This window comes from Nyctereutes procyonoides, unplaced genomic scaffold (genome assembly GCF_905146905.1).
Source record: "Nyctereutes procyonoides isolate TBG_1078 unplaced genomic scaffold, NYPRO_anot_genome, whole genome shotgun sequence".
Lineage (NCBI taxonomy): Eukaryota > Metazoa > Chordata > Mammalia > Carnivora > Canidae > Nyctereutes > Nyctereutes procyonoides.
This window is the reverse complement of record NW_026575042.1, coordinates 14,024,768-14,231,669: the sequence shown is the minus strand read 5'-3', so window position 1 is coordinate 14,231,669 and position 206,902 is coordinate 14,024,768. Positions and strand designations below refer to the sequence as shown.

The 206,902-nt window shown below is 39.5% G+C and overlaps 1 protein-coding gene and 1 non-coding gene across 3 annotated transcripts; both read right to left on the bottom strand.

Annotated features, from left to right (window-relative positions):
- Positions 1-22,978: 22,978 nt before the first annotated feature.
- On the bottom strand, positions 22,979-194,273 carry GADL1 (glutamate decarboxylase like 1). Of its 2 annotated transcripts, XM_055320884.1 has the most exons (16): positions 194,068-194,273; positions 167,983-168,162; positions 166,572-166,744; positions 159,087-159,213; positions 156,740-156,830; positions 152,878-152,984; positions 152,060-152,175; positions 145,429-145,508; positions 145,252-145,306; positions 140,379-140,495; positions 135,844-135,908; positions 135,491-135,572; positions 101,953-102,152; positions 92,064-92,115; positions 82,229-82,318; positions 22,979-24,763 (listed from the first exon to the last, which is right to left on the bottom strand). In XM_055320884.1, the coding sequence occupies exons 3-16, from the start codon at positions 166,722-166,724 to the stop codon at positions 24,590-24,592; spliced, it is 1,509 nt and encodes a 502-aa protein (XP_055176859.1). In that variant the 5' UTR covers positions 166,725-166,744; positions 167,983-168,162; positions 194,068-194,273; the 3' UTR covers positions 22,979-24,589. The 2 variants fall into 2 exon arrangements, with proteins under 2 accessions (XP_055176859.1, XP_055176858.1); XM_055320883.1 differs by lacking the exon at positions 167,983-168,162.
- LOC129507433 (U6 spliceosomal RNA) lies at positions 84,792-84,898 on the bottom strand. Its single transcript, XR_008664002.1, has one exon. It is a non-coding gene; the product is annotated as a U6 spliceosomal RNA (small nuclear RNA).
- Positions 194,274-206,902: the final 12,629 nt, after the last annotated feature.

The window sequence follows — 206,902 nt, the reverse complement described above, 5'->3', positions numbered from 1 at the left end:
CTTCATTCAGCATACATTGGTTAAATGCAAAGTGGTTTGCCATCCAAGATCTGCTTCCATCTTGAAAGCAAGAACTATGTTACTCGGCATTTTATACCAGCATCTAGCACAGAGTGGAGCATAATAACAATTGTTCAATAATTTCCACTGAGAGAAGAAAAGAAGGCTCTTGGCTTTAGAAGTTCACAATCCGACCGAGGAGACAGACATACAAATAAACAGTACATGATCGAGATGTCCTTACTGGTAAGGCCTATTGGAGTGATTTAGCCTGAGGCCAAAAAGGCCTAGGTTTTGCAGAGAAATTCCAGTGAAGACTCAACTGCTGTCCCATACCTGTCCTACCTGTATGGATGTAATGCTCCAGCCACCACGTCTACCCCCCAACAGGATGGTCTTACTTCTTCAATTCCCCTAGAACTCACTCTCATGGAGCTTTCGCTTGTCCCCTAAGGCTGCTGCAACAAATTACCACAACCTAAACCAACAGAAATTTAATCTCTCGCAGTTTTGGAGTCTAGAAGTCCAAAATCAAGGTGTCAGCAGGACCTCATTCCTTCTGAAGTCTCTAGGGAATAGTCAGGCCTGGAGCTTCACTTGTCCAGACCCCATTGGCTCCAGGTGTTTCTTGGAAGTTTATAGCCACAACACTACAGGCTCTGCTTCCATCTTCATATTACCTTTTTTCTTTTCTTCTCTGTGTGTATCTTATAAGGATATTTGTCATTTGAGTCGGGGCCCACCTGGATAACCCAGGATGATTGCATCTCAAGATTCTTAACTAAATTCCTTGCAAAGACCCTTTTTCCAAATAAGGTCACATTCACAGGTTCTGGGGATCAGGACATAGATACATCTTTTTTGGGACCATCATTCAACCCAGTATAGAGTATTGGCCAATTCCTCTGGTATAAATTCTTTCAAGATGAAAAAAAAATCTCAAGTCCAAGACTCTCCTTTGGTCACTTGAGGCATTCTGAAAGAGGACACTGACAGATTCACAAATTTTATTTGGTTTCATTTTCTATCTGAATACACATACACAAACGGTATGTTTATACTGTACAATAATTAAAATATCACTTAAGGATTACCGTTTATCTCAATGACTTCACATTCTTTTTATACACCTGTCATTTTTTTTCCAGAAGCACATGTCCTCCAGAAATATGGGAATGCAATGAACTTGGCAATTCTTTTCTTACCCACTATACCTTCCTTGGATGCCACCCTGTGTTTGACAGCCCCTGATACCATGTAGGGGAAAATTCATGGTACTCCAACTATATTATGGAATTTCACACCAGTGCCAAACTTAGAAAAGCTATGAATGTGTGAAAATATGCATGAATCTTGTTCCAATGTCCCATCTCATTCCTTTGGAACCCAGGAAGGGTGAGGATGGGAATTTAGGGTCTAGCCTAAGTCTTATTTCTCAATCCCTTACCTCTGTGACCTTAGGTATTCTAATTATTATTCTAGCATAGAAAATGACTGTAAATAAAACCTAGTGGCTTAAAGCAATCATTTTACTTTCCTCAAATTTTGTGGGACAGGAATAGGAGAAAATCTTGTGCTGGACAGATCTCACTTGAACTCCCTTCTACCAATGAACTCTCATGTTGACTAGGAGTAGAATCATCAGATGGCTCAGCTGAGCTGGACAACCAAGATACCTCACTTGGCAGTTAATGCTGGTTGTTGGCTGGGAGCTCAGTTGGGACAATCATCTAAAACACCTAGAACACCTACACATGGCTTTGCCAGCTGGCACTGTCAGGGCAATAGAGTTCTTAATGGCAGCTGGCTTCCTCTAGGGTGAATGTGCCAAGAGAACCAGGCAGAAACTGCATGGACATGACATTTTGTTGGAAGTCTTATAACATCACTTCTCCCACACTCCTAAACCAAGTAGTTGCAAGTCAATGAAATTCAAAGCAAGGAGACATGGCCTCAGACCTCTCAATGGGAGAAGTGATGAAGAATTTTAGGCAATGCTTAAAAGTTACCATGGGTACTTTACAGTATGTGGGGCTCAGCCTCTCATTTGTAAAATGGAACTACATTGTAAGACTCCTCTAATACTTAGAGCCAACGAAGTACTTTCTTTTCATTATCTCAATTACTCACATTAATATTTATATGTCCTTTCCTTTTTTCTATTACAAAATAACCATATTACAGGAAATTAAGGAAAAAAAGAAAGAAAACTTTCCATTTCGATAGACTCCCTAGACTTTTATGTATCTTAGAATTGTTTTCTATGTGTATATTTTTGTGTTTGTGTGTGAGTGTGATAAACTCACCAGTTCCCCATTCTGGAAACTTTTTCTCAGAATTAAGCCAGAAGGACATTCTAGAATCTTATTTTTAAGAGGCACCAGTTACCATTAAAACTAAACATGGTATGTAGCAGTAAAATTTGATATCCTAATTCATTTGTAGTGGTTATTAACCTCCGATTACAAACTGAGATGTGTAAGAAATGTCACATATCTTATTTTTCTATAAATCTACTTAATTTTGATTCTGAATCCCTATCTTGCTGGACTAGTGGGAAATTCAGCCCTTATTTTGGGGGCTTCTTTCCCCACTAACTCTTGAGGTTTTGCCATTGTTTCAGGTTTCCTGCAGTAAGAACAAGGAAGAAGGTGTTGGGTAGTTCTGGTTTCCAGTTATCAGTGGAGCCGATTTTTCTCCTGGGCTGGGGAAGATAACACATACTAGGAATATTAAAAATATATATTATATTAAAATATATTACTTAACAAATAGTATTAATAATATTAATAAGAAAATTATTTCTGGGTTTGTTCAGCTCTGTCTCTCTTCTGGTCTCTTGCCTTGCTAGGGAGCTGGTATTTTTCTTGGGAAAACTTGAGCATCACAGATCCAGATTTGCTTCCCTTAAAACTCACCATATCCTCAAGTCCCTGCCTAAGAGCAATACTTGTAGTCACAGTCTATGAAATGTGACATTTAATTATATATGAATTAACTATCCCTGGAATATTTATTAAGATCGGAGCAGCTATCTATCTCAGGAATGTATATTAAAGTTACTTTATATAACATATGCATCTCAAATGTATGTGCTAAAGTATTTGAAAGTAAAATGCAGACTACAATTCACTATCTGAGGTTCTTTGTGGATAATCCCCTTTCAATTTCCCAGGGCACTGAGAAGCCCTTCGAGTTAGAGCCTGGAGCACTGGGTACGCAGAAAGATAAAGGTGGTGGTATTTAGCTGAAACCCTCCTAGCTTCTCAACCTCTGCACTTGAACTTGTTTGGGACTGAATGGAATCAGCTGAAAATCTTCTGAAACCAGGAAGTATTATATTTTCTTCAGCTTTTCCTGGTTGGGGTAGTAGACCCTACCTCTGGAACAGAACCAGTTTTGTTGGAACGCCTCCTCACTATAGCTCCCCTATGGACTGTGCTGAGTCATGATTACTAGAAGGGATGTCTCTGCTATTGGCACAAACAGGACAGGAGAAAGCTGTTAATATAGGCAACACCTTGTGGTTTTGTTTTATGAGACAAGAATTTTGTTAACAATAAAGATACTGTGTTAGGAAATTCAATCATTCATACAGTAGCACTGTGTAAAGACATTAAATCATCCACAAGTTATAAATCATCAGTAATTGACACTAAATGTGATTTCTTAAAATGCTAATACTAAGTTTAAATTCATTGAACATTCAAAAACTTAACAGTCAATATTATAGAAGTGATTGAGTAAATTACAGTCAGAGGATAATCATGTAGACGAGTTATGTAGACTGCTATGCATAACCGAATACGGAGTTGAGAAGAATCATGGAAAACAAGCAAACTTGTATCCTGTTCTAAATTTTTTTTGTCTTTCACATGTATCTATACTCATTAATTTATCATTCTTGCATTGATATCTGTTACATTGTTTCCCGCTTTCCATTTTCCAGCATTATGAATATTGGCAGGATGAGCATCTTTACATATGTTAACATTTATATATTTTTTATTTCCTTAAGATAGATTATAAGAAGTGATGAATATTTTCATGGTTCTTGTCATCTATGACCAAATTATTTGCCAGAATAATTGTGTCTATTTTTATTGCCATCCAAAAATGCATGAGAACACCAGCACGTTCACCAGCTCTACATCTCTACATAGTATCCCTTTTTCGTTAATTTAATATTCCATGATTATACATCATTGTTGATATTATTTGCATTTCTTCCATAGAAGTTTGAACTTTTTCCATATGTGTTTAGAGATTGTAGTTTTATCACTGAGAATTATCTGTTATGTCTTTTACATATTTATCTTTTATACTTAAATAATTTTATAAATTATAATAGTTGACACACCTTCCCAGGTTTATCTCCCTTTTCATTTTGCTAATGTGCATTTAATCTATCCAAATTTTAAAATATGTATGGAGCTAAATCACTTACTCTATTTCCTTATGAATTCTCTTGCATTCAGATTTAGAAAATAACTGTCTTCCAAAAATCTAATAAATAACCAATGCTATTTTCTTAAAGATTTTCTGTGACACTCTCTTTTAATAATTATTTATTTTCTCTAGAATGTATTTAGGTGTGGGCTTGAGGGAAGATCATTTATATTTTTATAATTGCCAATCAGATACCCCAACATCATGTAACATGGGGATGATGGTAAGAAACTAATTTATGATTGATTTGTGTTATTTCCTTCAGGACACAGTAGATTTGTCCTTATAATAAAAACTACTTCTGGACCATTTTGCTCCATTATCCAAATTTCAGTGCAAGGCTGCTATAGATAATGTCATTTCTAATTAATGTTTATACTTTTCAATTCCCAGAATTTTCTTCAATACTATGGCTTGTTATTTGTTGTGGTTGTTTGCCATGGTTGTTCATGCTTTTTTTGTTCTCATTCATTTTTTTTATTAGAAAAAATGAAAAATTCAGCACATACCCAGGCCTATACCATATATCCAGACTTCATAAATGTACTTTTTCATATTTGATTCAGCATTTACTCTTCCATTTAAAAAGAAACAAAACATTATAAATATACCACCACCATCTCTGTAGCTATTCTTAGTTCCTAATTCCTGTTCCTGTTGAGCTTCCCAGAGCCCACCCCTATTATATATTAAATGTGGATCCTTTCCATCAATGCATGTACCTACAGTCTGGAATGTTATCTTGCATGTAGGATTTTTCTAAATTTCTGAGGGTAACTCTATATGTATTGTTCTACCACCTTTTTTCTTAAGGTCATGTTTTTGAAATCCATCTATGTTGATACATATCTTATTCATTTTAACTGCCATGTTGTGTTTAATCACATGTTAATGTAATCAAACAAGAATGCCATTAGATTGAGGTGGCTCAAATGCCTTGGTAGCCTAGTAAGCAAACTAAAACTTAACCCAGAGTTAAATCCTATAAATGTCTCAAGGTTAACCAATCACAAAGGGCAAACTAGTCTATTCCAAATAATGCAATCACTTAAGCTATAGCAAATCAAATAACTTCCTTACTCTGCTTCTGTGTCTTCTCTATCTCTAGTCCCTGTCAGTGGAATACTCTTAACAACTTTCCATTTGGTGCTGCCCAGTCAAAATGATAGTTGTTCAAATAAACTTCAAAATTTTAATATCCTTCAGTTTATCTTTTCATACACATAAATACACTACAATCTTTTCATATACTCTGCTCAAAGATACTGGAGTTGTTCCCATTTTTCATTTTTTTATAATTAGAAAGTGCTAAGTAGACAGTATGGATCTATTTTATTAGAAAATGATACCAAATTTAGTTAAAAGAAGTAAAATAATTTAGATTATAAAATTCATCAGTAAATACACAGACTGAGCATAACTAGTAAAGAGATAGAATAAGGAGAAATTACAAAATTATGACTTTCCCAAAGTGAGGAAAGGTCTGCTAGTTTAAATGCTAACAAAATATATGCAGGATATGTATGCTAAAAACTGTAATAAATTGATTACAAGGGATATAAAGGACTATTGAGGAGGAAAAAATTTTACTCTGTTCTTCAAGTTTCTTTTAGCTGGTCTAAGAATCAAATGGACATGAGACAGATTAACAGGTGAAAAGCAAACAAAAGTTTAATAGTATATATATCTCCTATATATATATATGGGAAAGACCCAGGAAAACTGAGTAACACCCCAAAATGGCTGAGACGATCATCTTAAATACCATCTCCAGCTAAAGTCAAAAGCTGATATTGTGATAGGAAGTCAGTTATGGGAAGTCACCAAGAAAAGCAGGATAAACACAGGTAAATTTGTTTTGCAGTCATTACCTTCTCCATAGATGAAGGTTTTTAGATTTAGAGTCATCCCTCTCTTCCTGGTACAAAGGGAGACTTGTTTACAAATGGAGATTTCCTTATACTTATAAATGTCTATTACAAAAGTACAACTTCTACTTGGTTTTCAGAGCTTTGCTTGTATCTACAGTTTCTTAAAAATAACTAGCTTAGGGGCCCTTGGGTGGCTCAGTCAGTTCAGCACTGCCTTCAGCTCAGGTCATGATGTCAGGGCCTGGAATCGAGCCCTGCATCAGGCTCCCCACTCAGCAAGGAGTCTGCTTCTCCCTCTCCCTTTGCTCCTTCCCCACCCCATAGTCTCACTTGTGCTCTCTCTCTCTCTCAAATAAATAAACGAAATTTCAAAAAACAAATAGCCAACTTAAAATAATCAATGCCAAAGAGGCATACCTTGAACTGGCAAAATTTGCTCCCCACAAGAACAAAATAATTGGAGCACTACACCGTGACCATTAATTGGAAGACTCAAAATTATTAAGACATCATCATTCCCCAATTGGAACTGTAGAGTCAACACAATCCAACAAAAATCCTAGCCCCCACTTTTTTTGTAAACATCAGCAAGAAGATTCCAAAATTTATATAGAAATACAAAGGAGCTAGGACAACTCAAACAATTCTGAGAACAAAGTAAGTTGAAGGGCAGACTATCCAGTTTGAAAACATAATATAAAGCTATAATCATCAGAATAAACAGCCCAGAAATAGACTATATAAATATAGGTAACCAATTATTGATAATTGATGAGAAATCTTGTTATATAAATAAAATCTCTTGCCAACCCATAAAAAATTATCCACAAAAGTAGAAAAGAAAAAAACCTAGCTTTATTATTGAATAAACATTAAATCAGAATGTGAGATACATCTAAGGACATTATAAAGACAGAAAGAAATAACGTTATTTTATATAGCAAAGCAGATACAATCCATTACATACATGTTAATTGTCTTTATCAAAAAAGAAAAATAAAACTTCTCATATCTCTATAACAAACAGAAAGAGAGTCAAACACCGAAGTTAAAACTCCCCCAGAGGCAGAGAGACAAGGTCATGCTTCTTGATCTTTGCATTTCAAAGAGATAGTCCATTATTCTCAAAAAAGAAAACTTTGGAAGGCAAAACTGGCAAGAGGCTCATTTAGCTTTTAAAAGGACTAAACTGCATTAAAAAAAAACAGAGAGAGCATTTACATTTTCATATTTTCCAAAGGAAATGCTAAAGAGAAAGGAGAGCAGTAAGTTCTCTTCCTCTTTTGGTATGAGGGAGAATTTATTCATTTATATTTGTATTTGCCCTAGCACAGGGTACAAAGGCAATTCAAAGGAGACAGGATAGTTCTTTCAACATATGGTATTAGAGAAACCAGGAGTAATTATGCAACATAGATGAACCTCAATATATAACACACATTTTTATATAAAAACGAATGCAACATGGATCATAGATATATATGTAAAGTTAAAAAACTTCTAGAAGAAAACAGGAGAAAAATCTGGCTGACTTTGAGTTTGACAATGAGTTTCTTTGAATGTGACACCAAAAGCATGACCCATAAAAGAAAAATTGACAAGCTGCAGTTGGTCAGAATTTAAACTTCTGTTTTGTGAAAAAAATTGGTAAGAGAATGAAAAGATAAATCAAGGGTTGGAATAAAATACGTTTTTTAAAGATTTTGTTTATTTATTTATTTATGAGAGAGAGAGAGAGAGCATGAGCACAAGGATGAGAGAGAGAGAAGGAGAGGGAGGGGAAAAGAATCTCAGGCCAACTCTTCCTTCAGTGTGGAGCCTGATATTGGGCTCAATCTCAGGACCCTGAGATTATGATCTGAGCTGAAACCAAGTCAGATGCTTAACCAACTGGGCCACCCAAGCACCCTGGAAGAAAATATTTTTAAATTATATTTATGAGAGAGTACTTGTATTCAGAATCTAAAAAATGGGCAAAATACTGAACATGAAATTCACCCAATAAAATAGATGGATGACAATAGATATATACAAAAGCTCAACATTATCAGTTGTTAGGGAAATGCAAATTAAAACCACAAAGACACATCATTATACAGGCGCTGGAAATGCTCATTGAAGGGATCAGAATATGCCACCTTAAAATATGCCACTTTGGCATAAGAGTAATTTTGAGCTGAAGGTAAGTGAGAAATAGCAAACACAGGAGGAATTCTCTTCCTTTTTCCTTTCTGCCAGAAGCAAGGCAAATTTTCCCTTTTACAAAGGAAGTATATCACCTGAAATGATTTGAGTCTGTATAACAAAACTTACTGAACAATTCTTATTTACTATTTATTTCCTAGTCCCCTTCTCACCACTTACTTTCCTCCCCAAAAAGCTGAAATACTCTTTTCCTTTGTCTAATATCTTCCCCACATTTTATGACCCTTTGATAAAATGGTATATAGGCCTCTGGGTCTAACATGCATGCAAAATAAATCTTTGTCCTGTTAATTTGTCTTTTTTCAATTAATTCACAGGTTCCAGTACTGAACACAAGAGGGTAGGGGGAAACATTTTTACCCCTCCTTTATATCCACAAAAACACTGATATCACTAAGTGCTTGTAAGAATATTGAGCAACAAAAAGTTGCATAGACTGCTAGTGGGATATGAACTGGTATAGTCATTTTAGACAATCATTTCGGAGTTTCTTGTAAAGTTGATGATATACTTTCCATATTACTTAACAATTCCCTCCTAAGCATTTAGTCAAACATTGAAAATTTATGTTCATGCAAAATCCTGTATACAAACATTTATAGAAACTTTATTTATAATTGCCCTAGGCTGGAAATATCCAAGAAATCTTTCTTTCTTTTCTTTTTAAAGATTTTATTTATTTATTCATGAGAGACACAGAGAGAGAGAGGCAGAGACACAGGCAGAGGGAGAAGCAGGCTCCATGCAGGGAGCCCAATGCGGGACTCCATCCTGGTACTCCAAGTTCACACCCTGAGCAGAAGGCAGACACTCAACCACTGAGCCACCCAGACGTCCCTCCAAGAAATCTTTCAACAGATAAATAGATCAAGAAACTATGGTATATGCATTTGAAGGATTACTACTCAGCCAAAAAAATGCATGAACTATTTGTTAACACTACAACATGGGTGAATCTGAAGGGCATTTTACCAAATAAAAGTTGCTAGACTCTACATGCAACATTTATATGATTCCATATACACAACACTATAGAAAAGGGAATAATATGAGATTATTGGTTGCCAAGACTTAAAGGTAGAGTAACTGATAACAAAGGGACCACACAAGGAAATTTTTAGGGTGATGTAATTCTTCTATTCTGCAGTTTCAGATATCTGACTATATGCCTTTTTCAAAAACCCCCATAAAAATAAACCACAAAGGGCTAATTTTACTATATGCAAATTTTAAAAACTCAAGTAGGATGGCAGGGCAATATTAAAGAAAAAATTATTCTGACACTGGTTAAAATGTCAAGAAAGACATTATTCAAGACTATGGCTATAAAAATACCTCAAAAAGGGAAAGATTAGGTTCAACTTTGAATTCGAAGACAGCTATGGATTGGTAGCCAATGAACTGAATGAGGGGGGTCAGTGAATAGAAAATTATTAAGAAGAGCCATCAAGTTTTGGCAGGGCTCTTGCCTAGCTGACCTGACAAAATTCTTGCTAGTGGCATGTCAAGACAGACATCAAACGTGGGGGATGAAGAACTTGGTCAGAAACCAAATCAGGGATTCTTTGTAAACCTACTTAGTGGGCTTCTTACTGAAACTAGATTCTCAGTAAAGATAAACGTAGAAGTCCAAAGTCAAAGCCTAGTTGAGAAGAGAGCTCAGAAGGGCCCATCAAAGTTTGGGTGAAGATAAACTCTTTGCCAACAACCAGAAGAGGATATAGTCTAAGACAAATAAATCTAATTGAGTAGCAAATATGTGATACAATGTCACTGAAGGGGATGGGGGAAAATGTGCTAAGCTAAGAGACTTTGGGGAATAAATTTTTGGCTCAATACTGTAAACCTAAGGAAAAAAATAAATATTAATAAATACCATACTCTAGTTGGTAAATTTGTTTCTTTCAGGGGCACAATAATGCAGGTTAGCAATTCTGAAATTAATTTATGTGTATAGTACAATCGAACAAATAAGTAAATATAACTAAGAAAAGTCAGATTTTGTATTGTTAGAGAATGAACTTATTATAAATAAGCAGGGCAGAGAATGCTAGAAAGAACCCTGTAGTGTTGAATTAGTATTGATGACATCTGCGTGAATTAATGTTCATATACATACTTACACACATATGATGCATTCACATTAAATATGTGTGTGTAATATATATAAATCGTGTGTGTGTGTGAGTGTAAGTGTATTTAGGCTATGATACATGGATATGTTTCCTATTCTGAGATGCTCTAGATGCAATAATACCCCAGTTATAACCAGCACCCTTAAGGGTCTACATATTGGCTTCTGCAATTCTGTAATGATAAGAGCCAAGGCTTCATGGAGAAAGGCTAACTCTAGAGCTGAGTAATGAAAGATGAGCCTAGAGTGTCTGGTTGTATGAAAGGGTAGGGAGTACTTTAAAAAAAGAGAGATAGGAACATGTCAAAACGGCACAGGAACCACCTGTACAAGCTCCCAGTGGTCAAAGCTGGGACAATTTGAGCAGCAAGATAAATAACAATGGCACAAGGTTATGACTAAGAGAACAAAATGAGTATCTATGAGTCCATACAGACACACATAAATGACAAATTAAATAAATAGGAGGAAAATAGACCAGCCTTCTTACAAAAATAATTCCATTTAATAAATATGAAGGCAAGAGGGGGATAGAAAATCACTATTAGAACATCCAAGTAGGGGATCCCTGGGTGGCGCAGCGGTTTAGTGCCTGCCTTTGGCCCAGGGTGTGATCCTGGTGACCGGGGATCGAATCCCACGTCGGGCTCCCGATGCATGGAGCCTGCTTTTGTCTCTGCCTCTCTCTCTCTCTCTCTCTCTCTCTGTGACTATCATAAAAAAAAAATAGAACATCCAAGTGATAATTCTGTAAGGCAGCATGCACTGATAAATGATAAAATCAGTGGGTAAAACTTTAAGGAGAAATAGGATATGTGCGTAGCCTTAACATAGCTCCCCCAAAATATTTAGTAATCACTGCTGGTGCTTTTAACATATGTCTGCAAATTCTTTGACAATCTCTTCTCCAGAAGACAGTATTTAATTCTCTTCCATTTGAGTGTGGCCTGGACTAGGTAACTTAATTTTAAGGACTAGTATACGAAAAGGAAGAAAAGAGTCACTTCGCAGTGGAGAAGCCTGGTAGCCACCACTATAAGCAAATAATTGATGTTAATATCACTAGGAAGAAACCAGTAAACAACTCACATGTCTGAGACTAAGACGCATTTTTATCCCATCGTTGAGACAAGGTCCTTTTGAGTATTCTACTCAGTGTCCTGTGAATCATAAGGTTTTCCACTCTCATGATGGGAGGAAGCAGACCAGGTAGTGGCAGTGGGTACTGTTTCCTCTAACCAATTCTTCAAGACAGTTCTTTCTCCAGCCACAGGCAGTTTCTTTACATGCACATGCCAATCAGGACTCTGTCAAAATACTCAGGGGAGAAAATCTGTTTTTGGATCTCCAGAATTTTCTGGAGCTTCCTCCTATCCAATGTATTTGACCCTTGAATGACACAGGAGTTAAGGCTGCTGAACCCTGCACAGTTGAAAATCCCCCTATTACTTCTGATTTCCCAAAAATCTTACTAATAGCCTACTGTTGACCAGAAGCTTTACCCATAACCCAGTCACTTAACATATTTTGTATATGTATTATAGACTGGATTCTTACAATAAAGTAAGCTGGAGAAAAGAAAATGTTAAGAAAATCATAAGGAAGAGAAAATACATTTACAGTACTGTACCATAAAAAAATCTGTATATGGGCAGTGTGCCCAGTAGCCTCATGGATCTGCCTGTTGCTTCAATGGTGTTTGGAGAATCAGCTGATGAATGGATAGAGAAGATGTAATACATATATCAAAACACACACACACACACAATGGAATATTAATCAGCCATCAAAAAAATGAAATCTTGCCATTTGCAACAATATGGATGGAGCATGAGTGTATTATGCTAAGTGAAATAAGTCAGAGAAAGACAAATACCATATGCTTTCATTCATAAGTGGAACTTAAGAAAGAAAACAGATGAACTCACGGGAAGGGGGAAAAAAGAGAAAGAAGGAAACAAACCATAAGAGATTCTTAATAATAGAGAACAAACTGAGAGTTGATGGAAGGAAGTGGATGGGGGATGGGCTGATAGTTGGTGGACATTAAGGAGGGTACTTGTTGTGATGAACGCAGGGCGTTGTATGTAACTGATGAATCACTGAATTGTACTCCAGAAACCAATATTGCACTGTATGTTAGCTAAAATTTAAATTGAAAAAAGAAAAAATCCCTTCTGTATCCTGAAAACAAATATCCTAATATTTTCTTCTAAAAAACTCAATTTGGACAGAAGAGACCCCCTTCTTTTAGCGTCCCCCCACTCTCCAACCTCTTTTCCTGCTACCACGTCTGGAGACCATCTTCTGAGCCATTCTCTACCTTCCAAACCAGGCAACACAATTTTTTAGCTTCGCTCCTTATTGCCAAATGAGTTCCCAGATTGCTCAGAATTAATGCATTGAAGTGGAGGCTGTCCCTATCTGCTTCTTGGTCAACCTCCATCTGCAGGCCTCCTACACCTACCTCTCTCTGGGCTTTTATCTCACCTGCCATGATGTGGCTCAGGACAGTGTGGGCTATTTTTCCTTGAGTTTGGTGAAAAGAAGATGAAGATATGGGGTTTTAAAGATGCAAACCCAGCACAGCTGCTGTGCCCTCTCTTCCAGGACATGCAGAAGCTGCCTCAGAATAAGTGGGGTAAAACCTTGGATGCCATGGGAGTCGCCATGGTCCTGGAAGAGAATCTGAACCCTTTTGGATCTGCATGCCCTGGATTCTGCCCACAAAGACCCCCATCTCCTGGACTTCTTGGAGAATAACTTCCTAGATAAGAAGGTGAAACTCGAAAAAAAAAAAAAAAGTGAAACTCATCAAGAAAATGGCGACCACATGATGAACTTCTGTAGGCTGGCTGGTCCCCAGGCTGAGCTGGACAAGTATCTCTTCAAAAAGCTCACTCTCTTGCAAGACTAGGAGCTTCTGAAGCCCAGTCGCCCTGGAGGGGTCCCTCTGGCATCCCCCTAGTATCAGGGCTTTTGTTGAGCCTCTCCCTGAAGCCACTAGGCAACTATCTAACCACCCAGGAGACTTCTGCCAAACCATGGGCCAAACAGAAGCAATTTAGCTCTTTCACAAAATACCCTTATAAGTGGACCCATATAATTCAAACCCACATCGACCAAGAGTCAGCTGTAGTCTGTCCCATACCTTCTAGCTCCCCATCCTTCTATTCTACCAAACTGGCCTCCTTAAATAAGGAGTTAGCTTGGCTAACTGAGCTCCACCTGGGATTCCCTTACCTGGGCCACACTAAAAACTTTTCAGTAATATGAAGCAGTCTGTGGGTTCACCTCACTGGCTCCCTATTTCACAGAAATCACTATCCTTCATTGCCTGATATCCAATGTCTTCAAAACTGCTATTTCATATATTTTGTTCAGTTATTTGGTTGTTCCATACAGAAGGGTAAATCTGGTTCCTTGAACCAGGTGAGACTGTTTCTCCTCCATTTCACCACTGAAACTCACTGGGATCAACTTTCTACCAAGCAGGGAACTGATACGTAATCTAACTAAATCTAGAATATGCTTGACTCCTGTCATCCAGAGTAACAGTTGCTGAGTATTTGTTTTATTTTGGGGATTTAATGGTTATTTTAGATGGAAAAGACAAGAAGGGAGTTCAGAGAAAATTACTCTTCAAATTAAGAAAAGTCATCAGCGCTCAATCAAGCTCACAATGGGGTCCAAAGTCATCCAAACATACAGCTCCTGTTCTGAATTCAGCAAAAGCTTTGATGAATATTCATTGGATCTTTTCTTATTTTGAAAATAAGAACCAAAGGCAACCCATTTAGATAGGATGAGGCCCAAGACTGGAAGCCATTCAATTATCATTACAGCTGGGAGCATCACACAACACTCAGCATGGAATTTGAGACTGGCCACAGCAGCAAAAATGCCAGTCCTTGGTTTCTAATTGCCAGGCAGTTTTTTAGGAGATAAGTTGGCATCTTCCTGAAGTTATCTTTCAGTTTTCATAAATAATGGCAATTTATGATTGTTAGCTTCTTTCAGTTTCTTCATTGTATCACATCCCTCTTATTGCAGGCTACTTGCTTATACAAATCAGATTCACCCACTTGTCTGTCAAACTAGCTCCCCTTCAAATTTCTCTGGGAATAGCAACTAATTTTTCATTTTTTAAAAAATATTTTATTTATTTATTCATGAGAGACACAGAGAGCCACAGAGAGCGAGGCAAAGCCATATGGAGAGAGAGAAGCAGGCTCTCCACAAGAAGCATGATGTGGGACTCCATCCCAGAACCTGAGGATCATGACCTGAGCCAAAGGCAGATGCTCAACCACTGAGCCACCCAGGTACCCCAACAACCATTTTTTCATTTACTCAGAATTGAAGACTTGCATCAGTCTCCTACAAATGCCTTCATTAATAATAGTGCAGCTGACTTTGACCCTTTAGGAGAGTGTGATCCACACTCACATCACACACATTAAACTGCTGACTTGAAAAGATGAAATTCAAACATCAGCTAGTATTCAGTTAGGAACGTTGGTACCAATTCGATCTCATTTAGAAGTCAAGCTTTCACAGCTCTGTCAGACCCTGTTAACTCTACCTTATTCCTCATCATTGGTATCTGGATTTTGTTATTGAGGCTTGACCTCTCCAGCATTCAATCCATGCTTTTCCCAAGGTGAAGAGTGTGTTGATGCTACTAAATCACTGCATTCCAGTTAAAATCTTGTATTCCCTTCCTGGTTTCATAGGAAGTCAGCCCCAGTCCTATAACCTTATGCCTTCAACCTATACCTGAGCCCCAGTCTATAACCACACACACACACACACACACACACACACACACACACACACACACGAGGGGGGGGGAGGGACAGAGAGAGAGAAAGGAGAGAAACTAGGAGTAGAGCCTTTGCCTTAAATACACTATTGAGATCTCATTTCCATGTTTTTATAACACCAACCAAAGCAGGTAGAGGACACTATTGCTACAGCATAAATATGCAGAATTAGGCACATGATTTTTTTTCCAGTGGTTTAGCTAGCCACAGAAAGGATGGAACAGATCCACATACTACATAATCTTCTTATGTGTAATTCCCAGGATCTGCTCTTCACCCGTGATTTTTCCCATGAGGTGTGATGCAGAAATTCCCACCTAGACTTTAGTATGTGGCAGCAACTGTAACGGGTGCCCAGAGCTTGCAGATGGTGGAGAATGCAGAACATATTTTTACAATTTGCAGACTAGATTAAGAGGAACACTTGTACTTTTGCCTGGCAGGCCAGCAAGTCTCTATAATATGAATGTGAAACCTCCCTGGAAGACATGCAAGTTGGGTTGTGTAGTTCTTCCCTAAGGATGTGAGAAATACCAGAATTGATCCACATACTCCAGGGGAATAGCCAGTAAACACTAAGTTGAGGCTGTTGGTCTCAGGATAAGAAAATTCCTCTCTAGTAGACCCAAGTCTGGGAGGCCTTAGGGAAACATGTGTTTGGGTTTTTGAACACTTGACCTAATCAATCAACTAAAAGTCCAACTCATATGTTGATTTTCATATAATATGAAAGACATTTTTTTTTATACTTAGCATTCTGCAATGGGCATTAAGGTCCTGTTCTAAGAGCAGGGATAGGCAGAGGTCATGAAGTGCCCCCGAAACATGCATTGTTCATCTCCTTCCTCACCCAGCCCACTAGGAGTAGGGGACTCCACCTATGCATTTCCATAATGGTGTTAAGAACCTTCTCACCCCTTGGTCTCCAGCAGAATACGAGCTAGCCCAAGAAAACCTAAAGCTTCCAAATACCAGAATAAAAATTGTTTAGGACTCACCATTCACTTGAGGGACAATCTGTGACCTTTTGTGTTCTACGTCGTTATCAGCCACCAGGAAGAATTGCAGAATTTTGCCAGCGTGAGCTGGTATTAGGCAGTGCTGGTGAAATGTTAACCAGACCATAACTTGTGATGCCCTAAGGTAGGTGTGGCTTTAGTCCCACACTCTTGTGAGAAAATATTTAGAAATCAAAATTATCAATTATACTTATTCCAGTAAGAACATTTTTCTGAGATAAGTCAAGTCTAAATTCATTAATTCATTTTTAAGAGGAAACTGTTCTTTCTCTGCAGGAGCACATATACTAACACTTGGCATTTCAGTTTGTAGCATGCTTTTTAAGATTAACAGTGACTTAAGAGTTTTCTCTCAGGCAGAAGTTAGTTACTTTATGTTTATGTATCCAAATGTTCCCTAAATAAAAATGCTCTCTCTCAAGGCACATTAAAGCCCTTACCTGCCAACCTTCCTTACTGCAACAATTACTTATTGAGCAATTACTATGTCCTAAGCCCTCGATATATATCATAGTCTTATTTTCAAAGCATATAGAGATATATAATTACAAATACATACAGTCAAAGAAAATTATAGGGAGTTTATTTATATTGATGCAGATCCGCTTTGGGCAAGCAGAGAAGGTATCCCTAAGAAACTGAGACTCAAGCTGAGATTTGAATTGCATGCAGAAATTTAGTTAGGAGAAGGGGGGAAATAGCATTCTAGGAAGAGAAAGTACCACATCCAAAAGTTTTGACATGTGGAGTAGCACTCTAGGAAAAGAAACTACTACATCCAAGAGTTCTGACATGCAGCATTTGGAAAAATACTGGCTTTTCTGGCTCGCAGCAGGAGGGAAGTAACGCAACATGAAGTTGAAACTGTATGGGAGTTGAGAGTAGGCAGAGCCTTGGCAGCCACTGGCAGAATTTGATCTTTATCCTGAGAATTGAAGTCTCTTACCTCCCTGTAGCTTAACTACGAGGGCCCAGAACCAAGATGACTATCGTCAACATGATTTAAATGTTCATTTCAGGAGATTCTCGCTCAGAAAGTTAAGGTTGTAAATCAGCGAAACTTTGCTGTTTGCTTTAGGAAATTCCTGCCAACTAATTTATCCAAACATTTGACTCATCTCTCCCATCAGGACAAAGGAATGCTCACCTGCAAAAGCAGCTTGCTTATCACACAACAGTTTATTTATCAAGCCTTCCATCAAGACTCTCACCTTCCTGCACCCACCAATCCTAAACTATCCCATGATCAACTGTGTCCCAATCAGTTGGAAGAACCACCTTCAGCCACCAGCACAGACGGAAAGCTTGTAAATATCCTCCTCTATTTCCCCTCTTCTGAGACATCATTAAAACTCTTTCAAGGCAGGGTTCCCTGTGCTCGGTAGAGCCAAGAAACTTAGCTTTGCTTGACCAACAGGTATTCTGAAGGGTTTTTTGCAAAGTTGGCAGTTGTCAATCCTGGGGGCAGACGAAGTGAGAGATCAGTTTCGTGGTCTAATCTGGTTGCAGTTTGGTTAAGTAGATTAGACAAAGCGCAGAGCCAATATGTGGATGCAGCAAGAGGTTATTGCTATAGTCCAGAGGAGAGGTGAAAGAAGTTTGGAATTTGGACAAAACAATGGACGTGAGATAAATGATTGGATCAGAGACATGTCTTGGAGGCAAATCCAACAAGGCTTGCTCATAGAACAAACAGTGGAGGGAGAAAGGGAGACAAGGTTTCAGGCATGAATTACACATTTTGGTTTGCTACACTAAATAGAACATGATGTCATTCACTGAGATGAAAACAGAGACAAAGAAATGGGCTTGAAGAGGGATGTAGGATTAGAGTAGGAAATCATGAGTCAGTTTTGGGCATACTGAATTTGAGTGAGACACCCGAGGGGAGATGTCAAGTAAGCATTAGCACAGTGGTCCTGGAACCCAAAAAAGTATGAAAACAAAGGAAGGACCAAATGCTCAGAAAATACTTATTTTCACCTCCATTGTGGTCTCTGTAAAATTTCTTACTATTTCAAGTCCAAAGGCTTTCTCTACAGCCCTCCAACTTCAAAAACAAAAATATTCATGTCAGAAAATTCCTATATTCTGATTTGAGAAAGGCGCCAAGTCAGTATGATATAATTATTGCCCTCTGAGACCAAGCTGGTTCTTGATGCTTTTGCTTGCCAAGTAAACTGTGGGATGCCGGGCACAGTCAGATGGTTAGTATCAGCCCATGATGACTCTTTCCTCTCCATATAGCTAGAGCAGCGTGAAGAAGTTTATAGCCTGGGCTCTGGAGTGAGGTGAATTTATATTTGACTGTTGGATCTGCTACTCACTAGTTTGGTAATCTTGGAGAATTTTCTTATACTATTTGAGTCCCAGGTTCTTCAAGTGAAAATGAGACTAACAATAATTTCCACTATGATGGCATTTCATGAGGATGGTGAAGGTACTGGCAGGCATAGCACTTGGCTGTAGTATGGGTTCAGCAAACGATAGATATTGGTGCAATCATCCTTGGTTCTCCACATTAGAAGTTTCTCAAACATGTAAACCATGAGCCATGAGAAACACCACACCTGTAGGACTAAGAGGTTAAAGAAACACGACGCCTACATTATTTTTCTAATTTTTGGCTACTGCCTTCCACATACATCCCTCCCTCCAGGGACCTCTATTTTCAGTGTCTGAATATTCAATGCTTCATTTAACTAGTCTCATCTCAGTAAAGAAGGGAGTGCAAAACAGAATGCAGGTGGAGAGCGCTCATTTTTCCTCATATGTGACCCCAATTGAACCTGGGGTTGTCTTTTGTGCTGTGAGGTGATTTTTCTCTGGAGAACTGGGCAAGTGTTCCTTTACTGTCATCCTGCTATTTGAACAGGCTCCCTAAAGCCAGGAGTTTTCTGAAAAGGGGCTTTTTTATGCATCCAGTTGGATTAGGCAAGTGTAACCTGACTTTTCTTGAACTAAACCACATAAAATATTTCTTGAACAAATTTGAAAGAAAATCAAACAATTTCTAATTTTTTTGGAATGAATTCCCACAAGATCAAGCTAGCTCAAATGGAATGTGATTGAGGTAGGGGGACATAAAATTGGTTCAAACTGGAATCGGGCCAGTTCTAATTATTTTAGGTGAGTCCAGATCAGTTTAGATCATTTGAAGTTGGATTAGATAATTGTGAATGAGGCAAAGCTAACTTGCTCAGCTTGAACCAGCCAGACCAGATTCCAGTTCGAATGGAATCAAACTTTATCAACTGAGGTTAATTTCTGAGCTGTCTAAAAATAATGCTTTCAGAACTGGTGCCACTCAATGCATATGTCATGGTGGCAAAAACTGCAGGTTGTCTCCCAGCATCCATTTCTGCTATTTTTCTTTACCACCAAGAAAACTACTTATGTGGTTGCAGACAGTAGCACATCTTAGCTTTAAAACACACACACACACATACACACACACAAAAACCAACAAAAACTATTAAATTTCCCATTCTTCCCTGAAGAGAAGTTGTGGTAAATTAAGGGGTGGTGGGTAGCTTCTGGGAAAGTTCCTTTCTATCCTTTCCTTTCTGCCTGAAATGTGGAGATGGCTAGAGACACAGTGCTCAGATTACACCCAGGAGTAACACTTGATTGAATACATCTCTAAGGATTGCAGAGTGAAAATAGGGAAGGATCTGGGGTTCCTGACAATAGGATTGGGATACCATCTAGCTGTTACAAAAGCCATCAGCACCCCTCCTAAATCTCCCTGATATTCACCAATCCTGGTCAAGGCTTTGGTTGTAAGCACCTGTATTCTCTGCTTGAAGACCAGAAAAGGCCATGGAAGCATGATTAGGATGGTCAAGGAGCTAACGCTCCTGGGATCAGCTCCCATTCAATTAATTCACCAATATGCTAAATACCCCATTTTTCTTAGCCCTCAGATGGGACATCTCTGAAGTACATTTTACTCTCTTCCCCAGGGGTCATGGGCAGCAATAGTCCTCAGTTGTCACAGTATTAATTTTCTCACTCATGTTCACTATCCAGGTATCCTTTCCTTCTACCTAACACTGTTCTCACTATCTCCTGAACAGTGTTTCCTGGAATTGCCAAGTGAACAGGCTGCTTGCTCTCAAATCCTTGTCCATGTCTGCTCACAGGGTAACCAAATGTAGGATACTATCTCCTGATTATCTATGTTGGGACCTCTTTTGAACTGAGAAAAATAAACCCTTCCAAAGAAACTAGAATTAATTGGGTTTTCTATTATAGGCTTCTACATCTCATCTTCTTTGATCCAGTTAGCAATGAAATACTTCTTTCAGTTCAAATCCCTTTATGTTACTAGATATTTTTCTAATAAAGAACCATTGTTAAAAATCAAAAGCCCAAAGTGGAATTTGAAAGGCTTTGGATTGAATAGAATCTGAATTGAATATTAAATCTGATTGAATATTGAATATTTTAAATGCTTATATTTGGCAAATAAAATTTCAGCAAATAAATGGCCTCTACATGGACAACTCTAAAGGAAATCTCAGTTTTCGCTTGACCTGTCCCCAACATTTGATATGGCTGGTCACTCTGTCCTTCCCCCAAAATGTTTCTTTACTTGGCCTGTGAGTGACCACTCTCTTGGTTCTTTCTCTGCCTCATTGACTGATCTTTTTAAGTCTTCCTTGCTGGTCCTCTCCATCTTAAACTGAAGTCCCAAGGGCTCAGTCCTTGCTCTAATTCTCCTTTATATCCATGGGCACTGTCCAGATGAACTCAATTCCATAATGGGAAATAACATCCCTATGTTGATGGATCTCAAATTAGTAACTTTAGCCCCAACTTCCCCCTGAAATTGAGACTCCAAAGTAATTCCTCCCATCAGATCTGATTGGCTGGCATAGGAAACTCAAATTTTACGTGACTAAACCAGGTAAAACTACTTTTTGCAGTCCTTATCTCAGTGATGGAATTCCTTTCTTATAGTTGCCCAAGATGAAAGTATATGAAACTCTTCAGAATTCCTCATTTCTCCTGGAGCACTCTGCTCCATCAGCCAACACTATTAGCTCTGCATTTATTTATTTTAATTAATTTATTTTTGTCTTTGAGAGAGGGAGAAATAGAACAAGTCCTGGGTGGGTGGGGAGAGGGAGATAGAGAGAATCTCAAGCAGGCTTCATGCTCAGGACAGAGTCCAACATAGGACTCAGTCCCACAACTCTGGGATCATGACTTGAGCTGAAATCAAGAGTTGGACACCTAACTTACTGAGCCACACAGGGACCCCTCAACTCTACATCTAAATGCCTCTAGAATTGGACCCCTTTACATTACTTCCCTCACTGCAACTCTAGTATAAACTATTATCATTTCTTGTTTGAACTGTTGTAATTATTTCCCATTTTGGTCTCCCTGAATTCACACTTGCCCATGGGCACCTTATTCTCCAAACAGTAATCAAAGTGATCCTTCTAAAATCTAAGTTGAGTCACATCAATACCCTGTTCAGATTCTCAAGTGTTTCTGTCTTAACCTAAGTCCCCACCCACAGGGCCCAGGTTACTGACTTTCAGATACTTCTGTGACTTTGTCATCTGCCACTCACCGCATGATTCCATCTGCTCCAGGCTTGCATATCTCCACATTGGTCCTTGAACATACCACAAATGCAGCTACTCAGGCCTTTCACTTACCATACCCTCCACTGGGAATGCCCTTCCCCAGATACCCAGATGGCTCCCCACTTTGTTTCCTTAGTTTCCTCTCAAATGTCACCTTATTAGAGAGATGGTGCCCCAACCAACTTCTCTCCAATGGCACACCTCTCTCTCCTTTCCATTTTTTTCCCTCTTATTCTCCTTAATTTTTCTTCAAAATCCTTATTATCACATGACTTGTTACATATTTACTTTTGGATTCTCTGCCTCAACTAGACTGAAAGCCTCTAAAGAGCAGGGACTTTGTCTCATTCACTGCATATCTCTAGCACCTGGATCACTGCCTAGGACACCATAGGGTCACTATCAATGTGTTCAATATGTGAATGGATTATTACTTTTATTGAAAAATTATTCTTGACCATTCAGTCAAATACCTGATTGGGTGTGTCATATTTGAACACCTGAAGGAAAAAGGAATGGAATCTTCAAAGTGTCTATTAATACTTGTTCATACTTTCATTCATCAAGGAACTATCATCTCTCAAGAAGAGGCCCAACAGGATCTGAGCTGTGGCTATTTGGTTCCCGAGGCTTGCCATGTAGAGGGTGGAAGACTAAACAAAAGGCAAATCCCTACTTTGCTAGAACTGCTTTTTCCATTCCATTCAAGGTGTTAACTCAGAAACAGACAGCTTCCAACCTGCTCCCTCAATTCTTTAGCTAAAGTGCCAAAGGAAATCAATTTCCTTCTAAAATGTATTGAGACAACCCAGTAAGGAGGAGATGACAGGAAAAAAAAAGTCACTAACACTAAATGTGTGCTAATGTTGCTTTTTATTTCATTAAACCAGAATTATTGCAAACATCAATTTCAGGAACATTTTATGTAGACATCACAACAAAAAGAGCAACAAGGTAGGTGAAACACACTCGCTCACAAATAGTTATCGCCAGAGAATAAAGTAATTCAGAGAAAGATTAAAATATTCTTTGACCAATGGAGCTATTGAGAAACCACATATCCTAAAGTGAAAATATGGAATAAAAACAAACAGTACACATTTGCTTTTTACTCTTTAAATTCAATCAACAAAAGCTAATGATATTGTAATATTGTATGAAAGGTTATTGAATACGCTAAGTCTAATTCTTAAATGCTCTTCCATCTTTTGCCTTCCAAACCAGAGTTCTAATTAGATTCACAATCTTACCTGGTTTAACTCTGCACCCACACCTCTGAATTCTGTTTATTTCTTAGCCAAATAGAATTCTCCTAGAAATCCAGGACCAGGATCAGAGATAGAATTATAATCATCCACTCCCAGGAGAAATGGAGGAGGTGTTTTTACTGTAAGGCCTCTAATTCCCAGATTCTCTGCCTAATATAAACCACTTAATAGTCTACACTGACGATTCAAAGCTTGAGAAAGGGAATGTTGTATAACCCTGGACTTCATTCTGGTTATTTTTTCTAAGCAGAGAACAACATAAGAAATGGGCCCCCTCACACTGAAACAGGTACACAGTTAGAGAGATCTGTGCCTAATGTCTACTCCAAGCTAATGACACAAGTGCTTTGGGAAGTGAATTGAAATTATTGTTTTGATTGAAAGGGCCATGCTACAACACGTTTGTCTTTACCCTTACCTCTAATTTAAGTAATTTTGAGTAGATAATGGTTAATTTTAGCTTTTGAGAATAAACATTCAGCTGCATAAAAGATATATCTTCATAAAGCAAACATCTTAAATAGTTTCTCCTTTTAAAAATAGTTTTGATATACTTCTGGTGCCCCTAATGATTAGTGCTACAGATGCTCAGCCATATTTTCAGACACTGGTTCAGGGGCCACTGAAATGTTAGGTAATTCTTTGCTGGAAAAATATCAGTTATCATTCAGTCTTTATAAGGTTTCACTAAACTACTGGTTCTCAAATTTTACCTTGCCTCAGAATCACCTGGAAGGCTAGTTAAAATATGCCAAGTTGCATACCCAGAGTGTCTGATTCAGTAGGTCTGGGGCGGGGCTGAGAATCTGCATTTTTAATGAGTTCCCAGGCAGTGTTGATGGTGCTAGTCTAGGGACCACCATTTTGAGAACCACTGCTTTCAACTATGAATTTATATGTTCTTGAAAGAACAATGGAAGCTTAGAATCCAGGCCCTATGCAGTACTTACTAAACTGTCTTCCAGGTGGTATCCTAAAGACAGTCCTTGAGAATATCAATTTTTTACTTTCTCCTTTATAGTAACAGTAGTGCCCAGGCAGCTAAAGGGTCCTTAACACTATTTCCTTAGCATTTTTGTTTTACCAGGCCATGCCAGGGAGTTTTTCCTACTTCTCACCAGAAGGGCTGCCATCTCTTCTGTGTCCCCAGATGCCCTGGTTCTCTAAGTCTCCCCAGAACAGGACCCGAGTCTCTGGGGAACCAAAAGCCACAGCTACATGTCTCTCCCCAGGAGGTCTATCTCATCCAGGAGGAAGTCCATGTCCTCCCTGCTCACTTGAGGGCTGATCACCACTTGGCGGAAGAAATTGACCTTCCCCCGGTGGGGCTGGTAGCCCAGCATCAGGCTTCCCTTCTTCATCATCCGCTCCTTAATGGCTGGGGCCACCTGCATGGGGTGAGAAGAGGGAGGAGGTGAAAGACCTGAGCACATTCCAGCTGCATTCCAACCAGTCACGTGATACCCATTGGCATCCACTGTGGATCCCACCCCCTCACACATATCAAGGCCAATATTAATAACAATCTACTGAGAACTTACAGCATATGAACACTGATCCAAGGCCCTTAGATAAATTAATTCATCTAATCTTCACAGTAAATTCACAAGGGAGATACAAATATCCCCTTTATGGATGAAGAAATTGAGGTTCAAGGAGATTAGACAATCTGAGGTCCTACACTCGGTAAAAGTAAGTGAAAGAACAGGCAGCCTCACGCAAGCACAGACTCTGAAACCTAAATCATCATGCAATGTCCTTCAAAACAAATCGGGTGTCCTCAGGAAGCACAGGTTTAAAAGTGTCCAATGGTACATTCCCAACTTCGCCTGAACTAAAAAATGCTTCAGTTCAGGCATCTTAAATAAAGAAAATTAGTCTTGGATGGGAAAGAAACACATACACAAAATAACAGCCTTGCATTGATAGTCTACCAAGGAAAACACGAATACGGATATTATTCACAGTCCTCTTTTGAAGATTAATAGTTTATTAGTTTATTAATAGGATATGTGAAACACACACTCTTTTATTAAGAGGTGTAAAGGTAGGAATAAAATAGGAAAACTATCCTTTCAAGATTTACAGAAAACACAGCAAGAATGAGACCTGATAATCCAAATGCACAAATTTTTCTAAAAGTTTAATGTTTAAAAAAATTGATCTAATTTAAGAACCATCTGGAAAAATCAGTCTGTTTTCATATCGGTAGTGTGACCACCCAAAAACTAGGTTATAAACTTTTAAAGTAGTGAAGTTGATCTTTGAAACACTAAGTTAAAAAAAAATTAAGCGTGCACTCTTCCTGGCTTGGAAAGGCAAGCAAAAATTTTCCATTTTCCTTTTATTTTAATTCTTTCAAAATTTCTGAGCATTCCTACTTGAATGTATAATGAGAAAATAATGAGTTTCTGTCCTTATCTTCTCAGAAAGATGAGACTTAGTTAATCTGGAAGGGAAGAGTGCATACGTAAATAACACCAAGCATGATGTGCTTTGAAATTCCTTAGTTGAGGGGGCATAAATCTCAGTTCCCAGGGCCTGTCTCAGAGTGTGAAGATCCCACACCTCTCTAGTTTTTAAACACACTGATGTTTTGCCAGATATATTCCTGAAAACAAGCCTTCACCTGATATTCAACATAATCTTGATCTATTGCAAAGTTTATGGAAAACATGGGTGTTTTAGACCTCTAGAGGTATGATATGTTGGACTCAGCCATAGAGCCTTCTCAAGGGATGTGAGGATAATTTCAACTAAGTACTTTTTTCTCTTATGTGCTAATTTTAGAACCTAAATCTTGCATAACATGGACTACACTATGCCTCAACAGCAAAAACAAACATCCATTAAGCACAACCACATTGCCATTCTAGCAAAGTATTGGAGTTCTCTCGCTGTATAATGAGACATAGAAAAGAAAATCTATGAGCATAAAAGGGAAAAAATGTAGACAAAGAAGATGAATTCAGAGGTCAAGTTAATGAAAAAATATAGACCATCAAGTTCTGTAGGTTTCTGGAAATGTGTCACCGATTTTATTCTGAGCTCTTTGGAGATTAGAAAAATAGGGTTAAATAAAAATCATCTCCAATCTCTTTGCAAAATTTAGTGACAAATGTTCAGTGGATGCAGAAAGGAGGCAAGGAGGTAAGTCTCTACCTACTCAAGCTCCATGCATATCTGTCTGAAACCCTGACATTTTGAACATTTCAAGCAGCCGCTAAGTTTTCTTCCAAAGCTCTTTATCCAGGTATCATTTGTTATTGGAATTTAAAAAGTTTGGTGAAATGAGACCTGAGCAAATGAAAGGTGAGTGCAAAAAGAAAGTGTTCTCCATAAAAACTAAGTTGAATTCTTCGAAAAGACTGGGTAAGGAGGGACTGCTAAGCATCACTGCTAGCTAGATGTGGGAAGAGAACTAGAAAAGCCGTCAAGCAGAATCTAAGAGTCCAGACTAATTCTGCACACAGATGGCCATATGGGTGCCAACCCCTCACTCTGTTTACAGAAACCCGGGCTGGACGGGACAGATGATTTCTGAAAAGTGTAGTTAATGTAGGAACAGTAGAGGCCCTTTGATCATCAGACCTGTACTCAAGAAAAGCCTCGCTTTAGAAAAGCCTTGCTTACTTTTGGAAAGCTTTTAGAAGTCCTCACTTGCTGGGGAAAGAAAATAATCAAACAAACAACAACTTGCCACTGAAAGATGGGGAAATAAACACACATAGATACATTGTAAGTTAAAATATTTTAAGTCATGCGTGCATCACTTTTTTTTTTCTAGGATTATTTGCTTTAACGGACCTCCTCACCTTGGGTAGGAGGGCTTCTGGTGCAAATGTGGCTGTGAAGGGCGCATGCACACATGTGTACGTGTGTGTGCACAAGTGTACACACAATCACATGTAACTTAAGCTTTTAACCCACCATCCATCATTAACTGCTCTTAAAGTCTTCCTAGTTTGCCACAGAGCAACATGAAACCATGGTTTGACTTAAGCTCATGACAAAAAGTATTTAATTTTAATTCAAAGAACAAGGAGGCTCTTGAAAGTGAACTGAACTATGAGAGAAAAACCAAGAGTGACCTGGTTCACATAAGACAAATGGCTGGCCAGGGGAGTCACAAACTGTCAATTTTAGACCTTACAACTTGTGGTTTGGCAAATTTTTTTTTAAGATAAAAATTCCTTTTTTATTCATCACCATCTTCCTCTAGATGCCCAGGGTATAGCCAGCTCTGGATTATAGTCAAATTTAAATTTAAAACAGGCATGTGGTTGGCTCAAGCCTAATTTGCATTGTCTATTTCTGTTTATTTTTCAATGGCCCTATTTTCCCCTCCCCGAATGATATTTTATGCCTTACCTTTGGGGACCATGAGATGTTGATTCCAGCTCATAGTGTCAGAGGCTTGCATGAGGCAATTATCGAAATGAATTTGTCAGGTTTGCATTTCTCATAAGCCAACCAAAAATATTTTCTAATGTGAGCAGGAAAGATAAAAGAGGACCCCTCATATATTTTAATATGCAGATATTTCTGATTCTTTAAAATTCTTGCTCTTGTAGAATATGCTTCCATGGTGAAACACATGGCAGGGGACCCAAAATTCTAAGCCAAATTTTGCCACTGACTTTCAAAAATCATAAATAAATGACTGTATATCTATGTGACCCAGAGAACAAACTGAGCAAGAGTTTAGCAGGACAACCTATATTTTATTTATGTATCCATGAATATATGATTCATTCCTAGAGGTAATTACTCCTAGGCAAGAGGGGAAGACCTCTTTTATCTATGAATACTTCATGGGAAAAGCAAGTCAAAAGCAACACCAAGGCTGATACTCATTAAACCTCCAACACAAATTACAACTGGAGTGGTAGCACTGGTTAGTGTTGTTGTTAAATATTTTAGCAACTCTTTACAATTTGTAATGCACTTTCACATATCCCGATTCCCGTGAACTCAGATTAAAGCTTATTTGAAAGCAACCCATGTTTGCAATTTAGAGACCAAGAACGTTCCCATTAACAGCCAGCTTATAACATTGGCACCTAAAAAATCAACCATGTTCGATTTCTAAAACTCCAGGCACAATCCAGTGCTGGGTACTGGATATTCTCTTTTGCTGATCCAAGCAGAGAAACAGTCCTAATCCGACAGGATGGAATATTCACAGGGGAAAGAAAATATGCACCAACTAAATGTAAGTATCTGAATATCACTCCTAAATGGAGCATGCATGGAGGAAAGCAATTTGGCAGGAGTGAGATTGCTTTCCAGCTCTCAATTATTTTACTGCTGGTTTTTCTTCAAATTGTAAATCAAATTCTTTTCGCATGCCTCAATGCTCTGGTCCCTGCATTTTAAGCGGAGGAAGATCCTGACATTTCTATTTGGTTGCACACAAACTTAATCGACACGTTTCTGTAGGATTGTTGTCCTCCCCCCACCCCACCTTAAATTATGTTTCAGCAATGATTTAGTCATTTAAACAGAATTTTGTTGTCATCCTCCTGCAGCATAAAACAGCATTTGATACTTAAAAGTTGCTTAAGCCCAAGGAAAACAAAACAAAACAAAATTCTCTCATTCTGGCCAAGTACAATAATTTGATAAACAGTAACTGACCAGACACCAGCACAGCCTTTTATGAAAATAAAATTTCAATGTCCATAAAATGGTATTTCTTCTTAAATATGTGTAACATATTTAAGGTTGACAACAACACATTTGTTTTCAATATACAAAGTGTTTCTCAAACTCTCTGTGAGGAAGTTTATTTTTTCCAATGCATTACAGAAATAATTTTGTGAACTATAAAAGTTAACTATTGATTGAAAATGAATTACTAAATAAAAATGAAATTAAAAAGAATAATTATAAGCCCATTTTTAAGATATTTTAAAGTCAACAATAAAGTTAATCTGTTAAATTGTCATAAAAGTTTCTAAACAGCAGCTCTTGGATTCCATATTTTTCTCATTGCAGACTGGTAATATTCAGTTTATGGATCTGCATAGGGCTGGAGACTACATTTTTTTTTTAAAGATTTCATTTATTTATTTGAGAGAGAGAGAGAGCAAGCGAGAGAGAGAGAAAGAAAGAGCACAAACTGGGGGAGGGGCAGCGGGAGAGGGAGAAGCAGTCTCCCTGTTTAGTAGGGGCTAAGATCCCAGGACCCCGAGATCATGACCTGAGCCAAAGGCAAACACTTAACTGACTGAGCCACCCAGGCGCCCCTGGAGACCACATTTTGAGGACTGCTCCTCTGTTTTAACTCCCTTGACTACTTGTGAGTGTATATTATTTTAATTATGAATCTTGATGTTATTTTGCATATTTATTTATAGGTATTGCCATGGTCTCCATAACACTCTGAATGGTGTCTTGTATTCCATCATACCATGATGCCTTAGTTTACCTAAATCACTTCCCCATTGTTAAATCTTGGACCTGCTTCAGTTACAATGGCGTTTCAGTGAAACCATGGACCCAATCATAAAACCTCTTAATCAGCCCTTCAAAAGAGATGATAATAGTAAATGGTTCAAAATGGTTTAGATACAACTTCTAGGATCTATATACAACTTTTCCCATTACTTTCTGTGCAGGTGAAATCAAGTCACATTTTTTTTTTTCACTTGTTGAATATGGAACACCACAACACCTAGAATAGCTGTGAAGACAAACCCATAATTAAAAGAGGGTATCTGTTTGAAGCAAATATGAGGGACAAACATCATATAAGCTTCTACCCTTGACTCTAGCCAGCAATACCATTCAGAACTTCTAATAAGTCCAGAAAGACTTGAATTTTGCTGAATTCTCCCATAAACCATGAACAAATCAATGTTCCTCAAACTCCAGGTTTTAGAGTTAACTTCTCAATTTCAATTTAATTAATCTACATTTCATTTTCTTCAGGGAAGTAAAGATTCTTTGGGGGTAGGAGGCTATACTCATAATAATTTGCAGATATTGTGGATAGAGCATAGAGTGGGTAGGCAGGCTACTAAGCTGAATTGTAAATTATGAAAGTTGTATTGTAATTAACACCTTGTTGCAAGATTATCTTGCCTAAAAGGAACTTATACCAAATGCAGAAAATCACCTATGATATTTTCTCTCTACAAAAAGTCACTTGAAAGAGTTTTCAATTTCCCTGTGTCTACACTGTATATACCACTTTGGCCTCCTCTGTATTCCCCAGAACAGTTTATAGCCATACCAAGGTTACACATTTCTATGCATAGTTAAGCAAATAAACACCAAGAAAGGAATAAAATGGGGGCTCAATTCAGCTGCGACACTTTAATGTTATTTTAGATCTGAGGGGCAAACTTTTCTTCTTTAAAGGTCAGATAGTAACTATTTCAGCTTTTGTAAGCCATACAATCTCTGTTGCAAATACTCAACTCTGCCATTGGAGCATGAAAGCAGCCCTAGACAATAGGTAAACAAATGAGCCAGCAAGGCTGTGTTCTAATAAAACTTCATTTAAGGACAATGAAATCTAATATATGATTTTCACATATCAAGAAATATTAAGCTGCTCTTGATTATTTTCTGACCACTTAAAAATGTTAAAGCCATTTGCAGCTTCTAGGCTAAAAGCTAGATTTGGTCTGGGGCATACATATCAACTCTCTGGTCAAAGCAAAAGGATTACAATATGTAAAATCTGTTTCCTTCAGAGAAAAAAGCACATAGAAAGTTAGGTACATTGGGTTTTTTTTTAGAAATTCTACATTGAGTCAGGAAATGCTAACGGACCTTCCTTCTCCAGCAGAGCATGAAACCAGTACACAGATGGGCAGACAGTCACTCTGACTTTCTTCCAGCAGTTATTTTTGAGCAATCACAAAAAAGTAATTTGCTTTATGCTTTCTTCCTAAATAATTTGGGTTCATATAAAGCCTTGCCAGTACTAATGATAGGCACTGATCAAAACTCACAAAACTATACACCTTAAGAGGTGAATTTTACCTGTGTGTGAATTTTAAAATGAATAAGTAAATCTTTTAAAAAATAAAAGAGGGCCTAAGAGGATATGTAAGCTACATGTATGACTACATGAGATCATATTTATACTTTAGTTTCTAGAACCCCAGTCTCCTCATCTCGAGGTAGGAGATGACAGTGGTATGGTACCCCTTCACACATTTGATAAAACACGGAATGTGGTATTACAGATGCAGCCTATAATGCTGGGAACAGATAGTACATGATGGAGATTAATATTCTTATTCAAGAAAAGTCTAGAGTACAAACTCAGGAAAGGAAATGGAGCTCTAAATTGGGATGTTTCCTTCCAATTCTACCACTCACTTCATGTTCTTAAGCAAATCACTTAATTTCTCTATAGGCTTGAAATGAGAAAGGTCATGGTAACCACATTTGGTGTAAAAAAAAGATAAAGCTATTTTGGACATAGTGGCACTTGAAGCTTTTCTTCACAGTGAGGCTTTTTTTTGGAGGCTCTACAGCACATTAGATCAAACATTTAAATGTACCCACCATGCTTGGGGCACCTGGATGGTGCAGTCAGTGATGCATCTGACTCTTGGCTTCAACTCAGGTCATGATCTCAGGGTCCCGAGATCCAGCCCCTAGTCAGCTCCTCCAGGTTCTACCAGGAGCCCGCTTGTGGATTCTCTGTGCCTCTGCCCCTCCCCCTGCTGGTGCTCTCTCTCCCAAATAAATAAATGAATTTTTTTAAAAATGTATCCCCCATGCTTATTGAATGTAATTTACATATGATTATCGATGATTTCACATGAGTTGTAGATGACTAAACTAACATAAGGTCTTGACTTTGTACGTTTGTATTTTGAGGTCATTTATATATGGCTACGGATTCAATTCCTCTGCCCTCAAGCTAACTTTGCCTGATGGCTAAATAAACTAACTCTGTTTAGTAGAGTAACCAATTACCCAGTTTCCTCACAACAGATCAATTTATACCTGTAATTTTCAATAGCATCCCTTTCATTGTTACAAGTGAGTCTAGATAGATGCTGAATTACAGATTTAGAATAACCATACAGACACTAACTGACTAGTTTAGGCTGACCTGGGCCCAATTCCTGAAATTCTATGTGACTTTGGGCAAATATTTAACTTCTCTGGGACTCACATTTTTCTATCAAGACCTGATAATCCCTTGTAGAATTGTTATGTGGACTAAATGAAATAATATATATGAACACACCAAGCATAGAACTTGGCATCTACTAGGCCCTCGACAATATGAACTAGGCTTATTAATATCTTAAAACGAATTTGTCTTTAACCAACTTATTTTCATACCTGGTCTTTTATTACACTATTTCATTACTATCTCTTGAGAGATGAGCATTTGAAAGTCCTGTGAAAACATGATTTGTAATTTATTCTTTCTCTCCAAAGCCTGCAAACTGTATTTAAATAATTCTGAGAGGTTGTGAGTTAGCAGTTTTAGAAATTAAATCTTATACCACATGTATGCCATTTCTATATTAATTTTCTATTTAAGTTCCAAGTTTTTTCCTACATGGGCAAAGTAAATTTTTTTTTCCCTTTAAGAAATAAGACAGTAGTTGATCATCTTGGTGGGAGGGTGGGAGGCAGGGAAAGAAGCTTTCCATTGAAATGTATCGTGGAAAATGGTGAGTTTCTATTGTATGCTAGAAATTTCTATGTGTGGTGTAAGTATTTTGCAAAAACAGAGATATTTTCTAAGTAAAAATTCACTCCTCCTTTGGACACGTGGGAAGGTCATATACTGAAAAGGTCATTTGTCCCCATATTCATGAGCTTTTGTCCAAAATTGTACGGTCTCCTTTGCTGTCCCTACACTTATATTTTTATCAAAGGAAGACTGAAGAGTAGTATTAGGAGCCCCCCAAATATGCCTAAAGATACAAATGACCTGGATTGGGCAGGGGGAGGCAGGAATGCCAATCCAGAGCAACTGAATTTGAATCTCAATGGGTTAGATTTCATGGTCTTTATATTTACCAGGAACTTCAACTGCTTGTTATTGCTATGCAAGTTTGGGAATAGGGCAATGACAGACAGTCCTTTAAGCGGGACCTCAGGGAGGTAGAGGTAGAGGCGAGAGATGCTTTGGACCTGAGTAAGGAGGGGAGAGGAGATTGGGAATCTCCCCTTTTTGAATTTCTTATGTCAATTTTGTAGTAACGTAAGACTTAGTTGGCAGGAGATATCCTGCTCATGATAAATAAAAAGTAAAACAAAACAAAACTAGTGACCTTCAAAGAAATTGCTAGCCAACTTTTCTATTAATCATAAAACCTAATAAAGTGTTGAAAACACTTAACCATGGCCCAGGAAACAATAAAGCTTTTTGTTTTGATTGCTTGGAGAATCAATTTGCCTCTTTCCATATATTTTCTGCCATTCCTTACCTGTCCAATTCTCTTCTTACTTCTGTGCACAACAGTCACTCATTCCCCTGGCATCTGCCCCCCTATCATTTAGAGCTGAGCTTCATTGGTATAAGTCTCATGAGCTTATTGGTGGTCTATAGCCCATGAAATCAGATGCATCTAAAAGATCATTTCAGCTTGGCAGAACATGAGAAATAGACCACACTTAGGCTGGACATACCTCTTTTCAAATATGGATTTTTACCCTTATTTTCCTCCAGAGTATCTCTCAAGATCAGACATGCACAAAATAAAAAAGCGTCTCAACTTAAAAGAACTGTCCGGTTTATGCCCTTTCTGATACAGAGGAGCCAAGCCACTAAAACAGGTTAGCATCCCAGAAAGACTGAAAAACACAGTCAGCTTCACATTTGGTGTTTACAACGTGGAAATGACAATGACAGCAATTCCAGTAAACCTAATGTCAGTCATATATTCAAGGCAGCTGAAATGAACAATCATAAAAATAAACCAAACTGAACTGAAAGCATTAGCTGAAGAATGGACACAATAAACGTTTTACACACTCTATAAAGCAAAAACTTAATCCTCGATGTGTCACAGCGGCCATCTGAGCTAATAGCTGCCCAGTAACTGCTGTGGGCCAACTCCAAAGTTCTTGCCCATTTGGGGACATCCCCATATTGTTCCTTAATTTGACAAGCTATTCGCTAATTCTTTCCTTAAAGTGACAACCGCTCTGGGGTGGTACCACCTTGCTAGGGGCATCCGTGTCTCACGTTTTGGATTGCTGCAAAGGCTATCTGCATTGACGTCTGGAGGTCGAGGGCGCTGAACTAAACCCACCTAAGGAAGAGTCACGGTGGCCGAAATGCCAACGACGCCTCTGCTGAGAAACACAGATCCCGAGCCCCCTGTCTCCGGGGAAACTGTCCACCCTCTCTCTTGACACCTCTGGATCCTTTCAGTTTCCCTCAAGAGCTATGAACTTTGCTTCCATCCAGAACAGAAGACTTCAGTGGATGGATCAGCAAAGTGAGTGGGATCTTCAGAAGCCAACAGTCTCTTCTGTTGTCGCCCTTAGATTCTTTTCTTTCTGTTTTGTTTTTTTTCTGGCTTGATTGAGGTATGACTGACAACTAAAAAATGTGTATAATTACAGTGTACTGTGTGGTGCGCTGGTCCACATATACATTGTGAAGTGCAGGCTCACAGATTCTTAGTATTCTGAGTATCCCTCCACGTGAGAGGAGAGGGGGAGTACAGACCAGGTTTCTCTCTAGGTCCTCTGGGCAGTGGTCCCTATTTCTAAATACTGCATCTGGCTGTTTGAGCAGGGACACAGCTTGGGGATCTCCAGTTAGTTCTACTACTACTGCCTTCTGCGGTAGGTGGCTCAGACTCCCCAGGTTGTAGCCACACGGAAGGGCATTCACATCTCTTCCACACACTTAAGTGAGTAAGAAGCACCAGGTAAACCTCTAAAGCCAATGAGGGACTGATTCTTTTTCCCAAAGGTTTTCTCTGAGAATCCTTTTCCCTATAGATATTTGGCAACAGGCAATTAGCAGCTGAAATCTTGTCTTTTGATTCAGCCATGCCAACAAGCTTCGAACAGCCAATGGAGCTTTCTGGGGCCTAACGCCAAACCCCTACCTGGCAGTACAGGCACAGGTGGGGGAGGCAGGCTTGTGTTGGTACAGCAGTAATTTTAAGGTTGCAGAACCTGCATTTAGGCAAGGGAGGCTTAGCTTCCTGAGTAGCAGAATTATTGAATTTTTTTTTTTAATAGATTCTGGGCCTGACAGGGAGTAAAACGGGAAGTGAGCCCATGAGATTACGCTGCTCTGAACCGAGAGACATCTTACTCTGCCCAGCCTGCCAGCACATCTGGATTATGCCTCAGTGAGGTCCACACTGGCCTGAATCACCTACCTGCAGCCACTCATCTGCATCCTTATCTTATTTATAGATTTTGGGTTTTGTTTTTGTTTTGTTTTTGCACTGATATTTGTTTCCTGAGTAAACTGAAGTCCAGCTTGTATTTTTTATCATTTTTTTTTTTGGCCTCATGGATTACAGATGCGCATTGTCCACCTCGAAGTTGCACACGCAAGATACTCCCACCTCTTCTTATGGCTTTTCTTTGCATGCCTATTTACAAGCAATTTTCACATCATTTCACTGCACTTTATTAATTGAGCTCTAGTGCATCCTAAAATGCCTGCTGTTTCAAACTCAGAGACAACCTGAACTTTTAAAGACAGATGTTTTATGTACCTTACTTTTCTTTCTCTCTTTTCTTCTTTCTTTTCTTCTTTTTCTTCTTTTTCTTTCTTTCTTCTTGTTTTTTTTAATTAAATCAAAGAGAGATACCATGAGAATTTTTTTTTAAAGATTCCGTTTATCCATTCATGAGAGACAGAGAGAGAGGCAGAGACATAGGCAGATAGAGAAGCAGGCTCCCGGTGGGGAGCCCAATGCGGGACTCCATCCCAGGACCCCGGGATCACAACCTAAGCCAAAGGCAGATGCCCATGAGGATATTTAAAAATAATTATTATTCCTGTATCACTCATAAAAATATTGAGAAAATAGGTGTTAGGTGTTCTTCACTAAAATCTTTATCAACGCCCGTAAAGGATTTTTTTTCTTTTTTCTTTTTTTCAATTAGTGCTATAAATAATAAGCAACAGCTTTTAAGGGCAACTCATACAGTTTACTTAAGTAACAAAATGCTCTAGGTTCGCACATTTTGTGCAGATTAACAAAAGTGATTATACATTTTTCCTTACGGAGCTCGCTCAACACTCTAACTAGTGCTGAAAATTGGAAGTTGCCTTTTCCTCAAAAATCATGGTGGCCCAGTGGTTCCAGGGGGCTACAGGCTACAGTGCTGCAGAGGGGGAGCAGGGCTGCCTCGGGGGCAAGGAGACAGAGCAGACAGGACCCTTCTTGGCCTAAACCAACTTTCCCTTTACATGTCTTATATATTAGAGTTTTATGCAAGAATTTGACTAAAAAGGCTCTGCCATTTAAAAAGACCAAGTCCGAATTTGATTTGCAATGTATTTATTATTATTATTCAAGATTGATCATTTTGAGATACCGGAAAATACCCCTAGGGATTTTGGCGAAGGGGATGCTTCCTACATGCTGAATCTTAAGGGGAGAGGGAAGTTCTAGACAAGATATTCTTGACCAAGTTGGGGAATCTGAGGGAAGTCACAGAGAAACATGTTGCTTTGCTAAAACCAAGCTTCCTTTGCTTGAGGGTTAAGGATAAGTCAGACATTGCCAAACTGTGTTCCAGTAGAGCAACAATGAATAATGATGGCCATTTCACATAATTGAACCTCAAGTATGTCCTAGTACAGCTGCATAGCAAAGCTGTATCACCTTCCCATCCAACAGCTATTCTGTGTCTCACAAGTGATCCTTATTTCATTCCTGTGCTTTTATTCTCCCATAATCACCCCAGAGTTTCAACTTACCCACTTGCCATTTGAGTGGCCTTATTTTGTAAACTGCTTACTCATGTGCCTTGACCATTTTAGGTGATCATCTTTATCTTACTGATTTAAAAGGACACTTTATTACTAAGAACATCAAATATCTGATTGCTTTACACGTTGCAAGTTATTTATCTGCTTTTAATTTTGTTTTTAGTTATTTCATGTACGGTATTATTATTTATATAATCAGATCTATCAACTATACACATGTTTTTTTACAACATTGGTTTTATACTTAGAAAGCCTTTTACACCAGTTAAGTGAATTTTTTTTTCTGATTTGATTTTGATGCCTAAAACCTTTAATCCATTCGAACATTCCATTTGTACCTTGTATAAATTAGAGATACACTCCCTGTGTTTAACCAAGAGGCTCCACACCATTGATGGAATAAGTTTGCCTTTCTCCAGCACGTATTGGGAATGCACATGATGAATATTCCTATGAATACTTGGGTCTGAGTTTTCTATTCTGTAGGATTTATATGTCTATTCTTAGAATAATCAAGCTGTTTTATTTATTGCAGTCTATAAAATATTGAGTTCCCCTTTCAGTATTCATCCTTCCCAAGATGTTCTTAGCTATTACTACTCATTTGGTTTCTTAGATGACATTGACAAACACTGTGACAAGTTAAAAAAAATCTTTCCATTAATATGATTAGAATTATATTTATCCTGCATATTAATTAGGGAAGAATAATCTCATTTAGAATTTCAGTGTTTTTCAGTTTCTAAATGAAGTGGTTTTTAAAAATATGGCTGCATATTCATTGGCATTCTTCTCAAAGAGATTTCCTGAATTAGAAAGTATTTGTGGCAGTCTAGTTACCATAGGATGCAGTAGATGTTGCATGGCCTCCAACGTGAGGTTAGGGGAGGTAGAGCAGTGTCCAGCTGGTTCTCAGGGACATTCACTTCTTGAAGTCCAACTATCCTGAGCCTACCACCCTATGATGAATCCCAGGCCATCTGGGGAGGCCTCAGGTAGGGCTCTGGTTCATAGGCCCAAATGAGTCCCAGCCAAGGGCCAGCATTAACCATCAAATATGTGAGTAAAGATGCTTCCAGAATATTCCTTCTCCAGCCATTGAATCACCCTCAGGTATTTTAGTCTTCCCAAATGAGGCTCCAGACATCCCATTCCTGTGCTCTGTCTGAATTCTTAACCCACAAAAGCCATGAGCATAATAAAATGGCTGTTTAAAGCTGCTACATTTGGAATAATTTGTAAAACAGAGATTGTTACTGGAACATGGAGGATTTTTGGAGGGGGTCCTTGAAGTTTTATAGTTTTGCAATTTTCTTCTATATGTACTACAATTTATTTAACTCTTAGTTATTTAATGTATTTTTTTTTTTTGCTATCATGGTTTATAAAATTATTCTGACTAAAATGCTGCCTTTTTGGGGCACCTGAGTAGCTCAATCGGTTAAGTGTCTGCCTTGGGCTCAGGTCATGATCCCGGGGTCCTGGGATTGAGCCCCACATTGGACTTTCTGCTCAGAGGGAAGCCTGTTTCTCCCTCTCCTTCTGCTCCCCTCGGCCCCCACTCCTGCTCTCTCTTGCGGTCTGTCTCAAATAAATAAATAAAAGATTTCTAAAAAAAATAATAATAAAATAAAATGCTGCCTTTGATACAAATTTCAAATTTCCAGCTCCTAGATTCTTACTCTTTGCATAAGAAAAAGCTTTTGTTAGATATTCAACTTTGTGTATCTACTATAGGCAATTTTTAAAAGTTTTTTAGTTGGTGCCCTTCGGTTTTGTAGATACATAATCATGCAATAAAAAATGAACACATTTGAGTCTTGTCTTCTGAACTATTTTAAAGCCTATGTCTTTTTTTTCTGGTCATCGCAACTGGTTAGCACTCTCAGAATGACATAAACGCGCAATAGTGAGGGCACATGTTCCTAATTCGTTACTGAGTTTAATGAGAAGGCTTTTCACATTGAATATATATTAATCTAATACATCACATAAGCAAACAAAGGATATAACCACAAGATAACCTGTAAGCCTCCATATTAATTTTGGTCATTCAACCTATATGTATTTCTCACCCCCCCTCCCAAATTTCTAAGGGATTTTTTTTTATTGCTTCATTTTAAAGTGGGAGAAATAATTTTGGAATACTTTCTTGATTTACTAGTTCAGACATAGGTAGAAGATGATGAAATTCCATTTTTTAAAGTCTGCTTTTGCTTGGCTTTTGAAATAATGGAGTTCTGCTGAATGGAGCAGTAAAGATGGGAGGCGTGCGGCAACACCATGTGCTCCGCTGGCTGGCTAATCCATCTCCTCAGACAGTTTTTGGGAATCCAAAAAACACGACATAAATTACAGTTTTTCAACTGTGTGAGTGGATTATTGTGTCGCTCCCTGAAATAATCCTCTCATCTTTTAACACTGTTCTGACCCAGTTTGGGGGAAGTATCTTTAATATCTTGTTCTACTTCACTGACCTCTGGGCAGAATAGCCAGAGATATCTGCATTTAACAGGAACTTTCATCTTCGGGCTCACAAAAAGGGTCAGCTTTCCTTAAAAAGGAAATTGAAACTCATACCACAAGGCCGCTTTTTAGGTGATTTTACTTTCTATTTTATAACCCTGACAAATAGAAGGCAAGGCTGCGGAATAACTGAAGCGCCTCAGTATAGTGCGTACCTATTGATGGAAGTAAATCAAAATCTGTTGACTGCACCTGTTTTTACCTCACCATTGATTATTTGTCAAGTCACAGGCACTCCAGAAAGCAAAGCAGAAACACATGTGGAGAAGATGAGATAAGGCTGGATTGCTAGAACAAAGGACAGAATAACCCACCCAGACGAGAGTGGGATATAGAAGTGCTCACAGGAAGCAATAACTCTGAGATTTCGCAGCAACTCTGGTTACCTAAGTGATGGCTAAGAGGATGGATGTGTTCTAGTTGGCAAATGGGGGACTGATTGCCGGGGCCTGCAGATTTTATTACCGTCTTAATTATTCACACGTCCTTCCTGCCCTGAGAGTAGGCATCCTTGCCTCTGCCTGGAAACCTGTAGTGTCTCCCTATAGCTGGGGTATACGTAGCCATTCCATTATTATGTGGTCAGGTCTGAGCTGAAACTTTAAGAGCCTGTTGTGTGTTTTTTACCAGGCCTTGCCTCCTTTCCCTTTGCTGTGAGGATGACATGTCCCAGAAGGGAGGTCCTCTTTCAGCGTGGGTGCTGGGATCAAGACCATGGGGGTAGAATGGAACTGCCACTGACCCACAGTAGACATGAAATGTGATCAAGAAATGAATCTTAGTTACTATGAACCACTGCATTTGGGGGAGGTGGGGCTCATTTGTTGCTGTAGCGTAACTAAGTGAAACCTAATTAATACAGATCAAACTAAGGTGTTTGGATCGAACTAGATCCGGGATGAATCTCACTTCAGAGGAACCTAGCTAACTTTTGTTTAGCTCTAATTTTCCCTGCATCAGACATGGCTGACTTAAAGCCCTCAAACCCTGAGGATACCACACACTTCGATTTCCGTAGGTGAAGTCAAGGCAAAAACTGGATGATTGTAAGCTACTATTCAATGAGTGACTGCCACCCCAAAAGTGGCTTAGACATATACAGAGACAGCATCAATCTATAGCACAGAATTGGCAAATTTTTTCTGTAAAAAGCCAGATAGTAAATATTGTAGGTTTTGCAGGTCATACAGTTTCTGTTGCCAACTATTCAGGTTGTAGGTGAAAGCAACCACAGATAATAGAAAACACATGAGCGTGGTTGTGTTCCAGTGAAACTTAATTTACAAAAACAGGCAATGGTCTGGATCTGGTCTGTAGGCTGACCCCTGCTATAGCATAAGAAAACTTAAAAAGCAACGCAAAGAAACAAAAACATCTTAATACAAGCCTAATGTTTTACGATCATGTTCATATTGTTCTAACATTAAAGCTACCTGGTGGTCACTGAAGGGCATAGATAAATTCTTGCCTTTCCCATATTTAAAATAAAGATAAGAGAAGCCACTTCACAAGATTTTTGTAGGAATTATTTAAGATGACATATAAAGTGCCAGTGACTAGGTACTCAATGAATTTGTTTCTTTCGTCTTTCATTTCTTTTTTTTCATCTTTGTCCACTCAGAATGGATTCTCACTGAAGGCCAATTAAATGCCTGCCAAGTTAATGAATGAGGTCAAATAATAATGAGGTGAAGCAGAGAATCTTTAAGTCAACATCTGCCAAGCAATTGGCTTGCTAAGATAAACTTATGATAACCAAGAATAACTATTAATATATGTCACGATTTACATGTCCATTAATTAGGCTCCTAATTATATTAACATGACATGGAAAAGCCTTCTTCTCGGGACACCTGGGTGGCTCAGTGGTTGAACATCTGCCTTTGGCTCAGGGCGTGATCCTGGAGTCCCAGGTTCGAGTCCCACATCAGCCTTCCTGGATGGAGCCTGCTTCTTTCTCTGCCTGTGTCTTTGCATCTCTCTCTGTGTCTCTCATGAATAAATAAATAAAATCTTAAAAAAAAGAAATGCTTTCTTCTCAATGCAGGGATATAATAAATCTGTGTTTTATACAAAAGTCATACAATTCCTAAAGTCTTGCATTAGAACTCTGTCCTGCATGGACAAGGGTAGAAAACGAAATCTCAGTGCTATCTGCTCAATTAAACACATGTGAATTTTGTGATTTCTTGAACTCAGATGAGGAGGCCAAGTTTTGTTTTAAAAAGCAATGAATCAGGACACCTGGGTGGCTCAATGAGCATCTGCCTTTAGTTCAGGTCTTGATCCTGGGGTCCTGGGATTGAGTCCTGCAGGTTCCCCGCAGGGAGTCTGCTGCTTCTTCCTCTACCTATGTCTCTGACTCTCGGTGTCTCTCATGAATAAATAAGAAAATCTTAAAGAAAAAAAAAAAAAACCTGAGGTCTTCTTATTTGGAGATGCAAGACAGAAAAACTGTCATCCAAATAATTGTCAATAAAAACCACCATTAGAGTATTTGAAAAAAAAAGAGCCTGCTCTATCAAGGGTACAAAAATCATTGTCTACACATTCAGCGTTGTGTTTCAGTGTGTCTGTGGGAGTTAAACTACTGTGAGTTTGAGCATTTGAAGGCAGAAATGTCCTGAAAATTTCCTTCAGTGAAAGAAGGCAATTTAGGTCAGGAATCCTCTCCATCCATCATCCTCACCTTGTAACATTTCAGCAGCTACATAGGGATGTCTCTACAACATGGCAACTTTCAGGTTCTGGCCCTGTTCTCTTTGCCTCTCAGGTGATTCCCATGACCATGGGCCCGAGCCAAGCCTTCCACATGAAGCATATCATCAGACTAGACAGTTAGAATCCGGCTCTGCTCTGTTTATGTTGACATCCAAATGAGCACAAGTGGAGCTCAGTCATTGTTCCTTCCTAGGGATTTCAGCATCCAATCCACTGGCTTGTCTAAAAGTTCTTCTTTTCCACTGATCCAGCTCCAGACCTCAAAACGTAGCATGAAAAAATTCAGTCTCCTTGACGACTGACAATAATGAATCAACTGCCTATCTAGCTGTCAAAATGATGGTGTGTTTAGCTATCTAAATAATCGAGCAGGAAGAGGAGGGGGAGGGAGAGAAGTGTGTCTGAACTGAGTCTGAAACTAAACCCACTTGATCATTCTGGAAAAGGATGGATTCATATCTTGAATACAGCTCATTGGACAGTTTTTACTCAAATCCAGTTTATTTTTGAAAGACAGTCCCACTCTTTTTTTGTGAGTCAAATGAATGTTTCAGTATTTCAAAAAACAAATTACTGTTTTAAAAAACAGTAATTTGTCATTTCCTTTGAAGTGGAGATCCTAGATACGGCACATCCAAGGGGACATAGACTGAAGATTTACATATGAGGGCGCAGGGATTATACATTTCCACTGGCCTATCACAGTATTCTCTCTTCATTGCCCATCTGTCCGCCTACTCACCAAACTTGGATTTCAGCTCCTGTCAGGGCGGTGGCCTGTGGTTTGAACTGTCTTCACCACAGAGTTAAAATTAGTCTCTTCCTGATTCATAACACCAGCTAGATCCCTGGGACCACTAGAAATGGAGCAGCAAAGCTTCCTGCCAATCACACAGAAAATGCTTCCTGTCGGGACCACCCCCCAAATATTGACAGGTATGGCCAGCAAAAGGACTGAGTCCCCTATCAGGGGTGGGGAAAGGTCCAGTCATTCTTGAAGCCAGAGGAAGGCAGGTAGGTCAGTTGCAGAAGGCTCTGTGTTCCTCCCCTTCTTCCCAGACCAACGCAATGGTGTGGAGACTATGGATTGATTTGGGACTCCATCTAGTGAAGGATTTGAGGAAGTGCATGAACACAGAAAGAAACGCCATGCCAAATTATGTTTCAACTGATTATTTCTTTCAGACTCTTTTGAATGGTTCCAAACTAAACAGTGGTGCGATTTTTTTTTTTCAAGTTAAGGCAAAAGCACAACAGAATGACCAGAGACTCTGGCATAGACCAGTATCGGCTGATTGTCCCATCTGCCTCTTGAGAAAAAATGGATGGTATCCTCTCTTAGCACTTTCCCATTGTCCACAGAAGGAACATAAGAAATCCCCCACGGAGTCAGTTCAAGAAATAGTCTACTTCTGCCAGAAAGTCAGCATCTGGGAATGGCACCAAAGGGTTTGGGAAGAATGATGCCCGGGTACAAGATTTTCAAACACGCATCTGTCAGCTGCAGTGCTTTTCAGTTAAACAATATATGTGTCAGAGGCCTTAGCTATCAAAAAATTAATTTTTTTTCTAGAACTCAATAGTTTTTATCACCAGAAAATCAGTGCCAACAGTACCTATTTCACAGTGCACTGCACACAAAAAGCACTCAATAAATATAACATTGTTCAATAACTAACATTGGCAGCTAGAATTTTTAACTGGGGAAGAAAGCTGAATATAATTCAACTATTACATTCTGAATTCTTCTATATAAAACTGTGCTCTTGGAATTGGATAAATGTTATGTGATTGCCTTTAAACTTCCCATAGGGGTGGGAGGGGAGAAATAAAGCCAAACAATAACAAACCTCCCGAGCTCAATGTTGTGGTACTTCTATCACTAACAATAGTGTCTAACGAATTTTCATTCATCTTTCTATGCTTTTCAGAAAACCTCACTTTACCATTTTTTTAAAAGATTTTTGTATGTATTGGGACACCTGGGTGGCTCAACAGTTGGGTGGCTGCCTTCGGCTCAGGTCGTGGTCCTGGGATATCGAGCTCCTTCGAGGAGCCTTCTCTGCCTCTCTGTCTGTGTCTCTCGTGAATAAATGGATTTATCTAGAATCAGTTACTCATAGAAATGGTGATGTCCCAGTGGCAATCTGAGCATGTAAGTTCAGAGCAACAGCTAAAAAAAAATGACAGAGCAAGCTTCCAATGAAGAATGGTAATGTGAGGGGCACCTGGGTGACTCAGCTGGTTGCGCTTCTGCCTTTGGCTCAGGTCGTGAACCCAGGGTCCTGGGATCAAGCCCCACATCAGGCTCCCTATGGGATGCCTGCTTCCCCCTCTGCCTATGTCTCTGCCTCTCCCTGTGTGCCTCTCATGAATAAATAAATAAAATCTTTAAAAAAAAAAAAGAAGAAGGCTTTGGGTAGGAGATTTCATCCTTTTGACAAGGGTGCAGAGGTATTGCTGGCACTCAATCAGCTGGGTGGTGTGTGGGCAATTTAATATTAATCAGAATAAAGTACAGGAATCCTCCTCCTCCTTCAAAGTAAGTTAAGAGCATTTCAGATTATCCGCATACAACATCCCTCTCAGTCCTGCTCTGATATGCTTTCATGAATGAGAAAGAAGCGAAAATTACAATCAAAAGGGCATATAACTAGAGATGCTGGTTTGCTCAGAGGAGTCTTGATTTATGTATGGTTTTTTTTTCCTGGTATAATTATTAATAGCATCCACTTCACTTTCAAAAGTGTCCTGAGTTGGGCAGTGCATTCTCTGGTCACCAGACACATACCAACCGTCTATCTCATAAATGCTGCATAAGTGGATGGTGCACACAGGCAAGATGCATTATCAGCATGCCCTGGCTCCAGGAGCACTGCCAGTCTCCCTCTGTTTAGCCTTCCAAAGTGCCATGTCTCCTGAGACACCCAAATGCCATTCCAAAGGTGAGGCTGCAAGAAATGTCATAGTGCCAGTGGAAGGTTCCCAATTTGTTTCAAATGACAGAAAAGCTTACTGGATGAAAATTTCCATCTCTCCCTCCCTTTGGCCCCTGGTGCCAATTGTTGGTCACAATTGCTACAACCAGCAGCCAATATTAGCAACACACACGCGCCCACACACGCACAATATACACAAGCATGTTTGTAACTCATTCTGTGCTTTCCTATTGCTTAAATTAGTATCTTCTTCAAACTCATTCATTTTCAGCTGACTCAAAATAAGTGCTAATTCATTCGCCTGACTTAGAAGCTCATTTTTTTTTTTAAATTTACAATGAGCATCAGAACCTGGTAGAGCCTATGATAAACAGGACATTATACATTTTACACATTTTTTGAAGACACAGGGTATTATCCCCAGTACAAGGTGCAGACGTAAAGGGACACGTATCTGGTAGAGAAAGAAGTAAAAAGAAGCTGTTAGGCAAACTGAATGTACCAAGCAGAACAGGAGAAACAAATCCTTCCAGAATTTGAACAGACGCATCTATGGAAAATAGGCTAATAGGAAAATGTAGAAGGAAATGACATGAAGGATTACCTTCCGCCCCTCCCCAGTCCGTTTTACTCCAGTTGTGTCCCAAAGATACTGAGAGACGGACTGAGGAACTCAATTAGGCTTCTGTTGCCCTGGCGGCCCGTGGTGGTCTCAGCATTTCACCGGTCAGGGTTTTGGAGGACAGCCCCGGGGAGACCTTACACAGGTCTTTTTTGGTCAAAGGCTGGAGTAGGATTAAGTGGCAGGGCTCAATCCAGTTTCCCTCTTTATCCCCAACCATTTTTGTTCCCCTCTTTCCACCAAGTGAATGGCAAAGGGTAATGAGGCCAAGGATTTAAAGGGGGGAAAAAAGGAGGCCGTCGGAATAAGAGAGGCCGAGATTCTGAAATTAAACCCAGCAGGCCGAATGCTTTGCAAAGGCTGCCGGGCCCTGCTGCTGACACCCGGTTCATTAAAGCGCCGTTGTGGTTTCTCACTCAACCCACAAAAAGAGGCCTGACCCAGTGCTTCACTGAGAAGCTTGAGCAGAGCTGCAGCGCTGAGGTGGCGCTGCTCACCAGGCTTCCTCGGGTAATTTCCAGGTTATTACCGATGGCTTTTTTCCTCTCTTCCTTTGAATGCAGGCAGATCCACACACCGAGTACTAGCCCAGGCTGCCATGAGACAAAGCTTGACTTTCTTTCATTTCAGACACCGTGGGGCCCAGCTCTCTGCCTTGCTGACAGGCGTGAGCTGCAGCTGAAGCACAAAATCCATACAGGTGGAGCACTCTGCATGGAGGTGGAGAAATTTATGGTAAAAGATGAGGGGAATAACAGTGGGATCTGTGTCACAGCCAACCTCAGCTTTTAGATAACGCCCTGCATCTAATAGCTACAAGAGCTGCCATAAATTTACCATCGCCCTGGAGATGAAGATGACACTGGACACTATATGCTTCCTTAAATTACCAGAACCACTCAGAAACCCAGTCTCAAGGAGTCATAAGTGATTCTTTCCCTGCCCTTTTTCTCTCAACCTCTTCCCCTGGAACATCTGACACCTGCAGGGAAGTGATCCTTGGAGCACACCCCACAGCAGGACGACAGAAGTGAAAGGGCAGCATGGATTGTTCTAGAAGAAACTTCTCCCATCTCGGTTCATTTGTGGGCATCTAGAGAGTACTATAGTTCAAATATGGGTTTGTTAATGCTTAAAAGATGTTAATGATGAAGGGGAGCAGAGTTTGTCAGCACAAAACATGCCTCTTTGGTATAGGAAATAGTTTAGGCTGATTATTAGACAGAACAGAACAAAACAAAACAAAAAACAGCAGACCTAGGAAAAGCTCTGGGAACAGTTGGCAATTAGAAGTTACATTTTATAAAAGGTGTTTATGCTTAAAGGTGAATCTCCATTTGTTAAGATGTCTCCCTCTCTGTAGCAGGAAAAGAAAGGTGACTCTAAATTTCTAGAACTCTTATCAATAGAGAAGCAAGGACTTAAATCTGTGTAACAACTTTACCCTTGTTTACTGTGCTTTTCCTGGTAATCTCCCATAACTGGCCTCCCCGCCCCCCCAACTACTTTAGTCTTTAGCCAAAGATGGTATTTAAGGTGATGGTTGGGCCATTTCAGGGAGTTACTTGGTTTTCCTGGGCCTCTCTCATATGTACGGGAGGCATACATGTTATTACAGTTCTGCTTGCTTCTGTCCTATTAATGTCGTGATGCCAAGAGTGTCTCAGCCAAGAATCTAGAAAGGTGGAGGGAAAATTCTTTTTCCTCCTCCAAAATGATATGTTACAACGATCCAACTATTTGGAGATTAGTCTTTGTTCTATTTAACTTTTAATAGGATAATTATTTATTGAAGTATCAAAACAAATAGCTGCTAAAATAAGGTAGATGGACGTCAAACCAGTGTAAGTGGGTAACGAAGAACTGGGAGGAGCTTCTAGTTTGAACTGAACTTGAACTCAGTTGAGAACTAGGAATCTTTATTCTCACCAACTTCAGTCAGTTAAGAATGCTCCATTGTTGGTACATATTAATTAAGTATTAAATTTTAGGTAAATTCAGATTTCAAAAGGATAGCATAACAGGCATCTTCCGAAACCAACCTCCCTTTAAAAACAACTATCACTGCCAACAGACAAATGCGGTGTTTTCTCTTATTGGTGAGACGGCAATTTACTGTCTCTGTGATATCAATCTGCTAAGTTACCTTGTGAAATATTAATCACATCCCAAAGACCCCACCCATGACTGCATACAAGCAGAAGAAAATTGCCTTTAGGCTGTGTGAGTGGACACGGTCCAATTTACATTACATGCTCTATACACAGCAGCATTTCTTTCTCTGACTTTCTTCCTTTGATTCAAAAGTCCTTCCTCAAATACAGCCTTCCTAGTTCCAAATCCATCTTTAAAAACACCAGTGACAGGTTTGCATATAGTATTTGCATATTTATCTTGGTTACTTGGGGAGGTTTGCTTATTGTTTATTTTTCAATGTTCTTAATTTTAATTTTTAGGGAAAAAAGAATATAATACTCTCTCAGGTAGTCATTTTTGCAAAGAAACCAAACAACCTCTATTAAGGAAAGATGGTTTCTTACAGAAGGGTGATTAATGGGAGACTCTTTTGCCCACCTACCACCACTGACCTTGTCCAACCAAATAATCAAAGACCAACAGACCTTAAAGGACAACATGTTAGCCCTTTTCCTTGGCAATGCTTAAATGCATCCTGCCAACCCTATATTTACCTGTGGGATGAGGCTTACAAAAGGTCCCAGTTGACATGTGGGTAATAGTATGAGAAAACCAATGTGAATCTAGTAGCGCAAATACTCATTTGCTTCTTAACAATCAAACTTGTAAGGGCTTTAGCTAATTCATCAATTGGAAGAAAACAGGTTTGTTTCCTTAGACATTTTAATCCACTTATGAGGTTGCTCAATCAGCACCTAATTTTAGTGGGTCCCATGCAAAATGTAGCTAGAATCTTGACTAATTAGAGAAGAGGGAGCAATTGTTTAAAATGATATTATTATTCTATGAAGAACACACTAAAAGTCATGGCCACCCGTAGATATGGCCTTCCAGGGGAACTGAGGGACACTTGGATCACCAAATTTATTCCATACTTTCTTCTTTCATGTAATATATCCAATTATTGAAACAGAGGTTCCTATGAACAGCTATCAGGTTGATATGTGGACTTCAGAATATCCTTTTAATAATTGGGATGCCTGAGTGGCTCAGTGGTTGAGCATCTGACTTTGGCTCAGGGCATGGTCCCAGAGTTCCAGGATCAAGTCCTAGGATCAAGTCCCACATCGGGCTCCCTGTATGGAGCCTGCTTCTCCCTATGCCTATGTCTCTGCTTCTCTCTCTGTGTGTCTCTCATGAATAAATAAATAAAATCTTTTTAAAAAGGATCTTTTAATAAAAAGAAAAAATAAGGTAAACTGGTGTATATATCTGCTAAATGATGGTAATGTTATGGTTACTTATATGTTTATCTGTATACTTTTATGTATTTATAGGTACATATTGTATATATAAATGAGGAAATGAAATGACTCCATCTTTTTTTGCTTTCTCCATAGGTGGCAATTTCAGTATAGGGTAATGGGCAGGAAGTCCACCATTTGTCTTCATCAAGAGAAGTAAAGAGGGGCCTACATGCAAGCCTCTTGGGGAACCAATGATAATTTTGTCCAGCTGATGAAATAGAAGAAATCAAGTAATATTATCTGACAAATTCCTTAAGGAAAGAAAAATGGAGTAAGTTGTGACTATATTTTGAGATCAGATTCAGCCATAAGGAGAAGCATAGTAAAGCCTGAATCCTAGAGGGATATGGAAAAGAATATCTCCATAGGAATGCCAATGACAAACTTTTGATTCTACAGGAGCCTGTGAGCATCAGGAATATGAAGTCCAGACCCTACAGTTAAGCTGATACATGATAAAGGGTGTATTACCTCAATGACTAAATATTTAAGCTTCATGGAGTGGAAGATATTTGACTGTAAATGAGCCAAGAATACAAAATTGTTGGGGGGGGGGGACCTGCCTGTGAAATTATACTGCAGACATAAAATCTCAACTGCCTGAGAGCTCCAGTTTTTTAAAAGCCGTGGTTGACAGAGCAAATTAAGCAGTGAGATGTTTACTATGTTTAACAGAGATAAACTGGCAAATGTAGGAGATGTAATTACCAGCATGTTTTTCTAAAAATGAATCTTAACTCTGTGCTGTGTGGGGGCAATAGTGCAGGGCACTGGGTTCTTTTTTTTTCTATTCTTTTCTTTTTCTTCCTAAAGGGAAGTTTCTCCCACACTTGGGAAGAATTTTAAAAATGTTTTCAGTAGCTAATAAGATGGTCAAATATCAAAAAGCCCAGAGACAGCAGACAAAAGGGGAACCACTTCAACATTCCAGCATCCCTGAAGAGGATTTTCTGCAGGAAGAATACTGTTTGGTCTAGCAAGATAGCTCAGTGGTTCACATTGATACCATGAATGAATCCTCACCTTACTATAATTGTGTCCCGACTAGATTTGTCTTATATAGATTAGGTGATAATAATTATTTATTGACTTGAAAGCAGTAGACAGAGATGTTCCCATGCTGAAGCCACCAGCCTGATTTATTAAAGAATCTGGATTTTTCTTCTTGTTATTAAATAGTAACAATAACAGAGGGACAGTCCCAACCAGCTCTTGGAAGAAGATAACCACTATAAATAATTGTACAGAGTAAAACTTTTCATAAGTCAAAAAATTTATCTAAGCCATCACTGGAATAAACACAAAGATCAATATTCACACATTAAAAGCTAAACAGGTTAAGCCAAATAGGTTAAAATTCTTCTCCTCAGGGCAACTCCTAGGTCTGTCCTAGGAGGACTATCTCCTTAGCAATACTGTTTGGCTGGACATTCTCAGGGATTTTGTTTTGGTTACGGTGTGGCAGTCACAGAGAACATATACCTGCTGAATGAGGGTAATGTTATGGTTACTTATATGTTTTATCTGTATACTTATATGTATTTATAGGTACATATTATATATATAAATGAGGAAATGAAATAAAAGCTAAATATCCAGATATAGATGTTGTGATAGAAAATTCTTTAAAGGTGGGCCAAAATACTCTCTCTTTTCCCACTAAAGGACAGAGGTAATCATCTGAAAACCCAACATTCATACACACAATCCCAGGTCAACCTTAAATAGTTGTTGCTTTGTATGAGTAAGTGCTATGTCACTGATAGACTTCCACAAGCATTCTCCTATCTGTATTGAAGATCTCAGCTTCAAGATCAACCAGAGTCACCTTACCCAGGCCTGCCAGAAGAGACTTAGAACTGTTTAGGAGACCCTCATGCCTACCGCTCCCCCTACCCCAACTCATTGAGTGAGGGAGCTCTATCGAATGCCTTGGCAGCAGGGAACCAGCAGCAGCAGTGACTCACCACTTTTTTTTTTTAAGATTTTATTTATTTATTCATCAGAAACACAGAGGAAGAGGCAGAGACCTAGGCAGACCCACAGGGAACCTACTGAGGGACTCGACCCCAGAACTCTGGGATCACGACCTGAGCCAAACACAGACACTCAGCCACTTAGCCACTTAGGTGTCCACCTACCAGTCTTTGTAATGTGACTTTGAAGTTCCTTCCCTCCAGAGTCTATTCCTCCAGCATGCCGCCTCTCCAATCTGGCTGGTCTTCCACTTTGCTCTTGTCTATAAAAAACAGCAGAAGGGGGATGCCTAGGTGGCTCAGCGGTTGAGTGTCTGCCTTTGGCTCAGGACATGATTCTGGTTTGGGGATTGAGACTGCATCAAATTCCCTGCAATGAGCCTGCTTCTCTCTCTGCCTATGTCTCTGCCTCTCTCTGTGTCTCTCATGAATGAATAAATAAAATCTTTAGGGAAAAAAAAGAAAGAAACAACAGAAGGAAGGGTGTGCTGGTTCTGAGCCTAGGCCTCAAGCAGTCTTGCAAACTTCCTACCTCTGCCAGGAGAATGAGGCCAGAAGAGCCTGAGGTAGCATTGAAGACCATGTAGAACCTTGCTCAGTTGTCCCACCCGGGCTATCCCAGTCTAGCATATGGCAGCAAACACAACCATGACCAGCAAAGTTGCCTACCTGACTTCAAGCTGACTGTAGGTGTAAGACTAAACTCAACAGGGTCAGCAGAGCAACCCAGATAATCTGTAGATTCATGAGGAGTGATGAAAAATTAATATTTTAAACCATTGGTTTTGGGGAGTACTTAAGGGGGGTGGTTTGTTATGTAGCAATAGCTAACTGACACAGCACTATAGCCTCCAATTGGAGCCCTTGGAGAAATGTCCAGAAAGAAGAGCTAACATAGCTAGACAATATGAGATCTTACAAATCAATGACAATTTTATCTTTCAGCTTTCCCCTTCAGCTTCCTTCAGCATTTCCAGGGTAGTTTTGACCACATTTCCTAACTGACCTCAGGACTAAGGCTGAGAGCTTCTGCTCTCAGAAAAAAAAAAAAAAAAAAAAAAAAAACAGAACTGTCCTTAATTCACAGAACACTATGTGAACAGCTGTGCTTCTGCTTCCAAGATGAGATCTGAAAAGAAAGTAAGAAATGGCTTCTTGACTCCTATCAAATCCCTCTTTGAGTATGCTGCTCCAATAAAGAGCCAAATACTCAGGCAGGTCTCTTTTTAAATATAGCTTCTGAAATCAACCTACTCAACCTGACATTTAAAAATCAGCTGATACAGGAAAGCAGGAAGGGATTAGTTAGCAAAAGTGGAAAAGGGAGTAGATCAGAGGCTAGATCACCAAAAGTCTATAAGCATCATAAATGCTCAGGAAAATCTGTGTGGAAAGTAGAAGGATAATTTACAAAGAAATGAAAAGGTAACACATCAAAGTCTTCTTTGTGGCCCAGGGGTCCTTGCTCACAGAGCTCTAGCCACATACAGCTAAGACTATGTTACATCACTACTGAATATTCTGAGGATAATTAAACAGCCCATGCATTAATGTTTCCCTTTGTTTCTGCTTTCTTGTTTGCATTTTGTATATTTCTCAGGGCGTAACCCCCTCCCCCTTCCCCCCGCAACAGAGTATGCATAAGCACAGGGATGATACCCTAGAACTCCAATCATCCAAATATTTCTCATGATTAGTAGATCATATTCACAACATTATGAGAGCTTGGAGGAATCCTCCACTCCTACAAATATATTCCCACCTTTGCTTAAAGAGTTCTCGTTTATAGCATACCTTCTCAATGCCCAGCCTTTCTGCTTCCTTCCTATTAACAGAATACACCAGCAGCAAAGCTGCCCAAACTATCAGCAGATGAGCAGAAACCAAGAAGAAACATCTGAGCTTAAGATGGGAAGACCAAAGACCCATCTACAATGACTGAAATAACATTTATAGACCATACTGTGCACCCTGGTGTTCATTCATTATCTCAAATTTGTCATCTCCATGAGCCAGGTATTATTGAACCCACTCTACACTCGAGGTTGGGCAGCACTCAATAGTTTTTCCCAAAAGCTAGTCATAGCTAGCTCTTGGCAGAGTCAAGAGCAAAACCAAGTCAGGATAATACCAAAGAACTTCCATCTCCACAATCTAAGCTTTGGCTCTACCTCCACATTTTTTACTTTTGAAGCAAATGCTTGTACAACATGTCACCATCTGCCAAGCGTTGTCACATGTACAGTTGCATGAATCAAATGTCTTACCATCTAAGCCCCTTTCCTTGGCAGGGCTTGGTCTGCCTCTCTGTGGCGCCTCTCCTAGGCTGATGGTGTTTCTCTTAGCCACTCTCTGCAGCCTCTCCCAGCTCTGCCTCGAGTCAGCTCTCCATGACCTACACTCTTCCTTTCATCCTTTCTCCGTCCTTCCCCTTGTGGAGAATCACCATGCCTGGGCTTAAGAACTTTAGGATCAGACTGGCTCTGCCACTAGCTGACTAGCTAATTAACATGAGGTGTTGGGCAACTCACTTACCCTCTCTGAGTTAATAGAATCTACTTCATAGAGAGAACGAAATAAGATTATGTACATATTGGGCTTAGTACAGTGTAAGGTAATATAGTAAATGTTCAAGACATTTTACAAAAAAAATAAATACAGACCCTTCCCTGAACATACAGATTTGGTGAAGGAAGAAAATTGAAACTATTCAGAGACTCTCGTTACTGAGGAAAAGGTCTCCACAATGACCCCAGTCAGGAGGACTGTACCGTGCGTCCATAAAGCAAGTCAACTTTATATTTGTTTTTTGCTTTACAATATATAGAGTACTTTCATAAACAAAATCCTATGCCAACCTTGCCCTAAGGCAGCACTTTCTTTTTTTTTTTTTACAAGATTGATTTATTTATTTTGTGAGAGAGAGAGAGAATGCAGGGAAAGGGGCATAAGGAAAGAATCTCAAGCAGACTCCCCACTGAGGGTGGAGTCTAAAGCAGGGGTCCATCTCATCACCCTGAGTTCATGACCTGAGGCGAAATCAGGGATCAAATGCTCAACCGACTGAGCCACCCAGGTGCCCCTAAGGCAGCACTTTCTAAGCCCTGGTGTAAATGCCTGCCTCTTGTTGGAAGTCTTCCCTGAGCTTCCTGTAGAAGACAGTAGGGATCGATCCAGTGTCAATACAACCCTTCTTAATAAAGTCCCTTCCTATCCCTCAGAGCTGATGCATTTCCAAGACTCTCTTGCAGCTAAGGTGTATGACATGACAGGGTTAGCCAATAAGATGCACCTGCATGAGTTATGATTTCAGAGCTGAGTTCAATGGGAGAAGAGGTATAGTGACAGGAATCCTTTTTTTTTTTTTTTTTTTTTGCCAGGTAGATTGTGGTAGAGATAGCCAGTTCTAGTGAGAGCATCTCTTACAGCAGATTCACAATTAAACAGGCTACTTCAGATGGGGACAGGAGCAGCAGCACCTTGGGCAGGCCAGTTCTAGGGCATGGCTTTGAAACATCTGTCTTTTTAGCTCTCTAGTGACCATGTAATTCTCTATAAATTCCTTTCTTCTTAAATTAGCCATAGTATTATTCTATGTCCTCCACTTGACCCCTAAACGATCACTTAGAAGATTTCTTCCTGCTCTTCTTTCTGTATCCAACATACTTTGCCCTGCCCATAATTCTTGTTACACTTGACTTTTCATTAGAGTAACTTTTAGATGTTTCTCTTCTTCAAATTGAAAGCTGCTTGATTGAAGATGTGATGTCATTTTCATCTTTGATTTTCCCACAGTGCTTTGCAAAATATGTGCTGAATTGAACGGATGCAGGTTCCCATAGTAACAGTGTGGCAGGTGACAACTGATTTTGAATTATCACTGTACTTTATTATTCCATATTCTCTCTCTTGTTACATTATATCTCAGTTGCTAGATTCAAAGTAACCATCAGGGGTTGTGATAGATTATGTAACTCTTCAGAATTATTTCTTCTTACATCCTCACTTCCATAGGAGTAATATATTTCCCTGCTTCACTGATACTGATTTTGGCCATATGGCTTGATTTGGATTTACAATGGGAAAGACGATAATCTCCACCACTTTTGACATTGGGTTCAGTTATGTGATTTGCTTTGGCCAATCCTATGTTAGCAAACATGGTGTGACAGAGATTCCTGAAATGTTCTTATGCACTTTTGTGCTCTTGGGTCTCTGTCATTGCCATAAAAACATGCCCCGGATAATCTACCAGTTCAAGGAAGAGAGTAAGAGACTCCTGGAGGAGAGCCAACCCTCACTGAGTACACCCTAAATTAGCCACCCAACATCTTCCCTCTCCTGCTGATTTGCAGATGCATGAGCAGTAAATGCCTACTGTTTTATATTACTAAGGTTTGTGATTATTTGTTACATGGTATTCTTGTAGCAATAAATCACGTCCCTGGAAAGGCAAAAAGGAAATTCTCCCTTTCAAAGAAGATTGGATACATGTGAAAAAGAAGGTGTATCTTGCATGAAGTTTTAATATCTCCTTGGAACACATCCCCTTCCCCTTCGCCTTCCCCTTCCCTTCACACCTCTCCTTGGGGCTCCTCTTCTTCGTTTATATACCAATATACATCGCCAGGGCTATAACTACTTTCTGACTGTACCTCGCCACCCCCACTCTCCTTGTGTCTTATCAATAGATGTTACTCAAAATGGTGCTTCTCTTCATGAGGTCCTCTTCTTTCCTTTAATTATCATTTTCAGGGACTTGTATCACTCTCCGTGGAAGACTCCCACACTCTATCCCCAGCCCTAAAGTTTTCCTTGGATCATAGCCACTGAGTTCTAGCTGCCCACAGACTGTATCCACTGGGCATTCCCCAAGTACCTCTCACACAGGACTCCCAAAAGCATAGCCAGCAATGTCTTTAAATGTACTCTGCTATTTCTTCTTTATTTTCTTGACCATTTTCTGGGCCATCTGTACTCAAAAATCTCAGGCTTAAATAATTACTTTTTCTCTCATCAAAGCATGCTCCAAATTTAATAATGCCAAATGCCTTGCAGGTGAAATAGACATGGCTTGAGAAGCATTCAGAGTTACTTAGGTTCATGGAGCTTCTAAGTTAAAAAGATACTATTCAAAATAATTTTGTAAAAAAAATAATAATAATTTTGTAAAGCAAAGAGTGACTCTGGTAATGTGACTTTCCCTGAATGTGTTTCCTAATTTCAGAATTTTCGAAATGACTTTATTTATTTATTATTTATTTATTTATTTATTTATTTATTTATTTATTGGAGAGAGAGTGACCGCAAGTGGGGGTGGGGCAGAGAGGGAAAGGGAGAGCATCTCAAGCAGATTCCCCACTAAGTATGGAGTCCCATGTGGGACCTGATCTCACAACCCTGAGATCATGGCCTGAGCCAAAATCAAGAGTCAGATGCTTGAATGACCGAGCCACCCAGGCGTCCCTCTAATTTCAGAATTTTTATTAAGCATATTTATCTTGAATTGGAAGCAGGGTGGTGATGGACAGAAGGTGGAGCCTCATCTATTCAAAGGTTGAAGGAATCAGTGAGGGTTTTGGTGGGGGGGAAAGCATACAAAAAAACTGTAGCCATTCTTACTTTGATTATCAAAATTAAAGTCTGTCTGCTATCCTGTGCCACCATTCAAAAATCAATGACTAATAAAAAATGTAAGCAGTGTCAACTCAGACTGGCAAAATAAGGATTAAAATTTACCATGCAGAACACATCCCATAAAATCTTTGCAACTAGATTTTTCTATTTAAAAGGGCATCACACTCCCAATTTTCATATAGGCATTTAACAAAGGACCTCCGAAGAGACCCTGGGTGTCACTCTTGTGCACTTTATTTGCTCATTTAATAAAATTCCAGGTTTCCTTCAAATCTGGATGAATTTCTATCACATTCTACATTATTGAGAAATGTTCTATCATGGATAGCAATGAGAATTCTGAGCATAACCTCCAGGGAGAAGGCAGCTAGAGCCTATCAGAGCCCCTTACCAAGCATCTGAGTTAAAGTTGACTCAGAGAATATTTATTTGGTAAATTCTAGGAATGAGTGATGGCTATGTTTACAGAGTATATGTGGGGTTTATTGACAAAACAAGTGGCTGAGGCTTCTTCTAGGCACTCTGTGTCAGCAGCACACACACATTTCCACATTTCATTAACTGTAGAATCTGGGGTTTTATATGTTTATTTTTACTGCATGGTATATTTTAGCTCCTACGCTAGCCAAGTCTTTTGTGCAAATGGAAATTGGTTAAGCTTTCTTCCTGATGTTCTTCCCAACTAGTTGCTCCTGGTTCTTCACCCAAAAACATCTTTGGGTCTAGACCAAACTTTATTTGAACATAACAATATTTAGCTGATTACAATGATAGAAATTGGGAGGAGATTTTCAGAAATCTATGGGGTGAGGGGGAATGTTCAGAGAGAAAATAACTTGATTGGACTAGCATTAAGTTGAAAAATCATATCGGAACAGTTACTCTTATACTATAGTTGCAATAGAGCACCCTCCCTCAGATACCAATTGGGGTCAGATCTAAGGTTAATATTTGTAAGACAGTATTATACTGGACAGCACACCAATATTTTGTATTTTACATTATATATAATATGTAATTGATATATGTGGATATACACACGCATATAAAAATGTAAACCTATGTAATACTGGGGAAGACAGAACCATGGGAAGAGTGAGAGCCTAAGAAAAGAGAGCATCTGGAATAAAGGTACAAAAGAAAGAGATGAGACTGAGAAAAGCATTCCTGGGGACCTGAAGCTCCTGTGCCTGGACACTTGATGGGTGTGGTGCAAAAGGAGGCACAGCCCATGTAGCCATGGACTGTCCTGCTTAGGAACCTGTATTTTGTAGAGAATGTAGTGGGAAACTCTTTACACAGTGGGACAAAATGATTCAAGGGCTGTATATATGTGGCCCTCAAACATGTGAGGAGAAAGGCTCGATGTATAGGCAATGATGGAAGGAAGTGCATCAGTCTGAGATGTCTGTGGCAGTTATCTTGGTAAGAAAAGAGCAGTGAGGACATACACTTAAAGTAGCTTCCGGGGATCCCTGGATGGCTCAGTGGTTTGGTGCCTGCCTTCGGCCCAGGGCGCGATCCTGGAGTCCCGGGATCGAGACCCACATCAGGCTCCCTGCGTGGAGCCTGCTTCTTCCTCTGCCCGTCTCTGCCTCTCTCTCTCTCTCTCTCTCTCTGTATCTCATGAATAAATAAATAAAATCTTAAAAAAAAATTTTAAAAAAGTAGCTTCCTTTGATAAGAAATAAATAAGCACTGGCAAGGATGTAGTAAAAAAGAAACTCTCATGCACTGTTGGTGGGAGGGCAAACTGGTGTAGCCACCAAAGAAGACAGTATGGAGGTTCCTCAAAAGTTAAAAATAGAATTACCGTACAATCTAGGAATTCCACTATGGTTGTTCACCCAAAGACTATGAAAATACTCATTGGAAAAGATATATGCACCCCTTTGTTTACTGCATATTTATAATAATTAAGTTATGGAAGCAGCGTTAAGTTGCCCATCAACAGATAAATGGATAAAGAAGATGTGGTATATGCATACAATGGACTAATACTCAGCAATGAAAAGAATGAGATCTTGCCATTTGTGACAACATGGATGGGAATTATGTAATGTAAGTGAAATAAGTCAGAAAAAGACAAATACCATATGATTTGACTTGTATGTGAAATCTAAAAACAAAACAAACAAACAAAAAGCAGAAAGGGACCAATAAATACCAATAAATATAAAGAACAAACTAATAGTTGCCAGAGAGTAGGGGGTAGAGGTGGTCAAAATGGGTGATGGGGAGAGGAACATACAGGGAAGAAAGAAAGGTAAGGAATGGGGAATTTAGTCAATGGTATTGTAATAGTGTTGTATGGTGACAGATGGGTGGCTACATTTGTGGTGAGCATAACATATAGAGTTGTGGAATCACTAAATGTATACCTAATATTAAAGTAATGTTGTATGCCAGCTATAGTTCAGTTTAAAAAAAAATGGATCTGTTGATTGTTTAGCTAGAAGAGAAAAAAATACAGTGTAACAATTCCAGTTGAGTTTTTTTCCTGTGATTTAACTATATTTAAGATAAAAAAAAAGGGATCCCTGGGTGGCGCAGCGGTTTGGCGCCTGCCTTTGGCCCAGGGCGCGATCCTGGAGACCCGGGATCGAATCCCACGTCGGGTTCCCAGTGCATGGAGCCTGCTTCTTCCTCTGCCTATGTCTCTGCCTCTCTCTCTCTCCCTCTCTGTGACTATCATAAATAAATAAAAAAAATTTAAAAAAAAAAAAAAAAAAAAAAAAAAAAGATAAAAAAAAATAGTTTCTTTTTCTACCCAGTACTTCAATACAAGTTTTCTTTGGAAAGCTGTATTCAAAGTTTTCATGTGATTTTTGTGAATTGCCATTACATGAAAAAAAAAAATACATGAAGCATACCTAAATCCTTTCCATCCTCCGACTTACATTAAAAATCTCCCTCTATGTGTATGTAATATATACATGTGTATACATACATTCAAATTATACATGTATGTATGTGTGCATATATGTCTATGTGTGTTTAAACATATATATACATATAAAATATTTCATCAGTTTTGACCCCAAATTTTTAATTTATGTGATAAAAGTTAATACACCTATGAAATGAAGAAAAGTGCAGGTATAAGAAAATATCTTTTTCAAAATGATGTGAAATGTGGCTATATATATTTAGAAAATATTATTTCATAAATAAATTCAATAATATGAAAGAAAGTATCTTTCCATTGATATTTATTCTGGTTGTAAAAAGAACCAAAATTTTATAGGGTATTCCTATTAAATTAATTTTAAGCCCCTGAATGAGGATCTTAGGCAATAAAATATTTTATTCAATATTCCTTTTATGATAGTAGCATAGACAATTTTAATATAAGAAATATTTTACAAAGATGGAAATTTCTATTTAACATATGAATTTACATTTTATATTACTATTTAATATATTCATCTTTATCTTTAATAAAATAATTGGCAAAGCCATCTTATCTTTAAACTTCCTACCAAAAAATAAATAAAAAATAAACTGCTTAAAGAAAGTATTAAAATTTAGTTCTCTTACATAATAACTGAGGATATGAAGGGGAGGAAATCTCTTAATAGAGTTATAGATGAGATTTGAGATCTAAAGCATTTTCTCTGTTCAAACCGGAAGAAGATACACAGCAGAAACTAGTTTCCAAGACATGGTCTGATAGATTCTGGTGTTTAGAGTACAGCAGAAATCATAACTCAGTTTTGCCGCATTTCTGTTAGATTACACTTACAATATGAGTGTAAGAAAAATAATACGGCAGGACCACAGCATTGCAAACGAAGGACCAAACAGAGCTTTCTTCTGCGCCAATGGAGGAGCATTTGTTTTAATCACTGTTTAATCTTTCCTGTTCTCTTTCATAAAAACTGCAGTCTCTAATTGTAACTTTTCTAAGGCCTTTGATCAACATGGTAATTAGGGAAATGACTCAACAAAAGGGACGCACTCTAAGCACTCAGATGAGTGTTGGGCACGTAGCAGGTGTTCCATATACATTTTTTTCCCATATACATTTTTGAATGAATGAGCAGACTCAAATGAGAATTCTGACTCCCTGATTGTTGCTTTACACTCCAGTCTTGTTAACCTGTGTGGAAGAAATGACTAGGACCCAATTCTCTAACTACGAGAATCTGGTCTACCTTAGTACCACTTGGCAATCGGCTCCCCTTGGGTTGCAGACTGAAAGACAGTCTCTATTATGAGTTAGGCAGGTAATATTACAATTCACCGAAGCAAGCTCTGTTACTGTACTTCCAGCATTTGAATTATCCCTGCCCCCCCCACAAACAGTGGGGTGATATAATTTCTGTGACAGCCTAGATAGGGAGACACTGTCATAAGAAGCAGAGCATGAGTTAAAGATAAACAGTAGGAAAAGTAGAAATGAAAACCAAGAGAAGTTTAGCCATCTGAAGTGAGACCTGCAAACATTGACTTTAAAATGATTTTTCGGCATTCTGAACTGATGGTGATCTGGCCAACAGAACACAGCTATAAGAAAGCAACTTACAACACCAGCTCTGCTAGACTTACAGAGACAGAGGAGCTGGCCTCCTCCAAGACAAAATTAAAAGAGCAATTAAAATGTTCATCTTTACTAAAATGTCTTCCTTATTAAGCTGCCCTCATCCTGAGAAAACCCTACACAGATCACCACTCGGGCTGTGATGGCTCTCTGTCCCTCCTGCACATTGGAAGTCAGATCAGAAAGATGATCCCAGGATATCACTCCAGACAACAAGCTCAATCACATTCTTAGAAAAAAAAACAGTATTTAAAAAAGTCTTCCATGGGCACACTGATGGGCAAAGAAGGTTAGAACAACTATGTGTCTAGGAAACCACCCTAGGCATGGAAGTAAGTCACCCCAAAGGGTGACACTTGGTTCATGCCTGTATTCATTGATCCATTCATTCAATAAATATTTGTTGTGCATCTACCATGTGATAGCATGCAATGTGAGAAGATACAAAGAAGTAAGAATATTAACAATCACTCCTTCCTCCCTTATCAACACTCAGTAAAGTACCAGGGCTGGCTTAATGAGTGTGCAACCTGTGCAGCAGCTCGGGGCCCCATGCTTGGCTTTATATTTTGCCATCATCACCTTGGAGTTCTTGATAATTTTTGAACAAGGGGCTTATCATTTTTGTTTTGTGCTGGGCTCTCTACCAGCCAGGCCTGGGATATTGAAGCTCAAATATAGCTGATCCCAGTGGGGCATGTTGCCCCAATTTATTCTTCTCCCTGACCATCAACAGTATCAGTGACAAAGTGAGGGAATCCTAGTTGATAACGGGGGGGTTTCAATGCATCATCCCTGTGCTAAAATTCATCAGTTATCTTTCCTCTTAGGGGAAACTTCTCATCGCCTTCTCTCTTCTCAAGCTTGCCACCATGTTTTCCACCCTCAAAAAAGTTGCTATCTTATAGTAACAGCCAAGACAGGGTAGCAAAGGTGTCATAGGAGTATCTGGGAAGAAAACTCATACTCAAATGTCAGGAAATGCTTCCAGGGCAAGGGGCTGACAGCCTAATTCTAAAATGGGATCATACACAAAAATTCTTTATATCCTAGGCCAAAAGCTATAAGTGGCCCATAGAAGACCAAATCATAGCCATACTCTTTCAAAGTAGGAAACAAGTGCATACCTCTGGGGCTTCCAGGAGGAGACTGTACATGAGATAAGCCATAGAGGGGGGAAGGACATAGGAGCAAGACACCAGAGACAGAGGAAGCAGTGTGAGAAAATACAAGGAGATCAGAATACTAATATTCATCTCCATTATCAAACACCGAGTACCAGGACTGGCCTCAAGGCTGTGTGACTATGTAATCACACAGGGCCCCCATGTTGAGAAGGGCCTCATACTTAGTTTAATGCTCTACTGTCATGGTCTTGAAATTCTTAATAATTTCTAAAAATGGGGTGCCATATTTCCATTTTGCTCTGGGCTCTGCAAATGATGTAGCCAGCCCTACTCAGCACTGTGCAAAATGGCTAGCACTCACTCTCTCACTTAACCCGTGCAAATCCATAAGGTATCATTTTAGTGTAATTTTATAGACGAAGAAAAACTGAGGCATGTAGTAGTAATGTCCTTTGCCAAAAGATACATACAAAGAAGTGATGAAGCCAAGCACACGTGTTTAAAGACAGTGATAGGCAAGTTTTCCAAGTAAACACAGGAATACAGTTCAATTGGCTAGAAAGCAGGGTACATGGGGAAGATAAGCAGGAGACAGAGCAAGAAGGTTGAAATAAACTGGACCACCACAGTCCCTGAAGGATTATGGACTTTTTCCCTTTGGGACAAAGAATACATGAAGGAGTGACAGGATGACCAGGGTTGTATTTTAGAAAGTTTATGATTGTAACAGCGTATAAGGTAATTTGGAGAGAAGCAAACAGAAATGCACCAAGAAGACATTTGAGACCAATACTTCGAACATGGGGTAACAGGATTAACAATGAAAATTAATGTTTAATGGGCATTTAGTCAGTGCCAGACACTATACCTGGATTATACCATCCAGTCCCTATCAAAACGCTTTAAGGATTTTTATTATCCCATGCCATTGACGAAAAAGAAGAGGCCAGGGGACAAGGGTAACTTGTCCATGGTCACACAGCCAGTGAGCAGCAAAGGCATTATTTATTTAGCTTCATATCTAGTGATTTAAGAGCCAATAAAAATCCTAATGAGCTGTATTTTTAACAAAAAAAAAAGTTCCGAAAAATATGAGAAAAAGTTAAAATATAGTATTACAAAATGCTGTTTTAAACAAGAATCAAAAGGGTGAGATTTGGGGTGCCTGGGTGGCTCAGTTGGTTAAGTGTCTGCCTTTGGCTCGGGTCATGATTTCTGGGTCCTGGGATTGAGCCCCACATCGGGCTCCCTGCTCAGTGAGGAGTCTGAATCTTCCTTTCCTTCTGCTCTTCTCCCCCAACTCGTGTTCTGCTCGAGTGCTTGCTCTGCTCTCTCTCTCTCTCTCAAATAAATAAATAAATAAATAAATAAATAAATAAATAAATATCAATCTTATTTAAAAAAAAAAAACACCAAAAGGGTGGAATTTTAGCAACTTTGGGAGCCCGTTCTGAAGCGATGCCCCTTAAAACCTTTGTTCCTGGCTCAAGACCAGAAACACAGATCAGTACAACAGATTAGAAAATTCAGAAGTAGAAGAAAGTGTTTTTAAAAATGTAACATATGACAATATAATCCTTCCAACATCAAAACGATAAGAAGAATCACTTAATAAATCCAACTGGAGTAACTGGGTAATAATTTGGGGAACTGTCCAGGTTACAGTGATAGTTTACACTGTATACAAAAATAACCTCCACCCGGATTAAGGAGTTAAATACAAAAAAAAAAAAAGAGTGACAGAAAAACCAGCAGGAGTTGGAATAGAATATTTATCAGATTTGTGAAAGACAGCAACTTCAGCTTTGAAGCAATAGAATAAATCATGAAGGAAAAGACTGACAGATTTGAATACATAAAAAATTTAAAACTTCTGTACAATGAAAAAACAGCAAGACTAAAATAAAAAGGACATTATACGGAAGACAATATTTGCATTCTATCTGACAAAAAGGGCCTGAAAACTCAAACTATACATACCTTCATTCAAATTTGTAAGGAAAACATCAGACCTCAAAATATTAATATGGAAAATATGGGGGGAAAAAACAACGAATACCCAGAGAAGCATAATCGGCAAGGGAAAAACCAGAACATTGTTTAGCCCACCAGCAATTAATATAATAAAAGGCAAAGTAAACGTAGATACAATTTTTCACCTTCTCTTCTCTTTTGCCCCCACACTGGCAACATTAGGTTGGATTGAAGCTTGTGAACTCATTCCTTGCTGGTGGCACTGTAAATGGATGGTTACAACCTTCTTAAAAGTCAGTATCACAATACGCAGTTAGAGTCAGGCTCAAAACTACGTTGATTTTCATAATCAGCAATTATATACTGAGCACTTTGTCTTCCGGACATAATAAAAGCAGGAGTGAGTGTGAGCATGGACACATTCATCCATCATCATTCACAATGGCGAAGCACTGTAACCAACCTCAATGCCCAATATTGTGGAAATGGTTTTAAAAACTATGACACAGGTCATTACACAGGTTGTTAAGCTTAAGAAAAGCTTAAGACCCTTTAAGCTTTTCTTCTCAGGTTAGTCCAGAGGGAAGGAGAAAGAGACTGGAAGTTGTCTGAAGGGACACAATGCTAAAAGAAAATCATAAAATGATTTCCTTCAAGATTATCAGAACCTGGATGTGTTTATTGATTGAGGGCAGCAATATATCTGAGGAAAAAGAAAAAATGCAAATGTGAGAAGGAGGGAGAGCAAGAAGGGATGGGGAGGTAGTGGGGTAGAGAGGTCGCCCAAGGGGATGAAGTCCTGGATGCGAGATCCAAAGGTAAATATAGAGTTGACTGTGGAAATAGGAACTCGTTATTTAAAGTGAAGACAAGGATCAATTTGATCCTTTGAGAATTTCGTACTCAGGTGAGCCTTTCTAGTTTTGGCAGAATCCAGTAGCTGGGAAAACACCCAGGCTGAAATTCTATCCCATGTTGCAAGAGCATTTCTCTGGTCAGCGTTCACTGTGGCATTTCCCAGCTAGGAATGGAAAAATGAGCAAAAGTGCCACCAGGGGCAGGTTTGGTTCTGGCAAAGACTTCAAAAGATATCTTGCAAAAAAAAAAAAAAAAAAAAATCAGCTCCAGGTTCACTCTTTGTTTTGCAACAATAAATACTACATTAAGTCCAGGGCAATTTCCTTAATGCTTGTGTTGTGGGTATGAATTTTGCTCCCTAAACTCAAGTGTGCACAAAATGTCACAGTACTTTATATCCTTTGAATAAAATTAAATCCAACCTTAAGCCATGGTCCTACTAGGCCAGATTGAAAGCCAACTGCTGTCATTAATACAGCTCCCACAGCTCCCAGGGGTCCTGCAGAGGTTCAGTGCTAGTATTTAGGTGATTGGTCCAATACATGAAATGCTTACAATCTGAACCAATGTGATCCCTTGATACGTGGTAGCGGGGCCATGTCCTTACCTATTAGGAATGAGCAGACATTCCAACGTCTGGAACACACACACAGAGACACACACTCACACACACACACACACACACCTCCTTAGGGTGCTCACAGAGGGGAGCAGGGAGTCATCCCTTGCTGTAGAACTCTTGCCCTCAGCACCCTTCCTTCAGCCTCTCACTCCCCTGGGCCTGCCTCTCCTCTTCCAAACTCCGTGCCTTCCTCTGGGTCTCTTCCCTGGCCAGCCATGGCTTTCAGAAAACCTAAGACGACAGATGCCCTCGGAGCTACACAAGTCTCAAGAGAAGCATGGAGCCCAGAGGCCCCATCTAGTTCTCAGGATGGGGAAAGGTGAAAACCCAAGGGCAGAAATCACCTGAATATCCTAAGTGTGCTGCCACATTTGCCTCAACATTACTGTATATAAAAACCCCAAGTTTGCAAATCTGACAGCATGTGACCATGAGATTTCTTTTTCTGGTGGATGCCACAGATCCTGGACATCATAGTTCATTGTGGGCTGAGGACCAGCCATCGCACCAGCTGCCATTGAGGAACAAAGGCAAGGAAGGTACATGCCCTCATCCCAAGGAGCTTCCAGTGATACCTGCACAGAAACAGGTAGTTAAGGCCTGACGAATTTAGGTTAGAGTTGCAAACTAAGAGCCAGAAGGCCTGATCCCACTGATGGATATATGTTGCAAATTTTTAAATCATTTGCCAACATGTAAAACTTCAAAAGCAAAGGATAGTTCATGTAAGTACCTGTATATCGACATCTCTTGAACGGTAAGGTGTGTGACCCAGCTCTGCATTCCTGTAGGGCAGTCATCAGTAGGCGCTGAGTAGAGTCTGCTCTCTTTGGCCGAGGCCACTGATTCCTGCTTTATCACACCAGTCCCTATTGTATTATGGCCAGTCTACCTCCCTTACTTACGCTACTTGCCTCGCTTCTATGGGTGCTTGAGTTTGCAATCACTGACCAAGTAAACTAAATAAAATTATATTCAGGACACAGTAATGTGTTCTAGACAGATTAAGACTAAGCTTCTGTCTTGCGTCAATGCTCCTCCTGATGTATTTGGAAATCCACCATTATTTCAGATGGCCTTAAGATTTTTTCAGAGACTAAAGAAATTGGCATATTCCAGTTACTGACTTGGTTCATATGCAGACAAGGCCAGTGCTCCTCCCAGTATACAGATTATATCCACACTTATGTGCCGAACAGTAAACCCAAGGTACAAAAAAGATGTTTGTGAAATGTAGCTTGAGCTCCTTTGTTTGGCTTCGATTTCCACCGTGTTATCAAGAGTGCCCAGGGGAGGACCCCTGGGTGGCTCAGTTGGTTAGGTGTCTGCCTTCAGCTCAGGTCATGATTCCAGAGTCTTGGGATGGAACCCTGAGTCAGGTGTCCTGCTCAGCGGGAACTCTGCTTCCCCTCTGCCTCTCCCTCTGTTTGTGCTCTCTCTCTGTCAAATAAATAAATAAAATCTTAAAAAAAACAGTGTCCAGTGGATCAGCCAGTCTCAAGGAGCAAGTGTATGCCACAAGGGGCCACACACAAGCATATTCTTCTTTCAGAACCCATCTTGTCCTGACCTCGGGCCCATGAGCTCAGCCTCTGCCTGCAGAGACACTTTGTTTTGCTCAATTTTAATTTTCAATAGATAGATGAAGCTGAGACCTTCTTCCATGGTAAATAAGAAGAGTCCACAAGAAGAAGAATCAATGAGAAAAAACAAGAGAGGAGAGCCTTGTAGACAGGAGAAAAAAATAAAAGGAAAGAAAAAAATCATTTTTTAATGAGGACATCTGTACTTGTGTGGCTTTCCTGAGGAATTCAGGTTACTAGCCTTAAAAATTCCTCTGTATGCATCTGAAAATAATGTCTAAAGCCCCAAAGACCAAAAAGTATTATAAGTAAATTAGTAACAACAACAATCTAAAAACCGTGTTATATGTGTTGAAAGGTGTTGAATACAAAGAAGAGCTCATTGGGCACTCCTCGATCGCACACGCATATCCAACAGGAATGCTGTTAGAATCTTTTGCTGGTAGAAATTTTCTAAATACAATGGAGTATAGCTACCTAGAAAGATGATGACTTAAACTAGGGAAGAGAAATGCGCCTAAACTCATGAAACGTTCAGAGTATCCCATACCTTTTGGAAGAAAGGACACCCCAACTTCCCCAGATGATTTCTGAAGGAGGCCACGTTTACAGGGCATGCACCTTAGTGGCTCCTTGACCCTGAATTACAGAATGATACAAGGGAGAAAAAACTGACTACCAACTAGCAAGATATCTAACAAATTGTAGATAAGACTCTCCCTGAGAGAATATTTAAAAGAACAGCATTTTATCTCGGGTCTTAATTGTTAGGGAAAAGAAAATACAGTATCTACAAGACAGAGGAAATTTGTTAGTTAAGCATTTTCAAAATCTACATCCCAGCCACTATCAGAATGAGAGTCTCTCAAGTCACATTCAGAAATACTTCCTTTAAAGGGCACGTCTATATTAGATTCTCCTTAAATATAAATTCTAAGGAAAGCACACAGCTTTAAGATGAGTTCTAGCCACTAGGAAACAGGAGCTTTGACGAATATGTTATAAATTCTGTGTCACATTGTTAAAAAAGAAACTCACCCTTTAAAATTAAAGACAAAACAAAACACTGTTGCATCTTTAAAGAAATGGGTGTTTTTAGTTCGTAATCCAAAAATGAGTGATTGGATATACCAATGTCACAGATGGTGACGAAAAGAAAATTAGAATCAGAATCCTCAAAAATATACAGAAGCTCTCAAAATGTGTATGAACTCTTATGCACAGACATGAACACACGCACAAGAAATAAATGGAACGCAGCAAAGGGCAGTGAAGTCCTGCCTGAACACCCAGGAAGTAAGTGGCCTTATGGATGTCTTCCTGGTGATGCTTCCAAAGAAGCCCGTCACCCCACCCAGATTATAGAATCTCATCTTCAAGTGCCGTTAATCAGAAACCTGCCAGGGAGAATAGTAAATTCTCTGTAAAGATATCTGGAATATCATATCAAGCTATATCACTGAATAAGCAATAAAACAATGCACCCATCAAATAGGTTCTAAAAGATTTATTTTTCTTCTACTGTTGAGGAGCAAGGAGCCTGTAATAAATGACTAACATTAGTCACAAATCTGCAGGTCAGCAAACAACAACAACAAAAGGTTGTAATGGCCACACATGAGTACAAAATGGCAACTTGTTAATTACTTTTAAGAATGTAAATTTGGTTGGCACAATGCAGAATTATTTATGAAATGTTGACTGAAGAGGAAATCTGCATCAGAACACTGAGTAATGATGAGACAAAGCAAACTGATGGCATTTTCAAGTGCATTCTCTGGATCTTACCCTTCCAGGTTTATCCTTGCATAATCTCCCTAACTCCCTTCCCCCTCCATATCTAATCACTGGCCTGAGCCTTCTGAAGAAACACATGGACAGAAACTTTTTTGGGGCCGTGACTTTGAAGAGCAAAGCATAACTCCATCACGATGCTGGAAGCTCCCAGGGAGCCCTGAAAATTCTGTTGAAGATCTCAACATAGACCACTAGTGGCAATGCCTCTGAACCTGAAATCAGTGCAGATAGTGTGGGTGTTTTCATAAGCATAGAGAGATTGGAAGGGAAGAAAAATTATACACTACATGTGGGAACAAGTCATGCGAGAAAATAGTTTGTGAACTAATTGATTGAAATATGGTATAATTATGATCTCCAAACAAGACAATCCCCTGTGGTGTAAGAAGAAAAGATTAGAACATCTCTAAATAATTAAAATTTGAAAATTCATCCTTAAAAGTGATTATGTGTACTTTTAAGTGTACATCTTATATTTAAAAGTAATACATGCAGATAATTTCAAAACAATAAACATACTGGGGTGAGTACCCAATTCAATTTAACTTTTTCTTTTTTTTAACTGTTAGCAGATTGTGCTTGATACCTGTGTAAGCAGCTCAAGGAACCCAAAGGCTTGCTTCATGAGGTCAATTACTCTATATATCGGTTTATTATTATTGTCATTGCTGTTATTGCTATTTTCATGAAAGCAATATATGTTAATGTAGAAAATGAAGACATTGTGGAAGAATACTAAAGAAAGGAAAAATCACTTATAATTATCTCTAAAATATTTTGGTGCCTGTTGTCTGCCCCTTATCTAGCCATATAAGCACTAGTTTATGTGTATTTAAGAATCCATGCATCAGCAAAAGAAACAGTCAACAAAGCTAAAAGACAACCTACAGAATGGGAGAAGATATTTGCAAATGACGTATCAGATAAAGGGCTAATATCCAAGATCTATAAAGAACTTCTTAAACTCAACACCAAAGAAACAAACAATCCAATCATGAAATGAGCAAAAGACATGAAGAGAAATCTCACAGAGGAAGACATAGACATGGCCAACACGCACATGAGAAAATGCTCCGCATCACTTGCCATCAAGGAAATACAAATCAAAACCACAATGAGATACCACCTCACACCAGTGAGAATGGGGAAAATTAACAAGGCAGGAAACCACAAATGTTGGAGAGGATGCGGAGAAAAGGGAACCCTCTTGCACTGTTGGTGGGAATGTGAACTGGTGCAGCCACTCTGGAAAACTGTGTGGAGGTTCCTCAAAGAGTTAAAAATAGACCTGCCCTACGACCCAGCAATTACACTCCTGGGGATTTACCCCAAAGATACAGATGCAGTGAAACGCCGGGACACCTGCACCCCGATGTTTCTAGCAGCCATGTCCACAATAGCCAAACTGTGGAAGGAGCCTTGGTGTCCATCTAAAGATGAATGGATAAAGAAAATGTGGTTTATGTATACAATGGAATATTCCTCAGCCATTAGAAACGACAAATACCCACCATTTGCTTCAACGTGGACGGAACTGGAGGTATTATGCTGAGTGAAATAAGTCAATTGGAGAAGGACAAACATTATATGGTCTCATTCACTTGGGGAATATAAAAAATAGTGAAAGGGAATAAAGGGGAAAGGAGAAAAAATGAGTGGGAAATATCAGAAAAGGAGACAGAACACGAGATACTCCTAACTCTGGGAAACGAACAAAGGGTGGTGGAAAGGGAGGTGGGCGGGGGTTGGGGGTGACTGGGTGATGGACACTGAGGGCGGCACTTGATGGGATGAGCACTGGGTGTTATGCTATATGTTGGCAAATTGAATTCCAATAAAAAAAAAGAATCCATGCATATATAAACACAGGATTTTTCAAAACTGGTATTATACTATAGTGGCTGTTTGTATAACTCATTTTTTTCAATTAATAATAAATTATGAATATGTTATTTTGGAACAGAATTTTAATTGTCTATGTACCAGAAATTTGCATATAAATTATGTACTAAAATTTAACCAATTCCCTATAGTTGAATACTTAGATTCTTTTCAGTTTCTTGCTATTTTAATACTTGATGATCGGACATGAAGGCCCTTGGATGCCAAGCAGAATGAACTAGATTTTATCCTGCGGATGAGCCATTCTCCAGGGAATAGTACTACACCTCTAGGGAATATTTTGGAACTCTGGGCAGATGTTTTAGTTTTCAAGATGTGTGGGGATTGCTATGGATGTTTAGCAGGGACAAGATATATCATCTGCCTCGCAATGTGTAGAACAGTCCTGAGCAATTAAGCCTTGTCCTGTGTCTTGCCCAACTTTCTTTTTTTCTTTTTTTAAGATTTTATTTATTTATTCATGATAGACACACAGAGAGAGGCAGAGACATAGGCAGAGGGAGAATCAGGCTCTTGCATCATGCAGGGAGCCTGATGCGGATTCGATCCCAGGACTCTGGGATCATGCCCTGAGCCAAAGGCAGAGGTTCAACCACTGAGCCAGCCAGCATTCCCTTGCCCAATTTTCACATGTCCTACTGGAAATATATGAGGTGAGGAGGCTGATTACCATTATCCAAACAAGTTCACACTCTAACTCTGTTTTACATACACATGCATAATATTCTGTACCCATTTTTAACAAACACCAAGTTTTCTACTACCATGTAAATCAAGAGAAAAAATGTGCTCTTTTCACACACTTTACAAGAGTTGTGCACCATTTTTTAAAATTATATTGCTAATATCAATCCGCGTTTGTCATTTGCATCATCAACATCACTTACTTAGAAAAGTCTGCGTTTGTATGTGGCTTACATTCACTGTGATTCTAAGAGTATGTGTAAGAATCTTATTGCTCCCTTCCTCACATATTCCAATACTGTCATGCCCACTCATGTTGTAGAGAAATACATATCTGTATTTCAGAGATCAGTTCTCCTTTGTGTTATATGCAAGGCCTTGTATTGCCCTTTATGAAATTAGGTGGAGGTAGGTCACATTTATTACTGCTCTCATTTTAGGAGAGTAAAGGTACATCAACAATATGTAGTATAAAAATTGGTCATTGGGAGAGGAGGGGCAGGATGGCGGAAGAGTAGGGTCCCCAAGTCACCTGTCCCCACCAAATGACCTAGATAACCTTCAAATCATCCTGAAAATCTACGAATTCGGCCTGAGATGTAAAGAGAGACCAGCTGGAACGCTGCAGTGAGAAGAGTTCGCGCTTCTATCAAGGTAGGAAGACGGGGAAAAAGAAATAAAGGAACAAAAGGCCTCCGAGGGGGAGGGGCCCCGCGAGGAGCCGGGCTGAGGCCGGGGCGAGTGTCCCCAGGACAGGAGAGCCCCGTCCCGGAGGAGCAGGAGCTGCACCAACCTTCCCGGGGGGGAAAGGGGCTCGCAGGGAGTTGGAGCAGGACCCAGGAGGGCGGGGATGCCCTCGGGCTCCCGGGGACACTAACAGACACCTGCGCCCCGGGAGAGTGCGCCGAGCTCCCTAAGGGCTGCAGCGCGCACGGCGGGACCCGGGAGCAGCTCGGAGGGGCTCGGGAGCGGCTCCGCGGAGGGGGCTGCGGGGCGGGAGCGCGAATCCACCAGCGCAGGCCCCGGAGCACAGGGCGCCGGGACACAGCCCAGGATCCGGCCTCCCCCGGGACAGGCAGAGGCCGGGAGGGCCCAGGACAGCGAGGACGCTCCTGCCCCGAGCTGAGCAGATCAGCGGCCCCGCCCCGGAGCCTCCAGGCCTTGCAGACGGAGAACCGAGAGCCCCCAGGCCTGCAGACGGAGAACCGAGAGCCCCGAGCCCCGTAGTTCCTGCGGAGGCTGAATCCAGGCTTCCAGAGTTGCCATAGCAACTGCGGCTGATCCTCCTGGGGCCCCACGGGGTAAACAACCCCCGCGGAGCCCTGCAGCAGGCAGGGGCAGAGCAGCTCCCCCAAGTGCTAACACCTGAAAATCAGCGCAGCAGGCCCCTCCCCCAGAAGACCAGCTGGACGGACCAGTTCCAGGGGAAGTCAAGGGACTTAAAGTACACAGAATCAGAAGATACTACCCCGTGTGTGTGTTTTTTTTTTTTCTTTTTGATTTCTGATTGCTTCCCCCACCCTTTTTTTTCACCTTTCTTTCTTTTTCTTTCTCTTTTTCTTCTCTTTTTTCCTTTTTTTCTTCATTTTTTCTTTTTTCTTTTTCTCTTTTCTTTCCTTCTCTCTCTCTCTTTTTCTATTTTATCCAATACAACTTGTTTTTGGCCACTCTGCACTGAGCAAAATGACTAGAAGGAAAACCTCACCTCAAAAGAAAGAATCAGAAACAGCCCTCTCTCCCACAGAGTTACAAAATCTGGATTACACTTCAATGTCAGAAAGCCAATTCAGAAGCACTATTCTACAGCTACTGGTGGCTCTAGAAAAAAGCATTAAGGACTCACGAGACTTCATGACTGCAGAATTTAGATCCAATCAGGCAGAAATTAAAAATCAATTGAATGAGATGCAATCCAAACTAGAAGTCCTAACGACGAGGGTTAACGAGGTGGAAGAACGAGTGAGTGACATAGAAGACAAGTTGATGGCAAAGAGGGAAACTGAGGAAAAAAGAGACAGACAATTAAAAGACCATGAAGACAGATTAAGGGAAATAAACGACAGCCTAAGAAAGAAAAACCTACGTTTAATTGGGGTTCCCGAGGGCGCCGAAAAGGACAGAGGGCCAGAATATGTATTTGAACAAATCCTAGCTGAAAACTTTCCCAATCTGGGAAGGGAAACAGGCATTCAGATCCAGGAAATAGAGAGATCCCCCCCTAAAATCAATAAAAACCGTTCAACACCTCGACATTTAATAGTGAAGCTTGCAAATTCCAAAGATAAAGAGAAGATCCTTAAAGCAGCAAGAGACAAGAAGTCCCTGACTTTCATGGGGAGGAATATTAGGGTAACAGCAGACCTCTCCACAGAGACGTGGCAGGCCAGAAAGGGCTGGCAGGATATATTCAGGGTCCTAAATGAGAAGAACATGCAACCAAGAATACTTTATCCAGCAAGGCTCTCATTCAAAATGGAAGGGGAGATAAAGAGCTTCCAAGACAGGCAGGAACTAAAGAATATGTGACCTCCAAACCAGCTCTGCAAGAAATTTTAAGGGGGACTCTAAAAATTCCCCTTTAAAAGAAGTTCAGTGGAACAATCCACAAAAACAGGACTAAATAGATATCATGATGACACTACACTCATATCTGTCAATAGTAACTCTGAACGTGAACGGGCTTAATGACCCCATCAAAAGGCACAGGGTTTCAGACTGGATAAAAAAGCAGGACCCATCTATTTGCTGTCTACAAGAGACTCATTTTAGACAGAAGGACACCTACAACCTGAAAATAAAAGGTTGGAGAACAATTTACCATTCAAATGGTTCTCAAAAGAAAGCAGGGGTAGCCATCCTTATATCAGATAAACTAAAATTTACCCCGAAGACTGTAGTGAGAGATGAAGAGGGACACTATCTCACACTTAAAGGATCTATCCAACAAGAGGACTTAACAATCCTCAATATATATGCCCCGAATGTGGGAGCTGCCAAATACTTAAACGAATTATTAACCAAAGTGAAGAAATACTTAGATAATAATACACTTATATTTGGTGACTTCAGTCTAGCTCTTTCTACCCTCGATAGGTCTTTTAAGCACAACATCTCCAAAGAAACGAGAGCTTTAAATGATGACCAGATAGATTTCACAGATATCTACAGAACTTTACATCCAAACTCAACTGAATACACATTCTTCTCAAGTGCACATGGAACTTTCTCCAGAATAGACCACCTACTGGGTCACAAATCGGGTCTGAACTGATACCAAAAGATTGGGATCGTCCCCTGCATATTCTCAGACCATAATGCCTTGAAATTAGAACTAAATCACAACAAGAAGTTTGGAAGGACCTCAAACACGTGGAGGTGAAGGACCATCCTACTAAAAGATAAAAGGGTCAACCAGGAAATTAAGGAAGAATTAAAAAGATTCATGGAAACTAATGAGAATGAAGATACAACCGTTCAAAATCTTTGGGATGCAGCAAAAGCAGTCCTGAGGGGGAAATACATCGCAATACAAGCATCCATTCAAAAACTGGAAAAACCTCAAACACAAAAGCTAACCTTACACATAAAGGAGCTAGAGAAAAACAGCAGATGGACCCTACGCCCAGCAGAAGAAGAGAGTTAATTAAAATTTGAGCAGAACTCAATGAAATTGAGACCAGAAGAACTGTGGAACAGATCAACAGAACCAGGAGTTGGTTCTTTGAAAGAATTAATAAGATAGATAAACCATTACCCAGCCTTATTAAAAAGAAGAGAGAGAAGACTCAAATTAATAAAATCATGAATGAGAAAGGAGAGATCACTACCAACACCAAGGAAATACAAACGATTTTAAAAACATATTATGGGGATCCCTGGGTGGCGCAGCGGTTTGGCGCCTGCCTTTGGCCCAGGGCGTGATCCTGGAGACCCGGGATCGAATCCCACGTTGGGCTCCCGGTGCATGGAGCCTGCTTCTCCCTCTGCCTATGTCTCTTCCTCTCTCTCTCTGTGTGTGTGATTATCATAAATAAATTTAAAAAATAAAAAAAAACATATTATGAACAGCTCTATGCCAATAAATTAGGCAATCTAGAAGAAATGGACGCATTCCTGGAAAGCCACAAACTACCAAAACTGGAACAGGAAGAAATAGAAAACCTGAACAGGCCAATAACCAGGGAGGAAATTGAAGCAGTCATCAAAAACCTCCCAAGACACAAGAGTCCAGGGCCAGATGGCTTCCCAGGGGAATTCTATCAAACGTTTAAAGAAGAAATCATACCTATTCTACTAAAGCTGTTTGGAAAGATAGAAAGAGATGGAGTACTTCCAAATTCGTTCTATGAGTCCAGCATCACCTTAATTCCAAAACCAGACAAAGACCCCACCAAAAAGGAGAATTACAGACCAATATCCCTGATGAACATGGATGCAAAAATTCTCAACAAGATACTAGCCAATAGGATCCAACAGCACATTAAGAAAATTATTCACCATGACCAAGTAGGATTTATCCCCGGGACACAAGGCTGGTTCAACACTCGTAAGACAATCAATGTGATTCATCATATCAGCAAGAGAAAAACCAAGAACCATATGATCCTCTCATTAGATGCAGAGAAAGCATTTGACAAAATACAGCATCCATTCCTGATCAAAACTCTTCAGAGTGTAGGGATAGAGGGAACTTTCCTCGACATCTTAAAAGCCATCTACGAAAAGCCCACAGCAAATATCATTCTCAATGGGGAAGCACTGGGAGCCTTTCCCCTAAGATCAGGAACAAGACAGGGATGTCCACTCTCACCACTGCTATTCAACACAGTATTGGAAGTCCTAGCCTCAGCAATCAGACAACAAAAAGACATTAAAGGCATTCAAATTGGCAAAGAAGAAGTCAAACTCTCCCTCTTCGCCGATGACATGATACTCTACATAGAAAACCCAAAAGCCTCCACCCCAAGATTGCTAGAACTCATACAGCAATTTGGTAGCGTGGCAGGATACAAAATCAATGCCCAGAAATCAATGGCATTCCTATACACTAACAATGAGACTGAAGAAAGAGAAATTAAGGAGTCAATCCCATTTACAATTGCACCCAAAAGCATAAGATACCTAGGAATAAACCTAACCAAAGAGGTAAAGGATCTATACCCTCAAAACTATAGAACACTTCTGAAAGAAATTGAGGAAGACACAAAGAGATGGAAAAATATTCCATGCTCATGGATTGGCAGAATTAATATTGTGAAAATGTCAATGTTACCCAGGGCAATTTACACGTTCAATGCAATCCCTATCAAAATACCATGGACTTTCTTCAGAGAGTTAGAACAAATTATTTTAAGATTTGTGTGGAATAAGAAAAGACCCCGAATAGCCAGGGAATTTTAAAAAAGAAAACCATATCTGGGGGCAACACAATGCCAGATTTCAGGTTGTACTACAAAGCTGTGGTCATCAAGACAGTGTGGTACTGGCACAAAAAAACAGACACATAGATCAATGGAACAGAACAGAGAACCCAGAAGTGGACCCTGAACTTTATGGTCAACTAATATTCGATAAAGGAGGAAAGACTATCCACTGGAAGAAAGACAGTCTCTTCAATAAATGGTGCTGGGAAAATTGGACATCCACATGCAGAAGAATGAAACTGGACCACTCTCTTGCACCATACACAAAGATAAACTCAAAATGGATGAAAGATCTAAATGTGAGACAAGATTCCATCAAAATCCTAGAGGAGAACACAGGCAACACCCTTTTTGAACTTGGCCACAGTAACTTCTTGCAAGATACATCCATGAAGGCAAAAGAAACAAAAGCAAAAATGAACTATTGGGACTTCATCAAGATAAGAAGCTTTTGCACAGCAAAGGATACAGTCAACAAAACTAAAAGACAACCTACAGAATGGGAGAAGGTATTTGCAAATGACGTATCAGATAAAGGGCTAGTTTCCAAAATCTATAAAGAACTTCTTAAACTCAACACCAAAGAAACAAACAATCCAATCATGAAATGGGCAAAAGACATGAAGAGAAATCTCACAGAGGAAGACATAGACATGGCCAACACGCACATGAGAAAATGCTCTGCATCACTTGCCATCAGGGAAATACAAATCAAAACCACAATGAGATACCACCTCACACCAGTGAGAATGGGGAGAATTAACAAGGCAGGAAACAACAAATGTTGGAGAGGATGCGGAGAAAAGGGAACCCTCTTACACTGTTGGTGGGAATGTGAACTGGTGCAGCCACTCTGGAAAACTGTGTGGAGGTTCCTCAAAGAGTTAAAAATAGACCTGCCCTGACGCAGCAATTGCACTGCTGGGGATTTACCCCAAAGATTCAGATGCAATGAAACGCCGGGACACCTGCACCCCGATGTTTCTAGCAGCAATGTCCACAATAGCCAAACTGTGGCTGGAGCCTCGGTGTCCATCGAAAGATGAATGGATAAATAAGATGTGGTCTATGTATACAATGGAATATTACTCAGCCATTAGAAACGACAAATACCCACCATTTGCTTCAACGTGGATGGAACTGGAGGGTATTATGCTGAGTGAAGTAAGTCAGTCGGAGAAGGACAAACAGTGTATGTTCTCATTCATTTGGGGAATATGAATAATAGTGAAAGGGAATATAAGGGAAGGGAGAAGAAATGTGTGGGAAATATCAGAAAGGGACACAGAACATGAAGACTCCTAACTCTGGGAAACGAACTAGGGGTGGTGGAAGGGGAGGAGGGCGGGGGTGGGGTGCGGGGATGGGGTGAGTGGGTGATGGGCAGTGAGGGGGACACTTGACGGGATGAGCACTGGGTGTTATTCTGTATGTTGGTAAATTGAACACCAATAAAAAATTAATTTATTAAAAAAATTGGTCATTGGTGATACCGGGTTGAAAACTGCTACTGTAAAGAACAGGGAACCATCAGAGGCTTCCAGCAGGAGAGCAACGTGATGAAGCAGAGCTGGAGGCATGGATATGCAGAGAGCAAAGAAAATAAATGGGAAAAAAGAGATGACATGAGGCAAAGAGAACAGAGAGGAGGTAAATGCAATCTGGGCAGGGAAGGAACACATATCTAGAATATTGCGATGCCTGCAAGCATCAGAAAGAAGAGCATTCTACAGAGGACATCTTTAAAAAGAGAGATGACTGGAATTCAGTGATTGCAAGTAGTGTCATGGAGTGACTACAGGGTGTTTGCGTTCTCAAAAGTAGTCTCATACATGTGCACACACATTTGCCAGCACACACACAGTCCCTCTGTCCTCCTGCTGCCAAAAGGAAGACTTGTCATGTCACTGATTCTCCATCCGACCCCCCAACCCGATGCTACCCCAAGTTAGAGGGGGAAAGCCTTATTCGGTTTATTTATTTGTTTGTGATTCTCCATCCAAGATGAACCCCAAAATAAATTTTAAGCGTGTTTCAAGTACATTCCAGGTTATAAATCATATACTTGCACTGCCATACTACATACAGTAAGCAGAAAACCACAAGGATTACACCTTCCTTCCTTTCATGCACACACATCCACACAAAGAGAGACAATAAAAGGAAACTAACACTCTATGAACCAATGATTATATGTCAGCCGCATACATGTTTATTGTTAGGAGTGACCCTAAAATAGTATGACATTAGATGGGTCAAGAAAACCATGGTTCTAAATGGCAGCAAAACATTCCAAAATGAAGTAATAGAGAATCATGGATATAAACTATCAGAGACTCAATGCTGGAAAATATTAGAGATAGAAGAGAATGTCCTGATTAATATTCAATTTCCAATTAAGATTAAAAGTGGATGATTTGCTTAATAATCTGATTTTAGCACATGTATCTGTCCTCAATTTCAAATTTTTTGAGAATAGATAACATAACTATTTCTTTAAATAAAGGAAGAGTGAGTCAAAAAGATCCCCAAATATAATGGGACTCTTTGGACTTCCTGATCCATGTCCACGCAACAGTACTGAGTCAGTAAAACACAAATAACACATTCTTGGTTGCTTTTCTTAACAATGGAAAAGTGAGAAGAATGGCAACCAGATCTTTCTCAATCCTGAGCAATTATTCTCCCACACCACCCCCCCCCCAAAAAAAAGTCAGTTGTATTCCATCAAAGTACATAATGTCCCTAGAAACCTCACTAGTAAATTCTCACATTGTTTGTCTTTTTTTTGGGGGGGGGGTTACTTACATGTGAAATGCATTCTTTAGCCCTGTTCTATTTGCTCTGAGTGGGTAAAATGCAAGACAGAGCCCCAGGACTGAGTTAATTGCCTGAAATGGGTAATGAAGGGAATTAACTTTTCTAGGCAAAGGAACAGATACCAGCATCCCTCTCTCTCCATCTCTGCTGCCGGACCTCTCTTTTGACAAGGGGTAGAGTATGTATATATTGCGTATATGTTATGCTACAGTGTAGGAGGTTTAATGAACCATGAAGAAAAAGAAAATGACTTGAAGCTAAGAGAAGATGCTGTAGGTGAGGTTATAGGTGGTTATGGCTTAAAGGCCATAGTCTTTCCTCTTTCTCTTAATTAGCCACAAATTCCAAGCTCCTTGTCATGAAAGACAAGGACCCCATGACTTTCCCTTTGGAATCCTGTGATCTTTGAATCACACGCTCTTCTCTTACATCTCTAAGTCATCATGCTGTGATTCTTCCTAGAATCTACTTCTCTATGATTGTCCTCTGTCTCCTGGTTGTTCAAGACTTAGCTCTACTAAAAAAAAAGACTTAGCTCTACTGTGTCACACAGCAATGTAGATAATCTTTCTCTCTGCAATCAGTGCAAACAGGGTTCATCTCCATCTTGGGTCTTACTAGCTGCCTTGTGATCAACCCTTTACTCATTTGTCTCCTCACTCACGAGCTTCTCAAGGCTGGGGGCCAAGTCTTTTTGATGTCTGTATCTCCAGTGCACAGTAGAGTGAGCACTCAGTGAAGGTTTGTCGTTTACCTGACTGGGAATTAGAAGTGCTATTGCCTATAATAGCTATTAACTGTATCACTGATTTTCCCACAGAGGATAGAGAGAGATTTGCAAGTCAGTTTTTACTAACCAGGGCGATAGAGGTCACTGAGCTTGAGAGGGAAGACACAAGGGGTAGAGCATTACCCAACTTTGATGGTTCTAACCCATTGTGTATTCTCACTCTACGTGTCATGGCCACAGAATCCTCAGGGCAAACTCCCACTGGTTCACTTCAAAATACACAATGTCCATGCAGCAGGGGACTGGGAACAAGTAGTGTTGGTTCGTGAGACTTCACGGTTCTTGGAAATCTGGTTTAGAGGCAGAAATCTAGCTGGCAGGACCATGCTAGGAGAGGTGCAGGTGATACACAAGGAGTCCCTAGAGCCTGGGCCTGCTCCTTGCGTGGGACTGTCAGCCCTCACCAGCTGTGTGTGGAGAGACTTTCAAGCACATTTTGTTCTATCATCAGTCGAAACCCACTGCTGGAATCACTTTTCTTTTTTATCACATAAGCCCCTTGGGCATAAGATGCTTTTGTTGGTGGAAAGAACAGAAGCTCTCACACTCACAAAGGGTACCAGATGTAGACTTTTGACATTATCTCCATACAAGCAGTCATAGACATGCACAGGCAGAGTTGAAGAAGGAGCCATTCATCATGGAACTTCAGCCTTGTGTCCTGTTACCAGATCATACTCTCTGAAGTACACTGTGAATTAGAACTTCTAATACATCCTATAACTGTCTTGCACACAGCGCTATTATTTTGAAATCATGTGTGGATCAAGTAAGTCACATTGTTTAAGCAGTGTTGACAACTGTTTGGCATGTCATAAATTACCTTTCAGTATCCTAGGAGCCACTTCTCTAGATCTTCAGGCAGTCTTTCAAGTACAGAATTCTTCATAGGATCAATAGACAATGGGAACTGAATCATTTCATCAAAAGGAAAAATGCAATTTACTTGTTACTTACCAAATTAAGTTTTGCCCAGAATTCAGGTCCTTCTTCCATCTCTCTGAGGCTTGGTGGAATGTACCAAAAGCAAATATTGGCATATTCAGGCTGAGGATTAAAAAATAAAATGAAAGTTGTTTTGTTAGCCTAAGATTAATCTTAGAATGTTATTAAGCTCTTAGCTACTTTCTTTAAGAATTGTCATGTGTGTATTACACTGATAACACATCAGAATCTTATAGAGCTAGATGTTCATTCTGCTTTACTTTGGGTAACAGCCTACTGGGAAATTTTCTTCTCGGTTGGATGTACCCAGAAGGAGCTGTTTCCTCCATGTAAGGGATGAGCACAAAATTGGGAATAAACATAATCAAGTTTGAAGCTGCCTCAACCAAGCTCTGACGATTAGTTAGCACCGGATACACACATGCCCAGAGATGCCTTGAATCCTCCCTCTTCAACCTTGATCCTTAACTATTTCTTTCACTTCCATCTCCTTCCAATAACCCCTTCTCTATCTAAGGTAGCCAAAGCTGTCAGGTGTAGCAGGTAATGGAAGACACACGGAAAATCCCCGGTTATCTATGAGTTGATAACATACGACATGCTTGGACTTCACTTAACGAGCCCTGTTGTGACCCTAGCCTATACTGCTTTGGGAAAAAGAACATCACCTTGACTCTTGGCTCTCAAGTCTCAGTGTCAGCCTCAAGTATCAGTAAGGTGTGAATCAGCTAGGGAGCTTGTTCAAAACAGATTCTCACACCCTGTGCTTAGAATGCCCAGAATCTGATGTATTTCATCATTGAAAAGCCTGGAGAATTGGCATTTTATGAAGCGTCTCGGGTGATTCTGAAATAAGTAGTGCATGGTATATGCTTGAGAAACTCAGATCTAAAGTGGCCATAGCCCAATCATCATTTCTGGTAATTAATCTGTTTTGGGTTAAACATGGGATGATCTTCCAGAACAAGCTTTAGTCTAACTATTGTCACATAGACAAAATTTTCTCCACTATACCTCCTTTTGTCCATCCTCACTGGACAAAAACATAGGAATGTCACAGGCAATCACAAGACTTGTTTTCAGTGACCAGCTGACTTGGGAAATTATGGTGAGGGTTTACAAATTAGACACATAGGAAGAGATTAGATATTTAGGAAACATTCTAGGTCATCCCTACCCACTCAACAGCTTCCTCATTTGATTCTTAGCAGCGAGAGTATTTGAAATAACTTCAATTTTCCTACACAAACACAGTTTGCAGGTAATAACCAATGTTATAATAGTTCTCAGTAACCATCAGAGTTATGCTCCAGTATCACTATAAAGTTTCCAAGTATTTCAGAAAGAGGAAACAGCTATCATCTTATATCTTAAAATCAAGACCAGTACTATGTAGAGTCCTGATTCTAGTGGATTTTAAATCACAAGTGAATGCTCAGAAATATTCCCAGCTCAAAAGATAAGTCCTTTAACCTTTGAAAATTGTAACATTCTTACTGGATTTGATTAAAAAAAAAAAAGAAAAAAGAAAAAGAGCCAAAAATCTTCAAAATATGAAGTAGTTCAAGATGGAGTACTATTTAATTCAACTCAATTTCTGCAAACATTTATCATGAGACTACAAGAGTCTGTACAAATCCACACAATTTATACTTGGATTTCTGATATAATTGATTTGGTTTCTCTATGAAAGAAATGTACTGGACTTCAAAATTCTTTACTCATTTAATGTGAATAAATCTTTTCAAATAAAGTAACTATGGTTGATTAGAAAGTAGAAGAAAAATATAGTTATTATCTGCCATCGGGTCCTAGGAATTCATGTCTTTATATCAGTAATGATTTTTTTCCAGATATCATTTATGTTAGTTATCAATTTACTGCTGCTCAGCTCAAATCCATACTTTGCATCTTATGAAAATGGAAGTGGACTCTATAAATATTTCTCCTTGACATCTTCTCCAATCTTAGACTTTATCAGCAGAGGGTGCTGGAGGGACACTGAGAAGGAAGAGGTGTCTCTTCTGGGTTCTGGTGTGCTAACCTCATGGATCTCTTCCAATATGTGTGGGGTTTTCAGCAGTACTGGTGCCCAGCCACAAGTGGACCCCTGATAGATTCCTCCAGCACCACCCCCTTCAGATGGCTTCACAACAGATTGGTCAGTGCCCTAAATTGTTTTTTCTGGCACACTCCCTGCAAGTGGTTTTACAGGGGAGTGCTGCCAGCAAGGTGCCTTGCTTCAGATGTCTTCTCTGGCACCTCTGTGTGTAGACGAGTGAGTTTCAAGGCACAGCTCTGAAAATGGCTTCCTCTAGCACTTCAGAAGGTGGATCCCTAGCAAATTCTAGTAGTGGGATATCTCAGTGAATTTCTTTGCGATCCAGTGTACTACACTGTGCCCTCTCCAACTACACCTGGATCTCAGCCCTGGAAAGGAGTGGCCTCTTGATGGGGTGCTCTATCCCAATTTTAGGAGTGGTGGTTGTTTTCTACATCTTCTATTTCTGTGGGTTTTTTAGGGTTCTCTTTTTCGCTTATGAGGAAATCCCCTATTAATAATTCTTCTTCTTTTCTTAATATGAAATGCCTCACAAATTTGTGTGTTATCCATGCACAGGGGCCATGCTAATTGTCTCCGTATCATTCCAGTTTCAGTATATATGCTGCTGAAGCAAGCACAATAATTCTTCATTCTGCACTTTCCCCACTTCAAATTGCTGTGCAGTTTTTGTGTTCTTATTGGACCCTGACTAATACATCATTAACTCATTACTTTTCATTTGCATGGCAACATCATAAATCATTTTGTAGTAGTTTTTACCTGCTACCGTAGCTGCTCTATATTTTAGAAGTTAGGACCTAGGCCTTTTAAATCACCTTTTACATTTGTTTTACTTAGTTTCTGTTTTGATATATTTGAAGTGACATATCTGTGATTCCTTTTTCCCAGTATCTTTTAGAATGGTGTGGCTTCAGTGCCGTGGCCTTTGAAAATTGATGAAGTCCTTTTGACACTTCATTTGATTGGAGAAAATTTGATCTCCATTTAGTGGAATACTTCTACTTCATCATTTCCAAAATTATTAAGATTTGAAGAAAATATCCCTTTGAATATTCACAAGGAACATATTTGAGTTTTCCTTGTCTCTTTGCCTGTGTAGCTTGAATTTGATACAGTGACTCTGCTCAAGAGGCTTCAAACCACTAATGAGTATTTTCAGAGTAGAGCCATTCACATGCCATTTTATTCCCTGTGTATAGGAAACCCTGACCTCTCAGGTGTCTTAGGAATACTTTAGTCTATGTACTCTAACACCATAAAATTGAAAAGGCATAAAAAAGAATCCAAGTGTCGACAGAAGACAAATGATAGTGAAGGGTACAAAAACACCTGTAGTGGGGAAAACATTGTCATAATCTTTAAAAATTCATGGAGAAGCACAGAAGTACCACTAAAGAAAGGATGGCTGCACTCTAGCCTGAATTTCAGAGAGAAAAGAAAGATATAGTCTAAGAAATAAAGCAGGTAACTTTGATGTCAATTTCAGCAAGGATTATTGAGCGAATGATATGAGACCCCTTTGGGGAAATATGTCAAGGGTCACCAAGATGTCATAGCTGGCATTCTCTAAAACCAAGTCACATCAAAAGAAATTCATCTCCTTTGCTTATGACATCATTAGATCACAATAATAAAAAAAGACAAAGCTAGCACTGGGCATTTTAATAAGTAGAAATGCAGAATCTAGCAGACAGAGTTAAATAATCATGCAAGTATAAAATGGAGAAAGGGGGCATGATGGATCTTAACTGACTTCAAGGTATTCGATCTTAAATATCTGATTAGACTACTGAAACATTTCAAAGGCAGCACTGAGTAGCACAAAAAAACCTGGGTTTTAGAGTCACATGGATGTGGCTCGAATCCCAACTTTACCAGGTCTTTGCTTGGACAAGTGTTGAACACTTTAATCTTCAGCTTCCTAATCTATGAAATGGAGATCATATTGTCTATCCCACAGAGTTGGTTTGATGAGCACAGAGATTATTTACAAAATTTATTTCTGTATCTGGCATACAGCAGGCACTCTATTAGCCTAGTGACTATTACTTGGAGCTATATTGGTAGAAAGATATGTCCTTTTCAAGTGGATGAATAACCCCATTAAAATATGTAGTAGGTGAGACGCATCACTATTTTTGCATACACTATTTGAAGGAGAATGGTAAAGAATTATAGCCTGCCCAAAGATGGGTAACTGAAATATTCAATTCAATAAGCAGAATTTTCTGTGTTCTAGATACTGGACCAGACATTAAGATGAGAAAAATGACTTACACTGGATGCTTATCTCTTGGAACTCGACTAGTAATGGAGCTAGGTAGAGGCAATTAAACTTTAATGGAATGAGAATTGCAAAAGAAGAAACTTCTCATAATACAAGAAGCATCTCTGGCAATAGACATAGTGCACATGTAGAAGCCCATGTCCTCAGGTGGATGGCAAGAACTTGGAATGAATAGAGGACAAGGCGTACTGAAGAGAGGTGAAGATGGGGATCCCTGGGTGGCTCAGCAGTTTAGCGCCTGCCTTTGGCCCAGGGTGTGATCCTGGAGTCCTGGGATCGAGTCCTGCATCAGGCTCCCTGTGTAGAGCCTGCTTCTCTGCCTGCTTCTCCCTCTACCTGTGTCTCTGCCTCTCTTTCTCTCTCTCTCTCTCTCTGACTCTCATGAAAAAATAAATAAAATCTTTTTTTTAAAAAAAAGAGAGATGAAGATGGACATGGAAATGAAAGTCATTTCACGAAGGGCTTCTTCATCTGCCATGCTTGGAAGTTTGGGCTTGATTCTAGAGGCAATGTGGAATCCTGGAGAGTTTCAATCTTGGAAGCAGACTGCACTTTAGAAAGGCCACAGTATGGGTACCGTGTGGAGATGGGCCGGAGGGGCAACCAAGATGAGCAAAGGATGAGTTATGAGGCAGGCCAATCTGCAGAGTGATGGAAGCCTTAACTGAAGCAGTGGCTTCAGGAGTGGAGAAAACTGCCCAAGATGCCTTTAAGAGAAGGGCAAGGGAGATAGGGAAGACAACAATCAAGATTTTTGTTTGGATGGATCTTACTTCTAATAACTGAAAGAAGAATGTAGAATTTGGGAAAAGAGAATGGCTACACTTCAGTTTCAAAATGTTGAATTTGAGGGGTTTCTGGAGGGCACAGTCAGATGAGCGTCTGACTCTTGGTTTCAGCTCAGGTCACAATGTCAGGGTCATTAGATCAAGCTTCATGTCAGGCTGTGCTCAGCGTGGAGGCTGCTTGAGATTCTCTCCCTCCCTCTGATTCCCCTCCCTGAAATAAATTAGTACATCTTAAAAAATTTTTTTTAAATAAGAAAAAAAGAGATACTGAATTTGAAGTGCCTGTGGTAGTCTAACTGAAAATTTCAGGACATGCCTATGTATAAAGGACTAGAATTTAGGAGACAAGTCACGGATAGAGGCATTAGTGAAGCCAATGATAACAACGTTCTAGAAATGGATTAAACATTTCAGGAGGAGTATGTGGAAACAAAAAGAACTAAAGACAGAAGAGTAGGGGCGGCTGGGTGGCACAATGGTTGTGTGTTTGCCTTTGGCTTAGTTCCTGATCCTGGGCATCCTGGGATCAAGTCCTGCATCGGGCTCCCAGTGGGGAACCTGCTTTTCCCTCTGCCTATGTCTCTGCCTCTATATCATGACTAAATAAATTTTTAAAAAGACAGAGGAGTGGAAAATAATATTTAATGGGATACCCAGATGAAGAGACCACCTTCTCATTGAAACTGAGAAGAAAAAGCCACATGGAAAGGGGAAAAACTGGGAGAGAAATTCAAAGAAACCATAACAGAAGAGCATTTCAAAAGGGAGGCAATGACTGGATAAGGTGTAAAATGCTAAAGAAATTCAACAGAATGAAGATATAAGACTGTACATTGGATTTTGCAGGTAGAAGGGTGCTGTGATCTAATAAAACTAGATTAAAAGATAACTACAAATTGCAGTGTGCTTGATACATGTTAATAGTACAGGTCAATAAGTAATAGAATATAAATAATTCGAGTTTGAGGAAGAGAACTGAGCTGTGAATTATCTGACACAGGAAGTGTTCAGGAAAAGGTTAACTTCCTGTTACCATTACTGTCAAGAAAGGTGTTTCCCACCTTGAACAGGAAATTGACTCAATGTCCTTGAAGATCCTTGATAACCTGGCAAGTCTATGAAATCTAAATAACTCTTCCTAATGTGGAACTCAGGAAGAGAAAAACAAAAAGTTGAATAATTAGGACTCTTCCAAGAGAGCAAAAGGAAATATGTGAATGATAGTATACGAATGAATGAACCTCTAGGAAAACATCTATTAGATCTTAGATCCCACACAGAAAAACAGAAATGATTTTCAGGGGGCCATGAATAATGCAGAATCCATTTGAAATGATAACTTTCAATCATCTTCAAAAAGAGATGCCTTATTTTTGCTGTTTTCAGGAAAAGATATTCAAGTACTGGATACTCTGTTTTGTTGTATTCATTTCCTATTTTCAATGTTCCACTTAACATTCTATCTGCTAAAAGCTGCATGAATATATATTCATTATATAATATAAATCAAAATATAGACAAGAAAATATAAAAAATATATGTATATGTGTGTATATATATATACATATATATATATATTTAGAGACTTTCATTTTTCCTAAATTGAAAGACTCCATTTCACACACTATACTCTAATCAAATCTCTCTTCTCTTAAGTATGCATTAGAGTTATATTTCATCAATCCAAAGTAAGCATTTGTTAACAAAAAGGATAATTGCCTTGGCACTTAGATGTGAGATTCAAGGTCTAAATGTACATTATTCCTCAAAACAGAACACAGAGAAGAGACGCAAATGCAGATCACATATAAAAACCCTTAGAAGTAGGAATTCTGGAGTGCTATTGAGAAAGCTGCCTTCGCTGCTTTGGGGCCATCTGGCTCCCATAGATAAAATATCCAGGACAGAAGGCTGCCTAAGGATGAAAACCCACCTTAACTTGCATTAGAAGGATGTGAATGTTTGCAATTCCATAAAGATGATGGTGCGCGTTTCCTCCCATCACTTTTAAGCCTCTAGGAAGAATATATAAATAACTTCTAAAACAGTTCACCTTCTTTTCATCACTTTTTCTTTCAGCTCTATCAAAAGATTGCAGTTCCAAAGGTGTAAAGCACTTTCCATAAGCACCATGGATCCCACAGCCAGAGAAATAAAGAAGGCGATTCAAACTTGTAGAATTCCCTCTTTATTTCAAACTCAGGGAAATAAAGAAGGCAACTTAAACTCAAGAAAACTTAAAAAGTCACTCAGATTTGAACTCCAGGCAATCCTAGAGCTGTTGATTTACCCTCACGTGCTTACGTGTGTATCTCTTACAAATATACACACTTTCTTACGTAGTGATAATGCCATTATCATACCTGATAACCGAATTATCAGTGATTCCTCGGTATTATCCAATAGCCAGTTTCACATTTGAAACTTCCCAACTGTTTCAAAATCTACTTTTTTTTATGACTGTTCAAACTAGGATCCCAACAACTCTGTGTGTTGCATATGGTGAGGGGGCCTCTTCTGTCTCTTTGAACCCAGAGTGATCATCACTCCCTCCTCCTTAATTTTTCTTCATGCCACCAACCTGTTGAAGGAACCAGGTCAGGTGTCCTGTAGACTGTCCCATACTCTAAATTCACCTTTTTGCTTCTTTGAAGTGTTACCAGAAAGTTATTTAAATATGGATTCTCTTGCTGTCTATTCAAGTTCCCTCATGTTCCTATTTTTTTCAGGAACTTTGGATTCTTTTGTGGATAGTGGTGGAAGGCATGGTCAGGAGTCTCTGGAGCAGTGTTTCCCAAACTTGTGATTTTCCCCAAATTCTGATGGTTTTCCCAAACCATCATCACCATATTTCCCTGGGCCACTGCAACAGCATCTCAGTTTGTCTGATTTACCCTTTCCTCGGCCTCCCTTCATCTCCTCCCACCTCATTCCTCTCTTCCTAGGACATCCAGCATGATATTTTAAAGTGGAATTTGGGGGGTAAGTGGGTGGCTCAGTCAGTTGAACATCCAACTCTTGACTTTGGCTCAGGTCATAATCTCAGGTCCTGAGACCAAGCCCTGTATCTGGCTCCACACTGGGCTTGGAGCCTGCTTAAGAGTCTCTCTTGTACCACACCCCACTCTTTGTGCACATTCTACCTCTCAAGAAAATAAAATAAAGTAAAAAAAAAAGTTTAAAAAATAAATAAATAAAATAAAATGGAATTCAGACTCCTGTCTGCATAAAACTTCTCCAATGATTACACTTGGAATAAAAGCCAATAGTAGAACCTACATGACTCCACCTGATCTGGTCTCTGCCCCTCCCTCCACCTGCATCACCTCCTGCACACTCCCCCCTTGCTTAATATAACTCCTGATTACTCAAACACATAGAATTCTTTTCAGCTGGAAGCCTTTGTAGTTGTTTACTGATTCTATCTAGAACATCTTTCCCTCGGATATCTGCATGGCACACTACTTACCATTAATCAGGTCTCACCTCAAAGATGACCTCAGAAGGCCCTACCTGCATGACCCAAGTGAAACAGGCCACCACACTGCCATCCACAACATCATTCCCGCATTCCACCCTTATTTCTGTTATAGAACACACATCTGTAACTCTCCATTTATTTGTAACTCTCTCATGAAACTCCTTTATTATTTTCTTGAGACATCTGCCTCCCTGATGTTTGCTAGGTATTAATTTGCTTGCCTATTACTTGCCATTTGAATATAAGCACCACCAGGGCAGGGAATTTCCCTGTCTTATACCTATAGTACCTAGAACTGTGCCTGGTGCATAGTAATAGCTCAGTAAATCTTGCTGAATAAATGAATGCCAAAGGTTAGCCAGATTGCTTACATATGAAAAGGTTCCCAGATTGTAATCTCCAGGTGATTTTTGCATCAGGTTAAAGATTGCTATATAATATATGCTATCAGAAGATCTAAGAGAACCTCCTACACTTCATATTTCTTTTTTTATAAAGATTTTATCTGTTCATTCATGAGAAACACAGAGAGAGAGGCAGAAACATAGGCAGAGGGAGAAGCATGCTCCCCCCAGGAGCCCGATGCAGGACTCGATCCTCAAGCTCTGGGATCACACCTTGAGCCAAAGGCAGACGCTCAACTGCTGAGCCACCCAGGCATCCCACACTTCATATTTCTTAAAAATCAGAATTAAATAAGATCCTTCATATTTTCTAACCATATATTTTAGGGGGAAAAATCCAATATTCTCTATCCTTGCAACTATTCTATTTCTTGTATATAGCAAACAGTCCAACCACAAAATGACTTATTTTCCCACTGCTTCAAAGCTAATATGTTCCTATTATTTTATAAAAAGAGAAAACTATATGCATTATTGTACATTCACTTAATTGATTTTTCACGTGCAGGCACCACTACAGCACAGTGGAATATTCGCAGTACAATCATCATGCAATTTATATATTTATTCAGTATTATCCTTGGTAATTATTACTAAGCACTTTAATTTTCAATACTTAAGGCACATGTGTTCTTTGCGAATCCAACAAAGGCAAAATACTCACTAATAGAGTAAATTAACATAATGGACTCCATGAATTAAGCTAATGACTTGTTTCTAAGTCTGCAACACAAAAACCAATGAAATATAACAGATTAGAAAATTGCCACCTTCATCACTGTTGACTGACAAAATCAAGAGCAAAATTCCATAATCACTTACTTCCAGCAATAACTTGAATCCTTCTCTTTTCTTGATTTCTTCTACAAGGTACCTGAAAATGAGAGTCACAGTAATATTTATAATCTGGCATCTAACAATTCCATGAACATGACTGGCACACAAAAACACTGTTATTTCAGAATGCAGAGACAAGGCTTAGAAATACAGGCTCAGAAATAAGGAAGGGCAGAGGGATGGGGATAAATAAGGATTTCAACACATATCCCTGAACGTACTACAGACCCCTGGGGCCCAAGTAAAAAGATATGTCTTTCGGATGAGGTGATATCTATCTCACGTGTTAGCATCAGACTTTAACCCCAGTATGAAAACCACCTAAAATAGATTAGAGATAGACCTCTGACCATGTGGGGGTTACATCCATGTTCTAATGGGGATTTAGCATAGGTACTTAAATGACCTAGCTGGCTTTTGGTGTGTACCTCTACCTGTAAGCTCATTTAAGATCAAGGAAGTTTGACATTGTGTTTTCTAAGGCCAAAACAGAGAGAAAAAGGACTGATCATTAGTATCATGTTATAAGTAAGTGGGCTGTAGCCCCTACTAGAATATCTATGAAGTCATCTCCAGTATCAGAGAAAAGAGAACTATCCTGCCATAAGCAAAGGGCACAGACACACGAGATGTGAAATATGATCAAGAAAAGACCAAAATAACTGAGAACATAGAGTAAATCAACATGGACACATCTCCCTTGGGCTTGGTTATTATTTATATAAAAAGAGGAGCCATTTGAAATAATTGGCCTTAAAAACTAGTGATTTGATCATGAGCCTTCAGAAGTTCATACCCCTTGACCTAGTATTTCAAATTTGGGGGTAAAATGTAAGGAAATGATCAGGGGCATTGACAAAAATGTACTTGCCAGAATACTTATTGTGATTTTATATATAAAGAAAGAAGAAAGAAAGAAAGAAAGAAAGAAAGAAAGAAAGAAAGAAAGAAAGAAAGAAAGAAAGAACATGACACTCATTCATGAGGACTGGCTTTGAAAATTCTGGTCCATTCATCATATGAAATTATGGTACAATTATCTGGAAGGGGCACCTGGCTGACTCATTTGGTTGAGCATCTGACTCTTGATTATAGCTCAGGTCATGATCTCAGGATTGTAGGATAGAGCCCTGAGTCAGGCTCAGTGCTCAGCAAAAACTGGAGATCCTCTCTCTCTCTCTCTGAGAGCCTCAGAGAGAGGCTTCTTCTGCCCTCCCTCCTTCTAAAAAAATAAATATAAATCTCTTAAAAAATAATTATATGGAGTATGATTATGTCACTAACTACATATATTCAATTCATACTTAAGGACAATAAAAATGTTTCTCTTGAGCCTCAATTCCAAGAAAACTGAAATAACACAATCTGCTTTTCTAATCTCAAAGATTGTTTCAAAAGAATTAAATAAAATCATTCATATATGTAATTTTACCTAAATCTATGTGTACATAGATGTGCATGTATTTCATGCAAAATAACTAGAAACAAGATTAAAGTTCAGAAATTGGCAAATGGTAAAATAAAATGTATTATAGCAATGCAGTGTAATATGACACAGCTATTAAAAAGAATGAATTATATATACTTCAATTAAATCACAGAGATGCTCATGATGTATTAGCACGAAATAAAAACAAGGTATTGAGAAATGTTGATAATATGACTTTGCTTTTTAAGAAATTATCAAAAATAATGCAAAAGTAATACATATCCCTATATCTATATCTATCTATAGTTTTTTTCACAGAGTAAAGAATAGAAGGTACACAATAAATTGTTGGCGTTTACAACAATTTAGGGGGAGGAACAAACAGGATGCAATGGGGTAGACAGAGATTACTAACTCTCTTTTTAAATTTTTTTGCAAAGTTTCATAGATGTGGTTATTCATGTAATTTTTGAAAGAGAACTTAATAAAAGAAAAAAGGAAAGCAAAAAACATAATAGATAGGCATATATAATCTCTGTCGTTACAAGGAAAGATTGTGAACCATACTTTTTTAGCTTCTCAGACACAAGCATATATAGGCTATCCGTGAACTCCAAAGCAATAGCACACCTCATGCTGAGGAAGCCTACACTAATCCTGGACACCCTGAGGCCATGGAAAAACTTCGCATTGCCAGAAATCCTGGGACTGTCTCTAGAAGGTTCTAATTGTGCAGCTCATCAACTTTGTGACTCTAGCCTCCTGAGCCTGCCTCAGTTTCCTTCTGTATGTAACGGAGATGTGGGACTAGGTGGGTAAAATCCTTCCCTAACAGATGATGACTGTAGGAAACTTGCTCAGAAGTCTCAATTTAAGCTATTTCTGTCAAACTGGCTAAAGCTACTCCCTAGAGAAAGGCATCCTAAAACAGAGCTGGATCATTTCAGTTAAAACTCTGCTATTTGGTAATGATGGGGACCTGGGCTTTGTGTCTGGGCCACTGTCCCCTTTGTAGCCACTCTCAGAGCCCAAAGTGTAACACTCAACAGAGTTGAGAGCAGAGGTGATTTGGGTGAAGAGTTGCTATTATAAACATAATAAAAGGCTTACGCTGGAGTCACCTGACTATGCTCCATGCCAACCCATGTTAATATGTCTCCCACATAAAAAAGTTCAGTTGCCAAATAAATGTGAGCAATGCTGGGCATGCCAGTTAGATTACTTTCGTCTACAATTAGAAGGGTACTTGGCTTAATTCATAAAGACATTTATTGAGCTGGTTGGATGGTTCAATACTGTCATCAAGAACCAGGCATTTTCTATCATTTCAGCCTGCCTTGCTCAGAGTGCTAATGATTGTCTCACGTTCTCAAATGTGTGCTACACTCCACACTTCACATCCTTATATGAGTGTCCCAGAAGGAAAAGAGGGGGCCAGAGCAAAAGCATTCCCTCTCTCTTTTTCTCTATTTAGGTAAGAATATTTTCCCCAGAAGCCTTCGAAGAATTCTCCCTCTTCGGAGTGAGCCCTTGACTGAGGCCGAGTCATATATTTACCCCTAAACTCATTACAGTCAGCAGAGATTGGCTTAGACCAATGTTCCCAGCTACACCATTGCTACCTAAATAAAATCAAGGTTCTTTAGCAAGAAAAAGAGGGAAGAATGGTTGTTGGGTGAACGATAAACAATGACTGCATATTAAAAATGTTAAAAGCAAAGTTAAAAGTGTTTCTATATTACAGGCCCCCTCAGGAGCACTGAATCTCTGAGAGAGAAGTAATATAATATAGTTAGCACTTCCCAAACATATTTGACCATGGAAACATTTTTTGGAAGAACATTCATTAAGATCTTCTGGAAGTCTATTATCCCACAGAGAGCAGTTTTGGAGATGCTAGTTGAAAAGTGCATCTTGAGTAGGGTACCTTCCCCAATTAAAGCTTAAATGAAAAGAGTTTGGGGAGGGAATCCAAGTAAGGTTTGAGTCATTTCTGCCTACATTCATAGGAATGACTTGTTCCTCACAATTTTTCTTTTCAATACATGGAAATAGACCAAAGATAAAATAGAAAAAATAAAATAATTAAAAAGAAAGAAAGAAAATAAGTTTGCATCTTATCTGATGCAAACTAGAAAAAGGTGTACTTTTAGTTTGGGGACATAATGTAGGAACCAGAAACTACTTCAACCAAAAGGCATCCAGGTAAATGGGTTCAAAAAACAACAATACGGGCACCTGGGTGGCTCAGCGGTTGAGCTTGAGCATCTGCCCTTTGGCTCAGGGTGTGTTACTGGGGTCTTGGGATCAAGTCCTGCATCGGGCTCCCCACAGGGAGTCTGCTTCTCCCTCTGCCTATGTCTCTGCCTCTCTCTGTGTCTCTCATGAATAAATAAAATCTTTAAAAAAGAAGAAGAAGAAGAAACAATAGCTTATAAAACTCATCACTGTGCTTCTCGCTAAGCTTAGCAAAAAGAGAGAAGGGAGGAAAAAAATACACATTAACAAGAATTTTCACCAGTCCTACTAGCTAAAAAAACTCCTTGTTGTAAGATTCCAGCTTGATTTTGAAGCAGACACGAATGATAATTTTGCTTCCAAACACATCCTCTTCCTTTGCTTACAAATATGCTTCCAACACTGAAGACCCTCAATTCCCCAATTAGTTAAACGATGATGTCTGATGTTTTTGCATTTAACTTGTCCTTTGGCAGGACATTGTTTCCCTTTTGGAAGCAGCCTTCCCAGTCCTTTTCTCAGCTACTCAGAGTCTCCCTGGAACACTCTGACCAACTTTCTCTCCCAGTCTCACCTCCTCATTTGAAATTTTTTTTCTGATGTGCAGAGCCTCCCAGAACTCCTGAGAGGCTTCTCCATCTGCTTTCTGTATGCTCTGCATATATTAGAACATATTGCATGACTTGTGTGATTCATCACAGACACCTACATGATACGTTCTACTGCAATTGTGATTTTTGAAAAATTACCAATATAAAGAAAAAATGAAAACACTGGCCCTCTCGTACCCCCACAGACTCCCACCCTCTCCCCACCTACAGAAATACACTAGCACAGAGGTGCCATTGTGTAACTGCTCACCTTTGCCACACTGAAAACAATAAATCCCTCAGTATTCATGTAAGTCTGTGAAATGAATGTCATCTGAGAGATTACAGAGATTGTGTGTCAAGGGACTAGATAGATGATACACTGGAGATCTAACAAAGTAGCCGAATGGGAATTCTTAAGCTGTTTGTTGTTGCTGAAAAGATTTACACACATGACTTTTCTCGGCTGGCTTTAAAAATTACCTCTTACTGAATATCCATTTAACCTGAGGGCCATGGCAGAGGCCTAGAAGGAGCCGCTGGCAACAGGTAGCCCTAGGTATTGGGAAACATTTTCAACTTTCCTAGGCAGATATCAGGGATACTCAATCACCTGCCTGGTACAGGAGGTGGTGGTTTTAAATCCCTCTTCTGGGTTTGGATCGTGCTTAATAATTGCATATTGTTGTAAATTCCCAATGTCACTGGTTTTCAAACAACCCAAGGGGCAATCAAGCCTTTAGTCATCAATATTTCTCCAGATAAGAGTTTTCTTGCAGATTGTAATGACAAGGGTCAGATGGAAATTAGTAAAGGCCTTAGAGATCTTCCAGGCACTAATTTTCCCCTTTTTCCTAGATTCTGACAACTCATTAAATAGGAATCTTTGTCCTCTAATGTCTGCTTTTGCTTTCCCAAGGGAAGAGAGAGCAAGCTATCTGATGAAGGTGGTGGCAATCCATTTCATCATTCCATCACACTCTGATCCTTAAATCTTAAGTAAATATACAAATTTCAAAACTAAGCTCCATTTCGATTCAGGAACATGTAATATTGTTTTTAGGGAGTCAGGGCAATCTTTCTTGCAATATTTCAAGGGGAAAGAGTTGCCCGGCCCTTCTAGTATTTGAGAGACCTGACCGAGGGTCTAGGGAAATGGGTGTCTTTTCTACATCAGGCTATTTGGTGGGTATCCCAAATAGTAATGCAATCCTCATTTGCAGCTTTACTTTGCTAATTCTTATCTCCTGAAGGAAATAATATGTCTTGGAAATAAAACAACATTAATTATGAAATTATAGATATTATGCCAGGCGGAGCCTTCTGGGCACAAATGAGAATTGTTTTTATTAGGTAAACTCTAAAGCCAGTGGCCTAGGGTCAGCGAGCTTGATGAGAAATGGTGTTTTAACTCTCAAGAGTCAGTAGTTTGAACTGATTACACTGGCTCACTTAATCAATGGTGTTCTACAGTTAGTATGGACTAGCTAGTGAGTGCCAACTGTTAAATATTCAGGAAGTTTGCAAATCTCAACTGTTGGTAACTTGAAATTTTACACAATGGGAATATTTACACCGTGGAGGTTGGCAGACGCTACAAACTGGAGTTTTTGTTTTTCCCTCCAGAGAGCCAGTTAACCAGGACACCACTGTACCTGGGCTCAAACACAATAGATCCTAGAACTGAAAAAAAGCTTTTCCTTTCCTAAAGAGCAGAACCAAAAACCAATTAGCCAATTTGAAAATAATTAAAACCATAAGAATAAATACTTATGTTTCGAACTTGATATAATTCTTAATTCTAGAGAAATTTTCTCTGAGTTTAGAATTTTGTATTCATTCCAAGTGATATGTCTTAAAGGTCTTAGCCAAAAATAAAATAAAAATAGAAGTACCTGGGTGGCTTAGGCAATTAATTGTCTGACTCAAGATTTTGGCTCAGGTCAAGATCTTGGGGTTTTGAGATTGAGCCCCGTGTCAGGTTCCACATTGGACATGGAGTCTGCTTAAGATACTCTCTCTCTCTCCCTTTCCCTCTGCCCCTCCCTTCCAGCTCTGTCTCTCTGTTTCTTTTTCTCAAACAAACAAAAAAAAAAAAAGAAAAGAAAGAAAGAAAAAGAAAAAGAAGAGAAGAGAAAAGAAAAAGAAAATGACTCAATATTTGCTTGGCCTTCGGGGTAGGAGAAAAGGATGATTTCTGCTCATCCCAGGAATAGAGGGTTGGATGTATGAAAACTGTGGAAAGTTAAGGCAAAAGAAGAAGAAGAAGAAGAAGAAGAAGAAGAAGAAGAAGAAGAAGAAGAAGAATTATTTTTCAAATATTTAGGTATAGGTCACAGAGTCTGCAGTGATGCTCGCTGAAATGTTAATTCAATTCAATTCAACTTGACAAACATTTACAAACAATAAGTGTTTGTTGAATTGAATTGAAGTGTTAACATTTATCCTCCTGTGATATTTCACTGCAAAAATTAGAGAGTATCCTTAGACTATAAATTAAATTCTACCCTGAGATGAATTTTAACTTTATAACAAATATGATCATCAAATATTTATATCTAGCCTTCTCTCAAGACACCTGTCAATGAATTACTTAGCAGCTTAAATCAAATAATGTAGAGAGTCTACCTCACTTAAGTAGTATGAGAAAATGCCAGAAAATAGGAAATAGAGCTTTTTGAACTTTTATTCTAATTGAACAGAAACTATGAATATTTATGGTAGACAGTTTCATTATTTTCAACATTGAGTAGTTATCTACCTTAATTCTGCTGGAAGTACACTAACCCTGCTCCTAATAAAGGCATATTTTCACCTGTTCAGCATATATTCTATAAGAGGAATTGATGTTGTCCTAGTGCCAAGGGAGGGTATGTGACCAGTGAGAAGATCACATTTCCCTGGCAACAGTGACTGATGACAGTTAGACCTTTGCTTCATTCAGATATGAAAACTTCCTTTGGGATTGCTGAGAGAGGAGCACATTCTCATTTTGACCTTGAACTTGAATCTGGGACAAGAGAGGATAGAGAGCGGACACTTCTGGCAGCCTTTTTCCTTCATAGGAATAAACCCACATAAAAGATGGCAAACCTGAAAGATGGAGGAAAATCGAGGCCTGTGATGTTGTTTAAGCCCTTAGATAAAGTCATTCCAGATGTCATCATTATACTAGCTTAGAAGGAACATGGGATAATAAGTTACCTTTCTTTGTTTATAGTATCTTGAATTATGGTTTCTTTTGCTTGCCACCTAACCCATCTTAAACAGTACAGTGTTTATAGATTTTTAAAACTACTTCTTAAATCATAATCACTAGAATTGTTGACTTCTAACAATTTTCTAAAAGTGCCAAAGCCATCTCTTTACCTGTCCTTTTATCCAAACCATTATGAAAAAGAATAAAGGAAACCTCATTTGAAATGGAGTCAGGAAGCCATGAAGATGGAGCTTTCCTGCTCTACAAACTCGCCATCAACTGCAGACCTCAACAGGAGGAGGCATGCCTTGTATTTTCCAACAGAAAGAAGCCTGTTTTACTACCACAGCAAATAGGAAGATTTTCTCTTTGTCTAGCAAAAGCTCTAGGCAATGAGAAGCCATACTACCAGCCAGTGAGAAACCATCATTCTCTGTCTCTTCCAATGGTATCATGTTGAAAACAACCCCTCTCAGCTTCCCCTTTTCCTCTATACAAGTGAACTCTTCTCCTTTGTTCTCCAGACTTGCCTATGGCTTGCCATAGTTTTCATGTCGTGAATTTCAATTCCTCTGCCATTCCCAAATACGTCCATTTTGCTGGTAAAAAACTGGCTGTTTCATTTTCAAGATCAATACTATGTAAATATGCGGTTCTTCCTGCTAAAAGGCAGGTTGTATTCCCTCCCTCTTGACATTGAGCTTGGCCATGTGATTTGCTTTGGCCATTGGAATGCCAGTAGATATGACATAATCAGGACTTCAAAATCAGCTTGCAGGGACGCCTGGCTGGCTCAGCAGTTGAATGTCTGTCTTCGGCTCAGGGCGTGATCCTTGGATCCAGGATCGAGTCCTGCGCTGGGCTCCCTGCATGGAGCCTGCTTCTCCCTCTGCCTATGTCTCTGCCTCTCTCTCTGTGTCTGTCTCTCATGAATAAATGAATAAATCTTAAAAAATAAAACACAAAGTTGGCTTGCATAATGGGGCTTGCCTTCTTGGCCTTCTGTCATCTTCAACACAAGAACATACTCTGGCTCACTTGTTAATCCAAGGAAGATGCAAAGCACGTGTGGAGTAGACAGAGACCTTCCACCAATCCTCACAGCCACCACAGAATGAGATAAAGCCACTCCAGCCCACAAGCAGATGTCCGAGAATAAATAACTGCTGTTTTAAGACACTGAATTTTCAGACCGCTGTTAGACAAAGCACCCATACAGCTTCCAGTATAGAAAGAGAAAATTGTTTTAAATCTCTAAGGAGAGACCTCAGGATTTTGCAAGTGAAATGTAAATAGGAGAGAGAATCCAAACCAAAGTTCACAAACGCTGATGCCTATAGTAGTTAAGCAAGTAAGAATAACCAAAAAATCATATAGCATGTAGCATACATCAGGCACAGTTCTAAGTGTTTGACATATGTCAATTCATTTAATCCTCATAATGATTACTTGAACGATGTACTATTGTTATCTCCATTTTATTGGAACAAAACTGTAGTACAGAAAAGTTAAGAAACTTGCTCAAGTCACCTAGGTTGTAAATGATGGTGCTAAGTTTTGAGTCCAGGTTGTCTTCAAAAAACAGGAGGAAGCAGGGGGAGTGTGGTTCTCTAGACAGGCATCAACATGTTCAGTGGTTTGTCACCATGTGGGATCGAGAGCATTCTGATCCTTTGAGAGGAGCCAAAAATCCAGATTTTTGACAATCTCCCTATTTTTAAATATTTTACATCTTCAAATGTTTGATTTTTTTTAACACCAAGAAGATTAAGCCTATGTAGTTCAGGCTCAACAAATCAGATTTAAAACTAAATTCGGCTATGATCTGCCCATTTGCACCCACTGATCCATGCTTAGCAGAAGAGTCTTCTTTGGGTGGCAAAGGTCCACCACCTATATCTCAAGAGTTTTTCTAATGTCTTGGGAAATGGCTTCAGAAGTTTTGTCTCCACTGTTATGATGAAGCAAGTAACTATAGCACTTTCACATTACCTTTACCTTTGTGTCTTTATTCCAGCCCCACATTCTCCCAGGCTTTTCAGGTCTTTAAAATTACCATGATTTGGGCTCTGCCTACACCCATTTTCTTCTGTTTATAGGGCTTCTGTCAGTATCCCTCAAGGATATTAAAGAAGCCTCCTGAGTGCTCCTGGAGCACCATATACCCACCCTTACCAAAAAGTAAGTTCACTTGCATTTTATCAGCTTTGTCACCTAGGTGTATCTCTTACTGGGCTGGGATCCCAGAGGGTAGGGGTAGGACTGCTTTGTCCACAATTCCTAACACATAGTAGGTACTGAGAAAATGGTCATTCGATTAAAGAAGAAATGCACAAACAAAAGAACAGATATACAGACATTGCAAATGTTATTTCCATTGATTCTGTTACAGACATACACACACACATAGGCAAGTACCTAGATAAAGCGAGTGCACGATTAACTCTTTCTTCAAGGCCTAATGTGCCCAGGGCCTTCCAAGTCATCCAGAACTTGAATGCATCTGGTCTCCTGCTGCATTGGATAGACTTGTCTCCCGTGTCGTAGCTGACATCATAGAATTTATCCTGCTGGAAGAGGTAAGATGCCTTGGCAGAATAGCATTTCTTAAGAAGGTCCTTTTAAAAAGAAATAAAAAAGGAAGGAAGGAAGGAAAAAAGGAAGAAAGAAAGAAAGAAAGAAAGAAAGAAAGAAAGACTGTAAGACTGTCCATTTTTAGAATGATTTCAAAAACACCCACAAACAAAACCTGTAGGATGTTCTACTACCTTGTGCCAAAGCACCTGTTCTCACTCTATGACTGCCCTGCATAGGAAGCAATATGTGTTAACTTTCAGACACAGGTTACCATTTTTGTTTGAAAAGGAAAAAAAAAAAACCTCCGAGTTGAGAATGCCAAGTGCATCTTCACAATCTTATTGATGAGTATTTGGAAGCTTGGAGGTGACCGTGGCAACACCTGTACAATATCAAGGTGGATCAATTTCTCAAGATGAAAGAAATCTATCTATAACTCACTCAAGCCTCTATATTGGAAAAAATACCTAATGTATTGAACACACTTAATATAATTTCATAGGCAAGAAACTATGCATTTATATCTCCTTCCTTTTAAGTTATATCCATGTTGACAAGCCCAGAAGTAAAAACAACCCAGGGATAAAAAAAAAAAAAAAAACTGAAGAAAGAACTATGGAAAAGTTCAGCAAGAGCCAGCAAGTTATGATCCCCACAAATATCAGCTGCAATTCCAAAGTGGTTTGGGGGTTGGTTTTGCAACCAAATTCAATTCTCATTTACTGACTGGTTACCTCTCTCTAAGCAGTGGGTAACAATTTACTCTGTTTACTACCATTCTAGATTCTTCACCTTGACCTCTAAATTTTTAGAATTTAAACCCTGTTGCCTTCAAAGTTACCTGGTATCTACAGAATCCCAGATTTCCTAACCCATCCTTCATAGTCCTCCAATTGTCCGAGCATCTTCATTGCTACAGAATACCTAGTAAAACCCTTTGCTTCCCCAACATAACCAGACTACTCAATGTCCTTAACCACTAGATCATGCCCCATCTGCATCTTTGCTCACACCATTTGCTTGACCTCACCTTTATTTTAATATAATATTTAACACATTCAAAAAATACATATGGAGTACTTTCAAGTTCTGAAGTTTACTAAAACCAAAGACAGTCTTTCCCCTTTATCTAGGTCTTCCCTTCCTTTGGGTCCCATCTCAAGTTATGCTTTCCCTTCAGCATTTTCCCTGCCCATCTCATTGGACTCACTTCTCCCTTTTATATTTGGATGCCTCTGCTGGCTTTGCTCCTGTGCTGCTGGTACTCAACATGCAGTCTGTGTAGATTCTTTCTTTATGTGGCCAAGCAAGTTCTTGAGGGCAGGAATCATTTCCTATTCATGTCCATACCAATAGAGCTTAACACTGTATTGGGCATAGAGGACCCTCCCTAAGCAATTAGGGTGATGATACCACTCCCTGTATTCCACACTTCCCTAACATTCTCCTGACATGTAGTATGAACAGAAAAAAACACAGATATATGAGCTTCTCATTTGGCACATCTAAGTCTTAATGATATGAAAGGATCAGTGCCATACAGGAAGCTATCAGAGAAACTCCCCAGTGGTCACAGAGGTCCTAGAAAATGATCTCCTCTAAACAGAGAGGGTATTCACTTGACTAAAAAATGTGGTACATTCCAAATGAAAGCAGGCACTTGCTGTCTTGATAGTAACATTATCTTGTGTGGACACTAATATGTATATAATGTGTTCCACTAGCAGAATGCATGATTTTATGCTATGTAAAAAATTATAGACCAATTATAATCAAGAACTCCAAAATTCCACTCAACCAGCATCCAAAATAAATAGTATAAAATAATAGCTAAAGGAATACTTGTAAGTCCTTAGTTTTGCTCTGATGGATATTGTTGGTAGACACAGGGGAAGAATAGATGGCTCTGGTTTCCACATTAAGGTATAAAGAGCCCCTTACTCTTTAACCTTTTTTTAAATTTTATTTTATACATGAAAGACACAGAGATTGGGGCAGAGACACAGGCAGAGGGAGAAGCAGGCTCCACACAGAGAGCCCGATATGGGACTCGATCCCAGGTCTCCAGGATCACACCCTGGGCCAAAGGCAGCGCTAAACCGCTGGGCCACCCAGGGATTCCCTACTCTTTAATCTTTACTTTAACTCTATCAGCAATCCTCAGCTGTGATCACAGCTGCCACCATTGCATCTCCCTACCCTCAAAGGTCAGAAAATTTGGTTATTATTTCCATAGCAACTGCAGCCTGACCATATATTATAACATTAAAAGGCCACTGCAGGAATCCTTGGGTGGCTCAGTGGTTTGCCACCTGCCTTTGGCCCAGGGGGTGATCCTGGAGTCCTAGGATCAAGTCCCACACTCCCTACATGGAGCCTGCTTCTCCCTCTGCTTATGTCTTTGCCTCTTCTCTCTCTCTCTTTCTCTCTGTGTGTCTCTCATGAATAAATAAATAAAATCTTTAAAAAAAAAAGGCCACTGCATACATTTTAGGGACAAAGCATGCACATACACTCTTATACTTGCATCATGACTATAAATTTACTTCCATCAACCATGAAAGACTCAAAAAAAAAAAAAAATCTCCCAAACAGATGAACTTTGGACATGTCTTGGGAAAGTTTCAGTGCCTCAGGCTAGTGATTGAAAAGGAGAGGAAGCCTATCCATCATCAGGAGATGAATTGCATCATCATAGGCAAATGGAGAAGAGAAGAGCCAAAAAAGCATAGAGCAGAATGAGTGATTGTCCTGTAGTCGCGACACCATTAATTTCGTTACACTGAAAAAAATTCTCCTGCCTTGGGAAGCTTTCATAAAGAACAACTGGAGGCTTGGGATTCACTTTATTGAAAATAAATGAAAACTTTCACCACAAAATTCCTGTTTTGCATTTTAGTTTACATCCTTGTGTTAAAATGGATGAGATGTCTTTAGTTTTAAGATATACATCTAATGAGAAGTATGAGAAGATGCTCAGATCTCCAGAGAAAAGAGCATTTTGGAATACGTAGAATAAAAGTTAATGTTTTTGAAAACAATTAGTCATTATTGTATCATCAAAGAGAAACACTCTGTTTATCTTGCTCATCTTTACAATCTTAATGCTAGCAGGACTATAAATACTAGTTATGTGATTTCCAGGGACATGGATGCAATGAGAATACCAATTGGTTTATATTGTGATGCCATCTCAAACAGTTCTCAGGAATTAGTAGCTATTGTATTATCGCACTCACATAGTGGCAAGTGAAAGAAATGCAATCAAAGTAGCTTAAGTGAAAAGGGGAATTTTTGGGTAGGCTTATATATTTAAAAGTCTAGTCATAGACAATATTCAGGCATTGGTGAATCTAGTATCATATCTGGAATTTGTCTTTTTCCTCTTGTTCTCTTTTGTATTGGCCTCTTCCCCAAGGCAGAAAGCTGGTAAGAAGCATCCAAAGAAGCTCTGTTTGGAGAGAGAAGGGGAATGGAGAAGAGACGGCCTCTGCCCGTGATGCCACTGAAGCAGAGAGGGCCTGTTGGCCTCCCAATCTCACTCTCTTGTCTAAACGTCCTGTTGCCAAACTGAACAGGGAGCCAATTGGCAAGGGAGTCTGGGAAATGTGGTTTGTAGGAGTTGGGTCCCTTTCAGAGCCAAGCAGAGGAAGGCTGAAGAATGAATTACACAGCAAAGAGAAACAAGCAAATGGCAAGCATGCTGCATGAGTACAGAAACCACAACTTCCCTTTTCACTGTTGGGCTCACAGCACTTAATGTAGCACATGAGAGTAATCACCAGAGATAGAATTAATGGAGTTTTTACTGTGTGTCAGGTACTGGATATGCATGAACTCATTAAATCTCCAAACAGCCCAATGAGGTAAGTTCTGTTATTTTTGTCAATGCTATTGTCCATGTGACAAAACTCCAACATGGTGAGGTTCAGTTAATTACCCAAGATCACGCAGCCACTAGGTGGTGGAGCTGGATTTCAAACCAGGGCGTTGGGATTAAGAACCTGAACTCTATCCATGACACTCCAGTCTTTCTACAGTGGGCCCTTAAGTACATGTGGAAGAGTGCTCCAGCAATGCTCATTAAGAGACCTCAGAGAACCAGGTAAAATGGGAGATGGCCTATCAAGAACACATTGAAATAGAGATCGAAGTAACTATAGTCCTGTTGCAGATCCTTACTCTGTTCCTGTAAGTATGACCTCTGTTTTACTAGCAGTGGCATCTTGTTTATAAAATATTTTTATAGGTTTCTAAATACTTGCGATTGTTGTGATATTTAAGGGCATCACTACTACAAGTACATAATGAACCCGGTAGGTTGCATGTTTTCCTTGTTGATGAGTCAAGCCATTTTTTAAAATTTTCATAGGCTAGATCAAATGCTACCTCCTTTTGCCCAGGATTCAGTGACTACCTGGGCCTACTTAAGTCCTCACTCCTTGCAATCACGTTTTTCAGCTTAGCAAAAGAAAGCTACCCCAAATGCTTCCCATATGGCTCTTTCCATATTCTGTCCCATATAATTATTTATATGTAAGACATTGTCTAAATGCCTTAGGAAAGTGGTATACTCATCATCTCTGTACTAATTAATTCATTACAAAATTATGTACTGAGGACCTGTTATATAACAAGCACTATAAGAAGCCTGGGCATACAACCCGTAGAGGTACTAAGCATCTCAGCTAACATTTGTGGATTGTGTGCGCAAAACTAAATTTAGGCTATAAATAGCAGAAAGGCTTGGTTGTCATCAAAATGCAAAAGTGAATTTTAAAAATGATCATATCTTCTGATCTTGGCTTTATTGATGGATTGCACAAACCCTGAGAGGCTTAGTATATGCCAAAAGCTGTGCTTGGCACTGGACATGTAACAGTAAAAAAGAAGATCGCTATCCCTAAGAAGTTTAAGATGGAGAGAGTGATAGGAAAACAGACAGTTACAGGATGGTGCTAGAATAGGGGTAGGAACATGGGAACGTGAAGGCAGGTCAACTTTCATTAACTTGGAGACATTAGAATAGGGCTTTTCGGGAGAAGAAATATGTTACTAAGAGCTGAAAGATGGGGAGCAGTTGGGTAGAAGAGAAGGTAGAATTAATTCAGTATGACTTGGGCTAATTAACCGGGAAGGGCAGAGCTGGGAAGGCTGGAAAGGTAAAGAGTAGCCAGGTCACCATGCTCTTAAGTGCCACAATAAGAATGACTGGCCATGGAATTTTCCCAGGCTTGTACAGATATTTCAACTTAAACTTCATTACTGAACTGGTGGAATAAAGTGAGAATCAGCAGATGTAGGAGTCTGCTTTTGATTCAGTCACCTGGTGTCAGAGCTCAAAGCAAGTTCACTCAACATCTTGGCCTTCATTTTTCTCATCAACGTAAAGGAGACAGTGATACTTGTTCTACCTGCCATTACAGGAGTACTGTGAAAATCTAATGAAGAAATGTCAACCAGGAACACCTCTCAGTCTTTGGCCAAAATCCTGCTCCTCACTTCCTTTCTCTGACATATTCCCATACCGGTGATTACTTCTCTCCCCAAGCAAGCTGAAGAACAAGATGCCAGCTCCAGACGTCTTCATTGTGTATGAAATGAGCATATTATACCTCTCACCCTCCTCCCCTTTTAATGGTATGTGTCTGTAGCTATGGAAAACCAAGTTGATAGATTATGTTAAGGCTATTAAGAGAAATCTTAGAGCGATAGGAAGAACTGTCCATGGTCTTCATCCTCCAAGTGGAGAGAAGCCTTAACCTTGCTTAAGCTCTTACACTTGATGGCTTTCAGAGATACTGTGGATCTTTACAAGTGAAAAACAGACAATAAGGGATGGGGTAGGGGAGAAGGAAGGAAAGGAAAAAAGATGACATAAAGATATCTCTTCAAGGAGAGATTTCAAGTCCTAAAGTACAGGTCAATCCCAGTTGTGCCCCAGTTATCTGTTTATATGGGTGTGTTTGAAACCTGTGGAAAGCAGACTGCTCAGTTTCTCCTCCAACACACCAAGGTTCTCATCCTAGCACACATCCTCAGGAATCGTTGACATTTTTTGTCTAAATAGCTTTCGATCTACAAAGTAGGAAGGTGAGAATATATCCTCATTTCCTTCAATGGAATGTCCATCCACTACTTTTGACTCTCTCTGTTTTCCCTTCAGTCCCACAAATGTTTCCATTCTGACTTTCGAGGGTATAGAGCATTTTATTAATTCTTGTGGTAGGACTTAGATCTGGTCATCAAAATCACTGGCAACAGGAAAATTTTTGCATTTGCCTTCATCAGAGTCCTGGCTCCATCCCTCTGTGCTATGCACCTTCCACTGGACTCCCCTAGTCTCGGACAGTCACTGAACGACAGCAGGGTGTGTTTGTTTCATACACTCAACTCTGCTGTAAGCTCTGCTCATTGTTGGGAATTGAACTGTAATCAGTTAGATCTCAGCTTTCCGGGCTTCTACACACAGTGTTTCTGCATTTTGCCCTAATCACATTCATCTATAATCCAAAGGAGGTACCCTTTCGTTTGCAGATTCTTTGGATAGACATCTTTTATTTTTCTCATGGTATGCCTTTGATTCTTTCTTTTTGGATTGATTTATTTAATTTATTTTTCTTTCTGTTGCATGAAGCTTTTTCACTGGCTGTCAGAGCAGAAAATTGTTAAAAATCATCTGGTGTTGCATCCTGCTTGAGAGAAAGCTTATTATTTTTAATGAATGGCCACAGGTTTTTTTTCCCCCAAACTCCCCAGTAGATCGGGGTTCTTATTTGCCTTTTCCTTTGTCATCTGAAGGCTAGTTTCAGACACGTTGTGCCTCACAGGCCACCTCAGTATCTGCAGAAGGTTCACACCCAGACCCAGAGGCTTCTGTTAAGCAGCTCTGAATCATTTTTTGATCAATTGATTCACCCTCTTTCTTATTCCATTCAAGCATTTTCCAGACGTTAGTATCACCCCTAGATCAACCTCTGCCTAGGTCTTCAATTAATTCTCCAATTCTCACTCCCCTCTGTCATGTGTATTTTCTGGAAGGTGTTAGATATGGAAGTTTGCTTGTATTTAAGATGCTTGTGCTTGAATTCCTGAAGAATTGGATGAACAATCTGCCCTCCTGTCTTCTACCACGTGGAGAATCATTTGAGCCTGTTGTCCTGCCCACAACGAGGTGGGAGGGGGGGGTCCCCTTTCCCAAGGGTGGGGCCAGTGAGGCCAGAAACTCCCTACTTTTCTTGATAAGGTTTCTACATTACTATCACGTGAACCATTAAAAGATCAGCAGGGCCAAATCACCTGGACATCATCTGTCAAAACCACTAATTATCCTGGAATAGATGGGCATTTAGTGTTAATAACAAAGCTCCACTTCTCCTTCCACAAAGCCTCCTGGAAGATTCCAGAAAGTTTTGTTAAGTGCTAGGCTTGCAGGCCTGATGGGGATTTTCAGAGAAGTGAAAGAGTACTTTAGTGCCAGACTGGAGATCTGTGTTTGCTAACGAAGTGTGGCAAGTGTAACTCTTCCATAAATATCTGTAAATAAGGGTCAGAATGAGCTGATTTAAAAATGCGGAGCCTGAGCTAAAAAAAAAATTTTTAAAGAAATGCAACTTAATAATTTTTAAGCAGCAAGGGTGACTACAGGAGAGCAGAAAGTTGGGCTCAGTATCTTAGAGAATGTGTAAGTGCTTCTATAAATAGGCAAGAAACATTTGATAGTGCAGAGATCACTTGGCGATACCTCTGCATGCCCTACAAGCATTTAAAAATAGTGCAATTGGGCTTCTCTCTTAGGACAGATGAAGATTTTCTGAATTTCCCTAGGTAGCTATCAACATAGTTTCTCTACTAAAGATAATCTAAAGCAGTGTTTTTCAAACTTCGATTATAACCCACAGTAAGAAATTATTTTAAAATAGTAACAGTATTTACCCTAATATACATGAAACTGAAACAGTTTCATGCCATTGTGCCTGTCATTACCACATGGACAGCATACTGATATTTACTATCTGTTCTGACTCTTCATTAAAAAGGAAAATAAAAAGCTGAGGTGACTTATAATCAACTATATAACTTAAAACCAATTAGTATGGCAGTTCTTCACCCTAGCTAATATTAGAATTATCTGAAGAGGGTTTTGTTGTTGTTGTTTTTAAATACCAATGCAGAGTCCTGACTCCAGACCAAAAAGTCAGAATCTGTGGTGTAGGATAAGAGCAATGGTATTTTATTTTTCAGCTTCTCAGATGATCCTAATGTGCAGCCAGGATTGAAAACCATTGTTCCAATGGGTCTTAATCTTATGTTGAAAATTCTCGATCCAGAAGTTTCAGTGAGTATTACATTTACACTGAGTCCAGAGAATTCTGAAGTGATTTTACAAGGGCATATACACACAGTTGATTATCTAACTACTTTGTGGGCTATTATTTCCTGTTATCAAAATTTTATTTCTGTGTGAAGAATGACTTTATCCTATGCACCTAAATAAAGAAAATATAGGTTAATATTAATAATGCTGGACTCTTAATCAAAGCTGGGGAGGAGGAAAGCTTCAAGCTATGAAATATAAGGCCAAGGACTGTGGCCTGACTGTGATGTGTAAAACCATTTCCCCACAACCCTAATCTATTCAACTTGTTGATTTGCTCTGCTTTTGTGACATAGAACAAAAAAATATTGGTTTGGAGAAGCTTAATCATATCAATACATAAATTTTATTCACTCAGCTCTGGCAGGAGGAATTATCATCCTTGGTCTTCTTTCCATTACTTCCAACTATGAGTTTCTGTGATTCTCTCTGCTATCTATTTATGCCCTATTTTGTTGGAAAAGAGATTTAAGGCAGCTTGCAAAAATACAATATGGTAGGGTAAGGAGAGAAAAGGAAGAAGGCGAGAAAAGAGAGATAAGGGAGGTAAGGAAGGGAAAGGAGGAGAAGAGATGAGATCAAGGCTAAAGGAAATGCCATGGGGAAATGCAATGCAACTGGAGTCATATTTGGGCACAGAAGTCATCCTGGAAGGAGGGTGAAGAGCATAGACTATTTGCCAATTTCTTGGCACACCTGATAATCTACACATGGCAAAAGTATCTAGTAGTCATTTGCTCTTCTGAGCTCTAAGTATTTACTCTGTCAAGTACCCCACTTTGCCCCATAGTGTCACATTTTCATTCAAATGTAAATTGAGGATAAGGATACTGCATGGCAGCCCACCTCCTGGGGATAAGCATTTGTGCCATAATATTTAAGAGCAATGTCTGGAAAAAATATTCATTAATACAAGACCTATTTCTTCAGTCTAGATGAGGTCTATTTGCATCTCTCCAAAATCAGTGGGCAGGTGCCTCTAGAAATGGTGTCTTTTATCAAACAAAATGGACACAGAGCAAGTGTGCTTCCCTGGACTGAGGCTAGAAAAGTGATTCAACACTCGGAGCACTAAACAACCCCCGCTGAGCCCTGCAGCAGGCAGGGGTAGAGCAGCTCCCCCAAGTGCTAACACCTGAGAATCAGCACAGCAGGCCCCTCCCCCAGAAGACCAGCTAGACGGACCAGTGATACTCCCCCGTGTTCCAATACAACTTGTTTCTGGCCACTCTGCACTGAGCAAAATGACTAGAAGGAAAACCTCACCTCAAAAGAAAGAATCAGAAACAGCCCTCTTTCCCACAGAGTTACAAAATCTGGATTACACTTCAATGTCAGAAAGCCAATTCAGAAGCACTATTCTACAGCTACTGGTGGCTCTAGAAAAAAGCATTAAGGACTCACGAGACTTCATGACTGCAGAATTTAGATCCAATCAGGCAGAAATTAAAAATCAATTGAATGAGATGCAATCCAAACTAGAAGTCCTAACGACGAGGGTTAACGAGGTGGAAGAACGAGTGAGTGACATAGAAGACAAGTTAATGGCAAAGAGGGAAACTGAGGAAAAAAGAGACAATCAATTAAGGGACCATGAAGACAGATTAAGGCAAATAAATGACAGTCTAAGGAAGAAAAACCTACGTTTAATTGGGGTTCCCGAAGGCGCCGAAAGGGCCAGAGGGCCAGAACATGTATTTGAACAAATCCTAGCTGAAAACTTTCCCAATCTGGGAAGGGAAACTGGCATTCAGATCCAGGAAATAGAGAGATCCCCCCCTAAAATCAATAAAAACCGTTCAACACCTCGACATTTAATAGTGAAGCTTGCAAATTCCAAAGATAAAGAGAAGATCCTTAAAGCAGCAAGAGACAAGAAGTCCCTGACTTTCATGGGGAGGAATATTAGGGTAACAGCAGACCTCTCCACAGAGACGTGGCAGGCCAGAAAGGGCTGGCAGGATATATTCAGGGTCCTAAATGAGAAGAACATGCAACCAAGAATACTTTATCCAGCAAGGCTCTCATTCAAAATGGAAGGAGAGATAAAGAGCTTCCAAGACAGGCAGGAACTGAAAGAATATGTGACCTCCAAACCAGCTCTGCAAGAAATTTTAAGGGGGACTCTTAAAACTCCCCTTTAAGAAGAAGTTCAGTGGAACAATCCACAAAAACAAGGACTAAATAGATATCATGATGACACTAAACTCATATCTGTCAATAGTAACTCTGAACGTGAATGGGCTTAATGACCCCATCAAAAGGCGCAGGGTTTCAGACTGGATAAAAAAGCAGGACCCATCTATTTGCTGTCTACAAGAGACTCATTTTAGACAGAAGGACACCTACAACCTGAAAATAAAAGGTTGGAGAACCATTTACCATTCAAATGGTTCTCAAAATATACCCTAAAAACTACAGAACACTTCTGAAAGAAATTGAGGAAGACACAAAGAGATGGAAAAATATTCCATGCTCATGGATTGGCAGAATTAATATTGTGAAAATGTCAATGTTACCCAGGGCAATTTACACGTATAATGCAATCCCTATCAAAATACCATGGACTTTCTTCAGAGACTTAGAACAAATTATTTTAAGATTTGTGTGGAATTAGAAAAAACCCCAAACAGCCAGGGGAATTTTAAAAAAGAAAACCGTATCTGGGGGCATCACAATGCCAGATTTCAGGTTGTACTACAAAGCTGTGTTCATCAAGACAGTGTGGTACTGGCACAAAAACAGACACATAGATCAATGGAACAGAATAGAGAACCCAGAAGTGGACCCTGAACTTTATGGTCAACTAATATACGATAAAGGAGGAAAGACGATCCACTGGAAGAAAGACAGTCTCTTCAATAAATGGTGCTGGGAAAATTGGACATCCACATGCAGAAGAATGAAACTGGACCACTCTCTTGCACCATACACAAAGATAAACTCAAAATAGATGAAAGATCTAAATGTGAGACAAGATTCCATCAAAATCCCAGAGAAGAACTCAGGCAACACCCTTTTTGAACTTGGCCACAGTAACCGGAGAAGGACAAACAGTGTATGTTCTCATTCATTTGGGGAATATGAATAATAGTGAAAGGGAATATAAGGGAAGGGAGAAGAAATGTGTGAGAAATATCAGAAAGGGAGACAGAACATAAAGACTTCTAACTCTGGGAAATGAACTAGGGGTGGTGGAGGGGGAGGAGGGCGGGGGGTGGGGGTGAATGGGTGACGGGCACTGAGGGGGACACTTGACGGGATGAGCACTGGGTGTTATTCTGTATGTTGGTAAATTGAACACCAATAAAAATTAATTTATAAAAAAAAACACTCGGAGCACAATATTTAACAAAATCAATCGAGGTCTCCAGCTGATTGTGATGCTGTTAACAAGGGCCTGGTTCCTTCTCAAATGGAATTTTACACATTCAGCAGCAAGGCCTACATTTCTTGGAGTTGGAGCATCCTCGAGAGGTCTGGCCTCTGAGGCCTGGAGTATAGGTAAGAGATTGATTTTATACAGGAGGAAAATGCTGTGCAGCAAGGCAATTTCTGAAACACAAGTTCCCTGCTCTTCATTGCATAAATCCCATTAAAGAGTTGCTGGAAATCATTGATAATTACCATGACCATGGGCAAGCCTACTTAAAACTGGCTTTAAATAATAGTTTACAATAAATCAGGAAGTACTCGGTTAAATCATTGAATAGAACTGGAGATGTAGTGGGCAAAGATATTTTTTCCCAAAGACTCATGATTAAATATAGAAATGTTCTAAAATGACAAAGATTTTTTCCATTACACAAATGAACATTTGTCCAGACTGAAGAATCTATGCATTCACATGTAGCAACTCCTCAATTTGGACATAACAAGGAAAAAAATGTATTTACTAAGTGTCCACTATGTGGCTGGCAGCACAGTGCACACTTTGAACATTATCCCATTGATTGCATAGTAGTTCTTCACAACAAAAAGTGTCTCCATTTTACAGATAAAGTAATTGAGTTTTGGAAGAGTCCAGCAACTTGTCAAGTTACATGCAAAGTAGTCCCAAACAAAGATGGAATTTGAACACAGGTCTCACTGAGCTTTGAGGTCCAAAAGTGAATTTTTCCCACTGAGAAATCATATTTAATCCCAGAATTTCCTAGTTCAAACTGTGGTCTCGGACACTAAGGAAGGCAAAGCCCTCTTCTTTGGCTGTTCTAAAGCAGAGATGAGCAAACAGTTTCTTTAAAGAACCAGAGAGTAGGGCAGCCCCAGTGGCCCAGCGGTTTAGCGCCGTCTTCAGCCTCGGGTATGATCCTGGAGACCTGGGATCAAGTCCTAGGTCAGGCTCCCTGAAGAGAGCCTGCTTCCCCCTCTGCCTGTGTCTCTGCCTCTCTCTCTCTCTCTCTGTGCATCTCTCATGAATAAATAAGTAAAATCTTAAAAAAAAAAAAAAGAACCAGAGAGTAAATATTCTCAGCTTCATAAGCCATACAGTCTCTGTCACAATTACTCAACTCTTCTCTGTATGAAAGCGCCATATAGGATACTAAGACAAATAGGTATGGTTGTGTTCCAATAAGACTTTATTTATAAAAATGAATATCTAGCAGGATTTAGCCCAGGGGCCATAATTTGCAGACCCTTGTTTTAAGATACATCCAGTGAGGAGATACACTCAATAAGACAACCATTTCCAAATTTGTAGAGGTAAGAAGAATTAAACATTTATATGAAGGCTCCAATCCATTGTCTTTCATTTTCACTGAGGCAAGTTCTTAATCCCTTTTATAATAATCAGTAAATATGTTGCTTCTAAAAAAGAATATTTAATTTAAAACAAATCGGAATAAAATTGTCACAGTTTATTTTTCTTTTTGGTTTGGAAATTTTGTTTTTATGCAACTTCCATAGGAAATGGCATTTGACTATCCAGACACATAGATCTGGACAATGGTTTATAATTTCTAATTTCCCTTGTTTCTCTAACACCCCAAGAAGAGAAAAAAGTACTCTGTGATAAAACTGGTTAAGTCTGGGTTTGTTTTCTGTTTTAAGATTGTATTTTGACATTTATGATAGGTCTTTGCTGAAATAATGCAGCAGGAGGAGCTATGAATATCAGACTGGAAGCTCATATGCAAACACCAAGTAGAAGCTACAATTGATCATAGAGCAAGAAAGGAGGGAGGGATGGAGGGCAGAGAGAAGGTCTCTCTGGTAGGTCAAAGCAGAGATGAGATGACTTCTAGGATCAGTTGTTCTCTAGGTATGAGAACTGTATTTTCTAAATCAGACCCTTGTTTGATGAACTGCAAGTGTCTCGAAGGGGACTATTGGACCAAAGTATTTAGAATAGCCCTGACTACAAATCCTGGGGGAGAGTGACTATATTTACAGAATCATAGGCTAAAAGAGAAAAAACAAATGAGAAAAACGTACATGCCAGGTCTGGGCACCAAAGAATTCGAAAGAAATTTACAGGTGAGCTTAACCAGCCTGGCTGGGTGTGTGAAAAGTGTTAGAATAAGCAAAATCATTAGCAACAGTATTTCATTTTGTCTTGGTTCTAAGAGGATTAAACACTCAAATCTTATCTTCCCAAATCAATATTTTCTATATCTGTACACCCTCATGGCTTTAGAATTCACAGTTTCAGGTAGGAAATGAGGTTGATCTATTACCTGTCACCTCGATTTAGGAACACAGAAGCTGTGTGATTAAAACCATGGATTATGGAGTGAAGCCTCACTGGTCCTGAGTTCCAGGGCCATCCCTTACCAGCTTGGGAGCCTTGGGGCATGTTATTTATGCTTTCTGTACTGTTTCTTCATCTGACCAGTGGTCAGAGTGATAGTCCCTATCACATTGGATTGATATGGGGATCAAATGGGTTAGCAAATTCCTCCACTCAGCTCTGGGTCCAACACACTTGCCCAAGACTGTATTGACCATGAAAACAGGAATGGAGAAGCCTGAAATGCAGTATTGGTAACAGGCTAACATAATGGTTAGATCACAGAGGACTTTGCAATACATGCTGCAATAGATCTTAGATAGAGAAGAGACCTGTAAAGCAGCCAGGAGAGCAAGAAGCCTCTGTGGTAAGTCAATGCTTGAGTGGAATACCATGAGAGAGAGAGAGAGAGAGAGAGAGAGAGAAAAAAACAGGATTCGGGGTTGCAAAGAAGAGACTGTCTGGTATCCCCACAGAGGGAACTACTTATCTGCGAGAAAAATGAATGTATTCTTAATGTGAAGTCTAAAGCTCTCAACACCCAAGATCCTTCCCTAGCCCCATCTCTCAACATGGCTCTCCCTAGTCCCAGACCCCTGGCACATGTCACTGCCTGGACATTGCCTTACTCTACTCCAGACCACACATTCTCAATTTCTGACTGTTCAGGGAATAACTGTGCTATACAGCATTTGGGATGAAGGCTTCACCTCTACTCCTGCCCCATATCCTATCATGCCCCTCAAACCTAACACTGCTTAGTATACCCTCTAGAAAGGCATTGTGGGCTGGCAGGGACAGTGCCCCAGATCCACAATGACCTAAAATGAACCACAGCTACGTTCCTTCTCCCCTGCTTCTCGAAATCCATAAAATTGGCACAATGATGAGAGACAAAATGTCTTCCCTGTGGTCTCATCTAGCTTGGCACTGATGAATGTCATTTTTGATTCTCAACAATTATGATAAATGTCTTGAATATAAGTGATGACCTTTCTGAAGAATGCCTAACACAATAGAAGCATTGGGAGGCGATCCCATATAGGGAAAGACAAACCCCCGTGGGTTCACATTAATTCAATGTGAATCTCTAAAACTAATATCAGGCTCCGGAGTACACTTACAACTCATGGTTCCATGAAATTAACCTCCCCACCAATCATGAGTGAGTCATTTCCCCAATCACAGTCTTGTGAAATTAAAGAGACAGATAAAGAACTCCACTCCCTTGGAGATATTCCTCTTGGATTTCAAGCGAACCCTTTAAGTGCAGGGGCCCCTATAACTTTCATAATTGGGAAATAAAACATCTTAGAGAGACTATGCTTCTAATGCTTGCTGTGGCTACCTCAGAGGCAGAAAACAATCTTTTCCTTATTATATATAAATTCCCGGTTCTCACTAGTTCTGAAAAAAAGCTATGTATTTCCTTGCATTTCACTACATCTCTGGCAAGTTGGATATTGAAAGGGCACAGAGCTTCTGACAGTACTCTAAATGAATGCATCGGTATTTCTGTAACTGGATGTCGAGGGTTTAATCTGCACTATGGTGCTGTCTAAAACTGGTAATAAAACAGAGGAATAATATGTCAAGATAAGATCCAAAGGACATATAATAGTGACATGTGCTACTCCATGACAAGGGCATAATGAAATGTACTGGAAAGAGAGTAGCCTTATAAAAAAGAAGCCATGAACTTTTTTCTGACAACTGGTATAGAGCCAGAAATGGGGAAGATAACAATCCATCTTCCTCGTTTCTTCTCAGTTTCTGGACCAAGTTTAAAGCTCAACAATCCATTAGGAAGTTGTCACAGCAGGAGATGGAAGATGTTTATAGTACACACAATTTAGGCTCTTTGCTTCGTCCATAATGACCACTAACTTCCTTTCTCACCCATTGAGATGGTCGCATTACACTACTCCCAGCCTGGTCATGGCTGATTGGACCAGAGATGGAGGAGACTAGGAATATGGAATTAACACTGAGAGATTCTAACTTAGCTCTTGTTGGTCTCTTGGACAGAGATATAAACATCATACTGTGTAGTACCATATTTTACCTGCCACGTGAACTTACGAACAAATAACATTGTTATGCATTTCAAAATTGCATCACTGTGAATGTGCAAAAATGACAATTTGTTTTTCCTTATCTGAAAATGTTTCTGATTCGGAGCTACATTTATTTCTAATGCCAAATATGTAATCTGGTCCCTTCCAGAAAACCTCAAAACTCTGAGTGATATGTTAGACTATTCAGACATAAAACATGGACAATCGAGATTTTTCCTCTGAGGGTTTTCTTCTTCTTGCTCTTTTTTTAAAACATTGTTGGGATTTTCACAAATGTCACTGAAGACGGTTGCCAGATAAGATACAAAACATCTTACTGAATCTGAATCATGTAAAAATTTCACATAAATTCATAATAACCAAAATTTTTGGTAAAAGTATATCCCATTCAAAATTTGGGATAGACTTATACTAAAATATTATCTGCTTTTTATCTGATATTCAAACTTACCTGAGTATCTTGTATTTTCCTTCGCTAAATCCAGCAACTCTCTACTGAAGTTGGGGAGTGAACATCTGCTTCCTCAGTGTGGTCACTAATGTCCTTGTGCTGACCACCGACCACCTGTCCCATCGTTAGATCATCCCTAGATGGTCTTTCTATCATCCTGCTTACACCTAAGGACCTGCCATAGCCGCTGGTTGTCAGGTCACAGCCATGCTCTTTGCTTCTTCCCTTACTTCCAGACTCTCTTGTGTCTTCTTATTCATTTTTAGTCACTTTTAGATGAGCTAGCTCTCTGCCAGCCACTCTGAAATTTACAGGGATATCTCACTATCTCAGGCACTTTATACCTTAATATATCCCCCAGTATCTCTACTTAATTTTTACTTTCCAAACTGACATGAGGGGTAAGGGAAAGAAGAGGCTTCCCAGCTCTCTGGCCCTCACCTAGAACTTGACCCAAGGCAGGAAAGGACATTTATACCGTTTATAGGGAAGTTCTATTCTTCCTTGGTCCTTTTAGGCTGGCATATTCATATTTAATATTTGGTTCCTCTTCTCCCCACCCCCAAACCTTTAGGACTGTATATCTATTTGGAAAAGAAAGTACAAACTAAAAATGGATTCTGAATGATAAGGTATCCTTTCAAGAGTAACTTTTGAGGGTAGCCCTGGTGGCGCAGCGGTTTGGTGCCGCCTGCAGCCCAGGGCATGATCCTGGAGACCCTGGATCGAGTCCCATGTCAGGCTCTCTGTATGATGCCTGCTTCTCCCTCTGCCTGTGTCTCTGCCTCTCTCTCTATCTCTCTGTGTCTCTCATGAATGAATAAATAAAATCTTTAAAAAAAAAAGAGTAACTTTTGAGTTGAAGAGGTAAAAATTTGTCACTCTTGATTTCTGCTTTCATTTAGGTCATTATCCGACTATAATAAAACATATCAGAATTTCATAACATATCTGAAGCACTTGGGAGGTTAATATTTCTTTTATAAACCATTCTTGGTTAGAGGAGTAAATCAACACTATTATTATGGATTAATTGGAAAATAATTTAAATGAGAACACTCCAAAACAAAATTTACGGAACTGAGCCAAGACTGCACTCAAATATAAAATAACATTCCTACAGAACAAAAATGTAAAGAAGCAGGAGAAAATGAATAACAGATAAATAAACCTAATAAATATGTGAAATGAAAAATAAATACAATTAGTCGTTCCTTATGGAGGGAAGATAAACTAAATCAGGAAAAAATATCTTAAAAATTAAGATTTTAGGCAAGCATATAAGGCAAAACTTAAATGAAAATGATAAAGGGATAGTATATATTCTACTAACATATTTGAAAGTCTTAGTAACATGTATTAAATATTTAAGAAAATGTAAGTTCTTGAAATTGATCAGTAGAGAATGAAATTTGTAATAGTTCAATAAAAATGGGGAAAATAGACAGTAGAGCAAAGGATTATCTCCCTCAAAATTTCTGGGCTCTTTTATGATTGGCTTTCCTAAACATTCCTAAAAACTGATGATCTCTGTGTTACTGTAATTATCCTAAAATTAAGACAGTTTAAAAATGCACTCAAAAATACAATTCAACCAAGATCACACACACACACACAGCAGATCAATCATGTGAGGACAGAGGCAAAAATCTAAACATACAAATCTATCAATACATTAAGGCAAATTACTGCAATAAAGTGAGGTAAATCAGAGATGTAAAATCTATTAAGTCACATTTAACTTTGTTCAGGGAATAATATGATAGAACGACCTTATTAGATAGCAAAAAGGAATATGGTAAAATTCAATACTCATTTCTAGATTATTTCTCAAGATAATTTATAAAGAATGTGTACTTTGGGGGATCCCTGGGTGGCTCAGCGGTTTAGTGCCTGCCTTCAGCCCAGGGCGTGATCCTGGAGTCCCGGGATCAAGTCCCACATCAGGATGCCTTCATGGAGCCTGCTTCTCCCTCTGCCTGTCTCTCTCTCTCTCTCTCTCTCTCTCTCTCTCTATATATATATATATATATATATATATATAATGAATAAGTAAATAAAATCTTAAAAAAATAAAGAATGTGTATTTTAAGGCACCTTTAATGAAATCACAAAGAAGATAAGAATGCTTTCTATTTACTGTTATTACTGAATACATTTTTGGAAATTCTATCACTACATTATAGTTGCTGATAACTGACATAATATTTGCATATTAGAAAGAAAGCAAAATTACAGTGGTATATTGATCTAATTATCTATTTAGAAAATATAAGAGAATAACTTTAAATCTCTCAGAAATAATAAGAAATTGGTAAAGTAGTTAAATATAAATAAACACTTAAAATTTTTCCTTTATAGCAGCATTTACAATTAGAAGATTTTTAAAAGAGTCTATAATAATAACCAATACACATATTTATAAATAATAGTAGAGCATATTCTAGTCCTCTGTGAGAAAAACCATCAAAACTCTGTGACATAAAATCTGATTTTTTTTTTCTAATCGTACAGGAGAGTATGAAGGGGTGGGTATGAAACTAGATTAGCCGTGAATTGATCCTTATTAAAGTCATGCAATCAGCATATAGGCATTCATCTCTGCTCTTGTATATGTTTGAAATTTACTGTAATAAAAATTTTAAAAAGAATCATTGTAGTGAAACGGAGAGATATACCATGTTCCTAGATAGAAAGGCTAAAATTTTGCAAAGATGTTAAATCTCAAATTAACCCATAGGTTTAATATAATCCTAAATAAACTCTCAGGACAAAGTATGTATATATATACATATATATACTCAGTGGCTCAGTGGTTCAGCATATGCCTTTGGCTCAGGGTGTGATCCCGGGGTGCTGGGATTGAATCCCACACCGGGCTCCCTGTGGGGATCCTGCTTCACCCTCTGCCTATATCTCTGCTTCTCTCTCTGTGTATCTCTCATTAATAATAAATAAAATCTTAAAAAAACATATATAGAACTTCATAAATGCACATTTCTGAGCTGGATGCAAAATGCCGAGTTAGCAGCTTCCCTGATGATGGTAACCAACATTAAAGAAGTAAGTATTCTTAAGACTCTACAAGCCTGGGGATCCCGGGGTGGCTCGGCAGTTTAGCGCTTGCCTTTGGCCTAGAGTGTGATCCTGGAAACCCGGGATCGAGTCCCACATCGGGCTTCCAGCATGAAGCCTGCTTCTCCTTCTGCCTGTGTCTCTTCCTGCCTCTCTCTCTCTCTCTCAAATGAATGAATGAATGAATGAATAAATAAATATTTTTTAAAAAGACTCTACAAGACTAACTACCTGTTTCTTATATAAAGAAGGGGGTAGGAATAGACAAAGAAAGGAAGATGCTGATTGTGGAAGCAAAATATATTAATCTACGTCAGCATAGATATAGTAATACATAATATTCACCTATCAAAAGATTTTAAAGGATTTAGCTTTGGCTAATGAGTTAAAGTAGTTTTTATGTTCCTCATTATGCTTGACTGTGCTATCATGTTCATATATTTCTTTAAAAACAGAAAATATGAATAACTGTTATTTTAAGTCACCTCTGCAGCACCTAATTGTTCTGGACCAACCTTTCCAGCAGAGTTGTTCTCTTACCTGCTCTGCAGTCCCTAAACACCTGCTTTTTACTCCATCACATAACTCTATTACAAACATTACATATCATATTTTAGTTATTTGCTTGAAATCTGTTTCCCCTACTAGCTGTTGAGTTCACTGAGGGCAGGGATCATGTCTTACTCATTTAACACACAGGAGGCTATACATATTTGCAGGTTAAATGAAAGGAGGAGTAAACTAACAAATGCTTAACCCTGCTGGCAGCACTGAATAGCAGATGATTATTAAAAAGCTAAAGACTAGGGGCACCTGCATGGCTCAGTTGGATGCTAATCATCCAACTCTTGATTTTGGCTCAGGTCATGGTATTGGGGTTGTGGGATAGAATCTCATATGGGGCCCCATGCTCAGCACAGAGTCTATTTGTCCCTCTCCTTCAGCTCCTCCCCACCCCCACTTGCACACACTCTCTCTCTAAAAAATAAATAAATAAAATTTTTAATAAAAATAAAAAGCTAAAGCCTAGTACATATCGATTCTAGTAATAAAGGACTAGATAAATTGGAAATGCTCCTGCTGTAGAAAACAAAATATGCTTGAAACAGAACATAGAAACTGCATCTAATGAAAAGCATCACAGACCTACACAAGACAGGCATAAACTCCTGGGAGGTCCAAGGAGAAGAATTCAGCTCCAGAAGGTCAGCCAGAAATATCTCTACTCCAGGGACATTTTCAGCCTGAGAAAGGACAGCTAAGGCAAGAGCCAGAAGGGTGAGAAGTGAGGGAACAGAGACTGTGACAGCCACATGTGGAGACCTGTTATATCACCATCCCGTGTCACCAGCAGGGGCTCCAAGTACTTCAGGAAACAGTTCAAAGGTGTTCAGTGTCACTAAGGGCAGTGAAGGAATCCTTTCTCTTGTTCAGGATGCAAAAGTCTCCACCCTGAAATAAATGGTGGTACAGGGTATAATCTGGAGATCAGAAAAATGTCAAGCCTTCATCCTAGACTGCTAATTGTCCCAGATACCCAGGAAAATGAAAATAAAGTCCTCTCAAGGATGATAACTCTACTCTGTGTTTTAAATCATTCCTAAAGATAATTTCTCAAACAGAATATTCAGTAAACCATCAAAAATTTAAGATGACTCTCTAGACAATATGAGAGCCAGGAAGAATCAATAGGAATAACACTCAAGGGAATTTAGATATTAGAGTTAACAGAGGTAGATTGTAAATTTATGTTTACAATGTTCATGGAGATAAAGGATGATCTTACAAACATCAACAAGAACCTAGAGGCACTATATACATGAAAAAAAAAGGTTCAAATAAAATAATAGAACTAGAAAGACAATAGCCAAGTTAAAACTGAAGGGATGGCTTCAATAGCAGATTAGATATAGCTGGAGGCAGAATTCATGAATTTCAAGATAGGTCATCAAAATTATTCATAACAAAACATGAAAAGACAAAATTATGGAATATACAAAATGCAATAAGAAACAAAAGAAACAGGAGCTTCTGGTTGGCTCAGTTGGTAGAGCCTGTAACTCTTAATCTCAGAGTTGTGGTTTGAACCCCACATTGGGTGTGAGGTTACTTAAAATAAAATCTTTAAAAATTAAATTAAACAAAAGAAACAATGAGAAGATCTAATATACATTTAATTGGAGTGTCAGAAAAAAAAGAGAGAAATGACTTAATAATAAGTGGATACTTTTTAAAGCTTAGGAAACAATCTACAGATTCAACAAGCCCAATAAAGTCAAAGCAAGATAAACCCAACAAAATACATATTTGCAACACCATAGATAAGCAGCAGAAACTTAAAGAAAGCTTGAAATTCTTAAAGGAAGCCAAAATAAAAAGTAATTTTGTCATTAAAAAAATAATAGGGGCAACTGGCTGGCTCAATCGGAAGAGCTTGTGACTCTTGATCCCAGGGGTCATGAGTTCAAGCCCCATGTGGGGTATAGAGATTACTTAATAAATAATCCGGAAAAAAAAATGACAGTTAGCTTTCTAACACACAAAAAGAAAAAGGAAAAAGTCATTGCAGTGTAAAAGAAAATTACTGACAGAGTTCTATTTCCAGAAAAAAAGGAATAAAGACATTTTCAAAGAAGCAAAGTCTGACAAAATATGCCACCTTTTGATCCACTAAGAAATTCCTAAATATAGTCTTCGAGAAAGAGGAAAATTAGACCAGATGGAACCTCAGAGACATAGCAAGCAATGAAGATATGTGCAGAAAAAGGTTTATAGCCAGTTTTTGTAAAAGCCCTACATGGGAATAACCCAAAAGTCCATCAACAGTAAAAGGAATAAACAAATTGTGCCATAATCAGATGGAATAGTATAAAACAGAGAAAAATAATCATATTGTGCCAAAACATAGATAAATCTTACAGACATAAGGTAAATCTGAGCAACAACAGCAATAATATCAAACCAAAAAATAGATACATGCTGCAAAATTCCTTCAGAAGGGTAAAAGTAAACTATATTATTTGAGGATCCACACTGCAGAGCAAAACTAAAAAGAAAAGCAAGAAAGTCAATAAAAGGAAAGAGACCATAGAGTATTTCTGGGTTTCTGGTTAGGTTCTTTGTTTTAATCTGTTTGAGAACTACCTGATTATTCTCTTTATAACAATCAACCAGGCTGTTTATTTACATTTTATACATATTTTTATATTTGTCTTATATTTCACAACAATTCATTGGAAAAAAGACCAACATCTTCCAGACTCCCAAAAGCCCTCAGAATGAACTACCAGAGAAGATACTGACTTCTTTTTGCAATTAACAAAACTCCCTAAGTTGTGATTTTCTATCAGTATCATAATGGCTTAAGGGCAGGTATATTTGTTGTGTGAATGTTCATGCACAAGTGCTTGCACACATGAGTTGTGAATACCTTGAATTTAAAGATAGTGGTGACTCTTTTACAGAGTTTCCATTTTTCTATAGGGCCTACAATTTATTTCTTTATTATATGCCATTAACAATTTTCCTATAACTTAGGCTTTAGGTACAATTATTGAGAGCCTATGTAAAATAAATCTATATTTACCACCTCTGAGTTTCTTCAAAATCAGAATAATTCTCTTCATGTGTACTCATACTGATACTTTGAATTATCATGGAAGAAAAACCCAGAAAAAAATTAACTCCCTGAAAGCTTTTGTCCTTGAAACAACAAAGCTGGAAAGCCTAATTAGGAATGTCAGGTATGTTTTTAGATATCTTCCTTGGAAAACAATATATATGACAACTAGAATTGTACAAAGGAAAACAAATAGAACGATTTATTCCAAGAAGTCAAAAGGGCCTCCAGCATCATACCAGAGAGTAGAAATAGAAATCTTATTGCAATGAGTTCATGGTAAAATAAAGGGCAAAAAATGGCAGATGCTTGGAATCCTTTAAAAACTCGAAAACCAACTTTTATCCACCTGAGGCAGGTGTAGCATGTTAATTATGGCAAGAATTTTTCCATTAGCTTCATTCCAGGTTTCCTTTTATGCCCTTACCCTACGTTTCTCATTTTTCTTAGATTTAAGCTTATATAATTCTCCCATATTATGAGACCCTAATCAGTTTTGTTTTAAGGTAAGACAGGAAAGAAAGTTACAATCTGTAAATAGAACCCTCCTTCTGGGGTATTTTCAACTGCTAAGACGCAAAAGTAGAATTTCATCCCCCCCCTTTAAATCATTTATTAGCAAATCTGTCATCTTTTGTGATGATTGGCAGAGAAGCAAAGGTTGGGGTCCCCTACTGACATGGGATGGCTGCCATGAAGAATGAGTTCTTTACCTGGAAGGATATCAGAGAGATTCCCACACCCTTAGAACTCTTAGGGTTCTCCAAAAATAGACAAGCAGAAGATATTAAATCCCATAGTGGGCAACACCCCAACTCATCTAAGTCAAACTGACGAAATTAATGTAGCTTAATCAGTAGGACCAGGTGGCGGTCACGTAAAGGTTTGAAGGAACTCAAGGATGAAATTGGGAAGCTGTTGGCCAAGATACTGGATCCAACATTACAAACAGCCATGACCAGCAAACTGGCAGATTGTGAATGTCATTCTGTCCATTAGAAAGGGTCAAGAGAGGACCCAGGGAACCTTAGAAAAGCAAGTATCTCTTCCGCTTGTCCAGTTGCCAATAAAGAACAGCATCATTAGACACTAAAACGAAAATAAGTCCTAGGGGAAAGACAATATGGTTTCTGAAAAAGGAAAGCATGAGTCACTGATTTATTATTGGTCTCTGAGGCATGGAGATAAAAGGCCAAATGCTGGCACAGTTTAGAGAAGACTTTTTTTAAGAGCCAACATGAAATGGGATGTGAGGAGGTAATGGGTATGTCAAACCATATGGATAAGACAAACAATTTCTCCACTCTGTCAAAATTCCAACAAACTGGCAGGAAGGGACAGTTTTTTAGACCTGAAAGGGATAAGGCTGTGATGATAAAGGACATACTACTTCATAATGCAGGTAACAGATTTAAAATATATTACCATTTGATGGTATTGGAAAAAGACACAAAGTAAGTTCACTTTGGGAAACATTTCACTGAGCATTGAATGTCAGGTTTTGTACTAAGTAGGGGGACTACAGCAATGAATAAGACCCTTATGTCCTCCAGTAGCTCAGTCTGCTAGATACATGATCCCAAGGACCATGGAATGAGTTCTGCATTGGGACTAGTGCCCATTTATGGCAAGTTGGTAACTATTGATTGAAACATGGTAGTATAATCAATTATGCAATAACCCATCCCTTGGATCCACAGTTCACAAAGGAATTAACATATTAGGCTACATAGGGCATAGATATAAAATAAAATGCAAATCCTTTGTTAAAATTAATGTCAATTTCAGTACCAATTCAGAAACCCTAAAACCCAATATTACTGGTCTGTTTGGTGGAGAAAGACATAATGGATTTTGAATATGTGCAATTCTAACATTAATTATTATATCCCTTTACCTTATGGAGAAGGAAAGCAGAGATGATAATGGTGTTTGTCATGACTGTTAACACCATGTGAGGTTTTCGTTTGTTTGGTTTTGATGTCATGCACACATATATACGTGCATGTGCACAAATTTCCAAAAGACTCCTGCAAAGAAAATCAACTTTTGTTTTTTACAATTTAAATACCCTAATAATTTAAAAAGGAAAGGGCTATTTACTAACCACGAATTTGATGAATTCTAACAGTTTCATGCAATCTCAACCTTGCTAAAAAGTCCAAAACTTTTCTCTGTTCATGCAAGAACATCCAGGACACAGAGAATAATTTTGGCAGCATCAAGCACAGGAGATTGATGTCTCTCTTACACGTGAAATGCTTCTTTTTTTCCTAATCAGTTTTAAACACCTACCTTCCTTTTTTTTTCTGCCACATTACCTAGAAGGCTGTCATTCCACAGAAACTTATAATATGTGTGCATAGAGGAAGTGTGAGTGTTCTCTGGCATGAAAAAAAGAATTTCTTTGATGATCAGATTGTTCAGTATTTTCAAACCACCTGATGGCACTTCCATAGGAACTCCATGAAGAAAAACAAGAGCTAAAAAAGAAATTCTCACAAAAGCAGGTACAGTGTGTTCTACTTTCTCTGATAAATCTACTTTCCCTTTTCTTTTTCTTGCATAATTTTTTTTTAAAAATGGCATAACATAATTGTCATTTGCAGTATCAGTTACCACTCAGAATAAAAATATAAACGGCGCTGAAAGGTAATGTATTTCTCAGGTATAGAATCCCAGTGAAAACTCTCTGCCTTCTCCTGGGGGACCACATTAAGAGGATGATATTAGGCTCCTTTTTCTAGTATTCTCTTTGCATCACAGGACCTGGCCCATCATATACCTTCTGTGACTGCGTTAAATGAATTTCCTACCCTCTTCTTCCTGCCACCCCTTCTCCTAAAGAATAACTGGGACTATATTCTGATCCTCCTCTAGAATGAAGAAAAGAACTGCAAGCTTATTGGCCTCACCCCTGAAACCTAGTCCAGAGTTGCATGTCAATACCTTTGTTAAAGAAGATCCCTCAGGGGGCACCTGGGTAGCTCAGTGGGCTAAGAGTCTGCCTTCAGCTCAGGTCATGATCTCAGGATCCTGTGATTGAGCCCTTCATAAGGCTCCCTGCTTGGCAGGGTGTCTACTTCTCCCTCTTCCTCTGTTCTGCCCCACTTGTACTCTCTCATTCTCTCAAATAAATATTTTTTTTTTTTTAATTATTTTTTTTTTAATTTTTATTTATTTATGATAGTCACAGAGAGAGAGAGGCAGAGACACAGGCAGAGGGAGAAGCAGGCTCCATGCACCGGAAGCCCGATGTGGGATTCGATCCCGGGTCTCCAGGATCGCGCCCTGGGCCAAAGGCAGGCGCCAAACCGCTGCGCCACCCAGGGATCCCTCAAATAAATATTTTTTAATTAAAAAAATAAAAAGAGCTGTTAGAAGGGGCTATGTCAATAGATAGGAGGAAATGTTTATGTCTGTGTCTGTAAGTGTGGGTATACAAATGTCTTGCCTACAAATTGACAAAGCAAAAAACTACTGTGATGTCAAATGTTAACACACACACATACACATACTCATACTCTGCTAGTGAGAAGGTAAATGGTATTTTAAGATTGATTGAATTATTTAAGAGAGAGGGAGAAGGTGAGCAGGGAGAGGGGCAGAGGGAGAGGGAGAGAAGAATAATGTACAAGCCGACTTCCCACTGAACATGGAGCCCGACATGGGGCTCAATCTCATGACCCTGAGATCCTGACCTGAGCAGAAATCAAGAGTCGGATGCTTAACCAACTGAGCAACCCATGCACCCCTATGTAAGAGGTATTTTAGAAGGAAAATTAGGAAACAAGTATAAAAAAGCATCATGAGGGGATCCCTGGGTGGCGCAGCGGTTTAGCGCCTGCCTTTGGCCCAGGGCGCGATCCTGGAGACCCAGGATCGAGTCCCACGTCGGGCTCCCGGTGCATGGAGCCTGCTTCTCCCTCTGCCTGTGTCTCTGCCTCTCTCTCTCTCTCTCTCTCTCTCTCTGTGTGTGTGTGTGTGACTATCATGAATAAATAAAAATTAAAAAAAAATTTAAAAAAAAGCATCATGAAAGATGATAATGGTTCTTCAATGCATAGGAATTTATTACAAGGAAAGAATATAGGATATCCATGAAGATTTAGCCTCAAAGATGATAGCCAAATCTCTAACAGCCAAATATTAAAACGACCTAATTGAGTGCTTGCTTCAGCAGTACATATCCTGAAACAACCTAATTGGTCAGTGATAACAAGATGGTCAAGTTAATCATAATATGTCAAAATGATAGACTACTATGCAACTCTTACAATGTATAGAATGCATATTGGTTAAACAAAAGGTATTTGACTAAATGAAGATAGCGAGTTACTAGGGTGGCTCAGTGGTTGAGCGTCTGCCTTTAGCTCAGGTCATGATCCCCGGGGTCCTGGGATTGAGTTCCACATCGGGCTCCCTGCAGGGAGCCTGCTTCTCCCTCTGCCTATGTCTCTGCCTCTCTCTCTCGGTATCTCTTATGAATAAATAAATAAAATCTTAAAAAAAACTAAAAAGAAAAATAAATGAAGATAGCATGAAAGCAAAATATGGTATAATATGGTATAATTTTTTTAGATTAGGTATGTGCAAATATGTATACATTTAATGTCTATATACAGAAGAAAATATATAAAAGGGCCTCTTCAAGTGTCTGTATTCTGTTGCTTTTTTCTTCATTTTTCTCCCTATCTGAATTTTCTGATTCATCTATGATACATTTGAATTACTTCTGAAATGAACATATAAAAATGGACATAATAAACAAAATCCACAGGATCAACATAGTCTTTCTAAAAAAAAACAACCAAAATTGTTCAAATTGTTCAGTGAAATTGTCCAGTGAAACTGGATGTCCCTGTGAGTTAATATCAGGTTATAATGGTCAGTAGAAATGGAAAGGAAAAATCTCTACTCAGAAAGTCATCTGATTAGCATGTTTCTCATTCTCATGTATCTGTTAGTTTTCTTTTTTTATGTTTTTTTGTTAGTTTTCTTTTAACTAAAAAGTCCTTCTAATAAACACTAAAAGTCAAAAAGCCAATATTGAGATTTTTTTTCCCTCTCTATGCAACTGATTCTTAGAATATATTGCCTTTTCTTTTAGATCAAAGCATCAAAATTGTCTTTGATCTGTAACAGCAATGTAGTGCCAGCATTTACATCTAAAGTCAACCTATTTTTAATCACAGTTTTTTTTTTTTTATAATCTGAGTTTCCTTTTCCCTATGAAGCATAGACAGCTAGTGATAGTACAACTCTGAGAGCAGCAGCTCTGCTTTGTTTGGGAAGTAGTCTTCTTTGCTAATACAGGACATTAAAAATGCAAACAACACTGCTAGTCAATCAGGAAAACAGCATTGTGAATGTCAGGGCTGTGAGGGTACAAATTAGGGAATTAGTTTTTCCCTTAACAGAAGTATATCAACTAAGTAATTTGCTTTCTTTTAACTAGAGTTATCCCCTTCCATTAACTGGAGAAGTAAGTCCAAATTAAAAACCACTATTCATCAATTATTGCTTGGAGGCATGCTCAAGCCTTGTGTTAGGACCCAGGCAATAAAACTCATCAATTGCAGTTTTCATCATTGTTATCTCAGAGCTCTCAAAAGGAATAAATTGGGGTAGGGGGAAAATTGGGAACTCCTAGTTATTGCTGACATGATGGCAAATATTTCTGAGGTTTTTTCGTTCACTTAAAGCATTAAATTTTTCAGTGAATTTTAATTTTGTCCCTGTTCTCTGAATACTTGCTAAGCACTGCAAATACAGTGGCAAATATCATGCCATTATACCTATTCTTATACAGCTTATGTTCTAGAGGGAAGGAGATTTAATACACGAGAAATCATAATTACAGATGATGATGAGCACTTACTGGGATCTCTTCCTTAAGGAGATGACATTTAAGCTTCAACATAAAGGGTGACAGTCATGCATACTCCTCATAATACTCATCCCTCAAGGAGTATTTCATTAGCGACACTGTTTCCTAATCCTCCTCCTCCCTCCCTGGCCATTCCGACCTCAACTTTCACAGATTCACAAGCTCCTCAGAACTAAGTTTACGCACTTTTCTCATCTCACTCCCAAGTTCCTCTTCTAGGACAATCCATTCCACTTCTAGGACCTCGGAAGATATCTACATTTCACCACCTCCCAACATACTTTTCCAGCCCAGACCCCTTTTCCTAGCTCTGGGTCTACATGTCAACTGCCTATATGAAAACTTCACTTGAAGCCTTCCTAGGAATCCCAAATCTAACGTAGCAGATGCTAAAATAAAGATATTTCACTCCCAAATATTCTTCTCCTCTTGCAGTCTTCATCTATCTACACACAAACATGCATGCAGTAGCTGTATCACTAAGCAAGGAGTCAACTCTGACACTTGCTTCTTCCTCATCTCCCACATATAACTGGTAATTCAGCCCTGTCTAGTGAATAGTTAAGGTAGATCTTGAATTTCATCACATTTTCCCATCTCCCTTGCCATCAACTCTTGCTTGGAGACTATAAGCTTCTTACTCTTGCATCCATTCCTGCCCTCCTCCAATTCTTTGTCTTAAATGAAAAGCTTTTCAGATTACTCCCTGGTTTTAAAATTTAAATTCTTTCTTTGTTCTGAAGATCAAGTCTAAAATGGTTGAAATGGTTGAAGACTCTGCATGTTCCATCCACTGCCTCATCTCATGTCTGTCTTAGCACTATTCTCTATGCTTCAGTTACAGTGGACTTTTTTCAGTTTCTAAAATGAAAAGGACCTTCCTTAGGTGCCTGGGTAGCTCAGTCATTTAAGCATCTGACTTTGGCTCAGGTCGTGATCTCAGGGACTGGGATTGAGGCCTGAGTCGAGCCGTGTTGGGCTCTGTACTCAGTGGAGAGTCTGCTTGTCCCTCTGCTCCTCCTCCCCACTTGTGAACACGTACTCTCTCTCAAATAAATACGGTCTTTTAAAAAAATAAAGAATAAAAAATGAAATGAAATGAAATAAAAGAACCTTCCTTTCTTAAAAATTGCACATGTGCTGTTTCTTCCATGAAACATCTCAGGACTCGCTGCTATGTATTCTCTGAGTATTATACTCTTCTCTGTATCTGATAGGAGTGCATTTGGCTCCAAGAGACAGATTACCCAATGGAAGCAGTTTCAGCAATAAGGACACTTAATGACCTCATATCACAAAATGTTTGTAAGTAACCACTTCTAGGATTTGTGCAACATTTCAAAATCATTACTCAAGACCGAGACTTTTCCCCGTTCTGCTCTGCCATTTAGGTCATTGTCGTATGGTGACTAGGTGGCTATCAGAGTTCCACGCATCATGCTCTGACACAACTGCATTCAAGGTAGAAATAAGGGAAAAGATGCTCTCCTTTCGTATGTATTATCCCTAATTGCAAGTAAAACCTTGCTCAAGACCCTCATCATACTTCCTTTATACTATACTGACCATGTCATGTGGTGGCTCTTAGTGCAAGGGAGCCTAGTTAGATGGGTATCAAGGGAGAAGGGAAGGAGGTTGTAATGGCTGGAGAATATATGATCAACAGCAACTGACACATTCCTCGGACCACTTATCAAATTAATAATTAAAGAATTAAATAGGAACATTTTGTTCATCGTCTCCTCTGTAAGATGATGAGCTCTTTGACTACAGGGAATGCGTCTGCTTCATGAGCCCAGAATTAGCACAGCACCTGGCCTACACAGGAAGTCAGTTAGTGTTGGTTAGTGATGAATGAATGAGTATGAAAGAGAACAGGGGTAGAAAATAGGTACAAAAGAGAGAGAAAATTACCAACGCAAAACTGCTTGAGCTTATTGTCACATCTCATCTCTCATGGCTCAGCTCTCCATTCCGTTTAATTTTAAAACAATCTTTTATTTAAAAAAATGGCAACTTTTAAAAGTGTTCAATCCTTTGCACAATGCATACCATTTTCCTAACTTCTTAATTCCTGCCATATGAATCGACATGGGTATTATTTTTATTAAGATCCGGAGCTGAATTCTTTTAAAAAAATAAAATAAAATTGTCACCCCTGTAATAAAGTTAGATGATCCAGAAAATTTTGAATTGCCTCAAGTACATAAATGCAAATCAATTCTTGGCTGAATCACTCAAATATCATTCGACAAAAGAAATATATAAAAGCTAGAAAGTTATTTAAAAGAGTAGTCATAAAATTTTTGGTCTGAATTTTCCACTCCTAAGAACATCACACCAATAGATAAGGATGTCATTCAGATTGGCTTACTGGGAGGAAGGCAGATGTAGAATGCCTGGCACATAAAGGATGCTTGACATATTTTTGTTCTTATATCTAGAGCAAGGGAAAACCTGGGTTTATTCCTAACTCTGTCTTGTCCTAAATATGTAACTACGGGTAAGCTGAGGATGTTTCTTAGTTCACAAATGATATAGTAATCTTAAACTACCTTTCCATTATAAAATGAAGTCACAACCTAAAAAGTTAAATGCAAAAAAAAAAGTGGTGTTGATATAAGCCAACCTGATAAAATATTAAGGAATATATTTGTATTTCTGAAAGTGTCTCTACCTCTAAATGCAGAATCTGTTCATAGTTTCTGAAGGATACCAAAGGGGAGGAAGAAATTTTTCTTTGTCCTAGGTTCTTCTAGCTGGACAAAGAATTAAATTTACTTGAAGACAGACTAACAGGAAAAAAGACACCAAAGTTTTATGATATGCACATAGAGGCCAAATAATGAAATTGAGACCTAAACAAATGACCAAAGCTGTTTTTACACATTTTAGACAATGAGACAATACATTTGTGAGGAATGGATAGGATAAAGAAAACAGATGTGTGAGTTTTAATTAGTAAGGAATTCTAAGTGTAGTTTGGGCTGAGGTAGTGGATTAATGAAAAAGTAACAGGTTTGTTTCTAGAGCTTTCTTGGCTTTAACGTTTCTGTCTCTGGTGGTAGGATGCCTTCTTACTTCTTAGTACAGGGAAGGTATTTTTCATGCAGGAGATTTGTGTCCTGCTTTCAGGAGGACAGAGCGGGCTTGAGTGTCCTTGCACTGGCTGATTCCCAAGTAACTTCAATTCAAAATAATCAGTATGCCATTGGAGTACATTTTGGGCGGTCTGCCCTTAGTCCTTACAGTATTCCATTTGGACATCTCAAAACACAAAAGGCTCTGACATAAAATGTCACAATTCATTTTTAAAGAGAGTTGTAACTATCTGCACATGCAAGACTAGGTTTTAATTTTAAATATGGTTTTCATTTGAAATAAAATTCCTTAAAAAGAGAAAATGACTTTAGCATTGGCAAAGGGAGTCCCCTAAGAAAAAAATGTAAACAGATGGCTGAGAAAGATCACCCACATGCTGCACACATATCTTGAGGAGGCATTTCTAAGAATGAAGTGGCACTTCCCAGCCTGGGCCACTTCCCACAAGAATCCTTATTTTACCCAGAAAAAACACAAGGTTTATACCTGTGGCCAGGAGGAAACTCAGCAACTCTTTACAATTGCCCCACCATGATCCAGACTAGTTTCCAACTCCCCGCAATGCTCCAAAAGAAGCTAATAAATCAGTGTTCAGTGATCAGTCCTGAACTAACATCTTCCTGTATAAATGTGCTGTTAAGCCCGAGCTAAGCATATTAGGCATTCAATTTAATGTATGACACACATCTGTTCCACTTTCTCAGCAAGCAGAAGTTTCATGCTAACTTAAATCCCAGACTTAATCAAGGAGAACAAAATCTTGGCAATGTTTAAAACTGAGGTTTAAAATATAATCCAAATGAGGGCAAGAGAGACCATTTTTCTGTAACTAATGAGATTATTGAATACCTAAATCTAATCTGAAAAATGACCTAAGCAGAAACACTAGATTTTTTTATCTGAGCCTATTTATTTTTCCTTTCTAGGCCACCAACATTCGCCGAAGACCTTCATCTATATCTGTACCGAAGCACCAAAATGTAAGCAAAAAATGAACCCTCTGCAAACACAGTGGTTTAACCCCCATCCAAGCCCAAAGGCCAGAAGAGAACTCACAGATTTGTCTTTTACAAGGAGAGCACAGCACTGAATCCCAGCCATCAGCATCTTGTGGGGGTTCCAGGCCACAGAGTCAGCTCTGTTATGTAAAACAAAAAGGGCATGGGAAGGAGGGAATTTAATTAGTTTCTACTGGCCAGAGGAATACTTTCCTTTAGGAGCATAAGCATTCAACACTCATAGCCAAGTCCTCAACAGGATTACTTGTTTGAGTTGTTTGGGAAGCTTGGAGTTTTAAAGTAAAACAATTACTTCGTCTCTGTCCATTTCACATGTCACTTAAGTGTGCAAAATCCAGAGAGACTCCCTTGCCTAAACAAGAGGTGCTGGGCCCCAGAAAATGAATTTACCTGTGGATGCCATGCAGAAGCTTGCGGTGTTTTCTGGACATCAAAGCTGAGCCACCCCAAGAAGCCTGTTGAGATATTTATATAATCACAACAATGTTATTTCAATATTATTTGTTGGCCAGTCCGTTGTCATAGAAAACTCTGAGAGACAGCCTTGAGGTGCCTTACTTGATACTTTGCTTTAAACCGAGATTAAGCAATGTATATTCCAAAAGCTTTTGCTTACTGGCTCTCACTCCAGCGGGAGAGCAGAGCCTCTTCACAATAGATGGCCTCCCGCAGGATTTAAATTCACACATCACAAGGAAATTAGTATATTAACCTGTTGAGTTGTGTGTGGATAAAAAGTGATTCAGAAGACACAGTCCAACCCTTCTCTAATCTAGAATCTAAAATAGACAATATCTTTTGTTTTTATTTTTTAGGCTCATTATTGAAGTATAGCTGTCATGCAATGTTAAATTAGTTTCAAGTGTACAACACAGTAATTTGACGCTTCTATACAGTACCCCACACTCACCATGATAAGTGGAGTCCCCGTCTGTCACCATACATTGTTATTACAATATTATTGAGTATATTCCTTATGCTCTACTTTTGATCTGTGTGGTTTATTTACTTTATAACTGGAATTTTGTGCCTCTTGATCCCTTTCACCTATTTCAACCACCCTCTCCCCACCCACCTATATGGCAACCACCAGTTTGTTTTTTATATTTAAGAGTAAAATAGACCATATCCTTTGCAATGCTGGCATTGTCTCAGACACAACGGGCAAATGCTGGTAATGAAGCATGAGCTGAGGGTTGGCATTCCGAATAATAAATGTGGCTTATGCTTGACAGGGTGGTTAGAGGGGTACACAGGAACTCATGGCCAACTAGGAAGGGCTAGGTGGATCCTACTAATTAGATCTTTTTGGCCAAATAGCTTTCAGAAATAAGTGCAAATAAAAAATGCAAGAGTGGGAGAAAGGAAGCCTGGGACTTAGGAAAGATGTCCCCTGGAGACTTATGCATTATGAACAAAGGACAAGATGGCTGAGAATAGGAAATGGAAGGAAACCTCACAGTCAGGAAGTCTGGAGGGAAGGGAGGGAGAATTGCCACAAGTAATAAGGAAGTCAGTCTGGTCCCTGCAACTGAGCAGATTTCTAAGTGTTAATCTCTAGGTCGAGAAAGGGTCATGGCTGTGAGGGAATATGAAGGGATCAGCTTGGGCCGTGTTGAAAGCCTCCATGGTTATCAAAACCACACAACATTGCATTGGGAATGGAGACATTATTACCTCAAACTTTTAATGGAAAATCTAAGGCTCAGGGGTGGGAAATGAATTGTACAAGGTCTCACAGGCTCTAAGTATTAGATCTGGGAACCAAAGCCCATTCTTGCTTCAGGATAGCATCAAAGCTTAGGGTCAAATGGTAGAATACAGTGTGGGGAGCTGAGGGTGATGGAAGGAGGTGAGTCCAGGAGCTCACACACCATACTCCCATACCTTCCCATCTCCTGTAGCACCTCCGTCTCCTTTTCCTTCCTCAAAAGTAAACAAATGCTCCCTATCCTAATGAGCAGCATGGAAGTTTTAAAATCATGTGAACTCTTTTGAGGCATTAGCTTCCCAGTTTAGAGGAACTTGCAGGGTCAGGAACAGCTCCTCCACAGACTTAGTCCTCAAAAGAGCTGACAGGAGAAGAACCTCACAGCCCTGAGGGCAGTGCCCTACTTCTATTTGCCTCACTTTCTGAATTCCTAACCCTCAACTTGCAAAAACAGCAAAACAATTACCTAAATGTTGAAGAAGTGTGGTTTTTCACCTCAATGAGGGCCGTCATTTATCAAGCTAAGACTACCTGTTAGGTACCACACTTACCATCTTACTTAACATTGTCCTCTTTAGTTCATTAGTTAAGAAATTAATAGTAAGACCAAACCACACAGGGAAGTAGAGGCAAGCCCCTGACTTTAAATACAGTGTTTACTACCTCCCCGAGACTTGGAACTAAGAGTGGGTGAGACATTTCAAGACGCTCTACTGGGAGCGGGAAGCTTTGCAGCAGCCACACAACTTCTGCTTTGGAGAAGTGTCAGACCAGCTGGGACTTTCTAGTCTAGCTGGTCCGGCTCTTCTAGTCTGAGGCAGAGGCTGAGGTAACATTTGCCCTCCTGAAGAAATAGAAGACTAAAGTTTTCCTTATGTAGTTGCATAAAGATGCATTGTAATTAACCAAATATAAGCCTATCAAAAGTAAGAGTCGCCATTTTTTTGTGTACCACAAAGAAAGGGAAAAAAATGACCAACATACCAACTTCAGCTACCTTAATATGTAACAAAATCAGTGTATCTTAGAATTAATGAAATATGTTACATATGCAGGGCAACTTAATTTTATGAAACACCCAGGAGGATCAGCAACCATAATTACGTTAAAAAATAAAGTAGAGAAAAAATAAATAAATAAATAAATAAATAAATAAATAAATAAATAAAGTAGATGACAGTTTTTTATATTTTAAAGTATGTTATAGAAAATTTCCAACGGGCCAAGATAACTACTGCAATTTTGTTAATTTTTATCTTTAAAATTAATAAACTATACATCATGCATGTAATTTCTTCAAGATAAGCTATGTGCCCCTTTATCAAATTTTATCAAAAGATTCAATATTATTATGACAATATAATGTAATATTACATTATATCCAGCCTGTAATATTAAAACATGAGCGAATATTATCTCAATGTGAGATCTAATTTCTTTACCAGGTGAGACATACTGTTGTCCAATTTTGTCTAATACAACAAGATGCCTACTATGTGCAAATTGAATAATTTGTGTGGCTTAAACATTTCCTTATAAAAGTGTTTCCTTAAAAAATTCAACCTCTGTTTTTTTCTTTTTTTTTTTTAGAAAATCTAAGCAGGTTCTCATTCATACATACAAGTTGCAATTCTCTCTGAGCCTCTCTTAAGTCTCTTAATCTCACTCCCAATTTAGAAACTGCTGTATTTTCTCTGCTTTACATAAACTATATAATTCATATTTGATGTTTCTTTTATGAGAATAGAATGTTTAAGTATAACCGCTGACATATTTGATTTTCCCCCTTATTTCCATAGTCACAAAGTACTCATTTTATATTATCTTTTAGGACATAATGTATTATTATGCTCCGAAGTCTATAAAAATCAATAAGATAAAAGTTGAAATGTGAACAGATACAAATGCTACAATCCCATTTAAAGTCACAAATAATCTACCTGAAGAATTGCCACTGGCATACTAATAGAGCCTGTAACTCTAGTGAGCTTTATATCACAGCTGCTTTTACCAAGTATTAGCATATGCTTAATGAAGGCCTTGAGCTGCTGAAAAATTCTCTCTGTTATACAGACACTTTACTTTGAATGCATAAGATCATACAAACTATAAAACTATGTGTAGGTATATCCCCCAAATGCTGTTACCTTCCATTCAGAAAGTCAAAAAGAGCAGTTTTTTTTTTGTTGTTGTTGTTGGTTTTTTTTAATGCTAAGGAGAATATGAATCACTCACTTACCAGAAGAAAGTTCCCTACAGTATCATCAGTAAGTTCAATAGTCTCCTCTATTTATTTGGTTAAATCAAACTAATTAACTCCCAGCTTTACCAAAAAAAAAAAAAAAGAAAGAAAGAAAGAAAGAAAGAAAAGAAAGAAGGAAAGAAAGAAAGAAAGAAAGAAAGAAAGAAAGAAAGAAAGAAAGAAAGAAAAGAAAAGAAAAGAAAAGAAAGAAAAGAGAAAAGAAAAAGGGGAAAGCTCAATAGGCATTCATAACTGTCTGAATTCAGATTTTTAACCCTGGATTAGTAGAATTTGAAGAGTTACCTTTAATTAAGGAAAATTTTATTACGAACAACTCCAGGACTTACAAAATTAATTAGAAAAAAAAAAGCCAATTCTTTAAGTCAGAAAATAATGAAGAATGTAAGTTATCCCAATTCTTCTCAAATAATTATCTATGATGGATCCAGATAAAATCTACTTTAACTATAGCATGAAATTATGTAACACAGCTTTTTGCATTTTCCAACTGATTGGAATCATGTAATGTCAGAGCTAGAAGATGTTTTACAGACCACATCAGCCACTTCCCTCTTTGTAAATGAAACCAAAGCCCAAATGGCCAGGGTTGCAATGAAGAAGAGGCTGACTGGAGCCCAAAGGCAAAGCCTCTTGATTTTGTAGTTCAGTGTGTCCCTCACACCATACTGCCTCAATGACCGTAGGAGCAAGGGACCAAAGAGAATAGTTCATGAGAGAAGAGGAAATAAAATGGAATCTGAAAAACAAAACCAAACTTTACATCAAATCCGGCATCGTCTTCTTTATTACCTTATGGAAAATGACAGATTTATTTCTCCTAATTAGAAACACTACACTTAAATAAGAGGAGCTGGGGACCTCATGTCTAGTTTCTGAGAACACAAAACACTTCCTACCAAAGCTGCAAACAGACTGGAAAGTTAAACCGATTGTACATTCAAATGCACTTACGTCCACATGAAGCCAGAGGCCATGCTTCTCACAGATGTCTGCTATTTCATCCAGAGGATCAAAGGCCCCCAACACAGTTGTACCAGACGTAGCACAGACCAGAAATGGAGCTGCTCCCTGTGAGGAGGACGCACATACAAGAACCATCACCATCACCACTAAGTTGGTCTATAATAGGTTGGTAAACATAATGCTTACACATCCAGTAATTTATCTGGTTGCCTTTGGAGGTAACCATTCAGACAGAGTGTTGTTCAGCTTCTCCAGAATATATCCTCTAGTCATTTCCAAGAAGTCAAGGAAACTGAGACAGTGTTAGGACAAGTCCTTTGTCTCAGCTCCAATATGCACTGTTAACTGTTTTTACTCTCATTTTCTTTCCGAAGGTTTTCTGTTCTTTAGATTTCCCACATAGAAAGTGAATAACCTCCACTGCAATGGCCAACTGGCCTTCCTTGTGATTCCTACGTCCTTTTGGGGGTGATTCACTGACGCCCGTGTGCCAGCATTGCTAAGCCTCTGCGAAAGAAAAACAAGGACGATGGGAAAATAAACAGTTCCAGGTGCAAACCACGGAGGCCTGTCTGCCTATCTCCTTATCAAGTAAGTGCAATTACAAAACAGTGTGATTAGGCACAAATTGGCATTAGAGAGGACAGAGTAACCTCGTTGGGATACACTCTCCAAACTGGGTGCCCCCATAAGGAATCCTTTAGAATGTGCTAGAAAAGAGAACCTGCATGACTCCTACCATGATTCTGCCTCTTCATACAACTGATGGTCGCATCTTGTAAAGTAACGGGTGCCAGAGGGCACGGGGGATGGAGAAGGGAGACTGTGGAACACATGCAGAGCTGGATGGTAATTCTGGCCGAGCTAGCCTAGCACGTTGGCCCCATAAGGAACTTTATAGCAGCCAGATGCATTGCTCACCTTGGAAGCGCCTCGGAGGGTGAATTTGCAGACAAAGGTAGGGGTGGGGAGAGCAATGAGAATCCTAAGACTTCAGAGCACTTGAGGAATAAGTGACAAGAACATTTCCCTGTCTATAAAGTCATTTTATCTCCATTTAGGATGGAGTCAGTTTGTTTTCTTGGTTTTATCTTAAAGTGCAGTTGTTCTTGCAATATATTTTTATGTCCCATTTAATGTCAGGAGTTATGCCTTTTGAACCAGACTCCTTCCAATTTAGCTGCCCTTTGACAGAAAGAAGTTATTTCTCAGTGGAAAGTGGAGCAGAGCAAAGACACTTGCTCTACATTTTTAAACTGAGAGGCATAGGAAACAAAGCGATGGTACCCAATGAATTCATTTGCCATCTATGGAGATGGTTGTGACACATGGGATCCAGTCCACCCGAACCTGTTAGAACAGGACCAGTGGGTGATAGAGCCCCTAAAGAACCATGGGCTTTGGGAATTTTTCCCTGTGCTCAACTACCAACAGATTGCATCTTTATCATGTCAGTGACCTAAACAAAATGAGACCAGATTCACATCAATCGTTAAAAGTAAGAGAAAAAAGTAATTTCCTAAAAACATTGAAGGTGTCTTTAATGTTTGGACTGTTCCTCATAAGCTATGTGACACCCTGACAACTGTGAGAAGATACTTTTGCAAGCCATTACAGCCTATTAATGAGTTTTCCTCACCTTTTTAACAATCTAGCTATAAATATCAGGCCCAGAAATCAAACTTTTGCAATCCGGACTTAACCTTCCAATTTTTTTCTCCTTTCTCATATCTCCTGCTATTAATGAGAAAATTCAGTGTAAAGGGTATTGATTGTGTGCTGCTGATGAGCTGTATTCCCTAAGAAAGTTTGTCACTTGAAACACTCAACAAAAATACTTTCAAATATTCAGTGGTTATAGGAGTCTGATCTTTTCATGAGAACTGTAGAACCTCTGACACTTCTGTGGTTTTCACCATCTTTGTAATGGCATCAAGTAAAGGTCACTGCTCAACAGATTTTTAATGGGTTGTGGTGGGCCAGAGAACTGAATCCCAGAAAAAAAAAATTGATGTGCCATCCCCAAATCTGTAACAATATGAGTTCAAAGTTTAAAACAATAAAGCTGGGTCTGAAGCTACTGAAAACAAACAAAACTAATCACCAAGTATTATCTCAGAATGGATACAAGGTTTGTCCTTGGTGAATCCAGGCTCAAGTTTTAACTAACTTGAAAGAAAACTGAGGAGACATACCAACTCTCACCCCATGGCCCTACTTTTAAAAATGCCTAAAGCAATTTTCACGTTTTCAAAACTTCTCTTCTCAAATTCTCAACTTTAGGATATGTCAGTTTCATGTACTTTCCCAGTCAAAACAAACAAAAATTTGAACAATGAAAATAACAATGACTGCAGTGGAATAACATCCATCAAATATCCTAGTCTACCCCTAATGATTCTAAAAAAGAAAAATTGTTTCGGCTATCTTTAGGGGATGCTAGGCAACTAACTCACTATTCTGAAAACTCATAAACGAGGGAGAAGAATCATACATTTATCCTGCCCTGGATGTGCAAATGGTTTCCTTAGGGAAACAAAATGGGAATGAGGAAAGGTTTTTCTTTACGGTAGTGAGCCTACCAATAAATAAAGGAGGAACAAGAGAACAGGTTAGAAGAACATCACCTGATGAAATAATAGGTCTAAACAATGATCACCAATGGCAGCAAAATTCATGAGGTGAGAGGCTGATGCAGAGCTCTGTAATAGATGGATCCGTAATACCAGAACCCATGGATCAACATTAGCACAAAAAGAGACTGGAGATGTGTTCTCATTGAAGGACAAAACACCACCTGTAAAGCCTTCCTGGTAAAAGTTCAAATCTGAATTTCACTAAGTCTCAAGATCTCACTGCCAAATTACAGAAAATATAGAGAACAGATGGACTGTACTGGGGAGGGAGCACTTAGACCCTCCAGTTCTTGATGTGATCTCCAAAATCCACAACGTGGAAAACTCTACAGGATAAAGGACTTGGTTTCTTCAACAGATCAATTGCTGGGAGAGAAAAAAGGAGGAGGGAGAAGCTACAGATTAGAAAAGATTGGTATGATGAATCAACCAAATGCAACATATGGACCTTGAATCCTTATTCAAACGAGCCAACTATTAAAAAAGTGCAATAGGAAAAAATTTAATATAGAATGAAAATTTGATGATACTAAGAAACTATTTCCTGTAATGGTGTGTGGGTTTTCTTTTTTTTTTAATAAAGAGAGAATACATACCTTTTGCAGATATACTGAACTATTTATAGATGAAATGGCATGATGTGTGAGATCTGCTTCAAACTAATCTAATGATGGTGGGAGGGGATAGGGTTTAGACAGAACAGAGCAGAAACAGAACAGAGCATAATAAGCTCACAGATGTTGAAGTTGCATGATGGGTATAAAGAGGCTCATTATATTAGTTCTTATATATTTTAAATTTCCCATAATGAAAAGTTTATGATTAAAGAAAGAAAGAGGGAAAAAGAGAGGGGGAAGGGAAGCAGGAAGGAATCATATGAATCATATGAATCATATAATCATATGAACCATACAGAAAGCATAATCAATATTCTCCCCCCAACAAGCACTAATGACATAAACAAAGTTCTCTTTGATAGGAACTTCTGTAGAAGATATAACTAGGGGGGGAGAAAAAAGATAAAATTAGAACACAATATCCGTGGTTTACAGCAGAACAAACAAGTTGTAATAAAGAATTTTACCCAAGAGTGAATGAAATCTGATAATCTGTCTCACCAGACAGCTTTCAAGTCCCCTTGTCATTGGAATTAAAAAAAGAACAAAGATAAATATAGATCTAAGGACACACAGCTGAAGCCGGTACACCTGCAAAAAAGGCAGAATTTTTAAGTACAGAATTTCAAACCAAATATGGTGAACTAGCGTGCCCTGGTGATAAGGTTATTTTCATGAAAATTTAAAAAATATAAAGAGTAAAATCACAGAAATGTATTAAACAAAAAAATAAAAATTAAAGAGCCTATCGTTCTTAGAGCGTGAAATCCTGTAAAGAAGAAATATGCTTCTATTCCAGCTCAAACCTGGGCTTTTCAGTTTCCAGCAGTTTCACACTCAACTCTGCTGCTACCTACTGGAAGCTTTTGGCTGAGGCTCCAACTACGGGGAGAGCTGTGGTGGATGGGAGGGAAGCGGTGAAGCAGGTGCACCTAATCCAACCGGCTTTTGGCCCAAGAAGCAAGATGGCTGCCACCAAGGCACCGGTGCACCCACAAAGCAGGGGTCAGGGCCAGCCTCGCCTGGAGCATAGCAGGTAAGCAGGACAAGGCCTCACCTTCTCCACCAATGAGCACATCAGCTTTACTATATCGTGGAAGCTAAGAAAGAAAGGACACCTGCCAGAGCTAAAATACCAGACCCAGACGTAATACAGTGTGATGGTCTCCGTGATGGGCTTGGGTGGAAGCAACCTGGGAGGTGAGATTGATCAGGAAATCCAAATCATTCTGAATGCGACCCAGGCAGGATTGGTCTGGCCTCCAGAATCCTCAGTCACTAGTTAGGTAGGAGGGTGGATGCAGGGGCCCTGCTGGCGAGGCTGGGCTCATCTTTTAAGGCTAATTCTAGGCAAGAATCCGGGATATGGTGATGTCAGTGTTTTAACAGGCTCCAGCCACCTGGGAATGGGAACATCTGAGAAACTGCACAGAACATGGAGAGCCAAGCACCTGGAAATAGAACATCTGTAAATGAGTTTCCCTATTTTAATTCTAACAAGCTCTCTTCTCTCTCCCACACACAGAAACAGGTCTGACTGCTTGTGTTCCCTCCCTCATACCCAGACACAGCCTACGTTTCCTTTGCCTTTTTTTCTCCCGCTCTCACCTCTTTGCTGGCTTGCCAGATTTGCTTCTCCAGTTCTGCAGGTATCATTTTACCTCTAGGAGACACAGATTGGAGACGTTCAGTTATGTTTAGTCGTGAGCAGACATTGGGACTGCTTTTTAAAAAAGTATGCATTCCCCCTCCGCCCACCAGGCTTCCGGATCCTGTCCCCATTACCTTCCATCTGTTTCCACAAAGCAAACATTCTCTGTACCGATCCCAAGAAAGGAGGCTGCTTTCTTCATAGAGTAATGACACTAAATTAAAAGGGTTGAGGGGGAAAAGGAAAACATGAATGCATAACATGAAAAAACTACTGCTTGTTAATCTAAAGTCATACGAAAAAAAATAAAGTCATATGATTGAGCCCAATCTTTGCAACATTATCACATAAGAGAAAAAGAAAGTAATGATTCACACGAGCTCCGTGAGATAGTGGTTAAAAACCCTGACTTTGGTTGGGATGAGGGAAATCAGGATTTAATTCCAAACTCTCCCAGTTACAGCTATGGAATCTTGAGGAAACAGCGTATGCTTTCCAAGCCTCAATTTGCTCACTTAAAGGGGATGTGTCAGTGCCTAATTCATCTGCTTTTTGTAGAATTAAAATCAGCTAATATATGTAAAGGACTTAGCACAGAGCCTATCCTAGGAAACAAGTTTAGTCACTGGAGGCTTTCGTTTTTCCAAAAGGTTGAGAGAAGTTGCTCTCGATGCTGCCAATAAGATGCAGCCAATAAGACTCAATATTAACGGAAACAATCTAGTCCACTGCCAACTCAAAACCTTATGAAGAGTGAGCAAGACTCTGCTTCAAAAACTGCAATCGCAAACCACAGAAGAAAGATTTTCAAGAGCCAACGGTGAGTTATGAATGCTGATCAAACACTTGACCAATCTTGTTTAAAATTGAATGTAAAATTGAAATTAGACACATAGGGCGGCCCAGGTGGCTCAGCGGTTTAGCACCACCTTCAGCCCAGGGCCTGATCCTGGAGCCCCAGGATCGAATCCCACGTCCGTCCGGCTCCCTGCATGGAGCCTGCTTCTCCCTCTGCCTGTGTCTCTGCCTCTCTCTCTCTCTGTGGCTCTTGTGAATAAATAAATAAAATCTTTAAAACAAACAAACAAACAAAAAGAAATGAGACACATAGGAATGTGGCTAAAATCATAATAACAAAAAGTAATAATAATTTATGGACACCTCACTTTATGCAGCCTTGGCATGCATGAAGCTAATAGGAAGATCTAGAATTAGGTCTGGTCTATTTCTTATTGGAAATGGTAGTGTAGGCTTTAGATCGTTGGGTCTTTTTTTCCCCCTGCTACATAAAGCCTATAAAATAATTAGCATTCAAACATTGGAGATGTCACTCTTTATACACTAGTGTGGACAGGTGGTCAATTAATTCTTTTTCGTGCCAGAAAAATGAAGGTGCTAAAGGACATTATTGTACCAAAAACCCTTAGTAATTTAATTTGTAGGTATGAATACATTAAAAGAGTAGTCATGCCTTCACACTTAACTTGATATATTACCCCAAATGTGGTAATTTTTTTCTTCTTTTGTCAAGAGAGTTTTATTGGAAGCTCTTTTTTTTTAACTCTGTAAAAATAAATGCAGAAGTAACACCATCAGGAGAAATGAAACCATCCTAAATAATTAATTTCCAAGTATCAAATAGGACACGGCCAAATGCATGTAGGATGCATTTATTTCAAATTGTTACAGGAACGTATGCATATTGAAGAGTAATAATGTACACGAAAATGTAATTAATTCTCTACTTGCGACATCAGCCCACCATAGCTAGGGTGACATAACCAAGGTGAATTATTTCTCACCAGAGATTTGGGCTCTGGCAACCAACTATTAATCTCATAATGAATAAATAGTAGCCTACCCCCCTGGCATCTGCCAATAAGGAAAATCACATTGCTTTGCCCTGAAAAACAGCCAAGTGTCCCCATCCAATGTGTCTATTGAATTAAAAAACTGGTAATCTGAAGAAAAGCTTCAGTGGAGCTATCTTTGGCTACCTCAGGGCAAAGTAGAGTCCAATGTCAATCTCAAATGCATAGGGACAGATAAAATAAAAGTCTGCAAAACCAAAGTATAAACATCTGAAGGCATCAGAGGAGGAAAAGAGCCCTGGAAGTGCAAAAGAAGAAGAAGAAGAAGAAGAAGAAGAAGAAGAAGAAGAAGAAGAAGAAGAAGAAGAAGAAGAAGAAGAAGAAAGAAGAAGAAGAAGAAGAAGAAGAAGAAGAAGAAGAAGAAGAAGAAGAAGAAGGAGGAGGAGGAGGACAGAGGCAATGCTTCAGACATGCTGAGTACTTTCAAGGAAGGGAAAACCCTAGAAGGCCAGAGTTCAGAAGTAACCACTGCCTTTAAAAACAAAAATATTTGGGATCCCTGGGTGGCGCAGCGGTTTGGCGCCTGCCTTTGGCCTGGGGCACGATCCTGGAGATCCGGGATCGAATCCCACGTCGGGCTCCCCGCATGGAGCCTGTTTCTCCCTCTGCCTGTGTCTCTGCCTCTGTCTCTCTCTGTGTGACTATCATGAATAAATAAATAAAATCTTTAAAAAAAAATATTTGCTCCCATCTCTGGTGAAAGGTAAGTCAGTCATTTGTTCTAATATCCCATCTCCCTTCCCCCCGAAACCCCACCCAGGTTTCATTCATCTACAGAAGACACAAAAATCCCAGTGGGCATTTATTTCTATAATGATACAGCAGCAAGTGCTCTCTGAAAGACAGAAGTGCCCTGGCATTTGCCTTTCTGATTCCAACAAGCATTTTTTTTCTGTGACCTTGGGTTTCTCAAGGAACTGTTGCTTTCCCTTCCACAGGTTGTATGCTGGACACTCAGGATCCTTCTAGTGCTGACTAGTCTGGTGCTCAAATGAGCTCCAGGTGGTGGGGAAACCGGGGGTCTGTGAATGTCATACATTGGGGAATGGAGAAAAGCAATGCAGTATAGGGACCTCTCCAAGAGCACATAGCTGGTTCAATTCCTAAAGCAGAGTCGCAATTCAGATGGGCTTCTCTTATGCTCTGCTGACGTCCTAAGAAGCATCTGCTGGCCTGTGGAGAATGCTTGCAATAGCATCCAAACTCCTGTCAGACCCACCTAAACAGAATAGGGTAAGTGAATGAGGTACGTGAGGAACCATGACCAGGAGAAGCGTACCCTGGTCTCTCTCACCTCACCCAAGCCTCCATCCTGCTAGACAGGAAGTAAGCTGATTGCTGGCTGGCTGGGAAGTAAGGGTTTCTCTTCTCCACTCACTTGTTAGTAACAGTCAATCATTACTTATGCCAATTCCCCGAATGACGTGAATTATAAACCTATGATTTCCATAAATTCAAGGAAGTCATATCTAACTGCTAATCAAGCCACAGATTTATTACTTTTATTGCTTTTCTCCAAAAGTCCTTTCACTTTGGTTCCTACTCAGTCTGGGGGCATCTACTGTAGGTACACTTGACAGAGCAGGGGTTCTATCATGATGTTCCAGGTCTTGGCCGAGAGTGAACTTACAATCAAAACCTCAAATATGCAAATATACCTCCAGTGGTGAGTGCATATACCCTGCATTCGATGACACAAGACAGGGATGGAATGGTTATCCTCACGCCTAAAAGCAAACAAGGGAGGTATAGCAAAAAGAGTGACGTAGGGTTTAAACCCTTTGAGGAAACACACCTTCTTTAATAATTTTTTTTAACCGATGAAATGGTTTGTTATAATAAGTGGTGAAGGTGATCACCAAAATAGGAGCTAAAATGATGCAAATGCTATGACTTTAGTCTCTTTGGCTGAGTAGGGAAAGGAAGGAGCAACAAGGTAGAGTCTGGATGAATGGGGTGAAAATCTGTATTTGGAACTATAGTGTGTTCAGAGCTATGGAGTTTTACTGTGGAATTTGCATTGTTATGAGCCCAGTGCTTAACAAAAAAATTACCTTCAAAATTCCCGTGTTTACTCCCTAACCCCCAATACAATTGGATTAGGTTGGGATGAGGTCATGAGGGCAAGACTCTCATGATTCCTGGCCTTATAGGGAGAGAAGGCAGGGACCTCTCCTTCTGTCCACCAGCACAAGCCAAGGAAAGATCACATGAGCACACGGTGGTCCACAAACCAGGAAGCGGGCTCTCACCAGACACCACGTCTACCATCACCTTGACTTTGGACTTCCCAGCCTCCAGAACTGCGAGGAATAAATGTTGTTTGTTTATGCCAGCTGGTCTACGATATTTTGTTATAGCAGCCTGAGTAAACTAAGATGTCTATCTAGTTCTTGGTTTTTCTGGCTCCATCTTCAGCTGGCATGTTAGTCACAGCACATTTTACCTCTTTTTGCTAAAATATCTCCACTGGAGATTTAAAGAAAAACAATAGTTCTGTTTTCCCAACTGCATGAGGTTTCCATTTCTTTTCACTCCCAATCTGGCCAGCTACACCTGTGTCACTGATCTGTCCCATGCATAATCTTTATACTAGGCTTCCATAGAATTCCTTCCCCTTTTCTGGAGCAAGTATTCCAGAAAAGAGCTCTAGTATGTTTTAAACCAGAGAATGAAGAAGGCAAAAGTGAAAGCACTGAGCTGATAGCAGAGGCCCTACCAAATCAGCTTTCACAGGCATGGAAATAGCAATTCAAAAGAAGGAACTTTGCATTTCTGATATGCTGGCTTCCACCAATGGAAATGCTCAAGTGGAACCTTGGAATCCAGAGAAGGAAACTCAACTCTATAATAATTTCAAAGAACCAAGTGTTTTTCCCCAGATGTCTACATTCCCAAACATTCTGCTTGCTACAGAAGAAGCTTTCATGAAGAAGGGCCTTGAGTGGCTGAGTTAAGAATCTCAGATTAGATGATTCCTTCTAGACACCTCGCACAGCCAGCGCCCACTTTGCACTTGGCACTGAACTAACCAGGGCAAAGGGAAGCCAGGGCAGGTAGAAGACATGGGAGGTGGCCAGGTTTTCTCCCACTGCCTACCACTTACTCCACAATATACGCTTCTGCAACAACAAAGTAACTCCTGCTCTTCTAGGGAAATAACAGATACAGAAAGGCCCAACTGGAAATAACAGAGAACTTTTAGATGCTGCCTGTGTTTCACAGGAGTTCCTGGATTATCATAGAAGGTACAGAAGCTCAGCTCTTACTGCCAGGAGGCCAGGAAGAAGCAATGGTGGGTTGGACAGAGCCACCCACTGGAATCGCACAAGAAGAGAAAAGGAAAAAAAATATCTTTTAGTTAAGACTGCCCTTCAGCTGTGCTCGTCTATTCTACCCATATTACTATAGCTAGGTAATTCTCCTCCTAGTAGTAAAACTAGCTAACATTTTTGTGTATCTATAATGTGCCAGATGCTGCTTTACATGCATTAACTCATTCAGTCTCTGCAACAACCCACTTAGCCGTGACTACTAAGCTCATGTGGCTGCTGGGTTGCTATGATGTCCCCAAATTGTTGACTTCTCCCTGTATCCATGCCCTTTGCAAGGTGACTTTGCAGCAAGTCTCCTCAAGAGATAGAGTCTGGGGGGATCCCTGGGTGGCTCAGTGGTTCAGTGCCTGTCTTCAGCCCAGGGCATGATCTTGGAGACCCGGGATCGAGTCCCACATCGGGCTCCCTGTATGGAGCCTGCTTCTCCCTCTGCCTGTGTCTCTGCCATTCTCTCTTTCTCTGTGTGTCTTTCATGAATAAATAAATAGACTCTTAAAAAAAAAGAGAGAGAGAGATAAAGTCTGTTTCCAACTTCTTAGATCTGGGCTCCTTGACATCACTTACTTCACTAAGAAAATGAGGCAGAAATGACAATGAGCCAGTTCTAAGCCTAGACTCAAGAGGCCTGGTAGGTTTCCATGCTGTTTGTCCCCTGGATCCCTGTCATCACTACACACCTGGACTAGCCTGTTGAAGGATGAGAGATACACGGAGCAGAGAGAACTTCCTGAAATCATCTCTGTAAGCCTAGTCCCAGATCAGCCAGCGGATGGCAACCCCCAGATATATAATGGAGCCCAGCCAAGAGCTGCAGAAGGGTCCTGGCTGTCCCAAGACTCGTAAGCAATGATATCTAGCTATAGTTCTACACCATTGAGCTTTGGGATAATTCATTAGATACACCAGTTAACTGATGATTATTTTAACAAATTAGGAAATGGAGGCACAAAGGATTTTATCAACTTACCCAAGGTCACTCAGATAGTAGTGGAGTAGTAGTGGAGACAAGAATTGAAGGCAAGCAGCCTAGCTCGAAGCCACAATCAGACCGCCTACTTTGGTGTAGGGTAAAAGGACATAAGGCATTGTGGCATGGAATCATGTGTGTGTGGGGGGGAGGGGTAATATTCACTGTTTCTGAATATCTCCCTTTCCTCTTGAAAAGCCTTTGTGTTAGCCATTCAAAGTAATCAGTTATACAAGGCAATGTGAGTCTTCTGACAGCGCTGAGTGATCATCTATGTTCTAATAAATAAGACACTCAGAGAAGAGATTCACAGAAAGAGATAACACTTTCAAATTGAATGTTCTCTTTTCTCAAAGAAAAATGTCATAGACTCTAAATTTTAAATAAAGGTGATGTACAAAATTGAGTGGTCAGGGGTTACAGTATCAAACCCATCAGAATTTCCTTGGAAATGAAATATGGTGTTATACTCAGGCATATTAGTCACACATGGATAGGACCAAAGTGTATCAGAAGCCCCCCCTCCACACACACACACAAACCCCCTTAAATAATGCATTATCTAGATCTGATATCAAAAATAATTTTTTACCTCCGCGGATGTGAAAAGGATTAATCTTGGCAACCCAGACAGCCCCTTTTCCTTAATATCGGGACAATATTTGTATCTAGCTAAATTCATTGCATACATATTGGACACCGAACCACCTGCAAAAAACAAAATTGAAATGACATATTTAGAGTGTGAAATTATAGCTCCCTAAAGGCTGACCACGGGGGAAGACATTAAAGGCTACAGCTGCTCTAGTCTAATGACATATCCCCCCAGGAGCCATCTGAGCACCATGCCCCACCCATGACTCTTGCACACTTCCTGACCCCCAACTGCAGCAATTTCTAATCTCAGCAAAGACCAAAGTTTGGGTCTATTCTTTCATTCCAGAGCTTTTCCAAACTAAAAATTTCAATCTATGGGCAAGGGCCAGTACCCAAGTCTTCATAGTTAACAATTTGTCCCCTGACCAATAAAATGACAATACATGCTCATCTCTGTCCCAAGAAAGGACTGTAGGATGAACAACATGTGATTCAGAAACCTTCTCAAGTAAAATTGATTAAAAACCTTGTAGCCCTTCCCAATTTCCAGCAATAGATAATTTCATTTGTTAGGTATAAGTCCTAAATTGTAGACATCTCATTGGCTTAACATTTATGTCGGCTGTTGAGCATGTATGCAAAATGTTGTCTCTCCAGAGAAAGGAACAAGCTAGATTTTCAACAAATAGCATTATTTTTATCTGACTTTTTTGGAATGTGCAAATCTTCAAGGAGTTGTTCCTCATATAACACATGAATAAATGTTTAGGTGTTTGCAGTGCAAGGGAGATGGCAATAACTAGCTGTACTTACCTGGGTTAAATATTCCATCCCCTTCTTTCCAGCCAATAAATTCAATCATTTTCTTCAGAACCGCTTCTTCCACTAACAGAAACACTGGGGACACCTCATACGTATAACTAGATAGATATAAAAAACACTTCACTTCTATGACTAGAGTCAAACCATCCCTTTGGGGTCCCAAGAAATGTACATAGAGTTTTATTCAACCAAGTGGCTATGGAAGTACAGGTAGAGTTTTTGGAAATTTATCCAATTGGAAATAGAGAAATGTGCAGTCAGTGACAGTGCTGGTCATGGTTTGATAAATGCAATTAGCTGGCATGATGGCCTATAGCTGGCTGGTGGCCTTAGGGATACGCAAGCTACTTCAGCAATCATAATTTACAGGAACCCTTCAGTTCCCCTGAGAGAGATAAAAGCAGTGCATCTAGATTTCTTAATATTAGTCATGAGCAGTGACCATTTCATTCTTTGGATACTGCTTTGGGTGCCTTTAAAGAAAAACCATTATTGGGTGTCTGGGTGGCTCAGCTAGTTAAGTGTCTGCCTTTGGCTCAGGTCATGATCTGGGGATCCTGAGATTGAGCCCTGTGTCAGGCTCCCTTCTCAGTGGGGAGTCTGCTTCTTTCTCTCTCCCTCTATCCCTCTCCCCAGCTTGTGCACTCGCTCTCTCTCTCTCTCTCTGTCAAATAAATAAATAAATAAATAAATAAATAAATAAATAAATAAATTCTTTAAAAAACTATTGTCATGGTAACTAGGTTTTCTTAGGTTACTACCATGAGTACTCTAGCAATCAGCTCTAGTTATTCTACAGGGAAACTACTCATCCTGAGCTAGGGTTTTCTCCACTACATGACTGTGTTTCCACAAATGGGAAGTGCTCTGTGGGATTTCTCTTATCATGTGATGATTTTATTGCAAAGGACTACCCAAATCCTTTGTCACTGAAGGCTTTGTTTCTCCAGGCTGGACTGCTGTTGTCAGAGAACACTAATTTAGCCCTTTTGGGAATTGCCTCAGGGGCATGGAGCCATCTTTCCCAAGGTCACAACCTTTCTTCTTATAATTGGTCTAGCTGGAGGTATAAAGGCCTGGCCATATAGCCCCAACTCCAGACTGCTCTTAAGGGCCACTGTAACTCCAGAGACCACCATGAAGTCAGCCAATCTGTCTGTCTCTGCCCACTCCTGCTGCCTTCCCCCCATCACTCATGCTGATCCCAAGGGCATTCTTAATAAACACTCTGCTCACCAAACTCCATTTAGAGAAGATTCCCAGGGAACCCCACCTGGGAGGGTTACCATGCCTTGTTTCATAATATTTGAGCCTCTTCTTTCTCCAGATAACTTGAGGGTGACTAAATTATCTATAATTTCCTTCTCTAACAATTAGGCCATTACATTAAAGTGTATCTAAACAAATGTGTACTCCAAATATGTAAGCTAGCCAGATACACTTAAATTTACAGTCATAGAATTTAATGCAAATATTTTAACAACCTGAAGGGAAAACTTTGGAAACAAGGGGAAACAAAAGCACAAAATGATATAAAACAAAACAACAGAACACCTACTATGTGTCACCTCCCTACTTCCCTACATGCCAAGCACTCTACAGACATCATGTCGTTTTGCAAACAATCCAGGTTCTATTTTCAACCATGCCTGGAAGCCAGTTCACACATATCAAAAGTGTGGGGGAAAAAGTATATATGTTTATGTGCACCTGCAACTATAAATGAAATAATCATTCACTTTTTAAAAAAATTAATATTAAGCCTGCCTTAAAAACTGTAGGCTCAACTGTAAACCTGGGGATAGCCATAGAGGTGGAGAAGAGGACAATATGGAATGCTCTTGCGGCTTGCTCACATTTTCAGCAGATTGTTCAGCTTAGCAACAATTTAATACTTTGCAAACCACTGCATGTTTTAACTAAAAGAACCCAAACAGGAAGTTAGAAAACCCAGGGCATAGAAGGAAAGGTTCATAGAGTTGGGTAATTTTACGGTTTCTTCTGTCCCACCTACCATGTAACCCTTCTACTCAGTGTAAACTAATATCATTTCATATTACCCCACCAAAACTTGGGGTGACTTGGGGTGACTCTAACTGAAGTCACAGTGATATCTGTGTTGCCAATTCAAGGGGAAATTTTTAGTCTCTGTCTTAGTTAAATACTCAACATATATGCTTCTAGACACACTCTCCCCCACGGCTTCCATGCCTTCCTGCTTGATTTTCTCCCTCTTTTCTCTCTCTCCGTTGTAGGCTGGTCTTGCTCCTCCTAACCTTGAAGTATTAGATGTCCTCAAGGCTCATCCTATGTTTTGGTCCTCACTCTATATTCTTCCCTGCAGACCCTGCTTCTCCATCTCTTGGTTTGTTTTTATTCAAAGTGTTTTCATCCTGCTCATCAAAATCTTATGTTTAGCTTTGAAAATATGTCAGTGTTTAGGACACAGCCACAGGAATTTAGAGTTAATTGGTCTGGGTTAGGACCCAGGCCTCAACATAATTTTTTGGAAATGTCCCAGGTTGGTTCTAATGGACAGGAATAGTTGAGCTTCACTGACTTAAGGCATCCCATCCATGCCCACCATTTCAATTACTATCATTCTCCTGTAAGTCCCAAATTGATACCTTTCATAGAGATATCAGAATTCCAGGCCCAGGTATCCCTCAGCTTGGCTGATATATGCTCTTGAATAGCCCAAAGTCACTGCAAACCCAGATGCTCACAAGTGAAAATTAAATTCTTGCTCTTGCCTTTTTCACCATATCCCTGAAAACTACTCCCCTCTTCCAATGCTTCTTATGTCAATGAATGACATGACCATCAACCCAGCTACAAAAGTCAGAAACTGAGGCATCATTGTATAAACCACCTTTTTTGTCCTCATTCCCAAGGTCTAATATATCATCCAGATCTTTCTGTTTTATCTTCTAAACACACTTTTCTTTCTCTCTCTTCCTACCATTTCTAAGTTCAAGCTACTTCCATCTCTCACCTAAGATAATGCCCTCCTGATCAGTCCCCTTCAAATCCACTCTCCATATTTTGGGGGATCTTTTCAACAAGCTAATGGCATATAATGACTGAGAAACCTTTAAAGGCTTTCCTTTGTACTTAGAATAACTCACAAACGTGGCTCACTGGGTCTTGCACATCTGGTTCCTATCCATTTCTCAAGCCACATCCTCTTTTAGATTCCTATAGCTTTCTCAGCTATACCTTCACTGACCTTTCAGTTCATAAGATACACTATGCTGTCTTCTGCCACAGGGCCTTTGTGCATACAGCTCCCTCTGTTTGAAACTCATCTCTCCTCTTTTTGCCTACTTAGCTTTTACTCATTCTTCAGCTATTAGTTATCACTCCCTCAGAGAAGACTTTCTTGAGCTCCCAACCAGGAAAAATTGTCCCACTTATATTTATAGCATCATGCACTTCTTCATATGCAAATTAAAATTTTACATTAATTTGTGTGGAGAATTTTGATTAATTTGCATGGAGCATCTCTATCTCATGAGACTTTTTGCTTCATGGGGGCCAAGTCAAGGTTTGTTTTTTATTCAGAGTGTCTCTCCAGCACTTAGCAGAGACATGGCTTTTCATGTGGGAATGAATGACAAGACGCTTAACCAATTTTCTCATCTGTTAAGTGGAGATAACCATGCCTGCATTAACCATCTCACAATACCACTATCAAATCAAACATCTCTTTAAAATACTGCGAAGTGTCATTCCATTATTTATGATGACACTATACAAATGAAACCATGCAATAGAAATTCATGGAATAAAATTTCACCTAAGAGATCCCTAATGCATGCTCTGTGTAAGAGTCCAGTAAAGTGATACTTACACACTTGGGTTTAATGCTTCTGTCATAAATCGGGCCACCAAGGAGTAATAATCAAGTCCAGCATACAACTGGTTGAAAAATCTTGGATGGTCTGTAAATTTAAGCAGAGCATTCATCTACACAGCAATAGAAAAAAAAAAGACTCTCTATACAGCAGTAATATAAATCAATCTTTCAGACAGTGACTGCAGCCAGATACAAAGGAGTATATACCGTATGAGTTCACTTATATGACATTCAATATCAGGCAAAGCTGATCTATGGAAACTGAGGTTAGAATTGGGAAGGTGATATTCACTAGGATGGGGCTTGAGGAAGGCTCTGGAGTGCTGGGAAGGGTCTATATCTTGATATGGGTGATGGTTACTCACTCATGGATATGTATACATTCATTGAGCTGAGCAGTGAAGATTTGTCCACTTTAATGAATGCAAATTATGCCTCTATCTTAAAAAGAATTTAAAATCTAATCATGCACAAGGGAAATAAATGTTGAAGACCCACCTCATAACCTTTTCTACTAAACAATAGCTTGCTTCTAAGTAACACTTGGGCATTCTCTTAAGAACTCTGGTTTATCTGTTCCCTTTTTTCTACAACCCAGATCCAAATCAGAACCCTTGAGAACTGGATTATTCAAACTACTTGTCTAGTATCAAAGCCTGCTACCTTTCTCTTCAGAAGCTATCAATATCAATTTCCCTATCTTTAAATGCATTTCACCCACCAACAAGGTTCACGTCGGGCTACCAGCAGTGAGTGGCCTTTTCGTTTTTCAGATTGGACCATTTTTCATAGCGCAACTGGCATTATGTAGATGGAGTAAGATGTGACTCATCATGCAGCTTACATAAACTTTCTAATTCAACTTACTTCAAAGGCAGTAGCCTTTAAGACTCAACTTCAGTTCCAACTTTCTATTTTTTTCCCCCTCCTATAAAAGGTCTCATAAAGGTTCTTGGCTTTACACAGTGTGAATATTCACACCAAACACCAGGCTAACTGACTTGACATTCTCAATCATAGGAAGCCCAGCATGACAAAGAACAAAGAAGCAGGAGGTCTGTTTCTAAATTTGAGTATTTGAGAACCTTTTTAGTTAGTGACTTCTCATTGCAACGTACAACATTTGGTTTTAGCGTTTTTTTCTCTTTAAACTAGAGGCCCCATAAAAAAAACAGAAATCCAAGAGAATGTTTTTTTAAATGAAATATGGAAAACTTCCCCTAATCTGGCAAAGGAAACCAGACATTGCTACAAGTAATTTTAATAAGATTTTTTTTTAGTTCCGTGTTAATTTATGATTGATTTCCATGGTAACATTATGGAAAATATCCAGTAAACTGAAAAATCTACTGCATTAAATGTCATTCTACACTTCTGACATGCACCATAATAATAAGATATGTATCTCTGCTTTTGAAATGCTAACTGGGTTTTTGATACATACACCAGACTTTCCCAAGGGAATATAAACCAATTATTTTTAGCCAGGATTTTATTATGCTTTTCCACTAAATTTAGTTCAGTGTCAGAATTCACAAAGCATAATGCCTGCATGGTCTTAAGCACTAGATTACCTTTACAGCACACTGCGAAATGCATATTTTGGAAAGTTGCTTCCTTAGTTCTGGAACTTGTTCACTGGGTGCATAGATATTAATGGTTGGAATAGTATGTCAGCACAAGACTAATACCACACTACCATGCTACTGCATTTACAAACGATCATAGTGGTTAAGCAGTATTGTGAAGCTATCACAGCAAAAACTCCCTATGTGTTCATTTTTTTTTACACCTTCCTAAAGTTTTTCATTTCTGATCCTGCTAGATTTGATCAAATAATTCAGCAATTACCAACTGCCAAGACTTCATTAGTATCTTTCCAATCTATTCCTGTTTATAGTAAAGACACCCTCCAGCACATATTTTGCATGTTCTGAGCCATCAAAATTTAAAGTCCCTTAACAAATTCTATAATCAAACTATCCTTTGCCAGTGTGCACCAACATAAGCAAAGATAAGTAGCAGCCATAATATATGGTCTTGATTATAAATGGAGGATAGAGGATTGCCAAGGAGTAGATAATATTTCTGTATGATGACTAATACCAACAGTTTTTTCTATCCATTTATCTTTGGCCTTGACAAAAATCTGTATTAAGGATTAAGTAGCCCATTGTAAAAATATCAGAACCACTATTTTTTTTATCCCAGAACACTGGGATTCACTTTCTTATCCCAGAAACACTGCCATACTAAGCTTTACTATGAGGTAAATACGTGCTTAAGAAAATATAAGAACTTGTTAGGGGCACAGATCAAGGAGGCAAATGAAAGGTCTTACTAGTTTTGACGCTGTAGCGTATGACATCCTGGCAGAGCTCCAACAGCCTGTGGTGTGGCTCTCCTGTGTCCCTCATCTCCAAATCAAGAAGTTGTTTCAGCTGTTCAGGGGGCCGCCACTCACAAACCTGGACATTCAGCAATGGTAGTTAATTGAGCTCCCACTGGAGCCAGGCATCGAGAGGATGTTAGCATCATGGACCCTACCCTCACGAAGCTTCCAGAGAAGTGGGAGAGACCTAGATTTAAATATACAACCATAGTCCAGTGTGAAAACGCTGTGATGGTGACCCAGATGTCATTATAACAAATGAGGGGCCCCATCTTCAATTTGGAAGGTCAAAGATTTCCTGGAGAAACTGATTTCTAACCAAGGCAAGATTAGGGGATGGAGGAAGGTAAGGGGCACTCTAGGTGGAATTAATAGAAGTTGTAAAGGCTGAAATATAAGGGCACATCTGAAGAATGGATTTAGTTTGGTGTAGTTAGAACATGGGATTGGTGGAAGGAGAGGCAAGAAGGGAAGCTGGAATGCCAAAATAACTTTCTAGCTAGTCTCTCTGCTTATACCTTTACCTTTGTCCCATACAGTCTATCAACCTGGCACCCAGAATCCAGAATGATACCCTAAGCCATGGCTGTACCTCTGCTAAGATATTTCAATGGCTCATTTCCTTCAAAGTAAAGCCAAAGTCCTAACAATGACTTCAGATGATTCTGTATAATTTGCTTCCCTTCATGGTGTTTCCTCCTGAGTCTAGCACTGCTTTCCTCTTGGCTGACTCTGCCCCGCCACCCTGACCTCTTTGTTGTTCCTTAAACACATCAGGTACACTCTCCTTTAGAGTCTTCAAACTGGCTGTGCCTTCTGCCTGGATGCTCCTACCCCAAATGTCCTCATGGCTAATCTCCTCGGTTCTTTCAAAGCTTTGCTCAAAAATCACTTTCTCAATGACAGCAATCTGATTCCCTTACTTAAAATCACAAGCTTCACATTACCCCACCCTTATCAGCCCCCTTAACTTTTCCTGCTCTCTCTTTCTCCATAGCACTTATCATCTTTCAACATACCATGTAACTCATTTATTGTGTCCCACATAGTCTCCATGAGAGCAGAGCTGTCCATCTGTTTGCTCACTGCTCCCAAGTAACTAACATAGTGCCTACCACACAAGAGGTGCTCCACAAAGATGTGATGAATGAAAGGATGAATGAATGATTGAGAGAAATGAGACCTGGATCATGACGAATTTTCCGTGGCATGTTACAAAATTTGAACTTGGCTCTAAGGCAGCCATTGAAATGTTTTGGACAGGGGAGTGATATGAACATCTTTGTGCTTTGGACAATAGCTTTAGTTGCTATATGGAGATTCCAAGTAAAACTGAGAGTAAGAGGTGACTAATAAACCAAGCAGAGGGTAGTATTCTGGATAAGGTAGATACAATTGGGATGAAGTACTTCCAGAGATATTTCAAATGCACAAATCAGAAATCAATTACACAGTAAAGATGAGGGAGAGGGACGAGCCAAGGACAACTCTGAGGTCTGTAGCTTACACATGTAGGCTGATGGTGGCAATGAGGAAACAAATCTTGTTGGGGTGGGGCAGGGATGATGAGTTTGGGGCATATATAGTCTGAGGCCTCTCAGGACATCAAAAAGGGGTTCAGATGTTGGTATGAAGCTCTTGTGAAAAACCAAGAACAGAGTTCCAGACACACACCATGATAATAACATAGAGAGAATCTATTCCCTAAGATAAAAGGCACAGGATCTCACCTGGGTACCATCAACACTTAAGAAAGATATAGGAAAGGGGAGAGGAGCTCACTTGTGAGGTAGAGGACATGCCAGAGAAGGATGGACAATCTGAGACAAGTTCAGTGCAACCAAAACAAGGGAGAAAGAAGGTTTTAAGGAGAAGATGGTCATCACTCTCAAATCCTACTGAGAAGCCAAGTTGGATAAAGACTGAGAAGTGCTCATGAGATTTATCAACAAGGAGGTGTTCTTGGCAAGAGCAATTTGACTTAGAGAGGTGGGAGAGGAGGCCAGATTGCCACGGAGTGAGGGTGTGGGAGGTGAGGAATGAGAGGGAGGGAGGGAGCATAGACAATCTTTAAAAAGTTCGACTGTGGAGGGGAGGAGAGAGACAGGGGAGTAGCCAGGAAGTCAGGAGACTAAGGAGGTGGGAGGTTGGGGGAAAGCAGGAAGAAATACTGAGTTGTACAAGAGAGATGAAATTAAACTCTGAAGTGGGAACCATAATAGGCAGAGGGGAATCAAAAGTGACTGAGACCATTGAAAAGAATGGCTCCTGATGCAAGCATATCTCAGAGATACTGCAAGTGTGGTTCAGACCATCTCAATAGAGCAAATATTGAAATCAAGTGGGTCAAACCAAGATTTTGGTTTCCCAGTGCATATAAAAGTTATGTTGACACTGTGCCATATAGTCTAGTAAGTGTGCAATAGCGTTGGGTCTAAGAAATGTACACACCTGAATTAAAAAATACTTGTTGAGGGAGGTCATCGAGAAGAGGTGACCACCAGATGACCCACGAGCTGGACCCAAGTACTTGGAGGCTCCTCACCCCCTCCCCAGTCTTTGGAATGTGGGTTCTGACTGCCTTTCCTGCTGCTAGAGGTGTCTCCAAGGACTCGGCCTTGACTTAATGAGGTGGTATTCGAAACTGTTGTATAGTATATTTAATTAAGCTCAGTTAAGGCCTCTATCTATATCTAACTATCCATCCATCTAACTACCTATCTATTTATCTATCAAAACTTTTAAGGTTTGGCAGGCAGGTGTAAGGGTCCACTCATCTTGCTGCCATCCAACACACGTCTCCTTTGTACGTTTCCTTTGCTCATTAAAACTGCCACCTGCCAACCTGGAGCAGCCTATTTATTTCTTTGGTCTCCCTCTGCTCTCTGCCAGGAGCCAGTTTCAGATTTCACCCAGGAAATTCCTGAGGAGATTATGAATCAACACTAAGTTATTGCTTTAAAAATTTTTTTAAATTAAAAAATAAAAAAGCAAACCATCATCTGAGATTTCAGTGAGTTGTAATATTTTTGCTGGTGGAGGGTCTTGCCTCCATGTTGATGGCTGTGGACTGATAGATAATGTGGTGGTTGCTGAAGGTTGGGGTGGCTGGGACAATTTCTTAAAATAAATAAAGTTGGCTGCTTTAATTGACTCTTCCTTTCATGAGCAATTTCTCTGTAACATGTGAAGCTATTTGATAGCATTTCACCCACAGTAGGACTTCTTTCAAAATCAAAGTCAATCTTCTCAAACCCTACTGCCTTTTTGCCAACTAAGTTTATGTGCTATTCTAAATCCTCTGCTGTCATTTCAACAGTCTTAAGGGTATCTGTATCAGGAGTAGATTCCATCTCAAGAAACCTTTTTCTTTGCTTATCCATCAGAAGCAACTCCTCATCCATTCAAGTTATATCATGAAATCTCAGAAATGTACTCCCATCTTCAGGCCCCACTTCTAATTCTAGTTTTCCTGCTATTTCCACCACATCCACAGTCACTTCCTCCACCAAAATCTTGAACCCTCAAAGTCATCCGTAATAGTTGGAATCAACTTCTTCCAGACTCCTATTAATGTTGATATTTTGACTTCTTCCTATGTATCACAAATGTTATTTATGGCATCAGGAATGGTAAATCCTTTCCAAAATGGTTTCAATTTACTTTGCCTAGATCCATCAGAAAAATGACTATCTATGGCAGCTATAACATTACAAAATATATTTCTTAAATGATAAGACCTGAGAGTTGAAATTACTCCTTGATCCATGGGCTGCAGAATAGATGCTGTTAGCAGCCATGGAATCCTTAATCTTGTGCATCTCTACAGAGAGAGCTCTTGAGTGACAATGTGAATTGTCAATAAGCAGTAATATTTTGCAAGGAATCTTCTTTTTCTGAGTAGTAGGTCTCAACTGTGGGCCTAAAATATTCAGTAAACCATGTTTTAAACAGATGTTCGGTCATCCAGGATTTATTTTTCCATCTACAGAGCATAGGTAGAGTAGATTTAGCATCATACTTAAGGACCCTTGGGTTTTTGGAATGGTCTATGAGCACTGGCCTCAGCTTCAGGTTAGCAGCTGCACTAGCCCCTAACTAGAGAGTCAGCCTGTCAAAGCTTTGAAGCCAGGCATTGGCCTCACCTCTCTAGCTTTGAAAGTCCTAGGTAGCATCTTCTTCCAAAAGAAGGATATTCCACCTACATTGAGACATCCATTGTTTAGAGTAGGTTTTCTGGATAACTTGCTGGAACTTCCACATCAGCTCTTGCTGCTTCACCCTGAACTTTTATGTTATAGAGATAGCTTTTTCCCCTACACCTCATGAACCCACCTCTGCTAACTTCAAACTTTTCTTCTGTAGCTTCCTCACCTCTCTCAGCCTTCCTAGAGTAGAGGAAAGAGAGGAGGGCCTTGCTCTGGATGAGGCTCTGGCTTAAGGGAATGTTGTGACTGGTTTGACTTTCTATCCAGACCATTAAACCTCTCTCCAGATCAGCAATAAGGCTGTTTGACTTTCTCATCATTCATGTGTTGACTGGAGTAGCACTTTTAATTTCCTTCCAGAACTTTTCTTTTTGTAGTCAAAAAATGGCTGACTCTTTGGGACAAAAGGCCTACCTTTTGGCCTCTCTTGGCTTTCAAAATGTCTTCCTCACTCCTAGCTTTTGATTTAAGTTGAAATTAATCCTTTCAGATGAACACTTAGAGGGCATTTCAAGGTTCTTCCCTGGCCTTATTTCAACGTTGTCATGTCTCTAGATAGAGAGACCCGAGGAGAGGGGGAGAGATAGGAGAACTGCCAGTGGATAGAAATAGTCAGGACATAAACAACATTATCAGTAAGTTCACTGTCTTCTATGAATGTGGTTCGTGGTCCCTCAAAACAATTCCAATAGTAACATCAGAGATCCCTGATTATAACAAGCCATAAAATATTGTTATATATTATAATATGATGTTATAATATATACTATGTTATATAATATGTTATAGAACAAGTACAGTAATAATGAAAAAGTTTGAAATATTGTGAGAATTAACCATATGTGACACAGAAACACAAAGTGATCAAATGCTATTGAAAAAAAGGAACTGATAAACTTGCTGGATGCAGGGAGTATACAAACCTCCAAATTGTAAAAAACATAATATTTGCAAAGTGCAATGAAGTAAAATGCAGTAAAAAAAAATCCCTATCTATACAATGACATGATCAAATCTCAGATCCATTTTGCTGAGAGAAAACTGCAAGACTCAAAAAGACAATTGTCATAGAATTCCACCTGTCTGGCATTCCGGAAAAGGCAAAAAATACAGGCACAGAAGACAGATCAGTGGCTGTCAGGGGCTAAGGCAAGGGGCAGGGTTGACTATAGAGGGGCACAGGGACATCTGAGGGGTGATGGAACTGCTCTATATCTTGATTGTGGTGTAGTTATTACATGACTTATCAAACTCGTATAACTACATGCCAAAAAAGGGAACAAATTTTACCTAATGCAAATTATAACTCAGGTTTTTGAAAAAAGGTGGCTGAGAAAGAATGTCTACAAGAGAAGGAACTAGAAGAAATCAACTCACAAGGTGTGGGGATGGATCTACCTGAAGGTCACCTTTGAAAGGTGCCCTGTTGGATCTCTAACAAAGTCAGACTAAGTGACATAAAAACTCCCACCTCCTTCCCCCAACCCTAACAGAGTTTTCAACCCACCTTCACTTGGAGAGCCTGCATGGCTATACCATTGCAATCAACATGTGCTTCCTTAATTAATAACTTAGGATCCTAAGCTTCCCCTTCTTGTCTTACCTTCCATTAGTCACCTATATAACCCCTTTTTTTGAGGGAGAAAGTTCCCTTCTGCAATGATCTTTCTATTCCTTACCTTCCTGCTTTCTTCAACATACATGGGTTGACTTCTCACTGCCCATCAAAATCTTACTTGACCTTCACATCCCACATCAAAGCTCAGAGAGCCCACTCCTCTATGAAATCCCCCAAATCTGCCCCAATCACACACATTTATCACATGCCTGGGGACCCCCCATCTCTTTTCCAATGAAAACTTATCCTTCCAATTAGACTATAAATTCTGTTCAAAGCTGAGCCTTTATCTTACTTGTCTTTATATCCCCCAGGGCCAAATATAGTGGTTTACCCATAGCTAACACTCAGTTAATATTTAATGACTGAATAAAGGCCAATTACAAAAGAAAAAAAGCTTACCAGAAAAGCAGTGTGCTCCAAAGTAAAGCAGGTCCAAAATATTTCACAAGTACAGATAAGACCAGAAAATATGCAATTATAAATATATGATCAAGAAATACCATCAGTGATTTTTGCCTTGAATACGGCTATGCTAAGTTCACAGAACACTTCGATCTGTTTTCTTTCTTTTTTTTTTCGATCTGTTTTCTAATAGGTTTTCCCAAATGCATGCGATCAAAAATTCAGAATAAATACCTCTTCAGATTCAAAATCTTTTTGTTAAATGACATTTATTTTTGACCAACAGAATTGGAATCAAAATCCCTCCTATACGTCTACTTATTGATCGTTCAATTTCAATATGAAAGATAATCAATGTGATAAAGGATAATTTAGCGATTATAAGAGATATACAGAGGAGAAGTAAAAGGCCCAGACTGAAGCCAGACTGCTTGGATTTTAGTGCCAGCTCTGATATTTACTAACATGGGATATTGGGCAAAGTACTTGAACTGCTTGTGCCTCACTTCTTTCCTCATCCCTAAAATCGAGTAAACACAATACATGAATTCATAGGGAGTAGTCCTGAGAACATCACCTGGCACATAGAGAGTACTTTTAGGAGTAGAAGTAATTAGTAATAATTGCAATATCAGTTTGAATCTGAACTTGAGCCTGAATTTGAAACCTAGAACCAATAATTGGTGCCAGTCAGAAGTCAGACTTTACAATCCAAGATTTCCAGTCTAAACTCAAACCAGCTCCTAGGAAGGACCCTCAGATAAATTTGAAAACTTTTCATGGTCTTTTCCACATTCTGCTAGTTGTTTTACTAGTGATAGAAAGAATGTGCCCAAGAAAATGGAAAGCAGAGTATGTTTTAGAGAGTGTATATATTAGATCATCAGATTATTGATCACCTATACTGTTATAGGGCAGAAGGTTTTATCCCTGTGCTTCATGTCCAGAAGGCCTGGGGTCTCAGCCAGTTTCCCATCAAATGATGGCTTGTGAGGTTATAAGCCAAACCTTCCAGGAAAGCAGATACTGGGTGAGGGGTAGGGGGGCATACACTTTGGTAGCTGGGATCCCCTTGAAACAAAGGTATAGAGGCAATAATAACATGAGCTTCCTATCTCCCTTACATCTAACCATCAGATTGGAAAGAATTTATCTTTTCCATTCCAAGGATTTCTAATAGATATCTTTTTTTTTTTTTTTTACCTTCTCACTGACATCTGTAGCCTTCAAAACCACCTCTTCCATTATTAGCCTACAGGCATCTTCAACAAATTTTTCTCCTGCTCTTGCATCTGTTGTGGGGCCATTCAGTATAACCCCATCCACAAGAACAGCACTCCTCTTACTTGGAACCATCTCGCGTTGATGAGTATCTCCTGGAAGCACACAAACAAATCATGTTTGAGATGTAATCTAATTAGATCACGACAAAACACAAGGGGAAAAAATGGATCACTATCACAGCTTCAAATGGCATATCTTCTATTAATACTTCTTTGGGGCGTTGAAGCTGACAGGTTTTTTTTTTTATGGTTTCCAATAGCATAATAGAGTTAAGGACAGAAATTCTATTCTCCATTCCTACAGCATCTTGTTCAGCATCAAGGAGTGTGGAGAAGCTCAAGAAAAGTAAACTCAACTCATTTTGTTCACTCTCGCAAACACCTTTGAAACACATGTACACAGAGATTGCTGTAGACACAAGCCCATGTCTATTTTGTGCACACACACTCTTTTGTAATTTGTTAAGGATTGCCATGTATCCTCTTTGTGGGAATAAGTCATTCCTAAGGAAGAAAATATTATTGACATATCACCTCTCCTAATTTTGCATTTGAAGCCCATGTTTAAATGACCCTCTATATTAAAGACACTGCTTTGTCCCTGAGTGCCCCTCCTTCCACGTACTCAGCCACTTCCTTATGAAGGGAGAATATAAGAAAGTGAGTCACATAATGGTTGGTGTAAACCCACACTTGATGCCCTTAAACTTTTCAAACTTGCAGTTTGGGCACAGACAGAAAGATGGAATAGAACATTTTCAGGACTGTACAATTGCCAGGCAATAACTAAAGGTTAAAAGTCAACATGGAAATCTATATCTGAGAATAAAGGTTACTGCCTACCCAAAATAGCCCGCCCCAAAAATAATTCTGGCAACTTAATCGAAATATTCCACCAATATCTGCCACAAGCTTTGACTGGATTTTATTCTTTCTCTAATCAGTCTCTCTCTCTCCTCCCTGTGAGGCGCATGCTCACTGAGTTGTGGAAATTTACAGAAACAGTTTTTAAAAACAATCCTTCAGCACCACACCCAGCACAATGCTTTATTTATACTTTTAAATCTACCTTAAATATGTTGATGGTAAATATACATTTCAAATATTTTTATACTTACCCAGGGCTCCAACACTATAGACATTTATTATGCCCTAAAGTCTTCCTTTTCCTCAAAGTACTATGTTTTGATAAAATTCTGTGCCTTTATAAACCCTTTACTTCTATTACTGGCAAACTCAAATGGTGTCCATGGAGGCAGACAAAAATGGCACAGATTCCCCAATTTGGGAAAGATGGGGTCTGCAGTGAAAGATCAATCTTTTATCCTCACCCTGAAGGCTGAACCATCCAGTGCTCCAATGATGAATTTTAGTTCCAGCTTTCACTTTTACTTATTTTTCACTTGAAAGGATGTATTCAACATGCTTTAGGGACAAATGGTGAAGCCCTGGAATTGAGCTGTACACCTAAAGGCACATTCCTCCCCCAAATTTTAGGTCCTAAAAATAAACTGGAAAAGAGGGCGATTATTCAGGGAACCCTGGTTATGTCAGTAGGCAGTGCTATTATTAGGCACACAGAAAAAGTTAGGTTTTTTTAACCTCATTAGTAGGATTTCAGGTTTTTATTGTTCAGGGAATTGCAGCCACTCTATAGCTCTCTCAGAATCTCTCTCTCTCTCTCTCTCTCTCTCTCTCTCCCCCCCCCCTCTCTCTCTCACACACACACACACACACACACTAAAAAATGTCAAACACCCACTTGCAACCAGAAAAGCAGTGAAATTGAAATTTAAGTCATCTTTGTCCCCACAGCAATCAATTTAAGAAATTCTATATTTCATGCAATTATCTACGAGAAAATACAATTAAAAAACTATAAAGAATTGGATATAGATTATGCCCTTTTTCTTGATAGATACATTCTATTTCTATTGCCAGAGGCGAAAATGTGCCTCTTCCTCCACCTGCCTTTTCCCAGGTTGGAAAAGACCCCTGGAGTTTGTATAGGTCAAACTGATCTTTTGAGATGCATACTCAGAACTTCCAACCTAACTCACAGAGTATATGGTAGTTAATAATGAAGTCTTTCAATGGGAAGAATCTTTTATGAAGGATATATCCAGAATCTGACTGTTTTTCATTGCCCCCTCTCCTGCCACCTTAGCGTAAACCACCATAAATGCTTGGATCAGTGCAGTGGCCTCCCAATTAACATCCCCCCTTTCCCCCAAATGGCTCTCACCCTTGTTCTGCAGGGTGTGTGGACTATGCTCAACATAGTAGCTTGAAGAGAAAAGTCAGTTCACAAGATGACTTAAACCTTCCAATGGATCTTTATCTCATCAAACAAAAAATCAAAGTCATAATGAGCTCTAAGGCTAAATGATCTCCTGTCTCCATCATCTATTGGACTTCAAACCTCACCTCTTCTTATTGTGCTCCAAGCTCACCGAATTCCACCAAATTTGGCCTCTTCACTATTCTTCACTCTTTCCTTAAATGTGAGCTTCTCAAAGAGGCCTTCCTTGATAACCATATTACAAACTGTAGCACCTTCTCACCCCATCTTCTTTCTCTGCTTTATTTGACTCAAAATCAGTGACCACCAGGTGACAGATAACATATACTCATCCATTTACTTGTCTAAGTATCTGTATCTCCAACAGAGGCTTGGCTCTCTAAGAGTGTAAGCTTGCATCTGTTGGTTCCACTTTTGTTTCTGTAGCACCCAGAAAGTGCCTGGCAGTTTATAGGAGCTTGACAAACATTTGTTGACCACTAAATACAAGTAGTCCTGCCTGGTCCTTCAACCAACTAGTAATAATGTCCTCCTTCTCTGATATGTCATTGCCTGTTGCCTGACCTAACCTAGCAAGAGACACCTTTGGCTAGGGATGGGGTAGATGTAGAATACACTTTATACAACTCCTGGCCTAGAGAAGACACAGTAGGGGCCAGAAGAAGAACCAGGGAGCAGGGTCAACAGGCAAAACTGAGTTGTGATCTATGGACTGTGAAAGGATACCACTAATAGAGACCTCCCCTCTTCTCTTTTCTCCATACTTTGTGCTGCAGCCACTCTCTTTCCATGCTCTGTCCTTCTCTTTCTTGTAGGCTTTTGACTTCTGAAAGTCCATCAAGTCTCACCCTATGAACCATGCTTCTAAATGTGAAAAGCAGTCAACCTCTAAACTCTCTAACTTCTGGATTTCCACCAGCTCCTCAATCTCAGGCCTTCTGATGCTCTATATAAGCTCAACTTTTGCTTTGTTTAAAGAGATGTACAGATTTCCCTTTTGAACAAACAATAAATTCAACTTCAAATAGTGTTTTGGATATTTGGCCCTTCCTTTGACACAGGATTAAGTGAATTAACAGAGACAAAGACAGCAGTGCCTGCTACATAGTGAGCACTCAATAAACGCCATTAATACTAGCCAACTCAATAAATTTTAGTTGCCAGTAATAGGCAATCAGTAACACTTATTGAATACACAAGTGTGGAATGCCTGGATTCCACACTTGTGTGGAATCAGTGACTGAGGATCTCCCTTCAGCTCAGGGCGTGATCCCAGAGTCCTAGGATCAAGCCCTGCATCAGGCTCCCTGCAGGGAGCTTGCTTCTCTCTCTGCTTATGTCTCTGCCTCTCTGGGTCTCTCATGAATAAATAATAAATAAAGTCTTTTTAAAAATGCATAAGTGCATAGAACATAAGTGAATCTCCATGTGATAGTAAGCTACCAGAGTAGAAAGTGGTCACATGGCCAAGATAATGAACTCTAGACAAGGGGCCAGTGAGTTACCCCTTGTGGAAGAGTAGAAAGAGGGGCCACAGTGTAGGGGATTGCCTCTGTGATGAGAGCAGAACTTCCCGCCATGATGTTCCTGCCACAAGATGGCAGTCAATAGTTCAGCCCCTCCCGCATGGGCAGCTTTCCAGAGCTCAACATTTACATCAATACAAGACACGTATACACGCTATGTGGCAGGCTCTGTTCTCGAAGTTTTATAGATTTAACAAGTTTGTTTGTCACAAAAACTCCAGTGACTCAGTGTTATAGCTGAGGAAACTAAGACAGACAGGGTTGAACTGGCTTGCCCAATGTCACGAAGCTAGTAGGTAGTGAAACCAGAGTAAATAACATTGAAGTTCTATGAAAGAGCAGTAAGATGCTGCTTTGCAAGCATCTACAGTTTGTAAGGCTATATTAGGGAGGTAATAATGAAAGCAAGATGAAGTAGAGTCAGTTCCTGTCCTTGCAATGGACAGCCTCAGAGTACTGAATAACCACACACTACAAGATAGTAGGTGCCAAGTGCTATGAGAAGGACACTAAAGAGAAGTTTTGTTTTGAACATAAACAGTGCAGACATTTGAGGTTAAGGTTTAGGGTTATAGGAGAAATTAAGGTATAAGAGGAAACTTTTCAATTAGAGGATTTGTCTTCTCTTTGAATATCTGCAGTAATTAATAATAATTTTAAAACTTTGTCACTTAAAGTACCACTCCACTGACAGCTGGAATGGTCACAAACATTTTTCTTATAGTGACTTCAAATGTGCATCGTGTCATTTCCACAGGCTTTTGCAGTAAGTAGGTAGACAAAGTGAGTCTCGTTTATCTTCCATAGAACTCTAAGCCAAATATAGAATGACTTCTATCACTCTCCTCTCTCTCCCTCTCTCCCTCTCTCTCCCTCTCTCTCCCTCTCTCTCTTTGCTAGTTAACTGCTCCAGTTTGTTCATTTGTGTCTGAGTAACCCATGGTCACTAGTCTGGGTCAGTTTATTTCTATCTTATAAAATGAGGCCTAGTACAAAACTCCAGGTGTGGTATCCCCAGCACTAAATAGAATGAATTCATATCTCCTGTGCTCTGGTCACCATGATTCCATTAACAAGGTTTCCATTAGCAGTTTGTCACAAAGCTTAAGCTTTGAAATCAGGTAGATCCTGGCCCAAATTCTAATTGTGCTTCTGTGACTTCATCCATGTTATTGAATTCCCATGTGATTTGGATTTCTTACCTGACAAAGGGGGAAAATAGCCATGTCCATTTTATTGAGTCATTGGAAGGGTTAAATGTGGCAAAGCATGCAAGCTGCTGAGCAAAGTGCCAGGAAGGGAGTAAAGTGAACAATAAGTAGTAACTATTAATGTGACTGAGTCTACATGAACTCTCTTTTGGCACCCATATTACGTTGTTGGCTCACGTAAAGGCTAGAATTAATAGCCTTAGGTCTTTGTCAGAAAGTTCGCCAGGTAGAGGCAAGTGTCCCATCCAAGACTTTAATTGTTAAGAACAAAATTACCCATAGGAAAATAATCCTTGCTGCAAACAATAGGAAGGAGGAACAATAAAAAAAAAATGAATCCAGGCATCTAGGTGGGAACCAAGGAACTCTTCAGAAAACTTGTGCAAAGGACATTGAGGATCAAGGGAGTTCTGAGGGTCAGGACTTGGTAAGCCCAGCAAATCAGTCCAAGATAGGCATGAGAATCAAAGCCTGAAAAAGAGGATAGCATTAATTAATAAATTAAAAAAGGACTACTATGTGCCAAGCACCCAACCTGATGCCTGGGGATATAGACATAAACAACACAGAGTCTCTGTTCTCAATTTGCTAAACATCCAGAAAGAGAATAATTAGGGAAATAGAGTGAAAGAAAATACAGTTGAAAGTTGAAGAGACACCCCTCTGTTCTGAAGTTATCTATGTCAGATGTCTCATCTAACCTCTAAAGAGTGGATACCTAATTTAGTTTATATACCTGGCTAGTACTCCAGGCTCTTAAATTGTTTGCATCCCTTTCAAATTTCACACCATTTTTAAGCCATTTTGCTACTCAAACAATGTATCAATGAGAGGGTAACTTTGTTACCCTTTGTTGTCTATAGGACAACCTACAAGGAAGAAGACTATAAGAAATAAACAAAGAGTAAGAAATAATAACAATACATAGCAGTGGCAGAAAAACCTCTGAAGATTTGGATAATAGTAACAAATGCAGGGATTTAGATTCTCAATCTACCTCTGTGATTCTGTAGAATCAAAAAGGTTACTTAGAGATTGAATAATTCCCATGGTGCAACCCACTTGTAGGAGTAAAAGACAAAACTATGCTTCAATTTTAGTCAGCTAAAGATGGGTATCCATTGGCAAAAGGAAAGGAAGGAAGGAAGGAAGGAAGGAAGGAAGGAAGGAAGAAAGGAAAGAAGGAAGGAAGGAAAAGAAAGAAAATGAAGAGGGAAAGAAAGGAAGAGAGGGAGAAAGAAATAGAAAGGAAGAAAGGAAAAAAGGAAAAGAACATTTATATCATTGGTCAAGTCATATTTGAGGAATAAGTTCTCCTTAGTTGGAATCCACAGCGAGTTGCTACTTCTTCTAATTATACTTTCTGAACTATTTATTGAAAACGGTGTGCAAAACATTGGGATGGGCACTGTGGAGACTCAAAGATGAATCAGACACATAGCTGGTGACCTCAAAATCTAATGAGGAAAATTATACATGTTTATGAATACCTGGAATCCCACCCATCCCGTGTTCTATAAAGCATGATGCTTGTGGGCAGAGGAAACACACTGAAACTCCAGAGAAGAGCTTCTGCATGTGAGAAGCAGAAAGTCCTCCTGGACTTGATGGTAGTTAGGATGGCCTTTCATTCAACTATTCGGTAAATATTAATTTAGTGCCTGTCATGTTCTGGATGAACAAGAAGACACAAATTTACATTTACTTGGGGTAGATGGAAGATGTAGTGAACAAAAAGGCAAATGGATAGCTAATTAAAATAATTACAGACCTTAATAAATGCTCTAAAGGAAATTAACTGAATAACTCAATAGAATAAGAAGGAGCTATTTTAGATCCGGTCATGGGGAACTATTTCTGAAGAAGAGATGTTTGTATTGACATGTGAAAAAGGAAAAGGAGACAGATGCAAAAAGAGGTATAAAGAGAATAGCCTAGAAGGAAGGAACAGAAAATGCAAATAATCTATAAATCGGCCTCTGAAAGAAATAGAAAAAGATCCTACAGCCTAAGTGTGAGGAAAAGGAAGGAATAAACTGAGCTTTGGAAAGACTGATAGGAGGCAGACCAGGTAAGGGATTTTATTCTAAAAGCAACCGGAATCCATTTAAAGGTTTTAAACAGAGGATCAGGGCCCTGGGTGACTCAGTCAATTAAGTATTTGCCTTTAGCTCAGGTCTTGATCCCAGGATCCTGGGATGGAGTTCTGCATTGTGCTCCCTGATCGACCGGGAGTCTGTTTCTCCCTCTGCCCCCTCCCCCCAGCTTGTGCTCCTTCTCTCTCTCTTTCTCTCAAAAATAAATAAAATATTTAAAAAATTATAAACAGAGGAGCAACATGATCTAATTTACATTTATAAACAATTACTTTCGTTCTATGCAGAGGCACATATGGAAATAGAGAGATTATGGAGGAAGCTCCCTGGAAGTCCAGGCAACAGATATGGTGGCTTTGATGTGGAGGTAACAGTGGTGATGTAGCAACGTTGTGCAATATGGAGACATTTTGGTGGTAAAGCCAAGAGAACTTGCTAGTGGATTGGATGTAAGGGGTCAAGAAAACAAAAGAATCTAGGGTGAGTCTTGGGTTTGGCATCTAGCCACCAGGTAAATGGGGGAACCCTACCATGATATGGGGACCACAGGTTAAGCAAGAGTACGGTGGGGTGACTGTGGATAATCAAGACTTCTGACTGATTAGTAGGAATTGGTTATCATGGGGTAGAAACAAAGGTCATTGTCAAAACATTCATGATAAAAAAGCAGCATGAACTAGGCAAAGAAATGAAGGTGTATGTTGGTGCCCAGGAATTCTCGAAAATTTGTTTGTTCAAGAGGCAGGGTCTGTAGAGGGGAGAAGTGAGTGTTAGGAGGGCAAAACTGTATCAGCCCAGGCTACTCTGCTGCTCAGAAAAGCATTGTGAATATCAAATGGTATAAGAAGAGAGCTTTAGAAAGATTTAGGGGGTATAGATGTAGAGGTCAGATGGGAGATCAAAAGTTAGAGGTGGGGAGATATGATGGCAGTAATCCGGGTTAGGGAGAGGGAGGACATGAACTAGATAGTGGACAGGATGGTAGCTTTATATTTATTTAATATCTCCTCTACAAGTGTTTTGCTGCAAACTTGAAGTCAGGAATTCCATGTCTTTCTAATGAGCTCTAGAGCTGTCCAAAGATAGGATAGTTTCCCATTCTCCAGCAAGTCTATGTTCTAATGATCTTTGGATGAAAAGGTGACAGAATAAGACAGGAAAAAAATCATTTGTGCATCCATGCATCATCTCCTAACTGCAAAGCGTTGCGGAACATATAACATCTCTTGGAGGTGACATACTCCTATCACCCAGGATTTTGTTTTATGAGATCCTGTGTCTCAGAATCCAGGATGCTAGTCAAATGATACAATTTACAAATACTTTCTCTTATTCGTTGCGTTACCCTTTCATTTTGTTGATGGTTTCCTTTGCTGTGCAGAAGCTTTTCAGTATGATCCAGTCCCACCGATTTATATTTGGGTTTGTTGCTCTTGATTTTTGGTTTCAGATCATTTAAAAAATAATCTCCAAGACTTATGTCTAAGAGCTTACCGCCTTTGTTTTCTTCTAGGAGTTTTATGGTTTCAGCCTTATGTTCAAATTTTTAATCCATTTTGAGTTAATTTCTATGTATGGTATAAGATAGTAGTTGAGTTCCATTCTTTTGCATGTGATTATTTAGTTTTAGTTTTCTCAACACCATTTATTAAAGAGACTATCTTTTCCCTCATTGCATATTCTTGGCTCCTTTGTCATAAACTAATTGACCATATATGTGTGGGGTTTTTTCTGGGCTGTATTCTGTTCCATTGATCTATATGTCTGTTTTAATGCCAATAGCATATTGTTTTGATTATTATAGTTTTGTATTATGGCTTGAAATCATGGAGCATGATGCCTCCAGCTTTGCTCCTTTTTCTCAAAATTTCTTTCACTTTTTGGACTTTGTGTGTGCATGTGTGTGTACACACACAAATTTTGTGTGTGCCATACAAATTTTGGGACTATTTGTTCTATTTGGAAATCTGCCATTGGAATTTTGATGGTGATTTCATCAAATCTGTACATTGTTTTGGGTAGTATGGACATTTTAATGATATTAATTCTTCCAATCCATGAACATGGAATATCTTTCCATTTATTTGTGTTTTCTTCCATTTTTTTCCATAATGCCTTATAGTTTTCAATATACATGTTTTTCACTTGCTTGGTTAAATTTATTCCTAGGTATTCTATTCTTTTTTGATGAAATTGTAAATGGAATTATTTTATTTCTCCTTCTGATAGTTCATTAGTGTGCAGAAATACAACAGATTTTTGTATATGATGTTGTATCCTGCAACTTTACCAAATTTGTTATTAGTTCTAACAACTTTTTGATGGAGTCCTTAGGGTTTTATATTTATAATATTATATCATCTGTAAATAGTGACAGTTTTACTTCTTTTTCAATTTGGATGTCTTTAATTTCTTTTTCCTGTCTAATTGCTCTGGGTATGAATTCTAATACTGTTTAATAAAAACAATGAGAGGGGGCCTCTTTGTCTGGTTCTTGATCTTAGAAGAAAGGCTTTCTACCACTGAAGATGATATTAACTATGGGCTTGTCATTTATGGCTTTTGTGATGTTGAGGTATATGACCTTTATACACACTTGATATTAGATATCTGATAATGGATATTGATATTTTTTTAATTTCAAAAATGTTTTCCTTTCACTGGACACTAGGCCAGGAATACAGTAACCTTGCAATATTTTCAAGAGAGTAGGTTTTCTAGAGTCATTTATTTCTATTGCCTGAGTAACTATTATGTGATAAGCTGCTATTGTATGCTTAGCTTGTCATATTGATAAGCAGCTCTTGAAACCCCACCCACCCACCATCTCACTTCTAAATATTATGAACTTTTCATATGGGTACAACCTCACATTGCAAGGACCTGAATGTAGTCAGGCTCTATAAGAAAATTGAATTTGTTTTACCCACATAGTAAATTTCAGCCCCATGGTTCAGCCCCAGGCTGGAGAACTTGGCTATGGAAGATTCACTTTCATTTGGCTCAGCAGGTGCTACTGCACCAAGGCACAATGTATTCCCCAGGAACTGTATTCACTGTGTGTCCCTTCATTAGTCATTTCCACACTAGTCATCACAGTTTTTGTTATTATTTTTTTCCTATGCCATCTTGGCTCCTTGTCCTGACTCTTCATCTTACTTCTTGTACACATTTATTTGTGAAACATCGGATTTAACTCATTGCTGCATCAGTGACTTCTGTGTTTTTTGAGATAAGGCTGAATTAGGGAGAATACCCATTTTTAGTTAGTTTGTTTGCTTAGAGCATTTTGGGGCTAACCAACATCCCAAATGGAACCATCCTTCCCCCACCAGACAGTCTTGTGATGATTGTCAATTAAAGTTATGCTCTTTTCTGGCTATCTCTAAGTACCAAGTATTTCAGATCTCCAGAGTTGCCTTGGCTCCTGTCTTTTCAAAGGCCTAATTATTTATCTCTCTCTCCAATTCTGTGAGTTCCCAGATCCTTTCAATAAACTCCCCCTAAAAATGAGCAAGAGTCATACAATCTTCTGTGCAACCAGAGAGCCATAACTCATACTCTGAATAACTTAGCTTCTATAGCCAGTTCCAAGAAAGGAAAGTTAAAACCAACCAGACAGACCATACTCAGTATACTCTCTGGACCTTCAGAATCCCCCATCTATTTGTATTGTTCTCTGAAACTTGGAGATCACCCAATTACTGTCAGAAAATAAATATGGCGTTTTTTTCTCTTTGAAAAAATATTATTCTTAAGTACATATCTGGATGGTTGAGGTCAATGGGTAGAGTACTGTCTTAGCAAAAAGAGTTTAGTACAAAACTGCCAAAAAGATATATATTGCAAGCCACTGATGAAGCCACTTGTGTGATTTTATCTTTTCTAGTAGCAGATGCCACAACAGACTTATAAAATAATAACAAGAGTTAACATTAATTGGATTATAATAGATCAGGTACTGAGCTAGGCACCTTGTACAAATTACTTCATTTAATCCTAATAATAACCCTCTGAGGAAAATATCTTTATTAACTCCATTTTACAGATAGAGTAACTGAGGACAGAGAAATTAAGAAAACTGCCTAAATTAGAGAGCTAGTAAGTGGTAGAGGCAGAATTCAAAGCCCGATACCCTGAGTTCAGACATCATGTTGCTAATTACCACATTCTAACTTTTTTCAAAAAAAGGCAAACAAGAAGATACTGCTTCTGTGTCTCATCAACCATACTAAACTATTTGGACATATATTTTGTACTCCTAAAGCAATAAGCAATTATCTTGGAACTATGCATTAAATTGCAATGTGCTGCAATTTAATATATAGTTTTAAAACCAATTTGCTCAAGTGTTGACTTCAGAATTTTAAATGTATTCCTTTTAACCAGCAATTTAAATGAAAATTTAAATAAATGCTATAAATGGGTGACTCATTTGCATGATCTGTTGATTAACTCTGATATGAAGCTCATCTGTGCCCAGAGTTCTGCCTCCTAGCCCAGGCCTTTGGCAGATCATCTTCTAGATGAGTAGAGGACAGCTATTCTCATCTCTTTAGCACCTCAACACACATGTTGTGACACTCACATGAGGCCAACCTCAAATGCAGAAAACTACACTTACCAAAACTCTTTTATTGAGTCTATTCCATGTGATTGTGAGGAATATACTGAAAAGCTGCTTAGAATGGCAGTAAGACCCTTCCAAGGAGCATCTTAAGGTAAAAATAGATGGTCTAAACTGCCTTCTATGAGGAAAGACTCTGTCACCTGCAGGACAAATACATTGCTGAGTGAAGTATGCAAATTTAGGGACAGAGATGAACTATTCAGTGAAATATGAAAGAAGGTGAGTCTGCCACCAGCATCTTCCTTCTCATCCTTTATGCTACACAGAATCAGCCTTGCCCCCATATAAAATTAGAGCAAATATTATAAAAATTTTAACCTATCTAAGAGCCAACACAGTCACATAAGCTACTATAGATGGTACCCATGAAGTGCCAAATGTGGTTGCTCTCGGGGATGCACATACATCTCATTGCTACTCTGATGTTGATAAATGAAGTACAGAACACAGCATAAGAGAACATAAAGGCATTGGTATGGGTTAATCTATAGCTGAGACCCACTGAGGCATGAGTTTCTATCCATCTAGAATATGGGCCAAGGTTGGTTTGCTGCCAGTTTTGTGTAGGAACATGGGATCTTGGAGCTTGACAGTCACTTACAGATAACTTAGCAAATATCCTAATTTTGAATTTAAGAAAAGTGAGATTTTTGTGGCACACAGATTTTTTGATGGTCATGTGCTCTCTTCGAAAGAGCCTCTAAGAGCTGTCCATACATCACCTTTCATAAGCATCTGGAACTTATTTCATATAATAGTAGCTAGGATTTATTTAGGACTTACTACATGCCAGGTTTTTGGTGAGTCCTTTACAAATAGTAGCATATTTATCCCACACAGCAATCCTGTGAAGATACAAACAACTAAAACTCACTCTGATTAAGTTAAATCTAAAAATGATTTATTGGGAGGATGGTATCAGTTAGCTATAGTTATGTAACAAATGACCCCAAAACATAGTAGTTTAAAACAACAATGATACATCGTTTCTCATGATTCTGTGGCTTGGCTGAGTGACTCTGCTGGTCTTGCCTGGGCTCACTCACACAACTGCATTAGCTTGTGCATTGGCTGGGAGCTGAACTCATCTGGAAATATTGGGAAAGCTGAACCTTTCTCTCCACAAAGGCTTTCATTTCCAAAGAGATTAGACTGATCTTCCTCTCAAGGTGACAGCAGGTTTGAAGACAGTGAAGGCAAAAGCTGCAAAGTCTCTTGAGGCCTTGCACTGTATGCCACATAACATCACCTCTGCCATACTCTGTTGATCAAAGCAAGTCATAAAAACCATTGGATTCAAAGAAAGAAAAAAAGCCCACCTCTTAAGGACAGAAAACATTGTCATGTTGCAAAGTATGCATACTAGGAAGGAATAAAGGAATTTGAAGCCATTTTTTTCCTAATCTACTAGAGTTCACCCTCTTACTAAAAATTATTCATATTTCTTCCACCTACAAGATATGCTTATTCCCATCTCCAAATTTTCCCAAATCTCATCCTGTTACAGAAACAGACTTGTAGTCCAGGATCTCATAATTTGTATCAGGTCTACAAGCATATAAGGCAATTCAGTTGCAGCTGCTCTTGGTTCAGGGACCCATAAAAACTAAAAACACAAAGTATCAGACACCACACTCAACATAAAATAGTGAGGACAGGATTACTGCCATAGACATTCCCAGGAAAGAATGGAAGACACAGGGCCAGTCACTGGTCCACAGCAGTTCTGAAATCTAGCCAAGGACACATTGAACATATTAAGCGGGGTCTGCTTCTGCCCTCTGGATGGTTCCTAATCCATTTTTCTTTGTGACTCTTGGGTCTACATTCAGAAGTGAAGCAGTGACCCAGCCTCTCTGACCATCTTTGATGTCAGATACGGTGATGAGTACTTGCAGACATGCCAGCACATATCAGCTTGTCCTTGTCTCTTCTCTCAACTGAATTTGTGGTTCTTGATTCTCAAAGATGAAAGCTAATCAGAGAAAGAGGTTTCTTTCTCCAGCTCTGCTCTTGGTCACACTTAGGCAACTGTACCTGCCTGCATTCCCAGATTCCTCTATAAGCTCCAAATGTCCCATTCTTGCCGGTACTTCAGAAGACTAGTTAGTGACTTTTCTCTGATTTCCAATTCCTCTTTATGGAAGTTTCCTTCCTCAGCCTCTCCCATAATTATATAAGGCTTAATTTGTATGATGAATACCTTCTTCCAGAATACTCCTTACATTATAATATGTTATTGCATTTCATCTTTGCCACAGCTGTACAGGTTATATACACATCCATTTTACAGATGAGGACACTGAGGCCCACATAAGTTAGGTAACTTGCCCATAGCTACATAGCCAAAAGGTGTCAGAGCTCAAATTTGAACTCAGGTCTATCTGATTCCTGAGACTATGCATGCAACTCCTATTCTCCATCTACTGGGAGAAGAGGGATGAGGACTGTAGTGCACTAGTAAGCTGGTTTCTTATTGGTAGCACTTGTTGATTTTTATGGTGTAAAAGCTCCTAATGGCCTAATTTTAAGATACTAACAGTTTAATAATTGGCTTACAACATTTCTGAATATGTAACACTCTCACGAGCTGGTATGAAGTAGTTTTGGCACACCCCAGGGTAGGGAGCTAGGGAAACAAAAGTCCTTCAGTAAGAAAATGTAATAATAGTTAACAAAAATGGAGTAGAGCAGTTTTTCACGTGTGTATCTATACTCAAGCTATCTGATTCCCAAGTCAATCATTTGCATTTCTCTCCCTGAAGCCTTTCTATTTTGGCAAAACCTGCTCTGCCCATTTATGTGGCAAGCGTGAAGCTCCAAAAAATTAATAGTTGCCTCTCAGCATCCCTCAACCAATCACTGATAGAAATTAATGTATAAATATTCAGCTCTTTTGTCTTTTATATGGGATAACTCTGAGGTGTCTATTCTTCACTAATAACCTGAGTTCTCCAGCAGAATTAAGCTTCAATTACCCATAGTGATACTTTGCTTTATAATATATTCTACATTAGCTATCTCTGAAACCACCTTCCAAAATAACTAATTATGCTCTAATCCTTGACTTATGGTCTGCTTCTGGAAAACCCAAATCAAGACAAATATTTACCATTTTTGAATGCCTGTGGCCCAGACAGACACTGTATTAGACACTTACATGTTTTTACACAACTTTTTATGACACCTCATGCAATGAGTATCATTCCCATTTCCATAAATATGAAAATGAGGATCCGAGAAGTTAATTAACTTTGTGGAGGTCACATAGCTGGTATAATAAATAGCAGTGCTGATATTCAAACTATGATTGATTGCAATGTCTCTTCTTTTTTCACTAAGGCATGCGGCCTCTCTCACCAGGGAGACTGGACGAACACACGTGAAACAATAAGAGAACAATTAACTGCTAAACTGACATATTGTATTGAACACTTCTGGGCAAAACTGTCATCATATGTATGTTCCACACTTACTTTCTGAAATTCTCTTTTGTTGTGCCATCAACTTGAAAAATAAGGCCACCGACAAATATTAGGAAATTCAATTTTTCATAGATTTTCTTTCTCCTCTATCAGTGCTTCACACAAATTAGGTACTGAAATAAAATTGAGCTGATGGCATAACAGAATATACCATGATGAAAATGCATATGAAGAAAATATGTTCCCTGGATGTATTTTTTGGCCTGCATAGCATTTGAAAGAACAGATAAGATATGTCATAAAATACCAATTAAGTCTCTATTGATTTTGAAAGTCGATGCAGAGCATTAGGAGATCAAACAACACAACATCCAGAGTGCTGAATTGGGAATAGTCTTATCAGCAAGAAACTCAAACAAAAGGAGGACTTAGCAATATATTTAATAGGCAAAAATTGGAGTGTGGAAATTCAAAATTTGTCAGTGCTGCAGCGAAATCACCAAAACAGATGTTAATATTTAACAATGGCCTGCTGACATCCAGTAATTTAGATAGTTGCTCTGTAATATTTCCCATTAAGAAGCTCCCAAATACTGAAATTCTTAGCACTACACCTCAGATGTTGGTGGAAACAAACGTAAAATTTAACTCTGATTTGACAGTATTTTACAGTGTTGATTTCTTACTTTTAATGATCTTCTCTGACAATATGCCCAGAAAGAACATTTTGGAATTTGGGATGGGGGAGTTCTAGCCCCAAGTCTAGCCCTACATAATTCTGTGACTGCTAGTAGAACTTTACTCTGGTTAAATGATGCTTTACAAGATGTCTTGCCACTCCACCTGTCAATGATTCTATGGCTAGAACCATTTTTCAGTTAAAATCCTATTCATATAATGAACACAAATCACATCCTAGCATTTCTTTTTTTTTTAAGATTTTATTTATTTATTCATGAAAGACACACAGAGAGAGGCAGAGACATAGGCAGAGGGAAAAGCAGGCCCCCTGTAGGGAGCCTGATGTGGGACCCCATCCCAGGACCCCGGGATCACTACCTGAGCTGAAGGCAAATGCTCAACCACTGAGCCACCCAGGCACCCCATATCCCAACAATTCTAAAAGAGGTCCTCATCAATGCTTTATACTACTGTGAATTCCTAAAATGTTTCTGGACTGCCATGGTGGTGGTTCCTGGGAGGAAATGATGAAGAAGGTGGTTGTTAGAGCCATGGAGATGATTTCAAAAACAGCATTGCTGTTTTATGGCAAAAGTCTCTCTATATTACGTTGCCTTTAAAAGTTTGTAGGCATGAATGAATGAAGTAATACTTTAGCTTCAAATTGCAATGTGACTGCACTGACATTTGATACCCATTGCTTTTCCCTCTTTAAAAAATAAATAACTTTTCTGCTAAGTATCACTTACCATGGGAGCTTCATCAGAAGACCTAAGGCCTAGCTTTGTGCATATTTACTTTTGACAACTGCACTCCTCAAAGACAGTATCGGTGTCAAATGGTAATGGCTGAAGCAGCCAGTTTCATTTGTTTCAAGCTTATTTGTGGCATCATTACCTTTATGACACACGGTATACTAAGAAAATTTAAGTATTTTTATTCTTATCTCTAATATCTTGTCTTTCCCATGAGGCCCCATTGCTGGAAAGAGGTAACAACATTTACCTTATTTAGTCCAATCCTGTTAAAATTGGGTCAAATATAATAAATTAAACAGTCTCTTTAGACAATGCTCAGTTTTACTGTGTAAAAATGCTTGATCTCTAAGATTTCCACTTTCCCTTCCCTTCTCCTGATACTCTTCTTGATGACTTCTAGGTATATGGGTAGAAAAGCAAGTTACTCAATTTCAAGATGGTAGAAGAATGGTAAGGTCCTTGGTCCTAGCATAGTGTCCCCTGGCACCTTTGTCTCTGGACAATCTCACTTTCTACATCCTTTACCACCTAGCCATCACAGCTGAGGCATACTCATGGTCTCTTCTCCCTCACCTTGGTCAGATACTGGGGTGCTCCATGACTGAGGTGACCTTTCCTTGGCTGTTGATAATGGTATAGACTCTCTGGGCTTATGCCACATCCTTCATCACCTCCCCCATAGAGGAGGTCCATCCCATGATTTCTGCCTTCATCTTCATCAGAGAAGGACCCTTGGAAAGATCAAGAGTACTTGATCCAACCCCCTTCCTCTGAAAGAGCCACCTCCACACCTTAAAAGACTAAATCCAGCTTCTCTCTCCTCATCCAACTTCAATGAGCCATCCTTTTGCTTTGAAGAGATTACAAGGTGGCTTCCTCCAAGAGAAGCTGGTAAAGATCTCTGTTGTTGCCTTCAATGTTTCTATAAACCTACCATATAAATGATCGATGCCTCTACCGGCCCATGGGCTTTGAACCCAAGTAGTGAGAAATAGATACCATGTCTTTCAAGACTTGTCTCCCTTGATTCAATCTCTTTTTCCCTCCCTATTATCACCTCATGTCAGGAATGGAGATTTTTTCATTGACTCTTCTTACATTAAATATTCGCTTTTACATCCTAGTTTTAAAGGTGCATAAAGGTTATCTTCTCTGTACTATGGACAAACTCCACAGATTTGTCCTCTACGTCTAGTATGTCATGTTAAAGGGGGGAAATAAAAGAATTTAGAGAGTCCTATATCAAGGCAATAGCCTGACTTATGAAACTACTGTTTTCCGTTGAAATTCCTATTTTGACCACTGGAATCTAAATAGTAATTATCTTTCACTTTGTGTTCTACCTGTAAGGATCATAATCTTTCTTAAGCAGACAGCTATTTGCAGAGAAGAACAGGTACTCAGACACAGAAAAAAAAAGAGCATGGTAATATTTTTTTGAAATATCATATGCATAGAAGTGCACTAAAATTGGATTGTGCTGAGAGTTGCACAATTCTGTAAATTTGCTAAAAATTGAATTGCACATTCAAACAGGTGAATTTTATGATATGTAAATCATACCTCAGTAAAGCTCTTAAAAAATCATGTGCAGCATAAAAAAGAGTGAGCACAGTTGCTCAGCCTCTGGTAGGCTGTGCTATGGATCTCTTAATGGCACTGCTGATGAGAGCAATAGAAACAGAGCAAGCAAGGTGAGCACATGCAGGCATTGTCCCTTCCACACGGGTTAGGGATCAATCATACTCCCAGTATAGTTCAGTGAGTAGAAAGCTATAATTTTCCTTTAAACTGGGACTTACTTGCCAAATCTGTTTACATGTATATCTCTCAAGCAATAAAATGTCATCAGTTTCTTCAAATCGTAAGCATGAACTTTAATTGTGCATGCATATGTTTACATAAAAATATCTTTTCACTGGCATACACTTTATATGGAAGCTTCTTTCCAGGCAACATCAAATATCCAAAATGTGCACAAAAATACAAAAGAATGCAAAATAAACAAACAGAACAATACTGATGTGATAGATACCTGTACACTCTTCTTAGATAAGCCTATTCACATTTCATTCAGAGGCAATCTACCTTCCATCAGGTACAATTCCAGCCTTTTGTGGGCTAGAAAAACCAAGAATATGAGACAATAACCACGCTTGTTAAAAGCAATAAATTAGAGGAAGTGTGGCAAGTGGTGACCAAAGAGACTAGGATTTATGAGAAGAAAGAAATTATAGTTGACACTCATGGGAGATCATGATAAAGGAGGCAGAAACAGTATAAAAAATGCTACAAGAATTCAAAAACTGTAATCTTCCCATCATTCAATGAAGGAAAAAAACATCTGGATACATCTCAAATCTTAGAAATGTTATATTATTCAGTGCTCATAGTGGCAAGCAAGATACACAAAAAAGAGTTAAACATGTTGACTGAAGCAAATAAGTTTTAAAATTATTTTACAAATTATTCTATTCTTATAAGTCTGTTTTGTTTTTAAATTAGGTGTCCTCTTTTAATGTGATAAAAAAACACATAAGATAAAATATACCATTTTAACTATTCTTAAGTGTGCAGTTCACTATGTTGAAGTATATTCACATTGTTGTGAAATAGATCTCCAGAACTTTTCATCTTGTAAATCTGAAACTCTATAACTATTAAATACTCCCTGTTCTCCCTTATTCCCCCATGCCCTGGTAATGATCATTCTACTTTATGCTTCTAAGAATTTTATTACTTTAATTACTTCATTCAAGTGGGATTGTACAATATTTGTTTGATCGCACAATTTTATGTCTGGCTTATTTCATTTAACACAATGTCCTCAAGGTTCATCCATGTGGTAGCATGTGACAAGATTTCTATCCTTTTAAAGACTGAATAATATTCCATTGTATGTATAAACCACATTTTGTTTATCTACTCAGCCGCTGAGTAGATAAACAAATGTCCACTGATGGACATTTGGGTTGCTTCCACCTCTTGACTATTTTGAATAGTGCTACTGTGAACGTGGGTGTACAAATAAATACCTTTTCAAGATCTTGTTTTCAATTCTTTTGTACATTTAGCCAGAAGTGGGATTTCTGGATAATATGGTATGTCTATTTTTAATTTATTTTAAGCAAGCTTCACCCTGGGCTTTGAACTCTCTCAGGTCTGAGATCAAGACCTGAACTGAGATTAAGAGTCAGATACTTAAACAACTGGACCACCCAGGAACCTCTTATTTTTTTATTTTTTGAGGAACTTCTGTACTGTTTTTCATAGCAGTTGCACCATTTCATAATCCCACCAATCATCTACAAGAGTTTCAATTTCTCCATGTCCTCCTCAAAACCTGTTATTTTGTCTGTTTTTTTTTTTTCCAATAGTAGTCATCCTAGTGAATGTGAGGATTAGTGATGTTGAGCATTTTTTCATATGCTCTCTGGTCTGGTCATTTGTATATCATCTTTAAAGAAATATTTGTTCAAGTCTTTTGCCTAATTTTTAACTGGGTTATTTGAATTTTTGTAATTGAGTTGTAGCAGTTCTTTATATAGTCTGGATATTAACTTCTTATCAGGTATATGATTCATAAATATTTTCTCCAATTTCATGGGTTATTTTTTCATTGTTTGTTGTGTCCTTTGATGCACAAAAGCTTTTTAGATTGATGAAGCCTCACTTGTCTATTTTTGGTTTTGTTTCCTATGTTTTTGTGTCATATCCAAGGAACCATTGCCAAATCAAATGTCATGAAGATTTCCCCTGTGTTTTCTCCTAGGAATTTTGTAGTTTGGAGTCTTAAGTTTAGGTCTTTAATCCATTTTTCAGTTATTTTGCATACTGTGTGAAATAAGGGTCCAACTTTATTCTTTTGCATGTGGATATCTAGTTTTCTCAACACCATTCACTAAAGAGACTGTCCTTTCCCCATTGAGTGGTCTTATGTTGTAAATCATTTGACCACATATATGAGGGTTTATCTCTTGATTCTCTCTTCTAGTCCATTTTGGTTTACTTATCTGTTTTTATGCCAATAGTACCACATGGTTTCTATTACCATAGCTTTGCAATATGTTTTGAGATCAAGAAGTAGGAGTCCTTCAAATTTCTTATTTTTCAAAATTGTTTTGGCTAGTTAGAGTCCCTTAAGATTCCATATGAATTTTAGGATGAATTTTTCTATTTCTGCAGAAAATGATCTTGCAATTTTGATAAGGATTATACTGAATCTGTGGTTCACTTTGGGTAGTATAGCCATCTTAACCATATTAAGTCTTCCAATCAATGAACATGGGATGTCTTTTCATTTAATTGTGTCTTCTTTAATTTCTTTCAGTAATGTTCTCAGTTTTCAGTGTCAAAATGTTCATCTTTCTGGTTAGGTTTATCTGTAGGTATTCTTTTTGAGCTACTATAAATCTTAAAAGGTTTTTTTTTTTTAAAGATTTTATTTATTTATTCATGAAAGACACAGAAAGAGAGAGAGAGAGGCAGAGACACAGGCAGAGAGAGAAGCAGGCTCCATGCAGGAAGCCCGATGTGGGCCTGGATCCGGACTCCAGGATCACACCCTGGGCCAAAGGCAGGTGCTAAACCACTGAGCCACCCAGGGATCCCTCTTAAAAGGTTTTTTATTCAAAATTTAAGTGTATGCCTTTTAAAGAGATTATCAGTAAGACAGCCAGCTATGAACAGATAGCTGGCATCCCATTGGTCTAAATCCTTCAATTCTAAATCCACATGCTTTCCTGCTTTAGTCTAAAGTTAGACATTCCACCTCCAATACGAAGCAGAAAAAGAACAGCAAAGATGCATTCTATGGTGTCCTCTTAAGTCTGGGACCAACATTTATTGGGACTCATCCCTAGCTGAAAGGGGCCCTACCACAGAAGCCACAGACAAAACAACTTTAAGTATTTAAACCACATCTGGGAACTTGCAATGAAGCTTCACTAAGTCAGGAAAATCCCTGCTCTATAATAACTCCATTTCATGAGAATTTTATGCTGTATTATTCATGAAAGGAGTGTAAGGTGAAAACCCACATTGGAGGTCTCTGTGATTCATTTTGTGTTCAAACCTACATCATATATTGAAGGGATGGTCCTTAAAATAGTGATGGCAATGGAAGCCGACCAACTTCAGTTCCCTACATTCTCCAGAGGAAGACTGTCCTTGCAGAGATCCAGGAAAATGTTGAGCTCAACCATCATAACTTAATCAGCAAAAACAAAAACAAAAACAAAACCCCTGTGTCCTGTGCTATAATATTCTATTGTATTCTCTGTCTGTGCTGTTTCAGTTCTGAGTAGGAAGACTAGTAGAAATCTCTGTCTCTCAAAAAAAAAAAATCACTGTCATATTTTCAATTACTCTATTAGGCATGATACAGGTCAAGGGTCTCCTTCCTCATATTACAATGCATTTATTACAATGTGTTTGTTACTTGCTTTGAAGGTTCTATTTAAACTAAATCTTACTCTAAAGCATATTCCTCATAGAGTTCTATGCATATTTATCCATATAATTCAATGTGGTAATATTTATTGAGGGAAGAAGGTAGGACATACTAATTTTCAATGTGCCAGGTATTTTACATACAGTCTCACAGAACTGATGCTTAGAAAGGAGCCTTACTGTTTTATGAGTCAGAAACTGAGCTTTGGTCTATAAAAACCAAAGTTCAAACTCTGTCCTTTCCCATCACTGCCGTGAGTAAGTGCAAATTGGTCAGGATGACCGTTGGTCGAAAAAATACATATTTCCGATCAGTGGATTTTCAGGAATTGGCAATCCTAATGTACTCCTATGCAAATTTTCATCTCTATATTATGCCTTAAAACATTGCTAATTCTTTTCTAGATTTCTAGAGTTCTCTCTTCTTTTGCTTCTGTATTTTAAATTAATTTTTAGCCAATTATTTATCTTCTATCTTATTTGTGATTAAAAAACTGTTGAAACAACTTGAATATTCAGCAATCGGGGATTAATAAGAACACATTTAGATTCCAATACCAGGATTTGTTTGAACAATAGAAATGACATTCATGCTTAAGTAAGGAAAAAAAAAAACACCTAAATGAAAGCCTAGCCTAAAATAAGTGAGAAAAACATTTAAGCAAAGCAAAAACCCCATCCCCAAACTCTTCCTTAACAAATTAATTTTTTTCCTTTTTTCTGTCAAAGGCATTGCAAGTACACTACAGAAAATACAGATAAGCAGACGAACCTAAGAAAAAAATCCATTATCCATCCAATCGTATACAACCACTTTTAATCCTCAAGTGTAAATTTTTTCAGTTCCAGTTCAATATGTATAAATGAATTATTATTTTTCAATAAAACATAGTCTTATTGTACAAACTATCCTGCAGCCTACTACAATTTCAGTAACTCAACATATGCATTTTTCAAACTAAATCCTACATTTAAAGCACTCTAACATTTTAGTCTTACTAATGATAGAAAGAAGAAATAATTGCCTGGATATTAATTATGAGACCAAAAATAGCATAGAAGAAAAGGTGAAAAATTCTGAAAATAGATCACAAGAGGGCTTAAAATATAAAAGTTTACAAAATTCCCATAGTGCTCCCAAATTACTAGTATTTAAAATAATTAGTAAATGAGAGCATCAATTTTCAATCAACTTATTATAATGCTTAATGAAATTAATGTTAAAGAATTGAAGGCAGAATATGAGAAGGTCAATAAAATCCTTTATTGCCTAATAATAAAAAGCCTGATAGATAAAATTAAATCATGGTTGTTTCTAAAAGTCAAGGATTAAACTGAGAAATGTAACTTAACCATGAGAATGTAGGAGGAAGGGCTAGGGTGATATAAACAAGCTCAAAAGAAGATGATCTTTGAGGAAAACATTGAATTGTGAGCACAAAAGCAGAAAAATCCAGATTGTGGAGAGTTCTAAAGGCCAAATAACATAGAGTCTTTACCAGATAAATTATAAGAATAGAAAAGATCAGGAGGATAAATCTATAAATTAAAAGACCTATCACAGGTTTTTCTTAATGGGTAACGCTAAAATGCTATGTCTAGGAATGCATAATTAGATGGTTAAACTATAAAAAAATGCAAGAAAGTAATTGCTATCCCAAGTCAGACAGGGTAGTGGTCACTTATGGAAGAGGGAAGGGGCTATGGTTGGAAGGGGCCGCATAGGATATGTACCCCCAAGATGATAGCAAAATTATTTTTCTTCACCTATGTGGTGCTTGCAAGGGTATTAAATAATAGCTAGATGTTTTACATAATCAATCCCTCATACTCCAAAAAGAAGTTTAGTGAACACAGAACCAACCACCATGGAGATCCATCTGGTCTCTCAGTGATCATCAAAAGCTCAAGGTAAGGAATGCCTCGGTGGCTCAGTGGTTGAGTGTCTGCCTTTGGCTCAGGTCATGATCCCAGAGTCTTGGGTTCAAGTACCTCATCGGGCTCCCCTCGGGGAGCCTGCTTCTCCCTCTGCCTGTGTCTCTGCCTCTTTCTGTGTGTCTCTCATGAATAAATAAATAAAATCTTAGAAGAAAAAAAAAAGAAGAAGAAGCTCAAGGTGAAAGGAGAGTGCGGAGGGAAGAGACAAAGACTGTGCCAGAATCCATGAGTATTAGGAACAAATTTAATGGGGAGGGATTCTACTTTTGTGATATTGTTTTCTTTGAGATATTATCCCATTTCCATCTCCATTCTACCACAGTGCCATGGAACAGGGGTACCACCCTCAAATCCAGAGATTCAGACTCCTAGAGAAGTATGGTAGGGCTGACTAAGGCAGGGATGGGGTCGCAGGGACACTCAGCGAGGTTACCAGAGTGGGGCCTATGAGGGAACATCTCAGAAAAAGAGATCAGGATCTCCTTCAGAACCCAGTTCTCCACTTGGAAGAGAAAGGTGGTGCTGTTGGTAGACCCTAGAAAAAGAGGCCCAGGATCCCACTTCTCAGTTAGAAAACTGAAGAAGCAGTGAGAAATTGAAAAGAACAGTATCATGATGTTCCCAGGGATGGTGTTGAAGCGATATGATAATTTCTGCAAAGTATGTAAATATATCCGATTAAAGATTACTCATCCACCCTTCCATTCAAAAGAATGGTGATTTTTTAAAAGGGCAGAGGAGGTGGGGGGGGAGAAGAGGGCTACCCCACTTTACAAAGGTTCACAACAGTTGTGTTCCAGAGCCAACTCTACAAACAAAATATCAGCAAAAGATGCTCAACTTCCAAGCACCTGAAAGCACCTCAAGTACATTTGCAAAACAAGTAGGGAACACTTACAAATTAGTTATTCATGAACTGTCACAGCATCTTTATATAACAAACCAGGGAAAGCCAAGGGCAGAGGGGAGATCAAAAGTTAGCTTAACTATGATTTTCAACAAAGCAGTGTATTCAACATGACAACATGTTGGAAAATTAGTATCTTTTGTCATTGTCTTTGAGTCATAAAGGGAGCACTAAACAAATTACCGAAAAAATATCATAGTTCTGATTTCATTACAATATACCAGATTTATAACAGAATCTTAAGGTCAGCTTTTCAAGAGAAAAAAATTATCTATACCCACCCCCGCCATTGAAGCTTGAAATTTGCTTCCATTTTAAAAGTGTTTTAACAAGAATCTAAGCTAAATAAAGTAAAAAGAATGAATTTGGAGGCTGATTTATGTGCAAGGTTTGTGTTATTATTTCAAAACACAGGGGGAAATATTATTTGAATCCAACAAACTCATAATTTTGAATGGCATTAAAATTTCAATCTGATATAATTAATTGCCTGAACTTCTCTTGGATGTACTACGGCAAGATCATAAACTGTTTTCAAGCATGAAGAATTCTGTATCCGCAACAGGATTCCCTATGATGTTCTTCCATAATGTATAGGGTTGTAACAGATAGTCAACAGGAGTCTAACACAGGCATATCATTTAACATACTCATCAAACGTCACCTTGTGGGATCTGATCATACATCCTTAGAGATTTACAAAGTCTCACAGATAGATACACTGTGCTCTTTTAAGAGTCATAGCTAACATTTGGCACAATTAGTTGTTATCAGACATGTTATCGCCTTATCACCTGCTCAAGGATGGCCAGACACACAGCCTAAGCCTTCTGGTATCCCCTGGAATTCAAATTTAAGGTTAAACTTTGCACTCACTATTCAAACATGGCAACTATTGAAATCATCACAAGACATGTCCAGTTATAGGGATGCATGTTTAATTTAGGAAGAATAGATGCTTTTTTTTTTTTTTAGGTTCCTATCAGAGTTCTAGAGGGTATATAGCTTTGAAACAAGAATTAAGATTACAAACAAAAACAAACAAACACACACCACAGTGCAGGGTTCAGGTAGTCAGATCAATTACCCTGCTCATCCTTGCCTCACATAAAGAAGCCTGCCATATTATTAGGATTGTTTTTTTAAATCAATAGTCTACTTTATACTTCTCAATCAGTTGTCAAATAGCCAGATGTCTTAAATTACAGTGTGCTGACCCTAGAAACGCAAAAGTAATAGCTTTAGGAAAAGCTCCAGCAGTTTAAAGCGCTAGTTTTGGGTACCATATAATGAAACACAATAACATTGCAACTTGCAAAAACATTTTGAATAGGATCCGGGGCAGTTATGCTGGGAACTTTTGGGGTGACAATAAAAGGAACAAACGAAAAAATATTTCTTGTAGTACAAGGATTCCGGTCTTGCCAACTACCATGCAAACTTCCCCGCCCTCAAAGTGATCCGCAGGGAACGCAAGCCAGGGTACCTGACGTACCTGTTGAGCCCAAACCCCCAGAGAGCCTCAACCTAGCACAGCTTCATTAAGTCGTGTTCAGTACAATCCGAAAGGGTATTGATGCAAAGAGGAGTTATTCCTGGAGGAACGCTCCTCCTAAAAGGTCAACAACTAACTAGTTAGTGGAAATGCCTGAGTAGCAACAGTAATGACCTTTCCAAGCAGGGGCTCTTCACCAGCGGGGGTCGGCCCCGGGGGGGCGGGGCGGGGGGGTGCAGGTAAGGGGCCCAGCTTGAAATCTTCAGCAAACATTCAAACGTTTGTACATGGGGGCATTTTCAAGGCAAAAGGGTTCGCAGTGTTTCATCACACGTTCAGAGCAATCTAAGCACCACGACATCACGGTAGAACGAATGACCTCCGCCTTACAGCATCCCTTTGGGGAATTCGGCTGCACCACACTTTCCTTCAGGCACTAACGTCCAGGGCAGTCCCCCACCCGCAGGCTCCCAGCCGAAGCACACCAGGGGCATCGCCCTCTCTGCAAGATCAAGGTAGCCTCTTGGGAGGTGGGAGCGGTGATGCTGTGCTGGACCCAAAGTAGAAGCAAAACCAGCTTTCTTCCCTGGAGGACACTTCCACGGGGTCTAAGGATGCCCACGCGGCGCGCCGAGCAGGGAGACCCCGCCGTGCACCTCGTTCCATTTAGCAAACCCGCCCAGTGCCCAGGGCCTCGCAAGCGCCGCTCCCCGCGCTTTATGAAAGTTAACTTGTTTAAATTCTATAAAAAAAAAAAAAAAAAAACAAAAAAAACAAAAACAAAAAAAAAAAAAAAAAAAAACACCCCGAAGCTGCAGAAAGGGCTGCAAAAACTCCACGAGGAAGCGGACGCCCTACCCACCCCAGCCGCCGTACAGAGAAACAGCCCTCCTCCCCGGCCCGCGGGCCAACCGGCATCCACGAGCTAAAAGCCCGCGTGGGGGGCGCCTCGGGGGCTAGAACCGCGTTTGCGCGGAGGCGGAGGCCAGTCGTTACCGTCCAGCGGGCCGTCGCGGTCCGGGTGGCCGCTCATCGCTGCTCCGCGGCTCCGGGCTGTCCCCCCGCGCGGCTCCCGCGGCCTCGGCGGCGGCTGCAGTTGCTGAGGCCGCGCCCCCCTGGGGGCCCCGCAGGTGCACGGGCAGCAGCTGGGCGCGCGCCACTGCAGAGGGAGAGCCGAGGACACACGCCGGGCGCTCCTCTCACTTTGCAACCCGAGGCTCCAGTGCCAGCCTCCTGCAGCCCAAGGCTCTCTATTAATACTCGGCGTGCAGCTGGCTGCAGGCCATCGACTTGACCCGCGGCCAGGGGCCCTCTGCCCTCGCTGGGGAGGGCTGGGGAACAGGCCTTAGGAGCCTGGGTGATTCGACTGGGTGGAATCAGGCAGACGACTGCCCCAGCGGCTCTCCAGAGCCAGGCAGGTGAGCGAGCCTCAGCCTGTGACTTTCCCAGACTCCAGCGTTTTGGAGTAACTGTCCCGCAGCGTCCGACCTGGCCCCAGAAGCCCTCGGCTAAATATGATGCCTGCTCCAGGCCACCAGCTCCGGGAACCTATTTTAAGGGCCGCCGCGGTGGTGAGCAGGCTCCGCAACCCATTCATTCAGTACCGCCTTGACATTTCGGAGTTCTACAAGTGAATCCCTTTTCCCCTCTCCGATTTCAGCCTCTCCTGCCTCTGCAAAATTCCAAGTTGGAGAAGGGAAAGGCAGGGGGCTAGTGAGCAAAAGGAGGTGGTGAATTAGAAAGACCCAATATCTGTTTGGTTTTCAGACTGAAATTTTCTCCGCGTTGTATTTCTTCCCGCAAGCCCGTGGAACTTGGGCTGTAGCCATGTTCCTGTTGTAAATTTAAATTTAATCAGTGAATGCTGCTTTTTTGTCATTCCCTCCTAACAAGCTTTATGTTTAAAGTGAAATTCCCTTGGGAGCTTTTAACTTAGGCTGTTGATATGAGAGGAGCAATCAGTTAATGCCATTCCAAAGCACATTTATGACAACTACATCAGGGAACTGCATTTGTAATCTTGATCTTTCAACCAGCTTAAAAAAAAAAAATTCCTGGTTTATTTTTGCACAGAGCCTAGTATGGTTCCTTAGCAGGTGAATTCTTTCCTCTGCTTCCCAACATAGTTTAACTTCTCCTGTTCTCTTAACATAGTTTAAGTCCCTATCAGTGAAGACAGGGCAGACCTTTGCTCTCAAGTAAGAATTACTATTATTCCTAATATACAGACAATTAGAGTTATTAAAGATAGTAAAGTGAAGATCCTGAAGACAAATTTTATGAAATTTCTGTGACCTCTTCCCCCCATCTACTTTCTTGTATACAGTTTCAGCAGATGAAGGACTGAGATTAAATGATGAAAACATAAATAGGAACTCCAGGAGTTAACCTTTGGTAACTCAATTTAAAAGATACTGAAGGAAGTATACACTCATCAAGTTTTTCTTTTGGCTTTTAGCATTATTGTAAGTGAACCCTTTCTACTTTAGCTCGGAAGAGTGACTGGTATCAACCACTGCTAAATTATATATCTCCATGTGGGAGACAAACCAGGACCAGCTAGGCCACAGCGGATTGCAGAAATGTCCATTTACACACCTGAACAAGGGAGCCCTCCTACACTCTCTTCGTCCCTTCTTCCATCAGTGAATATACAATTCAGAATTTCTTTTTTAAAAACAGATTTTATTTATTTATCTGACAAAGAAAGTAAGAGAGCACTATCCTTCTGGTCCGCTGACCAGAAAGCCCGTCATGGGGCTCGATCCCATGATCCTGAGAACATGACCTGAGCTGAAGGCAGATGCTCAACCGACTGAGCCACCCAGGTACCCTCCATTCAGAATTTCTTATATTGAAAACCAGGAACTGCTCTATGTGCTTACCTCTAACTAGCTCATCTTAACTTTCATATTTATTCTTATAACAAAGGCATTGTGTTATATTCTTTCATGTTTTTAGTCTTCGATTACTGAGCACTTACTTCTCCCTGTGTCAGTTACTAGTAATTTCAGGAAAAATTCTGCCCTCAGAATTCTTTAGTGTAGGTAAAACAGGCTTAGAACCAGAGCCTTTCTTAGAGGTTTTACGTTTTCTGAAAGATATGGGGCACCAAGGAGCTTAATTCTCTTTGAAGGATTAAGAAATGTTTCCAACAAGCAGTGGCTATTTTCACGAATGATAGCTGCTATCGTTTAAACAGCCACTGTGAACTAGGCACTCCACTAAATACATTCCTTCCTATAATCCTTATAAGAACAGGAATTATTATTGTGCACTTTTTACAGATGGACAAGTAGAGGTTCAGCTTAAGTAGCTTGCCTACAAACACAGAGGTAAGGAGTTTCAGAACCATAATTGGAATGTAGCTTCTATGATTACAGGGCCTCTGCCCAGTTTCTACACTGGATTGCATTGGTTAGCAAAAACACTTTCCGTAGTCTCTAATAAGAACTTTTCACCAGAACCTTTCAGAAAAAAAAAAAATGCATCCTTAAAGAGTACAAAAATGGGGTAGTTGGTGTTGTAGAAACCAGACTGTGCCTAGGCAGTCAGGATTCCTTCAGAAAGAAGCTTCAACTTTTCATAACAAGGCAGGACACAAAAATGGCTTTTCAAAAAGAGCCTGGGAATCAGTGTTCCAGGGAGAACTGCTGTGAGAACAGCATTCATTAATTCATAAATCCATTCAACTTTTATTGAGCACTTACTGTGTTACACACACTTTACTGGAAGCTGAGGAATGCTCTGAGGAATTATAAATTGACATTCAGAGAAAAGAAAAGGAAATCTCCCTTCCATGCAAAGTTGGCCATTGGGCCAATTTAGTCAAAAGTGGACTGGACTGGACATGAAAGAGAAGAATAGCCTGAGGACCTAGTCCAATAACCAAATTTCCAGCAATCATACCTATCCAAGCAGGTCCACAAATTGCTTTGGTCTAAAATTCTACTCTCATGCTCAACTCAGAGATAATAAAATGTAATGATTAGGTACCCAGTCTTTGTTGTCAAACTAATACTGAGCTCAAATGCTGACTTGTGTGATACTGGGTCAGTGGTGACCCAATACTGGGTCAATCCAATACTGTCCAATGAATGAGTAACTCAGGCAAGTTATACAACTAGCTAGCCTAAAACTTCATATCTGTAAAATGTATGAAAAGAACAAGCCCTGTAGGAATTTTGCATGACCATCTATGTATTAGTAAAGGAGTACTTTCATTTGCTAATAGTAGAGACCCAAATTAGCAGTAATTTAAATAAATTGATGTTTTTTCACACTTACTATTAAGATAGTTGAGGTAGATGGTCTGTAGCTGGTACTGCAGTTCCATGTTTTCAGCAGTGACCTAAGAGGCTTCTAATTTTTTGCTCCAGCATCCTTAATACAGCTTTCAGCTTCAGGACTTCCTTATGTCACAAAATGGCTGCCAGAACTCTGGACTGATTCATGTTTAAACAAGGAGAAAGAAGAGACAAAGGGCAAAAGTAGCCCCTCGAAGCTGAGTCAGGTCTCTCTAAATAACTTTATTGGAAGTCTTATCCAATAACTTCCATGTAAAATTCAGTAGATACTCCCTCTTCAAGTGAAGCTGAGAAGTGTGTGTGCGTGCACGCGCGCGCGTGTGTGTATGTGTTAACATGGGCACTTTAGAGGTTCTGTTATTGAGGAAAAGGAAGAGAATGGATATTGGGTAGGTAGTCAGCAATCTCTGTCACAGTTAGAAAAACATCTGACATGGTGCATGGCACAAAGTAAATACCCACTCATCCCCCAAAATAGAGAAAGTAGCTATGTTAGAGAGTCAAAAAAAGCACAAATAAATAGATAATAATAGGGCCGGTCTAATTGTTCGTGCATTTTGGGCAGGGAGGAAAAGGAAAGAATTTGAATCAAGTGGATATTGTTCATAAAAGAACATTCATTCATATTATAAGTTTCTTTTTTAAATTTTTTTTAAGATTTTATTTATTTATTCATGAGAGACACACACGAGAGAGAGAGAGAGAGAGAGAGAGAGGCAGAGACACAGGCAGAAGGAGAAGCAGGCTTCATGCAGGGAGCCTGACGTGGGACTTGATCCCGGGTCCCCAGGATCATGCCCTGGGCTGAAGGCAGGCGCTCAACTCCTGAGCCACTCAGGGATCCCCATATTATAAGTTTCAAGCAGAACTCAGGAAACACCATGTAGATTATAATCAGTACACGTTAGTGCAAAAAACTTGAGAAGGAACCCAATTTAGATACTTCACAGAAGAATTCTAGGCCAAGAGGAACAAAGTTTACAGCAATTCATAGAAATAAAAATGGAGAGGTAAAATAGAAAAAAATAAGAAAGAGATCTAAGATTTATTGTTTTCAAGTAACCCAAATGGCATCTGGCTATCTTAAAAAAATATCTGTAAGCACTTATTTAGGAGGATACCAAGGGTACACAGACTTGAGTTGGAGGGTGGAAAATCAGATTTAGAAGTCAAACAAGAACAAAGCCAGTTTGGGAAATTCAATAAATGGCAAACACAGCAAGCATACTTTTTCAGGGACAAGTCTGTCCAAGGATATCCTCTCTTCCTGAAAACCCCATTGCCATGATCAGACCCTACCTCAGGTACCTCGAGAGAATACAGTTTCTTAGTTTCATATCACTTAATCCTATTAATCACCTATTAATCAGGTGTGTGCACCTGATTGGCCTGCCCGGATCCAACGGCGGAGATGGGCTGATCTCCTTTCTTTGGCTTCCCCAGGTGCTAAAGTGCCCCCACCACTACCATACTCAACTAGAGGACTCACACACACACATAGGAAGGAGGAGTAGATGCAGGACGGCCACGAAAAAGACAAATACCAACTACCTATCCCAGTGAGCCAAATTTGCTAAACACTTGGCATGTCATCTTCACAGCAGTCCTACTACTTTCATTTTATAAATTTAAAATTAGTTATTTGCCTAAGACTACAATAGTAAGCAACAGAGCTGAGATCCAAACTCATAGATTCCAAAGGTCCTTCCAAAGGGTCCTTCTTTTTGCAATATGTGACACAACTTCCATGTTTGATTTTATCTAGATTTGGTATTGTAAGATATATCTGCCTCACTGGGTCTACAGAGTGTCTTGGAGGATGACATGGAGAAATTAAAAGCCATTTGAAATTGAACATGATTCTTGCAGCCAGCAAACAATGAAGACACTCGATAGTGATTTGACCATGAATCATTCACTTAAATAACTCTTTTCAAGGGATTTTTTCATGTTTTATTTTTAGTTTTTAAAATTCAAGAAAGTTAAGGATACCATTGCATTTCTCCCCATGAACATAGGATTTAAATAAGAAAGGTTCAGATACACCTGACACAATACTGTCTAAAAAGACAGAGACTTTTCTCAGTTGTGCCTCTGCCCCCAGATAGGATGAAATGTTATCTAGATGTACCATAATGGAAGTTGACGAATTTACAATCTTAGATTTATTTTTAACCTCCTGCTATTAGGACCCCTAGATGATAAGCTAAGTTTTCTGGGAATCCCACTTTTGGCTTATGCTTTGGGATTGGCCAGAAAGGTGTTGGCAAAACCTCTGGAATGCTACTTTTTGGAGTGTGATCTATAGATCTATAGACCAGTTGGGGAAGCACTCATAACTAGTCCAGAAAAAAATAAAGACAGAAAATGAGGGAGTAATTTAAAAACTATAATAGAAATAACCTTGGAACTATTGACATTTTTTATTTTTAAAGTAGGCTTCATGCCCAGCATGGAGCCCAACATGGAGCTTGAACTCGCCACCCTGAGAGCAAGACCTAAGATCAAGAGTCAGACACTCAACAGGTCCAGCTACAGGCACCCCTGCACTATTGACTTTTTAGGCCTGGTGACTGTTGTTGGGCTGTTCTGGGCATTCTAGGATGTTTAGCAGCATCCCTGACATCTACCTATTGGATGCCAGTAACACCCTCCTCCTACTTACGTCAGCCAAAATGTCTCTAGACATTGACAAAAATCCCGATGAGATAAATGTTGAGAACCACTGCTCTATCACAATTTGGCAGACTGATTTTATGTCTGTTGTATCTAATAATATAAAAATAAAATTGGAGCTTTGTACTATGTATATCTTTTTATTTCACCTTTTCTAATAATTTGCTATTACCATATTTTACTATTAATTCATGACAGATTTTTTAAAATGGTCCTTCCCCACAGATAGCTTAAAACACACTGATACAGGTCATTATTAAAATACAGAAGTGTTCCTTAGAAGAAAGGCTACAACCTTGGGCTATCCTTCATCTCTCTGCTGTAATAACTAAATATTACAAGATAACTTATCAAGATACTAGCCAGTCTTTATTTTTTATGCGCTTGCTCCTAGAACCCACCATGGAGAAGTCTACAGAGCTCCCATCATAGCCCCAAAGAGAGAAGCAGCCAGTATTAGGTTCTACAACTTCCAGTCAGAGTAAGCAGTTGTCTTGTGTTTCCCAGAGCAGAAGAAAATTTGCTAGGAGGGGAGGGCCACCATAGACAAACCCTCAAATTCTTATGAAAGAGAGGCCTGGGTCACAGGTCACAAACTGCCCAGCCACCAGCTGAATCTGTCCTACAAACAGGTTTTATTGGGGTCCCACAACAATGATGTTTATAAAAATCAACTACCAAAATATTTCTTACAAAAACTCTACTCCCAACATCTCTCAGAAAATTAGAAAGAACCCTTTGGCCACAGTGGGCTGCGCTTCCTCCTGTGGTCAATCAGCTGCAACTAAAAGCAGCCACCATCCTTACCCTCTCTCTTCTTCCCAGATAGAACAAAGAAGACAGATAATTTGATACTTGAAGGTTGAAGGAGATGAGGCCGTGGACTCCCCAGGAGGTCTGGGTGAGGACAGGTCAGGGGTTCAAATGGTTATAGTAACTAGGTCCTGGCCTAGGTCCTGGGCCTTGGAGATAGGCAGGCTTCAGCAGGAGCTGGCAGTGTAGGCACCTCTACAGACAGGTACAGATATAATGGGCCTAAACTTCCTGATTGTTCCATTGCAAGGGCAGCCATGACTCTAGTCTGCCAGGGCAATGCTGACCCTCACAAGCCAGTGTGTGGGACCCTGGCCCATCATCAATTACTTGGTCTTATAAGACTCAAAATTCCTCTGCACAAGATTTCCACTGACAAGTGAGTGCTCGAGCCAAACTTAATGGAGCTTAGGAAGATAAGTAACTGTGACATTGATTGCACTCTGAGTGCCGGGGAGCAATTGCCATCTGTTAGAATAACACTTAGTGAGTATCCACTGTGTGCAGGCTCTGAGGCTACGGAGACAGATCCAACAAATCAGAGGTCTTTCCCTGCGATGCTCTCAGCTGAGGGATGAGGACAGATGTGTAAGAAGGTAATTCAGATGCATTGGGTAGAATCAAATCCTGGAGCAGTCAGAGCATGAGTAACTTGGTCTCCGCTTGGAGGAATGGGGACTTCCCAGACAAGATGGCATTCAACTGGGTTTAGAAAATAAGTCAGAGTTTAACCAAATGAAGATATCAAAAAAGGCATCAGAGGGGTCCGCTTGTGCAAATCAAGAACCTGGAGGCTCAATGCGGTGAGCAGCCATGGAGGGTGGCAGGAGCAGAGTGCGAGTGGAGGGGTGGTATGGGTCTGAGAAGGGGCTGGCATAAACTCGGATCTTCAAGTCAAGCGGTTCAGACTTGAGCTGTAGGTTGAATGTCCATGCAACAGAGATACATTACCAACTTTGTTTTTTTTTTTTTTTTTTTTTTTTTTGGCAGTCAGGCCTGGTGAGTAGGCAGGAAGAACTGGAGATAGACCAGTTCTGGGGTCATTTGTCAAGCTGAACTAAAGCAGTAGGGACATACTTTCTAGAAAGTTCAAGACTTGCATTAAATGTAGGGTGGGAGTTGAGGATGAATCAACTTTCTGACTTGGGAAACTAGGTAGATGATGAAACTAGTCACAAATTTTTTTTAAGGATTTTATTTATTGACAGAGAAAGAGAAAGAGAGAGTACACAAGCAAGGGTAGCGGCAGGCAGAAGAAGAGGGAGAAGCAGGCTCCCCACTGAGCAGGGAGCCCAATGCGAGGCTGGATCCCAGGACCCTGAGATCATGACCTGAGCCGAAGGCAGATGCTTAACTGACTAAGCCACGCAGGCACCTTATTCACAGAAATTTTTCAAAAATAAAAAGCTAAAAAATGTGTTTGGGGGAAGATACACATCTAATGAGCTGTTTGGGATAAGACTGAAACACTGTGGGGCCTTCAAATAAGTTTATCCAAAAGATGCTTAAAAAGAAAGAATAAGACTTCCAAAGAGCAAGAGAATGAGAAAGAAATGTCAGGGCAGGGATTTTATAGATAATTACTGAAGCCACATGAAAGGCTAACATTGCCAGAAGAAAGAGAAAAGAAAGTCCCAGAGCAGAACTTCAGGGAGCCCCTGAAAGTAAAGAGCAGAAGAAAGATCCAGGAATAGCAGAAAGACAATTGAGGAATAGGGCAACGGGAGCCCAGAAGGAAGGGGGTGTCAGGAAGGGGTGAGCCCTGATGCGCTGTGCAGAGATGGGGCAGGGAAATGTCCCTAGGGGGCCGGGGTGGTGGGGAGAGGCCACCTGAGACCTTAGTTAGAGCCCCATCCAGGGCATTGTAGTAGAAGCCACCCACAGGTGGTGGGCTGGGGAGGGAATGGAGGGTGGACACGGAAAGGTGGGCTGTTAATTCCAAAGGTTTGATGTTAAAACCAAGGAGGGGGACACCTGTGTGGTTCAGTGGTTGATCGTCTGCCTTTGGCTCAGGTCCTGATCCCGGAGACCTGGAATTGACTCCCGCATCGGAATCCCCCGCAGGGAGCCTGCTTCACCCCGCTGCTGCGGGTGTCTCTGCCTCTCTGTGTGTCTCTTATGAATAAATAAATAAAATTAAAAAGAAAAAAAAAAACAAGGAGGGCAGCTAGAGGTGTGAGGTAGCCTGTGGTTGGGTTTCAGCTCTACCACGTTTCCAACTACAGACATCTTGAGCACATTTGCCAGGAGAGGGAAGCACCTAGTGAGAAGACAGCCTGACAGTGCAGCAGGAAGGGGTTCTGGGTCATGCTCCACGTAAGGCCTTTATCTACGAGGGAAAATGCCTTGATGACCGTCTTGTGACAAATCTGGTATGTGACCACAGGGAGCAAGGGGGTGCTCCCCAGGATACTCACCAAACCCCAGCAGACTGATGGGCCTTTCCCAGGACCCACCAAATCAGAATCTTTGGCACATGGGCCCCAGAGTCTTCATTTTAAACCAGCACCCTGGGGGACCCCTATGGGTGAAAGACTCCAAAATCATAGCAAAGGAGTGGCCTCCGAAGCCAAACTGCCTGAGTTCGGCTCTCATATCTGCCACTAATCAGGCATATAGATGATCTTGGGAAATTTATTAAAATTTCTCTGTGCCTTGTTTCCTCTTCTGAAATATGAGATTGATAGTACCTCCGTCAGAGGGGTTATTTTGTGGTTCCCAACACACTTGGGAGCTTCCCAGATAGAATCTGAAACTGGATCCATACTTGGATCCAGGCAATAAAAAGAGGCTGGCCACTCTGATTGGTAAGTTAAGGTGACTTTGCATAGAAAGAGACACTCTGGGTGTTGAAAGATGAACTGACCTTTGCCAGGTTTAAGAAGCAAAGGGAACTTAGATATGCTGTTTTCCTTGGGCAGCAGCAAGATCCCTACACCCACCCACCAAATCTTAAAACTTTATATAGAGATCTTTATTGGGTTCAGTCACATGCACCGCAGCGCAGGATATATCGCAACCCCACATCACCATCTCAAGGCTGTGTCCTCTATCCTTGCTTCTGGGAGCAGGATATGCAAGCCAAACCCACATTACCAGGACAGGGGAGGGGGTGAGGAGTTCCAAGAGCCTGAGTCCAGCTCGTGAGTGGGTCAACTGGCAGTCACGTCTTCCTGATGTCCTGCAACAGTACAAGTGAGGCACGAATGAGCTGGCATATGGAGGGCAAGGCCAAGAGTGTCGAGCACAGAGGGAATGTACATGAAATGTCAGCTTTTATTGTTTTTATCCCATGCCTCTGTCATAACAGCTCTCAGTTTATAGCTTGCCCACGAATCACCTAGGGAAGCTTGTTAAAATGCCAATTTCCACTGCTCAAACTCCAGAGATTCTGATGGAGCTGGTCTGGGGTAGGGGTGGGGGTGAGGGGGCCCACACTCTGAGTTTTAGATGAGCGCCTCCTCTTCTCAGGTAATTCTGGTGCAGGTGAGCACCAGGACAACACTTCCAGAATCACTGTTCTGTAGGATTAAGCCCACCAGGCTGGCTGTGCCTTATTCCCCGCTCTGCCCACACATGGGAGGATCACGATGGCCAAGAGGTCTCTTGAAACCCTCACAATAGTGCAAAATAAGAAGAAACAGCGCTGCCAATTAGAGCTGATTGTGAAGATTTTTCAAAAATAACTTTTGCTTTTAAACACCCTTGACTCGAAAACTGCTTTCACCCAAATGAGTCATTTGTCTGCTTTAATTGCTGCTGGTATTTTCTTTGTGAGGGAAAGCACTTTGAAAAGAGTTACAAGTAGACACCCAGGAACTAACTTTCAGAAACGTGTAGCAACTTTTTGGTGTATTTATGACTGAGTCATTAGTGTGTATGGGGGTTTCAAACCTGACATTATGAAAAACAGGAACTGCGAGAAACGTAAATGGGCTCAGCAAACCAAACATTTTCCTCCAATTGGGTAGCAGTTCTACAATTTCATCTGGAGTACTCAGCACAAGGGATGGCTATTTATTTTCCTAAGTAAAAGTAATGGAAAAAAATGATTGGAGGTGAAATTAGATTCCTCTGGGCAACTCTCTGTAAGAGAAGGGTAATTGAAAGGGAGAAGCGAAGTGTCTGGCCTCCTGCGAGCAATGCAAATGAAAGTCACTTGTTTGTTTGTTTGCTTGCTTGTTTGTTTGTTTCTGGACAACTTCTAGTTCACTTAGTGTGAAGGCTGTCTTTCCAGTTGTTTCTGGATGGCTGGGGCCTGGTGGTGGGGGTACGTCCTGTGCTGGCACCTCCTGCTGAGGAAAAGCAGGGACCTATAGGGGCAACTTCTAATTTTATAATGGTTCTCTCTATTTTTGATTTAAAATATTTGAGCTTCTCTGCTTAAAAGGCTTCTAGAACCGTGGACTTGAGATTGTAAATGATCTTTCCAAAGCCATTGCTGACCCACAGAGTTACTTTCTTTGGCCTGCATAGCATTTTAAAAACTTCTAAAATGTTGCCATTGCCATTTCTTTTTCCTTAATTAAGAGAGTTCCCATGAAATTCAGATTTCAAGCTCTTAAAAAAATACAGGGTCAAGACTCGGCTCTCTGCCTGATTACAAGGAGGAGCCAAGTACCTGCTGCTCCCTTTATACAGGAAATGTATTCCATGTCTCAATTTCCTCTGAAAAACAGGTAATAATTATGCCTATCTCATAGAATTGTGATGAGTGAAGAAGCTGATAAATGTAAAACACTTAGTGCCTGGCATATAGTAAGCATCAGAGTTTCCACTCAGCTAAATTTATTTAAATTCTTAATCAGGCCCTTATATTCATTTGCATTTGTGACCCTTGGTAGAAGCCACAGAAAAGGTAATAGACCTAGAACTTTCTGGAAAACAAAGGAAATTGGAGGGAGCTAGCACTTTCCTGCCAAAAAATGCTGGCCCTGGTGAATTTAAGACCTCGAGTGGACCAAGACTAATCCACTGAGAAGAAATAGAGGCCAAATCTGTAATGCATCATAGACTTCAGAGCACTTTCTTTGTTCAGTTTTGCAGTATAAGTTTGAAGCTTTGAGATTTTCCTTTCTGTTTATTCTCTCTCTCTTCTGTGGCTAGAAATGGTAAAAACCCTTAGGGAACTTCAAACTATCTTGGATGTGTTTAAGAAGCAAATAAAAGGTTCAAGGCAAGATTGTGCTCCTGAAAAGTCCGTTGTAAGACCTGGTAACACCATTAATCATGGGAAAGTAGCTTGGGCTTGAGCAACCTGCCAGGGGAATAAGGTGGTAGAAGAGATGTATGCCAACAGGGGTGTACTCATTGTCCCCAAGGACTGACCCGGCTTACTCTGCTGCATTTTTTCCATTCTCTTCCCAGAACTCCCATCCACCCAGCTCTGCAACCTCAAAGGCTGACCCATTTGGAACTCTATTGGGCTTTCTTGCCCTTCTGTGCCCAATGGGATTCAGCCAATGAGGGGCTTTGGCAGGAGGTCAGAGAGAGAGGACATGTGAGGTCCTATGTTCCTTCTCTGCTGGTTGCTGCAACTGGTTGTGTCTCGCATGGATGACCCCTGGTGGCTCCTGACACATAGCCCTCTCCAAACAGCTATTCTCTTGAAGTTCCAGGAACTGTTCTCCCTTTGCCTCTTCAGACAGGTCAAGGGATGATGACAAAGAGCCCCCATGTTGCCAGCCCAAGCATAGTACATCCTTCTTCATTGGTTTCCCTAACGCCTGGGGCACCATTGAGATAATCCCTTTGTTAAACTCTTAATTGTTCCACTATGAATGTGGGATTGGTTTCTTGCCAGAACCCTGACTGATAGACTTGTCTACTTTAGAATACCCTTTACCCGTTTTATCTTGCTTGTGTTTAGAAACAGTTCTTTCAAATTTTTCTGAACTTCCAATCTTTATGGGTAAGATATTGGGTTTGATTACATCATTGTCTGATAGGCAATGCTTAGTCATTTGTAAGGGATAAAGCCTAATGTTTACATATGGGCAGGTCTGATATTCTTTTTTTTTTTAATTTTTTATTTA

Bases quoted from the DNA above. Each gene is read 5' to 3' on its own strand.
- GADL1 (XM_055320883.1), bottom strand. From the start codon at position 194,104: ATGAGCGGCCACCCGGACCGCGACGGCCCGCTGGACG. The intron at 145,509-152,059 runs GTAAAAAATTAT...CTTTTAATTTAG, and splicing joins TCCTTTTCACATCCGCGGAG to TGTCATTACTCTATGAAGAA. The intron at 102,153-135,490 runs GTGAGTTCTCTT...TCTTTTTAAAAG, and splicing joins TCCTTGTAAAAGACAAATCT to GACCTTCTTAAGAAATGCTA.